This window comes from Tachyglossus aculeatus, chromosome 9, assembly GCF_015852505.1.
Source record: "Tachyglossus aculeatus isolate mTacAcu1 chromosome 9, mTacAcu1.pri, whole genome shotgun sequence".
In the NCBI taxonomy this organism is placed as follows: Eukaryota; Metazoa; Chordata; class Mammalia; order Monotremata; family Tachyglossidae; genus Tachyglossus; species Tachyglossus aculeatus.
Genome location: NC_052074.1, coordinates 34,203,583 through 34,491,940, shown reverse-complemented (window position 1 = coordinate 34,491,940; position 288,358 = coordinate 34,203,583). Strand labels below are relative to the sequence as shown.

The 288,358-nt window shown below is 45.5% G+C and overlaps 4 protein-coding genes across 5 annotated transcripts; all 4 read left to right on the top strand.

Annotated features, from left to right (window-relative positions):
* The first annotated feature begins 34,836 nt into the window (after positions 1–34,836).
* Positions 34,837–67,207, top strand: LAPTM4A (lysosomal protein transmembrane 4 alpha). Its single transcript, XM_038751656.1, has 7 exons — positions 34,837–35,028; positions 54,458–54,578; positions 56,481–56,557; positions 56,659–56,781; positions 57,814–57,909; positions 58,207–58,305; positions 66,568–67,207. Exons 1-7 carry the CDS (start codon positions 34,927–34,929, stop codon positions 66,640–66,642), a joined length of 693 nt encoding a protein of 230 aa, XP_038607584.1. The 5' UTR covers positions 34,837–34,926; the 3' UTR covers positions 66,643–67,207.
* A 13,259-nt stretch (positions 67,208–80,466) lies between these two features.
* Positions 80,467–113,716, top strand: MATN3 (matrilin 3). Its single transcript, XM_038750877.1, has 8 exons — positions 80,467–80,614; positions 88,507–89,073; positions 98,693–98,818; positions 102,317–102,442; positions 102,629–102,754; positions 109,609–109,734; positions 111,601–111,711; positions 113,200–113,716. Exons 1-8 carry the CDS (start codon positions 80,467–80,469, stop codon positions 113,253–113,255), a joined length of 1,386 nt encoding a protein of 461 aa, XP_038606805.1. The 3' UTR covers positions 113,256–113,716.
* Positions 113,717–127,107: 13,391 nt separating this feature from the next.
* Positions 127,108–236,512, top strand: WDR35 (WD repeat domain 35). Of its 2 annotated transcripts, XM_038751349.1 has the most exons (28): positions 127,108–127,202; positions 130,523–130,640; positions 144,433–144,504; positions 145,952–146,044; positions 148,128–148,256; positions 148,710–148,843; positions 151,748–151,913; positions 152,044–152,189; positions 156,488–156,613; positions 159,242–159,427; positions 160,786–160,818; positions 161,204–161,264; positions 176,747–176,891; positions 177,881–177,950; positions 178,997–179,050; positions 182,698–182,807; positions 183,562–183,772; positions 203,890–203,970; positions 205,371–205,507; positions 213,563–213,766; positions 216,795–216,941; positions 218,041–218,173; positions 222,072–222,182; positions 223,681–223,845; positions 227,225–227,365; positions 228,375–228,531; positions 233,284–233,524; positions 235,463–236,512. In XM_038751349.1, the coding sequence occupies exons 1-28, from the start codon at positions 127,179–127,181 to the stop codon at positions 235,611–235,613; spliced, it is 3,546 nt and encodes a 1,181-aa protein (XP_038607277.1). In that variant the 5' UTR covers positions 127,108–127,178; the 3' UTR covers positions 235,614–236,512. The 2 variants fall into 2 exon arrangements, with proteins under 2 accessions (XP_038607277.1, XP_038607278.1); XM_038751350.1 differs by lacking the exon at positions 160,786–160,818.
* Positions 236,513–269,484: 32,972 nt separating this feature from the next.
* On the top strand, positions 269,485–270,234 carry RHOB (ras homolog family member B). The gene has a single exon (XM_038751681.1). It carries the CDS (start codon positions 269,564–269,566, stop codon positions 270,152–270,154), a length of 591 nt encoding a protein of 196 aa, XP_038607609.1. The 5' UTR covers positions 269,485–269,563; the 3' UTR covers positions 270,155–270,234.
* Positions 270,235–288,358: the final 18,124 nt, after the last annotated feature.

The following is a 288,358-nucleotide window of genomic DNA, read 5'->3' as shown; positions in this document are numbered from 1 at the left end:
CCAGCACTTAGAACAGTGCTTTGCTCATTGTAAGTGCTTAATAAATGCCATTATTATTATTATTATTATTATTAAGTGATTGTTCAAGGTCACCCATAGGCCAGTGCAAAACTTGGACTGGAATCCCGGCCTCCTGATTTACAGGCCTGGGCTCCTTCCACTAGGCATGACTTCCCTCTTCCTCTAGGCCTTGTTCTAAGTCTCTGATAATCGAGATGTCCTTCCTTATAAAAAGCCAAATCTCTCTTGTGCCACTTATACCCACTTTCTAATTGGTGAACCAAAAGAGCACCGGTCAAAAATACCTTTCATAAAATATGTCTAAGCTGATTGAGGGCAGGGGTCGTGTCTTCCTATTCTGTTGTACTGTACTCTTTCATGCGCTTAGAACAATGCTCTATACACAGTAGATACTTAATAAATGCTTGAGTAAAGCGTCCTAGAGTGGGTAACCTCTAACAGTGGACAGCCAAGGCTCATCACCTAAAGAGAGAGTCTGTCCAGCCCTCGTCCTATCTGAGACTACCTTCAGGTCCTGGTCCAACCAGGTTGCATCAGGATGAAATGGCAGTGCGTCTTCTTGATTTTTAGAAAATTAGGAAGCCTCTGACTGTGGCTGTTGTGATTCTGGGTAGCCCTGTCTGAAACTTTGCTCCTTCAGTCTAAATACTCCGCTGCTAATATCAGATTTATTCTTGTCCTTGTCTCTTATAATGTTGGGTATTATTTCATTTTATTATTTTATGGCTTATTCACCTTTATTATTACTACTACTATTATTATTATTATATTATATATAATATATAGTAATATATATTATATATAATATAATTATAATATATATAATATATACAATTATATATATAATATATAGTATTATTATTACTATTATTATTACTACTAATGATAATTCACCCTCTCATAGCATTTGATAAGCACTGACTATGTGCCAGGCACTGTACTAAGCGCTGGGGTAGGTGCAAGCTAATCAGGTTGGACACCGTCCCTTGTTCCATATGGGGCTCACAGTCTTAGTCCCCATTTTACAGATGAGGTAACTGAGGCCCAGAGAAGTGAAGTGACTTGCCCAAGGTCACACAGCAGACACGTGGTGAAGCCGGGACTAGAACCCAGGTCCTTCTGACTCCCAGGCTCTATCCATTTCGCCACGCTGCTTCTCATTTATTCACCCTTTATTCACCTCCACCTCAGCCCCATGGTACTTAATTTATATATTTATATTAATGTCTATCTCCCCGTGTAGACTGTATGCTCGTTGTGGGCAGGGAATGTGTTTGTTCTATTGCCAAGCATTTAGTACAGTGCTCTGCACACAGTACATGTTAAATAAATATAATTGATTGATTTATTGATTATTTTTATTATTTCCTCCCTCATTATATGTCCCTCCCAATGATTCAATCGATTGACAATATTTATTGAATGCCTTTTAAAAGCAGATTCATTCATTCATTCATTCAATCATATTTATTGAGCACTTACTGTGGGCAGAGCACTGTACTAAGTGCTTGGGAAGTACAAGCCGGCAACATATAGAGATGGTCCCTACCCAACAACGGGCTCACAGTCTAGAAGGGGGAGATAGACAACAAAACAAAACATGTAGACAGGTGTCAAAACCATCAGAACAAATTGAATTATAGCTATAATCACACTTAAAATATTCTGTTGCTCACAGATATTCTCGGCATCAGACCGTAAACTAGTTCTGGGCAGGGAATGTATCTGCTCATTGTCATATCATACTCTCTCAAGTGCTTAGTACACTGCTCTGCACAAAGTAAGTGCTTAATAATAATAATAATAATAATAATAATAATAATAGCATTTGTTAAGCGCTTACTATGTGCAAAGCACTGTTCTAAGCGCTGGGGAGGATACAAGGTGATCAGGTTGTCCCACGTGGGGCTTACAGTCTTAATACCCATTTTACGGATGAGGTAATTGAGGCACAGAGAAGTTAAGTGACTTGCGCATGGTCACACAGCAGATAATTGGTGGAGCTGGGATTTGAACCCATGGCCTCTGACTCCCAAGCCAGTGCTCTTTCCATTGAGCCACGCTGCTTCTCAATAAATAGACGAGTGAATGAATGAATTGGTGTGACTGTATTTTCTACTGGGACTACAGCATCCAGTTTGCATTTCCAAGGGCTCAGTACAGTGCTCTACACACAGTAAGCGCTCAATAAATGCGATTGAATGAATAAATGAATGAATGACTCCCCCCAAATGACCCTCTACCTCCCTCCAATGACTGATTTCAGGTGCCAAACCCTCATTTTCTTTCTAATCAATCAATTGCATTTATTGAGCGCTTACTGTGTGCAGAGCACTGTACTAAGCGCTTGGGAAGTACAAGTTGGCAACATATAGAGACGGTCTCTACCCAACAGTGGGCTCACAGTCTAGGGTTTCCCTTCCTCCCTTCTAGTTTCCAATGGCCATTCGGGGGTTTAAAAGGCCCACAGTGCCCCCCAAAATCACACACAGAAGGCTAAAAAGTTAAAGACTGCATTTGGCTGTTGGCATATCTGTTTTGGGGGTATTTTCACTGCTTTGGGATCCCAAAATAATAATAATAATAATGGCATTTATTAAGCGCTTCCTATGTGCAAAGCACTGTTCTAAGCACTGAGGAGGTTGCAAGGTGATCAGGTTGTCCCACGGGGGGCTCACAGTCTTATCCCCATTTTACAGATGAGGTAACTGAGGCACAGAGAAGTGAAGTGACTTGCCCAAAGTCACACAGCTGACAACTGGCAGAGCTGGGATTTGAACACATGACCTCTAACTCCAAAGCCCGGGCTCTTTCCTCGGAGCCACGCAGCTTCTCTAAAAGCATACAGATCCCCAAAATTACTGGCAGAGGGATACCAACTGCTAATGATGATGGTATTTGCTAAGCGCTTACAATGTGCCAAGCACTGTTGTAAGCGCTGGGGTAGATACAAGGTAATCAGGTTGTCCCAGCTTGGGGCTCACAGTCTTCATCCCCATTTTACAGATAAAGTCACTGAGGCATAGAGAAGTTAAGTGACTTGCCCATAGTCACATAGCTGATAGGTGGCGGAGCTGGGATTAGAACCCACGACCTCTGACTCTCAAGCCCGGGCTCTTGCCACTAAGCTACGCTGCTTCTCTAATACCACATATGTGATGAGTTGGGATTTGAAAAATATCGATGTAGGGCCTAAGTAGTCCTTAGCATTAAGGTAAAGGTAACCAAGAACAGCAGACAATATTGGTGCAACAGGCATTAAAATGAGACTGCCTCACCCTGGAAGTAGAACTTTCTCCAAGAGGCAGAATTGATCAAGCTGCGATTTTTACCTACATGCAATGCACTGGACTAAACGCCTGGGAAAGTACAGGATAACAGAGTTGGTAGACATGTTTCCTGCCCACAAGCTTTCCAATGACCTTGGCGTGTCCCTGCAAATAGCTTTTCTGAAGTTAGCTGCATTGACAGATCTCACTGGACAGTCCCTGCTGCTGTCCTCGGCTTTCCAGAGAACTCCAAATCCTCAAAGCCCATTCCCTGTCTCACAAACCCGAAATCTTGGTGTCGTCCTTGACTCCGCTCTCTCATTCAACCCACATATCCAATCTGCCACCAAATCCCATGGCTCTCACTGCCCAAGATCTGCCCTATCCTCTCCATCCAAACCACTACCATGTTAGTGTAATCACTGATCCTATCCCACCTGCATTACTGCATCAGCCTCCTTTTTGACGTCCCAACCTCCTGCCTCTCCGCACTCCAGTCCAACCTTCCTACAGAAACGTTCAGGGCATGTCACCACCCCCTCCTCAAAAATCTCCAGTGGTTGCTTATCAACCTCCATATCAAACAAAAACTCCTCACTACTAGCTCTATAGCTCTCCATCACCTTGCCCCCTCCTACCTCGCCTCCCTTCTCTCCTTCTATATCCCAGCCCGCACACTCCACTCCTCTGGTGCTAACCTACTTCTCACTGTGCTTCAATCTCACCTGCCTCGCCGCCAACCCCTGGCCCACCTCCTACCTCTAGCCTGGAATACCCTCCCTCCTCAAATCTGCCAGACAATCACTCTCCCCCCCTTCAAAGCCCTACTGAAGATACACCTCCTCCGAGAGGCCTTCCCAGACTAAGCCCCCCTTTTCCTCAGCTCCTACTATCTTCCGCGTCACCCTGACTCGCTCCCTTTGCTCCCCCCCACCCCACAGCACTTACACATATATCTATAATGCTATTGATTTATACTGATTTATACCGTATATTGACGCCTTCGAAAAATGAGAGCAGCGATCCACTGCGGCGGGAAAAGTCTGCCTCTGGAACCCACCCCCCATGCCGTCTGGCAACCCGTTGGGTCTGTCGTCTTGGTCTCCCTCTCAGGGGTCGCCGGCTGGCCATCTAAATCCCAGCCCATCCTAGGTGTGTGAGTTGGATTTTGGATTAAATGTTTGAGATACGAGCAGCAGCGTACACTTTCCAACACGAGAGAACCGCCTTGGTTTTTTGGAATGGCAATGCTGCCAAAATCCTCACCCCTTTCGTCAGTGTTTCGGTTCTTATAAGGAAAAACCCTTTTTTGGCGTGGCTCGGTGGAAAGAGCCTGGGCTTGGGAGTCAGAGGTCGTGGGTTCTAATCCCGGCTCCGCCACTGGTCATCTGTGTGATGTTGGGCAAGTCACTTTTTTTTATAATGGCATTTATTAAGTGCTTACTATGTGCAAAGCACTGTTCTAAGCGCTGGGGAGGTTACAAGGTGATCAGGTTGTCCCACGTGGGGCTCACAGTCTTAATCCTCATTTTACAGATGAGGTAACTGAGGCCCAGAGAAGTTAAGTGACTTGCCCAAAGTCACACAGCTGTCAATTGATGGAGCCGGGATTCGAACCCATGACCTCTGACTCCAGAGCCCGTGCTCTTTCCACTGAGCCACACTGTTTCTCTTCTCACTTCACTTCTTCACTTCTTCACTTCTACTTCACTTCTCTGGGCCTCCCCCTTTTAAATGTGAATAAAAAAAAAATCCTCTGTTTGTCTCTCCTTTCTAGACTGTGAGCCCATCATTGGGTAGGGACTGTCTCTATATGTTGATGATTTGTACTCCCCAAGCACTTAGTACAGTGCTCGTCCCAGAGTAAGCGCTCAATAAATACGATTGAATGAATGAATTGAATGAATGATTACTGATGCCTGTTTACTTGTATTGATGTCTGTCTTCTCCCCATTAGACTGTGAGCCTGTTGTGGGCAGGGATTGTCTCTCTTTATGGCTGGATTGTACTTTCTAAGTGCTTAGTACAGTGCTCTGCACACAGTAAGTGCTCGATAAATAGACTGTGAGCCCACTGTTGGGTAGGGACCGTCTCTATATGTTGCCAACTTGTACTTCCCAAGCGCTTAGTACAGTGCTCTGCACACAGTAAGCGCTCAATAAATACGATTGAATGAATGAATGAATGATAAATATGATTGAATGATTGAATGAATGAAAACATAGTTCAAAGACAGCGGCAGAGACTCAGGTTTTCACTGCTGGAAGGAGGCATTGGTAAACCACTTCTATATTAAGAGGAAATGGTAAACCACTTCCGTATTTTTACCAAAAAAATCTAGGGGTACGCATACCGGAATGACTACGTATACAGTGCAGGAAGATGAGCCCCTCAAGTCAGAGAAGCAGCGTGGCTCAGTGGAAAGAGCCCCGGCTTTGGAGTCAGAGGTCATGGGTTCAAATCCCAGCTCCTCCAACTGTCAGTTGTGTGACTTTGGGCAAGTCACTTAACTTCTCTGTGCCTCAGTTACCTCATCTGCAAAATGGGGATTAAAACTGTGAGCCCCCCATGGGACAACCTGATCACCTTGTAACCTCCCTAGCACTTAGAACAGTGCTTTGCACATAGTAAGCGCTTAATAAATACCATTAAAAAAGGCATTCAATGGGCTACTGTGGTCGAGTAGATGATGTCTCAGAGTATTGTAGGTGTTTATGACGTGGCCAGAACCAAGCCTGCGAGATCTCCGGTTGCTGACGTTGCCATACAAGAAACGAATATCCAAAACTGTAAAGATGCCCATATTATAGGGAGTGCGGAGTATGAACCAGGGAAAGCTGGGAATAGTCAAGAATGAAATGGACCAATTGAAGAACGGTAACTTGGGAATAAACGAACTGAAATGGACAGGTACTGGGCATTTCCAATCAAATGAGCACATCATCTACTACTCTGTTTTTGCTGAAAAATAGAAGAAGTGGTGTAGTGGTAATTGTGACAAAGAAATTTGCTAAGACAGGTATCAGATACAATGCTGTTGATGACCGATTGATATAATAATAATAATGATGGCATTTGTTAAGTGCTTACTATGGGCAAAGCATTGTTCTAAGCACTGGGGAGGATACAAGGTTATCAGATTGTCCCATATGGGGCTCACAGTCTTCATCCCCATTTTACAGATGAGGTAACTGAGGCACAGAGAAGTGAAGTGACTTACCCAAGATCACACAGCTGACAATTGGCGGAGTTGGGATTTGAACCCATGACCACTGTCCCCCAAGTCCAGGCTCTTTCCATTGAGCCACGCTGCTATTAGAGTTAAAGGAAAACCATTCAGTATGACAGTACTTGAGCTGTATACCCCAACAACAGATGCAGAGAAAGAAGAGATAGATAGATTTTACAATGAAGCATTGCAAGTAAGCTGCAAGTAAGATGTGTTGATTATCACTGGGGATTGGAATGCAAAAGTTGGTAATGGAAATGGAAATGGAAATGGAAATGGTAATGGTAATGGCAATGAAGGTTGTTGGAAAATATGGCCTTGGAAATCGGAATCAAGCCGGGGACCAACATTGATTTCTGTGGATCAAATGACTTTTCTGTTACCAACACCATTTTTATCCAACCTAAACGACAACTGCATACATGAACTTCACCAGATGGACTATATAGAAATCAAACAGACTACGTTATTTGTCTAAAGAGATGGAAAAGTTCCATTTTGTCAGCAAAAACACAGCCTGGAGCAGATTTTGGAACGGATCATGAACTGTTAATATGTAAACTCAGGCTAAAACTTAGAAAGATCAATGACGCCTTCCAGCTGCCCAAATATGACCTGACGAATTTCCCCCCTGTATTTCAGGATCATGTGAAAATGGATTTGAAGTGATTAATGACAAGAAACCAGAGAAAATACGGACGAAGATTAAAAGTGTCATCAAGGAAGAAAGCAGCAACACAGTATTGCAGAGGGTCAAGAAGCCGAAAAAGTCAAAGTGGATGTTGAACATAACTCTGGAAGTAGCCTGAAAGAGGAAGGAAGCAAAAACCAGAGGACAAAAGAACCTGATTAAAGAAGAATTAAAGAGCCGAGAATTATAGTGCTCTGCCAGGAAGGACAAACAGGAATATTGTAACAGCATATATGAAGAAGTGGAAATCAGTAACAAATTTGGGCAGACAAAATCGCTATTTCAGAAGATTAAGAAGCAGCGTGGCTCAGTGGAAAGAGCACGGGCTTTGGAGTCGGAGGTCATGGGTTCAAAATCCCGGCTCCGCCAATTGTCAGCTGTGTGACTTTGGGCAAGTCACTTCACTTCTCTGTGCCTCAGTTACCTCATCTGTAAAATGGGGATTAAGACTGTGAGGCCCCCCATGGGACAACCTGATCACCTTGTAACCTCCCCAGCGCTTAGAACAGTGCTTTGCACATAGTAAGCACTTAATAAATGCCATTATTATTATTATTATTTTTAAGGAAATTAAGGGAACCTTTCATCCTCAGATTGGCTTTGTTAAAAGCAAAGATGAACTGATGATAAATGATGCCAGTGGAATCAGAGGTGGAAGGAATACACACTGGAACTGTACCAGAAGAAGAAGACGTTCCTTTTGAATTAGATCCACTCATCATGGAAAGTGAAGTTAGATCATCTTTACACTGTCCTGCCAAAAATAAGGCACCTGTTTTGGCGAGACTTCCTATTGAGGTGTTTCAGACAGGGAGATACAACTAAATGTGACGGTTATGGTATAGTTCCTTGATCTCTCATGCCAGCAAGGTATTGCTAAAAGTTACATATCACTGAATGGAGATCTACAAGGAACGTGAATTGCCCGATATTCAAGCAGGATTCCATAAAGGACCAGGGTCGCGAGATATTATCGCTGATGTCCACTGGATAATTGAAAGGTCAAGGGAATATCAAAAGGAAGTCAGCATGTGCTTTATGGATTATAGTAAGGCTTTTACTGCTTGGGTCATGAGAAACTCTGGAGCACACTAAGGAAAATGGGCACCCCAGACCATTGAATTGCATTAATATGGAACCTGTATGCCAAACAGGAGGCTGCAGTAAGAACAGAATATGGAGAAACCAATTGGTTTCCCATCAGAAAGGGGGTAAGATAAGGATGTATCTTAGGACCTTAACTGTTCATCCTTTATACGGAATACGTAATGAGAGAAGTCTGATTGGATGAAGACAAATGGGGATTAAAGATTGGAGGAAGAAATATAAACAACCTTCATTATGCTGATGATACTACCCTACTAGCAGAAAGTGAAGAAGATTTGAAGGGCTTATTATTAAAAGTTAAGGAACAGAGCAAAAAGATGGGCCTACATTTGAATGTCAAGGAAACAAAGATCATGACAACTGAAAGTTTGAACGCATTTGTAGCAGATGGAGAGAAGGTTGAAATAGTTGACAATTTTTCTCTCCTGGGATCGATAATTAATAATAAAGGAACTAGAAGTCAAGAAATACGCTGAAGATTAATGTTAGGACGACTTGCTATGAAGAGCCTGGAAAAAAGAGGAGAGAAAGAGCATCGATTGTTCTGAAATGTGGTGTTGGAGAAGGCTTTTGCCAATACCACGGACTCCCCGAAAAACAAACAAGTGGATTTTGGAGCAAAATAAACCAAAGTGGTCTTCGGAAAGCCAAATGACTAGACATAGATTAGCATATTTTGGACACATAATCAGGAGGACTAGCTCTCTGGAGAAGACACTAATGCTAGGAAAAGTCCAGGGAAAACATGGAAGAGGCAGACCAGCAGCTAGATGGATAGAGACCATAACAATGACAGCGAAAGAACTGTTAGAAAGGTTACGGAAGAAGACAGGACGTTCTGGAGAAAACACATCTGTGGAGTCACTGTGAATCAGAAACAGCTCGACGGCACTTGATGATAATAACAATAATAATAAGGATCCCTAAATTCTGTGCTATGGTATCACACACAAACAGAACAAGCACATCCCTGGGAGAAGGATGGCGCCTGTTAAAGAATAACCTCATTCCTACACCAGGTGCAGAATGGCCCAACTTCAGGGATACAGTTCTTATCTCCCAAAGAAAGGGGCTGTACATCATGGAGTGAGGACAAAATCAAACACCTGGCCAGTGGGAAAATATTGGACTTGGGAGGATACTTTACAAGGCGATAATGCCCCCATAGCCCCCTCCTTCTATTGTTGTGCATGCAAAGCTCACGTTCGAGCCCCCCTTTAGAGTAAGCCTGCATAGCTCATAAAAATGAGCTCCTTACCACTTTCATTCATTCATTAATTCATTCATTCATTCAATCGTATTTATTGAGCGCTTACTGTGTGCAGAGCACTGTACTTGGAAAGTACAGTTCAGCAACAGAGAGACAATCCCTGCCCACAACGAGCTTATGGTCTAGAAGGGGGGAGACAGACATCAAAACAAGTAAACAAGTAAACAGGCATCAATGGCATCAATGTAAATAAATAGAATTATAGATGCATATACTCATCAAAACAGGTAAACAGGCACTACCCCTTGCTATTGAGACTCACCGCAGACCTCTAGGCACCAGATCTGATCAGATCAGATCAGATTAAAAGCAGCATGGCTCAGTGGAAGGAGCACGGGCTTTTTTCGTGGGTTCAAATCCCGGCTCTGCCAATTGTCAGCTGTGTGACTTTGGGTAAGTCACTTAACTTCTCTGGGCCTCAGTTGTCTCATCTGGAAAATGGGGATTAAGACTGTGAGCCCACCGTGGGACAACCTGATCATCTTGTAACCTCCCCAGCGCTTAGAACAGTGCTTTGCACATAGTAAGCGCTTAATAAATGCCATCATCATCATTATTATTATTATCTGGCCCTGCAGCCGCTTCTGCAGGGTCTTTGGGTCTCCCTCTGCTGATTGGAGTGTGTGTATCTACTCTTCCTACTTCTGAATAAATAAGCTAAGTACTTACTGTTCCCTTTGTCCTCCTTACGCTTGGGCTCTGGGCCAGAAAGGAGAGCCCCGCATGGTCTCGAACAGAGAGCCGCATGCATAGAGAAGCAGCGTGGCTCAGTGGAAAGAGCATGGGCTTTGAAGTCGGAGGCTCTGGCTCTGCCAATTGTCAGCTGTGTGACTTTGGGCAGGTCACTTAACTTCTCTGGGCCTCAGTTACCTCATCTGTAAAAAATGGGGATTAAGATTGTGAGCCCTCTGTGGGACAACCTGATCACCTTGTAACTTCCCCAGCACTTAGAACAGTGCTTTGCACATAGTAAGCGCTTAATAAATGCCATCATTATTATTATTATTATAGAGTCTTGACTGCCGTGCGGCATCCACGGCTGCTTCTAACACGATGCCCCACACAGAGCCCCTCAGTTGCCATGGGGGCTTTTCCCCCCTGTTCATTCCCCACGCTGACTCTTTCCCCATCTTGAGCCCCGCCACGGTGTGGGGAGGAAGAATCATGCCACCTCGTTGACCGTGTGATCCAAATTGACCCCACAGAGCACGGAGGGGGCTCCGACCTGCTGACGCCGCCCATCTTCACTCCTTCTTCCATGCGGTGCTTGCCGAAGGCCTGAGTCCCCACTGCCTCAGAGGGAGCATGTCTGTGATGCTCACCATGCCCACATGCAGCGGCTCCCAACCCTCTTCATCCCACCAGGCCACGTAGCTCCAAGATGGTGGATCAGGCGTGAGGTAGAGAACAACAGAACCATTGTAGGAGAAACTAAGAGTGACAAATGGGGACCACTGGAGAACGAGAGAGGCCAATATCCTGCTCAACTGCCAACAAGAAGCCACGGAACCCAACTGACAGCACAGGGAACTAATGAAAGTTCGCTCCTCTGGGCACATCTTTAGAAGGCCAAGGGGAGCTGACTAAGTCAGCTCAGGGTGGGTTTCTGCAAATGAAAGGTTGTGTTAAAATCCGGTAAGTAGCCCATGCTCAGCATGTGGATCGTTCAGTGCCTGGACCAGCTGTTATGGGCTGAGCCCCCCTGGGAGGAAGTGGGATTAAATGTGCCTGACTTGGAGCTAGCTGTGGTCTCTGTGTTATCGATGTTACACCTACCTGTTATCGGCTTGGTGTGCTTACTCTAACTCTCAAGTAGCCCACTTAAAACCTGTTACAGTGGGTATTGGACCCAGTCCCTGCCACCTTGTGGGGCTCACAATCTAAGCACTATAGTCCTGGATAGGTGAGCAGAACACCTTAACAAAGTTCACAATTGTCCAGCAATAGTCTAGGATTGAAATCGCATCTTCCCTGGGAGACCTTTCCTAATTAATTTCTCACCTCTGCCTTTTCTTCACTGCCATCTAAGAGGTGAAGAATCACAAACCTCTGTGGCATTTATGTACAGAATCTACACGAGCTCCCTCTTTCCCGTACCTTATTCAAGAGTATGTCTCTGATACTAGATTGCATGCATCTTCAGGCCCGGGATTGTACAGAGTAATTCTACTGTACTCTCCCACAGTGCTCTGCACAGAGTAGGTGTTCAATAAAAGCTCTTGATTGGTTGCTTGATTAATAGACCGCTATAACCTTGGAATTATCCTCTACTCATCTCTCTCATACTACTTACATATCCAATGTCACCAAATCCTGTAAGTCCTACCTTCACAATATTGCTAAAATCCACCCTTTCCTCTCCATCCAAACTGTTACCACGCTGATCTAAGGTAGTTATTCTATCCCACTTTGATTACTGGATCTGCCTCCTCGCTGACCTCCCCGCCTTCTCTCTCTCCCTATTCCAGTCCATACTTCACTCTGCTGCCCAGATTTTTCTAAAAACGGTTCAGCACACATCACCTTACTCCTCAAGAACCTCTGGTGGTTGCCCATCCACCTCCACCTCCAACAGAAACTCCTCACCATCAGCTTTAAAACAATCAGCTCGCCCCAAAAAACCTCACCTCAACTGATCTCCTACTACAGCCCAGCCCACACACTCCATTCCTCCAGGACCAACTGGCTCACTGGGTCCTGATCTTGGCTATCTCACCATCAGTCCCTTTCCCACATCATCCTTCTGGCCTGGAACTCCCATATACGCTGGACCACCACTCTACCCATCTTCAAAGTCTAATTAAGGTCACATCTGCACCAACAGGCCTTCCCCAGTTAAGCCCTCTTTTCCCCAATTCCCTTCCCTTCTGTGTTGTCTATTTACTTGATCTGTAATAATAGTAATTATGGTGCTTGTTAAGCACCTATTATGTGCCAAGCATTCTACTATGTGCTGGGGCTGAAGCAAAATAATCAGGGTGGGCAGAGTCCCTGTCCCACATAGGGCTCCCAGTCTAAATAGGAGGGAGTAGGATTTAACCCCCATTTTGTAGATGAGGAAACTGAGGCACAGAGAAATTAAGTGACTTTCCCTAGATCACACAGCAGTCTAATGGTGGAATCAGGATTGGAACTCAGGTCCTCTAACTTCCAGGCTCATAATCTTGCCATGCTGTCATAGCCTGTGGGAACTTTGTATTCACCCCCCTTCCCCCTCAGTCCCATGGCACTTATGCATATATGCGTAATTTATTTATTTATATGAATGTCTGTCTTCCCCTCTAGACTGTAAGCTCACTGTAGATAGGGAATTTGGCTACCATCCTCACTGTATTTTACTCTCCCAAGTGCTTAGCATAGTGTTCTGCAGACAGAAAACAGTCAATAAATACCACTGATGGATAGAAATGATCTGAAGCAGTTTCGTACAATTAACCATCTTGGCTTTCTGCCAACTGGATCAGAAGTCCTAGAGGCTGTAAGTCAAACAAGGCTGAAAAGCCGCTGATCCAGGCAGCGTTCCTCCACAGGGATAAGCAGGATGGGGAATGCCGGCTCACCGGAGACTTCATCCCCCTGCTGCACACCGATCTGGGAGTGGGAAAAGTGCCTTAGTTGCTCAGAGACTTGTTTACAGTCCATCTGCATTTAGAGGAAGAGCGGCAGTCACTTAAGGAGAGCTCCCCTAACCTAATGAATCTCCTAACTGACCAGCTGGCTTAAAAAAAGCTTCCTGATAGTGAATAATAATAATAATGGTATTTGTTAAGCACTTACTATGTGCAAAGCACTGCTCTAAGCGCTGGGGGGATACAAGGTGATCAGGTTGTCCCACGTGGGGCTCACAGTCTTAATCCCCATTTTGCAGATGAGGGAACTGAGGCACAGAGAAGTTAAGTGACTTGCCCAAAGTCACACAGCTGACAATTGGTAGAGCAGGGATTTGAATGCCTCCAAAGCCTGGGCTCTTTCCATTAAGCCACACTGCAACTTCACATCAGGCTGCAGAACTACTGGGCTGATATTTAGCTTTAGGCAACTGCAGGAGAAATGCCAAGGGCAGAACCGGTAGCTACTTGGACAAGGGCCCCATTAACGCCCAAAGTTTTCAACTCAGTAAATCACTAAGGCCGGCCTACCATTCTTCACAGATTTGGCTATCTGGAAAAGTTGATTAACTTGACAGTGTTGCTCCACAGTGGGTGACTGAGTAAATCACTAAGGTCGGCCTACCATTCTTCACAGATTTGGCTATCTGGAAAAGTTGATTAACTTCACAATGTTGCTCCACAGTGGGTGACTGAGTACTGGGCCAAAGTTGTCATAAATGTTAAGCAAGGCCTCGTTGTCCAAATAAGGACAGGGATGGCAAATGAAACAATAGTACTCCAAATTATTTTTCCAACCTTATTGAAACCCATGCCCACTGCCTTGCTAGTAAATATCCACTTTACATATCCTCACCCACTACTCCCTCCTCACACTCTTTGCTTCTCCAACTGTACCCCTTCTCACCTCATCCACCTCTGATCCTTTGTTCACCCTGTTCCCCTCCCCTGGAACTCCCTTTCCCTGAATCCACCAGATCTTAGCACTCTCCCCTGACACACCCACCTTCAGAGCCCTTTTAAGATCCCACCTCCTCCAGCAAACTTTTCCCCGCTACAAATGAGTACCAAAATTCTAGCAACCCATCAGCCTTTCCAAGAGCTTAAAGTTTATACTTGTTTATTTCCATCCTCTGTACTGATGTATATGTGCGTATTCAATTGAATATTCCATTTGTTTATTCTGATTACACGGGTATACTTTTTGTACGTGTTTCCTCGTAAGAGCGTAAGCTCCTTGTGGACAGGGAACTTGTCTTGTGCTTCTGTTGTGCAGTCCCAAGTGCCTAGTATAGTGCTTTGTGCTGCTGGAAGCTTCCCTCTGTTGACAAGTTCCCCCGGCCCACGTCATCCCCCGGGCCTGGAATGCCCTCCCTCTGCCCATCCGCCAAGCTAGCTCTCTTCCTCGGCTTCAAGGCCCTGCTGAGAGCTCACCTCCTCCAGGAGGCCTTCTCAGACTGAGCCCCTTCTTTCCTCTCCCCCTCGTCCCCCTCTCCATCCCCCCGTCTTACCTCCTTCCCTTCCCCACAGCACCTGTATATATGTATATATGGTTGTACATATTTATTACTCTATTTATTTTACTTGTACATTTCTATCCTACTTATTTTATTTTGTTGGTATGTTTGGTTCTGTTCTCTGTCTCCCCCTTTTAGACTGTGAGCCCACTGTTGGGTAGGGACTGTCTCTATGTGATGCCAATTTGTACTTCCCAAGCGCTTAGTACAGTGCTCTGCACATAGTAAGCGCTCAATAAATACGATTGATTGATTGATTGATTGATTGATTGATTGACAATGAACCAGGGTCCCTATAAGAGAACCCCTATGAAGCCATAACTCCCCCAAAGCCCCTGCATCCTGGAATCGTTGCCCAAAGAAGCTACTGAGAAACCAAAGGTTCCGAAGTAAAACCATTTCCTAGAAATGTAGGTTTTTAAGCACTGCTCAAAACTCACCTGTGCTGGACAACAGCAGTATGGGAGAGAGTCAAGCGTGGATACTCAAGTTTATTGTGCGGTAGGAGGCAATGGTAAACCAATTCCATGTTTTTACCAAGAAAACTCTATGGATTCACTACCAGAATGATTGCAGATGGAGGTGGGGCATTTTGGGAGAGACATGTCCATGGCGTCACTATGGGTCGGAGACAACTCGACAGCATAAGACAAGACAATCCCCCATTAGCATCCCTAGCCAGCACTTTCCCTAAACCATCTGAGGGGTCAAGAGGGAGAGACAGAAAGACAGAGAGACAGAGAAACATAGACAGACAGACCAGTATTCCTCCGAGTCCTCCTGTGACCCCTTCCAATGTTTCACACCTCTCCCCAGTTCCACTGCAGAAATGGGTTTCATTCAATTCATTCATTCAAGGCACAAGGCGTCTCTTGTCATGATTTCTACCTTTAAACTGCTCTGCCAGTGGAAAAAGGGACAGCAGGATGGCACACTGCGCTCTGAGCAGAGTCAGCTCTCAATAAATCCTATCGATTGGGATTAACTGATTAATAGATAACCCCGGTGCCTTCTGAGTTGCTCTGGGGACATCTCTGATGACACTCTGGGGCAATCTGGGATGTTCCTGAGGTGTGTCCACTTACTTTGGGAGGTTCCCTGGCTGAGAGTCCGAGCAATCTTTGTATTTATTGAGTGCTTACTGTGTGCAGAGCACTGTACTAAGCGCTTGGGAAGCACAAGTTGGCAACATATAGAGGCAGTCCCTACCCAACAGTGGGCTTACAGTCTAGAAGAGGGAGCTAGAGAACAAAACAAAACATATTAACAAAATAAAATAAGTAGAATAAATATATACAAGTAAAATAAATAGAGTAATAAATACGTACAAACATATATACATATATACAGGTGCTGTGGGGAAGGGAAGGAGGTAAGGGGGAGATGGAGAGGAGGAGGAGGAGGGGGAGAGGAAGGAGGGGGTCAAGTTGGCAACATATAGAGACGGTCCCTACCCAACAACGGGCTCACAGTTTAGGAGGGGGAAACAGACAACAAAACAAAAGAAGAAACATAACCCGCTTCCTTTCCAAGCGAGGGACCCCCTCTGCAGATGAAATTTCCCATCTGCCAAGAAGAAAAGCTGTACTGAGGCCTTGCCATGCAGAGAAGCAGCGTGGCCTAGGGGAAAGACCTTAGATCTGGAGTCAGAAGATCTGGGTTTTAATCCCGGCTCCATCACTTGTCTGCTGTGTGACCTTGGGCAAATCACTTCACTTTTCTGCGTCTCAGTTACCTCCTCTGCCAAATGGGGGTTAGGACTGTGGGACATGAACTGTGCCTAACCAGAGTACCTTGGATGTACCCAAATGCTTAGTACAGTGCCTGGTGCTTAACAAAAACCATTAAAGAAAAAAGAAAAAGAAGCGTCTCTTGTCATGATTTCTACCTTTAAACTGCTCTGCCAGTGGAAAAAGGGACAGCAGGATGGCACACTGTGCTCTGAGCAGAGTGAGCTCTCAATAAATCCTATCGATTGGGATTAACTGATTAATAGATAACCCCGGTGCCTTCTGAGTTGCTCTGGGGACATCTCTGATGACACTCTGGGGCAATCTGGGATGTTCCTGAGGTGTGTCCGCTTACTGTGGCAGGTTCCCTGGCTGAGAGTCTGAGCAATCTTTATAAAGAGGTCATGGTCAGTTTGGATGCCGTGACCTCTGTACCTGATCATCCGGAGAGGTGGAGGAGTCATCTCGTCAGTCCATGACGGCTGCTCAATTACTCCCCAGCCTTCCCCTTGTGATTTCCTGCCCGTGGTTTCACCGCCTTTCCTGGAGACAATGGGTTCCTGTTATGCTTGATGCAGTCCCATTATCCTTTTCTGCTTCTGCCATTAACTGTTGTGATCCCCACAACTTGCCTCGTGCTTCAGTCACTAGCATGCCACTACGGGGATCCCCTCGGCCTCTGCTTCATCCTCCTGATCCTTGTCTTCTCCTCTACCCCAAACAAACGGCATGCTGCAGCAGCAAGAGCATGGGCGTGGGTGTCAGAAGGTCACGGGTTCTAATCCCAGCTCTGCCACTGGTCTGCTGTGTGACCTTGGGCAAGTCACTTCACTTCTCTGGGCTTCAGTTACCTCACCTGTAAAATGGGGACTGAGACTGTGAGCCCCACATGGTCAAGGGACTGTGTCCAACCCGATTTTCTTGTATCTATCCCAGCGCTTAGTAATAATAATGATGGCATTTATTAAGCGCTTACTATGTGCAAAGCACTGTTCTAAGCGCTGGGGAGGTTACAAGGTGATCAGGTTGTCCCACGGGGGGCTCACAGTCTTAATCCCCATTTTACAGATGAGGTATCTGAGGCCCAGAGAAGTGAAGTGACTTGCCCAAAGTCACACAGCTGACAATTGGCAGAGCTGGGATTTGAACCCATGACCTCTGACTCCAAAGGCCATGCTCTTTCCACTGAGCCACGCTTAGTACAGAGCCTGGCCCGTAGTAAGCGCTTAGCAAATACCATAATTATTAATTATTATTATTATCACATCTACCCCAACCTCCAATGTCAGCCACAGTTCTCAGGAAGCGTTCAGTAAATATTATTGCAACTGCTATTGTTTAAATAGAGCAACCTAAAGTCGGATTTCCTGGAGCTGAGCAGTCCAGAAAATAGCATCCCTATTTATAGGCTCCCTCAATTAGAGAACCTTGCACGGAGCATCTTTGACTAGGTCCATCCAAAGGAGGGTACCCTGGAGTAGGGCTGCTAAGAGGAAAAGTGTCCTTCATCTAGATTGTGAGCTCCTTGTTGTCAAACTGTATTTTCCAAGTGCTCAGTACAGTGCTCTGCACAAAGTAAGCGCTTAATAAACACGATTGAATGAACGAACAGTTGAAAGGGAATGTGTTTATTGTTGTACTCTCCCAAGTGCTTAGTACAGCGCCTTGCACACATTAAGTGCTCAATAAATACGATTGAATTAATTAATTAATTAATTAATTAATTAATTGGGGCCACCTACAGAAGAACATCTGTGAGTGAAGCAGTCTAGCATACTGCATTTTTGGTTAAAACATCCTTAACTACAATCCTACATACGTCAGTCAGCCTGTATTTATTGAGTGCTTACTGGCTTTTTTATGGTATTTGTTAAGCACTTACTATGTGCCAGGCACTGTAATAATAATGATGGCATTTGTGAAGCGCTTACTATGTGCCAAGCACTGTTCTAAGCGCTGGGGTAAATACGAGCTTCTCCGTCCGGCAGCAGACCCTATGACCACTTGTTCTTTCCATCTACTGAGGGTGGAGCGAGAGTAAGCGCTCAATAAGTACGATTGATTGATTATAAATAAATCCATTGCAGGTAGGTACTTAGGTGCTGTGGGGTGACTCTCTCCCCCTTCAGGGGGCGGTTCCCCCTTTAGCGGCGATGTGAATAAACTCTGGGTCAGAGTGCAGTACTGTGGTTGCTACCAACTCCCTGAGGAAACCTGTCAATGTCACTGAAGAGAGGTCAGCAGACAGAAACACAGTGCTGCCCACTGTCATGTAATAAGCCTTGCCCACCAACTTTCACAGACCTCTTTGTCCCAATTAGTTCAGGGACTTCAGATGCTCCCAGAATCATGATGGGGCCCGATGGGAAGCAGGTTGGCCTAGTGGCAAGAACCCAGGCCTGGGAGTTATAGTACCCGGGTTCTAATTCTGGCTCTGCCACTTGCCTTCTGGGTGACATTAGGACATTAGGTTTCTGCCAAGCTCGCTCTCTCCCTCCCTTCAAGACCCTACTGAGAGCTCACCTCCTCCAGGAGGCCTTCCCAGACTGAGCCCCTTCCTTCCTCTCCCCCTCGTCCCCCTCTCCATCCCCCCTATCTTACCTCCTTCCCTTCCCCACAGCACCTGTATATATGTTTGTACATATTTATTACTCTATTTATTTATTTTACTTGTACATATCTATTCTATTTATTTTATTTTGTTAGTATGTTTGGTTTTGTTCTCTGTCTCCCCCTTTTAGACTGTGAGCCCACTGTTGGGTAGGGACCGTCTCTACATGTTGCCAACTTGTACTTCCCAAGCGCTTAGTACAGTGCTCTGCACACAGTAAGCGCTCAATAAATATGATTGATTGATTGATTAGGTAACTCACAGCTTCTCTGTGCCTCAGTTTCCTTATCTGTAAAATTGGGAGTGAACACCCGTTCTACCTCATACTTAGACTGTGAACGCCATATAGGGTCAGGACTGGGTCTGACCCGATTACCTAGTATCTACCCCAGTGCTTAATACAGTGCATAGTAAGCATTTAACAAATACTATTATTATTATTGTAATTATTATAATTAAGCACCTACCGAGTTCAGAATCAATCAGTGATATTTAATGGATAATTACCGTGTGCACAGCACTATACTAAGCCCTTGGGAAAGTAAAATAGAGTTGGTAAACGTGATCCTGCCCATAAAGAAATTAAAGTCTACGTAACATTGTACTGAGCCCTGAGGGGAAAATAAAATACTCGAGTGAAATATGGTCCCTGACCCGCTCCGAAGGAGTTCACAATCTAAGAAGAGAGAGAGGGTGAGCAGCAGACATATAAGAGAAGGTGAAAAAAACAAACAAAAGCAAGATGAAAGGCAAGGAGAATGACAAATGCAACATGAGGGAAGATATTTTGCAGCTAGAGGGGTAAGGTTTGGACTCCGTGGAGTTTAGGGTCTATAACACGCTCAGAGCCCAGTCGCAGCCTCCCTAACATTCTAACAGTTGGTAAAGCATGCGGTTGCTGCTTTGTCACCCTCCCAGCTTCAGAAGGAAGAAGAGAAGGAGGAATAATAATAATAGCAATAATTATGGTATTTGTGAAGCGCTTACTATGTGCCAAGCACTGTTCTAAGCGCTGGGGTAAATACGAGCTTCTCTGTCCGGCAGCAGACCCTATGACCACTTGTTCTTTCCATCTACTGAGGGTGGAGCGAGAGGAAATGGAACTTAGATTAGCTCATTATCAAGGGAGATGTAAGTCTTCCACCCGGTGACCCCAACGGAGAGAAACAAATATTATCTCGGTTCTTTCCATTCCCAGCTACAAACACAAAAACCTAGAGCCAAGTCAGTCTCCGAGCTGAGCTTTCCTTAACCCAGCCATGTGGAGAATGGAACATCCACTGCCATTTCAGCAATTCCTCCTCACCAACAAACTACAGTATTCATGCCCTAAGCATTTAGGTCATTCCCCGGGAACACTGTGAACTGTATTTTTTTATGGTCTTTTTAAAGCACGCACAAAGTGCTGAGGTAGAGCCAAGTTAATCAAGTTGGACAGGGTCCCTCTCCCACAGAGGGCTCATAATCACATGTTCATCCCCGGGCCTCATCCATGACCACCACCTGTAATTTATTTTACTGATTGTTTCCCTTGCTAGACTTCAGCTCTTCGAGGGCAGGGATCAAGTCTTCTTACTCTATTGTTCCCTCCCAAGAATTTAGTACAGCATTCGACACAGAGCAAGTGCTCAAAAAGCGATTGTTGGGTTAGCCTTAACTATGATTTTCTCCCCAAATCCTCTCTTTTCACCTACCAGAGAGAAAATAGAATTGACACCAAGGGCATGTCACATATGAAATGTGAAATATGGTATCCACCCTTTCGTCTCTATCAAACTGCTTCCGCACTGAACCAAGAACTTATCATTTTGTCCCATGGTTACTGCATCATCTTCCTTGCTGACCTCCCTGTATCCTGTCTCTCCCTTCTCCAGCCCGTAATTCACTCTGCTGCCCGGATCATTTTTCTGAAGGAGGATTTGGTCAAAAATCTCTAATGGTGGGCTGCCTAACCACAACCTCATCAAACAGAAGCTTCTTACCATGGACCTTAGGGTTCTCAATCAGCTCTCTCCCTCCTACCTTACTTCTTTGATCTCCTACAACTTCCAAATCTGCACCCTCAGGCTCTCCGATGCCAACTTGCTCTGGGTAACTCAATTTCATCTCTCCTGCTCCAACCCCTTGCCTTCATCCTTACTTGGGCCTGGAAACCCCTTCCCCTTCATATCTAATAGTCCATCACTCTTTCCACTTACAATACCCTCCCCAAATCACATCTTCTTCATAAAGCCTTTCCTGACTAAACCCTCATTTCCCCTACCAACGTTCCCTTCTGTGTCGATTATGCACTTGAAGGTGAACACTTTAAGCATTTTGATATTCACCCCAGACTCATAGCACTTCCAAACAAGTCTTTATATTCTACTATTTCCCCTGTCTGAAATTGATTTTAATGTTAGTCTTCCCCTGTAGACTGTGAGCTCCTTGTGGTTGGGGATTGAATCCACCAACTCTATTGTGTTGCATTCTTCCAAGCACTTAGTACAGTGCTCTGTTCACAGTAAGTGCTCAGTAAATACTATCAAATGATTGATATGTGACATTTGCAATCCTTTTTGAGCTCAGAGTCCCAGACATTACAGGGGTGTCTATTCTGTGGTGTCACTGAATTTAGAATTGAGAGACTTCAGTCTCCTGGGAACAGAAGGTGAGCATTTAGAGGACTGACACGAAGGCAATACATTTTTGAAGTGCTAGCAAAATCAAGAGACATTTTACAAGTAATATGTGGAAGCAAACTAAAAGCATTCCTGTTCGTAAATTTTCAGAACAAAAAAGAATTTATCTTTTGCAGCATATGGAATCAAGAATTTCTGATGCAGCAGTGTTCTAATGTATCTGGCATTGAGGCAAGTGGCCTGTGTGAAGATTGGGAAGGAATGAGACATTTAGAAACAAACAAAGCCTCTTTCAGAGTTACTGAAATGAGGAACAGGGGCTGGAATTTACTATTCTTATACTTAACTGAATGTTAAGTTATGAGCTTTTGCTACATTTGTAGCCAACTGACAGCATTGTGAAGATTTTACTGGTGATGGAGCTAGAAGTGACAGGAGAAAGTAGAGGTGGAAGAGAAGAGAAGAGAGGAGGGGAGAGGAAAGGAGAGGAAAGGGAGGGTGGAGGGGAAGGGAAGAATGAAGTGGGAGGGAAGGAAGAAGAAAAAGGAAACAGTAGAAATGATAATGGAGGGGAGATAGAAAATGTGAGGGGAGAAGTGAGAAGAGAGAGGAGAAAGAAGAGGGTGAGGTCAGAAGAGAGGAGAGGGAAGAGGAGAAAGAAGAGGGTGAGGTGTGAAGAGAAGGGTGAAGGGAGAAGATAGAGGAAAGGAGAGGGAAGAGAGAGAAGAAAGATGAAAGAAGGAGATGGGAGAGACATCTATACTTGGATGTTCCACCAACTCAAACCTAAAGCGTCCAAAACCAAACTCCTCATCTTCCTACAAAACTCCTGTCCTCCCCTTGACTTTCCCCTCACTGTAGAGAACACCATCATACTCCCTGTCTAACAAACTTGGCACTATACTCGACTCATCTCTTTCATTCAACCTATATATTCTAACTGACAATCAATCAATCGTATTTATTGAGCACTTCCTCTGTGCAGAGCACTGCACTAAGTGCTAGGGTGAATACAATATGACAGAGTTGTAGACATGTTCTCTGACCACAGTGAGCTTTCCTCTCCAACCAAACTGCTATTACACTGATCCAAATACTTATCATATTACACCTTCACTGCTGCATCAGCCTCTTCATTGACTTCCCTGCTTCCTGTCTCTCCCCGCTCCAGTCCATATTTCACTCTGCTTCCTGGATCATTTGTCTAAAAGATGTCAGTCCATATTTCCCCATTCCTCAAGAACCTCCAGTGGCTGCCCATCCACCCCCACAGTGGGATTTCATTCATTCAATCATATTTATTGAGCGCTTACTGTGTGCAGGGCACTGTACTAAGCACTTGGAAAGTACAATTAAGCAACAGATAGAGGCATTCCCTTCCCAACAATGGACATTTATTCAGCCCCCTATCAGCCCCATAGCACTTATACCCATATCCATAATTTAATGTACTAATTTATATTAATGTCTGTCTCCCCTTCCAGAATGTAAGCTCACTGTGGGCAGGCAACATTATCTGCCAACATTTTTATATTGAACTTTCCCAAGCTCTTAGTACAGTGCTCTGCCCACTATAAGTGCTCAATAAGTACCACTGATTGATTGAACACTTGATATTCACCCCATCCTCAGCCCATAGCACATTATGTACATATCTGTAATTCATCTTAATGTGTATTTCCCCCGTCTAAACTGTAATCTCCTTGTGGGTGGGGAACATGCCTAGAAAGTTTGTTGCATTATCCTCTCCCAGCATTTAGTCCCCTTCTAGACTGTGAGCCCATTGTTGGGTAGGGACCGTCTCTATATGTTGCCAATTTATACTTCCCAAGTGCTTAGTACAGTGCTCTGTACATAGTAAGCGCTCAATAAATATGATTGAATGAATGAATTTAGTACAGTGATCTGCAGAGATTTAGTGTTCAATAAATACCACTGACTGATTGTTTGATTGAGAGGGAAGAGAAGAGGAGTAAAGAGAAGGGGAGAGGAAGGGAGAAAGAAAAAAAAGAAGAGAAGTGAGAGGGGAGAGGAGAGAGGAGAGGAAGAAAGAGGGGAAAGGGAAGATGAGCATACAAAGTGGGGAGAAAAGGGGGAGAGGAGCCCAAGCACAGGGCTAGTTACAATGAAATCAGTGAAGACGCCATCACTGTCCTTTATGGGACTTCAGTCTAATGAGGAGGAAATACCCATATTTAATCCCCATTTTACAGATGAGGAAACTGAGGCACAGAGAAGCTCAGTGACTTGCCCAAGGTCACGCAGCAGGCAAGCGTCAGAGTCAGGATCAGAACCCACATCTCCTGACTCCCCAAGCCTGTTCTTTTCCCACTAGGCCATGCTGCTTCTCAGTTTGATGTATCATACCAACTATGGCTAAAATCCTACTCAATTTAGGGATGCAAGTAGTGATTATTCATTTTCTGCCTAAAAATGCACTCTAGTCATGACACACAGTAAAGACAAGTGAGCGTTTAAGAACACTAAAGCTCTCCCTAGTTTACAATAATGAGATAACACTATTATTCCCCTAATTTTTGGAATGAGGACTTTCACTTCCCCAGCAAGAAAAAAGGGGTCAAAATTCAAGTGAGGCAGTAATTCATTCATTCATTCAATTCATTCAATTGTATTTATTGAGTGCTTACTGTGTGCAAAGCACCATATTTAGAGTTTGGGAGAGTTCAATATAACAGAGTTGAAGACACGTGCCCTGACTACAGTGAGTTTATAGTCTAGAGGGGGAGACAGATATTAATATAAATAAATTACAGATATTTAAAAAGATACAATTAAATGCATTATTCCTCCTTTTGTTTTCAGGTTATATTGTCCATCTGCATGGGTTTCTTTAATCAAAATGCTTTCCCAAGATAGCCTTACGCTTTCTCATAAATGAAATGGCAAAATCAGTCTTCACGGTATCTGAGAACCTCACTGCAGGACTGGCCAAAAACCACATTTCCTCCCCTCTTCGTCTCCTGGCTGTGCTGTCCTCCTAGCAACGGGCTGCCATTCCTACCCCGGTCTTGGGCTTCAATTTATCGATCCTCAGCCTTAACTAACTTGATCTCCAACTCTGAGGGTAACTGTGACCTGCTAATCAGTCAATCACGGATGTTTACTGCATGCTTACTGCATGTGCAGAGCACCGTGCTATGTCGCTGGGAGAGTACAATACTACCGAATTGTTGGTAGACACGATCCTATGACGCTTCATCTTGGACTTTCATCAAGAATATCCAAGGGTTCACATTTTATATCCAAGCGTTCACGCTTTAGGTTTTCCTGATGTCAGTATTTGTTTTTGCTCAATCTAACAATTGATGACCAGGCCCGTACTGCCTTTGCCTTGACTGGATGCAGTTGGGGTCAGCTGTGCCTTAGTGTCCTCTGTCCCTCCCTTTCTAGCAGCTTCAGGCCGACTCCACCCTGGATGATGAATCACGCTGATAATCCGGAGCAGCACATAATCTAAAGTGCGTGGCTTGGGCCCCAGCTAAATTAGGGAGGGGCCACAATCCTTTCTGAGTAACCAGGGGTTGAGGGGAAATAAGGAAGCAGCCTGGAGTTGGAGTTGGCGCTGAGTGCCCCGAAAGAGGAAGTGGTTGGCTGGAAGCACGCTCACAGGGGAAAATCGATCTGGGTGAGACCCGTTTGCAGATCATCGAGAGTCAAGTGGGTGGTCTTCCCCAATGGAGAGGTTGCCCCCTAAGGGGATGGCTTCCGGAGCAATATGGCCTAGTGGAAAGAGCAGCGGCCTAGGAGACAGAGTACCCGAGTTCAAAGTCCAGCTCAGCCACGTACCTGTTGTGAAATCTTGGGCAAGTGGTCTGTGTGCTTTTCCCAGTTTCCTCATCTGTAATATTCCCCTTTCTACCTGGATGTGAGCCCCATGGGGGACAGGGATTGTGTCCAACCCGATTAACCCGTGTTTCCCCAGCACTTAGAACAGCGCTCGACACATAGTAAGTGCTTAATTCATAACAATGATGATAGTAGTAGTAATCCAACGGTTGATTTTCTTTTTCTCTTTGGACTTCCGTTCACTTGGCATGATTCCGACGAACATGTAGAGAGCTGGAATTACAATTTATCCAACTCTCAGTTATCATTAATTATTCCTAAAAATGAATTTTCAGCCTCGTTTCAACTTCTTTTCATTTCAACAACCAAAACATCTGCCAGATTGCTGTTAACAGGAAATCCCACTGCCTACTGCCAGTGTAGATCCCTGAAAAGGTTGACGTTTCTTAGCGGGCCTCTCCCACTTCACCCCTGCTCCTCTCCGGCTAAATCCCAGCCTGCACTCTTTGCTCCTTTAATGCCACTTTACTCACGCTCGCATCTCTCCCACCACAGATCTCTTGCTCCCAGTCTCCCCTCTATCCTGGAACTTCCAAGTCTGATTAGCTTGTAGTGCTTAATACGATGCTTGGAAGAGAGTAAGGGCTTAACAATTAAAATTATTACTATTATTATTTTTTCGGACAGACCACCACTTTCCCCATCTTCAAAGCCCTTCTAAAATCTGGGAAACCTTTCCTGACTGATCTCTCATCTCTCTACCTATTTTCCCACCTCACCCCCACAGCACTTGCGTCCCTATTCTTATACTCCATTCCTTCCCTTACCTGTAATTAATTTTACTGTCTGAGTCCTCCACTAGTCTGTAAATTCCTTGAGAGCAGGGATTGTGTCTAATTGCTCTTTCTACTCTCCCAATTGCTTAGTACAGTGCTCCGCACATAGCTAAGCGCTCAATAAATATCACTGATTTGTTGAATGAGTCCCCTCATAGGCTGGTCCAAAATAGGTTTCTGACTGCCCTGTAGGAGAATCCAGAATTAGGACACATTGTGACAACAAGCGTTTCACTCTGCTGTTTCTTCATAGGCTTGTGAGTGTGTGACAGGGATTAAGCCATCAAGTTGAAAAGTAAATTAAAGAATCTCCCTAATAGTTGCATCACTTAAGCAATTTTACATATTTAAAAAGTGCAGTCCTTTTATTTATTACTTTTGTGTATTACTTTTATTACTTGTGTTTAGTACTTTTTCATTACTTACCGTGTTTATTACTTTTAAACTGATTTCTCTGTTTCCGCTGGCTGAATAATGGCCAAATAACCAAAAGGGTGATTAATAATTCAGTAATATTTATGGACCATTTGCTATCTCCAGACCAGTCAGTCAGTCAGTCAATCATATTTATTCAGCACTTACTGTATGCAGAGCACTGTACTAAGCACTGGGGAAAAGTACAGTATAACAATATAATAGACACATTCCCTGCCCACAACAAGATTACAGTCTAGAGGGGATTACAGATATATACATAGTTGCCGTGGGGCTGGGAGGGGATGAATAAAGATGGCTATCAAAAGGATATCAATAGATCGGCAGTATTTATTGAGCACTCAAAATTGTGCAGAGCATGGTATTAAACATTTGGGAACATTCAGTAAGGTAGGGTTGGTAGACATGATCCCTTCTGACAAGGAGCTAGGTACTCAGTGGTTTAGTAAGAGAGAGGAGGGTGGTTTGGTGTTAGTTGTCGTGGTGGCATAATTCTGATCTGAAATATTCCAGGATCTTTCCATTATCATGTAGCATTTTTTTCAAGAGTATCTTCACATTTGCTTAAGGTCCGGCCCGTTGTCCCTGTAATATGTTTTCCCCCTGCAGATGAGGAAACTGAAACACAGAGGCTAAATCACCTGTGGCATATATATGGCCGGACAATGGCAGATCCTCCACAATCATTCATTCATTCATTGATTCATTTAATTGTATTTATTAAGCGCTTATTGTGTGCAGAACATTGTACTAAGCGCTTGGGAAAGTACAAATGCACCAATAAGCAGTGACAATCCCTGCCCACAGTGAGGTCACAATCTAGACCGGGGCGAGACAGACATCAATACAAATAAACAAAGTTCAGATATATACCAAATGGGGACAAGTCTGGAGTCACGCCCCAGAGGGCCAGCTCTATCATCCCCACTGGATCAGTTTCAGACATTTGCTTTGTCCTTTCAGTTTTTAAGGCAGAGTCAAGATGTTTTCGCCTCTTCTATCAACAATTCAAATGGTATTTTTTGAGCATTTTGTGCACAGCACTCTACTAAGCACATGCAGGAGAACAGTATATTTGGGAGATTCCATCCCCACCCTCAAGGAGCTTACAGGCAAGTGAGGGAGGGAGACAGACCTTCTGCTAGGTCTCAGCCCTGGACCCGTTCTTCTCCCTTTCAATCGGAAAGTCATGACTTCCCGATTTGGGAAGTTCAAGTTCAGGGACGACTCCTTTGCTGAGCATTTCACTCATTTAGTTCCTTCCTATCCCATCCCACCCTGGTGCCAGAGCTCAGTGACAGCAAGTGTTTTAGACTGTGAGCCCACTGTTGGGTAGGGACCGTCTCTATATGTTGCCAACTTGTACTTCCCAAGCGCTTAGTACAGTGCTCTGCACACAGTAAGCGCTCAATAAATACAATTGATGATTGATCAATTGATCAAGAGGCAGCAACAGTTTGCTCAGGGAAGGTTAGAGACAAAACTTCCTCTATCTTTCCCCCTTTTCTTTCCTTTCCTCCTCTTCTCCCCCTCGGTATCTTCCTTCTTCCTCTTTGCCCCAACCCCCCTAAATTCCACCCAAAACACCCTCCCCCAAGTGGCATTCCCACATTTTGTGAGGGAAAAGGAAGGAGCGTGGCCTAGTGGAAGGACCACGGGCCTCGGAGTCAGAGGACCTGCGTTCTAATCCCAGCTCAGTCACTTGCCTGCTCTGTGACCTTGCACAAGTCATTAGACTTCTCTGTGACTCAGTTATCTCGTCTGCAAAATGGGGATTAAAACAGTGAGTCAAAACGAGAAGCAGCTTGGCACAGTGAATGGAGCACGGGCCTGAGAGTCGGAAGGTCATGGATTCTAATCCCAGCTCTGCCACTAGTCTGCTGTGTGGCCTTGGGCAAGTCACTTAATTCTCTGAGCCTCAGTTACCTCATCTGTAAAATGGGAATTGAGACTGTGAGCCCCATGTGGGGCAAGTACTATGTCCAACCCAATTTGTTTGTGTCCATCCCAGCACTTAGTACCTTGCCTGGTACATAGTAAGCGCTTGACAAATACCAGAATTATTATTATTATGTAGGATATGGACTGTTCCAACCTTGTATCTATCTTAGTGCTTAGTATAGTGTCTTACTATGGTAAGCACTTAGTGAATACCATTAAAAAATGGAAGGCCCTTTAGAAAGGGGGCACGTACCCCATCAGTACGATCCTCTAAGATCCCCCTTTTCCTCTCCATCCAAACCGCTACCACGGTAGTACAATCTCTCATCCTATCCCGCCTAGATTACTGCATCAGCCTCCTTTCTGACCTCCCAACCTCCTGCCTCTCCACACTCCAGCCCATACTTCAATCAATCGTATTTATTGAGCGCTTACTTTGTGCAGAGCACTGGACTAAGCGCTTGGGAAGTACAAGTTGGCAACACTCTGCTGCCCTGATTACCTTTCTATAGAAACGCTCAGGACGTGTCATCCCCCTCCTCCAAAATCTCCGGTGGTTGCCTATCCAACGCCGTATCAAACAGAAACTCCTCACTGTTGGCTTTAAAGCTCTCCATCACCTTACCACCCCCTCAACCTCACCTCCCTTCTCTCCTACAAGCCAGCCTGTACACCTGTGGTGTACGGAGAACTCCTCTGGTGCTAAGCGTCTCACTGTGCCTCGGTCTCTCCTGTCTCACTGCCAACTCCTGGCTCAAGTCCTTCTTCTGGCCTGGATCACCGTCCCTCCTCAAATCTGCCAAACAATCACTCTCCCCCTCTTCAAAGCCCTGCTGAAGGCGCGTCTTCTCCAAGAGGCCTTCCCAGACTAAGCCCCGCTTTTCCTCATCTTCCACTCCCTTTTCTCTCCCTCTACTCTTCCCCCACCCCCAGCCCCACAGCACTTATGGATATATCTGTAATTTTCTTCATTTTGATGCCTGTTTACTTGTACTGATGTCTGTCTTCCCCCCATTCTAGACTGCGAGCTTGTCATGGGCAGGGACTGTCTCTATTGCTGTTCTGTACTTTCCCAAGCGCTTAGTACAGTGCTCTGCACACAATAAGTACGATTGAATGAATATACAATGAAATGCTGTTATCACCGGATCCTCCTCCAGGCCTGTCCCCACCGATTGGACAGACCACTTTAATTAATCAACATGTATTGAGCACAGACCCTGCTCAGAGCACTGTTGCATGTGGTTGGAAAAGAGCAAAATAGTGCATGGACACGATCACAGGGGAGAAGTTCACAGGGTACTTAGGGAGGCCTGAGGCTAACTAATTTACAGTCGGGAGTTAATAATAATAATGATGGTATTTGTTAAACGCTTACTATTTGCCGAGCACTGTTCAAAGCGCTGGGGTAGATACAAGGTAATCAGGTTGTCCCACATGCGGCTCACAGTCTTAACCCCCATTTTCCAGATGAGGTAACTGAGGCACAGAGAAGTGAAGTGAACAGACACAATCTCCATGGAAGAGTGTACACTGCACTTGGGCAGGCGAGGCGTTTACAGGGCATTTAGGGAGGCCGAGGTTAACGAATTTACAGAGGGGAGTTAACAGACACATTCTCCAACGAGGAGTTTACAATCTAGTCAGGGGGACAGAGCTTAATTGGCAGACAAAATCTCCATCGAGAAGTTTACAACCAAGAAGGGAGATGGGGGCTAATGAAATTCACAGCTAGGAGGAAGTGGAGAGCCTGGCGAGTGAGCGCTTTATTGGGCAAAAGGCCAATCATCTAGCTGTCTTCCTCCCTTCAAAGCCCTACAGTGCTTTGAACATAGTAAGTGCTTAATAAATGCCATTATTATTATTATTACTGAGCGCTAACCTCCTCCAGGAGGTCTTCCCTGACTGAGCCCCCCTTTTCTTCTGCTCCTCCTCCCCTCCCCACCGCCCCTACTCCCTCCCTCTGCCCTACCCCCTTCCCCTCCCCACAGCACTTGTCTATATTTATACATATTTATTACTCTCTTTTATTAATGATGTATATATAGCCATAATTCTATTTCTTCTGACGGTATTGACACCTGTCTACTTGTTTTGTTCTGTTGTCTGCCTCCCCCTTCTAGACTGTGAGCCCGTTGTTGGGTAGGGACAGTCTCTATCTGTTCATTCATTCATTCATTCATTCATTCATTCATTCAATTATATTTATTGAGCGCTTACTGCGTGCAGAGCACTGTACTAAGTGCTTGGGAAGTACAAGTTGGCAACATATAAGGCGGTCCCTACCCAACAGTGGGCTCACAGTCTAAAAGGGGGAGAGACAGTCTAGAAGGGGGAGAAGGGTATTTAAGGTATTTAAGGGGGCAGCTCTGTTGCCGAGCTGTATTTCCCAAGCGCTTAGTCCGGTGCTCTGCACACAGTAGGCGCTCAATGAATACGATTGAATGAATGAATAATAATAATAATAATAATAATAATAATAATAATGAAAGCATTTATTAAGCGCTTACTATGTGCAAAGCACTGTTCTAAGCGCTGGGGAGGTTACAAGGTGATCAGGTTGTCCCACAGGGGGCTAACAGTCTTCATCCCCATTTTCCAGATGAGGGAACTGAGGCCCAGAGAAGTTAAGTGACTTGCCCAAAGTCACACAGGCTTTGGCAGAGCCGGGATTTGAACCCATGACCTCTGACTCCAAAGTCCAGGCTCTTTCCACTGAGCCGATGAATGAACGAGTGAACGAATGAATGAATGAATGAATGAATGAATGAACGAATGAATGAATGAACGAACGAATGAATGAATCATCATCATCATCATCATCAATCGTATTTATTGAGCGCTTACTATGTGCAGAGCACTGTACTAAGCGCTTGGGAAGTACAAATTGGCAACATATAGAGACAGTCCTTACCCAACAGTGGGCTCACAGTCTAAAAGGGGGAGACAGAGAACAAAACCAAACATACTAACAAAATAAAATAAATAGAATAGATATGTACAAGTAAAATAAATAAATAAATAAATAGAGTAATAAATATGTACAAACATATATACATATATACAGGTGCTGTGGGGAAGGGAAGGAGGTAAGGTGAGGGGGATGGAGAGGGGGACGAGGGGGAGAGGAAGGAAGGGGCTCAGTCTGGGAAGGCCTCCTGGAGGAGGTGAGCTCTCAGCAGGGCCTTGAAGGGAGGAAGAGAGCGAGCTTGGCAGATGGGCAGAGGGAGGGCATTCCAGGCCCGGGGGATGACGTGGGTTGGGGGTCGATGGCGGGACGGGCGAGAACGAGGCCTAACGGTGAGGAGATTAGCAGCGGAGGAGCGGAGGGTGTGGGGTGGGCTGTAGAAGGAGAGAAGGGAGGTGAGGTAGGAGGGGGCGAGGGGATGGACACCCTTGAAGCCCAGGGTGAGGAGTTTCTGCCTGATGCGCAGATTGATTGGTAGACACTGGAGATTTTTGAGGAGAGGAGTAATATGCCCAGAGCGTTTCTGGACAAAGACAATCCGGGCAGCAGCATGAAGTATGGATTGAAGTGGGGAGAGACACGAGGATGGGAGATCAGAGAGAAGGCTGATGCAGTAGTCCAGATGGGATAGGATGAGAGATTGAACGATCAGGGTAGCGGTTTGGATGGAGAGGAAAGGGCGGATCTTGGCAATGTTGCGGAGCTGAGACCGGCAGGTTTTGGTGACGGCTTGGATGTGAGGGGTGAACGAGAGAGCGGAGTCGAGGATGACACCAAGGTTGCGGGCTTGTGAGACGGGAAGGATGGTAGTGCCATCAACAGAGATGGGAAAGTCAGGGAGAGGGCAAGGTTTGGGAGGGAAGACAAGGAGTTCAGTCTTCGACATGTTGAGCTTTAGGTGGCGGGCAGACATCCAGATGGAGATGTCCTGAAGGCAGGAGGAGATGCGAGCCTGGAGAGAAGGGGAGAGAGCAGGGGCAGAGATGTAGATCTGGGTGTCATCAGCGTAGAGATGATAGTTGAAGCCGTGGGAGCGAATGAGGTGACCAAGGGAGTGCGTGTAGATCGAGAACAGAAGGGGACCAAGCACTGAACCTTGGGGAACCCTCACAGTAAGGGGATGGGAGGGGGAGGAGGAGCCTGCAAAAGAGACTGAGAAAGAACGACCGGAGAGATAAGAGGAGAACCAGGAGAGGACGGAGTCTGTGAAGCCAAGGTCAGATAGTGTGTTGAGGAGAAGGGGGTGGTCCACAGTGTCAAAGGCAGCTGAGAGGTCGAGGAGGATTAGGACAGAATATGAGCCGTTGGATTTGGCAAGCAGGAGGTCATTGGTGACCTTTGAGAGGGCAGTTTCCGTGGAATGTAGGGGACAGAAGCCAGACTGGAGGGGGTCGAGGAGAGAGTTGTTGTCGAGGAATTCTAGGCAGCGTGTGTAGACAACTCGTTCAAGAAGTTTGGAAAGGAATGGTAGGAGGGAGATGGGGCGATAACTAGAAGGTGAGGTGGGGTCAAGAGAGGGCTTTTTTAGGATCGGAGAGACATGGGCATGTTTGAAGGCAGAGGGGAAGGAACCAGTGGAGAGTGAGCAGTTGAAGATCGAAGTTAAGGAGGGGAGAAGGGATGGAGCGAGAGATTTCATGAGATGAGAGGGAATGGGGTCAGAAGCACAGGTGGCCGGAGTAGCACTTGAGAGGAGGGAGGAGAGCTCCTCTGAGGATACCGCTGGGAAGGATGGGAGAGTAGCGGAGAGGGTTGAGAGCCGGGGGGTTGGAGAATAGGGGGGAGTGACTTTGGGGAGGTCAGACCTGATGGATTTAATTTTATTAATGAAGTAGGAGGCCAGATCGTTGGGGGTGAGGGAAGGAGGAGGGGGAGGAACCGGGGGACTGGGAAGGGAGTTGAATGTACGGAAGAGCTGGCGGGGGTGATGGGCATGGGTGTCAATAAGGGAGGAGACATAGTTTTGTCTGGCAGAGGAGAGGGCTGAGTTAAGGCAGGAAACGATAAACTTGAAGTGAACGAGGTTGGCATGGTGTTTAGACTTTCACCAGCAGCGTTCGGCAGCTCGAGCATAAGGGCGAAGGAGACGGACAGTGGCAGTGATCCAGGGTTGTGGGTTAGTGGTACAAGAGCGGCGAAGGGAAAGGGGAGCGAGTTAGTCTAGCTGAGTAGAAAGGGTAGAGTTGAGAGCAGTAATCTGATCATCAAGGTTGGGTAGAGAGGAAAGGGAGGCGAGGTGGGGTGTGAGGCGCTCAGAAAGATGGGTGGGGTCCAGAGAGCGGAGATCTCTGTGAGGATTGTACATATTTATTACTCTATTTATTTATTTTACTTGTACATTTCTATCCTACTTATTTTATTTTGTTGGTATGTTTGGTTCTGTTCTCTGTCTCCTCCTTTTAGACTGTGAGCCCACTGTTGGGTAGGGACTGTCTCTATGTGATGCCAATTTGTACTTCCCAAGCGCTTAGTACAGTGCTCTGCACATAGTAAGCGCTCAATAAATACGATTGATTGATTGATTGATTGATTGGGAGTCATATGGATTTACAGGGGAGAGGAGTGTGAGTGAGGAGGCAGGTGAGAAGATTATGATCAGAGAGAGGGATTTCAGAGTTGGTGAGGGTGGACACAGTTAATGAACAGACGGATCCAAGAACACTAAGGCCGCGAGCGACGAGGAGGCGGGGCTCCGCTGGGAGGAACGGTGACGTCATCAGGGGAAGACACGCCCCCGGAGCCGCTCGCCCGTCACGTGACCGCGCTGGTTTTCCCCCATGACGTCACCCCTCCGGGAGGAGCGGTGACGTCATCGGGGGAAAGGCACGCCCCGGGGCCGCTCGCCCGTCACGTGACCGCGCCGTTTTCGCCATGACGTCACCCCCTCCCCTCGCGACTTGGAGGGGGTCTCCCCGAAGCCCCGCCTCCCCGCGCCAAGAACGAATCCCCGACCGCGAGCTCCAGCCCTGGCGAACCGGCGGGGCCCAGCCAGGGGAGGGGGCGGGGAGACCGCCTGGGGCGCTTTCAATTGGTCCCCGGCGGGCTCGCTCCGCCAATCCACGGAGGGGTGGGCGGGGCCTCTGCGGGGAGCGCCTTCGCCATTGGCCGGCGGGAGCGAGGCGCCGGGGGGGGCGGGCTTTAACCCGCCGTACGACGCATGCGCGGGGCTGGGGCGATTGCGCAGACGGCTGGAGAGGGAGGAGGGCGGTGTCGGCGGCCGGAAGCATCTGTTCCCGGTTCGGTGTGAGGCGGCTGAGGGGTTTCCATGACTTTCAAACGGGGCCGCGGGGACCGGTTTTACAGCACTCGGTGCTGCGGCTGCTGCCATGTCCGCACCGGGACCATCATCCTGGGCACTTGGTACATGGTGAGTGACGGGGGGACCCGGCCCTGCCCGGGCGACGGGCGGGGGGGGGGAAAAAACTGGCGCCGCGCATGCGCAGAAGGAGCCGCTGGGGCTGGGGCTCCCTCTGCGCATGCGCAGAGGGGCCGGACGGGCCTGGGCCTAAGTTTAGCCCAGGCTGGATTTATGACGTAATGACGGTATTTGATAAGCCCTTACTATGTGCCAAGCAATCAGTCAATCGTATTTATTGAGCGCTTACTGTGTGCAGAGCACTGTGCTAAGCGCTTGGGAAGTCCATGTTGGCAACATCTAGAGATAGTCCCTACCCAACAGTGGGCTCACAGTCGAGAAGGGGGAGACGGGGAACAAAACCAAATATATTAACAAAATAAAGTAAATAGAATAGATATGCAATAAATAGAATAGATGTGTAATAAGTAGAATAGATATGTATAGATAAGCACTGTTCTAAGCACCGGGGGAGATACAAGGTCATCACGTTGTCCCCTGTGGGGCTCACAGTCTTAACCCCCATTTTACAGATGAGGTCATCGAGGTACAGAGAATAATAATGATAGTGATGGCATTTATTAAGCGCTTACTTTGTGCCAAGCACTGTTCTAAGCGCCGGGGGAGATGCACGGTGATCAGGTTGTCCCGTGTGGGGCGTACAGTCTTAACCCCCATTTTACAGAAGAGGTCACTGAGGTACAGAGAGTAATAATAATAATGATGGCATTTATTAAGCGCTTACTGTGTGCCAAGCACTGGTCTAAGCGCCGGGGGAAATTACAAGGTGATCAGGTTGTGCCACGGGGGGTTCGCAGTCTTAACCCCCATTTTACAGAAGAGGTCACTGAGGTACAGAGAGTAATAATAATAATGATGGCACTATTAAGCGCTTACTGTGTGCCAAGCACTGTTCTAAGCGCCTAGGGAAATTACAAGGTGATCAGGTTGTCCCACGGGGGGCTCACAGTCTTAACCCCCATTTTACAGATGAGGTCACTGAGGTACAGAGAAGAATGATAATAATGATGGCGTTTATTAAGCGCTTACTGTGTGCCAAGCACTGTTCTAAGCGCCGGGGGAGATAGAAGGTCATCAGGTTGTCCCGTGTGGGGCACACAGTCTTAACCCCCATTTTACAGATGAGGTCACTGAGGTACAGAGAAGAATGATAATAGTGATGGCGTTTATTAAGCGCTTACTGTGTGCCAAGCACTGTTCTAAGCGCCGGGGGAGATGCAAGGTCATCAGATTGTCCCGTGTGGGGCTCACAGTCTTAACCCCCATTTTAGAGATGAGGTCACCGAGGTACAGAGAAGAATAGTAATAATGATGGCATTTATTAAGCGCTTACTGTGTGCCAAGCGCTGTTCTAAGCGCTGGGGAAATTACAAGGTGATCAGGTTGTCCCACGGGGGTATCGCAGTCTTAATCCCTATTTGGCAGATGAGGTAACTGAGGCCCAGAGAATCAATCAATCAATCAATCGTATTTATTGAGCGCTTACTGTGTGCAGAGCACAGTACTAAGCGCTTGGGAAGTACAAGTTGGCCACATATAGAGACAGTCCCTACCCAACAATCAATCAATCGTATTTATTGAGCGCTTACTGTGTGCAGAGCACTGTACTAAGCGCTTGGGAAGTACAAGTTGACAACATATAGAGACGGTCCCTACCCAACAGTGGGCTCACAGTCTAAAAGGGGGAGACGGAGAACAAAACCAAACATACTAACAAAATAAAATAAATAGAATAGATATGTACATGTAAAATAAATAGAGTAGTAAATATGTACAAACGTATATACTAGAAGTGAAGTGACTTGCCCAAAGTCACACAGCTGACTATTGGCGGAGCTGGGATTTGAACCCATGATCTCTGACTCCAAAGCCCGGGCTCCTTCCACCGAGCCACGCTGCAGAGAAGTGAGGTGACTCGCCCAAAGTCATCCAGCTGACTCGTGGCGGAGGCCGGATTAGAACCCACGACCTCCGACTCCCAAGCCCGAGCTTTTACCACTAAATCACGCAGCTTCTCTGATTTCTAGACTTCTAGACTGTGACCCCGTTGTTGGGTAGGGACCGTCTCTATATGTTGCCAACTTGTACTTCCCAAGCGCTTAGTACAGTGCCTCTGCACACAGTAAGCGCTCAGTAAATACGACTGAATGAATTTCAGCGCTTAGAACAGTACCTGGTGCATAGTAAGCGCTTAACAAATGCCATCATTGTTATTATTATTGTTAATGATGGTATTTAAGCGCTTACTATGTTCTAAGTGCTGGGGGGGGATACAGGGTGATATTTAGGAACTTACTATGTGCCAAGCACTGTTCCAAGCGCTGGGGGGGATACAATCAATCAATCAATCAATCAATCAATCAATACAAGGTGAGCAGGTTGTCCCACGTGGGGCGCACTGCCTTAATCCCCATTTTACAGATGAGTTAAGTGAGGCAAAGAGAAGGGGAGTGGCTCGCCCAAAGTCCCACAGCTGACAAGTGGCGGAGGCGGGATTAGAACCCATGACCTCTGACTCCCAAGCCCGGTCTCTATCCACTGAGCCACGCCGCTTCTCTAATTTGGGGAGGATTCGGGGGCGGGCGATGGGGAGGGGGGTGAATAGCAAATCCCTTGCCTGCCGCGTGACCTTGGGCAAGTCACCTCACTTCTCTGAGCCCCAGTTCCCTCGTCTGTAAAATGGGGATGGAGGCTGTGAGCCCCACGTGGGACAAGGGGCCGCGTCCAACCCGATTCGCTTGTGTCCACCTCAGCGCTTAGTACAGGGCCTGGCGCGTAGTAAGCGCTTAACACATACCATCCTAAAAGGGGCGAGCCCAGTGCAGTGGGTCAGAGGAGAAGGGCCCGGGGTTCAGCCGAAATCCTTCATCCTCCACACTGGGTTTGAAGAAGTTTAATGAACCATTTCTCGAGGCGTCTTTAGTCTGTTGACTAATAAAGGACCCGAGGGCAGCTTGTTTTTCCCCCTGCCCTATGCAGTTTCTGCCCTGGAAATAAATCATCATCATCCGTCGTATTTATTGAGCGCGTACCGTGTGCAGAGCACTGTACTAAGCGCTTGGGAAGTAAATGCTGTGGGCTGTTTGTGTCAAAAGTGGCTATGCAGGGTACAGGCTTTGTTTCTTCCCATTTGGCTCCTACTGAGAGCTCACCTCCTCCAGGAGGCCTTCCCAGACTGAGCCCTCCTTTTCCTCTCCCCCTCCCCATCCCCTCTGCCCTACCTCCTTCCCCTCCCCACGGCACTTATATACGTATTTTTACAGATTTTATCACTCTATTTTGCTTGTACATATGTACTATTCTACTATTTTATTATATATTAATAATATAATACAGGTATTATATATACCTGTATATATGTATATATGGTTGTACATGTTTATTACTCTATTTATTTATTTATTTATTTATTTTGCTTGTACATTTCCATCCTATTTATTTTATTTTGTTGGTATGTTTGGTTCTGTTCTCTGTCTCCCCCTTTTAGACTGTGAGCCCACTGCTGGGTAGGGACTGTCTCTATGTGTTGCCAATTTGTATTTCCCAAGCGCTTAGTACAGTGCTCTGCACATAGTAAGCGCTCAATAAATACGATTGACTGATTGATTATTTTGGTAACAATATGCATATAGCTTTCATTCTATTTGTTCTGACTGTTTTGACACCTGTATATGTATTTGTACAGATTTTATCACTCTATTTTACTTGTACATATTTACTATTCTATTTATTTTGTTAACAATGTGCATATAGCTTTCATTCTATTTGTTCCGACTGTTTTGACACCTGTCTACATGTTTTGTTTTGCCGTGTGTCTCCCCCTTCTAGACCGTGAGCCCGTTGTTGGGTTGGGACCGTCTCTACATGTTGCCGACTTGTACTTCCCAAGCGCTTAGTACAGCGCCCAGCACACAGTAAGCGCTCAATAAATACGATTGAATGAATAGCTGCCCTTTGGGCCCTGCTGCCTCTCTCTATGAGAAATCTCGTCTCTGTAAAAGTGAGCAAGAGGGGGAGAAGTTGTGGCCAGTTCTTAGTAACTGGATTTGCCTGAACTTGTTCCGATTAATGGTATTGAGTGCTTATTGTGTGCAGAGCACTGTACTAAGCCGGGGGAGGAAGTACAGTACAACCGAATTGTTAGGCACTTTCATTCAATCTTATATATTGAGCCCTTACTGTGTGCAGAGCACTATGCTAAGTGCACGGTACTTGCTCACCGGGACCTTAAAGTGAAGTGGGCATTTTTTCCTTTTTTTTTTTTTTCCCGAAAAGTGTTAGCATTAGCGTTAGATGTTAGCATTACTGAATGCTTGGGGACTTCTGAGTACAGGAGAAGTGCAGGGCAGGTTTCCAGTCGGTTGTTTTTCTGGAAGCGGCTTGGGTTAGTGTTACTAAACTTGGGGATTTTGAGTAACACATAGCTCTGCCTACTATAAAAGGAGCAAGTGTCAGACCTGTCGATAGGAAAATGCAAAACGATAGTTCAGTGATGGCTATATATAGGCATACTCTAGTTTTCAAGTGTCCGGCCCTAATGTTATGCCCAGTTGCTGAAAATAAGTTCCCTGCTCACCCTCTCCTTCCTCAGTGGTGATCCTCCCCTCCACACTCCGATATTTTCTTGGGTTTTGGGGGTGTTTTTTGTTTTCGTATCTCGTCGCAGTGATGCTGCTCACAGCTTCGACCCTGGGAATGAGGACAGATCCAGGGAGATTCATTCATTCATTGAATTCATTCATTGAATTAACCCAGGTTGGGCAGCAGGGATTGTTGCAGGTGTGATTGTCATTACTGCCCAGCTGCCAGTGGTAAGCTGGGAATGAGGCTAGGCATCCTGGAAGCTCAAATAAAACAAAGCTGCAGTGGATGGGTGGACAGGACTAGGGAGGGAGGACATCATGGTTGAGGGCCCTAGAAAGCCCCTAGGAATAGGGGAAGAGGGGAGGGGGTGAAGGAATGGGTGGGACAGGGGGACTTAGAAGGTAACTTTTTTCTTAACTGCAGCTGAGGCCATCTTTTTAGGGCTAGTTCTGGAACAAAATCTAACTGCATATAAATTCAAGGGGATACAACCTTCTACAATACAGCCTAATGTAAGAGGAGCATAAACTAGATGTGTTGTGAGACGGGAAGGATGGTGGTGCTGTCTACAGTGATGGGAAAGTCAGGAGAAGGACAGTTTTTGAGTGGGCAGGTAAGAGGTTCTGCTTTGGAAATGTTAAGTTGGAGGTGTTTTGGACAGCCAGCTAGAGAGATCCTGAAGGCAGGAGAAAAAACAAAACTGCAATACAGCAAAATTTAAGAGGAACACAAACTGGTTGTAATAACTCCGGGAGGTTTTGTTACGAGGCCTATTTTTGTTCCATAAATTGAACTGTTTCAGTAAACAGATGTATAGTCAGTGATTCAGCCAACAATGCTTCAATATAATCCATCACTGTCTTTGGTGGTGACTTGTCTGAAGTATAACAATATAACTTTTTTTGTAAAGAAGCCTTGCATTGTTTTTTCTTTGCTTCTTTTTAACTCTGCTCTGCGTCAGGAACCCACTGAAAGCCATCTGGGTTGTGTTCCTCAACCAGTTTTGTTTAATAGTTTAACCCAGAGGGTTCAAAACCAAACCTCATTGACTTTTACATTTTTCTTTACTTAAATGGTTCTTTATGGAACACTGTTAACCTAGCAACCAAGGGATGTTGAAAGCTCTCTACAGTATTTTTAGACTTTTTCCATTTCAGTCCCACAGCTGTCCCCATTTTATTGTTCGAACGACTTCTGCGTCCAGCCCTCTCAATTGGCTTTTTTTTTTTTTCCATCCCCCGTATTGTTTTTCCTCAATCTCTCTTCCTTTCATTTTGTTCTCTGCACTCTACCGGACACAGTCTTCTCTGGCCTGTCTGGGGTTTCCTTCTTTTCATTTTGCCATGGTTCTTGCCATTATTGGACCCACTTCTGGAGCAGGAATACATGGCTATGCTGATCCTTTTTAGATAATTTTTCATTTACCTCCCCCCTGCCCCACTTCCCATATCTTGCCCCTGATGACCTGGCCATATCCTTTATTGATAAAATTGAAAGCATCAGGTATGATCTCCCTAAAACCTCCTCTGCCCCTCCCTTCTGTCTACCCCAGCAGAGGCATTCTCTCACCTCCTCTCAATCTTTTCCTCCTCCTGTGCCTCCCACCCCTTCCCTTCACACCGTATTAAAGCAAATGTCCTCCCTGACTGCCATCTTCAACTGTTCACTCTTCAGTGACTTCTTCCCCACTGCTTTCAAACATGCTCACGTAGCCCCCATCCTTAAAAACCCTCTCTTGATCCTACTGCTGCCTCTAGTTACCACCCCATCTCCTTCCTACCAGTCTTCTCCGCACCCTCTGAGCAAGTTGCCTCCGTTTCCTCTCTTCCAATTTTTCTCCTTGACGCCCTCCAGCCCGGCTTTCATTCCCCTCATGCCACAGAAACTGTCCTCTCAAAGGTCAACTGTGTTCTCCTTCTTGCCAAATCCAGTGGCCTGTACTCCATCCTAATCCTCTTCGGCCTCTCTGCTCCTTTAGACAGTGTTGACCAGTGTGGCACAGTGGATCTCTATGGGCCTGGGAGCCAGAAGGTCATGGGTTCTAATCCCCACTCCACCAAACAAAAACTCCTCACTATTGGCTTCAAAGCTCTCCATCACCTTGCCCCCTCCTACCTCACCTCCCTTCTCGCCTTCTACAGCCCAGCCCGCACACTCTGCTCCTCTGCCACTAACCTCCTCACTGTGCCTCGTTCTCGCTTGTTCCGCCGTAGACTCCTGGCCCGCGGCCTACCTCTGGCCTGGGAATGCCCTCCCTCCTCACATCTGCCAAACTATCTCACTTCGCCCCCTTCAAAGCCCTACTGAAAGCTCACCTCCTCCAGGAGGCCTTCCCAGACTGAGCCCCCTTTCCCTCTGCTCCTCCTTCCCCTCCCCTTCGCCCCTGCTCTCTGCCTCTGCTCTACCTCCCTCTGCTCTAATCCCCACCCTGGCCCACAGCACTAGTGTTTATGTATACATATTTATTTTTCTACTTATTTTATTAGTGATTATATATTATAGTTCTGTTTATTTCCATTGATCCTACTGATGCCTGTCCACTTGCTTTGTTTTGTTGTCTGTCTCCCCCCTTCTAGACTGCGAGCTCATTGGGTAGGGATTGTTTCTGTTGCCGAAATGTACTTTCCAAGCACTTAGTACAATGCTCTGCACACAGTAAGCACTCAGTAAATATGATTGAATGAATGAATGAATGATTGCTATGCTGTCTTGGGCAAGTCACTTAACTTCTCTGTGCCTCAGTTACCTCAACTGCAAAATGGGGATGAAGACTGTGAGCCATTTGTGGGACAGGGACTGTGTCCAACCCGATTGCTTTTATCCGCCCCAGCGCATAGTATAGTGCCTGGCACGTAGTAGGAGCTTAACAAATACCATAATTATTATTATCATTATTATTTTCTCCTGGAAACAGTATGCAACCTTTGGCTTCACTGGCACTGTCCTCCCCTGATTCTTCTCCTATCTCTCCCGCCACTCAGTCTCAGTCTCTTTCGCAGACTCCTTCCCTGCTTCCAACTCCCTAGCTGGGATTTCCACAAGGCTAATTTTTGGGTCCGGTCGAAGAAAACTTCAAGAACTCTGCAATGTGTTCAAGCGGGTGTGTCAGAGACAAGTTTATTTCTATTAGCACTAATAGAGAGCAGAGGTTGCAGCTCAATTCCACACAATACAGAGTTTCTACCTATACAGCAGTACAGCATCCGTGCTTTGTGCGCCCAGTGCATGATCCATTCTCTGTCAGGAAGCAATAAATTCCCTGGGGCAACTCCCCAGCCTTGCTTTGTTCTCCTCATTGTGGAGGCCAGGTGAGCAGATACCACTTCTTCCTTCTGACCTGATCAGCTAGGTGTCCTGACCTTGACACAGGAGGAACAGCTCCATCCTATCTTGAGGCTTTTAATATGCCAATCTCCCTGTTCAGACAGGCAGGATGAACAAAAAGGGAGGGTAGTTATGTGTTGACTTTGAGTAGCACACTCTGCAGTACTTGTGGTTTTCTTGTTATGAGGCAGTCCAGCTCAGAGGGGACTGACAGATTGAAGTGGGGGGGCAAATGGAAGACCCTGACCATTGGGCTTCCACAGTCACCTTCTATTCTCCATGTATACCACTCCCTTGGAGAGTTTCTTGTGGCTCATCTCTAACTGCGTGATTCTCAAATATACATTTCCAATCCTGATTACCCTCCTCTTCCGGCTCATATTTCCTCCTGCTTCAGCGTGTCTCTACTTGGGTATCCCACTCCCACCTCAAAGTGAACATGTCCAAGACAGAACTCATCTGCCCAAACATATCCTTCCAATGACTTTCCCATCACTGGAGACAGTACTACCATCCTCCCTCTCTGACGAGCCTTGTAATCTAGACATTGTGCTCGACTCATCTCTGTCACCAAATCCTGTCAGTTCCACCTTCACAACGTCACTAAACTCTGCCCTTTCCTCTCCATCCAGACTGCTATTATGCTGGTCTAAGCATTTATCCTAACCTGCCTTGTCTACTCGATCATTTTTCTTAAAAAAAAAAAATCAGTCCATGTTTTCCACCTCTTCAAGAACTCCTGGTGGCTGCCTTTCCACTTCTGCATCAAACAGAAACTCTTTACCATTGGCTTTAAAGCCCTCAATCGCCTTGCCCCTTCCTATCTGACCATGTTGATTTCCTGCTACAGCCAAGCTCATTCACTTGGCTCTTGTAACACCTCTGTCTCGTCTCTCACCCCCAGACTACTTTGCCCATGTCCTGCCTCTGGCCTGGAGCTCCCTCCCCATCGGTATCCGCCGTAATCACCTCAAATCCTTAGTAAAGTCACATCACCTCCAAGAGGCCTTCCCTAAATCCTCACTTCCCCCACTCTCTCTCCCTTCTGTGTCACCCTTGCTCTTGGAGTTGTACAATAACAACAATAATAATAATAATGATGATGATGGTATTTAAGTGCTTACTATGTGCAGAGCACTGTTCTAATTGCTGGGGAGGTTACAAGGTGATCAGGTTGTCCTTGGGGGGAGCTCACAGTTTTAATCCCCATTTTATAGATGAGGTAACTGAGGCACAGGGAAGTTAAGTGACTTGCCCAAAGTCACGCAGCTGACAGTTGGCGGAGCCGGGATTTGAACCCATGACCTCTGATTTCAAAGCCCGTGCTCTTTCCACTGAGCCACGCTGCTTCTCATTTATTCATTTATTCTCATTTATCCTTTATTCAGCTCTGCAGCACTTACATACTTAGCTGTAATTTATTTATATTAATGTCTGTCTACCCCTCTCTAGACTATAAGTTTGTGGGTAGGGAACATTTCTACCAACTCTGTTATTTTGTACTCTCCCAAGCTTTTAATACAGTGCTCTGTAAATATGATTGAGTGGCATTCAGCCCACCCTCAGCCCCACAGCACTTATGCATATCTGTAATTTATTTTAGTGTCTGCCTCCTCTTCTAGACTGTAAGGTCCTGATGGGAAGGGGACATGTCTAGCAGCTCTGTTATATTGTACTCTCCTAAGCGCCTCATTGTGCTCAATAAATATAATTGGAGGTAATCTCCCCTTTGCCAGACATCTAGGAATGAACTTTGTTTTTTGACTTGTGTTTAACTGTATTCGATCATCATAAGTTCTTGAATATCTTCTAAGAGTGAGTTTTTGGTGTGACTTGCCTATCTCTTACCAAGCTAAAAGGAGAAACCACTGTAGCTGATATCCTGGAGGCAAGAGAAGAGGTGAGGTAGCAGGGGGCTTGAGACCTCTGGGCTAGGGGTGATTTGGGTGCCACTGGCGTTGAGGTGATATTTGAAGCCCTAGGAGCAGATGAGTCCCCCACAGGAATGAGCCTAAAGTCTGGAGAGATGGGAATCCAGCACAGAGTCTTAGGGATCACCCATTATTAGGAGAGAGATGGAGGAATTGCCAAGAAAGAGTGAAGAGTAGCGAGAGGTGAAAGGTCCAGGACAACTGTTTGTCAGAAATCCAAGATAGGATCGTGTTCCCAGGAGAAAAGAGTAGTCTACCAGGTCAGAGGTAGCTGAGAGGTTGAGGAGGAACGGTATAGCGTCCATTTGCTGTATCAGAGAAAGTCATCGGTGACCCTGAAGGGTGAGGTTTCAGTGGGGTGAAGGGGGTGGAATCCAGGTGATAGAGGATTAAGATGGGAGTTGAAGGAAAGGAAAGGAATCGAAGACAGGAGATGGGTATGTCACTTGTTTGAGGTGTTCGGACAGGAATGAGAGAAGAGAGATGGGACGGGAACTGGAGGGTACTGTAGGAGTTTTAGCAGGTTGGTTGGGGTTTTTTGTTAGGAAGAGAGACTTGGATATGGCTGAAGGCAAAGAGGAGGGAGCCTTTGGAGAGTAAGTAGTTGTAGATGGCAGTCAGGGAGGGAAGAGGAAGTGGGCCCAAGTGATATTAAGATTTCAGAGGTGCAGGTAGAAGGGTAGATTTTGAAAGCAGAACTTTTGAGAGATGGCTGGGAAGGACTTGAGGAGGTGAGTAGCTACCAAGTTTCAGTTTTGTCAAGGAAATAGTTGGCAAGCCTCCCTATCTCCTCCTTTCCCTCCCTCCCTCCCTCCACTCCCACATTCCCACAGCACAATCTAATATATGCTGAGAAGCAGCAGGCCTAATGGATAGAGCATGCGCCTGGGTTCTAATCCCGGCTCACCCACATGTCTGCTGTGTGACCTTGGGCAAGTCACGTCCCTTCTCTGTGCCTCGGTTACCTCATCTGTCAAATGGGGTTTAAGACTGTGAGCCCCATGGGGGACATAGATTGTGTCCAACCCGATTTGCTTGCATCTACTGCAGCTCTTAAAACAGTGCCTGGAATATAGTAAGTGCTTAAATGCCACAATTAGTAGTGTTATTTTTATTGCCGTGTTATGCAGTTATCTGGTATGGTTCTAGTTTAGGTCCTTCGGAATTAAGCGGACATTCATAAATAGGCATGAATATTGAAAATGGGACTATTTAAGGAATTAAAGCCTGTTTGCTAAAGAAAAACAACTTGTGCAAGTTAATAAATTTATATTATAATATAAAATATTATACAATGTATACTATATATATGTATATATATATATCCTCCAAGAAATGTGGTTCCAAATTGGGGTTGGAGGATGAGGAATGCTGTGGATGGGCAGCTTTGAAAGGGGAGGCAATTTCAGGCAGAAGAAAAGGCGTGAGCCAGGAGTTGGAAGTGGGTGGGAGGAGGATGATGAGGCACCTTGAGTAGGTTAGCTGGAGGGAAGGGGAGAAGAGAACCTGTTGCTGGTTTAGGCGGAGCACGGCTGAACCTAATTCTTAAAAGTCAGGTTCTTGGGCTAAAAGAAAAACAGACCCTTATTGGGATCAATTACCGAGTTTTCCCACTGCAAACCTCTGATCGGGAAGACTGCTTCCATCCGGCAAACTGACCCAGGTGTGTCGCACGTTTCTCTCTGTGCAGTTTTACACACAGATCTTTCCCTGAGCCAAGGGAAAGATCCCGGTTTTGGAAGTCAGAGGACCTGGGTTCCAATCCCAGCTCTGCATTTGCTTGCCTTGTGACCCTGGCACTTCATTTTTCTGTGCCTCAGTTGCCTCTTCTGTGAAATGGGGATCTCCCTCCTACTTAGGCTGTGAGTTCCAAGTGAGACAGGGACTGTCTGATCTGATTACCTTACATCTACCCTAGGGCTTGGACATGTAGTAAGTGCTTAATGGGTACCATAAGAATATATAATTTTATTACGAATACAATATAGATTTCCACCCCATGGTGGACACAGTATTTGGAACAGCTCCCACTCTCAGGTGCCACTTTGGTTCCTGTGCCCAGCACCGTCAATACTTCTTCATCCAGATTGCTTGTAGGTAAAGAGAGCGTATCTGCATGTAGAAGTTTCCTCTTAATTAGTTTTGGGCTGTTCAGCTGTTAGGGCGGCTCAGTCTGTTGATCCGGTTTCCCTGTAATAGCAGACTCGCGATCTGCTTCCAGTGACTCCCCAGAGGGTCGGAAGCCCTGAAGCATCTAGACGTGTCCCGCGTGGTGGGGGACAGAATTCCCTGAATGTGTGTCAGGGGTGTCTTGTTGGGCGAGAAATCCTCAGTAAACTTGTATGTCTGCTGTGTGTCTTGGGAGGGTAGGAGTGGGGGTGGGAAGAGAAATGGAAACACTTCTTTAAGGTGCGGTGGCCCAGTTCCCTTGATTGACTGACTGGAAAACCTGAGACCCTGCCTCATGGTGGATCCTCTCTATGCCATTGCCAGACCACTTACCCCCAGCAGAATGAATAAATAAGAGGGAAAGGGCCTTGAAAGCAGTGGTCAGGAGCTTCTGCTTGATGAGGACAGGAATAGGTAGACCATTGGAAGTTTTCAAGACCTGAAGAGACGGAATATCACTTTAGAAAAATGATCTAGGCAGTAGAGTGAAGTATGGACTGGGCAGGGGAGGAACCTGGAGGCAGGGAAACCAGCCATTCGGCCCATTGAATTCATTGAGCGCTTGAAGTGTGCAAAGCACTGTACTAATAGCTTGGGAGAGTACAATATGACAGACACGTTCCCTGCCCACAACAAGCTTACAGTCTCGATGGGACAATCTAGATGAGACAGACATTAATATAAATAAATTACAGATGAGTACATAAGTGCTATGTGGCTGGAATGGGGGATGAATAAAGGGAGCAAGTCAGGGCACGGTTGGGAGAGGGAGAAGAGGAAATAAGGGCTTAATCAGGGAAGGCCTCCTGAAGGAGATGTGCCTTCAGTAAGGCTTTGAAGACAGGGGGAGTAGTTGTCGGATATGAGAAGGGAAGGCATTCCAGGTCAGAGGCGGGACGTGGGTGAGGGGTCAGCGGTGAGATAGATGAGTTTGGGGTACAATGAGAAGATTGGCATTAGAGGAGTAAAGTGTAAGGACTGGGTTGAAGTAGAAGAGTAGCGAGGTGAGATAGGAGAGGGCAAGGTGATTGGGTGCTTTATCATAATGGTGGTATTTGGACTGGGTTGAAGTAGAAGAGTAGCGAGGTAAGATAGGAGAGGGCAAGGTGATTGGGTGCTTTATCATAATGATGGTATTTGTTAAGTGCTTACCATGTGCCAAGCACTGTTCTAAGTGCTGGGGAGGCTACAAGGTAATCAGGTTTTCCCACCGGGGGCTCACAGTCTTAATCCCCATTTTACAGATGAGGGAACTGAGGCACAGAGAAGTTAAGTGGCTTGCCCAAAGTCACACAGCTGACAACTGGCGGAGCCGGGATTTGAACCCATGATCTCTGACTCCAAAGCCCGTGCTCTTTCCACTGAGCCAAGCTGCTTTTATAGCCAGTGGTGAGGAGTTGGATGTGGAAGTGGAAGGGCAACCACCAGAGGTTCTTGAGGAGTGGAGAGATGTGGTCTGAATTTTTTTATAGAAAAATGATCGGGGCAGTAGAGTGAAGTATGGAGTGGAATGGGGAAAGGTAAGGAGGTCAGCAGTAATCAAGGAAGGATAGGATAAGTGCTTGGATTAACGTGGTAGCATTTTGGAGTGGAAAGGGTGGATTTTAGTGATGTTGTGAAGGTGAAACTGATGGGATTTAGTGGTGGATTAAATATGAATGAGAGAGGGGAGTCAAAGATAATGCCAAAGTTATGGGCTTGTGAGACACTCAGCTTCGCTGACACTATCCTCCTGCTTCTCCTATCTCTCTGGCTGCTTGTTGTGAGCTTAGTGTGGTCCAATGGAAAGAGCATGAGCTTGGCAGTCAGAGGTCATGGGTTCAAATCCCGGCTTTGCCAATTGTCAGCTGTGTGGCCTTGGGCAAGTCACTTAACTTCTGTGCCTCAGTTGTCACATCTGTAAAATGGGGATTAAGAGTGAGCCCCACATGGGACAACCTGATCACCGTGTGTGCTCCCCAGTGCTTAGAAAATTGCTTTGCACATAGTAAGCGCTTAACAAATGCCATCATTATTTTTATTATTATTTTCGCCGGCTTCTCTTCTACCTCCCACCCCCTGACTGTGGGGTTCCCAAGCGGTTCAGGTCTGAGTCCCTCTGTATTCATTTAATTCATCCCTTCAATTCAGTTGTATTTAGTGAATGCACACTGTGTGCAGAGACCTGTACTAAGCGCTTGGGAGAGTGCAATACAACAATAGACACATTCCCTGCCCATAAAGATGGGGAGAGACAGACGTCAATTCAAATAAATAAATTCCAGATATGTTCGTAAGTGCTGTGGGTCTGGGAGGGGAGAAGAACAAAAGAAGCAAGTCATGATGATGCAGAACTGAGTGGGAGAAGAGGAAAAGGAGGGGCTTAGTCAGGGAAGGCCTCTTGGAGGAGATGCACCCTCAGTGGGATTTGAAAGGGAAGAATAATTGTATTTTGGATATGAGGGGGTAAGGCGTTCCGGGCCAGAAGCAGGACATGGGCTGGGGGTCAGTGGTGAGGTGGGTATGATCGAGGCACAGTGAGGAGGTTGGTATTACGGGAGCAAAGTGTACGGGCTAGGTTGTAGAAAGAAGTGAGCTAAGGTAGGAGGGGGCAAGGTGGTGGAGCGCATTAAAGCCAGTGGCGAGGAGTTTTTGTTTTATGTGGAGGTGGATGGGCAACCACTGGAGTGTTTTGAGGAGCAGGTGACATTTCCTGAACGTTTTTGTAGAAGAATAATCGGGGCAGCGGAGTGAACTACGGACTGGAGTGGGGAGAGACAGGAGGTTGGGAGGTCAGCAGGGAGGCTGATGCGGTAATCCAGGCGGAATAATGTGGTAGCAGTTACCATAATACAATTCTCCATCTACACCCACTGCCTTGGAGAACTCATACACTCATATGGCTTCAACTACCACCTCTGTGTGGATGACACCCAGATCTCCATTTCCAAACCTTTTCTCTATCCCTCTCTACAGTCTCCCATTCCCTCCTACCTTCAAGACATCTCTACTTGGCTGTCCTCTTGTCACCTCAAATTTAACATGCCTAAAACAGAAGTCCTTATCTTCCCACCCAAACCCTGTCCTCTCACTGACTTTCCCATCTCTGTAGACAGTACCGCCATCCTTCCTGTAAGCAGGGTGATAATTGTCAAGCTGGGAGATGATTTCTGTTGTCATTATGATATTACTTAATAATAATAATGATGGCATTTATTAAGCGCTTACTATGCGCAAAGCACTGTTCTAAGCACTGGAGAGGTTACAAGGTGATCAGGTTGTCCCACGGGGGGCTCACGGTCTTAATCCCCATTTTACAGATGAGGTCACTGAGGCACAGAGAAGTTAAGTGACTTTCCCAAAGCCACACAGCTGACAGTTGGTGGAGCTGGGATTTGAACCCAGGACCCCTGACTCCAAAGCCCACGCTCTTTCCACTGAGCCGTGCTACTTCCTTTCTACATGCAGAAAAATCACTTCCCTAAGTAATGTCACCTTTTATAGTTTTTCTGATATCTCGCATCCAGGAAGCTTTCCTCAATTTACCTCCCCACTGTCCCCAGTGACCCCTTCACCATTAACTTTTATACTTATCTACTTCTTCCTCCCATCTGTGACTTAATGTCCAGAAGCTCTTCTGGAGAGGGGTCACATTTACTAACTTTCTTGTGCTCTCCCAAGTGCTTATTGAAGTGTTCTGGATACTGCTGATTGACTCTGTCCTAAAATGTTGCATTCTGTTAGGAATACGTGGTACTAAGCACTCCCTGTGTGCTAAATACAGAGGGAAAGATAATCAGATTGGACAGTTCCTAACCCATATGGGCTTGCAGTCTGAGATGATGACAATTTTGGTATTTAAGCACTTACCATGTGCCAAACACTGTATTAAGCACTGGGGTAGATACGAGATAATCAGGTAAAGCAGTCTGTGTACCACTCGGGGAAGTACAGTGCAACAATAAACAGTGACGTTCCTTGCCCACAACGAGCTCGCGGTCTAGAGCCCGGGGAGGCGGACATCAAGAAAAATAAATAAAATTACAGAACATGAGTTTTAGAGGGAGGGAAAATAGGTATTTAATCCGCATTCTGCACTTGAGGGAACTGAAGCACAGGGAAGTGTCTTGCTCAGTCATACAGCAGAAATGAGGCAGAGCCAGGATTAAAACACAAGTCCTTTGAATTCCAGGCCTGTGCTCTTCCCACTGGTATTTAATCTCTGTTTTAGAGCCAAAGCACAGTGAAGTTGTGACTTGCCCAAGGTCAGACAGCAGACAAGAGTGGCTGAGGCAAGAAAGAACCTAGGTCTCCTGACTCCCCGGAGTCTTTCACAAGGCCAGGCTGCTGCTACGTGCCCAGTACACTGGCATTTATGTAGTAAATACTGTTGATAATGAAACTGGTGTGGTCTCAGAGCCCATCTCAGAATTGCTAGTACTCGTCAATACTTCCGATGGAGGAAGAACAACTCAAGGTTTGCATCGGTGTCCTCCCGATGAGGACTTCCTCACTGCTGGGCTCTCTGTGGACAGGCGAGGAGGGCCTGTCCCTAGCACCGTCAGTTTTCGATTGATTAGGTGTACTCTTGGGCTAATCATAACACACATACACACACGTGCCAGGAAGCGATAACGCGGCCTTATATTCACAAACCCCACCGAATACTCTGAAGATATGTCATTGGACTGAAACAGGAATAGGAATTCAGCGGTTAAGTAATCGGTGGTCAGACATAAATGATCAAGTCCTTTATCATCCATCTTGAAGCTCTTATTTTAGTGAAAATTACAACAGGCCGTGCTGGAATGTGGATTTTGGTCATGGGTGAAATTTTTGGATCTGGGACTTTTTATCTGCTCTACCAGATGCCCAGATTCTGTGTTCCATTTATTTTTATGGCCTCATTCAGAGATGAGCGTGAGGGCGAGGCAGAGCGTTGGGGGGGAAAGAGGAACAGAGGGAGGAGGGGAAGGAGGTGCCGGGTTGGGAGAGGAAGGGAGGAGGCTGCTTCCCCTCTGGAACACTGACCCATGGTGGACTAGCCGAACTGTTGGGCGCTTGGGCAACAACAAGCAGTTCTGGGCTGGGAAATGATGTGGTGGCTAGGACTCCTCCAGAGGCCCTTGGCTCCAGGGCCCAACCTCCTGCCTCTCCACCGGAGCCATCCTCAAGCAGGCTGGATTGCTGAGGGTAGAGCAGGCACACTGGGGAAGTACAGTACAGCAATAAACAGTGACATTCCCTGCCCACAACAAGCTCACAGTCTGGAGGGGGAGGGAGACAGACATCAATACGCATAAATACAGACGTAAACATAAGTGCTGTGGGGCTGGGAAGTAGGGGAAGAACAGAGGGAGCATGTCAGGGCGATGCAGAAGGGAGAGGGAGATGAGGAAAAGTGGGGCTTAGTCTGGGAAGCCCTGCTGGAGGAGACGTGTCCTCAACCAGGCTCTGAAGTGGGGGAAAGCGACCGTCCGTCGGGTTTGAGGAGGGAAGGGGTTCCAGGGGTCGGCGGCGGCAGGTAGGGAAGATCGAGGCACAGGGAGAAGGTTAGCACTAGAGGAGCGAAGTATGCCGGCTGCGTGGTAGGAGAGAAGCAAGGTGAGGTAGGAGGGGGTGAGGTGATGGAGTGCTTTAAAGCCAACGGCGAGGAGTTTTTGTGTGATACGGAGGGGGATAGGCAACCACTGGAGATTTTTGAGGAGTGGGGTGACGTGTCCTGAACGTTTTGGTAGAAAGATTATCCAGGCATCATCTTTGGGCCCCAAGGAGCGACAGAGAAGAGCCCCAGAGGGGCAGTGAGAAACTGCTTTGGGGTCGCGGGGAGGCAAGAAGCTGGAGTGAGTACTCACCTTCCACCCCAGGCAAAGTGGGCAGACTCCTCAGAGGCACGTAGTTAACCGAGCTGTCACAGTGCCAGCGGAAAGAACCTTTCCCCAGGGAATGCTTTCCACTGCTTTATCATCATCCTGCTTCATCTGGTACACTGTCAAGAATAAACCAGTGAAAACATTGTTAGCCCACTCAAGTGCCAAGGAAGAAGAGTGAGTAGTGGGCTGTTCCGTGTGTTTGGTTACACAAGGCTGCAGTTACTGCATCTCTTTCTGTCTTCAGAGGGTCTTAGGGTTCAGCTTACTTTACCAGGAAATAGGAAGCAAAATTACTTGAGTATTTACTAGTCTCAGACTTCAGAATTCAGTTGGCTTTGACCAGATGAGGTGGAATCTCGTATCGCGTGGTGGATGAGTCTGGGTCCTGAGGCTTTTAGGCCAAGAGCCAGCATGCAGGAATTGATCAGTTTGTTGGGGTCAGGGAGAGTGTGTACCAGTTCTGTGTTCAGTACAGTGCTCTGCACACGATAAGCGCTCAGTAAATACCATTGATCATGGTGCTAGTGACTAAGGCGTTGCCAGTCACACTGTCACCCCAGCCAGCAAGTCATGTGCCCACTGAGACACAGAATGCACCAAGGGAGAAGGCAGGGCTGCAACCCTTCTAGACTGTGAGCCCATTGTTGGGTAGGGACCGTCTCTATATGTTGCCAACTTGTACTTCCCAAGCGCCTAGTACAGTGCTCTGCACACAGTAAGCGCTCAATAAATACGATTGAGTGAATAAATGAACCCGTGAACGGTTTTAGCCATTGTCATCTCAGTGTCTTGGTGGGGCTGGGCCTGTATGGTTCGGTGGGATTGATCGAGTGCTTACCGATGCAGGGTGTGACGCCAAACGCTTGGTAGAGTACAGTACCACAGACGTGATCCCTGCCCGCAAGGAGCTTCCAGTCTATAGCAGACTCTCTCCCTGCTGATGGCATTAGCCACCCCCGGGACTAGAACCCAGGCCATTACTGCCTGTGACAGGGACCAGAGGAGTACGAAAGCCGGATGAGGGTAACGATGGGCGGCAGTCAAAGGAGGATAGTGTAAAGGCTTCCCGATCGGTATCGCCACAGGGGCCTCTGGGATTATTAGCCCGTCATAACTTCCCATTTCTCCAGAAGTGGTCAAGTGGATGTGGTTAGGTGGTAGTTCCCTTTGCTAAATTGGGCAAAGTGTAAGCATAACAAGAAGCAGCGTGACTCAGTGGGAAGAGCCCGGGCTTCGGAGTCAGAGGCCGTGGGTTCTAATCCCGGCTCCGCCACTTGTCAGCTGTGTGACTTTGGCTGAGTCAAGTCACTTCTCTGTGCCTGTTACTTCATCTGTAAAATGGGGATTAAGACTGAGCCCCACGTGGGACAACCTGATCATCTCGTATCCACCCCAGCGCTTAGAACAGTGCTTTGCACATAGTAAGTGCTTAACACATGCCATCGTTATTACTATTATTGGTCAGCTTTTCTAATAATTATCCTCTTTTCCGGGCAGTTTTCTAACTAGTTTTTTAACATTTCAAAGCGGAAATTTAATTGATGAAATACTGTCTTCCAGGTGGTGAACCTGCTAGTCGGCATTTTGCTGACCGTGGAAGTGACTCACCCGAACACAGTGCCAACTGTCAATATACAATATGAGGTCATTGGTAACTACTATTCATCTGAGAGGATGGCCGGTAAGTGTTAACTTAAGGACGGTCCCACCTTTCCTGTTGACAAGCTTTCATTTGAGCATGGAGAACGTGCACTATTTATTGCGAACCTTGCTCAGACTAGGCGCCTAATGAACTGTTGTCTTCATTTTGAATGGGGCTGTCATTGCTCGTGTCGGCCACCTGTTAGTTATCTCCCAGTCATTGTCTTTTATCCTGGATTATAAAGTCTTTGAATTTAAGGGCCTGGTATATGTGTTGTAATGCACTTAATAAAATGATTTATTATGACTGCCCAAATTGCTAATCCAGAGTCTGACAAGCTGAAGATATTTGTATCTCTCCAGAAAATAGGCTTCTTGTATTGTCTGGTGTCCAGATGGCAGATAATGTTTGTAGTTATTTATTATGTACTTAGTTACTATTCCATCCCTTCAAGCGGCCCACATTACCCCGTCCCTACCCTGGCTGCCTCTTGCGTGCCACCGTCACTCAGCATGCTCAGCTTCCCGTATTACAAGTCTATAAATGTCCTGTCCTGTTTTCTTGTACACACCTGAAACGTAACAAAAGATTGTATTGAGTGGCACTTGGTACTTAACTCATGGCTTAATTGTTTTCACAAGGTAAATGATCACAGTTTTGTTAACAATTACTCAGCCACCAACTTGTAAAATATCAAAAAGTGACTATCGCCAACATTCCAAGGCACTCTGCAATTTTTGACACTTATAAATGGCATTGCAGTTTGCCATTTGTAATAGGGTAAGGCAAGTATTCCAAATCTTTTATCCATCGCTGTTGTACATATTTATTACTCTATTTATTTATTTATTTATTTATTTTACTTGTACATTTCTATCCTATTTATTTTATTTTGTTGGTATGTTTGGTTCTGTTCTCTGTCTCCCCCTTTTAGACTGTGAGCCCACTGTTGGGTAGGGACTGTCTCTATGTGTTACCAATTTGTACTTCCCAAGCGCTTAGTACAGTGCTCTGCACATAGTAAGCGCTCAATAAATACGATTGATTGATTTGGATTTGGTGCTGTCAGTACCCTTTTATTTATGTACTTCACAATTTTGGTTTAGCCTTATTAAAAACTGTTACCAAATTCCTGGTGGCTGGCAGGTTTTTACTTGTCTCCAAAGACATTTTTTCAGTTAAAAAAAAATAGAGTTGAATATGGTGCATCTTACTATTCTTTTGCCTATAAGTTCATTGTCATGGAGTTGTGCCCATTTCAACCGGAGTTCATTTAAAAAAACACATACATACACAAACATAAGCCTTCATTTTGCAGTTTAGTTTTGGTTTATTTGATCGTGGTATTCCATTTTTACAATCTCACTGGCTGCTACAAGCAACACAGAATGATTATTTTAAACTGACTGGATTCTTTGCCAGACTGGAAAAATAGCCAGTGTGGAGAATAGTGTTTTAATATGTCAACCCATAAAGAATCAGTTAGCTGAAGTCGCCCTAGAATTCAGTCAGTCAGTGGTATTTGAGTGTTAACCGAGTGCAGAGCACTGTATTAAGTGTTTGGAAGGGTACAATACAACAGTTGTGAGCCCCTTAAGATCCACTTGAGGAGCTCATTTTTCTCTGTGATTATGGTTTTTTTCTTGCATTCAGAAATGGAAGCAAGCTCATTATGGGCAGGGAACTTGTCTGCCAATTCTGCTGTGTTGTACCTCTCCCAAGCACTTAGTACAGTGCTCTTCAAATAGTAAGCACTCATTGATTGAGAGAAAGGTACAGAGATGATTTTGACATTACTGTGAAGTTGAACACTTTCAGTATATATTCAGTGCATGTGATTGGTATTCTATTAAAAGGTGTTTACTAAAATATGATCGGGGAGGAGTAGAGGCTTCATCTCCTTTGGAATTGGTTTAATTGCAGTATTGTTTCTTTACTCAGAAAATGCCTGTGTTCTCTTTGCTGTCTCCCTCCTCATGTTCACAATCAGTGCGATGATGGTGTATGGAGCAATTGCTGTAAGTGCTAAGTTGTCTAGTTCCCAGTATAAATGACTTTGAAATTTACCAGCTTGAGTTACTGTCCTAATCGAGTAACAGCAATACGTTTCTTTCTACAGCATCGAGTGGGCTGGCTAATTCCCTTTTTCTGTTACCGGCTTTTTGACTTCGTCCTCAGCTGCCTGGTGGCTATCAGTTCTCTTACTTACTTGCCAAGAATCAAGGACTATCTGGATCAGTTAGTAAGTGTAACTTTCATTTGTAACATTCCGCTTTCATTGGGAAGGATACTTAGCAGCTAGTGCTACCGTCACTCACCGTGCTCGGTTCCTCTTATTACCAGTCTATAAATGTCCTGTCCTACATAGGGCAGCTAGTGGTTTTGCAGCTAGTGATTGAGCTACAGATACAGTATGTCCAGGAGAAATAACTGGAATTTGGGGAGATTTGACTCTATACCGTTGCCCCTTATCCCCAAGAGAATGCCACTGACAGTAAAATTTGCCTGCGGATACTTGTGTGGCTGAGTGCGTTCTTTAGTTTCTGGTTCTCACTTTTCTAGTCTTATAAATAGGGCTTGTACTAGTAGTCCCCCTCTTCTCTTCCTCCTCTTTTCTCCCTCTTCTCTTCTTCCTCTTCCTCCCCCCCGCCCCCGGATTTTTTTTTTTTTCTAGGCAGTCTACTTGCCCGTTGTCACAGGGCAGGAATGTTTAGTGGGAGAGGGTGATCCTTCCCTCTCTCCAAAGGGGAATATGGCCACCGGGCATCATTTGGGTTTCCCCAATCGTGAGCGATCTGCTTCTCCAAATAACACGGAGTTACATTCCTCATGAATCCCCTTCTTTCCACCCCATTAAGGAACATTCAGGCTGACCAGTTCCTGCACACCATTCTTTCGTCCAACTTTGCAGTCATGTTCTAGGAAGAACCTTCCTCAATTCCTTAACAACCTTTTCTCTGAAATGCAGAATAAGAACTGGGAGTATCTTTCTCCCAAAGTAGGCAGGGGCTATTCTTCTATATGCTGCAAAAGACAGGGAAGGGTCAGGGCATACAAACTTCCTTCACCCTGAAATTTGGGGGTCCTGGTAAGTCAGAGTGGCCAATCATTCCTGGGTGGCAGGTGAGGCTTCTACCAAAGTACAAATTGTGATGCAGTGTCCACCCTGTGCATTTTTCGTGTCTATGAACCATTTATTTCCTTGATGATTGGAGTGATTGATTCTTTTGGTAATCAGAGGAGATGCTGAACTTTGAATGTTTGTTTTCCCCAGCCTGACTTCCCCTACAAAGATGACCTCCTGGCTCTTGACTCCAGCTGTCTCTTGTTCATTGTGCTGGTGTTCTTTGCATTATTTATAATTTTTAAGGTAAGTGGAATACTTTATGATATGGCAAATATCCAATGGCAAGCAAGTGTTACGTTGAAAGCTAACACTTTCAACTTACTTTTTTTCCTTCCCCGCATGGCTGCTTTCAGTGTAACTATTGTGGGAGGCTTTGGGGTATGCTTGCATTTTGTTCAAGCTTTTTTTTTCTTTAAATGTGAGATTAAAGAGAAAAAACTGGGTTACAAAAGTAGTATGGTCATTGTGATCTGGCACCCCTTTAACTCTATTTAATTGTAAGTGTGGTATTTATATGTACACTGACTTGTCTTCCCTTAGGCTTACCTAATAAACTGCGTATGGAACTGCTATAAGTACATCAGCAATAGAAACCTGCCTGAGATCGCAGTGTACCCTGCCTTTGAAGCTCCTCCTCAGGTAAACTCTCTTTTAGGATGTCAGGGATAAGCTCATTGTTGGCTGTTAGATCTCTCTCCGCAAATTTCAGAATCTTATCTGCCACCTTAAGCAGGTAACATTACCTGCCAACATAGCTAAAATCTGTCCTTCCTCTCCATCCAAATTGCTGCCACATTAATCCAAGCACTTACCTGATCTCACCTTATTTACTCTGTCAGCCTCCTAGCTGACCTCCTAGCCTTCTGTCTCTCCCCACTGTAGTCCATACTTCACTTGGCTGCCCGGGTCATTTTTCTACAGAAACGTACTGGCCATGTTTCCCCCACTGCTTAAGAACCTCCAGTCATTGCCCATCCACCTTTGCGTCAAAGAAAAACTCCTCACTGTTGGTTTTAAAGCACTCAGTCACCTTGCTCCCTCCTACCTCACGTCGCTACTCTCCTACAACCTAGCCTGCACATGCTTCTCTAATACTAACCTTCTCAGTGTACCTTGTTCTCGTCTATCTCGTCGCCAACCTTATCACCCATGTCCTGCCTCTGGCTTGGAGTGTCCTCCCTCTTCCTATTCAATAGACAATTACTCTCCCGCAGCTTCAAAGGCCTGTTGAAGGCTCATCTTCTCCAAGAAGCCTTCTCTAAGATCTCCTTTCCTCTTCTCTCACCCCCTTCTGAATTGCTTCCTTTATTCACCCCTTCCTCCCATCCCTACAGCACTTACGCACCCATCTGTAATTTATTTTTATTAATGCCTGTCTCCCCTTCTAGACTGTAAGCTTGCTGTCGGTAGGGAACGTTTGTTATATTGTTGTGTTGTACTTTGCCAAGTGCTGTGCACACATTAACTGCTCAGGAAATACGATTGACAGAATGACAGCGGCATTTTTGACTGCTGTGTAAACCACCTTAATAGTAGTCATCATCAGTGGTATCATCATCAATCATATTTATTGAGCGCTTACTGTGTGCAGAGCACTGTACTAAGCGCTTGGGAAGTACAGGTTGGCAACACATAGAGACAGTCCCTACCCAACAGTGGGCTCACAGTCTAAAAGGGGGAGACAGAGAACAAAACCAAGCATATTAACAAAATAAAATAAATAGAATAGCTATGTACAGGTAAAATAAATAGAGTAATAAATATGTAGAAACATATATACATATATGCAGGTGCTGTGGGGAAGGGAAGGAGGTAAGATGGGGGGATGGAGAGGGGGACGAGGGGGAGAGGAAAGAAGGGGCTCAGTCTGGGAAGGCCTCCTGGAGTAGGTGAGCTCTCAGTAGGTCCTGGTATATAAGCACTTACTATATGCAGAACACTGTACTAACACTTGGGAAAATGCAATATAACAGAGTAGGCAGTCGAGCTTCCTGTTCCCGGTGAATTTACAGTAATAGTATTAAGTGCTTACTGTGTGCAGAGCACTGTACTAAGCACTGAGAGGATACACAGGTGAGAATTAGAGGTGGCCCCTGTCCCTCAGGAGGCTCAAAGATTAGAGATTGGAGATAGGCACATTAGGAATGATGAATCAGTAAAGCCCAACACAGACAAATATACAAAATAAAAACAAAAATCAGCAGCCGCTGTGGCCGAAGGAGCAGAATTTCAGGCTCCTTGGGGCTCAGAGATCAGGGAGCTCCCATAGCCCCAATAACCACTACCACAGCCACCAGTTTTCCCAGGGTTTTGTGGAGGCCTCGTGCTCTGGGTGTCTTATTTTTTCCTCTTTCCCACTGGGATGGTGGAAGGCATGGCAGGGTGGAGTCTCCTCAGTAGTGTGGAGAAGGAGAGCCAGTGCCGGTTCCCGTGGAGGATGCTTGACTGGCTGTTCAGTGGGTGGAGGGGGAGACCGAGAGCGCACAGGAGCAGCCGTTAGCCCCGGGCCAGTGCACACAAAACATGCTAGGAACAGGGGTCTTTGGTGGTGGATGGGCAGGTGGCAGCTACCCACAGTACTTTCCTTGGCAGTTAATGAGTCCAAGATCACGGGAGTAGCGTTTTCCCCCGGCCCAGTGTGCGTAGAGTGCGCGCCTGGGTTCCTCAGTGACTGGAGGGGAGGTGGTGCCCTCTCCATTTTCTCTGCTATTCCATTTGAATATTCTAGTCACCATTCATTCATTCAATCGTATTTATTGAGTGCTTACTGCGTGCAGAGCACTGTCCTAAGCACTTGGAAAGTACAGTTTGGCAACAGAGACAGCCCCTACCCAACAACGGGATGAGCGATTAGTCTTCCCCTCGAGGGCCCGAGACAGATTGAGTCCACCCGTCGCCAGCTTTCCGTACTCGGCTCTTAACAACCGTACATCAGGTTTGGTGAATGGCTTGTGTCTTGGGCTTCCGTGTTTAAATAAGCTATTTAGTGGCTTTCACTGAAAGACCTCGGCTAGGCACTCGGTCAGTGCAGGTTAACAGAGACGTGCTTCCTGCTCACAGAGAGTTTGCGCCCTTAATGGAGACAAATCGAAAAATATGTACTTCACTGTTTTATTAGAGCAGATCTATATTATGTGTGTGTATGCACGCATGCTGAAGGAGGGTGGCGGGCTGAAGTTAGTCGGCTAAAAGAGCCGTATGACTTAGTGTGCTGGGAAATCAATTGGGGTGAGCTCGTTGGAGCAGGTGGGATTTTGTGAGGGCAGAGAGTGTCTCTTGTACTCTGCCAAGCGCACAGTACAATGCTTTGCACATTGGCATTCAGTAAATAGTTGTGAGTGGTTCATTCTAAAGAACGCTAGGAATCCATTTGAAGGCTTCACCACCCTTTCTTCTTTGTGGGCGTCCTATGTCGTCAGGCCAAATCTACAGGCCCACATCTTCGTGTTGTCGGGCCGGCTCCTCCGTCTTCCCGTTTGTAAATCACACACAGTCTGTTCTAGGAGGGATTTTAGGAGGTGGATAGATTTTTCTCTAGCTGTCGCTGCACCATCTCTCCCCAGCTGTCTCCTCCCATTCCCATGCAGGCCTCCTCAAAAGGGAGTCTTCCTCGTTTTCCTTCAACTCCCATCTTGATGCTCATCGATCTCTCCACTTCACTGAGATCTCTGTGTCTCTGTGTGTGTGTGTGTGTGTGTGTGTGTGTGTGTGTGTGTGTGTCTGACTCTCTCTCTCTCCCTCCCCCCCCCCCCACCCCATGATCTTCCCCTCCCAAACGACTCAACTCTGTTCTGATTCTCCTCAACCTCTCAGCCACTTTTGAGCCTATGGACCACTCCCTTCTTAGAAACCCTATCTAATCTTGATTTTGTGTATTTTTTTTTTTTCCTGGCTGTTTTGCCACTATCTTTTCTGGCTCTTCCTCCACCTCTCACCAGCTAAAGGTTCTGGGGGTACTGATCTTCTCAGTGCTACAGATCTACTATTCCCTCCCAGGGCTCCCCTCTCTCCCCTCCCAACCACACACACTCCTTTTGGGTTCAAAGATCATCTCTATGTGGATGACTCAACCTCTGTACACACCTGCAGTGTCGCATTTCCTCTTGCCTGCAGGCATCTGCACCTGGACACTGTGTGGCACCATTATCTCACTATGTCGATCAATCAATTGTATATAATAAGAATAATAATAATGGCATTTGTTAAGCGCTTACTATGTGCAAAGCACTGTTCTAAGCGCTGGGGGGGATACAAGGTGATCAGGTTGTCCCACGTGGGGCTCACAGTCTTCATCCCCGTTTTACAGATGAGGTCACTGAGGCTCAGAGAAGTTAAGTGGCTTGCCCAAGGTCACACAGCAGACATGTGGCCGAGTCGGGATTCGAACCCATGACCTCTGACTCCAAAGCCCGGGTTCTTTCCACTGAGCCACGCTGCTTCTCTATTTGAAGCAGCTTATTAATGCTTGTTAATTATTAATAAACACTTATTAATAAGCACTCTATACTGAGTGCTTATTATGTGCAGAGCACTTTACTAAGTGCTAAGGAGAGCACAGTACAACAGAATTAGAAGACACGTTCCCTGCCCACAATCATCATCAATCGTATTTATTGAGCACCTACTATGTGAGCTTACAGTTTAGAGGGAGAGACAGACATTAATATGAATAAAGCACCAACGTGTACAGATGTAACTGATTGTTCTTACACTTTAGAAGTGTGGAAATAAATGTGGGATATGGGAGTTTATCTAGTATCTTATATTGGTTTATAAATAAAAGGACAGTGGGGCAAAAAATTTTGTAGTCGGGTATAAAATCAGCTCTACCAGTGAAAGCAGAAAAGATAGTAAGAAGTAGCTTGGCATAGAGGAAAGAGCACAGTGTTGGGAGTAAGGAGAAATGAATTCTAATCCACGTCTTGCTTGTTCTGTGACCTTGGGCACGACACTTAATTTCTTTGTGCTTCAGGTATCCTCATCTGTATAATGGGGATTAAATACCCGTCCTCCCTCCTCCTCAGACTTTGTGCTCCATGTAGGACAGTGACTGTAAATGATCTGATTGTATTAGCTTAGCACTGTACTTGGCACGTAGAAAGGGCTTAATACCATTATTATTATCATGTCAGCTGAAAGATAGTGTTGTAATTTTATTTACACAACACTATTTAATGAGGGTGGGTTTCCTTTAAGACTGCTGCAAAAACAAATCTCCTTTTGGGATCAGAGTTAATGCTCTCGTTTAGAATGGCTGGCTAACAAATCATTAATCAGGGGTTTAAAAAAAGATTACTCCGACTTTACTGTGGGCAGTTTCGTCTTCTAATATCTTGAACTGAAGTAGTCAGAAGGGTAAATTGCCACCTTCTAGACACCTAAAGAAAAGGAAGCCTAAGATGCTGGCGAGTAGAATAGTAAATGTGGTATTTTTTTAAGCGCTTACTGTGTGCCATTGTGTCTGCTAGCTCTGTTGTACTCTCTGAAGTCCTTAGTATAATGCTCTGCATATGGTAAGCACTCAACAGTAAATACCATTGATTGATTGCAGAGTAAATGCTCAGATACCATCGATGGATTGATTAATTCACTCCCGACTTGCCCTACAGGGCCAGAGGTACTTAAGGCAGAGCAGCATGACCTCAGCATACTCTAGCAGCATGTGTAGAACTTTAGGGAGTTTTAATAATAATAATATTAATGATGGCATTTATTAAGCGCTTACTAAGTGCAAAACACTGCTCTAAGCGCTGAGTCTTGGCTCTGACTAGACTGTGACGACCCGAGGCTGGGGAGAATAAAGGATACAAATCCAAGCGCAAGGGAGACAGAGTTGGGGAAATAAGGGCCTAGTAGGGGAGGCCTCTCGGAGGAGATGTGATTTTAATATAGCTTTGAAGGTGGGAAGAACTGTGTTTGTTGGATGTGAAGGGGGAGAGGGGGGAGTTGCAGGCCAAAGGGAGGACGTGGGCAGGGGGACGGCGATGAAGTAGACAAGATTGAGATATGCTGAGCAGATTGGCATTAGAAAAGCCAAGTGTGCGGGCTGGGGGTTGTTGGAAATCAGGCAGGTAAGGTAGAAGGGAAGGAGAGCTGATTGGGTGCTTTAAAGCTGGGGATAAGGAGTTTGATGTAGAGGTGGATGGGTAACCACTGGAAGTTTTGGAGGAGTGGTGCGATGAGAACTGAACGTCTTCGTAGAAAAAAATGATCCGGCCAGCAGAATAAAGTCAAGACTGGAGTGGGGAGCAAAAGGAGGCGAGGAGGCCGACACACTCACTAGTCTGCAGACTTCTGGGAGTGCAAGGATCAAGTCTATCGATTGTATTCTCTGAATCAATCAGTGTCAGTGATATTGGGCATTTATTGTGTGCAAACCACTGTATTATGCAGATATGCAGACAGAGTGTGTGGCAGAACAAAGTAGACCCTACCCTCAATCCATCAATGGTATTTGAGGGCTCATTGTGTGCAGAGCACTGTCTCTAGACTGTAAACTCACTGTGGGCAGGGAAGGCATCTGCTAATTCTGTTGTGTTGTACTTTCTGTGCACATAATAAGGGCTCAAATACCATTGATTGATACTAAGTGCCTGGGCGAGTACAATAAAGTTGATTGGTCCAGGCTTTGGAGTCAGAGGTCGTGGGTTCAAATCCCAGCTCTGCCAATTGTAAGCTGTGTGACTTTGGGCAAGTCGCTTAACTTCTCTGGGCCTCAGATACCTCATCTGTAAAATGGGGATGAAGACCGTGAGCCCCCTGTGGGACAACCTGATCAGCTTGTAACCTCCCCAGCGCTTAGAACGGTGCTCTGCACATGGTAAGCGCTTAATAAATGCCATTATTATCAACTCAAACCCTCAAGGAGTTTATAGTGGAAGAGGCAGGCATGAAAACAGACTACAGATAGGGGAAGCAACAGAGCATAAGGTTAATAGTAATAACTGTGGTATTTAAGTGCTTTCTGTGTTCCAGGCACTGTATTACGGTTCATTCATTCATTCAATCGTATTTTTTGAGCGCTTACTGTGTGCAGAGCACTGTACTAAGGGCTTGGGAAGTACAAGTTGGCAACACATAGAGACGGTCCCTACCCAATAGCGGGTTTACAGTCTAGAATGGGGAGACAGACAACAAAACAAAACATATTAACAAAATAAAATAAATAGAATAGTAAATATGTACAAGTAAAATAGAGTAATAAATATGTACAAACATATATACAGGTGCTGTGGGGAGGGGAAGGAGGAGGAGGAGAGGAAGGAGGGGGCTCAGTCCGGGAAGGCCTCCTGGAGGAGGTGAGCTTTCAGTAGGGCTTTGAAGGGAGGAAGAGAGCTAGCTTGGCGGATGGGCAGAGGGAGGGCATTCCAGGCCAGGGGGAGGACGTGGGCCGGGGGTTGACGGCGGGGCAGGTGAGAACGAGGCCTAACGGTGAGGAGATTAGCGGCAGAGGAGCGGAGGGTGCGGGCTGGGCTGGAGAAGGAGAGAAGGGAGGTGAGGTAGGAGGGGGCGAGGGGATGGACAGCCTTGAAGCCCAGGGTGAGGAGTTTCTGCCTGATGCGCAGATTGATTGGTAGCCACTGGAGATTTTTGAGGAGGGGAGTAACATGCCCAGAGCGTTTCTGGACAAAGATGATCCAGGCAGCAGCGTGAAGTACAGATTGAAGTGGGGAGAGACAGGAGGATGGGAGATCGGAGAGGAGGCTGATGCAGTAATCCAGACGCGATAGGATGAGAGATTGAACGAGCAGGGTAGCGGTTTGGATGGAGAGGAAAGGGCGGATCTTGGCCACGTTGCGGAGGTGAGGCCGGCAGGTTTTGGTGACGGATTGGATGTGAGGGGTGAATGAGAGAGCGGAGTTGAGGGTGACACCGAGGCTGTGGGCTTGTGAGATGGGAAGGATGGTAGTGCCGTCAACAGTGACGGGAAAGTCAGGGGGAGGGCGGGGTTTGGGAGGGAAGGTATGGAGTTCAGTCTTGGACATACTGAGTTTTAGATGGTGGGCAGACATCCAGATGGAGATGTCTTGAAGGCAGGAAGAGACACGAGCCTGAAGGGAGGGAGAGAGAGCAGGGGCAGAGAGGTAGATTTGGGTGTCATCAGTGTAGAGATGATAGTTGAAGCCGTGGAAGCGAATGAGTTCACCAAGGGAGTGAGTGTAGATCGAGAACAGAAGGGGTCCATGAACTGACCCTTGAGGAATCCCTACAGTAAGGGGATGGGAGGGGGAGGAGGAGCCCGCAAAAGAGACTGAGAATGGACGGCCGAAGAGATAAGAGGAGAACCAGGAGAGGACAGAGTCTGTGAAGCCAAGGGTTATGGTGAAGTACTTAGTGGGTAAAAACCCAAGCATTTGGGTGACCTAGAAGGAAGAGAGAATGGAGTGGGAGGATGAGAGGTTAGCTTGGAAAGGCTATCTGGAGGAAGCTTAGAACGGGGCACTTTTTAAAAAAATTATTATTATTCTGCACTTACTATGTGTCAGGCACCATACTAACTACTGGGGTAGATACAAGCTAATCAGGATGGACATCATCCTTGTCCCACATGGGGCTCACTGTTAATCCCCGTTTTACAGCTGAGGCCCAGAGGAAGTGAAGCGACTGGCCCAAGGTCACCCAGCAGACAGGTGGCAGAGTTGGGGTTAGCACCCATTTCCTCTCCCTCCTAGGCCCGTGCTGCCGCCTCAAACCCAGAAGGTGTCAATCAATCAATCAATCAATCAATCAATCGTATTTATTGAGCGCTTACTGTGTGCAGAGCACTGTACTAAGCGCTTGGGGAGTACACGTTGGCAGCACGTAGAGACGGTCCCTACCCAGCAGTGAGCTCACAGTCTAGAAGAAGTCTAGTCTAATGATGTGTGTCGACGTAATGAAAATGTTTCTTTTTCCCCTTAGTATATCCTGCCGACTTACGAGATGGCAGTGAAGATGCCTGAAAAGGATCCTCCCCCACCTTACATCCCTGCTTGAAGCCCCAGTTCTTTACCAGTAAACAGTATACCAGCCTCTTGGTTTTGTTTCTCTTACAGGATTGCTGCAATAGAGATCTTCAGGGCTGTAAGAGCCAACCATACCATTGAAACTTGTTTGATATAAACATATGCAAACACCCGTGTAGTAACTTTCCCCCGTTTCTTTAACCTTTACTATTTGGAAGGCATCGAGGAGCAGTTTATTGCCTTAATTGTAGTCACGTTTTCGTAAAGAACACAGTTCATTTCAGTCACTTAGAGACAATCTTTGTTGCCTTTACACTGTTTATAGGGGGTTTTCGATGTGGTATTCTCCATAGATTTTCTTAACTGCACTTTTCTTATACATTATTCTGCATTTTTTTTTTTTGCATTTTGATGCCTTGATGAAGTTTAATTTTCAGGGAAAGTGAAACATACCACATTTCCAACATGCTGTGAAGGCATGAAAGTGCACACAGTTTATGACTGAAGTGTGGAAGACGATGGCTGCATGTTTCTAATTTGTATGTATTTCTGTCTTTATTTGTAACGAGATGCTTTAATAAATCTTTTAAAAAAAATTAGGATTCACAGATTTCTGTATTCCCATAGCTGACAGGCAGTTTTAGGTATCTGACAGTAATCAAGGTGATCTGTGAGTTGTTTTGTATTGTGGGGAGGGAGGTTGGGTTTTTTTGTGTTTTGTTTTGTTTTTTGCGTTTTGTTTTTTGGGGTGGGGGCGGTGGGATTGCATCCTAGCTAGAGGAAGTTGAAATGAAGACATTGGAAAGCTACCTTTATGCTAAAATTTTTAGGATAAATGTATACACTTCCTTGCGCCCAAACCAAATATTGGGTCTCCCATTTATATGGCAAATTGCCACTGAAAAGTATGTGAAATACTGAAACATCCCAGTTAGCACTACTGATTCATTCCATGAAATAGGGGAAAGCAAGAGTGCTAAACTGAATTTAATTTAATCAGGGCAACGGTATTTGTTTACCTGAGTCTGACATTGTAAAATTAGAATGGTTTCTCACAGGAAATATAAAGTGAATTAATGTTCCCATAGTCCAGAAAAGTGACCAAAACAATGTAAATTCACTTACATGAAAAACCCAGCCCTATAGTTAACACTATATAGAAGGACTCTGACTTACCTAAGGCACCTAAAGTAGTACGTCAGTGAATTGACATCATTTCTGGCTCCCAGGCCTGGATTTGATCTTTACATCAGAAGACGTCTGGAGCAGCTGTGTTGTGAGATTGCTGGTTTTAGCCTTGGTAAGAGACTCCCCCCCACAGACTGAGCCTATTTTCTTCTTCCCAGGTCTCGAAGCACTACCCCCTGAGCCAGAAAGTCAGTCGAAGTGGCCGTCGTAGCCGGTGGGCCGCTGTCGTGGGGATTCCCGAGCTGTCCTGCTCCTCCAGCAACCCGCCTTAGGCCTGGCAGTGGAGGAAAGGTCCCAAGGCAGTCAGTGCGGGGTTTCTCATTGGAAGGAGGAGGATGAAGGGGACAAGGAGGTAGTCCTCATCTTCAAAAAAAAAAAATCATTTTGCTCACATTTTCCATCCCTCAAAATTCTCTAGCGCTGGGCATATCCCTCTGCCTCAAGCAGAAACTCCTCATCGTCGGGTTTGAGACGCTGCCAATTCTCTCCTACTCCAGCTCGGTCCACTCACTCGGCTCCTCCAGAGCCCACCTACTCACTGTCGACTTTACTCATCCCCTCCCTCCGGTCTGTATTGACACTTGTCTACTTGTTTTGTTGTCCGTCTCCCCCTTTTAGACTGTGAGCCCGTTGTTGGGTAGGGACCGTCTGTATCTGCTGCCCATTTGTACTTCCCAAGGGCTTAATACAGTGCTCTGCACAAAGTAAGAACTCAATAAATATGATTGAAAGGATGAAACTCCCTTCCTCGTTGCATCTAGCAGACCACCACTCTCCCTCTCATCCAAGTCCCTCCAAATCTAGTCTGCCCAGAGAGCCTTCCCCAACTATTATTATCATCATCATCAATCGTATTTATTGGGCGCTTACTGTGTGCAGAGCACTGTACTAAGCGCTTGGGAAGTACAAGTTGGCAACATATAGAGACAGTCCCTACCCAACAGTGGGCTCACCTCTCCACCCTATTTTCCCCCCTACTGCCTAATCCCACACTTCTGCATCTGTGCACTTAGGTGTTTGCCCCTAAGCACGGGTGGAACTCGTCTCTCCTCCTGACCGTAGTATTTACAAAATATTATATCCTTAAACTCTGTTGCTTCTCCTTACCTATGGCTTATTTTAATGTCTGTCTCCCAGCTGGAGTGTAAGCCCCTTTGAGGGCAGGGGCCAGGTCTGTTAACACTGTTGTATTCTCCCAAGCTTTTAGTGCTTTGCACAGAAATGCTTGTACATATTTGTTACTCTATTTTACTTGTACATATCTATTCTATTTATTTTATTTTGTTAGTATGTTTGGTTCTCTGTCTCCCCCTTTTAGACTGTGAGCCCACTGTTGGGTAGGGACTGTCTCTATATGTTGCCAACTTGTACTTCCCTAGCACTTAGTGCTCTGCACACAGTAAGCGCTCAATAAATACGATTGATGATGATGAATAAATAATGCTGTTAGTAATGGTGACCGGCATGGTGTAAACCCTGAAATAACATAAATCTGATCATTTTTACTCCAGAGTAAATTTACTTTCCCCTTAATCATTGGGATTTATTGAATGCGTACTGTATGCAGAGCGCTGTAATTGGAGAATACAACAGTAGATGGTTTCCCTGCCCATAAGGAACTTAGTCTATGAGGGGAGACAGATATTAAAATAAATTCTCGTCGTGTGCTGTCGAGTCGTCCCCGACTCCATTGATGCATCTGCCTCAGAACGGCCCCCACCTCCATCTGCAATCATTCTGGTACGGTATCCAGAGAGTTTACTTGGTAAAAATTTGGGGGTGGTTTGCCATCGTCTCCTTCCGCGCAAATAAACCTGAGTCTCCGTCCTCGACTCTCTCCCACGCCGCTGCCGCCCAGCACAGGTGAGTTTTGACTTGTAGTAGTTTGCCTTCCACTCTCTAGCCGCTGCTCAAGCTTTGAACGGAATGGATATGCCTCTGCTTGACTCTCCCTCCTGTAGCCGAAACTGGTAGAGTACCGGAAACTCTCCGGGTGCGATCCTGAGAGGGGGCAAAATTTAAATTACGGAAATGTATAATGCTTTGAGGCTGAGGATGGGGTGAATATCAAGTACTTACAGGGAACGGATGCATGCGTGTAGGTGACACAGAAGGAGTAGGGGGAATACAAGTTTAGTTGGGGAAGGCCTCTTAGAGGAGGTGTTTTGTTTTTTTTAAGAAGACAAGGTAGTAGAGTGTCATTTTTGAAGGGGGAGGCCAGAGGGAGGTTGTGGGCAAGGAGTTGGTGAAATAGTTGAGATTGAGGCTGGGCTGGGTTTATTTTGTCAGTATGTTTGGTTTTGTTCTCTGTCTCCCCCTTTTAGACTGTGAGCCCACTGTTGGGTAGGGACTGTCTCTATTTGTTGCCAACTTGTACTTCCCAAGCGCTTAGTACAGTGCTCTGCACACAGTAAGCGCTCAATAAATACGATTGATGATGGTGATGAGGAAATCAGCTACGTAAGTAGGAGGAGAGCTGATTGAATTCTGTAAATAATAATAATAATAATTGTGGTATTTGTTAAGCGCTTACTATGTGCCAAGCGCTGGGGAGGATACAAGGTGACCAGGCTGTCCCATGTGGGGCTCACAATCTTAATCCCCATTTTACAGATGAGGTAACTGAGGCACAGAGAAGTGACTTGCCCAAAGTCACACAGCTGACAAGCGGTGGAGCCGGGATTTGAACCCATGACCTCCGACTCCAAAGCCCGGGCTTTTTCCACTGAGCCACGCTGCTTCCCCAGTCAATCATTCAGTGATAGTTATTGGGTGCTTTACTAAGTGTTTGGGAGCACACAATACAACGGAATTGGTAGATACGTTCCCTGCCCGCAAGGAGCTTACATTTCTGTTTGCTGTTGAAGGTTGATGAGCAACCTCTGGACGACTTTGAGGAGTGGGGGGTTGTGAATTAAATTTTTGTACTTGTTTTTAGAAGAACCATCCCGGTAGTATAGGAAGATACTTGCAGTGCTCTGCACATAGTAAGAGCTCAATAAATACAATTAATAAATAATAAAATAAGATACGGGCTGGAGTGAGGAGAGACCAGAGTCAGGGAGGTCAACGAGGAGGCTGAGACAGTAGTTAAGACTGTGATAAGCTTTAATAAACAAAGCTTTCATTGTTGGGAATCAGTTTCTCAGAGATCTCTCCTGCTTAACATTTCTAAACAAAATGACTGGGATTCCATGTTCGTAACACTTTTAAGTTGACCTTGCCTCATAGGGAAAATGTTGATCTAGATATTTGAGTTTTTTAGTTTTTCATTCACTCCATCGTATTTATTGAGCGCTTACTGTGTGCGGAGCCCTGGACCAAGTGCTTGGAAAGTACAATTTGGCAACAAATAGAGACAATCCCTACCCAACAACGGGCTCACAGTCTAGAAGGGGGGAGACAGCCAACAAAACAAAGCAAGTAGACAGGCAGCAATAATTTTTCTAATGCAGAAAGTATTAGTAGGTTAGGCTTAGTAATTAGAGATATACCAGGTAATTTCTCACCATTCTGTGTAAGTTTTGATAGGGAACCCTCAGCTTCTCACAAACTGCTGCATCTGAGAAAGTTCTCTGAGGGTTCAGGGATTGCTTCAAACTAGCAGCTTAGGTGGTGAATTGTATAAGCTGTTGTAATCATCGCTCCAGTGATGACTTACGTACAGTGCTCTGCACACAGTATGGGCTTAATAACTACGATTTGATGAACGAGTGAATACAGAGGAATCTGAAAGTCATGGAATGGGCCAGGGTAATAAAGACCGGTAAGTTATGTTTTTCTCATCCACAAATCACCTCTCCTCGTCTAATTCGGTTAGGGTTTGAATTGTATGTTCTGCAATCTAATGGGAAACCCGTGCTCTGTGCCAGTTTGTTCTTTCTGATTTTCTGTCCAAAGTCCTTTCTTTTTTCGGTAGTATTAAGCGCTAAGCACTGGGCTAATAATAACAACGATGGTATTTGCTAAACACTGTGTGCCAAGCACTGTTCTAAGCGCTGGGGTAGATGCAAGCTAATCAAGTTGAACACAGTCCATGTTTCACGTAATGCTCACAGTCTTAATACCCGTTTTACAGCTGAAGTAGCAGCCACCGAGAAGCTAAATGACTTGCCCAAGGTCACACAGAAAACAAGCGGCAGGGCCGGGATGAGAACGCAGGATTAGAACCGGACTCCCAGGCCGCGCTGTCTCTCTAAGCATCCTGCAAGGATTCCTCAGGCGTTGCCCTTCCTTAGCTTGTCTGATCTAAAATGCCCAGAGTAGAGCAAGGTTAGTGTAATGAGCAAAATGCCCAAACCACAAGGAAACTGTCCTGAGCACAAATTTTGGGATGCAGGCAGCTTCTGTTTCTGAAGACTCTGCTATGAATAACCCAGGATAAGAAAATTCTCTGATTCTGTGGAAATTCAAGATGTGGTGGGTGTGCGACGGTGTCAGTATCATTTGTGTTTATTGAGCGCTTACTGTGTGGAGGGCAGGGAGAATGCAGTAAAACAGGCACATTCCCTGCCCATTTTGTAAAAATCAAAGAAAGGTTGGGACTAAAGTGTGGCTGATGGGTCTCCGTGAGGCCTGAGCCTTTCAGAGCCCAGCGCAGTTGGAAACACGACGCCGGGCTCCTTCTTCTATCCAAAATGGGAAACGTTTTGGACGTAATCGTAATTGGTTATTGGTTAAGGGTTTACTATATGCCAAGCACTGTATTACGTCCTGGGGTAGAGAGAAGATAATTAGGTTGGATGCAGTCCCTAGCTCACGTGGGGTTCGCTGTCTAAGTTGGAGAGAGGAAGATTTGTTCTTTTTTTTTTATGGTATTTAAGCACTTACTATGTGCCAGGCACTGTTTTAACTGTTTTAACTTTTAGACTGTTTTAACTTTGTTGGGTACGGACTGTCTCTATATGTTGCCAATTTGTACTTCCCAAGCGCTTAGTACAGTGCTCTGCACACAGTAAGCGCTCAATAAATACGATTGATTGATTTTAAGTGCTGGGGTAGATACAAGGTAATGAGGTTGGACACAGTCCATGTCCCTTGTGGATTGTCTTATACCATCGAGTCGTTCCCGACCCATAGGGACACCACGGACACATCTCTTCCAGAACGCCCCGCTCTCCATCTGCATTCGTTCTGGTGGTGGATCCATACCGTTTTCTTGGGAAAAATACGGAAGTGGTTAACCACTGCCGCCCTCCACGCAGCCAACTCGAGTCTCGAGTCTCCGCCTCGACTGTCTCCCGTGCCGCTGCTGCGCAGAGAAGTTAAGTGACTTACCCAAGGTCACCTAGCAGAAAAATGGCAGAGCCGAGTCCTCCTGACTTCCAAGTCCGTGCGCTATCCACTAGGCCACACTGCTTCCCACTAGGATGAGGGGGTGGGTAGGTGGCCCATGAGCCAAAAAGTGTTTTGAGGGAAAGTATGCACAGGGAAACGTAACCGAGAGTACGTCCGTCTCCACGGAGGTGATTTGGAGGTGTGGATCCAATGAGGTGACTTCCTCATCCATTCAGTTTGGGAAGCAGCGTGGATTAGTGGGAAAAGCATGGGAGTCCAAGGCCCTGGGTTCTAATCCCACTCTGACTCCTACCTGCTGTGTGACCGTGGGCAAGTCATTTAACTTCCCTGTGCCCGAGGTCCCTCGTCTGCAAAATGGGAATTCAATAATAATAAACAAATAATGATAATAATAATGAGGTATTTGTTAAGCACTTACTGTGTGTCAGGCACTGGGCTCAGCACCGGAGTGGATACAATAAAATTGGGTTGGGCACAGTCCCTGTCCCACATGGGGCTTGCAATCTTAATGCCCATTTTACAGATGAGGCAATTGAGGCCCAGAGAAGTAAGTGACTTGTCCAAAGCCACTTAGCGGACAAGTGGCATCAGCATTAATTTTTTTATGTTAACTGTGTCAAGTCCTGGAATAGGTGCGAGATAATCAGATCGGACAAGATCGCCATCCCACACAGGGCTCACCGTCTTGAGGGAGGGAGATGTGGTATTTTAAGCCCATTTTACAGATGAAGAAACTGAGGCCTAAGGTTGAGTGAGCTGCCCAGGGCCACACGGTAGGTAAATGGCAGGGCTGGGATTGGAAATTGGATCTCCTGTATCCCAGCCCCAGGCTTTTTTCACCAGTGCCGCATTTAGAAGCAGCGTGGCTCAGTGGAAAGAGCATGGGCTTTGGAGTCAGAGGTCAGGGGTTCAAATCCCAGCTCCACCAACTGTCAGCTGTGTGACTCGGGGCACGTCACTTCACTTCTCTGGGCCTCAGTTCCCTCATCTGTAAAATGGGGATGAAGACTGTGAGCCCCATGTGGGACAACCTGATCACCTTATAACCTCCCCAGCGCTTAGAACAGAGTAAGCGCTTAAGAAATGCCATTATTATTATTATTATTATTATTATTATGGAGCACCTACAGTGGTCAGAGCACTGCAATAAGCCCTCGGGAGCGTACAGTGGAGATACAAGACGGGTTCCTTGCTTTCAAGGTACTTAGAATCAAATGGGGGACAACTGCCTAATTAATGACAGTGGGAGGAAGAGAAGAAAAAGCCAGTGGTAGTAGCGAGAATATGAAAAGATGAAAAAAATAAGTAATATATAAATGCTAAGCAATGCTCTATCTGCATATTAGTGACTCCTGGATTGACAGTTGAAGCGGGAAAGAAATGATATGAAGCATTTACTGCTTGCAGGGTTTACAGCTTTCCCCCACTTAAGGGCAGGAATCATGTCCACCTACTGTATCGTAGTATACGCTCCCAAATGCTCAGCCCAGTGCTCTGCACCCAGCAAACCCTCAAATACCACTGATTTTCTTGAAATTAGAGGAATTTCAGGAGGAGTTGATAGATGGGGAGAGCTGCGTGGTCTGGCAGATGTGAAGTGGGAGGGAGTTTCAGTTTGGGGGATGGTATTTAAGCCTTTAAGAAGCAGTGTGGCTCAGTGGAAAGAGCATGGGCTTCGGAGTCAGAGGTCATGGGTCAAACCCCTGCTCCGCCACTTAGCTGTGTGACTTTGGGCAAGTCACTTAACTTCTCTGTGCCTCAGTTCCCTCATCTGTAAAACGGGGATTAAGACTGAGCCCCGTGCGGGGCAACCTGATCGCCTTGTAACCTCCCCAGCGCTTAGAACAGCGCTTTGCACACAGTAAGCGCTTAATAAATGCCATCATTATTGTTAGTTACTGTGCATGGGTCAGGCACCGTACTAAGCGCTGCCATAGAAGCTAATCAGGTCGGATACGGTCAACTCGTCACCCCATCCGACTCCTTGAGCGGTTCCATCGGCACCGCGTACGGGGCTGTGGTCAGCGGCAAGACGGGATGAGAGGCGGCCAAGCCGTGGGACAAAGTCAGTCTTTTAGCACTGACGGTACGGTCCGTGAGTCATGTGAGAGGAATGAAGGTGCGAGCATTTAAATACATTCACTGCATTCAGGAGGCCCTCCGTGGACGCCGTGACTACTGTCACCACTGCTGTGTGGCGAGCTGAAAGTGGGCAGCCAAAGACGCGGGGAAGAGAGGAAACACGAAGCACGGTGGACTCGCGGAAAGACCACAGGCCTGGAAATCAAAGGACCTGAGTTCTAATGCTGGTCCTGCCACTTGTCTGGTGGGTGGATCTTGGGCAAGTTAGGTGACTTTGTATCTCATTTTCTTCATCGGTACGATGCGGGGGAAATACCGGTTCTCCCTCCCTCTTGGACTGAGCTCCAGGTAGGCTGATTCCCCACTTTTGACCTGATTGCCTTGTAATCAGCACCAGCAGTTCGTACAGTTCTTGGCGCCTAGTAAGTGCTGAACAAATACTGCGATATTGACAAATAATATATTAGGAAGGATGCAGTGGAAGGCTGGCAATACAGCATTTCGGGTGAAAACTTGGGGGGCAGTTGTTTTAATGGTATCTGTTACATACGCTCCCTACATAGCTCTCTTCCTCCCTTCAAGGCCCTGCTTACTGTGCAATCAATCAATCAATCAATCGTATTTATTGAGCGCTTACTATGTGCAGAGCACTGTGCTAAGCGCTTAGTACTCACTAAGTACTCACTTAGTACTGCTGAGAGCTCACCTCCTCCAGGAGGCCTTCCCAGACTGAGCCCGTTCCTTCCTCTCCCCCTCGTCCACCTCTCCATCCCCCCATCTTACCTCCTTCCCTTCCCCACAGCACCTGCATATATGTATATACGTTTGTACATATTTTTTTACTCTATTTATTTTATTTGTACATATCTATTCTATTTATTTTGTTAGTATGTTTGGTTTTGTTCTCTGTCTCCCCCTTTTAGACTGTGAGCCCACTGTTGGGTAGGGACTGTCTCTATATGTTGCCAATTTGTACTTCCCAAGCGCTTAGTACAGTGCTCTGCACATAGTAAGCGCTCAATAAATACGATTGATGATGATGATGATACCCTACTAAGAACTGGGGTAGAAGCAGTCTGGCCTTGGGCCTGGGAGTTGGAGGGACTTGGGTTCTAATCCCAGCTCTGCCACCTCTCTGCTGTGCGATCTCAGGTAAGTCACTTAACTTCCCTGTGCCTCAGGTACGTCATCTGTAAAGTGGGGATTGAGACTGCGCTTCCTTGTGGGAAAGGGACTGTGTCCAACCTAATTTGCTTGTATCCATCCCAACGCTCACTACAGTGCACAGCATATAGTGAGTGCTTAAGTACGACAATTATTATTATTAGATTTATTTTATTCTAGATTTATTCTATTTAATTTATTTTGTTAGTATGTTTGGTTTTGTTCTCTGTCTCCCCCCTTCTAGACTGTAAGCCCACTGTTGGGTAGGGACTGTCTCTATATGTTGCCAGCTTGTACTTCCCAAGCGCTTAGTACAGTGCTGTGCACACAGGAAGCGCTCAATAAATACGATTGATTGATTGATTGGATACAAGATAATAAGGTTGGACACAATCCACGTCTCCCGTGGGATTCCCAGTCTTAATCCACGTTCTACAGATGAGGAAACTGAGGCCCAGAGAAGCTAAGTGATGTGCCCAAGACCACAGAGACAAGTGGCGGGGCTGGAATTAGAACTCAGGTCTGACGTCCTCCGCTCTTTCCAGTAGGCTACACTGCTTCTAGTTGCAGCGGGACCAGCCTTGGCGCCCTTCTGTCTGATCAATTAATTGTTAGTGAGTGCTTGCTGCGTGCAAGAGCACTGTACTAAGCGCTTGAGAGGGCACATATAACAGAGTTGGTGGGTGCATTCCCTGCCCACAACGAGTTCACAGTCAAGGGGGGAAGGAGCAGTTCGCTCTGAGAGAAAGGAGGAAAGAGGCGGTCAAAGAGGAAGGAGCATAAATAGTCCCTAAACCACAAAAGGCCAATCAATCAATCATATTTATTGAGCGCTTACTGCGTGCAAGAGCACTGTACTAAGCGCTTGAGAGGGCACATAGAACAGAGTTGGTGGGCACAATCCCTGCCCACAACGAGTTCACAGTCAAGGGGGGAAGGAGCAGTTCACTCTGAGAGAAAGGAGGAAAGAGGCGGTCAAAGAGGAAGGAGCATAAATAGTCCCTAAACCACAAAAGGCCAATCAATCAATCATATTTATTGAGCGCTTACTATGTGCAGAGCACTGTACTAAGCACTTGGGAAGTACAAATTGGCCACAATTTGGCCAACTGACCTTTTCAGTCAGCATCTTCACTGGTGAATTTCCTCTCGGGTGCAAATGTGAAAGGTGGTAATTTGCAGAGGAGATCTTGTTAAGGGGCAGGGTACATGTCTACTTTTGGGTTGTATTCTCCTGAGTGCTTTAGTGCCGTGATCAGTGCTCAATAAATACCATTGATTGACAGATTAATGGTGTCACTGTATGCGGGTGGAGGAGGCGGCAGGCTGGGTGGCCAGCTAACTGCCCGGCCGCCCCGTTGTTAAGGACCGGACTGAATCCCCCGTCCGAGCGAAAGCGACCACCCTGGGCAGCAGATGGATATTGAGGTCATGGGTTCAAATTCCGGCTCTGCCAATTAGCTGTGTGACTTTGAGCAAGTCACTTCTCTGTGCCTCAGTTACCTCACCTGGAAAATGGGGATTAAGACTATGAGCCCCGTGTGGGACGGCCTGATCACCTTGTAATCTCCCCAGTAGTTTGCACATAGTAAGCGCTTAATAAATGCCATTATTATTATTATTATTAATGGTACGGGGCCTGTGGGCGCTGAGGGCAGGGGGTGCATGGGGGGAGGGCTCCGGGGGTTTGCTGAACACAGGTGTCTTCCTACAGAGAAGCAGCGTGGCATAGTGGCTAGAGGACAGGCCTGCGAATCAGAAGGTCATGGGTTCTAATCCTGCCTCTGCCACTTGTCTGTTGTGTGACCTAGGGCAAGACACTTCACTTCTCTGGGCTTCGACTCCCTCATCTATAAAATGGGGATGAAGACTGTGAGCCCCATTTGGGACAGGGACTCCGTCCAACCTGATTACCTGGTATCTACCCCGGCGCTTAGAACAGTGCCTGGCACATAGTAGTAAGCGCTTAACAAATGGGGCAACCCACTTCACTTCTCTGTGCCTGTTCCGTCATCTGTAAAATGGGCATGAAGACTGTGATCCCTACGTGGGACAACCTGATTACCTTGTAACTTCCCCAGTGCTTAGAAGAATGCCTGGCACCTAGTAAACGCTTAACAAATTGGGCAAGCCACTTCACTTCTCCGTGCCTCAGTTACCTCATCTGTCAAATGGGGATGAAGACTCCGAGCCCCACGTGGGACAACCCGATTACCTTGTATCTCTCCTGGCGCTTAGAACAGTGCCTAGCACCATTATTCTATTTTATTAATGATGTGTATATAGCTATAATTCTATTTATTTATGTTGATGCTGCTGATGCCTGTGTACTTGTTTTGTTGTCTGTCCCCCTCCTAGACAGTGAGCCCGTTGTTGGGTAGGGACTGTCTCTATCTGTTGCCGACTTATACTTCCCAAGCGCTCAGTACAGTGCTCTGCACACAGTAAGTGCTCAATAAATAAGATTGAATGAATAGCAAGCGTTTAGGGGATTGGGCAAGCCACTTAACCTCTCTGTGTCTCAGTTCCCTCATCTGTCAGATTGGGCAAGCCACTTAACCTCTCTGTGCCTCAGTTCCCTCATCTGTCAAATGGGGATGAAGACTGGGAGCCCCCCGTGGGCCAACCTGATCACCTTGGATCTCCCCCAGCGCTTAGGACAGTGCCTGGCACTTAGTAAGAGCTTAACAAATTGGGCAAGCCACTTCACTTCTCCGTGCCTCGGTTCCCTCATCTGTCAAAGGGGGAGGAAGACTGTGAGCCCCCCGTGGGACAACCTGATCACTTTGGATCTCTCCCGGAGCTCAGAACACTGTTCTAACAAATTGAGCAAGCCACTTCTCCGCGCCTCAGTTACCTCATCTGCAAAATGGGGGTGAAGACTGCGAGCCTCACCTGGGGCAACTGATGACCTTGTAACGTCCCCAGTGCTTAGAACAGTGCCTGGCACCTAGTAAGCGCTTCCTTCACAAACTGGGCAAGCCACTTCACTTCTCCATGCTGCATCTATCAAGCGGGGATGCCACTTATTTTATCAATAACACTGAAACCATCAGGAGTGACCTCCTTAAAATTGCCCCTCGCTCCCCCTCTTCAATTCTTTCATCCTTCTCAGCAATATCTCAAGAGGGAATCTACCATCTCTTAAAATGTACATTGTGCCTCTGACCCCTTCCCTTTACGCTTTCGTTAAAAACACCCTCCCCCTCTCTGGACCTCTATCTTCAATGGCTCACTCACCAAGGGCTCCTACCCCAGTGCTTTGAAACATGATGCCCATGTTTCCCCTATCCTAGAGAAGCAGCGTGGCTCAGTGGAAAGAGTGCGGGCTTTGGAGTACGAGGTCATGGGTTCGAATCCCTGCTCCTCCAATTGTCAGCTGGGTGACTTTGGGCGAGTCACTTCACTTCTCTGGGCCTCAGTTCCCTCATCTGTACAATGGGGATTAAGACTGTGAGCCCCCCATGGGACAACCTGATCACCTTGTAACCTCCCCAGCGCTTAGAACAGTGCTTTGCACATAGTAAGCGCTTAATAAATGCCATTATTATTATTATTATTATTTTTTTTTTTTTTTAAGACTGGGAGCCCCACGTGGGCCGCCGGCGCTTAGAACAGCGCCTGACCCAGAGTGTGAGCGCTTAGCTGGGTGGCCGGCTAACTGCCCAGCCGCCCTGTTGTTAAGGACCGGACTGAATCCCCCGTCCGAGCAAAAGTGACCGCCCTGGGCGGCAGATGGATATTGAGGTCATGGGTTCAAATCCAGCTCTGCCAATTGTCAGCTGTGTGACTTTGAGTAAGTCACTTCTCTGGGCCTCAGTTCCCTCACCTGGAAAACGGGGATTAAGACTGTGAGCCCCGTGTGGGACAACCTGATCACCTTGTAATCTCCCCAGTAGTTTGCACATAGTAAGTGCTTAATAAATGCCATTATTATTATTAATGGTACGGGGCCTGTGGGCGCTGAGGGCAGGGGGTGCATGGGGGGAGGTCATGGCTCTTATGAAGTGCCACCCTGGTCATTGGTAGCGTGGATCCGCCCCTCGAGGGGGAGGTCACTGGCCCACGTGTGAGAGCGGGGCCTTCAAACGGGCTGGAGGGCCAGAACCCACCAGCCAGCAGCATGTGGAGCTTCCCCAGGCCTTTCAGCAGCGGCTGCTGCTGCAGCTTCCTCTTCTTCCTCCTCCTCCTCCTCCTCCTGCAGCTGCTGCCCCCAGCGCGAGGCCTCCCGGCCACCCCGACTCCCAGGACCTCGCCCGGCCGGGCTGCAGGTAGCCACCCCTGGGACAGCGGGCTGGGGGCTTGGGAGTCAGAGGGCATGGGTTCAAATCCCTCTGTGTGACTTTGCGCAAGTCGCTTCGCTTCTTTGGGCCTCACCTGGAAAATGGGGATTAAAGCTGTGAGCCCACCGTGGGGCAACCTGGTCACCTCCCCAGCGCTTAGAGCCGTGCTTGGCACATAGTAAGCGCTTCACAGCTTATATTATTAGACTGTGAGCCCACTGTTGGGTGGGGACTGTCTCTATATGTTGCCAACTTGTACCTCCCAAGCGCTTAGTACAGTGCTCTGCACACAGTAAGCGCTCGATAAATACGATTGATTGATTATTATTTGCTGGGGGGGGCAGTGGTCTGGGGGTTTGGCTGGGAAGGGGTGCAAGTCTGCAGGGGGCTTAGGGACTTCCCCCAGTGATGGGACGGGGTCTGGGGCAGGGATGAGGGTAGGGGGGAGGGCTTCGCTGGGAATAATAATAATAATTTATTAAGCGCTTACTACGTGCAAAGCGCTGTTCTAAGCGCTGAAGTCTGCAGATGCCACTGGGAGGGGAGAGGGGATTCACAGGGTGAGGGGACAGGGGTCTGCGGTCTCCGCTGAGTGGAGATGGGGCTCTGGGGGCTCTTCTGGGAGGGGACAGGAGTCGGGGGGCTTTGCTGGCAGGGGACAGGAGGGGGGTCAGGGGGCTTCACTAGGAAGGACGGAGGTCTGTGGACTCCACTGGGACGCAGGGGCTTCACAGGGTGGAGGGTCAGGGGTCTGTGAGCTCCGCTGAAAGAGGTCAGGGGTCTGAGGGCTCCACTGAGAGGGTAAAGGGGCTCGGGGGTTCTGCTTAGAAGGGGCAGGGGTCCAGGGGTTCTGCTGGGAGGGGATGGGGCTGGGGGGCTCCACTGGAGGGGCTTCACTGGGAAAGGGCAAGGATCTGGAGGGCTTTGCTGGGATGGGTTTTAGGTCTGCAGGCTCCGCTCAGTGGGGACAGAGGCCAGGGGCTGGGCATTAGGGTCTGTGACCCCCAGTGAGAGGGGACAGGGCCTGGGGGCTCTGCTGAGAGGTGACAGGGGTGTGGGGGCTCCATTGGGAGGGACCGAGAGTCTATGGGCTTTGCTGGGAAGGGACGAGGGTCTGGGGGCTCTGCTGAGAGAGGTGACAGGGGTCTGGGGGCTCCATTGGGAGGGACTGAGAGTCTATGGGCTTTGCTGGGAAGGGACGAGGGTCTGGGGGCTTTGCTGGGAAGGTACAGAAGTCTGTAGGCCTTGCTGGGAGGGGACTCCAGGAGGCCTTCCCAGACTGAGCCCCTTCCTTCCTCTCCCACTCGTCCCCCTCTCCATCCCCCCGTCTTACCTCCTTCCCTTCCCCACAGCACCTGTATATATGTTTGTACATATTTATTACTCAATGTATTTATTTATTTATTTTACCTGTACATATCTATTCTATTTTATTTTGTTAGTATGTTTGGTTTAGTTCTCTGTCTCCCACTTTTAGACTGTGAGCCCACTGTTGGTTAGCAACTGTCTCTATATGTTGCCAACCTGTACTTCCCAAGCTCTTAGTACAGTGCTCTGCACACAGTCAGCGCTCAATAAATACGATTGATTGATTGATTGATCGATGAGACAAAGGCCTCCAGCCTCCTCTGGGTGCGGCGGGGAACAGGGGTCTGGGCCAGAGAAAGGATGAAGCTGAGCGGCGATGATATCCCAGCCCCGGTGCCGACTCCAAGACCTCAAGCCCCTTAAAACCAGCTCCTAAAGGAATAAGGCCTTTCTCTGTCTCCCTCTGTACCAAAAACGGGAGGCAGGCGTTGTTTAATTACATTTAATTACAGTTTGGTTATAACCGTACGTCTCTTCATTCATCTTTGTAGTTTGGTTATTAGCTGTATCTGTCCATTCGCTTGTCCCGCTGGTGAGCGCCTTGTAAGCTGGCATCATGTCTACCAGCTCTATTGTATCGTGCTCTCCTAAGTATCCCAGCAAACAGTAACTGCTCCATAATAATAATAATAACAATAATTATGATGGCATTTGTTAAGGGCTTACTGTGTGCCACGCACTGTATTAAGCGCCAAATAAATACCGCTGATTGATCTATGAGTACCCTGGTTGCCAACTTGTACTTCCCAAGCGCTTAGTACAGTGCTGTTCACACAGTAAGCGCTCAATAAATGCGATTGATGATGATGGTGGCCGGTTTAGGGGCCGGGATATGAATCCTCTTCGTCTTCCTGTCCAGACAGGTCAGTCCTACGAGACGGTGTTCTCAGACCTCTGCCAAGACCCCTCGCCTGCTGGCAGGGACGTTTGTTCTTGAATATACAACCTCCGCACTTAGCAGCCGCTCTGAGATATTTTAGGCACAGCAAAACCCCTTCCTAATATTTAGTTTTACAAAAAAATGTGTGCAAACTATGTATTTGCTGTCTGATGTTAATCTAGTTCACTGATGTATTGAGAACCAGCTGCGGTGGAGGTTCCTTCATAATGAGCTCTTTGCTACTGTTTCCATTCCCTCCCCCTTTCCAACACTGCTGGAAAAATATGTCCTGTGCGCTGACATGATATAGCACTTCAGTCTGGGTTTCAGGTAGCTCAAGGGGCTTTTTGTGAATATTTCGATTCCTGCCGATGTTCAGTAGAGCATTTCCATCCCATAAATGGGTCGCGGGAAGGGGTGGATCACTTCCCAGATCGAGCTTATATTACCGTTCTTAATTATACAGCAGATCATTGTAAATGGAGGAGTCCATCTCTGGCCCACGCAATCAATCGATCATATTCATTGAGTTCTTACCGGGTGCAGAGCACTGTACTAAGCGCTTTGGAGAGTACGGGATAACAGAGTTGGTAGACACATTCCCTGCCCACAACAAACTTACAGTCCAGAGGGAGAGACGGACGCTAGTATGAATGCATAAATTATGGATGTATACGTGAGTCTTGTGGCGCTGAGGGAGGGGTGAATAAAGAGTGCAAATCCAAGTGCAAGGGCAGCAAAGAAGCGAACGGGAGAAGCGGAAATGAGCTTCAATTCTATTTAATTTGTTCTGATGACTTTGACACCTGTCTACATGCTTTATTTTGTTGTCTGTCTCCCCCTTCTAGACTGTGAGCCCATTATTGGGTAGGGACCCTCTTTATATGTTGCCAACTTGTACTTCCCAAGCGCTTAGTACAGTGCTCCGCACACAGTAAGCGCTGAATACATACGATTGAATGAACAGTAAGTGCTCAATAAATATGATTGAATGAATAAATGAATGAAATGAGGGCTTAGGAGTAGATGTGCTTTTAAGAAGGTTTTGAAGGTGAGGAGAAGGATGTGAAGAGGGAGGGCGTTCCAGACCAGAGGCAGGACTTGGACGAGAGGTCAGTGTGGTGAGATAAGCGCTTAGTACAGTGCTCTGCACACAGTAAGCGCTCAATAAATTCGATTGAATGAATGAGATAGACGAGATCGAAGTATAGTGAGCAGGTTGACATCAGAGGAGCAATGTGCAGGCTGGGTCGGAGTGAGAAAGCAGCAAAGCACGGTAGGAGGGAGCCGCCAAGGGCTCTGTCTCTACAAGCGGCACCAGGATACTAAGAGGTCCCGTGGGCTGGTTGCCCTCCTGGACACCCATCCCAATGGCTGTGGACGGACCACACCACATCCTACACACCAATCTGGTGACTATGGGATTGGCCGTAAGAGAAGAAAAGCCTTTAACTTTGCGGGAGTTGAAGGCGAGATGCAGAAGACGGTATTGAAGATGTGAAGACCGTAATGCTTGTCCTCATCTTCTACCACAGGAAATAAGTGGGATGGACAGGGTTGGGGAGAAGGGACCCAATTTATTTATTTGTATTCGTGTCTGCTTCCTCACTCTAGACAGTAAGCTCCCGTGGGCAGGGAATGTGTCTGTTTATTGTTATTTTGTACTTTCCCAAGCTCTTGGTACAGTGCTCTGCATTCATTCATTCATTTATTCATTCAATCGAATTTATTGAGTGCTTATTGTGTGCACAGCAGTCTACTAAAGGCTTGGGATACTACAATTCAACAATAAGCAGTGACATTCCCTGTCCACAACGAGCTGACAGTCTAGAGAAGCAGGGAGACTTGAGAAGCAGTGTGGCTCAGTGGAAAGAGCCTGGGCTTTGGAGTCAGAGGTCATGGGTTCAAATCCCGGCTCCACCAACCGTCAGCTGGGTGGCTTTGGGCAAGTCACTTCACTTCTCTGGGCCTTAGTTCCCTCATCTGTAAAATGGGGATGAAGACAGTGAGCCCCCCCCGTGGGACAACCTGATCACCTTGTAACCTCCCCCGCGCTTAGAACGGTGCTTTGCACATAGTGAGCGCTTAATAAATGCCATTATTATTATTAGAGGAGGGAAGCCAGATGTCAGTCCAAATAAATAAAATTACAGAAGAGCAAAGAACAAGGCAGGGTGACACAGAGGGGAGTAAGAGATGAGGAAAGGTGGAGCTTAGTCTGGGAAGGCCTCTTGGAGGAGACGTGACTTCCCTTCCCCACAGCACCTGTATATATGTATATATGTTTGTACGTATTTATTACTCTATTTTACTTATACATATCTATTCTATTTATTTTATTGTATTAGTATGTTTGGTTTTGTTCTCTGTCTCCCCCTTTTAGACTGTGAGCCCACTGTTGGGTAGGGACTGTATATGTTGCCAACTTGTACTTCCCAAGCGCTTAGTCCAGTGCTCTGCACACAGTAAGTGCTCAATAAAGACGATTGATTGATTGATTCAATAAATCTTTGAAGTGGGGAGAGTAATTTTTGGTCAGATTTGAGGAGGGAGAGCAGTACGATTGAACGAATGAATGAACGAACAGATGGACTCACCTATCCTGTCCTGTGCTGAGGGCTGAAGACTTGGCTCTCAGGACAGAATCCATCCCCCCCATCTTACCTCCTTCCCTTCCCCACAGCACCTGTATATATGTATATATGTTTGTACATATTTGTTACTCTATTTATTTTACTTGTACATATCTATTCTATTTATTTTATTTTGTTAGTATGTTTGGTTTTGTTCTCTCTCTCCCCTTTTTAGACTGTGAGCCCACTGTTGGGTAGGGACTGTCTCTATATGTTGCCAACTTGTACTTCCCAAGCGCTTAGCACAGTGCTCTGCACACCGTAAGCGCTCAATAAATACGATTGATGATGATGATGATGATGATGATGATTCCCCCACACCTCTGGGTTAGGACTTCAGCCTGGAGCCTCTGTTCTGGGGGGCGGGGGGTTAGGAGGAGAAAGGGGCATTTGTATGGTGGGAAGATTGAATGAATGAGTAGGAAAAGGGAATGGAGAGAAACCGTGAATGGGAATCACAATAGAATATCCTTTGGGGACAGATGTTGACACTGGTAAGTCATGAAGTCGGTCGTCACATCGGCAACTGGACTGTCCACACCAGCGTCACAGTTGGAGCCCCTGACAGTGCCTTGCCTAGAGGTTTGGGCAGTCGCTAGCGGTCTTGCCTCCACCCCAGAGATAAATGGTATTTACGTCTCACCATCATCATCATCATCATCATCACAATCGTATTTATTGAGCGCTTACTGTGTGCGGAGCACTGTACTAGGCTCTTGGGAAGTACAAGTTGGCAACATATAGAGACAGTACCTACCCAACAGTGGGCTCACAGTCTAAAAGGGGGAGACGGAGAACAAAACCAAACATACTAACAAAATAAAATAAATAGAATAGATATGTACAACTGAAATAAATAAATAGAGTAACAAATATGTACAAACATATATACATATAAACAGGTGCTGTGGGGAAGGGAAGGAGGTAAGATGGGGGGGATGGAGAGGGGGACGAGGGGGAGAGGAAGGAAGGGGCTCAGTCTGGGAAGGCCTCCTGGAGGAGGTGAGCTCTCAGTAGGGCCTTGAAGGGAGGAAGAGAGCTAGCTTGGCGGGTGGGCAGAGGGTGGGCATTCCAGGCCCTCCCATTTCGACAAGTCGTCAGTTTGTCCTGTGCCGTCGCCCCGGCAGAGGTGATTTGCACGTTGCTGACTCCAGGTGAACTGACTGAGGGGTGGAACAGGACGTCCCTTACAAAGGGAAAGAGGCGACAGAAGAGAGAGAAGAAAAATGGATAGAAATGGGCTATAGATTCAGGACTGGCGGGAGACCTGGCGCTTGATGAAATCGAAAATGTTGCTTTCCTGTCACTCCAAAGACCGGGACGTGATTTGTCCTTCTATTTTTCAATCAGGCAGTCCTGCCCCGTCCCACGAAGCAGTGTGGCATAATGGGTAGAGCACAGGCCTGGGAGCACAGGTCGTGGGTTCTGATCCAGATCCACCACTTGTTTGCTGTGTGACTTTGGGCAAGTCGCTTGACTTCTCTGTGCCTCAGTTACCTCATCTGTAAAACGGGGATTAAGACTGGGAACCCCACATGGGACAGGGACTGTGCCCAGCACGATTTGCTCGTGTCCACCCCAGTGCTCAATACAGCGCCTGGCACATAGTAAGCACTTAACAAAGACCATTATTATTATTACACATACCATGCCATTTGCGGCTGCTCTGATCACCAGAACGAGCTCCGCAGGACTCAGCGTCCTTATTGCTGCTTATTGGAGGTTGTCATGACTATTGTGTACTTGAAGTAGAAGTCTAGAGCCTTGTCCACAAGGAATTTATAACTGAGGGGGTCAGACAAGCAGACGTACATTCTTTACAAATCGTGGAACCAGGGGAGAAAGCGAAACTGCAGGTAATAATACTCAGAATATGGAAAGAGGGATTTATAATAATGGCATTTTTTTTATTAAGCGCTTACTATGTGCAAAGCACTGTTCTAAGCGCTGGGGAGGTTACAAGGTGATCAGGTTGTCCCACGGGGGGCTCACAGTCTTAATCCCCATTTTACAGATGAGGGGACTGAGGCCCAGAGAAGGTAAGTGGCTTGCCCAAAGTCACACAGCTGACAGTTGGCGGAGCCGGGATTTGAATCCATGACCTCTGACTCCAAAGTCCGGGCTCTTTCCACTGAGCCACGCTGCTTCTCATATAAAGATAAAGAATGTGAGCCCCATGTGGGACAGGGACTGTATCCAACCTGATCAGCTTGTACTTACCCCAGCACTTAGTACAGTGCCTGGCACATAGTAAGCACTTAACCAATACCTTAAAAAAATGAATGGCTTTTCTGTGACAGCTCCATATTCTCGCAGCAGTGGTCAGGAGGCCCCCCTGGGGTCCATTCTGCAGGGGGACAGTCCGTGATGTGGATTTCATTCAGTCATTCATATTTATTGAGCGCTTACTGTTTGCAGAGCACTGTACTAAGCGCTTGGGAAGTACAAGTTGGCAACGTGTAGAGACAGTCCCTACCTAACAACGGCCTCGCAGTCTAGAAGGGGGAGACAAACAACAAGGCTGGCACTCAGCGCTGCGTCACGGGGGGAGTCCAGGAACCAGGACATTTCCCCACAGGGATCCCTGGTTTGAAGGAGGCCTTCCCAGACTGAGCCCCTTCCTTCCTCTCCCCCTCGTCCCCCTCTCCATCCCCCCCATCTTACCTCCTTCCCTTCCCCACAGCACCTGTATATATGTTTGTACATATTTATTACTCTATTTTACTTGCACATATCTATTCTATTTATTTTATTTTGTTAGCATGTTTGGTTTTGTTCTCTGTCTCCCCCTTCTAGACTGTGAGCCCACTGTTGGGTAGGGACTGTCTCTATATGTTGCCAACTTGTACTTCCCAAGCGCTTAGTCCAGTGCTCTGCACACAGTAAGCGCTCAATAAATATGATTGATGATGATGATGATGATGATGGTTTGGGCCTCCCAGTTCTGATACAGAAGATGTGGCTTGACTACTTACCCCCTCATCACCCTCCCTTCACAGACACTTGCAGGAGCCGGCCCTTGGACCTCGTGTTCGTCGTCGACAGCTCTCGCAGCGTTAGGCCCCCGGAGTTCGAGAAGGTGAAGACCTTCCTCTCCCAGGTGATTGACACCCTGGACATAGGCGAAACGGCCACCAGAGTGGCCGTGGTGAACTACGCCAGCACCGTGAAGGTCGAATTCCACCTCCAGACGCACTCGGACAAGGAGTCCCTGAAGCGGGCCGTGTCCCGGATGGCCCCCCTGGCCACGGGGACCATGTCCGGCCTGGCCATCCGGACGGCTGTGGACGAAGTGTTTACCGAGGAAGCCGGGGCCCGGCCCCCCGCCTTCAACATCCCCAAGGTGGTCATCGTCGTGACCGACGGGAGGCCCCAGGACCAGGTGCAGGAAGTGGCCACTCAGGCCCAGGCTTCGGGGATCGAGATCTACGCGGTGGGGGTGGGCCGCGCTGACATGCGGTCCCTCAGAGCGATGGCCAGCAAGCCCGTGGAGACTCACGCGTTTTACGTGGAAACCTACGGGGTCATCGAGAAGGTGACATCCACATTCAGGAAGACTCTCTGCGGTAAGCACTGGGGCAGTTCTGGGGAGAGATGATGAAGAAGACGGGATTTGGTAAGCGCTCACTAGGTGCCACGCACTGTTATAAGCGCTGGGGGAGATACAAGCTCACCAGGCTGTCCCAAGTGGGGCTCACAGTCTTAATCCTCCTTTTACAGATGAGGGAACTGAGGCACAGAGAAGTGGCTTGCCCAAGGTCACGCAGCAGACAAGTGGCGGAGCCGGGATTAGAACCTAAACCCGGGCTCTTCCCACTAAGCCACGCTGCTTCTCCAACGTACAGTAGCACCTAGTGAAGGAGCGCTCTTCCCTATTTCCCAAATTCAACAGAATATTCAATCAGTGGTATTTATTGAGCGCTTAAGCTGTGCAGGGCACTTGGGAGAGTACATTCATTCATTCATTCATTCGTTCAATCGTATTTATTGAGCGCTTACTGTGTGCAGAGCACTGTACTAAGCGCTTGGGAAGTACAAGTCAGCAACATATAGAGACGGTCCCTACCCGACAGTGGGCTCACAGTCTAGAAGGGGGAGATGGAGAACAACACAAAACCTAGTAACAAAATAAAATAAATAAAATAAATATGTACAAATAAAATAGAGTAATAAATACGTACAAACATATATTCATTCATTCAATCGTATTTATTGACTAAGCGCTTGGGAAGTACAAGTCAATCAATCAATCAATCAATACGACAGTTGGTAGACACGATCCCTGGCCGCAAGGAGCTTCTGGATTAAAGGGGAGACGGATATGAAAATAAATTTCAGGGAGGAGAAATCACAGAGTCTAAGAACTCGCACATAAGCGTTGTAAGGTTGGGAGTGAGGTGAATAAGTGCTTAGGAGGGTTCACTGATGCCCAAGAAGGGACAGGGTTCTTAGGGTGAACTCCTGGCCAAAGGCCAGAGTTAATAATCTTTGGTTGGGAATGAGTTCTTTTCCGTGCTCAAGAAGGGTCTGAAGATTAATGGAAGTAAAAATGCAATATAAATAATAGCGCAGATTGAATGTCCTGGACCCACCAAAAACAGATCCCGTTTCTAATTCAAACAATTCATTGCCAGCAGAAATTATTCTGAGCCCTATCAAGAGACTGAAAAGCTCATCAGGTTCAAATCTTACTTTCTTTTTTTGGCAATAAAAGAGTAAAAGACCAGTAAAAGACCATTTTTTCAGTGATTACGATGGAGTCTACCCAAAGGCAAAGGCCCACGTCTAGACTGAGGAAATTTTACAATGAAGGCTCTGTCAACCTGAGAAACGAAAGGTGAAGCAATGCTAGCGGTATTGAAAGAATCTCAGAAAAAATTTGAGGCAGACAGAAGTGAGACTGGTAAGAGAGGTGAGTGTGGCCGAGGGAGGATTCCAGAGAACTGTGGCAGCCCCATTCACTCCTTCAATCGTATTTATTGAGCGCTTACTGAGTGTAAGGCAGTGTACTAAGCACTTGGGAGAGTACAATATAACAACAGACACATTTCCTGCCCCAAATGAGCTCACAGTCTAGCGGGGAATTGGAGCAGAGCCCCTAAGTAGCTGGAAGGAGTGGGGGATCTATAGTCGATGCTGCTCTTCCTCAAGTGTCCAAGCAGCTCTGCAGTGGTGAAGCAGCATGGTCCAGTAGATAATAATAATAATAATAATAGTGATGGCATTTGTTAAGCGCTATGTGCAGAGCACTGCTCTAAGCACTGGGGTAGATACAAGGTGCTCAGGTGGGGCTCACAGTCTTAATCCCCATTTTACAGATGAGGTAACTGAAGCACAGAGACTTGCCCAAAGTCACACAGCTGATCGGTGGTGGAACCGGGATTAGAACCCATGACCTCTGACTCCCACTCCCATGCTCTTTCCACTAAGCCACGCTGTTTCTCTAGCACGGACCTGGAATGCAGAGGACTTGGATTCTAATTCCGGCTCTGCCAAGTGGTACCTTGGGCCAGTCACTTTAACTCTCTGTGCCTCAGTTACCTCATCTGAGAATGGGTGTTTAAGTTGTGAGCCCCAGGTGGGACATGGATCGGGTCCAACCTAATTAGCTTGTATCTACCCCACTGCTTAAAACAGTACCTGGCACATAAGTACTTAATAAATACCATAAAAAATAATAATCTTAGCTGCACCAGGGAACTCCTGCCTTCTCTTAAAATCCACCCCCTCCACCTGCACATCCAAACCCATCCCGTCTCACCTTATCAAAACATTGGCCCTCTCCCTTCTTCCCTCCCTAACTGCCATCTTCAACTGTTAATTCCCCAATGGCTTCTTCCCCACTGCTTTCAAACATGCCCATGTCTCCTCTATCCTAAAAACACCCTCCCCTGACCTCATGGCTCCCTCCAGTTATTGCCCCATCTCCCTCCTACCATTCTTCTCCAAACTCCTTGAGCAAGTTGTCTACATCTGCTGTCTCAAGTTCCTCTCCTCCACTTCTCTCCTTGGCCCCCTTCAATCTGGCTTCTTTACCCTTCGCTCCATAGAAACCACCCTCTCAAAGGTCTCCTTCCTGCTAAATCCAGTGGCCTCTACTTCATCCTAATCCTTCTCAATCTCTCAGCTACCTTGGACACTGTCGACCACCCCATTCTCCTGGGTATATTATCCAACCTCAGCTTCACTGACACTGTCCTCTCATGGTTCTTTTCCTATCTCTCTAGCCACTCATTCTCCATCTCTTTCACGATCATCCTCTGCGTCCCACCTCCTAACTGTGGGTGTCCCTCAAGGTTCAGTTCTGGATCCCCTTCTATTCTCCACCTACACTCTTGGAGTACTCATTCGCTCCCATGGCTTCAACTACCACCTCTAAGTGGATAATTCCCCAAACTCCCAACCCTGATCTCTCTCCCTCTCTGCAGTCTCGCATTTCCTCCTGCCTTCAAGGCACCTCTACTTGGATGTCCCTCCGTCATCTCAAACTTAATGTGTCTAAACCAGAGCTTCTTATCTTCCTGCCCAACCCCTTTCCTTCCCCTGTCTTTCCCATTACTGTAGACAGCATCACCATCCTTCTTGTCTCACAAGTCCATAACCTTGGTGTTATCCTTGACTCCTCTCTCTCATTCAACCTCATATTCAGTTCATTGGTTCGACCTTCATGATCCGCCCACCACGTTAATCCAAGCATTTATCCTATCCCTCTTTGATTCCTGCATCAGCTTCCTTTGATGACCTCCCTGCCTCCTGCTTCTCCCCACTCCAGTCCATACTTTGCTCTGCTGCCCGGATCATTTTTCTATAAAAACGTTCAGGCCAAATTCCCCCGCTTCCTGAAGAACCTCCTATCGTTGCCCATCCACCTCCACATCAAACAGAAACTTCTTTCTGTTGACCTTAGAGCAACAGAAACTTTAGAGTTGACTTTCATCCCCCCTCACAGCCCCATAGCACTTATGTACATACCTATAATCTTATTTATTTAGATTAATGTCTATCTCCCCCTCTAGACTGTGAGTCACTGTGGGCAGGGAGTGTGTCTGTTATATTGTATTCTCCCAAGGGCCTAGTACAGTGCAATGCACACGGTAAGCACTAAATAAATACAATTGACCGACTGACTGAATTGACAAGGACTGGAATCGGATTCTAAGTTCCTTACGGAAAGGGAATTGGCGCTTTGTTTTTCTGTACTTTCCAAGCACCTAGGTACAGCACACTGCAGCAAATAGACACTCAATAAATACCGCTACTGCTATGGTTGGGCTATCACTACCCAGAAAATTTCCTCTCTGTAAGGTCACTGGGAAGAGCTTCCAAGGTTGAGGTTTTTGGGCCTGGTTACCATCCTGCAAGTTATTGCCCGGAGCCAGGACTAGGAGCAACCGGAGGAACTGTTGATACTCACTCCACCAGTAATTTTCCAAGTCTGAATGACCTAGGGGACGGCTCAATGCTGCTCCCAGAAAGATAACTCCATGCCAAGGATCTTCGGTAGAGACCCAGGTCTGTTTTATTTTCAGGGTTGTTACAGCAGAAAGGTTTTGACTGAGTTCTGTTTTGGCCAGCAAAATCCAGCACTGACCATGTCCCAAATACCTAGAGGGGATGAATAAAACACACCATTAGGTAGTAGTAGCAATAGTAGTAGGAATCATAGTAGAAGTGGTAGTAGCAGGAGTGATAATTATAGTTTTTATTAAGCACCTATCGTGCAGAGAACTGTACTATGCATTGAGAAAGAGTGCGCAGGTGGGCATTAGCTATAGACTCTGTCCCTCGAGGGGCTAGCATGAGAATCCATGATCCATGGCTTGTTCAGCTCTAGGGGCTCACCATGGGCTTCAGGAAGCAAGAGACGACACTTGTTTGCTTTGAAATCAATCCCTGATATCTATGGAGCACTTACTTTGCGCCGAGTATTGTATTAAGCATTTGGGAGAGTGCAATACTAGCATAGTCAGAGTTAGTCAGCCCAGAGGTACTGATCATTTACCCTCATCCCTCCTGGAGCTGTTTCAGTGTGGTGAAACAGAGAATAGTGACTTTCCCTCTCTCCAGAGGAAAGCCAGGTTTTTTCCAGAATTATTCAGGACTCCCAGCACTCTCTGGCAGGGCCAAACTGGAGAGAGGCCAATGAGCAAATGCCAATGGGCAAGAGCAATGTGTGGCCTTTTCTGATCACCCCCAGCACTGTGCTTCCCCAGCTTTGCATGCTCCTTCCTGACTTTATTCTCCAGGTGCACCACTCCCTAGACAAGGTAGAAGAAAACAAAAACAAGGGCGTGCTCAGGTATCATTCTCCAAACACCCAGAGAAAGGTTGGGGGACAAGGAGGAGCAAAGCAAAGAGATCTGACCAGGAAAAGGCATGGGCAGCTTCTCCTGTCTAATAATAATAATAGTATGGGCCATGCGTTTTACTAAACATTGGGGTAGATATAAGATAACCCGGTCCCACATGGGGATCACAATCTAAATAGGAGAAAGAACACGTATTGAATCTCCATTCTGCGGACGAAAGAACTGAGGCACAGAAAAGTTAAGTGACTTGCCCAAAGTCACCCAGCAGACACGTAGTGGAATCTTGATTAGAACCCGGGTCCTCTGAGCCCGGGACCTGTGTTCTTTCGACTGGGCCACACCGCTTCCCCATGCTGCTGTCAACCTAACTCGTGTTGGGGAAGGAGAAGCAGCTCCTGCTCCAATAATGATGATGGTGTTTTTGTTTAACACTTACTCTGTGACAAGCACCATGCTAAGCACTGGGGCTAAAAAGCCTAGTTATAGCAATGTGCTCGAGGGTGGTAACTCCAAAGGGAACTTTCCCCTTAAGGCAGAATCCAGCTGTGAGGCAAACACCTTAGTATACAGACTGAGAGACACACAAAGTGACAAGCACTGAGCAGGATTCCCTTTGGTCTGGCACAGAAAAGTCTATTTGCTAATGGAAAAAAAAAAAACCCAGCCCCATCTGTGGAAAAAGGGTATTCATGCCACTGCAGAATGCTCAGTTCTCTGGAAAGATTATTCAATGGAAAGACCTTCCTTGGGAAAATACTGCCCTTGTAGAATGGCCAAGGGCAATCAGGGCCTGGGTTCCCTGCCACGGAAATGACAGCCTCTGAGAAACTTTCAGAAAAGTTGATTCACCTTCCAAAATGGGTCCTCTAGGAAAACTCCAATGGAATGAGCAAGATAAGGGAGTCTTGGGCACAAAGCAGATCTAGGGAGTGCCTGGAGGCAATACTTCCCTGTTTAGAATCCACTTTCCATTGTGAGCTACTTCTAACTGTACTCTTCCAAGGAACTCAAGCTCCGATTGCCTTTGGCCACGCTACAAGGGCAATATTTTCCCAAGGAAGGCCTTTCCTTGGAATAATCTTTCCATAAGCATAGTGTAGGGCTCTGTAGACAGTAAGCACGTAATAAATAAATACTACCGGTTGAATGATTGATTTGGAGAGCCCATCCCCTTCCAGGCTCAGAGCCAAGCAGGCAACGTTGGCTCAAACCCATTCACAGTGACATTTTTGACTCACATTTCTAACATTCATCGTGCCATTTGCTGCCACTTAATCAATCAACCAATGGCATTTATTGAGCACTCACTGTGTGAAGGGCACTGTACTAACGTCTTGAAGCTTACCATCTAGAGGGGTAGAAAGACATTAAAATGAGGGACAAATATGTACAAAAGGGCCAAGTGCTTAAAGGTTACAGATCCCAAGTATATAGACAACATGGAAGGGAGAAGGAGTAGGAGAGATGATGGATTAGTCAGGGAAGGCCTCTTGGAGATGTGATTTTAGCGAGGCTTGAAGGTAGGAAGAGTGGTGATCTGTAGTATATGAAGGAGGAGGGAGTTCCAGGCCAGATGGAGGGTGAGGGCAAGAGGTTGGCAGTGAGATAATAATAATAATAATAATAAAATGGTTGAATGATTGATTTGGAGACCCCATCCCCTTCCAGGCTCAGAGCCAAGCAGGCAACATTGGCTCAAACCCATTATATTATAATTACAATAATTATAATAAGATAATAATAATGATAATGATAATAATAATGGCATTTGTTTAGTGCTTACTATGTGCAAAGCACTGTTCTAAGTGCTGGGGGGGATACAGGGTGATCAGGTTGTCCCACGTGGGGCTCCCAGTCTTTATCCCCATTTTACAGATGAGGCTCAGAGAAGTTAAGTGACTTGCCCAAGGTCACACAGCAGACATGGGGCAGAGATGGGATTCAAACCCATGACCTCTGACTCCAAAGCCCGGGCTCTTTCCACTGAGCCATACTGCTTCTCTAGATAGAGATAGATGAGATCAAAGAACAATGAGTGAGTAGGTTGGCATCACAGAAGCAGCATGGCCTGGTGGATAGCGCCCATGCTGGGGAGTCAGAAGGACCTGGGTTCTAATCCTAGCTCTGCCCCATGTCTGTTGTGTGACCTTGGGCCTCAGTGACCTCATCTGTGAAATGGGGATTAAGACTGTGAGCCTCATGTGGGACAGGGACTGTGTTCAACCTGATTAACTCGTATCTACCCCAGGGCTTAGAATAGTGTTTGACCCCTAGTAAGTGCTGAACAAATACCATCATCATCGTCTTCAAAGTGTGCGGGATGCATTGAAGTAGGAAATCAGCACAATGTGGTAGGAGGGGAGAGCTGATTGAGTGCTTTAAAGCTGATAGTAAGGAATTTCTGTTCGATAAAGAGGTGGGTGGACCACCACTGAAAGTTCTCCAAGAGAGGAAAGCCATGGACTGAACTTTTGTTTAGAAAACTGCTCTGGGCAGCAGAATGAAGTATGGATTGGAAGAGGGAGGGACAGGAGGCAGGGCGGTCAGGGAGGAGGCTGATGTAGTCAAGATGAGATATAAGTTTAGATCCGGAGAAAAGTGTGGATTTTAGCAATGCTGTGAAGGTAGATCCGGCATAACTTGTTTGACTATGTGGGTTGATTAGGAAAAATGAGTTGAGGATAATGCCAAGGACAGGGAGGATGGTGGTGTTGTCTACAGCGATGGGATAGACAGGGGAGGAAATGGGTTTGGGTGGGAAGATGAGAAAATCTGTTTTGGACATGGTAAGTCTGAGGTGTCGGGAGGCATCCAAGGCGAGGTGTCCAGAAGGCCAGAGTGAATGTGAGGAAGCAGAGAAGGAGAGAGGTAGATTTGGGAATCATCTGTATAGAGGTGATAGTTGAAGCCACTGGGGAGAATGAGTTCTCTGAGGTGTAAATGAAGAATAGAAGGGGGCCCAGAACTGATCCTTGAAAGACTCCCCACAGTTAGAGAATGGGAGCCCTATATAAATTAGGGTGGGGACGGGTTTCCTACTCTTCCGAAGGAAATCAAGATCCTTCTGCCCATTTTACAATTATGCAGTCGTACAGAGCCTGGATAGCTCAGTCAGTAGATAATTAGACTTTAATCAGAGAGTGCAAGGTTAAAGTCCCTGTTCAGGCAGAGTAATATTTTCTCTCTAGTCTGTAAGCTTGCTGTGGGCAGGGAACATGTCTACCAACTCTGTTGTAGTACTGTGTACTGCACACAGTAAACACCATCGATTAATACAACCCGATTTGCTTGTATCTAACCCATCACTAAGTGCAGTGCCTGACGCATAATAAGCACTTAACAAATGCCATAATAATAATAATAATTATTATTATTAGCCCTTCATCCTTTTGCACTAAAGCATAATAAACTCTTTCCTCTCTAGTAAAGCCCTTTAGATTGTAAGATCCCTATGGATTATAAATTACTTATGGGCAGGGATTTCATCTACCAAATCTAGAGTTATATTGTACTTTCCCAAGGGCTTTGTACAGTGTTCTGCGTGCAGTAAGTGCTCAATAAATACCATTGATTGATTGATTTACCATATATACATATGATATATATATATATGTATATATATATATATATATATACATATATATATATCAGTGTGTGTGTGTTGGGAGGCAGGGCGAGGAGGGGGTTAAGGTATTGTAATTGAAAAGAACCTACATAGCAACATCTCAGTTTCGTAAATTGTTTCTGGACTATTCGTTCTTAGTAATTAAAGCAAAAAATGTCCAAACCTTTCTTTTACAATTATGCAGTCATACAGAGCCTGGATAGCTCAGTCAGTAGATAATTAGACTTTAATCGGAGGGTGCAAGGTTAAAGTCCCTGTTCAGGCAGAGTAATATTTTCTCTCTAGTCTGTAAGCTTGCTGTGGGCAGGGAACATGTCTACCAACTCCGTTGTAGTGTACTCTCCCAAGCACTTAGTACTGTGTTCTGCACACAGTAAACACCATCGATTGATTGATTGGTTATGGGGACAAATGGGAAAACCCGAAGGGATGCTTGGAACTAGTAGGAGAAGCAACACGGCATAGTGGATAGAGCATGAGCCTGGGGGTCAGAATGTTATGGGTTCTAATCCCAGCCCTGCTGTGTGACCTCAGGCAAGTCACTTTACTTCTCTGGGCCTCAATTACCTCATCTGTAAAATGGGGATTGAGACTGTGAGCCCCACGTGGGACAGGGACTGTGTCTAACCCAATTTGCTTGTATCTAACCCATCACTAAGTGCAGTGCCTGATGCATAATAAGCATTTAACAAATGCCATAATAATAATAATTATTATTATTATCATTAGCCCTTCATCCTTTTGCACTAAAGCATAATAAACTCTTTCCTCTCTATTAAAGCCCTTTAGATTGTAAGATCCCTATGGATTATAAATTACTTATGGGCAGGGATTTCATCTACCAAATCTAGAGTTGTATTGTACTTTCCCAAGGGCTTTGTACAGTGTTCTGCATGCAGTAAGTGCTCAGTAAATACCATTGATTGATTGATTTACCATATATATATATATATATATATATGGTATATATATGGTATATATATATATATGGTATATATATATATATGGTATATATATATATATACCATATATATATATAAGTATATATATCTCTCTATATACACATATATAGAGAGATATATATATAAGTATATATATCATTATGTGTGTGTTGGGAGGCAGGGTGAGGAGGGGGTTAAGGTATTGTAATTAAAAAGAACCTACATAGCAACATCTCAATTTCGTAAATTGTTTCTGGACTATTTGTTCTTAGTAATTAAAGCAAAAAATGTCCAAACCTTTGTTTGACAGGTCTGGATAAGTGTGCTCTCGGGACTCACCAGTGTCAACATGTCTGCGTGAGTGACGGAGACGGAGCCCATCACTGCGAATGTAGTCAAGGATACATCCTAAACGAAGACAAGAAAACCTGCTCAGGTTAAGGCCCTTGAATGACTCAGCCAGCCCTCTGTTATTTTTTTTCACTCTTTTATGGTATTTGTTAACCATTTACTATGTGCCAGGCACTGTACTAAGTGCTGGGGTAGATGCAAGATAGTAATAATAATGATGGCATTTATTAAGTGCTTACTATGTGCAAAGTAGCTGGGGAAGGTACAAGATTATCAGATTGTCCCACGTGGGGCTCACAGTCTTACTTCCCATTTTACAGATGAGGTAACTAAGGCACAGAGAAGTCAAGCAACTTGCCCAAGGCCACACAGCTGGCAAGCGGCGGAGCCGGGATTAGAACCCATGACCTCTGACTCCCAAGCCCGAGCTCTTTCCACTGAGCCATGCTGCTTCTCAAGATGATAAGATGACACAGTCCCGGTCCCAAATAGGGCTCACAGTCTTAATCCCCATTTTATAGATGAGTAACTGAAGCACAGAAAAGTTAAGCGACTTGCTCTAGGTTACGCAGCAGATAAGTGGCAAAATCGGGATTAAAATCCAGGTCCTCCGACTCTCAGCCCCAATCTCTTTCCACAAAGCTGTGCTCTGGTGGGGAAGAAGGGGAGGGGGGAGGCTCCCCAGTTGGTGGATGACTGATGATTATGGGGAGAAATGGAAAAACCCAGGAGGATGCTTGACACTGGTATTCCTTCACTTTTACACACTAAAGCACAATAGCCTCTTTCCCCTTCACCTCCTCCTTCACCTTATTGCCTGCCATTAGACTATTTCACTGTTCCAGGGGGAGGTGGCAAGGAGCAAGTTGGCTCCTGCTACTCAAGACACTGGGGGTGGAAATAGATTGTTAGAAAACACGCCCACAGGGTGACCCGACATTACGAAGATTTGCTCTCACCGCTGCATTTGGGAGCAACTCGGAATGGCCTTTGAGTTGTCAGATGTGTACTAGATGGCTGGGTCCATTGAGTCACCGCACTGTAAACAGATGCTGAGAGCAGGAGAGGGCACAGAGCAGGATAACAAAAGTAGTGACAGAGTCCTAATGGAGGAGGTGAAAGGCACTGAGCTTGGCCGGAATGATGGTGAGGAGGCTGAGGAAAACATAACTGTTTTCCAGGCTGGAAGCGTTTGAGTGAAGAGAGCGAGCGTTCGTCCAGCTCAGGAGGCGGAGATAGAGAGCTTGGCTCGCTGGAAGGAAAGTTTTATGATTGCGAGTCTTATGAGAAGCAGCCTGAGAGTCGGGAGGTCGTGGGTTCTAATCCCGACTCCTCACTTGTTTGCTGTGTGGCCTTGGGCAAGTGACTTCACTTCCCTGGGCCTGTTACCTCATCTTTAAAATGGGGATTGAGAGACTGTGAGCCCCACATGGGACGGGGATTGTGTCCAACTCGATTTGCTTGTATCCACCCCAGTGCTTAGTACAGTGCCTGGCACATAATAAGCACTTAAAAAATACCACAATTATTATTATTATTGCTATGATTGAAAAGGTGATTAAATAGGAAAACTGACCACAATAGGAGAGGTTGGTTATTCCAGTCTCCTACGTGACTTAAGTGTTCATCTGCATTGGAAGCAGGGGGATGACCCCAGTGACAGTTTGAGTTCCCCTCAGCTCCAAGATAAAAAAAAAAGAAACCAAAAAAACTGAATTTCTTTCATTCAGGCTGAAGGAGAGCTACCGGTATAGCCTGAAACCAAATCTCTATTTACAGTGAGAATTTGTTTGTTCATTCATTCATTCAATCATATTTATTGAGCGCTTACTGTGTGCAGAGCACTGTACTAAGCGCTTGGGAAGTACAAGTTGGCAAGATATAGAGACAGTCCCTACTCAACAGCAGGCTCACAGTCTAGAAGGGGGAGACAGATGACAAACAAAACACATGAACAAAATAAAATAAATAGAATAAATATGTACAAATAGTTCTTTCCAGCACTAACTAGTTGAAACCAGCAAATAATCTTTTTTTAACGGTACTCGTTAAGCTCTGTGTGCTAGGCACTGTACTGAACATTGGGGTAGAGACAAGGTAATCAGGTTGGACACAGTCTCTGTCCCATATGGGGCTCAGAGTTTGTCGGAAGGCCGAATCTATGAGTCTATGAAGAAGCTATCAGCTTCTTCTCCTTCTCTCTTACTCCCTCCCCTTTTCTATCTGGGTACCTTTTTCCCCACAAATTCTCACTCAGCTTTTCCAGCCTCCCTCAAACCCCCGGAATCAGAAGCCCTGGATTCTAGTCCTGCCTCTGCCCAGCGCTTAGAACAGTGCTTTGCACATAGTAAGCGCTTAACAAATGCCATCATTACTATTATTATTATTAACGTGGGTGAAGACTGCGCATGAGAAGCAGCATGCCAGAATGGTTAGAGCACGGGCCTGGGAGTTGAAAGGACCCGGGTTCTAATCCTAGCTCCATCATCATCATCATCATCAATCGTATTTATTGAGCGCTTACTATGTGCAGAGCACTGTACTAAGCGCTTGGGAAGTACAAATTGGCAACATATAGAGACAGTCCCTACCCAACAGTGGGCTCACAGTCTGCTGAGTGACCTCGGGCAAGTCACTTCACTTCTCCGGGCCTCAGTTACCTCATCTGTAAAATGGGGATTGGGACTGAGAGCCCCACCTGAAACAGGGGCTGTGTCTAACTTGACTTGTATCTACCACGGTGCTTAGTATAGTGCCTGGCACATAGTAAGCGCATAACAGATACCATCATTATTATTATTATTTACACGCACTGCCCCAAATGCCGTACCCTTGCCTTCCTGCTCTATCACTGTGCTTTCTGCCTCGGTGGGAACACAACTGCCAAGCAATAGAGATCACAAGTGCAACCGTGTAAGTCACTAGGTTGATATTTGATTCCTCTGTGCGGTTTCTCATTCTTGAAGTCTCAGTACTAGGGTTGGGAGATGGGGGGAAAAGGGTCTTCTGTTGTTCTTGATGGGAGATTCTAGCATCATGAGCGTAGGATCCAGAGCCCACCTCTACACTTCACTTTCCATGCTCTTCACTGGTGAGAGCCTCCACTCAACTGGGGATATTCTTTTGGGCTTCCAAATGGTGAGACAAGGATGTTTTAAGAGTTATTCATTCATTCAATCGTATTTATTGAGCGCTTACTGTGTGCAGAGCACTGTCCTAAGCGCTTGGGAAGTACAAGTTGGCAACAAATAGAGACAATCCCTACCCAACAACGGGCTCACAGTCTAGAAGGGGGAGACAGACAACAAAAGAAAACATGTAGACAGGTTTCAAAATCGTTAGAATAAATAGAATTATAGCTATATGCACATCATTAACAAAATAGAGTAGTAAATATATACAAGTAAAATAGAGTGATAAAATCTGTACAAATATATATACAAGTGCTGTGGGGAGGGGAAGGAGGTAGGGCAGAGGGCGGATGGGGAGGAGGAAAGGAAAAGGGGGGCTCAGTCTGAGAAGGCCTGCCACAGTTATCTGTTACTTTCTGTTGTTTATGCTTTCCCTGAATGTCTTTTTGCAGTTCACGATAAATGTGCTCTGGGCACTCATGGGTGCGAGCACATCTGTGTGAGGGACAGACCTGGAGCTCATCATTGTGAGTGCTATGAAGGCTACTCCTTGAATGCAGATAATAAAACGTGTTCAGGTGAGGATTGTTGGCACTTCAGTTCCAAATCCAGTGGCATGGGCTGAGGGTTGAACCTCTTTTATTTCATCTCTCATCACCCGAAATTGATTCTTCGGGTAGATACAGCGAGAGGAATCGAGTGTACTGATGCTTCGACGTTGGATTTCCATATGCTCTTCATTTTCCTGAACTTCTCTTTTTCAGCTCAGGATATGTGTTCTCTGGGCACCCATGAGTGTGAACACATCTGTGTGAGTGACAGAGATGGATCCCATCACTGTGGGTGCTATGAAGGCTACGTGTTGAACGCAGATAACAAAACATGTTCGGGTAAGGACCACCTACATTGCTTCCTCCACACTAGACTCTAAACTGATAATAATAATAATAATGATAATCATAATAATAGTTATGGTATTTGTTAAGCACTTACTATGTGCCGAGCAATGTTCTAAGCCCTGGGGAAGATACAAGGTGATCAGGTTGTCCCACATGGGGCTCACAGTCTTAATCCCCATTTTACGGATGAGGTAACTGAGGCACAGAGAAGTCAAGTGGTTTGCCCAAGGTCACACAGCAGACAAGTGGCAGAGCCGGGATTAGAACCCGTATCTTCTGACTCCCAAGTGCGTGCTCTGTCCATTAAGCGCTCAATAAATAAATACGATTGATGATGATGATTAAGCCACGTTGCTTCTCCAATGAGAACACGTATTAACTCACTGTAATGACTTTCTCAAGAGCCGCCAAAAATCCTAGACCAGGATTCAGATCCTCGTGAGGAAACCCACGGGTCTGAGAGATACTTGGGGCCCGAAACTGGGATGCCCAGCAGACTTTTTGCGGGGACAGTCGAGTGGTTCAATAATCATCAATCGTATTTATTTATTGAGTGCTTACTGTGTGCAGAGCACTGTACTAAGCGCTTGGGAAGTACAAGTTGGCAACATATAGAGACGGTCCCTACCCAACAGCGGGCTCACAGTCTAAAATCATGTCTACCTCCTTCTCAGCCCGGGATTCTGAGGGAGGTGGGGGAGGTAGGGGAGAGGAAAGGGAAGCGGAGCTCAAAGTTGCAGTTATTCCGGGCACACAGACACACTGAGTACTTACTCTGGGCAGATCACTGTCCTGAGTATTAAGAGTACAAAAATGAACAATTTGAGCCCTGGAGTTCACTCCGGAGCAGACTTCAGGAAGTTTCAAGTTGCTGCCAGGGGATGTGACGGTCACTCTAATATGACAGTCTCTACTCAGGGAACGTTTTTGCTGTTTTTAGGGAAGTTTACAGATTAAAAGGAAACCTGGCTGCAAGTTGTTTGGAAAGTATGATCTGCAAGTTGTCACTTGGATGAAGATATCTGGGGCAGGCTTCTTTAACTGTAAATAACATCATCAACATCAATCGTATTTATTGAGCGCTTACTATGTGCAGAGCACTGTACTAAGCGCTTGGGAAGTACAAATTGGCAACATATAGAGACAGTCCCTACCCAACAGTGGGCTCACAGTCTAAAAGGGGGAGACAGAGAACAAAACCAAACATACTAACAAAATAAAATATATTGAATAGATATGTACAAGTAAAATAAATAAATAAATAGAGTAATAAATATGTACAAACATATATACATATATACAGGTGCTGTGGGGAAGGGAAGGAGGTAAGAAGCCTACTTAGTAATAATGATGGTATTTGTTAAGTGCTTACTATGTCCCAAGCGCCGTTCTAAGCGCCGGGGGTAAATACAAGGTAATCAGGTTGTCCCGTGTGGGGCTCACAGTCTTAATCCCCATTTTACCGATGAGGTAATTGAAGCACAGAGAAGTTAAGTGACTTGCCCAAAGTCACACAGCTGACAAGCGGCGGAGCCGGGATTAGGACCCCCGACCTCTGACTCCCAAGCCTGTGCTGTTTCCACTAAGCCGCACTACTTATTAATGATAATAATATAATAATAATAATGTTGGCATTTGTTAAGTGCTTACTATGTGCAAAGCACTGTTCTAAGCGCTGGGGGGATACAAGGTGATCAGGTTGTCCTACGTGGGGCTCACAGTCTTAATCCCCATTTTACCGATGAGGTAACTGAGGCTCAGAGAAGTGAAGTGACTTGCCCAAGGTCACACAGCAGACATGTGGCGGCGCCGGGATTCAAACTCATGACCTCTGACTCCAAAGCCCATGCTCTTTCCACTCAGCCACGCTGCTTCTGGTATACCATTAAGAAAAACATGGGTTTGGGATCTTTTGTTCAGCTAAGCGTGGATTTTGCCCTGTGCCAATAATAATAATAATGGCATTTATTAAGCGCTTACTATGTGCAAAGCACTGTTCTAAGCGCTGGGGAGGTTACAAGGTGATCAGGCTGTCCCACGGGGGGCTCACAGTCTTAATCTTAGAGAAGCAGCATGGCTTAGTGGAAAGAGCACGGGCTTTGGAGTCAGAGGTCCTGGGTTCAAATTCCGGCTCCACTAATTGTCACTTCTCTGGGCCTCAGTTACCTTATCTGTAAAATGGGGATTAAGACTGTGAGCCCCCCGTGGGACAACCTTATCACCTTGTAACCTCCCCAGCGCTTAGAACAGTGCTTTGCACATAGTAAGCGCTTAATAAATGCCATTATTATTATTATTATTTCCATTTTACAGATGAGGTAACTGAGGCACAGAGAAGTTAAGTGACTTGCCCAAAGTCACACAGCTGACAAGGGGCAGAGCCGGGATTTGAACCCATGACATCTGACTCCAAAGCCCAGGCTCTTTCCAGTGAGCCACGCTGCTTCTATGTGAGCAATACCTTTGCTCCATGTATTTCTTAGCATTGCTACGTACATTCACCATATTTAGTTATGGGATTTGCCTAGTTTTTTAATTTGAATTTACCCTGTGCCAAGCGCTGGGGTACAGATCAGACACCATCCCTGCCTCCCAATCGAAGTAGGCCTGCGGGAGTACTAATAAGGTGTTAGTGCATTGCAAGCAGAGTCACTGATTCAAGACAACGATGCTTAGACGATAAAGCAAATGGCTTTTGGAGGTGATGGTCCTCAGTTTCCCCGCTGCTGCTTCCAGGTGAAACAATCCACGGCAGCCTCCCCCAAGATCGGTTCAAGGCAGCTCCTGGTATGTTGTGCCTCTTGCCCTGGGTCTTGCCATTCAACTGCCTTCCCCACAGCACCTGTATATATGTATATATGTTTGTACATATTTATTACTCTATTTATTTATTTATTTATTTTACTTGTACCTATCTATTCTATTTATTTTATTTTGTTAGTATGTTTGGTTTTGTTCTCTGTCTCCCCCTTTTAGACTGTGAGCCCACTGTTGGGTAGGGACTGTCTCTATATGTTGCCAATTTGTACTTCCCAAGTGCTTAGTACAGTGCTCTGCACATAGTAAGCGCTCAATAAATATGATTGATTGAACTGTACTTTCCCACAGTGGTCTGCATATGTTAAATGTGCAATAAATACCGTTGGCCGACTGATTCTACAAAGAAAGGTCCTAGAGCCTTCTGCTTCCCAGTGCTTGATTATGCCCTGGAAGACAGGGCAGAGGGAGAGAGTAGAAGTAGGTGGGCGGAGTGGAAAGATTCCTCATTCTTATCCACCCCCTCGACTAATACTGGAATCCCCGTTCGGTGGAGGCTGAGGAAAGATAGTTTTCTAAAAATGAAACTGTTCCAACCCATCTTTCCTTAGTCCAAAGGTTTAATCTTCTGCCTTGGACTGCTGTCTGTTTGTTAAGTGAAGATTTTTCACTTCCCCCAGTTACCGGAGGAACCTAAATGGGTTCCAAAGTGTCTTCAGAATCAATCATGCTTCTTGGGCGGCTTTCTGTGTGCCGAGCACTGTACTAAGTGCTTGGGAGGGTACAATATAGCAGAGTTGATAGACACATTCCCTACCCACAGTGAGCCCCCCGTGGGATAACCTTATCACCTTGTAAGCTCCCCAGCGCTTAGAACAGTGCTTTGCACATAGTAAGCGCTTAATAAATGCCATTATTATTATTATTATCTCCGTTTTACAGATGAGGTAACTGAGGCACAGAGAAGTTAAGTGACTTGCCCAAAGTCACACAGCTGACAAGTGGCGGAGCCGGAATTTGAACCCATGGCCTCTGACTCCAAAGCCCAGGCTCTTTCTGCTTCCATGTGAGCGATACCTTTGCTCCATGTATTTCTTAGTATTGCTACATACATTCACCATATTTAGTTATGGGATTTATCTAGTTTTTAAATTGGAATTTACCCTGTGCCAAGCGCTGGGGTACAGATCAGACACCTCCCAATCGAAGTAGGCCTGCAGGAGTACTAATCATCATCATCAATCGTATTTATTGAGCGCTTACTATGTGCAGAGCACTGTACTAAGCGCTTGGGAAGTACAAATTGGCAACATATAGAGACAGTCCCTACCCAACAGTGGGCTCACAGTCTAAAAGGGGGAGACAGAGAACAAAACCAAACATACTAACAAAATGAAATAAATAGAATAGATGTGTACAAGTAAAATAAATTAATAATAAATAGAGTAATAAGGTGTTAGTGCATTGCAAGCAGAGTCACTGATTCAAGACAACGATGCTTAGATGCTTACAGTCTAGAGGGGGAACCAGACGTTACTATAAATAAATTATGGACATGTGCATAAGTTCTGTGGGCTGGGGGAGAGGGAAGGGGTGTGGTGAATAAAGAAAAATACCTAGACTTCTTGCCCTGCTCTCCGTCTTCCTCTGGATAGACGTGGGAGGACATCATGACAAGAGAGCCTGATGAAAATGATCAGTGTAGCCTAGTACCTATTTATTCTATTTATTTTATTTTGTTAATATGTTTTGTTTTGCTCTCTGTCTCCCCCTCCTAGACTGTGAGCCCGCTGTTGGGTAGGGACCGTCTCTATATGTTGCCAAGTTGTACTTCCCAAGCGCTTAGTATGGTGCTCTGCACACAGTAAGCGCTCAATAAATACGATTGAATGAATGAATGAATAGTAGAAAGAGCACGGGCCTGGATTCTAATCCCAGCTCCACCACATACTTGCTGTATGACCTTGGGCAAGTCACTTAACTTCTCTGTGCCTCAGTTCCCTCATCCGCCTGTTCTCCCTCCCACTTCGACTGGAGCCCCATGTGGGCCTGGATTACCTTGTGTCTATCCCAGCACTTAGTACATAGTAAGTGCTTAACTAATACTATTATTATTATAGAGTTTTCACCAGTTATCTCTTTTCAATAAAATCATGAAAACTTTAGAAAGAAACTTTAGAGAAACAGCATGGTTCAGTGGAAAGAGCCTGGGCTTTGGAGTCCGAGGTCATTGGTTCAAATCCCACCTCCGCCAATTGTCAGCTTTGGGCAAGTCACTTAACTTCTCCGTGCCTCAGTTACCTCTTCTGTAACCTACCCCTTCTATACTGTTATATTGGACCCTCCCAAGCACTTAGTACAGTGCTCTGCACACAGAAAGCGCCCAAGAAATATGATTGATTCTGAAGACGCCCATTTGATTTGGAACCCATTTAGGTTACAGAAAGTGTAGGTTAGGTCTCCTTTAGACTGTGAGCCCGCTGTTGGGTAGGGACCGTCTCTATATGTTGCGAGCTTGTACTTCCCAAGCGCTTAGTACGGTGCTCTGCACACAGTAAGCGCTGAATAAATACAATTGAATGAATGAATGACTGAATAAAATGGAGATTAAGACTGTGAGCCCCCCATGGGACAACCTGATCACCTTGTATCTTCCCCAGTGCTTAGAACAGTGCTTTACACATAGTAAGCGCTTAATAAATTCCATTATTATTATTATTAAACAGCAATTCCCTGGGCAGCGTTACCCCTGAAAGCATGTTTTGGAGAACTGATATCCATGAAGAAAGGATCAAAGGGCCTCAGTTCCCTCATCTGTAAAATGGGGATTAAGACTGTGAACCCCACGTGGGACAACCTGATCACCTTGTAACCTCCCCAGCGCTTAGAACAGTTTTTTGCACAGAGTAAGCGCTTAATAAATGCCATTAAAAAAAAAGGAGATTTGGGAATAGAGATATGGCCTACTGTGTATTGTGGTTACACCTAGTCAAGATTCCCCTGACAGCCGCAAGGGTTAGGGTCTTAAAAATCTCCGCAGTTGGATGATGATGATAATAATGATAGTAATTGTTAAGTGCCAAGCACTGTACTAAGGGCTGGGTAGATACAAGTTCACGTTCCGCATGGGACTCCCAGTCTAAGTAGGAGGGAGAACAGGAAGTGAATCCCCATTTTGCAAATGAGGAAACTGAGACACGGTAAAGCTAAGTGTCTTACCCAAGGTCACACAGCGGGCAAGTGGAAGAACTAGGTTAAAAGCCCAGATCCCCCAACTCCCAGGCCCTTGCTCTTTCCACTGGTGATGGACTGCCCAGTTTCCAGCGTGCCGAGTGAAATTCAAAATTTGTAGAAAATAGCCAAAAAGCCCTCTCAGCCTATTTCCAGCTGGCCGTGCTCTGGAGAATTTGCCACACGCAGCTCTGAGTTGCCTTGTGCTTCTCTTTCAATGGTCACTAGGAATTCACAGGGAACTAACTGTAACATTTCAAGGTCACTGCTGTCGTACAACCAGAACGGTCTTCGGAAAACCAACCGCGGCTACCGAAACCAAATTTGAGAGAACTGCGGTGGACAGGGAAACTGTATCTTAGTTAGAGGAGGGGAAAAGAAGGGGAAGTTAGAGAAATTTTCCAGAAAGAGGGGAAGAAGAAAAGTGTACCTTGGGCTACAACAGCCGAGGGAGCTTTCTCTGTTTGAAAGTATTCTGCCATCACTTGGGCCAGAGCAGGGTTTGACAGTAGCACTCAGTGAAACTTGGATGGGGTAGGTTTGAGACAAACCCCAGTGGGTGATCAGCATTTGGAAAGTATTACCACAGATAACTTGTGGGTAGAAAGTGTGAACTGATCCTAGAATAGCTTGGATAAATTCAGAGAGTGGTTACTGGAAGAAGAAACGAGGGTGCTTTTTCCAAACCGAATCCTGGGTTAGGTGAAACAGTGGTCTAATGCTTATACTTCGTGCATTGTATTTTTATGTTCTTTTGTGTGTGTCAGCGCGTGCACAGGTTTTATCAGCAGTGAGGAATTTCTTTTTAATAATTTAATTGGTAAATGTTTCTCCCAACCCACCCCCCGGCTTTGCAGCTCGTGATGTGTGTGCTCTCGGCGCTCATGAATGCAACCACCTCTGTGTGAGCGATGGAGTGGGGCTCTACCATTGTGAGTGCTATCAGGGATACACCTTGAACGAAGATAATAAAACTTGCTCCGGTAAGGCCTTCTACCCTCCTACCTCCACCCAACGGTTTTGTCTGGCTCGGAAAGGTTTCATTTACCAACAATCACAGACACGCTTTGTTTCCAAAAAATGATACTCCACTTCCATGCCTGTCTCCCCTCTTCTAGACTGTGAGCCCACTGTATACAGGGATTGTCCATTTGTTGCTGAATTGAACTTTCCAAGCGTTTAGTGCACATAGTAAGCGCTCAATAAATACGGTTGAATGAATGAATGGTGACAGCACAATGAAAGCAGCCTGTCTTGCAAGATGAAAGAAACTCACCTTGACTTCTGTTTTTTATGTATTTCTTCTTTAGCACTTACTATGTGTCAAACACTAAGTGCTGGGGTAGGCATAAGTCAATTAGGTCAGACACAGTCCCTTGTCATGCATTCCTTCATTCAATCGTATTTATTGAGCGCTTGTCCTGCATTCATTCATTCATTCAATTGTATTCATTAAGTGTTTACCGTGTGCAGAGCACTGTACTAAGCGCTTGGGAAGTACAAGTCGGCAGCATATAGAGACGGTCCCTACCCAACAACGGGCTTACAGTCTAGTAGGGGGAGACGGACAACAAAACAAAACACGTAGACCGGTGTCAAATTCGTCAGAACTTTGGGGCCCAACGTGGGGCTCACCGTCTCAATCCCCTTTTTACAGGTGAGGTAAATGAGGCACAGAGAAGTGAAGCGACTTGTCCAAGGCCACACGGCAGATAAGTGGCGGAGCCGGGATTGGAACCCATGACCTTGTAACTCCCAGGCCTGGGCTCGATCCACTATGCACGCTGCCTCTCCTAAAATTCCACTTCCAATTTAGAGGTTATATAACATTTTAGTGGAGCACATCAAAGCATTTTAAAGGCATTATCTCACCAATGGGATTAATCTAAATGATCCCTATAGCATTCCTGTCAACTGCTTAGAGGCTGGATATTATTACCCTCATTTCTCAATATCTTTGTGGGTCACTGTCTTGTATTAAGTGTCTTGCCTTATTCCCGTTTTCACTTACACTAGATCACAGGTTCCAACTAGCCATGGAAGTACTGCCCTTGCCTTCGTGTTCTTCCCCCTTTTCCCCCTCCTTTTTTATGGTATTTGTTAAGTGCTTACTATGTACCAGGCATTTAGTACCGTGTACTAAGCTCTGGGGTAGATACAAGCTAATCAGGTTGGACACAGTCCACGTCCCGCACGGGGCTCACGGTCTTTGCCCCCATTTTCCAGACGAGGTAACTGAAGCCCAGAGAAGTGAAGCGACTTGCCCAAGGTCACACAGCAGACAAGTGGCAGAGCCGGGATTAGAACCCAGATCATTCTGGCCCCCAGGCCTGTGTTTTATCCACTGTCATGCTGCTTTTCCTTTGGTGGAGGGAAAGAAATCATTTCACCTTTCACATGTTGCCCCCATTTTACATCTACTCTTCCACCTTCCTTTTACCCACTTATCCAGGTGCAAAAATCAGTGGCCCCTCTTTCTATGTGTGCCAGTGAACAGTTGGAACAGTGAACAGTTACTCGTAGCAGGCACTGGGGATTTTAACATGAGCACTGGGGAACACTGCACAGAGTCTATACAATAGTCTACATGATAGTAAGGGGAGGAATAGACTATATGTCATCCTACACAGCCTATTGGCTTTTGCGATGCCTACCCTTCTTAGCCCATGGTGTTGACACCTCTGCGCCACATTACTGTACTTTTTAATGTACATTGTTTTTATGTGAAGTTCTTTTTCCTTCCCACAACCCAAACCGGTAAGTTTTAAAAATGAAAATGGATCAGAGGTTTTGTGAATTCTCGATACGCTTAAATAGCTCTAGCATTCTGATGATGTTATTGCCTTCAGTCCTCGAAGAAGTCCGGAGACCTATTTCAGTGCAGGATCCTTGCAGCTGTGAAGCTACTCTGGCATTCCAAGAGAAGGTCACTTCTTCCCTCCAGATACTATCCACCAAAGATATCCTTGCCTAAAGTTTCTTTTCAGGGTCTGGGTTTAGTCTCCATACAAGTACAGCAATTGAGCCAAATTTCTCAAGCAATGCAGAGGAACAAAGTAACGTTCTCTTCAGAAATGCAACTTGCTGCTGATCACAAAAGTTTGAAAATATATCAGCAGACTAGAGCGTACTTTCACTTTGTTTCTATGGCATGTTTGATCTGTGTAATAGGATATTTAACTTACTTTATTACGCATAGAAAAGTGGCATATTAATAATTGTCATATTTGTGAAGCACTTACTATGTGCCAAGTACTGTGCTAATCCCTGGGGTAGAAACAGTACGATCAGATCACGTACAACCCTTGTCCCATACAGGGCTCACAGCCTAAAGGGGAGGGAGAGCAGATGTTTAATCCCCATTTTACAGATGAAGAAACTGAGGCACAGGGAAGTTAAGCGACTCGCCCGAGATCACATAGCAAACAAGTGGCAGAGCTGAGATTGTAGCCCTGGTTTCCTGATCCCTCTTCTGTCCCCTACATAAACACTGCTTTCAAATTACAGTTTATCCTGAGAGTGTAAATGATTAATTGAATCAGTCACACTAAGAACTATTGTGTGACTAGTCATTGTCACTCATTAACTCAATTGTATTTATTGAGTGCTTACTGTGTGCAGAGCCCTGTACTAAGCGCTTGGAAAGTACAATTCGGCAATAAATCACACTGCATTATGCAACAAAATGACTTTAACAGTGCCCTTACCATTACATGGGACAGAGATTCATATACCAGGTTGTGCTTCAACAGAGCCAGGTGATTCATTTGGCAGGATGTAAATTAAGAAGGATGTATAGTTTATGTTTACAGCCGTACCACTCCTGAAACTTCCCAGTTCATCTCAGAGCAGTGCTCTATAAAACTGGGAGCCCTAGGGAAAATCCTTTTCAGCATAGCCGAAGGAATGGCGAAGAGAGTTTTGATGACCACTCTGCTCCTGGCCACAGTATGCCGTCTTTTCCACTGTAACCCCAAGCAGTCGAATAGAGAGTCTGTGCCCAGTGCTTGGGCCCTAGTATGTGATTAATTAATGCCATCAATAATTTGGTAATAACGGTGGAAACAAAGATCTTTTTTTCACAACTCGGAAATAGTTTCAGTCTCCTTTTCAGATTGTTATATATTTTCCATCTATTCTTGGTATCTCCCCTTCAACTGTGACACTACGGAGAAGTCATTTGATATCTTTTTACTCCTTTACAAAACGGATGCAATTGTCTTTGTCTCTTGGCTAAGGTAAGAACGCCGACATAATGGTATCATTACCCTCAGCTCACAGGTTGACCAGTAGTCTTTTCTGCTGAAAGGGTCTGTTCAAGTGTCAAATAGAAATAACCGGTGGCTTGCCCAGACGGATTTAGATTATGGAATGAGGAAGCCGAAATATTAAATATGATTTTTCCAAAGCTCTAGCCATCAGTGACGTTGGCCTTAACAACTAACCACTTGATGGTATCTTGGAGAAGCTGCAAGCGAAAGAATATGGACGGATGCATCGTTAACGCTAACGCCAACTCTGCTCGGCTGGGAAACGTACGGAAATCAAGGGGGTTTATTGTGTTCTAATTCTAGTGGGGATTTAGAAATACTGAATCAACAGCAAAAGGAACTTCAGGGAAAGGATTAGTTTTTAAAGAAGAAAATATTTATGCATAAAGTATTACAGTTGGGTCATCAAATACAAGTAACAATAATAGTCGCTTACTATAACGCTTTTTATAGATATCAGTATGTCCAGAATATTTCCATTTATAGTCCAGGCTGGTGGGGGGCTTTTTCCCCACCATTTCTATTTTGAGCCTTGCTGAAGAAAATTTTGAAAATGTAAACCTCACAATTTCACTTTTCCACAGGATGTTTTTAGATAGTATTCATTTGTACAATCATTCATAGGAGTAGCGTGAAGGTTTAATGCCTATGGCTTGATTTAGGGTGTTAGTGTTTCAGTTAATAAAAGAAAAAACATGAGCATGTCAATATTAGGTTTTCATCTGTAGTGTTTTGATAGTATTTATAATATTTACCGATCTTGATCCAAAGAGGATTAGATACAAAGTGTTCAAATTTGAATTTGAAATTGATCAAATTAAAAGATGAAAGTTCATTTTGCAACCAATGATTTGTTTCTTAAACTCATTCCATTTTGGTGGTGCTATTAATAGTTTGTAATGCAGGTTGTAAGAAAGTTAATGTACGTAAGTACATAATCAAGAATTACATGCCATTCAATCTAACATTAAAAAGGCTAGTCAAATTATGGGTGAAATTCCCCTAAACCATTTTAACCACAATTAAAGCCCAGTCTTCTCTCCCCCTTCCCCCAAAACACACACACACACGCACTAAAAGTAACTTTTACTCCGGGAACACAAATCAATAAAATTCAATTTTTATAAATATTTTTATAATTTAAGAACGACATTTAAGAAATTTCTTATGCTAAGCTTAAGACAATTTTTAAACTATACACGACCAGAAATAAAATAATTTAATTTCTGTCCAAAGTTTGACTGCTGGAATATTAATTTTATATTTATGTGTGGTCTTGTATTCTCTGTGAATATGTTACGCTTAGAAAAACAAATGTTATTCACCTTTAATACTTGTTTCTTCTGCTTGCTTTGTAATTATTATTTACCCTATTAAATGTAGCTTATTGTAAATTGATAAATGTATGATCCTATGTATGTAGATGGCTCCTAAGAACCATAATTTTGACTGAAAATGAAGGTTCCATGTCATTTCAAGATAGGAATCCTTAAAAATAGTAGTAAGGTATCTTTGAGCTCGACTTTCCTTTCAGTGTGTTTTTTCTTAACCTTTTCTACCTTCATCTCTCTGTCTTCCCATTTTTCACCCTCTCTTGTTAGGAAGAACCTGAAGAAAGAATCCTAAACTCCACGCTTTGCAGAGCTGAGCGCTCAACTTGTACTTCCCAAGTGCTTAGTACAGTGCTCTGCACACAGTAAGCGCTCAATCAATACGATTGAATGAATGAATGTTGCACAAGGTGATACGCAGTCAGGACAAAAAACATTTTGACTCAGCAGTTTTTCAGCTCACAGGACACAATCCGTTGCTAAAGGTCTATAATTAAAGAATACAAATGTTCTTAATAATTTAATTATTAAATATTATTAAATATTAATTCTTTAATAATTAATAAAAATGCAGAGAAGCAGCATGGTTCAGTGGAAAGAGCACGAGCTTTGGAGTCAGAGGTCATGGGTTCAAATCTCGGCTCCACCAATTGTCAGCTGTGTGACTTTGGGCAAGTCACTTCATTTCTCTGGGCCTCAGTTACCTCATCTGTAAAATGGGGATTAAGACTGTGAACCCCCCATGGGACAACCTGATCACCTTGTAACCTCCCCAGCGCTTAGAACAGTGCCTGGCACATAGTAAGCACTTAATAAATGCCATCATTATTAAAAATGTAAACTTTAGCAGTAGGTTATTGCGCTCCTAATTTTTTAATCTAATTCCTCCTCCTCCACAAAAAGTTTTCCAGAATTCATAAAGATGGCTGTACTCCTAATGTAAAGCTATATATCCTTTCTCCTTTTCTGCCTTCTCCAAACCTCTTCTCATTCATTATTTTCAATTATACTGTTTTGCAAATCTAAAGGTTCCTGAGGCAACAGCTCCAGAAGTACGTCTCAGTATTTTATTTATTGAATTACGTAGGGTCTATCATAGGGCCCACTGATACCAAAACATGCCCAGACAAACACTTTATTCAATCGTATTTATTGAGTGCTTACTGTGTGCAGAGCACTGAACTAAGCACTTGGGAGGTACAATTCAGCAACAAATAGAGGCAATCCCTGCCCACTTCGGGCTCACAGTCTAGAAGGGGGGAGACAGACATCGAAACAAGTAAACAGGCATCAGTAGCATCATTATAAATAAACAGAATTATAGATATATACCCTTCATTAATAAAAATAAATAGAATTATAATAATAAATATGTACAGATATACACAACTGCTGTGGGGCAGCGGTGGGGGGTAGAGGCAGGATGTGGGTGAGTGGTCGGTGGGAAGGTAGATTGAGGTAGAGTGAGTATGTTGGAATTAAATGAGTGAAATGTGTGGGCTGGATTGTAGTAGGAGAGTAATGAGGTAACATAGAAGGGGGCAAGGTGATTGAGAACTTTAAAGCCAATGGTAAGAAATTTCTGTTTGATATGGAGGAGGACGGGCAACCACTGGAAGTTCTTAAAGACTGGGGAAACATGGAGTGACAAAAAGTAGAAAATTGACCTGGGCAGCAGAGTGAAGTTAGACTGGAATGGGGAGAGACAGGAGGAAGGGAGGTCAACAAGGCGGCTGATACGGTAATCAAAGTGGGTTAGGATAAGTGCTTGGATCAACATGGTCCAGTTTGGATGGAGAGGAAAGGGTGGATTTTAGTGAAGTTGTGAAGATTGAACTTACAGGATTTAGTGAGATTGAATATGTAGGTTGAATGAGAGAGAGAGGAATCAAGGCTAATGCCAAGGTTACAGGCTTGTGAGACAGAAAGGATGATGATGCCATCTTCAGTGATGGGAAAGCCAAGGGAAGGGAAGGGTGGAAAGATAAGGAGTTCTGTTTTGGATATGTTAAGCTTGAAGTGACGGCAGGACATCCAAGTAGAGATGCCTTGAAGATAGGAGGAAATGCGAGACTGTAGAGAGGGAGAGGTCAGGGCTGGAGATGGAGATCTGAGAATCATCCACATAGAGGTAGTAGTTGAAGCCATGGGAGAGAATGAGTTCTGCAAGGGAGTGGGCATAGATGGAGAATAGAAGGGGTCCCAGAACTGAACCTTGAGGGATACCCACAGTTAGAGGGTGGGAAGCAGAGGAGGTGCCCGTGAAAGAGACTGGGAATGACAGCCAGAAAGATAGGAGGGGAGAATCAGGAGAGGACAGTGTCAGTGAAGCCGAGGTTGGACAATGTTTTCGGGAGGAGGGCGTCATTGACAGTGTCATAGGCAGCTGAGAGGTCAGGGAGGATTAGGATGGAGTAGAGGCCACTGGATTCGGCAAGAAGGAGACCACCGGTGACCTTTGAGGGGGTGGTTTCTTCGGAGTGAGGGGACAGAAAGCCAGATTGGAGGGGTTCAAGGAGAGAATTGAGGTACAGTGCTCTGCACACAGTAAGCGCTCAATAAATACGACTGACTGAATGAATGACTGAATGAGACAGTGGGTGTAGGCAACTCACTCAAGGACTTTGGAGAGGAATGGAAGGAAGGAGATGGGGCGATAACTGGAGGGAGCCATGGGGTCAAGGGAGGGTTTTGGGGGGAGACATGAGCATATTTGAAAGCAGTGGAGAAGAAGCCATTGGAGAGCAACAGTTGACAGTGGTGGTCAGAGAGGGAAGAAGAGAGGGGCCAAGTGCTTTGATAAGATGCCAAGGGATTGGATTTTGACAGATGGCAGGTGTCATCTAGAGATACTGCCAGGAAAGATGGGAGAATTGAAGAAGGGGCAGGAGGAAGGAGGGACTGGAGAGGAACAGGGGTGATTTTAAGGAGTTTTCTCAATAAAGTAGGTCATGGGAGCAAGAGCTGGGGGAGGCAGGGGGCAGGGGGTTTGAGGAGGGAGTGAAACATCTGGAGCAACTAGCAAGGGCATGAATGTCAGTAAGGATGGAGAAATCATTTTCCCCGGCAGAGAAGAGGGCAGAGTTACAACAGGGAAGGGTGAACTTGAGGTGGCTGATATTGGCCTGATATCTAGATTTCTGTCAGCAGGGCTCTGTGTCTCATGGAAAGGAGGGAGAGAAGTCTGTGGAGGTGATCCAGGGCTGTGGATTCATTGTACAAAAGCAGTGAAGGGCTAGGGGATTGAGAAAGTTGAGTTCAGTAGAAAGGGTGGTGTCGAGGCTATCAATTTGGTCATCAGAGGAAGGTAGTTTGGGTACGGCGGCTAAATGGGGCATGACAACTTGAGAAAATTAGATGGGGTCAAAAGAGAGGAGGTCTCTTTGGGGGAACAGGACAATTCAAATCTGACAATTACTCTCCCCCCTCTTCAAAGCCTTATTGAATTCACACCTCCTCCAAGAGGCCTGCCCTGACTAAGCCCTCATTTCCTTTTCTCCCACTCCTTCTGCATCACCCTGATTTGGTCCCTTTCACTCTGTCCTGAGACCCACAGCACTTACGTACAAATCTGTAAGTTATTTACTTCTTTATATTAATATCTGTCTCCTCCTCTAGACTGTAAGCTCATTGTGGGCAGGGAACGTGTCTGTTATCTTTTTTTTGATGGCATTTATTAAGCGCTTACTATGTGCAAAGCACTGTTTTAAGTGCTGGGGAGGTTACAAGGTGATCAGGTTGTCCCACGGGGGGCTCACAGTTTTAATCCCATTTTACAGATGAGGTAACTGAGGCCCAGAGAAGTGAAGTGACTTGCGCAGAGTCACACAGCTGACAAGTGGCTTGTTATGTTGAACTCTCCCCAATAATAATGATGGCATTTGTTAAGTGCTTGCTATGTGCAAAGCACTGTTCTAAGTGCTGGGGGGGATACAAGGTGATCAGGTTGTCCCATGTGGGGCTCACAGTCTTTATCCCCATTTTACAGAGAAGGGAACTGAGGCTCAGAGAAGTTAAGTGACTTGCCCAAGGTCACACAGCAGACATGTGGCGGAGTTGGGATTAGAACCCATTACCTCTGACTCCCGAGCCCATGCTCTTTCGACTGAGCCATGCTGCCCTAATGCTTAGTACAGTACTCTGCACATAGTAAGTGCTCAATAAATACAATTGACTGATTGATTGAAGGTGACTGAGCTTTGTTGCCGAAGTCAAGGTTATTCATTCATTCATTCAATCATATTTATTGAGTGCCTACTGTGTGCGGAGCTTGGAAAGTACAATTCAGCAACAAATAGAGACAATCCCTACCCAACAATGGGCTCACAGTCTAGAAAGGGGAAGACAGACAAGAAAACACAGCAAAACAAGTAGACAGGCATCAATAGCATCAGTATAAATAAGTACAATTGTATATACACATCATTAATAAACTAAATAGAACAATAAATATGTAATAATAATAATAATAGCATTTATTAAGCGCTTACTATGTGCAAAGCACTGTTCTAAGAGCTGGAGAGGTTACAAGGTGATGAGGTTGTCCCATGGGGGGCTCACAGTCTTAATCTCTCTCAATCTCTTAATGCTCTGCACACAGTAAGCGCTCAATAAATACGATTGATTAATTAATCTCCATTTTACAGATGAGGTAACTGAGGCACAGAGAAGTTAAATGACTTGTCCAAAGTCACACAGCTGACAATTGGCAGAGCCGGGCTTTGAACCCATGACCTCTGACTCCAAAACCCGCGCTCTTTCCACTGAGCCACGCTGCTTCTCCTTTGTACATATATAGTGTAGTGTACATATGTACACTATGTACGTATATACATGAGTGCTGTGGGGCAGGGAGGGGGGTAGAGCAGAGAAAGGGAGTCCGGGTGATGGGGAGGAGCAGAGGAAAAGGGGGGCTCGGTCTAGGGGGGCTTTGAAGGTGGGTGAAGCAGAATCCCTATAGACCTGCTTCCAGTGTGCCTGAAGAGCCTTGTTGTCAGCACCCTGGCACAGAGTCAGCTTCAGACATTTGACTACGCTTAGGCAGGGAATAATTCACCAACTCTTTCCATTCCGTAAGGTAACATCACATTTCATGGTCTCCACACACAGATTCCACATGATGTCATTGCAATAAGCTGTGTGTGTGTATGCGGGGTAACGGAATGGTGTCATGAGGAGGCCCAAGTGAACTTTCGAGCCTGGGGGGTGTTTCTGCCCCCTTGACAGCCACTGCTTTCCCTTCACAGGTCCCTGAGACGCAGGTGTTGCTTCTTCCTTTAGCAGGGCGAGGGAAAAATTTTAACAGCTATTGACTCCGGGCTAACTCCCCCTCCGATGCTTCACCTGTGTGGCCACCCTCTCTGACCACGTCTGTGCCATTGTGGCCATATTCCCCTCTGACCTTGTGCTTGTGGATGCCACAGCTATTGCCCCCCTCCCACAAGATGTTATGACCCCCACACCCTCCGATGCAGGCCAGCTTCAGAAGGGAAGCAAGGCAGAAGGCAGAGGCGTGGCCCCTCAGAGATGGTGGAGGTACAGAGTCTGTGGCAGGCTTGTGTGCCAGGAAAATAATAGTAATAATAATAATGATGGCATTTATTAAGCGCTTACTATGCGCAAATCAATCAATCAATCAATCGTATTTATTGAGCGCTTCCTATGTGCAGAGCACTGTACTAAGCGCTTGGGAAGAACAAATTGGCAACACATAGAGACAGTCCCTACCCAACAGTGGGCTCACAGTCTAAAAGGGGGAGACAGAGAACAAAACCAAACATACCAACAAAATAAAATAAATAGGATAGAAATGTACAAGCAAAATAAATAAATAAATAAATAAATAGAGTAATAAATATGTACAACCATATATACATATATACAGGTGCTGTGGGGAAGGGAAGGAGGTAAGATGGGGGGGATGGAGAGGGGGACGAGGGGGAGAGGAAGGAAGGGGCTCAGTCTGGGAAGGCCTCCTGGAGGAGGTGAGCTCTCAGTAGGGCCTTGAAAGGAGGAAGAGAGCTAGCTTGGCGGATGGGCAGAGGGAGGGCAATCCAGGCCCGGGGGATGATGTGGGCCGGGGGTCGATGGCGGGACAGGCGAGAACGAGGTATGGTGAGGAGATTAGCGGTGGAGGAGCGGAGGAGGAGGAGGAGCAAAGCACTGTTTTAAGCGCTGGGGTGATTACAAGGTGATCAGGTTGTCCCACGGGGGGCTTACAGTCTTAATCCCCGTTTTACAGATGAGGGAACTGAGGCACAGCGAAGTGACTTGCCCAAAGTCACACAGCTGACAATTGGTGGAGTCGAGATGATACATCTATGGGACCGAGTCTCAGAGCTGAGCTGACCAGGTTGAGGAGTGCGGAGACGTGCCCGTGAGGCGGCCGTGAGTGACGAGACGGTGGTGGCAGAAATGCGGACTGCCTCGAAGTGTTGTGTGGAAAGTCATTCAATTAGTTTGTGTGTAGGTACAGCACGCTTACAGCCTATGGGATGCTGCCTGTGGGCTCAGCATAACATAGTGGCATCCTGTGGATTAAGAAGGAGGGTAGCTAAATTTCGGAAACCAACCCGAATCGGACAGTACACTCGGTGGCCATTGCCTACCACGTATATGATGTGAAGTTGGCCTGAAGGACAGCCTCCAAAATCATCCGGCCCTTTCTCGTCCCGGTTTGTCTGCTCCTCTGTGCACCTCGGAAACTTCAAGGGGCTCCCAGAGTCTTGTTGGGCTGGCGGTAACATAAATTTGACGGCATTAGCTGTCAGTCATGCTCATTTCCTTACCAATGGGGAAGCCTTCTCAAGAAAGTAATTTGATAAAAAAGTTATCTTTTCCCAGTAAACCCAGCCAAACCCCAATTCCGGGGCAAACCGTCAGGGGGGTCAATCAATCAGTCGTATTTATTGAGCGCTCACTGTGTGCAGAGCCCTGTACTAAGTGCTTGGGAGAGTACAACATAACTGAGTTGAGAGGCACGTTCCCCGTCCACAAGAGCTTACAGTTGTAGAGGGGGAAGCAGACTTTAATATAAGTGAATGCAAATATATGCAGCACAACACTTAACTGTTTTCATTCAAAGATTGAAAAGGTGTGAGGGACACCGAGACGGGAAAAATCAGATACAGACTTCCAAAGCAAGCAAAATACATTTTATTGGGATGAGCAACAGGAAAGCCTAAGTCAACTGTGGTGAGGAGGGTATGCTGCCGACTGGAGCGGTGATGGCATTTTCACCACGGACTTGGGAAGCCCCTAAAAGCCTGAACACTAACGCAGTGTATGCGAGAGAGGTGCAAACTCGGACAGACGGAATCGTGAAAATATGGTCTTTTGAAACGCGAAACAGGAGGTGTCTGTAAAGGCCAAAGCACCTAGACTTGGAAAGCACCATTGCCTGACTAGCAGAATTTCCAAGTCAGGATGTAGCACGGATTAGCAGAAGAAGCAGGGACCTGGGAATGAGAGGACCTGGGTTCAAAGCCCATCGCTTTCACTTGCTTGCTTTTGACCGGGAGCGAGTCACTTAACTTCTCGGTGCCTCATTTACAAAGTCGGAATCAAATCCTCTCTTCGACCAAGAGCGTGAGCCTGATATGGGACAGAGACTATGTCCAATCTGATTATCTTGTATCTACTCCAGCACTTAGTCCTGCCACATAGTAAATGCTTTACAAGTACCATCAAAAAAAAAAAAGCTGAGCATACCATATCATCATCAATCGTATTTATTGAGTGCTTACTGTGTGCAGAGCACTGTACTAAGCGCTTGGGAAGTACAAGTTGGCAACATATAGAGACGGTCCCTACCCAACAGTGGGCTCAGGTAACTCCTCAAGAGAGTGGGAAGACCATTGGCTTGGGAGTCAGGGCATCGGGGTTCCAATCCTGGTGTCTGCTGTGTGACCTTGGCCAAGTCACTCGACCTCTCCTTGCCTCAGCCACCTCAGCCGTGAAGATTAAGACTGTGCGTCCCACGTGGGACATGGACCGCACCCATCCCGATGGGGGTCCAGGCCGTTGAATTTGGCACGAAGGAGGTCGTTGGTGACCATAGAGAGAGTTTTTTGGGAGAATTGGAGGGGGTGGATATTAGAGCAGAATTGAAGGTGTGGATTTGTATATCAAGAAGAGGTAGGTTGGGGATGGAGACCAAATGGAGCATTATGTCCTGGGGCAATTGGAGGGGTTTAGATTGGAGGTCTCGCTGGGGAATCAGGACAGTTCTCAAACTAATCTCTTCCCTAAATCTCCCCACCCAATTTCCCCTTCTGTGGCCACTTCAACACTTCCGTGTCACTTATGCGCTTGGATCTCTACTTCTCCCCCACTGTCCCCAGCATATATACTTGTCTTTATACTGTTGCTTTCACCCATTAGACTGTGAGCCCACTGTTGGGTAGGGACTGTCTCTATATGTTGCCAATTTGTACTTCCCAAGCGCTTAATACAGTGCTATGCACATAGTAAGCGCTCAATAAATACGATTGATGATGATGATGATGATCTGTAATTTATTTTAATGTCTATCTCCCCTCTTGATTGTAAGCAAGTTGAAGTAGAGATCTTGTCTACTACTACTACTAATAATAATGGTATTTGTTAAGGGCTTACTATGTGCAAAGCACTGTTCTAAGCGTTGGGGGATACAAGGTGATCAGATTGTCCCACGTGGGGCTCACAGTCTGCACATAGTAAGTGCTTAATAAATGCCATCATTATTATTATCGTTAATCTCCATTTTACAGATGAGGTAACTGAGGCACAGAGAAGTTAAGTGATTTGCCCAAAGTCACACAGCTGACAAGAGGCGGAGTCGGGATTCTTTTCCAAGCATTCATTCATTCATTCATTCAATCGTATTTATTGAGCACTTACTGTGTGCAGAGCACTGTACTAAGCGCTTGGGAAGTACAAGTTGGCAACATACAGAGACGGTCCCTACCCAACAACTGGCTCACAGTGTAGAAGGGGGAGACAGACAACAAAACAAAACATATTAACAAAATAAAATAAATAGAATAAATATGTACAAGTAAAATAAGAAATAAATAGAGTAATAAATCTGTACAAACATATATACATATATACAGGTGCCGTGGGGGAAGTGGGGGAGAGGAAGGAGGGGACTCAGTCTGGGAAGGCCTCCAAGCACTTAGTAGCTTGCACTTCACGGAGTAAGCATTCAATAAATATTATTGATTGACTGACATAATTGATTTTCAAACTTTCTACTACCTCTCCCATTTACTTATGGGCTCTCCTCAACTCTTTCACCCCTGTTCACACTCAAGCCCACCTCCCGGCTGTCCCCTACTCTCATATCTTCTAGACTGTGAGCCTGCTGTTGGGTAGGGACCGTCTCTCCATGTTGCCAACTTGTACTTCCCAAGCGCTTAGTACAGGGCTCTGCACACAGTAGGCACTCAATAAATACGACTGAATGAATGAATATTTTCACCTGCAACCCTTGCTCACGTTATCCTCAAGCCAGAAAGAACAGCCCTCTCCCTTTTCAAAGCCCTTCTAAAATTTCACTTCCTCCAACGTGTCTTCTTTCAACTAATTATTTGTACTCTGATCAATGCTTCATCTGCCTCTTGCCCTTAAATACTTATTTAGGGAATCCGCAGCACTTGTGTATAAATGTATATTTGATATTTCCTTGTCTCCCCTACTAGAGGGTAAGCTCCTTGTGGACAGGGAATGTGTCTTGTGTTTTCTGTTATCTCCCAAGGCCTTGTATAGTATACCACACTCAGTAGAGCACGGGTCCAGGAGTCAGAAGATCATGGGTTCTAATCCCGCTCTATTACCTGTCTGCTGTGTGACCTTGGGCAAGTCACTTCATTTTTCTATGCCTCAGTTACCTCATCTGTAAAATGGGGACTGTGGGCCTCAAGTGGGCCACGCCCCCTTCTCCTCGCCCCGCCTCCCCTCCACATCTAGCCCCGCCCCCCACTTAGGCCCCGCCCCGCCCCTCCACTTAGGCCACGCCCCTTCCCCACGCCCCGCCCCTCTTCACGCCCCGCCTCCGCTCCCCCATCGAGCCCCACCCCTTCTCCTCGCCCAGCCCAGATTCCCCTCATAATAATGGCATTTATTAACTTATTAATCAATCAATCAATCGTATTTATTGAGCGCTTACTGTGTGCAGAGCACTGTGCTAAGCGCTTGGGAAGTCCAAGTTGGCAACACATAGAGACAGTCCCTACCCAACAGTGAGCTCACAGTCTAGAAGGGGGAGACAGAGAACAAAACCAAACATATTAACAAAATAAAATAAATAGAAGAGACATGTACAAGTAGAATAAATAAATAGAGTAATAAATATGTACAAACATATATACAGGTGCTGTGGGGAAGGGAAGGAGGTAAGCGAGGGGGGGATTAAGTTGTGAAGCAGCGTGGCTCGATGGAAAGAGCACGGGCTTTGGAGTCAGAGGTCATGGGTGACCCTGCCTCTGCCAATTGTCAGCCGTGTGACTTTGGGCAAGTCACTTCACTTCTCTGGGCCTCAGTTACCTCATCCGTAAAATGGGGATGAAGACTGTGAGCCCCCCGTGGGACAACCTGATCACCTTGTAACCTCCCCAGCGATTAGAACAGTGCTTTTGTTGTCCACTAGCGGACTTGACGTGACTGACTCCATTTTGTGTATGCTGACAGTCACCCTCCATTTTGTGCAGGCCAAGAGAACAACTCCTTTTTTTGTATTTTATGCAAGGCTCAGCAACAGATGTCTTCAAGGCCACTAACAAGTATCAAGTATCTATGCAAGGCCATAGGGCAGATAACAATAACCTGCACAAGGCAGTGAGAACAGAGAATAATGAGAATTAGTAACATCTTGTCGGTCCTAATTGGATTCCTGAAATTCCCAAATGCTCCGCTCCCACATTGCTGTAACTCAATAAAAGAAACAGTGAGCATGGGATGGGGGCTGCTTGTCACTCGTACCTCTCCCGGGAGGTGAACGGGCAGGTAGCCACTTTCCTTCTTTACTGCTCTATCTGAACTCACGTCTCCGAGTCATTTTTCCTATCTGCGTCACCACCCTGGGTACGAGAACCCTGCAGCTGATTTACACCGAGTTAACCTATTTTGCACCCTACTTGTCAATAACACTTTGCACATAGTAAGTGCTTAAAAAATGCTATTATTATTATTAATAAGCACTAGTAAGCGCTTAATAAATGTCATTAATAATAATAATAATAAGCACTAGTAAGTGCTTAATAAATGTCATTATTATTATTATTATTATTATTATTATTATTATTATTATGTAACCTCCCCAGCGATTAGAACAGTGCTTTGCACATAGTAAGCGCTTAATAAATGCCGTTATTATTGTTATTATTAAGAGCACTGGACTAAGCGCTTGGGAAGTACAAGTTGGCAACATATAGAGACAGTCCCTACCCAACAGTGGGCTCACAGTCTAGAAGAGTGGGCTCACAGTCTAGAAGATAAGAATAATGATGGCATTTGTTGAGCACTTACTATGTGCAAAGCACTGTTCTAGGCGCTGGGGAGATTACAGGGTGATCAACTTGCCCCACGGGGGGCTCACAGTCTTAATCCCCATTGTGCGGATGAGGTGACTGAGGCACAGAGAGGTGAAGTGACTTGCCCAAAGTCACACAGAGAAGCAGCGTGGCTCAGTGGAAAGAGCACGGACTGGGGAGCCAGAGGTCGTGGGTTCTAATCCCGGCTCTGCCACTTGTCAGCTGTGTGACCTTGGGGAAGTCACTTCACTTCTCTGGGCCTCAGATCCCTCATCTGTAAAATGGGAATGAAGACTGTGAGCCTCACATGGGACAACCTGATTACCATGTATCTACCCCAGTGCTTAGAACAGTGCTTGGCACATAGTAAGCGCTTAACAAATACCAACATTATTATTATTATTATTATTGTTATGAATAAGCACTAGTAAGTGCTTAATAAATGCCATTATTATTATTATTATTATTATTATTATTATTATTATTATGCACTTACTACATGCAAAGCACTGATCTAAGCACTGGGGAGGTTACAAGGTGATCAGGTTGCCCCACGGGGGGCTCACAGTCTTCACCCCCATTTTGACAGATGAGGGAACTGAGGCCCAGAGAAGTGAAACGACTTGCCCAAAGTCACCCAGCTGACAATTGGCGGAGGCGGGATTCGAACCCATGACCTCTGACTCTGACTCTGTATATATGTATATATGCTTGTACGTATTCGTCACTCTATTTATTTATTTATTTTACTTGTACATATCTATTCTATTTATTTTATTTTGTTAGTATGTTTGGTTTTGTCTCCCCCTTTTAGACTGTGAGCCCACTGTTGGGTAGGGACCGTCTCTATATGTTGCCAATTTGAACTTCCCAAGCGCTTAGTCCAGTGCTCTGCACAGAGCAAGCGCTCAATAAATACGATTGATGATGATGATGATGATGGGCCACGCTGCTTCTCTGAGCCTAGGCCCGCCCCCTCCCCTTAGGCCCCGCCCCTACTCTCCGCCTAGCCCCGCCCACTCTCCTTAGGCCCCGCCCCCGGTCCCTTTCCCCGGGCTGGAGCGTGCGCAGAGCGGACGCGCTGACGTCACGGCGCGGCGCTCCAGTGGCCGCGGTTGCCAAGGAGACCGCCACTCCCCTTAGGCCCCGCCCCCCGCTCCCTTTCCCCAGGCGGGAGTGTGCGCAGAGCGTACGCGCTGACGTCACGGCGCGTCGCGGCCCTCTTCGGCGCGGGCCGGCGGGCGGAAGTGGCGGCGGTTGCCAAGGAGACCGAAGCGGGCGCGGGCCGCGGCCTGGCCGACGACGCGGGAGGATGTTCATTTACCTCAGCAAGAAAGTGAGTTCCCGCATTCCCCCATTTAGACTGTGAGCCCACTGTTGGGTAGGGACCGTCTCTCTATGTTGCCAACTTGTCCTTCCCAAGCGCTTAGTACAGTGCTGTGCACACAGTAAGCGCTCAATAAATAATCAATCAATCAATCGATCGTATTTATTGAGCGCATACTGTGTGCAGAGCACTGGACTAACCGCTTGGGAAGGACAAATTGGCAACACATAGAGACGGTCCCTCCCCAACAGTGGGCTCACAGTCTAGAAGGGGGAGACAGAGAACAAAACCAAACATACTAACAAAATAAAATAAATAGACTAGATAGGTACAAGTAAAATAAATAAATAAATAGAGTAATAAATATGTGCAACCATATATACATATATACAGGTGCTGTGGGGAAGGGAAGGAGGTAAGATGGGGGGATAATTGATGATGATGATTTAGGGCCTGGAATGCCCTCCCTCTGCCCATATTTTTAGACTGTGAGCCCACTGTTGGCTAGGGACTGTCTCTCTATGTTGCCAGTTTCTACTTCCCAAGCGCTTAGTACAGTGCTCTGCACATAGTAAGCGCTCAGTAAATATGATTGATCCACCAAGCTAGCTCTCTTCCTCCCTTCAAGGCCCTACTGAGAGCTCACCTCCTCCAGGAAGCCTTCCCAAACTGAGCCCCCTCCTTCCTCTCCCCTTCCTCCCCCTCTCCATCCCCCCCACCTTACCTTCTTCCCTTCCCCACAGCACCTGTATATATGTATATATGTTTGTACATATTTATTACTCTATTTATTTTACTTGTACATATCTATTCTGTTTATTTTATTTTGTTAATATGCTTTGTTTTGTTCTCTGTCTCCCCCTTTTAGACTGTGAGCCCACTGTTGGGTAGGGACTGTCTCTCTATGTTGCCAGTTTCTACTTCCCAAGCGCTTAGTACAGTGCTCTGCACATAGTAAGCGCTCAATAAATATGATTGATCCACCAAGCTAGCTCTCTTCCTCCCTTCAAGGCCCTACTGAGAGCTCACCTCCTCCAGGAAGCCTTCCCAAACTGAGCCCCCTCCTTCCTCTCCCCTTCCTCCCCCTCTCCATCCCCCCCACCTTACCTTCTTCCCTTCCCCACAGCACCTGTATATATGTTTGTACATATTTATTACTCTATTTTACTTGTACATATCTATTCTATTTATTTTATTTTGTTAGTATGTTTGGTTTTGTTCTCTGTCTCCCCCTTTTAGACTGTGAGCCCACTGTTGGGTAGGGACTGTCTCTGTGTGTTGCCAACTTGTCCTTCCCAAGCGCTTAGTACAGTGCTCTGCACATTGTAAGTGCTCAATAAATATGATTGATTGATTGATCCACCAAGCTAGCTCTCTTCCTCCCTTCAAGGCCCTACTGAGAGCTCACCTCCTCCAGGAGGCCTTCCCAGACTGAGCCCCTTCCTTCCTCTCCCCCTCGTCCCCCTCTCCATCCCCCCCATCTTACCTCCTTCCCTTCCCCACAGCACCTGGATATATGTATATATGTTTGTACATGTTTATCACTCTATTAATTTATCTTGTACTTATCTATTCTATTTATTTTATTTTGTTAGTATTTTGGTTTTGTTCTCTGTCTCCCCCTTCTAGACTGTGAGCCCGCTGTTGGGTAGGGACTGTCTCTATATGTTGCCAATTTGTACTTCCCAAGCGCTTAGTACAGTGCTCTGCACATAGTAAGCGCTCAATAAATGCGATTGATGATGATGTCTCTATGTGTTGCTGACTTGTACTTCCCAAGCGCTTGGTCCAGTGCTCTGCACACAGTAAGCGCTCAATAAATACAATTGATTGATTGATTCATTCATTCTGGCAGTCGTATTTCCTGAGCGCTTCCTGGGTGCAGAGCACTGGACTGAGCCCACTGTTGGGTAGGGACCGTCTCTATATGTTGCCAACTTGTCTTTCCCAAGCGCTTAGTCCAGTGCTCTGCACACAGTAAGCGCTCAATAAATACGATTGATGATGATGATGATGATGGACTAAGCGCTTGGAAAGTACAATTCAGCAACTACCCAACAACGGGCTCGCGGCCTAGAAGGGGGAGACAGGCAAGAAAACCAAACCAGTAGGCAGGGGTCAATACCATCAAAATAAATAGAATTATAGCTATATATTCCTAGGCCTTCCCAGACAGAGCCCCCTCTTTCCTCCCCGCCTCCTCCCCCCAGCCCCTCTATATATGTATATATGTTTGTACAGATTTATAACTCTATTAATTTATTTATTTTACGTGTACATATTTATTCTATTTATCTTATTTTGTTAATATGTTTTGTTTTGTTGCCTGTCTCCCCCTTCTACACTGTGAGCCCACTGTTGGATAGGGACCATCTCTAGATGTTGCCAACTTGGACTTCCCAAGCGCTTAGCGCTCAATAAATACGATTGAATAATAATAATCATAATGGCATTTATTAAGCGCTTACTATGTGCAAAGCACCGTTCTAAGCGCTGGGGGAGGTTACAAGGTGATCAGGTTGTCCCACCGGGGGCTCACAGTCTTCATCCCCTATTTTACAGATGAGGGAACTGAGGCCTAGAGAAGTGAAGTGACTTGCCCAAAGTCACCCAGCTGACAAGTGGCGGAGCCGGGGTTCAAACCCGTGACCTCTGACTCCAAAGCCCGGGCTCTTTCCACTGAGCCACGCTGCTTCTCGATGCTTGAGTGAATGAATGAATGAATGAACTACCCAACAACGGGCTCGTGGCCTATTAGGGGGAGACAGGCGTCAATACCATCAAAATAAGTAGAATTATAGCTATATATTCATTCATTCAATCGTATTGATTGAGCGCTTCCTGTGTGCAGAGCACTGGACTAAGCGCTTGGGAAGTACAAGTCGGCAACAGTTAGAGACAATCCCTGCCCAACAACAGGCTCATGGCCTAGAAAGGGGGGAGACAGACAACAAAAGAAGTAGACAGGCCTCAATAGCATCAAAATAGATTAATAGAATGATAGCTATATATTCATTCATTCATTCAGTCGTATTTATTGTGCACTTACTGTATGTAGAGCACTGGACTAAGCTTGTAAAGTACAATTTGACAACAGAGAGAGACAATCCCTACCCAACAATGGGCTCACAGTCTAGAAGTCGGGGAGACAGACAACTAAACAAGACAAATAGACAGGCCTCAACACCAACAAAATAGATGAATAGAATGATAGATATATACGCAGTATTAATAAAATAAAATAATAGACTAATAATCAAATGCCCCTCTCCCAACACCAGCTTTTCCCCCCTAAAGAAACTCCAAAAACGGCTCTTCCTCTCTTCCAGATCGCCATTCCTAACAATGTGAGGCTAAAGTGTATTTCCTGGAACAAAGACCAGGGATTCATCGCCTGCGGCGGAGAGGATGGGCTGCTGAAAGTCTTAAAGCTAGAAACGCAGACAGGTAATGTTTTCGTCGGCGGGGTGTGACCTCCGTCGGTCTGGGACATCGATTCGTTCACCGGTACGTGAGGTTAATGTATGTGGTGGGCAGAGAATGTGTTTGGTGTTATATTGTAATGATAATAATTAGGGTAGTTGTTCTATTGTAGTAATAGTGATGATGGTCGTTGTGAAGCGCTTACTACGTGCCAAGCACTGTTCTAAGCACTGAGAGAGATACAAGGTAATCAGGTTGTCCCACGTGGGGCTCATAGTCATCATACCCCTTTGACAGATGAGGTAACTGAGGCACAGCGAAGCGAAGCAACTTGCCCAAGGTCACACAGCAGGCAAAGGCAGAGCCGGGATTAGAACCCATATCCTTCGAATCCCAAGCCCGTGCTCTTTCCACTAAGCCATGCTGCTTCTTTCATTCAACTGTATTTATTGAGTGCTTACTGTATGCAGAGCACTGTACTAAGTGCTCGTAGTCTCCCAAGTGCTTAGTACAGTGCTTTGCACAAGTAAGCGCTCAATAAATATGATTAATAATAATAATGCAGTAGCCCTTAACTCTGTGAATTTTGTGGATCCGTGCTTCTCAAGCGCCAAGTACAGTGCTCCACAGCAAATGGGTACTCAGTGAAGGCTGCTATAACTGCTGTTTAAAAGGAAAATGGAAATTAAATTGCAGTAAATACTACTGATTCATTCATTCATTCAGTCATATTTATTGAGCGCTTACTGTGTGCAGAGCACTGTACTAAGTGCTTGGGAAGTACAAATTGGCAACATATAGAGATGGTCCCTACCCAACAGTGGGCTCACAGTCTAGAAGGGGGAGACAGAGAACAAAACAAAACATATTAACAAAATAAAATAAATAGAATAAATATGTACAAATAAATAGAGTAATAAATACGTACAAACATATATACACATATACAGGTGCTGTGGGGAGGGGAAGGAGGTAAGGTGGGGGGAGGGGGAGGAGGGGGAGAGGAAGGAGGAGGCTCAGTCTGGGAAGGCCTCCTGGAGGAGGTGAACTCTCAGTAGGGCTTTGAAGGGAGGAAGAGAGCTAGCTTGATGGATGTGCAGAGGGAGAGCATTCCAGGCCAGGGGGGATGATGTGAGCTGGGGGTCAACGGCGGGACAGGCGAGAACGAGGCACAGGTGAGGAGGTTAGCGGCAGAGGAGCGGAGGGTGCGGGGCTGGGCTGGAGAAGGAGAGAAGGGAGATGAGGTAGGCGGGGGTGAGGTGATGGAGAGCCTTGAAGCCGAGGGTGAGGAGTTTTCTGCCTGATGCTGTAGGTTGATTGGTAGCCACTGGAGATTTTTGAGGAGGGGAGTAACATGCCCAGAGCGTTTCTGCACAAAGACTATCCGGGCAGCGGCATGAAGTATGGATTGAAGTGGGGAGAGACAGGAGGATGAGAGATCGGAGAGGAGGCTGATGCAGTAGTCCAGACGGGATAGGATGAGAGCTTGAACGAGCAGGGTAGCGGTTTGGATGGAGAGGAAAGGGCGGATCTTGGCAATGTTGCGGAGGTGAGACCGGCAGGCTTTGGTGACGGCTTGGATGTGAGGGGTGAATGAGAGAGCGGAGTTGAGGATGACACCAAGGTTGTGGGCTTGTGAGACGGGAAGGATGGTAGTGCCGTCAACAGTGATGGGAAAGTCAGGGAGAGGGCAGGGTTTGGGAGGGAAGACAAGGAGTTCAGTCTTGGATGTGTTGAGTTTGAGGTGGCGGGCAGACATCCAGATGGAGATGTCCTCAAGGCAGGAGGAGATGCGAGCCTGGAGGGAGGGGGAGAGAGCAGGGGCAGAGATGGAGATTTGGGTGGATTCCACTGTGCACGCAGCCTTCCACCCCGGAAACTGCGAGAACAGCCCCAGGAGGCTGGAACAGGGGCTGTGGTGGCCCCCTTCAGCCCCCAGCAACTTCAAGGAACCAGGTGGCCAATAAAAGTGGACTTGGCTTAATTTTTTTCTCGGCTGCAGGCAGATTGTCTGAGGGGAGGATAATCTGGGTGAGAGACTGGGCATGAGTAAGAAAGAGTAAAGTGTGTGGAGACCTATATCTTGCCACTTTTCTTTCTGTTGCACTCTCTCTCTCTCTCTCTCTCTCTCTCTCTCTCTCTCTCTCTCTCTCCCTCTCCTCTCTCTTTTCCTCCCTCTTAATCTTGACCCACCATCCTTGACTGCATGGATGCCCGTAGCTAGACCTATACAAATTTCCTTTCCTTTCGATCTATAAGAAAAATGCATTAGGTTGACAATTAGTAGCATTTATTGTGCACTCATTATGTGCAGAACACTATGTTGGGAGAATACAAAAATAGTAAGAGACGTGGTCCCTGGCCTCAAGAATTTTACAGTGTAATGAGGGAGACATGCTGACCCAAATTATTGACAATAGTAGGGGTAGGAGAAAACACCGTAATTGTTAATAAATAACATAGTATTCTTAAGTGCTTACTATGTGCCACACACCGTACTAAGCGCTGGGATGGATACAAGCAAATCGGGTTGGACACAGTCTTAATCCCCATTTTACAGATGAGGTAACTGAGGCACAGAGAAGTAAAGTGACTTGCCCAAGGTCACGCAGTAGACAAGTGGTGGAGCTGGGATTAGAATGCATGACCTTCTAACTCCCAGGTCTGTGCTCTATCCAACATGCCATGCTGCTTCTCAGCTGTTAACTGTTGAAAGCGAGACTATGAAAGCATGGTGGCAAATGATGATGGAGTCTCCTATTGAGAGTGAGACATAATAATAAGAGTAATTAATAATTATAGTATTTGTTAAGCGCTTCCTATGTGCCATTCTAAGCACTGGGGTAGTTACAAGGTAATCAGGTTGTCCCTTGTGGGGCTCACATTCTTAACCTCCATTTTACAGATGAGGGAACTGAAGCCTCGAGATGTGAAGTGACCCGTCCAAGGTCACACAGCAGACAAGTGGCAGAGCGGGATTAGAACCCCCATCCTCCGACTCCCAAGCCCATTCTGTTTTTACTAAGTCACACTGCTTCTCACGTGCTTTGGTCCTGAGGGCCTGCACATCAAAGTGGTTTATAGTGATAGTGCTTGGTATGGGCAGGGAATGTGTCTGCTAATTCTTCTGTACTGTATTCTCCCAAGCCCTCAGTACAGTGCTTTGCACATAATAAGTGCTCAATAAATACCATGGATTGATTGATAGTGGTTTGTGTGGTCTCACTCCCACTCTCTTCCTTGCCAGTAAGGTTCCCACTGGGGCTTACAGGGCAGTGAGATGGGCAGGAATGCATCCCGCCTGGATTACTGCCTCCTTGCTGACCTCCCATCCTCCTGTCTCTCCCCACTCCGACCCATACTTTTCTCTGCTGCCCAGATCATTCTTCTACAAAAACATTCAGGACATGCTTCCCCACTCCTCAGGAAACTCCAGCAGTTCCCTGTCCACCTCCACATTAGACAAAAACTCCTCACCACTGGCTTCAAAACAGTCAATCCCCTTGCCCCCCTTCTCTCTCACCTCACTACTCTTCTACTACAACCCAGCCCTCACAGTCCACTCCTAATGCCAACCTTCTCGCTGTGCCTCTGTCTCGACGCCAACCGCTCACCCATGTCCTTCAAATCCGAGAGACAATTAATCTCCCCCAAATCAGAGCAGTGCCTGAGAATGCCTGGTCAGAGACGCTCGGAAGGAGGGGTGAGCTGAGGCCTGACAGGTTTTAAAGGGGGCTGATGTTCAAAGCGGGAGGAAGGGTGAGAGCGAAAGATTGGAGGTGGGAATGTTGAGAGCCAGGCACAGTAAAAAAGTTACCTTGGAAGGAGCAACCAGCATGGCCCTAGTGGAAAGATCACAGGCCTGGGAGCTAGAGGATCTGGGTTCCAATCCACTCACTACCAAACTGTGTGACCATGGGCAAGTCACTTTCCTTCACTACACCTCAGTTTCCTCATCTGTAATATGAGCATTAAATCCTCCTTCCTTAGACTGTGAGCCCTAAGTAGAATCTACTTATCTTGTCCCTTCCCCAGCGCTTAGTACCGTGCATGCCGGAAAGTACCATAAGGAAAAAATAAAAGAGCAAGGAGGACTCACATGAGACGATGGAGAATCTTGAAGCCAAGGAGTTCCTTGACAACAAATGGTCAGGATTTTCGGTTTGTTGCAGGAAGAAATGAGTATTGGAAGAATTTGAAGGCTTGAGAGATGTGTGTTAGCTTCAGAGTGTGGTACAGTCATCTCACGATACAGAGAGCTCTTTTAGCACTTACTTTCATGATCACACTATTTAATTTTATGCAGATAGTTGTCCTGTGGGCAGGCATCGCTTAATACAGTGCTCTGCGCACAGTAAGCACTCAGTAAATATGATTGAACAGAAGCCACCACTAGTGGTGAAGTTAACCTTTAGGTGCGTATGTGGCTGAAAAGGCCAATTCAGGATACACAGCCCTGGTCACTTTGTTGTGTTGTTGTAATTAATGTTTGTAGCACCTAAGCTGTTTCTTTTCTTTTGCTTCCTTCTCTCTCTCTCTCTCTCTCTCTCTCTCTCTCTCTCTCTCTCTCTCTCTCTCTCCCTATGAAGTTTTTGCTCAAAGAAGGCTAATGCCTTCCTGATCCAATGAACCCTGCAGGTCTGTCCTCAGCGATTGGCTCGCAGTGTCTAGCTGGGATGCAGTATTGTCTGAATCTTTGTTTTACCCAGTTTATATATGCATACAGTTGTCTTTCAGGCAGTAAAATTCACCTGTGGATTCATGTGTGACTGAAAAGACCAGCGTGAGATGTACATTTCTGGCCACATTGCGCTCAAAAAAAGATTGCCCCTTGTTGCGTTGTCATAATGGTAATAATAGTGTTTGTTAAGCGCTTCCTATGTGCCAAGCACTGTTCTAAGTGCAGGGGTAGATACAAGGTAATCAAGGTTTTCCCACGTGGGGCTCACAGTCTTTATTCCCATTTTCCAGGTGAGATAACTGAGGCACAGAGAAGTGAAGTGACTGGCCTAAAGTCACACAGTTGACAAATAGTGGATCTGGGTTTAGAACCCACGACCTCTGACTCCCAAGTCCGTGCTCTTTCCACTGAGCCACGTTTGCTTCTCCCGGTGTTATTTTCTCTTTTAGCCCCCTTGTCTCTCGTTCCCTACATAACGTCCGCTCTTTCACGATGGCAGTACTTCCTGCTGGACAATTTTTGGCATTCGCCTCCCAGTTTTCTGCAGTGACGCAACACTGTCTAGGGCTTTGTTTTACAGCGTTCTGAAGGTGCTTCCTCTTCCCTCCTTGGTTTTGGTTTCCCATTTGGTTTCTGTTCTCTGTACTGCAGTTATTTGGTTATCTCGCTATCACTCATTCTCTTCACGCGTCCCACCCAGCCATAGCCGGGTTTAGGTGAGCAGAGCTTCAATGCTAGGAGGGACTGTGTTCCAGGACTTGTCGCTCACGATCCAGGCTGGCCATTTGATGCTGAGTATGACCCCAAAGCAACACTGGTGGGACTTCTCAAGGAGCCTGGGTGGGATCTAGGGCTCACGGAGAAGGTTGGACAACGTTACAGCCCTGGAAGTCTTCTAGTTTGGTCTGGGGCCAGGTGCCAAGCTGTGCCCAGACTCTGTTTAACAGACTTCCAAATGATGTGTTGACCGTCTCGATTCAGTCTTCTCCCGTGCCTCATTCATGGTGATGATGATAGTGCCTCTGAGAGCTCTGAGATCCTGTGGCATTACCATAACGGTCCATGTGTCGAGGAAGAGTTTATGCAAGTCCTTAAGTAGACCGTCCCCTCCGTGTTTGTAGACCTCAGCCAGTTAACCATCGAGTCCAGGGGCTTTTTCATTTTTCATAGGTCTGACTGCTGTGGTGACTTCCCCAATAGCTGAGACAAATGTCAGATCTTCAGCTACTGGGGAGTTTTGGATGTTTGGCAGGGTCTCGTTTTCAAAAGCGTGTCAAGGAGAACAGCAAAATATTTTGGCATCTTTTTAGGATTCCCTCCTTGTCTGTGATGAGATGGGAATTATCTTCACTCTTCAGAGTTTATGCTCACAACATGTAAAGAGCATTATAACGGCTTTAGAAAAGTGTAGAACCTTTTGGTTTCATGGCGGTCTGCAGTGCCCTGGATCACTTCTGCTTTGGCATCCCACTACCTGTCACACGTTCCCCAATCTGGTTTGCCACTCACGAATATAAGTTTCTGAAAGCTTTGCCACAGGACGCTGCTGATGCAGTTGATATTTTGCAGCAGGTCGGCTTGGGATTTCCTAGCCATTTTCAATGTATCGGTCTTGGTGCCTTCTCTTGGCTGGGCCCTTTTCACATGGAATGGCCCATCTGCGATGAACACTGGTGATTGTGGTTTGATGTGCTGGGATGTTGCTGCAGCTTTTCTTGCAGGTGTTCTTCAGGGGTTTCTCTGAATTGGTGCCCAGTTTTTGGCACAATAGTTCTAAAGACAGTTCAGATTTGGAGTATATGAGATGATGGTCTGGCCAAATCCCTGCTGCAAAGTTTGCTTTAGCTTAATGCCACCTCTTTAGCTTAGATCGCCTAGCACAAGGTATCGTTGCTGAATAAGATGTGAAAGATATCACTGAAAATGAAGTGCTCTATTTCCAAATTGACAAACTCACCCTCTCCGCTGAACTCCCTTGCTCCCCTGTCCCTCCACCCATCTCGTACCTGTAACCTGCAGCCCTGGATCGCCTCCACAGTACACTTTCTCCTCTCTTGTGCCCAAGCTCTGGAGCCCCGTTGGAGGGAATCCAGACGTCTCTGTGACCTTGTCCACCTTAAGTTCGTTCTTATCTGCTTCGATTGGGCCCTTTCCACTCACCGACAACAATACTTCTCCTTCCTAATTCACTCCCATATCCACTGGCCCCACCAGCTGTTCCAGACATTTAATTCCCTCCTCAAACCTCCTGTCCCTCCTCCCACACCATCTCTTTCCCCTAATTTCTTGGCCACATACTTCATCAACAAAATTGAAAACGTCAGGCATGATCTACCTAAAATCTCCCCCCTGTTCCTCTTCAATACCCGCCCCCCCCCGCAACCCTCTTTGACTCTCCCTATATTCCCTGCAGGAACGCAAGATGAGATCTCTCGCCTCCTCTATAAATCCACCCCCTCCACATGTATTTCTGACTCCATCTTGTCATACTTTTTAAAAACCCTTCTTCCCTCCTTGACTGCCATCGTCAACTGTTCACTTTCCAGTGGCTTTTTCCCCACTACCTTCAAACATGTTTATGTATCCCTTATCCTAAAAAACGTCCTCCCTTGACCCCATGGCTTCCTCCAGCAATTGCCCCATCTCCCTCCAACCATTTTCTCTCCAAACCTCATGAGAGTTGTTTACACCCGCATTCTCCACTTCCTCTCCTCTGATTCTCTGCTAGATCCCCTCCACTCTGGCTTCCTCCCCCTTCACTCCACAAAAACAGCCCTCTAGAAGGTAACCAATGACCTTCTCACTAAATTTGAAAGCCTCTACTCCATCTTAACCCTCCTGGCCCTCTCAGCCACCTTTGATGCTGTAGACCACACCCTTCTCCTTGAAACTTTATCCAGTCTTGGATTCACTGTCCTCTTTTGGTTCTCCTCCCGTCTCTCTGACCGCTCCTTCTCAGTCTCTTTTCCCGGCTCCTCCTCTCCATCCCACCTTCTGACAGTGGGGGTCTCTCATGGCTTACTTCTAGGTCTCCTTCTATTCTCCATCTATCCCACCCCTTTGGAGAACTCATTTGGAGAATCCTGACTGGATTACTGCATCAGCCTCCTCTCTGATCTCCCATCCATCTGTCTCACCCCACTTCAATCTATACTTCACGTTGCTGCCCGGATCATCTCTGTGCAGAAACGCTCTGGGCATGTTACTCCCCTCCTCAGAAATCTCCAGTGGCTACCAGTCAACTTACACATCAGGCAAAAACTTCTCACTCTCAGCTTCAAGGCTCTCCATCACCTCACCCCTTCCTACCTCTCCTCCCTTCTCTCCTTCTACAGATGGCCTCAGTTACCATATCTGTTGAATGAATGAATGAAAGAAAGCTAGTGCCTCCTTGTAGACATTGCTTCTGGACTCTGCAGCACAAGGAGAAATTCTGCTCCTTGAGCCACAACTCCGTACTGACTTCTGTTTTAATTTTATATGCTGTGTATTTTTCCTTGTCCATTCTGCTCCAATCCTCCTTTCCCCCTACACCTTTAGGCATAGATTGTGAGCTCTTCGAGGGACAGAGTCTGTGTCTAAATCCCACCTAGGTAGTCTTTCCCAGCACTCAGTACAGTTCTCTGATACAGTAAGCGCTTAATAAATACTACCAGCACTACTGCTAGACGTTTTAAGCACGTACTGTGTAGAGCATCGTGCTAACTGCTGGGGAAAAAAGTACAGAAGTAAGAGTTAGACACGGTTCCTGGGCCTCCATGGGGCTCAGTAGGCTAGAAATAGGGTAGGGCAGGGTTTGGTGACAGGCAAAGTGAGAAAGGTGAAATAATGTGAATAGAAAACAACATAAAAATGCAGTATCCAGTCAGTCCGGTGGTAAAGGTAGCCGTTGCTTAAGACCAGTGGTGGCCCAGTATCACAGGGCTCCAACCTGCAGTCATTCATTCATTCAGTCGTATTTATTGAGCTCTTACTGTGTGCACAGCGCTGTAATAAACGCTTCTGTGGAGAGTGAGGCCAAGAGGCTTTCTGCTGCAGCTTAAGTCCCCACAGCCCAGCATGCTCAGGGCTTGTCAGGAGCAGGTACTCTGGATGTTGTGATGGGAAGGGGACAGGGTAACCAAAAGATCTGCTCAGTTGACCGGTGGAGAGCTCTAGAAAAGCCAAAGGGATACAGTGCTGCAGCTTAAATCCCCAGGCCGTGTTCCCATTGCACAGTTTCAATGTGACATAATGGAAGAAGTGGGGAATGCTCTTCCCAAAGTTCAAGTCTTTCCTGATAGAGCACAATGCCCAAGTTGGAACATGTAATGTAGGAAGAAAAGGTTATATCCAGGGATTGGGTGTTGGGCTTGGCGTGATGCTGCTGTGTTTCTCAGACCTAATGCACGGGACTTTCTGCTTTTATAACTTCATGAAATTTCGTGCCGTCAAATAATCCTGAGTGGCTTTCTAATTGTAATGGAAGGGTACTTAAAAAAAATAGCCCTTGTACTAAGCACAGAGATAGATACAAGCTAATCAGGTTGGACCCAGTCCTTGTCCCACAGTCTTAATTTCTATTTTACAGAAAAGTTAAGTGACTTGCCTGGGGTCACGCAGCAGACAAGCAGCAGAGCTGGGTTTTTAATCCAGGACCTTCCAGCTTCCAGGCCCGTGCTTTTTCCTCTAAATCCTGCTGTTTCACATTGGAACCTGGAGCAAAGAGGTGCTGGCTTGGACCAAGGCTGGAGGGGCCACAGAGCAGTCCTGGGCGGTACTTACTAGGGCATCCCAGTGGCAACATCTGCTCGCCCATTCATTCATCCAACACCACACCCACACCCAACTGAAGCATGCATCTTGACACTAATTTGCGCAACCCATCCCTCCATTTTGCTGCAGATACTGACAGGTTGGGATGGGCAAAGTACAATATGCAGTGTGGATCAAAGGGCCGTCGTAATCGCTTTGGCGCGTGTATTTTTAGGGGTGTTTCTCAGGGGGCTGTGAAAAATGCTGCCTGCTTACTTTCTCATTGCACTCCATGCCCCACTGGGAACTTGACGTGCAGAGACAGGAGAGCGTAGATGGTGCTGTGAAACTATTATCATTATAATTAGGAGAAGCAGCATGGCTTAGTGGAAAGAGCATAATAATAATGGCATTTATTAAGCGCTTACTATGTGCAAAGCACCGTTCTAAGCGCTGATGGGCTTGGGAGTCAGAGGTCATGGGTTCTAATCCTGACTCCACCACATGTCTTCTGTGGGACCTTGGGCAAGCCACTTAACTTCTCTGTGCCTCAGTTCCCTCATCTCTAAAATGGGGATTAAAACTGTGAGCCCTATGTGGGACAACCTGATTAGCTTGCTACCCCAGCGCTTAGAACAGTGCCTGGCACATAGTAAGTGCTTGACAGATACCATTATTATTATTATTATAATTAATTTCTTCAGCAGGTTCTTGCTCCTGAAACACAGGACCAAGGTTCATCTGTTCTTCTCAATGGGAGGCAGTCATCAGTTAAGACTGTGAGCCCACTGTTGGGTAGGGACTGTCTCTATATGTTGCCAACTTGTACTTCCCAAGTGCTTAGTACAGTGCTCTGCACACAGTAAGCACTCAATAAATGCGATTGATTGATTGACTGATTAAGAGCAAAATGAGGTACTATTTCTTAGAAGCTGGGACTGTGACTTGATTTGAATAGATAGCTCTTTCACTCCACCCACATACTCATTCAATCGTATTTATTGAGCATTTACTGTGTGCAGAACACTGTACTGAGTGCTTGGGAAGTACAAGTCGGCAACATATAGAGACAGTCCCCACCCAACAGCGGACTCACGGTCTAGAAGGGGGAGACAGACAACAACAAAGTTCAGTCTGTCACCAGATCCTCTTGGTTCTACCTTCACAACGTCGCTAAAATCCATCTTTCCCTCTCCATCCAAACTGCTATTCCACTGATCCAAGCACTTAGCCTGTCCCGCCTTGACTAGTGTATCTGCTTGGTCGCTGACCTCCTTGTCTCTCCCCACTCCGGTCTATGCTTCACTGTGCTGCCCGGATCATTTTTTGAAAAACAAGTTCAGTCCGTGTCTCCCGACTCCTCAGGAACCTCTGGTGGCTTCCCATCCACCCTCACATCAAATAGAAACTCATTACCATTAGCTTTAAAGCACTCAATCAGCCCACCCCCCCAACCCCATATCCCACCATATCTCACTGATCTACTAACAGCCCAGGCCGTGTACTTTGCTCCTCTGGCACCAGCATGCTCACTGTGCCTTAGTGTCATCTCTGTCACTGCCAAACTCTTTCCCATGTTCTCACATTGGCATGGAACTCCCTCCCTGCTTCGCCACTTGTCTGCTGTGTTGTGACCTTGGGCCAGTCACTTAATTTCTCTGTGCCGCAGTTGCCTCATCTGTAAAATGGGGATTGAGACTGTGAGCTTCATGTGGGACAATCTGATTACCTTGTATTTACCCCAGCGCTTCGAACAGTGCTCGGCACATAGTAAGCGCTTAACGAATATCACAATTGTTTTATTATTATTCATTCATTTATTCAATCGTATTTATTGAGCACTTACTGTGTGCAGAACACTGTACTCAGCGCTTGGAAAGTACAGTTCAGCAGCGGATAGAGACAGTCTCTACCCAACAATGGGCTCACAGTCTAGAAGGGGGAGACAGACAACAAAGCAAAACAAGTCAGACCACCACTCTCCCGACCTTTAAGGCCTTATTGAAGTCATGTCTCCTCCGAGACTTCTTCCCGCATTAAGCCTTCTTTTCCCCAGCTATCTCTTCCTTCTGGGTCATCCTGGATCTATGACCCTGGGGCATTGGATATTCGCTCCCTCCTCAGCCCCACAGCACTGAAGTATATACCTATAACTTACAAATTACTTATTCATATTAATGTCTGCCTCCCCTTCCAGACCGTCAGCTTGTAGCGGGCAGGGAATGTGTCTACCAACTGTTGTATGAGCGGTTAGTACAGTGCTCTCCACATAGTAAGCAGTCAATACTGCTGCTGATATCTTTAATTCTTTTCCACGGAGTTTAGTGAAAATGATGAAACAAGGGGAATTCCTCCCTCCGCCCCACAAAGCAGTTTTAATTTACTGAGCCAGTTGGAATTTCCCATCAGTCAATCAGTAGTATTAGTTGAACATCTATGGTGTGCTCTGCAGATAGTCAGCGCTCAATAAATACGATTGAATGAATGAAGAGTACTGTAATAAACGCTTGGGAGAGTACAGTAGAAGTAGTAGACCTGATCCCTGCCCTCAGAAAGTTTGCCATGTAGTGATGGGGACAGACGCTAACGTAAATGAAAGAGACGGGGAAGTGAGAAGGTATGTAAGAGGTGTATATAAGTGCCATTGGAGATTGTGAGAAATTAAGTGCCTGAAATGGCAGTTGGGGCACTTGACATAAACTGGGGAAATAAGAAATGAATTGGAAAAACTTCTTGGAGGATATGTGATTTCAGAAGGGCAGTGAAGATGGAGAGAGCAGTAGTCTGTTGAATATGAAGGGGAGGAGGAGGAGGAAGAGTTCCAAGAACCTGAGCAACAGTATGACCTAGTGGTTAGATCACAGGCCTAAAAGTCAGAAGGTCCTGGGTTCTAGTCCTGACTCTGCCACTTGGCCGCCGTGTGACCTTGGGCGATTCACTTCATGTCTCTGTGCCTGTTACCTCATCTGTAAAATGGGGATTCAGACTATGAGTCCCACCTGGGACCGGCACAGGTAATCCAACCCGATGACCTCGTAGCGCCTGGCACGTAGTAAGCGCTTAAGAAATACCATTAAAAAAGGGATCGGGGAGAGCTTGAGTGAGGGGGTCAGTGGCAGGAGAGACAAGAATGAGGCTTGAAAAGAATGAAGAGTACAAGCTGGGATGTAGTGGGAGAAGAGAGTGGATAAGTAGGAGGGAGAGAGCCGACTGAAGTTAATGGGCAGAGGTTTCTGCTTGAAGCAGCGGGGAATGGGCAACCATTGGAGGTTTTTGAGGAGTGGAGAGATGTGCACAAAATAATATTTTAGAAAGATGATCTGGGCAGCTAAGCGATGTATGAACTGGAATGGGGACTGGAGGCCAGGAGACCAAGTGAGAGGCTGATGCAGTAGTTAGAGCAGGACCAGCACGGTGGCCATTGGGATGTAGAGGGGCTATTAAAGGCTCAGAGTCTGAGAAACTGAGTCAGAAGAGATTCAAACTGCTGCCTCTGAAGGACACGAAACAGCACACGATTGCAAATTGATTGCAGACCTGTGCTTTGAAAGGACATGTGGTGCTTGTGGTCTGTTCCTGATTTATTTATGAGCTATCCGTCCTTGTTGATCCTGGTGTTTCAGTTGGAGTCATCTGTAATTGTAATGCATTTTTAAAATGCGTATTTATAGAATTGTTTTCTTTGTGGGCTTTGGGTTGGGCAGGGAGAAATAACTCGCAGCGTGGCTTGGTGGAAAGAGCACGGGCTTGGGCGTCAAAGGACGTGGGTTCTAATCCCGGCTCCGCCGTTAGTCTGCTGTGTGACCTTGGGCACTTAACTTCTCTTTGCCTCAGTTACTTCATCTCTAAAATGAGGATTAAGACTGTGAGTCCCTTAGAACAGTGCTTTGAACATAAGTGCTTGACAAATACCATCATTAAATGTGGGACAACCCGATTACCTTGGGGAAGCAGCATGGCGTAGTGGATAGAGCGTGGGCCTGGGGGGAGTCAGAAGGTCATGGGTTCTAACCCCAGCTCTGCCACTTGTCTGCCGTGTGACCTTGGGCAAGTCAGTTCACTTCTCTGGGCCTCAGTTCCCTCATCTGTAAAATGGGGATTAAGACTGTGAGCATGGGACAACCTGATTACCTTGTCCCTACCCCAGAACAGCACCTGACACATGGCAAGCACTTAACAATATCATAATTATTATTATTATTGTTATTGCAACTACCCAGTGCTTAGAACAGTGCTTGGCACCTAGTAAGCGCTTAACAAATACCATCATCATCGTCATCATCTTACTAGATCTGAGATAAATGTTCCTATATCTCGGTGACCTTGAAAACCAATGAAGAATACTTCTAATTTGTCTCTGCCTTCTAAAATGTACTGTATGTATATTTACATTTTTCTTAGATGATGCAAAATTACGAGGGCTTGCGGCACCCAGCAATCTTTCGATGAATCAGACTCTTGAAGGCCATAGTGGTAAGTCGTCATATTATTTTATCATGAATTATCTTTGGTCATTTAGAAAGAAGTACAACCTTTGTGCGAAGGACTGTGTTTTTCAATAATATGAATATTCTGGGAAGAGATACAACAGCCGATCTCACGTTTACTTTAGCGAGAGGAAAATAGCAATGTCATCCCCAACCTTGTATCTGCAGCTATGCACAAAGTAAGCCCCTCCGCACCCCAACGCCTTGCCTTTACTGATCTGCTCCCCCGACCCCCCCTTTAAAATCTCCACTTTCCCTCACCCCACCCCAGTTTTAAACATTTTATCTCCCCTTTCCCCAAGGCTCCTGTACATTCTCTCCTCACCTGGGCTCACTTAAAAAGCTTCTTTAAAGATTGTGAGTCGTGTGTAGGACAGGGGCTGTGTCCAACGTCCAACCTGATTATCTGGTATTTACCCCAGTGTTTAGAACCATCATCATCATCATTTTTGAAAACTTATTCCATAGCTGTGGTTGGGCTCTTGTTTGACTTCAACCCCTAGGCTCGTTACAACTGGGGGGAAATGGGCCAGGCTGGGCTGGATAGGGGGTGTTGTGGTAGCAGTGCTCCCCTGACTCACCTGATCTCAGGAGCTGGGGAATGGTCCTGTTTTTTGTGCTTTTATTTTTTTTCAGTAGTGCTGAGTGGGTGACAGGAACCAAGAGAGAATCATCTGGACAGGGACAGTAGTTTCAGGGGTGCAGAGGGTGGGAGGGGGACCCTAAGAAGTGGGAAAACAGGCAAGGTGTGGGGAGAGAAGTTTAAAGATAGGCTGTAGGAGAGGGGGATGAAGGGAGGTTAGAGACAAGCTCATCTGCCTGCTGGGTAGGGACAAAACAGCTATTTTACTTTAGCTGGAAGTAAGAGTTGGTTTCACTATTAGGGAACCTTCTGTAATAAAACGTTAAACCAAATTTTGTCATGAATAATTTCAAGCTGAACAAGATTAATTATCCATTAGAAATTAGAAAGGCAACTTTTCCATTTTCATATTTGGTATAACAGAAATATTCACTTGGCTATAGAAGATAAGTTATGGTTAATGCACTCAATTCTATAATGCAGGGGTCATATTTCTGACCTGCGTTAGCCTGTATTAAGAAAAACACACACACATTATGGTTAAGCACTCCTTGGATGACACTAAGTGCTGATGCAGAATTAGTTCTTGTGATATCACATCACGTTCTACCTGGGTAGGCATGCATTGTCCAAGAAATTTCCCTAATTCCCCAGTTGCATTCTCTCCAAAACCTAGCAAAAGCATGCATTATGTATTTAGAATTTGTTTTAAATGCAAAAAAATCAGTGGTGGGATTATGCATTAGAAAGCTAAAATATTTGCCATGATTATTTGCATTGATTATATAGCTTTGTTAGAAAGATTCTCAGTGAATTTTAACTTATACATGCACCTTTCCACATATTCCAGGCTCCGTTCAAGTTGTGACGTGGAATGAACAGTATCAGAAACTGACTACCAGTGATCAAAATGGACTCATCATTGTGTGGATGTTGTATAAAGGTACTTGGCAGATGGGAGACAACCTGAAGGGTGGGAGATGATTCTTTCCTTTCAGGTCACGGAATATGACCTGTTTTGAGAGCAAAATGATGTAGAGAATGTTTAAGTCCCCGGCAAATAATATCTTTTAAGATTCGCTCTGCTTCATTCCTGCATATTTTTCCTTTGACTCCATTGATTATTGATTCCATGTCATTAATTCCATGTTTAAGAGAGGACAGTCACTTCAAAGAGCAGAAGGGGAGAACAAGAGATCTCATGTCTTTTGACTACTTAAAATCTTTTTCATTTTTAGATAAATTAAAAGCACAGGCACTTTTCATTCATTCATTCATTCATTCAATCGTATTTATTGAGCGCTTACTGTGTGCAGAGCACTGTACTAAGCGCTTGGGAACTACAAATCGGCAACATATAGAGACGGTCCCTACCCAACAGTTGGCTTTCATCTCACCTATTCATCTCATCTGTATTGCTAGATCCCTCATTAAAGGACAGTCAGATCAGGAATGCTAGTTGGACATGCTTTCTTAAAGCAAGAGTATGTTTTCAGTGCTCAGAACAGTGCTTGGCACATAGTAAGTGCTTAACAAATACCATAATTATTATTGTATAACAGGGCACACTATAAAAGTCTGACAAGTTGCCATAGGACAGAGTGCCATTTTCTTCAGCTGTATAACATTTATATTTGCACGATTACAAAAACTCTTCAGACCAAGCAGTAAATAGATGGGAGGAAGGAGCAGAGCTCCATATAGGGTGGGAGGGTGAATCTCAGTCACCCTGGAGCTTTTCCCCAGATGAAAATTCTCCATTCTCCTTCCTAGAATGGAGGTGGAGTGGGAGGAGGATATAGGAGTGGTGTGAGCGTGGAAAAAGAAGAGAAAGGGAAAGCAGGAAAAGGGGCTGGAGAAGAATTAGGTGTTTCCATTCCCTTTGCTTCTCACCCTGACCCGCCCGAGATCCCAGCTAAATGAAGTCCCAATTACAGTGGGGCTAGAAGGCCCATCCTTTCTGTCGTAGAATTTGGATCTTCTCGATTTTCTGTTCTGAAGTGGTTCTGTTGTATTTCCTAATACTTATACATTTGAAAGCTCTGAAACGATTCCTTGATTACATTTCAAAATTTTCCCTCGAGACAGGAATCTTTTGGCAGCGACTCTGGACTACATCAGAAATCAGTCCTCTCTTAATGTGATCACATTCTTAATGTCTCCTTGTTATAGCCTGCTTCCTTGTAGTCCTCGACTAGGTAGGGGTATGATGGGCTTTTGCTTACTGCATATTCTGTTCCCGTGAAGGGATTCATCACAGCTGGATTGTTTAAGAAACGATATTTGTTTTATATTTATGACCTCAATAAATATTGATTGTGGTCTAATTCCACTTTTAATTATTAAACAATTATCATTTCTTTTTCTTGTTTCCATTTGCTTTACTTGGGTATTGAACGAGGGGAAAGGGATTACATTTAGAATATCGATTTTTCTAGCCTTGCACCGGCAAACTAGACTGTATACTTTCAGTGTGAAGGAAAGGAAGGTAATAATACTGTTTGATTAGAGACACAGCATGGCTCAGTGGAAAGAGCCCGGGCTTTGGAGTCAGAGATCGTGGGTTCAAATCCCAGCTCTGCCAATTGTCGGCTGTGTGGCTTTGGGCCAGTTGCTTAACTTCTCTGTGCCTCAGTTACCTCATCTGTAAAATGGGGATTAAGACTGTGAGCCCCCAGTGGGATAACTACATTGCCTTGTAACCTCCCCAGCGCTTAGAACAGTGCTTTGCACATAGTAAGTTCTTAATAAATGCCATTATCATTACTATTGGTCAACTATTTTCTATTTAAATCCTTTAAAGAGCTAAAGGTCAAGTTAACTTTAATTGTTTAATTTTTTATTTTAGTTGTGTACGGTCTGAAGACAATATATTAATGGCTAATAATTGGACTTGTGTGGACAATACTTTAGTCATCTGGAAAAACTTCCTGGCAACAGCTAAATGCATTTTGAGGCGTGTCTACTATTTCCTAAGCAGATTTGAATGTATAATTTTGACTCTGAGGTTCATTTTGGGGTAACAGGTTCTTGGTACGAGGAGATGATTAACAACAGAAATAAATCAGTTGTTCGTAGTATGAGCTGGAATGCTGATGGACAGAAAATCTGCATTGTGTATGAAGATGGAGCTGTGATTGTTGGTTCAGTTGATGGTAATGCATTCAAGTTAATTTACCTTACGTTTTTACCTTTTTGTTCTAATCACGTGTTGAAATTCAGATGAAAAAATGAATAGCAGTCAATATAATACATTTTCAAGAGAAATTCGTTTCCCCAGCTTCTTGTTAAAGTAGTTGTGATGTAATCCAAAGGGCCCATTTTTATTCCAAGCATATTTGACAGTGAAGGTAACTTTGTGGAAAAACCACCCATTTGTTTGAAATCACCCACAATTGTAGGTAGAGATGAATTTTACAAGCCTTTTTAATCTTTACAGTTTTACATTTGACATATAAGTCAAGTAACCTCCAAGTCACTGAACTTTCTAGAAAATAGAAATAGAAAAATTTCTAGAAAACAGCTTTCTAGAAAATAGCCTTTCCGATTTTCTTTGCTTTGTAGTAACTGAAAAAAATAACATCAAATTTTCTACTCACTTGTTTCAGGCAATCGCATTTGGGGAAAAGATTTGAAAGGTATACAACTGTGCCATGTAGCATGGTCTTCGGACAGCAAAATCCTACTCTTTGGGATGGCAAATGGAGAAATACACATCTATGACAATCAAGGGAATTTTATTGTAAGTTTACAGATGAGTAGGTGTATTTGATTTAGCTGAATTTTATGCTGCTTTTCCTTTCATTCTTCACCTAAAATTAGTCAAAATTATTCATCTGATTTAAAAATCTTATTGTTTAAAATGGGTTAGTGGGGTGTTTTAAAGGACTGGCCATTAAAAAGCATATTGTTGTTGCTAATTCGGAATACTGGATATTTAACACTGAAGAAGTGGGATATTTAATAAAGAAGAGGTATGCAGTGAAATTTTTACAAGCATTTTTTATCAGCTGATACAAAAGCTCACTAATGCAGAAGAATGTTGATGTGCATTTCCAACAACTACTTATACAAAAGCTGAATTTACAGTGGCCAAGTAGAAGAATAATTCAGGTACGAGGCCAATTTCCATATGGACTGCTGAATTTACATTGGCCAAGTAGAAGAATAATTCAGGTACGAGGCCAATTTCCATATGGCCTGTTTGGATAATTGAGAACAAAATGTATTTTTTTGTTTTGACGCATCCAGACAATTTGTTATAAACCCATTAATATAAAGGATAAGAAAAATTAAGTCTAGAAGAAGAGTTTGGTGAAGGTTTTGTTCAATAGAACAAATAGAATGAAATCAAGTGGCATGATCTACAGTGCTGGTATGCTTTTAGCAAGATAATAGTATTAATGATGATGAAAACCTTTTTGAGCCGGTTCATAAACTTGTTTTTAGTTTATTGGATTATGGAATTATATCACTTAGCTATGCATTGCTTTTCTTATACTATTCTATAGTTGAGCTTTAGTTATTATTTCTTATTAAGTGCCGTTGAGTCGTTTCCGATTCATAGCGACTCCGTGGATATACTTTCTCCAGAACGTCCTGTCCTCTGCCATAATCCGCAACTTTTCTAACGGTTCTTCCGTTATCGCCGATGTGGTCTCTATCTGTCTAGCTGCTGGTCTGCCCCTTCCACATCATCAATCGTATTTATTGAGCGCTTACTATGTGCAGAGCACGTCTTCTCCACATGTCTAGCATTCATGTCTTCTCCAGAGAATTAGTCCTTCTGATTATGTGTCCAAAATATGCTAATCTAAGTCGAGTTATTTGGCCTTCCAAAGACCACTTTGGTTTAATTTGGTCTAAAATCCATGTGTTGGTTTTTCTGCCATTCCTTGGTATTCGCAAAAGCCTTCTCGTTCATTCATTCATTCAGTCATATTTATTGAGCACCTACTGGGTGCAGAGCACTGGACTAAGCGCTTGGAAAGTACAATTTGGCAATAGATAGAGACAATCCCTGCTCACAATGGGCTCACAGTCCAGAATGGGGGAGGCAGACATCAAAACAAGTAAACAGGCATCAATAGCATCAATATAAATAAAAAGAATTAGAGGTATATGTACACGTCAGAACAAGTAAAACAGACATTAATAGAAATAAATAGAATTATAGATAGGTGCATATATACACAAGTGCTCTGGGGAGGGAGGGCAGAGCGAAGAGCGAGTCGGGGCGAGGTGGGGGGAGCTGAGGAAAAGGGGGGCTTAGTCTGGGAAGGCCTCCTGGAGGAGGTGAACCTTCAGGAGGTCTTTGAAGGGGGGACGTGTGATTGTTTGGCGGATTTTACGTTGTACAAATTCTCCGAGTTTCCAGATGCATCCTACTGGTAGAGATTTTAAGCTCTAAAAACACCAGGTTGCTGTAGATCCTAATTTTTCCCGTATTGTGCGATGGTAGAGGGGAAGACTCTCCTACGAATTGACGCCTCATCGTGGCAGGAGAGTTTGCATATGTTGATGAAGCTAGTGCTATGCCATATAGGGCCTGTCAACCATCAAGCAAAAACGCCTCACTCTGTGCTTCAAGGCTCTCCATCATCATCATCATCAATTGTATTTATTGAGCGCTTACTATGTGCAGAGCACTGTACTAAGCGCCTCGCCCCCTCCTACCTCACCCCCCTTCTCTCCTTCTCCAGCCCAGCGCGCACCCTCCGCTACTCTGCCGCCGCTAACCTCTTCGACGTGCCTCGTTCTCGCCTGTCCCGCCGTCGACCACCGGCCCCCGTCCTCCCCTGGCCTGGAATGCCCTCCCTCTGCCCACCCGCCAAGCTAGCCCTCTTCCCCCCCTCAAAGCCCTACTGAGAGCTCACCTCCTCCAGGAGGCCTTCCAAGACTGAGCCCCCTTTTTCCTCTCCTCCTCCCCATCCCCCCCGCCCTACCTCCTTCCCCTCCCCACAGCACCTGTATATAAGTTTGTACAGATTTATTAGTCTATGTATTTTACTTGTACATATTTACTATTCTATTTATTTTGTTAATGATGTGCACGTAGCTTTAATTCTGTTTGTTCTTAAGACTTGACACCTGTCCACATGTTTTGTTTTGTCGTCTGTCTCCCCCTTCTAGACTGTGAGCCCGTTGTTGGGTAGGGCCCGTCTCTATATGTTGCCAACTTGTACTTCCCAAGCGCTTAGTACAGTGCTCTGCACACAGTAAGCGCTCAATAAATACGATTGAATGAACGAATTTGAGGAGGGAGGGCATTCCAGGTCAGACGTACGATGTGGGCCAGGGGTGGACAGACAGCGGAGCAGGCGAGAACAAGGCTCAGTGAGAAGTCTCCACCACATTTCAAAAGAATCGACGTTCTTTCTATCCTGTTTTTTCACCGTCTAGCTTTCAGATCCAAACATTGTCAAGAGCTTGAGTAGCCACTTTATATAAGCTTGGATTTTTCGTGAGAGAATTTTGATAGCTTGTACTTCCCAAGTGCTTAGTACAGTGCTCTGCACATAGTAAGTGCTCAATAAATACGATTGATGATGATGATGATAGGTGAACTGAATTTATAATATAGGGATAAAAAAGTGTGTTAGGTAAGGATTTGACATTGCTAAAATTCATGTAACAATTTCTTTAGATGAGAATGAAGCTAAATTGCTTAGTGAATGTCACTGGAGCGATCAGTATTGCTGGAATACACTGGTATCACGGCACAGAAGGTTACGTGGAACCGGATTGTCCCTGCCTTGCTATTTGCTTTGACAATGGAAGATGTCAGATAATGAGACAGGAGAATGACCCAAGTAAGTACAACTTGCATTTTAGACTCTGGAGAAATAGGAGTTTGGAATTATTGGTAGCCTAAAGCACTAGAGACATTTTGAAGCGTGAACTACAACTTCCCTGAGATTTTCCTTTCCACCGCCTATTTAGATCCCATCTTGATTGACACCGGGATGTACGTCGTGCATATACAGTGGAACCACTGTGGAAGTGTCTTGGCTGTGGCGGGATCCCAGAAGGCAGAAACCCAGGATAAAGATGTCAATACCGTGCAGTTCTATACTCCGTTTGGCGAGGTAAAAATATGTCTTGCTTTTGGTTTTCCTCTTAAAGCTTTACAATTTGTAGTGTGAAGGGAAAAGAAGGCATTTCGTTTTGGAGGTAATTGAGAGTTTTTGAGTACATGACAAGTGTGCGAACCCATTAAATTGCAAATTGTTCCGGCTTGCTAAACTTCTCTAGGTGACCTTCTTTAATTGTATTCCTTCAGTTAAAGGCACTATTTTACAAGTTGCCCTTGTGCTTGGTTCCCACAGACAGTCTGATTGGTGGGCACTTACCAGAATATATTGGAGGAATTCACCTATAGCAGGATCGCTGTCCATGAAAGCGTATTCCCTTTATTGAACTGAATGCTCCTTGTAAAAAAAAAACAAACACAGATCTTGATTTGTGGATTGGTTAACGAAAATGCTTTTTGTCTATTTTGGAAATGGACAGCCTTTTTCTATAGTTAAGGCCTCTTTCCATAGCTTCTAGATGCAATTTGTCAATTTTGCCTAACGTCCACCTCACCTTTGGCAAATTCAAATATGTAACATGCCCCTACAGTGCTTAAATGGTTTGCTTTTGAAGGAATAATTAATTGAAATGATTTTTGGAAGTATCCATAAAAGACTGTTTCTGTCTCAGACGTCCACAACCTTGGTGTCAGCCCCTGTCCCTCGTTGTCTTTTTCATGTCACATTCTTGCATAGTGTTAAATCTTTGAAGTTTCTTCTGTGCGTCATTTCCCAGATCCCTCCCCAAAGTGCTACCTCCACATTGGTCTTTCTGCCTCTGGTCTTTCCTCTCCGCCCCGATTTAGACTAAGTGCTGCTGCTGCATGTGATATTTTCTTCAATGTTGTTCAGCATCCATCGATTCATGCCTTTTAGACTGTGAGCCCACTGTTGGGTAGGGACTGTCTCTATATGTTGCCAACTTGTACTTCCCAAGCACTTAGTACAGTGCTCTGCACACAGTAAGCGCTCAATAAATACGATTGATGATGATGATGCCTCAAACATTCCACTGGTTTCCTGTTTTCCCTCTTCATCAAGTGACTATCCATGCTCAGCTTCAAGGCCCTCCACCAGACTATATTTTGTATGTATAATAATGATGGCATTTGTTAAGCGCTTACTATGGCTTCCTTCAGCTGCTACTCTACAACTCCTGCTCCTCTTTCTTCCCAAGCTGATTTTTGGAGTTTACCTTGCTCACAGTTGCCCTTTCTCTGTCGTCCTACTCATGTTTCCCCAGCCTAGGACATCCTCCCTCTCCAAATCTAACAGATTTCGCTTCCTCTATGTTCAAAGCCCTCCGAAAATCCCGCCTTCCCGATTCACTTCCAACATCATGAGTCATATCAACCACAGCCACCTCTAGTGCTTTCATTCATTCATTCAGTCGTATTTATTGTTACTAAATATTATTATTTAATAATTATTATTCTATTATTCTGAGCCCATTGTTGGGTAGGGACCGTCTCTATATGTTGCCAGCCTGTACTTCCCAAGCACTTACTACAGTGCTCTGCACACAGTAAGCGCTCAGTAAACACGATTGAATGAATGAATGAATTTATTGAGCGTTTACTGTGTGCTAAGCACTCTACTAAGCGCTTGGGTGAGTACAATGGAACAATGAATGGACACGTTCTGTGCCCACAATGACCTTCCAGTCTAACGGTAGCACTTATTTATTAATGCCTCTTCTCAGAACTTGTGTATGTTGTATAATCAGTTGCATTATCAATTAACTATTAATAATAATAACAATAATGATGGTATTTGTTAAGCGCTTACTATGTGCAAAGCACTGTTCTAAGCACTGGGGAGGTTACAAGGTGATCAGGTTGTCCCACGTGGGGCTCACAGTCTTAATCCCCATTTTACAGATGAGGTAACTGAGGCCCAGAGAAGTGATTTGCCCCAAGTCACTCAGCCGGGATTCGAACCCATGACCTCGGACCCCCAAGCCTGGGCTCTTTCCACTGAGCCGCGCTGCTTCTCTTTATTCTGATCACTCTGTTTGTAAATATTTTTTTCTTCTCTCTCCTCCAGGAGAACGTGAGCTCAGTCTGGGCAGGGAATGTTTCTTGTGTTTCTGCTTTATTTTCCCAAGCTCTTAGTACAGTGCATTGCACCCAGTTGGCACTCAATAAATACCATTGCCATTGCTCCTTAAGTTTTCGTGCCAGCGATATTAAAGATTGATTGTAAATGTCTTGAGAAAGATGACAGTGGATTCGATAATGTCACAGATGATTACGCGAGAGGATTTCCTCTAAAGAAGAGTATAAAGATATGCTTTACAGATACAAATGGCAATTTCCTGAAATTCAGCTGTGTAAAATAGCAAGCTAAGTAGTTCGACGAATGTAACAGGGACAAAGAGATGCTAGTTATGACTTTGATGTATTTTTACATCCCAAATAATTTCCTCTACTCTCTCCATCCCCCCCATCCTACCTCCTTCCCTTCCCCACAGCACCTGTATATATATGTTTGTACATATTTATTACTCTATTTATTTTACTTGTACATATCTATTCTATTTATTTTATTTTGTTAGTATGTTTTGTTCTCTGTCTCCCCCTTTTAGACTGTGAGCCCACTGTTGGGTAGGGACTGTCTCTATATGTTGCCGATTTGTACTTCCCAAGCGCTTAGTACAGTGCTCTGCACATAGTAAGCGCTCAATAAATACGATTGATGATGATGATGATGATGAAAGGACCACGTGTCATTAATGGAACCCTGGTCTTCCTAGGGACTTGGACTCACAAAATGATGTTCTAGGTTCAGCATGGCTTAGTGGAAAAAGCATGGGCCTAGCTGTCAGAGGACCTGAGTTCTAATCCTACCTGCACCACGTAGCTGCTGGGTGACCTTGGGCAAGTCCCTTAATTTCTCTGTGCCTCCCTTTCCTTAGCTGCAAAATGGGAATTTAATCCCTGTTCTTCCTCCTACTTAGACTGTGAGCCCCTTCTGGGACCTGATTATCTTGCTTCTCCCCCAGCCCTTAGTAATAATAATAATGATGGTATTTGTTAAGCGCTTACTATGTGCCAAGCACTGTTCTAAGCACTGGGGGAGATACAAGGTTATCAGGTTGTCCCAGGTGGGGCTCACAGTCTTAATCCCCATTTTACAGGTGAGGTAATTTGAGGCTCAGAGAAGTGAAGTGACTTGCCCAGAGTCACCCGGCTGACAAGTGGCAGAGCCGGGATTAGAACCCACGACCTCTGATTCCCAAACCCGTGCTCTTTTCGCTAAGCCATGCTGCTTGTCATACAGTTTCACAAAACACCGTAAGCTAGTGTTTAACTTAGTTCAGTGCTTAACAAAAGCCACAGTGATTACTAATATCATTACTAGATTTTAAAAATTGCAAAAGAAAAATAAGAACAATCACTGTCTGACCTAACTTCTAAAGTAGCTGGACTTCCAGATTTTAATTCATTTCTGTGACCAGCCTTGGCCACCTCCTCCTTTCCTAGTGTCTCTCTGTTTTAGAGATAAAGACATTTTGGGTGTCTTTATTTCCTAATCCCAACCAAATTGAGAAGCAGTGTGGCCTAGTGGATAGAGCTCGGGCCTTCCAGTCAGAGGACCTGGTTTCTAATTTGGGCTGTTGATTTTTTTTGTGTGATTTGGGCAACTCAATTTCTTTGTGCTTCAGTCACCTCATCTGCAAATGGGGATTAAGACCGTGAATCCCATTTGGGACATGGATGTCAGTACACTGCACATAGTAAACACTTAACAAATACCGTAAAAATCAAATTATTTCATGCTCCCTAATCCTTAATCTTCACTTTTCTGATTTCCCTCAGCCCTGTCATATTTAATATTACATAAAGTTCTTTTTAAATTGACAGTCTATAATTGATAACTGCAATTTTTTTTGGTTTTTGTAATAAAGACACAAAACTCAGTTTTTTGAAAATCAAGTATTAGTCAAACTGTTAATAGGATGTCTTAGAAAAGCAGAATGGCGCACAGGCTTGGGAGTCAGAAGGTCATGGGTTCTAATCCTGGCTTCACCACTTGTCTGCCGTGTGACCTTGGGCAAGTCACTTCGCTTCTCTGGGCCTCAGTTACTTGATCTGTAAAATGGGGATTGAGACTGTGAGCGCGTGTGAGACAGGGAGTCTGTCCAAGCCCATTTGCTTGAATTCGCTCCAGCACTTAGTACAGTGCCTGGAACATAGTAAGTGCTTAACAAATACCATTGTTATTATTATTATTGTGATAGATTCATTTTCATGTTTAGATTGAGTCTAAATGATTATCGAATGCTCTCTGATGCTCTAATCTCCTTTCAGCATTTACGAACATTGAAGGTTCCTGGAAAACAGATGTCAGCCCTGTCTTGGGAAGGAGGAGGATTAAAGATTGGGCTGGCTGTTGATTCTTTTATATATTTTGCAAATATTCGACCAGATTACAAGGTAAATGCAAAAAGCACTTAATATCACTGGTACTGGCTTCAGTCATTTGGAACTTCAAGGCCGTAAAAATCGGCTACCCGCTCCTGTTCCGTACAAAATCACGTTGCCCTGCTCGAGCATGCAGATTGTACTTATAATGTCATTACCTTACGTTGTGCGTGTGCAGCGTAATGTAATCATATCAGGTGGACCTCATTGGTACCCCCAAACCGAGAATATTTTAACAGGTGAACCCCCGGCCAGCTTCCAAGATCCTGCTAATACAGACACCGCTTCTCATTCGGGCTGGGCACTTAAAAATTTTTAACTGCACAAGTCTTCTCATGATGTCTGAGGCTGGCCCTGATTACAAGAGTAATTCTGCAGATAATTTAGGCCAAAGACAGTTGCTTTTATCTTTATCTGTATAACTGCTTTGTTTTTGAACATAACAAAAGGGAACTATCGGACTGCCAGCTTGTTGTAGATCCTAGGCGAAAGCAACTTCTAGTTGCTCATAAAATAGAGCGGGACCTTGCTAAACCACATCTTGCCAGTGCATGGATCTCAGTGTAAGTGGAGCCCTCAGAAACCCCCAGATTTTCAGTGAATCGATACATTTATTCTTACTGATACATAATATCCTTGGGCAGAGAGTGTTTCTATCCTTAATGCATTTCTTGAAATGCCTTTAGTCATATTACTGAATGAATTCAGTGACAACCACATAAGGAAAATGTATCTTTCAAGCAATACTAATATTTAGGTTTGTAGGAAAATCTTAGTTACTCTAATCTGTTTTCCCAGTTCTTCCCCTCCTCCTCCTCCCTTTCCTTCCCCTCTCCTCCTCCTATTAAGTAAATAATATGTGCCAAGGACTGTCTAAATACTGAATAGGTATAAAATAATCAGATTGGACACAGTCCCTGTCCCACATGGGGATGGTTCACGATCTAAGTAGGAGGGGATACAGGATAGACTACAATTTGGGATTTGCAAAATTAGTTTTTTTTATAAAAGCTCCTTTTCGGCTCTTTGACCTTCTCATGGACATCCCCTTCACCCTAGAAGGTTGCCTACCTTGATTATCAGTGTCTTCTTTTCTCTCTTTCCCAAGAGAGGGATAGGATGTCGGTTTTGTTGGCCCTCTAGACTGTGAACTCCTTGTGGGGAGGGAATGTGTCTACCAACTCTGTTGTATTGTAGTCTCCCAAACACTCATTACAGTGCTCTGCACACAGCAAGTCTGCAATAAATGCCATTGATCAGTTGATTTGACCCTCTGAATGACTGATTCCTGATACTCAGCTCTCAAAACTTTGTAACAATAAACTTATGCAAACCAAATGTCCTTTTTTCCCTGGTAACCCCAGTTAGATACAAAGGTATATAAAGTCAAGCCAACTTAATGCTTTGGAGGGTAAATTGTGAAAAGCATTAGTTTAAATACTATTGTTTGACCACTATGGAGTATTCAATAAATGTTGTTGACAAACTCAGTTAATTAAAAAGCGTGAAGTCTTTGTAAGGGCAGGTGGACCATACCATAGTATTTTTTTCTGGAAGAGTAGGTGGGCATATTGAAACCTCCTTAATTTAGATTCCACTAAGATGAAATTGGAATGATTTGAACTTTTAGACTGTGAGCCCACTGTTGGGTAGGGACTGTCTCTATACGTTGCCAACTTGTACTTACCAAGTGCTTAGTACAGTGCTCTGCACACAGTAAGCGCTCAATAAATACAATTGATCGATTGATTGATTGATTGAACTTGTTCTTACCCTGTTTTTTCTATTTACCCTGTCTACTGCAGCAAAAAAATAATCAACTTTTGTTCAAAAGTAGAGAGCTCGTTAAGGGCAGGGAACATTTCTACCAACTCTGCTGTATTTTACTCTCCCAAGCACTTAAGCTGTGTACACAGTAAGCACTCAGTGAATATCATGGAGTGATTGAAGTGATGTGCAGTGGAATGAGGAAAAAAACCCCTTAAAGTGGCAGAAGAATATACAGAGGCAACTGGAAATGCGGTGGTGGGGATAGGTACAATTCTCAATTCAGATGCCCTACAGACACATTGAAGAGATGGGCAGATGTTATTACGCTGTACTGGAATAACACAACGTTTAAAAATACTTCTACAAGGCAGACATTTTACTAATAGAGAAGCAGCGTGGCTCAGTGGAAAGAGCACGGGCTTTGGAGTCAGAGGTCAAGGGTTCAAATTCCTGTTCTGCCACTGGTCAGCTGTGTGACTTTGGGTAAGTCACTTAAATTTTCCATGCCTCAGTTACCTCATCTGTACAATGGGGATTAAGACTGTGAGCCCTCTGTGGGACAACCTGATTACCTTGTAACCCCCCCCCCCCCCCAGTGCTTAGAACAGTGCTTTACACATAGTAAACACTTAATAAATACCATCACTATTACTAATGCGGGTAGACTGTAAGCTCCATGTGGGCAGGAAATATTTCTACAAACTTTGTTACATTATCTTCTAAGGAGTTAGTATAGTACTCTGTACACAAGATGCACTCAATAAGTATGATTGATTGTGCATTTAACAGGATTCTTTAGCCTATAATTTGTTATTTCTCTTTATTCAGTGTTCCTGAATCTAAAAAAAAAAATGTTTTCTGATTTTGCAGTGGGGTTATTGCTCCAATACAGTAGTTTATGCATATACCAGACCTGATCGACCGGAGTATTGTGTTGTCTTTTGGGATACAAAAAATAATGAGAAATACGTTAAGTATGTCAAGAGTCTTATTTCCATTACTACCTGTGGAGATTTTTGCATTTTGGCAACCAAGGCTGATGAAAATCAACCTCAGGTAAGGAGCATGCCTTCAGCCCTATATTGTATGTTAAATGAGAACTCTAAATTGGATGTTATGCTATGAGTCCTGATAGCTTAAATTTTCTCTAATGTGCCATCTCCACTGTTCAACTGGATCGGGGCTTTGAATCCAAATATATTTGGCCAAACAGAATCCTCCAGATTATTTTCCTGATTTCTAGGGTTTCGTTGTTCCGTGCCTAATGATCTCCTCAGTGACAGATCTCATCTACTCCTGCAATATTTTGCCTCTGAAATCCACTTGGACCACCTGAATCTTTTCCCGCAATGAAACCAATGTGGAAAAAAAAATAGCTTCATGCCTAGTTTGGCCAGTTAATCTGGGTAAAGTGATTTGGGCATCATAGATAAATCTTATTTTGTTAGAAATTGTCTCTTGTTCCCCTTTTATAGGTTAAATGGAGATCATTCCTTGGTAATATTTTGAATGGAATGTATATATCCCTGGGAGACAGAAGTATAATAAAATGAAACAGAATGGTGGCATTTGTCTCCTTTGCTTAATGTAATTGCGTATAGATGAGTTTACACACTCTCCAAATCATGTATGAATCAAGTTTATAATATGTATCTTGATGTGGAAAAAAATGAAAAAAAAACCACTTTTTGAAGAATGACAAAACTAAAGAATACAAAAGAAAATAGTAGCATCATAAATAATATTATTTTTCCCCTATTTAAGATGTGTTCACTTACCGTATATCAACTGTATGTCTATATGTCCTCTAGCCTGTAAGCCTGTTGTGGGCAAGGAATGTATCTGTTTATTGTTATACTGTAATCTCCTAAGCACTTAATACAGTGCTCTGCATACAGTAAGCGCTCAGTAAATACAATTGACTGACTATTTTTTAATCTCAAACACAAGTTTCTTAACCAGCATAAACTCAATTATGCTTTTATACCATTTTTACAGTATCTCTAGAAGTAAGGTCAACAGCTTTAACACAACTACATATAGATGCTGATAAAAGAGTATTTAAATAGAAATAAGTATCAGCTTTGCATTTAAAGAAGAGAAAATTCGTTGATTTATTTGAAAATTTACCATGAAGGAGTTGGGAGACCATCTAAATAAAGGGCTTATTCAAAAGTTAAAATATGGATAGATTTTGGTCATATAATAGCAAAATGGGTCTTTAGTATTTAACCTTAATTTTGATCTTTGGAAGAGCATTTTTCCAAATGCTTGTATTGTACTTGTGGTTATAAACAAATGCTACTTAAGCAACTTCTTTTGTACTTTTCAGATGTGTTTATATTACTCTGATAATTGCATCATTTTAAAATTAACTGAATTGTTTGCTATATGATTTGTATATTGCTTCAAAGGAGGAGCATGAGATGGACTCATTTGGTGGAACGGTAAAAATCATTTCAGTGCTTTTACAGTTAAAATTGTAGGTTAGAATAATTTATCAGGTTACATTTACCATGTTAGAAAAAATGAAAAAAGTGTTATATATTTTAATAGCATCTTTAAACACTGTGACAATCCATTGAAGTAAATAATAAGCCTTGACTTCAGTTTTCCACTCTCTAATTTTGAAAACACAGAATTTTAATTACCAGCGTATTTTAACCCATGAATTATTTCTGTCTCTTCTATATTTTGTTCCTCATTCCGTGAAGTAATTATCTGGTAAGAGACAAGGTTTATGAAATGTCTTCATGATAAATAAACAGCATGTTTCTTTGCTCAAAGGCACAGGTGCATAGTCTGATTGGTATTTGTTTTATGTCCTAACAGTATGTGCTGGTTCTTTGCAATTCTATCGGGACCCCTCTGGATCCTAAATACATTGACATCGGTAAGCATGTATTGAACTTTTCCGCAATAAGTAGGTATTTATTCATTCAATTCAATCGTATTTATTGAGCGCTCCATCGTTCTGCAGTGGTTTCTGGGCTTGTGCCCTTTTTTGTTCCTTCTTTCACTTGTGGTCGGTGGTTCCCATACTCACGGCGGGGGTCCGAGGCCCCCTCTTCTGTCTTTGGTCACCAGCAGCCTGGCGTTTTCAGTGCCTCCCCTCCTCACTGGGAAACCCAGACAATTTGGAGCTGTTAGATAAACTTCCTAGTGCTTGAAATGAGCTGCACCTATTGAGTGAAGATAGCGTCTGCACTTTCATCTAACTTGCCGGAGTTTCTGTCATCTCCCAGGAATAGCTTTAAAACTTCCAAGCAGCATGGCCAAGCGGGAAGAACGTGAGTCTGGGAGTCAGTGGGCCTGGATTGTAATCTTGGCCTCACCACCGGTCTGCTCTGGGATCATGGGCAAGTCACTTAACTTCTCGGTGCCTCAGTTTCCTCATTTGTAAAATATGGAGTTAATACCCGTTCTCCCTCCTATTTAGCATGTGAGCACCTTGTGGGACAGCGACTGTGTCCAACCTAATTATCTTGTACCCATCCCAGCACTTAGTACAGTGCTTGGCACACAGTAAGCTCTTGACAGGTACCACTCTTATTTTCATATCTTATGTGCTCCGTTAGTTAAGTGCTAACATGTATGTGCATCTCTATTTATTTATCTCTATTTATTTACTCTCTATTTATTTATTTATTTTATTTTACTTGTACATATCTACTCTATTTTATTTTGTTAGTATGTTTGGTTTTGTTCTCTGTCTCCCCCTTTTAGACTGTGAGCCCACTGTTGGGTAGGGACTGTCTCTAGATGTTGCCAACTTGGACTTCCCAAGCGCTTAGTACAGTGCTCTCTGCACACAGTAAGCGCTCAATAAATACGATTGATGATGATGATGATGCATCTACTTTTCCTTCTTTCTCCTATGTGAAAATTACTCTAGGACCTGTCTTCTGTTATATTGTAAACTCCTTATGGGCAATGATTGTGTCTACTAACTATTCTGTTCTTTCCCAAGTGCTTAGAATAAGGCGCTACACACATTATAATGATTAATTGATATTTTTGTTATCAGTATTAGCCAGCGTGACAATCACAAACAATGAAGTTCTGGGACATACTCTCTTAGCATCAAAGTTATGCCTGGTTTACCACAGCTGTGCTGGGTTGGGACACGTGAAGAGAATGAGCAATGGTAGGATACCCAAACAACTGCCAAATGGAAAGTTGAACTTGGGAAACAGAGGTTTACGGAGGGAACGTTTTAAAGACACAATAAAATAAAGTCTCAGGCAGTGCTGCGTTCATCTGAAAACTGGGAGTCAGCTATCGAGGATCGATCAGCATGGCAAATTGCAGTTGAGAAATGAGGGTCCCTACTTGAACTTTCCGTAAAAAGGGAGGTCTGCGAAGCATGGGTGTGTTATCTCAAGGAGTTTAGAAGAATGTTAAATGTCTTACCCTCCCACCCCCCATGCCCCCATGATAGCAAGTCTCCAAATTAATAGGTTTCACACACAGATCACTGGCACACTTTTGGTTATAAACAGTTCACCAGTATTTGTGTTATGAAAGGTTAGTTAGTAATAATAATAATAACATAATAATATATGAAATATATAATATTATATATTCATACATAATATATTATAACATAGTATAATATAATAATATATTATCATATAATTATCATAATATAATAATATTATTATAATATAATATAATAATATATAATTATATATTATAATATAATATAATATGATGTAATGATATTTAATAATAATTATTATTATTAGTAATAATAATAATTGTAGTATTTGCAAAGCATGTACTATGTGCCAGGCTCATGCTGTATCCTCAACTGCAATTAATCATAAAGTAGATCCAGGAATAACTGCCTGTCCGTGATCTGAAATTTGTTCGTAATGAAACTCAGGGGTTACTATCCATTGAACCCGCTGTTTTATATTTTTCTTAGTAGCTGTTCTGTGGGCACTTTGTCCATAGACAACCAGTCAATCAGTAGTATTTACTGAGCACCTACTGTATTGCAGAGCCCTCAGTTAAGCTCTTGGGAAAGAACAGTAGATGTAGGACACCCTATGCTTGCTCTCAAGGCTCTCACATCTAATGAGGAGGGGAGTAACATGCCCAGAGCATTTCTGGACAAAGACGATCCGGGCAGCGGCGTGAAATATGGATTGAAATGGGGAGAGACAGGAGGATGGGAGATCGGAGAGGAGGCTGATGCAGTAATCCAGTCGCGATAGGATGAGAGATTGAACGAGCAGGGTAGCGGTTTGGATGGAGAGGAAAGGGTGGATCTTGGCAATGTTGTGGGCTGAGACCGGCAGGTTTTGGTGACAGATTGGATATGAGGGGTGAACGAGAGAGTGGAGTCGAGGACGACACCAAGGTTGCGGGCTTGTGAGACGGGAAGGATGGTAGTGCTGTCAACAGTGTTGGGAAAGTCAGGGAGAGGGCAGGGTTTGGGAGGGAAGATAAGGAGTTCAGTCTTGGACAAGTTGTGTTTTAGATGGCGGACAGGCAGGAGGAGATGCGAGCCTGGAGGGAGGGAGAGCGAGCAGGGGCAGAGATGTAGATTTGGGTGTCATCAGCGTAGAGATGATAGTTGAAGCTGTGGGAGCGAATGAGGTCACCAAGGGAGTGAGTGTAGATAGAGAACAGAAGGGGACCAAGAACTAACCCTTGAGGAACCCCTACAGTAAGGGGATGGGAGGGGGAGGAGGAGCCTGCAAAAGAGACTGAGAATGAACGGCCGGAGAGATAAGAGGAGAACCAGGAGAGGACGGAGTCTGTGAAGCCGAGGTTGGATAGCGTGTTGAGGAGAAGGGGGTGGTCCACAGTGTCAAAGGCAGCTGAGAGGTCAAGGAGGATTAGGACAGAGTAGGAGCCTTTGGATTTGGCAAGCAGGAGGTCATTGGGGACCTTTGAGAGGGCAGTTTCCGTGGAATGTAGGGGACGGAAGCCAGATTGGAGGGGGTTGAGGAGAGAGTTGTCGTTGAGGAATTCGAGGACAATGATCGACAACTCATACCAAAAACCCTTCTGCTTGTGAGGGATCCGGAGAAGTGAGTTGTTTCTGGGCCTTTCCCAATTAACTATATTTGGGTCTAGCCTTCTGGACCGTCGCACAGACCATCGCAGAGGTAGTATAAATGTAGGTTGCAAATCCCCCAGTGTTATTAATGAACTGGTTGTAAATTCCTTTGTTCCATAAAAACACTACTGTGTCATATAAAAATGAGTTTGACACGCCTAGATTTTTCCCTATAAATTCAAATTCAATTCAGAGGGGGATTTAAAAAATGCTAATCTTCTTCTTTTAAAAAAAATTTTGGTTCTGATTTCAAACCATTTATTTTGCAGCTAAAAAGGTAACCCTTTCTTTACTCAACTCATTTCTAAGCAAAATGTCATTCGCAAGTACTTTTCCTTCCTCCCACTGCCATCATCTTTTGTACGTATTATTGTACATACATATATGTGCTTATGTTTTATTTATTCATTTATTTTACTTGTACGTATCTATTCTGTTTATTTTATTTTGTTAGTATGTTTGGTTTTGTTCTCTGTCTCCCCCTTTTAGACTGTGAGCCCACTGTTGGGTAGGGACTGTCTCTATATGTTGCCAACTTGTACTTCCCAAGTGCTTAGTACAGTGTTCTGCACACAGTAAGCGCTCAATAAATACGATTGATTGATTGATTGATCATCTTGCTTTCTATCAATTTAGTACCTGGGGTGTCTTCTAAAATAAAATATTAGAATTTTAGAGACGTTACAGACACTGTTGGAATTTGGAACTCAAAGAAACTGCCAAGTTGTCTGAAGCCCAGATTTTGTATTAGACTTTGGTTTTAGCTTTTGTTGGCTAAAGAGGAGGATCCTTGAAATTGATTTTTTTAATGGTATTTAAATGCTTACTATGTGCCACACACTGTTCTAAGCGCTGGGGTAGGGTAATTACGTTGAACCCAGTCTCTGTCCCACATGGGGCTCACAGTCTAAGTAGGAGGGAAAACAGGAGAACTGAGGCACAGAGAAGTGAAGTGACTTGCCCATGGTCACACAGCAAGCAGTTGGCAGATCTAAGATTAGAACCCAGGTCCTCTGATTCCCAAGCCCATGCTCTTGACACTAGTCCATGCTGCTTCTCCTAAATCGGATTCTTGGGCAATCAGCACAGAGGTGCTAGATTGCCAAAGGGTGAATTGTCTGGGAGAAAAGGAGACAGGTACTTGAATTCACACGTTCACTTTGTAATTTCTTCACTCGGTGGTATTAGACCATCTTCGAATAAAAAAAAAATAACTTTTCTATGTGGCTGTTAGATGTTGTGAGGAGAGATCAAAAATATCAGTGCATATAATTAGGGGAGGAAAAAAAGGGTCAATCCTGAATATTCCTGGGAGTCTTCCTTCCTGGGCCTGCAGGCCTGCTACTGGCTCAGTGGAAAGAATATGCTCTGGGAAATCAGGAGACTTAATTTCTAGCCCTGGCTCTGCCAACAAAGGAATGCATGCTTGGCCTCTCTGTCAGTGCTGAAGGTTTCTGTCCAAAGGGTCATCTAGGATGTTTGCCCAATCAGTCAATTATATTTATTGAGCATTTACTGTGTGCAGAACACTATACTACTTACTTGGATGAGTATAATGGAGTTAATAGGCATGATTTTCTCAATCAGTCAGTCATATTTATTGAGTGCCTGTTATGTGCAGAGTAATAATAATAATAATGGCATTTGTTAAGCGCTTACTATGTGCCAAACACTGTTCTAAGCACTGAGGTAGATACGAGGTAATCAGTTTGTCCCACGTGGTGCTCACAGTCTTAATCCCCATTTTCCAGGTGAGGTAACTGAGGCACAGATAAGTCAAGTGACTTGCCCAGAGTCACACAGCTGATGAGTGGCGGAGCCGGGATTAGAAACCACGACCTCTGACTTCCAAGCCCGGGCTCTTTCCACTATGCCACGCTGCTTCTCTGCTGTTCTGAGCACTTCAGAGGGTACAGTACAGTAGAGTTGGTAGACACATTCCCTGCCATAAGGAGTTTACAGTCTAGAGGGGGAGATAGGCACTAAAATAAATTACAGATATGAACATAAGCGCTGTGGGGTTGAGGGTAGGGTGACTATCAAGTGCTTAAAGGGGACAAAGCCAAATGCAAGGGTGATGCAGAAGGGAGAGGCAATAGGGGAAATGGCTTAGTTAGAGACGGCCTCTTGAGGAGAGGGGATTCTAATAAGACTCTGAAAGTGGGGAGAGAGGGAGTTCCCAGCCAGAGGAAGGACTTGGGCAAGGGGTCGGCCGTGAGACAGACAAAATCAAGGAACAGTGAGAAGGTTGGCATAAGAGGAGGCAAGTGAGCGTAATGGGTTGTAGAAGGAAATCAGTGACTTAAGAAGGGAAGGGGCAGGTTGACTGCCTTATCGTCAATAGTAAAGAATTTCCATTTGATGTGGAAGTGGATTGGCAACCACTGAAGGTCCTTGAGTGGGAAAACTTGGACTGAATGTTTTTGTAGGAAAAAAGGGTCCAGGCAAGAAAGCAGAGTGATGTATGGCCTGGAATGGGAAGAGGCAGGAGGCAGGGCGGTCAGCAAAGAGGCTGATCGATCAATCAATCGTATTTATTGAGTGCTTACTGTGTGCAGAGCACCGTACTAAGCGCTTGGGAAGTACAAGTTGGCAACATAGAGAGACAGTCCCTACCCAACAGTGGGCTCACAGTCTGAAAGGGGGAGACAGAGAACAAAACCAAACATACTGACAAAATAAAGTAAACAGAATAGATATGTACAAGTAAAATAAATAAATAGAGTAATCAATCAATCAATCGTATTTATTGAGCGCTTACTGTGTGCAGAGCACTGTACTAAGCGCTTGGGAAGTCCAAGTTGGCAACATATAGAGACAGTCCCTACCCAACAGTGGGCTCACAGTCTAAAAGGGGGAGACGGAGAACAAAACGAAACATACTAACAAAATAAAATAAATAGAATAGATATGTACAAGTAAAATAAATAAATTGTATTTATTGAGCGCTTACTGTGTGCAGAGCACTGTACTAAGCGCTTGGAAAGTACAAGTTGGCAACATATAGAGACAGCCCCTACCCAACAGTGGGCTCACAGTCTAAGTAATCAGGGTGGCATATGAAAATGCATGGATCAGTAGCAGTTTGGATGAAGAGGAAAAGGCAGGTTTAGTAATGCGAAGGAAGAACTGACAGGATTTGGTGGCAGATTGAATATGAGGGTTGAATTGAGAGACATAATAATAACGATGGCATTTGTTAAGTGCTTACTATGTGCAACACACTGTTCTAAGCGCTGGGGATGATACAAGGTGATCAGGTTGTCCCAAGTGGGGCTCACAGTCTTTATCCCCATTTTACTGATGAGGGAACTGAGGGCCAGAGAAGTTAAGTGACTTGCCCAAGGCCACACAGCTGACGTGAGTCGAGGATAACGACAAGTTTACAGGCTTGGGAGACGGAGGATGGTGATGCCGTCTACGGAGGATGGTGATGCCGTCTACAGTGATGGGAAAGTCAGGGGAGGGCAGGGTTTGGAAGGGAAGATTAGGATTCTGTTTTGGACGTGTTAAGTTTGAGGTGTCATCGGGGCATCCAGGTAGAGAAGTCCTGAAGACAGGAGGAAATGCTAAATGGCAGAAGAGAAGAGAGATCTGGCCTGGAGATGTAGGGTTCCTCTTAAGGAGTTTCAAATCTAGTAATAGTAGTAGTAATCGTGCTAAGAACTGAGCACGCACTTATGCAGATCACTGGACTTTGTGCTGGGAGAGAATATAGTATGGGAATGTAGCGACGGTCCCTGTTCTTCAGAGAGCTCACAATCAAAGCCTAATCTGTATAAATACGTATTTGTACAGATTTATTACTCTATTTTACTTGCACATATTTACTATTCTATTTATTTTGTTAATGATGTGCATCTAGCTTTATTTCTATTTGTTCTGATGACTTGACACCTGTCCACGTGTTGTCTGTTTCCCCCTTCTAGACTGTGAGCCCGTTGTTGGGTAGGGACCGTCTCTATATGGTGCCAACTTGTACTTCCCAAGTGGTTAGTACAGTGCTCTGCACACAGTAAGCGCTCAATAAATACGATTGAATGATTGAATGAATGAATGCCCTTCTAGTCCCTTCTCTCCACCCTTCTTTCTTCTTCCCACCCTCTCCCTTTTCCTTTTTTTCCTCCCCTTCTTTCTAACCTCTTCTTCCACTTCCTTCCTCCCCCCTCCCCTTGTACCTCTCCTCTCTGCCCTATCCCGCTTCCTTTCCCCTCTCTCCCCCTCCTCCCGCAGCAACAGCTGTTTCTGTGAAGCAGCTGCGCAGCACAATGAAATCATCACATGACACCATGCTCCATCACCTGATGGTATCACCTTGTACGATCAGCTCTCTGCCTTCCAACCGCTCAACGGTTTCCATTTGGCTCTTCTATACAAGATAGACAGATACAGTCACTTTTAGACTGTGAGCCCACTGTTGGGTAGGGACTGTCTCTGTGTGTTGCCAACTTGTACTTCCCAAGCGCTTAGTACAGTGCTCTGCACATAGTAAGCGCTCAATAAATACGATTGATGATGATGATGAAGATGGTTGGCAACCCTGGCTCTGTGGCATTGCAATCTGCAGTTACTTTGGCCACCCGTGGGTCCTGCACGGCAAAAAATGCTGGCGCACACGTTGCATATGTGCCACACTCCTGCCAGCTACTCACTCATTGCCTTCTGGGCCCCAGTGCAGAGACAGCCAGCAGAGACGAGGAATCAATTCTTTTTTGCGGGTTCTCAGTCCTGAAATGTGAGGGAAGCTCATTCACCCTTCTCCCCGGTCTAGTGAAAACATATAATTGAGAAACAGTGTGGCCTGGTGGAAAGAGTTTGGGCTTGGGAGTCGGAGAACCTGAGTTCCAATCCCCGGATCCCCACCTGTCTGCTGTGTGACCTTGGCAAGTCACTCAACTTCTGTGCCTCTTCTGTAAAATGGGGATTAAATCCTTCTACTTAGACTGTGAACCCCATGTGGATAGGGACTGTGTCCAACCTGATTAACTTGTACCTATCCCAGCTCTTAGAACAGTGCATGGCACACAGTAAGCACCAACCAATACCATAATTATTATTATCTGCTTTTATTATATCCTTTTCCAGCATTTAGTAAACCACTAGAGACATAAAAGGTGCTTTAACAAATGCCCTTATTGTCATTGTTATTATTATTATTGCCGTGATCAATAAAAACATTCCAGCTGGCTGAAACCAAAAGTATAAGCACACAATTATTATAGAATTAGCACATAAATAAGTATATCTCAACTGTATCATTCGGTTTGCAGTTTCTGTTTCCTTATGCTTTCTTTGAGCAGCTTGAAAAAGCCTTTTCTTCAGTATGTAAAACATTCTGGGTTTTATCCTGGAACCTATTTCTTGGCAGACTTAAGCATTTTTATTTTTAATGTTTGAAGTTCTAGTTAATGATTAAAGGCATAAGGATGGAAAGTTTAGAGTAATAGCTTTCTAGCACTTCCATCCCTTTTTTTTCATGCCAGTCATCAAATCTTTCATGTTAGTAACAAGGCAGATTCTTTGACGACAAAATACATTTTGCATTCTTGGGTTCTGAAGGAATTTTATGGTCGCACTAGTGGAAACTTTAACAAACAGACCTTTCACTGATATCCAGTAAAGACTGCCAAAGCCTCAACATTTTTGTTTCACGTGGACCCTGTAAAATGTCCTTTTCAGTTTCTGAGCCAAATCTCCAGAAGGGCCAGAGACTAAAAGGGAAAAAGAAGCATATTATTCGCTTTGCCCCCGCCCTAGTTTGGGGCTTAGCTAGGTCTAGGTAGAAATGTGGCATTCTTACACTTCTTAAAACCACTTTCTTCACAGCACATCTTCATTAGCACCACCCAGGGAGACTGTTTTCTTGTGATAGAGACGAAGTGTGAGCACAGTGTGAGCAGAATGATCCGCGTGCGCTGGTGGGAAAGGTGGCCCAAGGTTCTAAAACCGGAGAAAGGACCACAAACATTTTCACAGACTCATCAAATAAAAGCCCATAGAGCCCAAATCAGAAGAAAATCAATTAATCAATCAGTTGTATTTGTCGAGCACTTAGTCTTGACAGAGCACTGTACTTGGGAAAGTACAACACAAATATCTAATAGATGCATTCCCTGCCGACGGTGAGTTCACAGTCTAGCGGGGGACACAGACAATATAAATAAGTAAATTAGGGATGATGATGATGATGATCATCAATCGTATTTATTGAGCGCTTACCATGTGCAGAGCACTGTACTAAGCGCTTGGGAAGTACAAATTGGCAACATATAGAGACAGTCCCTACCCAACAGTGGGCTCACAGTCTAAAAGGTGATGATGATGATAGTTAAGTGATTACTCCGTGCCAAGCACTGTTCTAAGTACTGGGGTAGATACAAGGTAATTAGGTTGTCCCACGTGGGGCTCACAGTCGTAATCCCCATTTTACAGACGAGGGAACTGAGTCACAGAGAAGTGACTTGCCCAAGGTCACACAGCAGACAAGTGGTGGAGCCGGGATTAGAATCCGTTACCTCTGACTCCCAAACCCGTGCTCTTTCCATTAAGCTACGCCGCTTCTCGCGATGTGCTTCTCTCGCTATGTACTTCCTATTAAGGCATATGTGCTTAAATACTGTGGGGCGGTGAGTAAAGGCAGCAAATCATGGTGACCCAGAAGGGAGTCGGATAAAAGGAAATGAGGGCTTAGTCAGGGAAGACCCCTTGGAGATGTGCCTTCAGTAGGGCTTTGAAGGTGTGGAGAGTGATGGTCTGTCGTATATGAAGAGGGAGGTCTTCCAGGCCAGAGGCAGGACGTGGGGCGAAATAGATGAGATGGAGGTATAGCGAGGAGGTTGGCATTAGAGGAAACATATTAGAAAACGTTATAAAGAAAACATATTCCATTCATTAAAAAGAGACCAACCAAGATCAACTACAATCTCAAGCCCACTAAGGGCTCAACATCCAAAAGCGTAAACAAATTGTAAGAAAAGTTAAGAAAGCCTTACTGGCCATACTCCCATCTCATTACATAAAACCAATTTAGGGTATCGTTCAAGTGTGGGGGGGGACATGAAAAAACCACTCAAGGAATTTAGATCCAGATGTAGTGCTAATCAGAAATTGAAGTATTTACCAAATCTTTCAGCAACGAGAATTACGGGTGGTTGCTAGACTTCTGCCCTCAGTAAAACTTAGAGGGTATGGAGAGGAGAGGAGAAGTATTTGGGTGGAGAAAGAAGGGGGAAAAGGAGTATACAGTAATTGAAAAGCGCAATTATTTTTGGACGTGAAACCAAACGTTTTGAAGACTTTCATTAGAAAAGAGTGCAGGAAGAAGAAGATAAGCATATAGGTTAGGGTTGCTAGAATAGCTTCTGAGAAAATATTAACTTTTGTAGTGATTAATAGGCAGCAGCGGTCTGCCCTGCGTTTCCTTTTTGGAAATCCTCTCTTGGGGCAAAAGGGAGGGAAAGCTTTTTGAATGTGTTTGGTGACTAAGTGTGTTCTTTGCTCAATCAATCAATCAACCACTAGTTATTTTTTAGATACCTGCTGTGTACAGAGCACTGTTTTCAGCCCTTGGGAGAGACAGAGCTAATAGAAGCTGTAACCCGAGGCCAGCCCCAGAAGGAAGAGAAGAAGCAGTCCAGGGTGGTAGCAGCAGAGCCCTTGTAATGATAAATGAATGTGAGGATCCACCTTAATGAGGATTTTAGTTTGTGTCAGCTTTTCCCATTGATTTCAAATCCCAAGGAATTTGCCCTCCTTCTGAACTTGCTCAGGGAGCTAAAAATTTCCATTTATGACACCTGTGGTGTTTGCTAAGCACTTACTGTGTGTCAAACACTGTACTAAGCGATGGGGTAGATACAGTATATGCAGATCAGATATTGTCCTTTATCCGCATGGGGTACAGTCTAAATAGGAGGGCAACAAATATGAAATCCCCATTTTATGGGTAAGGAGCTGATGTACAGAGACGTTGAATGACTCGCTCCGGGTCTCAGAGAAGGCAAGCGGCAGAGCCAGGATTAGAATCCAGGTTCTCTGCGTTCCAGGCCTGTGCTTCATTCATTCACAAAACACAAAAAGCAGTAAGCATTCATTCAGTCGTATTTATTGAGCACTTACTGTGTGCAGATCACTGTACTAAGCGCTTGGAAAGTACAATTCGTCAACAGATACAGACAATCCGTACCCAACAACGGGCTCACGGTCTAGAAGGGGTAGAAAGACAACAAAACAAAACAAGTAGACAGGCATCAATAACATCAAAATAGATAAATAGAATTATAGATATATGCACATCATTAATAAAATAAATAGAATAATAAATACGTACAAATATACACAAGTGCTGTGGGGTGGGGAAGGGAGTAGAGCAGAGAGAGGGAGTAGGGGCGATGAGGGGAGGAGGAGCAGAGGAAAAGGGGAGCTCAGTCTGGGAAGGCCTTCTGGAAGAGGTGAGCTCTCAGTAAGGCTTTGAAGGGGGGAATAGACCAAGTTTGGAGGATGTGAGGAGGGAGGACATTCCAGGCCAGAGGTAGGACGTGGGCCAGGGGTCGACGGCGGGACAGGCGAGAACGAGGCCCAGTGAGGAGGTTAGCGGCAGAGGAGCGGAGTGTGCGGGCTGGGCTGGAGAAGGAGAAGAGGGAGCTGAGGTAGGAGGGGGTAAGGTGATGGACAGCTTTGAAGCCAGTAGTGAGGAGTTTTTCCCGTGCTCTTTCCATCAGGTCATACTGCTTTCGTACTGCTTATTTTGTTATGGTCAAGTTTCATGAAAAGTACGGGAAGACTTATCGCGTGGATAGCAAGCTCTTTTAAACGATGAGAAATAGAAATTTCTGCCAGAGTATTTTTACCAGGAATTATGATAGTGTCCTCATGTCACAGCCCCCAAATCTCTCTCTTTCGTTAAAGTTCAAAAGAGTTAGAAGACATGATCCCTGCTTCAGTGTCCTCACTGATTTCACTGCCTTCAGTCTCTCCTCTCTCCAATGTATACCTCATTCTGCTACCTGGATCATTTTCTTAAAACTCCATGCTGCACGTCACCCATTTCCTCAGAAACCCCCAATTGCTGCTCACCCCTCTCGACATCAGTTAGAAACTCCCCACCACTGGCTTTAAAGCATTTAGTCAGCTCTCTTTCCTAATTACCCACCCTCTTCTCTCCCTCCAACCCAGCTCACAATCTTTGGTCCTCTCGAGTTAATTTACTGTGCCCCACTCATTCATTCCGTTGAATTTATTGAGCACTTACTGTGTGCAAAGCACTGTACTAAGTACTAGGATGAGTACAGTACAACAAATAGACATTCCCTGCCCACAGTGAGCTCATATCTCTCCCACCTTTGAGCTCGTGCTCTTCCCTCTACTTCGAACTCTGATAGATAACACTTTCCAAGCCCTTCTGAGATCACATCTCCAGGAGGCCTTCCCCAGGTAATCTGTAATCTTCTCACCTAATATTATGTTCCTCAACTGCCACTTTAGCCTCTACTTGCCATCTAAATCTTATATAAGCTATTTTTTTCCTCTTCTCTCTAAGTTAAGTGTCTGTCATCCCCACTAGGCTGCAAACACCTTGAGGACAAGGATCGTGTCTTCTAATTCTTTTGGTCCAGTAATGATAATAATGATGGTATTTAAGTGCTTAATATGTGCCAAGCACTGTTCTAAGCGCTGAGGGTAGATTCAAGGTAATCGGGTTGTCCCACGTGGGGCTCACAGTCTTAATCCTCATTTTCCAGATGAGGTAGCTGAGGCACAGAGAAGTTAAGTGACCCGTCCAAGGTCACAGGGACCGTCCCTATATGTTGCCAACTTGTACTTCCCAAGGGCTTAGTGCAGTGCTCTACACACAGGAAGCGCTCAACAAATACGATTGAATGAATAACAGACAAGTGGCGGAGCTGGAATTAGAACCGACGATCTCCGAGTGCCAAGCCCGTGCTTTTTCCATGAAATCACGCTGCTTCACAAGTACAGTGACCTGCACTCAGGAAGCACTGTGAGGGGGAGTGATTGGTGCGAAAACTAATCCAGATTCTGACAGGCTGGGGTTTGTGCATCTGGGGGCTACGTTCATTACAGAGTGTTTGGGGGGACCCCCACTTTAGCGCAAGTTCCTGGGCTTCAGCCTCTCGAACCCTTGGTTACGCTGGCCTTGCTTGGAAGAGAGAGTGTGGAACAGGGGAGCCAGTATTGTCCAGAATGAGCCCAGTTTTGAGAGGCAGCATGGCCAAGTGGTTAGAGCACAGATCTGGGTGTCGGAAGGGCCTGGGTTCTAATCCCGGCTCCACCATTTGTCTGCTGGGCGACCCTGGGCAGGTCAGCTAACTTTGCTGTTCCTCAGTCATCTCATCCGTAAAGAGGGGAGTAAGACTGTGAGCCCTGTGTGGGACGTGGACCGATTAGCTCGTATCCACCCCAGTGCTTGGTACGGTTCCTGGAACATAATAAGCCGTCTCTATATGTTGCCAACTTGTACTTCCCAAGCGCTTAGTACAGTGCTCTGCACACAGTAAGCGCTCAATAAATATGAATGAATGATTAAGCACGTAATAAATACCATAAAGAAAGAAAAAAATGGTTTTAGTGATAATAATAATAACCGTGGTATTTGTTAAGTGCTTACTATGTGCCAGGCACTCTAGTCAGCACTGAGGTGCGGGGGGAGTGCACTCAGTGTTGGACACAATTCCTGTCTCACATGGGGCTCACAGTCTTACTCCCCGTTTTGCAGAGGGGGTAAACGAGGCACAGAGAAGCGAAGTGACTTGGCCAGGGTCACACAGCAGGCAAGTGGCAGAGCTGGGATTAGAACCCGTGACCTTCTCACTCCCAGGCCCGGCTCTACCCACTAGGCCATGCTGTTTCTTCTTGTTGACAACAAGGAAGACTGAGTATTACAGGATCAAATCTAGGATGAAGGGGAATTTGCTCGCGGTGGAACCTCAGTTTTAGAGGCCATATTCAACTAGGATTGCAGAATGAGAGGGCGGAAGGGTGGGAAAAGATAGGACTTTTGGGCATTGTTGGGAGTGGGAGGTTGGAGATGGCAGCAGAGAAAGAGAACGCACGTCTGATGAGCACAGAGGGAAGGGGGTGATTATGACAGGATGCAGTATATCAATCAATCAATCAATCATATTTATTGAGCGCTTACTATGTGCAGAGCACTGTACTAAGCGCTTGGGAAGTACAAATTGGCAACACATAGAGACAGTCCCTACCCAACAGTGGGCTCACAGTCCAAACAGGGGAGACAGAGAACAAAACCAAACATACCAACAAAATAAAATAAATAGGATAGATATGTACAAGTAAAATAAATAAATAAACAAATAGAGTAATAAATATGTACAACCATATTTATATGGTTAGCACAGTATATGTGCTAACAGGGTAGCTGTTGAGATTTTGTGGCTAATGTCATTCCAGGGATGTGAATGATGATTTGGCAGGGGAGAAGCAGGCGGTTTTAAGGTGAAGAAATTGGTAGTTTAAAACCATCCCAAGAGCAGCCACAGCCCTGGCCTTTTCAGTATTTCCAATACCTCTGTCTTCCGACGTCTCCAGCCTTCTATTGTCCTCTGCTCCCAGGGTGTGTGTTGGAGCGGGGGGAAGGGGAAAAGAGGGGTCATGGCCAGGCTGGGGTTCAGGGGGTCAAGTCTGCCTGTCTGGGCCTCCGTCCCCCCCTGCTTCCAGGGATCTGTTGTACTCTCCTAATGATATCGGGCAGAGAAGGGACTGGTCTCCCCCTTCTAGACTGTGAGCCCGTGGTTGGGTAGGGGCCGTCTCTATATGCTGCCAACTTGTACTTCCCAAGCGCTTAGTGCAGTGCTCTGCACACAGTAAGCGCTCAATAAATACGATTGAATGAATGAATGAATGGTTTCCTCGGAGATTGGGAAGTTGTAGGGGGGCTGCTCATCCAGGCCTCTGCCCTCCTCCGCTATTTCCAGCTCATGTTCCCTGCTCCTCTGAAGGGAATGACCCTGGCTCTCACTTCTCCCACCTCTGCTCCTTGCTCAAGTCTTCCCTTTTTAAATCCTCCAGAGGACAGCTCTCCCCATCTCAAAAGTCTTATGAAAGCCCCCCTCGTCTACCATTTTCACTCCATTTTCTGAAAGATTCAGGCTAAAGCCTTCTGTCTAGTTAGTGAGGCACATAAGTCTGGAAATAGAATCAGGGTAGAAACTGAGATGCAATTGTATTTGCTCTATTCTTTTTCCGTTTAGAATGTATTTAGAGATCCTATGTTATGATGGCAGTGTAATCTAACTTCTTCGACCTGTATCTTACAACAGGACCATTATTTGTTACAATGACCAAAACCCACGTGATAGCAGCTTCCAAAGAAGCATTTTATACCTGGCAGTATCGTGTGGCGAAGAAATTGACCGCGCTGGAAATTAATCAAGTGGCCCGGTCCAGAAAAGAAGGGAGAGAAAGGTATGTCTTTATTTCACTATTTTTCTGGGTTCCTTGGCTTAACATCGTAAAGGGTAGGGGCTGTTAACCGCACAATAACCACAGCCTATTTGCGTGAGTCCTGAATTGGCTCATAGGTGAATTCCATCATCAGTGGGTCTTTGAATATGAACAACAATTATATATGTTCGTGTGTGTGTATGTGTGTGTGTGAGAGAGGGAGAGAGCATGTATTGCATATGCATGTGTATAAAAATGTATAAACATTGTCATGCTTTTCTGAAATGTATGCTTTCTCTAAGTCCTAGAGGATTGTAAATTTGCCAGTTAAATTGTAGATTGAAATGAATGGAAATATTTTTGTTAAAGCAATATGTGAGCACAATTTTAACATTAATCAGTGATATTTACTGAGCACTCACTTTGTGCAGAGAACTGTTTTAAGCACCTCGGAAAGTACAGTACCATAGAGTTGGTAGGTGTGATCCCCGTTGTTGGGTAGGGACCGTCTCTATATGTTGCCGATTCGTACTTCCTAAGTGCTTATTCCAGTGCTCTGCACATAGTAAACGCTCAATAAATACAATTGAATGAATGAATGATCCTTGCCTACAAGAAACTTAACAGTTTATAGGGATAGACAGACATTTAAATAAATTACAGATAGGGATGTGGACATAAAGGTACAGGGAGTAGTTTGGTGTTAGAGAAGCAGATTGTACAGATTGGATTATAGTAATTTGTTGGAAAGAGTTACTGTCACCATTTGGACTTCTATAATTGTACAATTTAGACTTTAGGATAAAGATTTTCCTTAAATCAAGCAGATTAGAGCAAGATTTAGTACATTAAAGTCCTTTGGGAGGTAGAAATGTAGATCTTGATCAAATTTATCATAATAATTTCTAGATACGCCAGTGTGGTTTCTTTTTAATATTTTAAATTATACTGGCAAATTACCAGATGGCGAAATCCTCTGAAATACTGTCGAATTTTGATCTTTCCTTCAGAATTTATCATGTCGATGATACGCCTTCTGGATCAGTGGATGGAACGCTTGACTATGGCAAGGCCATACAAGTAGGTCATTGTTTTGAAGCCAAACCAAAGGACCCTGAAGCATGCATTCTCTCTCTCTTTCTCTCGCACACAAGCACACATACACATGTGCACGCACATGCATGCTGTGCGTGTGTAAACGAACATATACAACCCTAGCTGTCCATGACAGTGCACAATGCTGTTTAGGGGTAGGGGGCAAGGTGGTTGTGTCCCCTCTTTCCCAGGAGCTTTTTTGGACTTGGTTTCCAGGGCCGTCGAGGGCCTGGCTGGGACCCAGGTCAGCCTTGGATCACTCAGCTATTCAGGAAACAGCAACCATCGTCTCTACTTCTGGCAAGCGAACCAAGGCCTCTGAGTTCTTCTGCTGCCGCCCAGTAATCCGAGTGGACTGGGCATGGCTAATTTACTGCAGGCTGCTCTGCGTATCCCTTAACTTCAGCCACAGAACCCTTTCACATAGTTCAAAATATGTAGTTTTAATCACTTGAGCCGAAGAATTGTTTCCAGTGTTACCCAGTTAGCCTGAAGCATATCTTTTGCACAAATGCCAAAGAACACAATGTGACCTCTGAGGCCTTTTCACAGAAAAGTGCATCGTTCCAGGAAGGAGGGCCTCCATCTTCTAACATTTTGCCTACTACACTTGCCGGCATAGCTGGTTTTGAGTTATTTTTCGGTTTTGCAGAAGTACAAGATAGTATCTAGAGCATGTGTTATGTATTCATAACACATTGTGGTATGTTCAGGCCGCAGTCTGCAGCTCATGTATGTACAATGCATACAAATCTCAAAATATGCAGTCGTATGTATATTTGGTTTCAAGGGTTGTGCATTTTTAACCTTCTAGATTTAAATGCTTCCTTTACTGAATTCTTTACTACATAAGAAGAGAAAATGAATCCCGCAGTTTAAAGGAACTGATTCACTTCCAAAATATGAAGAATGTATCTCTTTCTTTCTGCTAAGATCTGACCCATCGAATCTTGAACTATTTTGGGTGACAACTTTGTTTTTAAAAGCATATGTAAATATATTTATATTCTATTTGTATTATTTTTCATTAGGGGACAAGAGATCCAATTTGTGCAATAACAGCATCTGATAAGACGCTGATTGTGGTAAGTAGTGAACCAATTAACTTTCCAAATAATAGTTTGGAATCAAAGAAAGAATTGAGCATTAACTAAATTTACCTCGCTAATACATTATTCTAATTGGAGCCGCACTAAGACCTCGTACGGTTTTGATAGAACTTGCATAAACATGTGGTAGCAGAAGGAACTGAGTAGTAGAAACAAATTCTGGAAATTACCTAGTAAATTTGGCTGCCTAAAACGTTCATTGAGATTCCGAAACTACTTTACAATGGTTTTCCTGGTCATATTTGAAGTGGGGGTAGTTAGAGGTGGGGCTAGCCTGTTGGATCCATTCTACTGCCAATGGTAATTATTTCTTCTGAATGCTCTCTGAACCTCTGTGGAGATTCAAAGGAGTCAAGGACATGCTCCCTGCCCACAGGAAGCTTACAATATGTTGGGAGAAATCAGGTTTATACAAATCTATGGGTAGTGGGAATAGCAGGAAGAACAGGGATCAGAAAAGGAGTAGAAGGAATATCCCAGAATGAAATAAATGTAAGAATAAATCACCAGAAGCTGCATGACTAAGTGAGAAGCGGTGTGGCTTAGTGGATAGAGAAGGAGGCTGGGAGTCAGAAGGACCTGGGTTCTAATCCCGGCCCTGCCACTTGTCTGCTGTGTGAGCTTGGGCAAGTCACTTCACTTCTCTGTGCTTCAGTTACCTCATCTGCAAATGGGGATTCAGACTGTGAGCCCCATGTGGGACAGGGACTGTATCCGACCTGATTCACTTGACAGTGCTTGGCACATAGTAAGCACTTAAAGAGTACCATAATTATCATTATTATTATTAAATCAGAATAAATAATTTAATGTACAGTTGAACTTGTACTTCCCAAGCGCTTAGTACAGTGCTCTGCACACGGTAAGCGCTCAATAAATACAGTTGATTGATTGATTGATTGAATATACAGAAGTGCCAAGGATGGGTATTAATACATGCTAGGATTGGCATTGTATTGATCTGACGTAGAGTGTTCGGGACTAGGGAAGGCTTGCTAGAGGAATATTGTACTGTACTCGTACTCTCCGAAGCACACAGTAAGCGCTTAATAAATACTATTAATTGATTGGAGGAGGAGGAGGAGAAGAAGGAGGGTGCCGGTGGATTTGGAAGGGGAGGAAGTTCCAGGTCAGAGGAACAGTGTGAGAAAGGGTTTGGAGATGAGCGAGTCAGGAGTGAGGTTCGGTTAGTAGATGAGTTTGAGAGAAATGAAGAGGGTGAGCTGGAATGAAGCAGGTGATGAAAACTGGTACTTAAGATGGAGATTCCTGGTTGAAAACCTGGAAGCCCATGGCAAGGATTTTTTTTAATGTAGAAGGAGATAGGCAGGCATTGTGGAGATTTTTAAGGAATGCCAGGATATGTACCGAGTGATCTTTCAGGAATACGATCCTGGAAATGGGGTTTATGGCTATGGCAGGAAGGCCAGTGAGGAAATCAGTATAGTAGGCCAAGTTCAGTGTGTCAGTATTCTGGATCCTGTTTCCAAGAAAACTCAAGGGCTTTGTTCCACCCAGGACCACTCTTACCATGGTGCAGAGAGGTCATGAGACAGCCCTTTCCCTCCTGGGAAATGAATCCATTCAGTTCCTTTTTTACCTTTTGGACGACAAAGACTGTTCAGAATACACTCTGGCGCAGTGCAAGCCACTAGCACTGTAATAAATTCCTTTAGCCAGGTTTGCGGTACTGAGATTTCAGGACTAACGATCCTCTAGCGTTCTTGGCAGGAGTCTCTATAATGTAGCTCAAATGTAATGTATTACTCAAATATAATGCCTGAGTCTACAATTCTGCTTGATTTTGGTACAGTAAATGATCTCACTTGGATTCAGGAGCCAATCCCCCCTTTGAAATATGGTACCGATAAAAAAAAAAAAAAAATGGGTTCAAGCTTACATCATTTTAACGTAAAGCCCACTTTTCAGGAACAAATTCTGTCCAAAAGCAGAGCTGTGAAATTTAAATGTGGAATTCATATCATTTTATATTAAGTTGAAGTTCCTTCAAGGTAAGGACTTTGTCTTTGGCTTCTGTTATACTCTCCTAAGTACTTCTTTAACAAATTAGGATAATGCTTTTGGTTTAGTAAGTAGAAGAAGGATTTGAAAACATTTTCTTTATTGTTCAACAATATGAGGGCTTTTCTGAGCTCCTTGACTTTTGTGTATCGGTTGTGCCTCAGAAAAATAATGAACACATTAATTATTTCAAAATATATAGATGAATTCCGACATTCAAATAAAGCTTAAACTGTAAGAACATGTGTGTGCGTATGTGTGTACACAAAACAGTCAAGTCCTCTTCATTTGGGCTGGAAATTCTTCGTGGAAAAAGTTGTCCATGCGCTTAACTGCCGTCCTCTAATTCAGTACAAATATCATCTAGACTCACTATCATGACCCTTGTTGTAGTGCCAAATTCATGGCTTGCTGAAAGCTACTCAGGGATAGAGTTCCCTTTTCAACAGTTAAACTAGTTATTGGCTCCCTTGCTTTCTCACCACTTTGGTCCCTTGCCGCAGTGCGGCTTCAGACGAATGATAGTGAAATAATGATCTGGAATGTGTTTGTTCAAGATCGGTGTGTTTAAAGTGGCCTCAGAATCCATATGTATGACTATGTGTGCAAACAGCTTTTAAAATTATATAAAATATCCTTCTGAATATATCTTTTGCCCAAGGACTTAAATGACCTTTAGATACCCAGTGGTATTTAATGAGTGCTTACTGTGTAAGCAGCTTGGCTTAGTGGAACGAGCCCGGGCTTGGGAGTCAGAGGTCATGGGTTCTAATCCTGGCTCCACCACTTGTCAGCTGTGTGACCTTGGGCAAGTCACTTCACTTCTTTGTGCCTCAGTGACCTCATCTGTAAAATAGAAATTAAGACTGTGAGCCCCACGTGGCACAACCTGATTACCTTGTATCTGCCCCAGCGCTTAGAAGAGTGCTTGGCACATAGTAAGCACTTAACAAATGCCATCATTATTATTATTATGTGCAGAGCACTGCACTAAGCACTTGGGAGAGTCCAATACAGCAGAGTTAATAGACACACTCCATATCCACAACAATCTTACAGTCTAGAGGGGAAAAGACACATCATGATGTCCGACTCTAAGAACAATCACAGCACTGTTCTCTTTTTCTTGAAATTTTACTATATTTTGCACCTGTCCCTGTAATTCTGTCACAAAAATTATGCATATATTTAGGTCTTGTCCGTTCCCGCGTGTTTAAAATAGTTTTAAAATGTAATGATTGTAATAAACTCTTATTTTTAGTATATAATTAAAATATACTTTGATTATGGTACTTTGGCTTTGATAATAATAATGATAGTAACATAGTGTTTGTTAAGTGCATCTATGTGCCAAACACTGTACTAAGCGGTGGGGTGGATTCACGATTATCAGGTTGGACACAGTCCCTGTCCCACAGTCTAAATTGAGGGATGTCTAGTTTTATGGGGCCTATTAAAGCATCTGGCCATCCTGTGCCCAATAAATACCTGTTGCTAGTTGCGATATTAGCTTACCACGTAGAAAGAAATTTGTTTAAAATGTTTATCGTTTTAGGGGTCAGAAGTCCTCATGATAAGCAGATATTTCTTTTTTTTCCTAGTGTCGGGAATCTGGCACCATTCAAAGATATAGCCTTCCCAATGTTGGCTTGATTCAGAAATATGCCTTAAACTGCCGAGCTTACCAGCTGTCTTTGAATTGTAATTCCAGGTAAGTCTGACATTTGATTCTAAATGAGATAGTAGATTTAGGAAAAAATATGGATTGGGATTTTTGTCGTTTTAAATATATATTTTAATTTCGTTATGTAGCTGAGGTAGACGTTGCCTGTATCGTGTTCGTGTTTCTTCTTCCTTGAATGGAGAAGCAGAGCTTGGGTTGCCAAATTTAGTTTTGAGAATATGGGCTTAAATTGCTTTCTACTCCTGCAAAGAGTTAGCACTTTGTCACACAGGTATGGGTTTCATTACAGCAGAACTTTCTGCAAGGTGGGACGTGGCAGTGAAATGATTAAATTAATGATAATAATGATAATGATAATAATGGTACCTTCCAAGCACTTACTATGTGTCAAGCACTGTTCTAAGCACTGGGGTAGATAAGAATTAATCAGGTTGGACACAGTCTCCCAGTCTTAATCCCCATTTTACAGATGAAGTAACAGAGACGCAGAGAAGTTAAGCCCAAGGCCCGTGCTCTATCCAGTACACCATGCTGCTTCCCCAGTTGGTCTTACTGTAAAAATATAGCAAGACAAGTTTCAGTAGACAATATTAATGGTAGACAAGTGTATCGGCAAATGGCTGCTAATATCCTAATTTTATTCTGTTTATTCCTTTGTCCACCTTATTTTTAACATCCGGCTTGTGCATTTGTTCAAGAATAATTGGAGATAATTTATATCTGAGGGTTCATAGTGTTGATAAGACTTTGTGTTTCTCCCTCACATTCTCCCTCTCAATAGCCGCCTAGCCATCATAGACATTTCTGGAGTTCTAACTTTTTTTGACTTGGATGCCCGGGTAACAGACAGTACAGGACAACAAGTGATCGGTGAACTACTAAAACTGGAGCGCAAAGACGTCTGGGATATGAAGTGGGCCAGAGATAATCCAGATTTGTTTGCAATGATGGAAAAAACAAGAATGTATGTTTTCAGAAACTTGGATCCTGAGGTAAGTGAAACAAGTGAGCATTAAGTGTGACTCAAATAATTGGAGGCCATCTTTCAAATCTCAATGCTCTCATTCTTTTTGCTTGAGTACGAGTAGTACGGTGTGTCCGCAAGCATTAATGTGAATAAAGATTCCTGTGGAATTACTTTGCATTCTGTGTAAATTGAAAATAACATTAATCCAATTCTTTAAATCTTCAATTTTCCCAATTTTCTTTAAAGTTTTGCATGTTTCTACTATTTTTAAAGAGAGAATTCTGTTGATATTATTTCACAATTTTTATTTTCTTTTTATAGAAGATAGAAAAATCTGCATCCCAGTTGGTCCAGATTTCTTAAGTAAGCCTGAATCGAGAAAATAGTAAAGCTTCACATGTGTTACTTGTTTTTCTAAACAGGATAGACCCCAAAACCCCAGCCAAATGTTATGGAAGCATATTTGGTTGTTTTCAGCTTTGGCTATGATGAGCAGAAGCTCTTGCTTCACGAGACCGCCACTTTTAGACTGTGAGCCCACTGTTGGGTAGGGACTGTCTCTATATGTTGCCAACTTGTACTTCCCAAGCGCTTAGTACAGTGCTCTGCACACAGTAAGCGCTCAATAAATACGATTGATTGATTGATTGATTGAGACTGAAATTGGGGCCACTTAACTGTAGAAACCCAAACTAGGACAAAAGTATCCAACCTGTATTTAGAGTGACCCAAGGAAAATACAGGATTAAAAGCACCAATCAGGACCCTGCTGAAAGTTCTGCTTAGCCAGATTTCTAAACAATATTATTGTTATTAATAGTAAGTAATAATAATGTTTTAAGTGCTTACTATGTGCCAAATACTGTACTAAGTTCTTGGTAGATATAAGACAATCAGGTTGGACATAACCTCTGTCCCATACGGGGCTCACAGTCTGTTAATCCCTATTTTATAGATGAGGAAACTGAGAGAGGGTAAGGTCATAAGATCACAGAGCAGGCCGATTGCAGAGCCAGGATTAGAACCCAGGTCCTCTGACTCCCATACTCTATCCAGTAGGCCACCCTGATAATGACCAAACTCAGAATTTATTTAGTATCATAAAATGGAAACAGAAAATACCGAAGTTGAGGGTTAAAAGGAAATATTTAGAGCTACTAAGGTTTGTTCAGTCAATGGTTTTTATTGAGTGCTTTCAATGCGCAGAGCACTGTACTGAGCGCTTGGAGAGAGTACAGTACAACGGAGTTTATAGACGCACTCGTCCTCAAGGAGCTTATAGTCTAGTGGGGGAGACGGACATTAAATGAAGAAATTACAGTGGCTGAGGCTGGGGCTGAGTGTGGGGTATCAAGTGCTTAAAGGGTACAGATTCAGAACTGCAGAGATCAAGCCTGGCAATCGTCATCATCATCATCATCAATCGTATTTATAGATCATTTATAGATCATAAATCGTATTTATAATATCACCAATCCAATTAGCAGAAGTCAGTCAATCAATCGATCATATTTATTGAGCGCTTACTGTGTGAAGAGCACTGTACTAAGCCCTTGGGAAGTACAAGTTGGCAACATATAGAGACGGTCCCTACCCAACAGTGGGCTCACAGTCTAGAAGTCAGATACCATTTGAAGTAGCGTGGCTCAGTGGAAAGAGCACGGGCTTTGGAGACAGAGGTCATGGGTTCAAATCCCGGCTCCTCCAATTGTCAGCTGTGTGACTTCGGGCAAGTCGCTTCACTTCTCTGCGCCTCAGTTCCCTCATCTGTAAAATGGGGTTTAAGACTGTGAGCCCCCCGTGGGACAACCTGATCACCTTGTAACCTCCCCAGCGCTTAGGACAGTGCTTTGCACATGGTAAGCGCTTAGTAAATGCCATCATTATTATTATTTTTATTATTATTTGTGTTGGCCCTGAGGCTGCCTGAAAGCTTTGCTTGGGAAAGTGGCGTAAAATGGATTTAGTCTAACCACCAAATTAACTCGCCCTTGTTTCCCCCTTACCCCAAGTATAGCTTAAGCAGAGGGAGTTATTTCTTCCTGGATCTCAAGAGGGCTGGCCGATTCGCTCAGCACACCCCAGGATTTCCTCTCTGTGGTCTCCAGGAGAATTCATGGAGGTGGGGCCTTTTCATTATGGTCAGGGGAGTCAGTCTCCTCACAGAAGTGTAGGCGAAATGAGTCCCTCCGCACTACGGGGTTTGTAGTCCATACTTCTCTTCTTACAGTCTTTCTGGCAGCTGTTTAGAAAGGATTGGAATAATAATAATAATAACAATTAATAATGATTCATTCATTCATTCATTCAATCATATTTATTGAGCGCTTACTGTGTGCAGAGCACTGTACTAAGCACTTGGGAAGTACAAGTTGGCAACATATGGAGACGGTCCCTACCCAACAGTGGGCTCACAGTCTAGAAGGGGGAGACAGAGAACAGAACATATTAACAAAATAAAATAAGTAGAATAAATATGTACAAGTAAAATAAATAAATAGAGTAATAAAAACGTACAAACATATATACATATATATAGGTGCTGTGGGGAAGGGAAGGAGGTAAGGCTGGGGGGTTGGAGAGGGGGAGTGTCATCATCATCAATGGTATTTACTGAGCACTTACTGTGCACAGAGCATGTGTCTGTTCTTATATTGTACTCTCGCAAGCGCTTAGTGCAGGTAAGCACGAGAAGCAGCGTGGCTCAGTGGAAGGAGCCCGGGCTTTGGAGTCAGAGGTCATGGGTTCAAATTCTGACTCCACCGCTTGTCAGCTGTGTGACCTCGGGCAACTTACTTATCTTCTCTGTGCCTCAGTTACCTCATCTGTAAAACTGGCGATTAAGACTGTGAGCCCCCCGTGGGACGACCTGATCACCTTGTAACCTCCCCAGCGCTTAGAACAGTGCTTTGCACATTGTAAGCGCTCAATAAATGTCATAAAAAAGCGCTCAATAAATACAACCAAATGCATGACTGTACTGAGTGCTTGGGAAAGTATGATACAGTAGAGTCAGTAGTTCCATTCCCTGTTCACAACAAGTTGCCAACAAATGATGGCATTTGTTAAGTGCTTACTATGTGCAAAGCACTGTTCTAAGCACTGGGGAGGTTACAAGGTGATCAGGTTGTCGCATGGGGGGGCTCACAGTCTTAATCCCCATTTTACAGATGAGGGAACTGAGGCCCAGAGAAGTGAAGTGACTTGCCCAAAGTCACACAGCTGGGATTTGAACCCATGCCTTCTGACTCCCAAGCCCGTGCTCTTTCCAGTGAACCACACTGCTTCTACTCCAAGATCTTGCTCTCTATCAACCTTATTTGGGTTTTTCACGGTATTTGTTAAGCACAAACTATGTCCCAGACACTATACTGAGCACTGGGGTAGATACAACATAATCAGGCAGGGCACAGTCCATGTCCCACATGGAGTTCACAGTATTAATCCCCGTTTTACAGATGAGGTAATTGAGGCAGGTCTTTCAGACATCTAGGCCACATTGCCTCCCAGCATTTTTCATAAAGTTTTTTTGTATCTAAGCGAGTACTCAGTTTAGGGTTTACAGTTAACTGCCCAACTTCCCATGTTCTGAACGTCTATTTTTAGATATCCCTTGTAGCCCCAGTGTTTGGTCCACAGGATAGAGCACTGCCCTGAAAACCCGGAGACCTGGTTTCTAGCTCCAGTTTTGACTGTAGCTGGCTAACTTGGGTGAACACCACATGTGCGTGTACCTCTGCCCACCTAGTCGCTAGTTGCCCTCTGTGCCCCAGTGGGTACATGATTGGCATAGAGGAGGAGGTATGAGCAGGTAGGACTCCCTTGGTGACCTCATTCGCTCCCACGGCTTCAACTATCATCTCTACGCTGATGACACCCAAATCTACATCTCTGCCCCTGCTCTCTCCCCCTCCCTCCAGGCTCGCATCTTCTCCTGCCTCCAGGACATCTCCATCTGGATGTCCGCCCGCCACCTAAAGCTCAACATGTCGAAGACTGAGCTCCTTGTCTTCCCTCCCAAACCTTGTCCCCTCCCTGACTTTCCCATCTCTGTTGACAGCACTACCATCCTTCCCTTGGTGTCATCCTCAACTCCGCTCTCTCATTCACCCCTCACATCCAAGCCATCACCAAAACCTGCTGGTCTCAGCTCCGCAACATCGCCAAGATCCGCCCTTTCCTCTCCATCCAAACCGCTACCCTGCTCGTTCAAGCTCTCATCCTATCCCGTCTGGACTACTGCATCAGCCTTCTCTCTGATCTCCCATCCTTGTGTCTCTCCCCACTTCAATCCATACTTCATGCTGCTGCCCGGATTATCTTTGTCCAGAAATGCTCTGGGCATGTTACTCCCCTCCTCAAAAATCTCCAGTGGCTACCAATCAACCTAAGCATCAGGCAGAAACTCCTCACCCTGGGCTTCCAGGCTGTCCATCCCCTCGCCCCCTCCTACCTCTACCTCCCTTCTCTCCTTCTCCAGCCCAGCCCGCACCCTCCGCTCCTCTGCTGCTAATCTCCTCACCGTGCCTCTTTCTCGCCTGTCCCGCCTTCGACCCCCGGCCCACGTCCTCCCCCGGGCCTGGAATGCCCTCCCTCTGCCCATCCACCAAGCTAGCTCTCTTCCTCCCTTCAAGGCCCTACTGAGAGCTCACCTCCTCCAGGAGGCCTTCCCAGACTGAGCCCCTTCCTTCATCTCCCCCTTGTCCACCTCTCCATCCCCCCATCTTACCTCCTTCCCTTCCCCCCAGCACCTGTATATATGTATATATGTTTGTACATATTTATTACTCTATTTATTTATTTATTTATTTTACTTGTACATATCTATTCTATTTATTTTATTTTGTTAGTATGTTTCGTTTTGTTCTCTGTCTCCCCCTTCTAGACTGTGAGCTCACTGTTGGGTAGGGACTGTCTCTGTATGTTGCCAACTTGTACTTCCCAAGCGCTTAGTACAGTGCTCTGCACACAATAAGCGCTCAATAAATACGATTGATGATGATGATGATGATGATAGCTACCCATCTCGATAGCAGAAAACTGATGCCAAATACGATCATTTTAAGAAGGTCCATTGATTTTAATTATTTCTTCCATATTAGATTTACCAAGTTTCTCCACTTTCTCTATGTAATAACTGCTGGATTTGTGACAGGGTACTTTTCATATTTAATGAGGTATATGTGTACTGCATTTTGATTCTTTTAAAATGTGTAATTATTTCAGCCATAGGAGTTAGTCTAAATCAGCTGAAACCTGGAAACTGTTCAGAGGGTTTTATGTTCTTTGCAATTGTTTTCCTCATGAATGCAATATAATTTCTCTCATTATGTTTGCTTTTTTCCTTGGGATCGGGTAGTTTTCCACTTGTGTCTTTGGTGCTGTGTTTCCTTCTGGTCCCTCCTTCAAGGGACTTTTGCTTTTTTCTTATTAACTTTTGAAAAATGTTGGGAGAAATTCGAGGGTAGCTTGGCTGGGTGATTGTTTCGCCTTCCTTGCATGTGGAAACTACTAAGGACATCAGACATTTTAAAATTGGGATAAGGAAAAGGCACCAAAAGGGGAAGAAAGGTAAACGGAGTCTAAAAGAGGGAAGACTCAGAGGCACGGGGAAAGAGAGACTAGTCGATATTCCCTTTCTCAGTAGTTTTAGTCTCATTTCAAATGTCTACCCCTGTGGTCTCAAGGGATATTCCGCTTCTTCCTTCTCCTTCTCTTAGTCGCCTTGCCCACTTCATAACCAAGCCCCTCCACGCCCCATGTACAACCCTCCCCACACATAGGCAGGCACACACACACACATATACATATATATATATATATATATATATATATATCCCTCTCTTTCCTCTGGCGTTCCTCCTCATCCATTCACTCCCGTAGAAGTACTCATCAGAGCCAGGCCATCCTTCTTGTGGCCTGGAGAGAAACGGCAAATGACAACAGAAAAATGACAAAACCAAACTGAAACCTGACAGAAAAATGGTCTTATCACCTAATAGTAGTAAAGGTATTTATTGAACACCCACTGGATGCAATACATTCTATTAAGGGCTTGGTAAAGCACCAGAGAAACATGAGACATGCTCCCCACCCAAAAGGATCTTACGTGCCAGGAGAGGAGACAGACATGGAAATATTTACATACAGCCAACCAGAAAATGGTCTTATCACCTAATAGTAGTAAAGGTATTTATTGAACACCCGCTGGATGCAATGCATTCTATTAAGGGCTTGGTAAAGCACCAGAGAAACATGAGACATGCTCCCCACCCAAAAGGAGCTTACATGCCAGGAGGGGAGACAGACATGGAAATATTTACATACAGCCAACCAGAAAATCATACCTTTATATCCGTGGGCCGAGGGGGGGTTTAAATAAATAAATAAGTGCCCAGAGGTGGGCGTTGAGTTCTTGTGACTTGGAGCGTTGGGAGTCAATAGAGGAAGCCTTGTTAGAGGAGGTAAGGTTTTAGGAGGGCTTTGAAGGTTGGGGAAGGCTGTGGTCTGTCTGCTCCTACAGCTGCTGCTGCTTTTTGTTGGGCCTCCTGGGGTTTCCATTTCCTGTTCCCTTTGGCTGCCAAAATGGCTGTTCTATCCACAGTGCTTTGGATCTCTGCCCAGGAATATGAATTTCCCGATTTTAAATCTCTGATATTCCTTACCCATTTCTTACTCCCATCAACTCTCCCCATCTTCAAAGCCTTACTAAAAATCACATCTCCTTTAAGAGGCCTTCTCCAACTAAGCCCTACTCCCTCTCTCTTCTGCGTCATCCTCACACTTACCCTTGATTCTACCCTTTCCTGTAACACCCTCTGAGTCTACAGGATTAGCTGTTTTTCCACTTGTTACAACTGAGACGTAATTGGAGCAATGTAACAGACACACTTACAACCTGGTCCACATAAGGCTCTTTTAGTATCCACTTTTGGTTCATGTTTCCCCACTCCTCAAGAGCCTCCAGTCGTTGTCCATCCACATCCTCATCAAACTGAAACTTCTTACCGTTGGCTTTAAGGGACTCAGTCACCTTATGCCCTTCTGTGTTACTTCACTGATTGCCAGTACGGTCTAGAAGGGGGAGACAGACAACAAAACAAAACACGTAGCCAGGCATCGATACCATCAGAATAAATAGAATTGTAGCTATATATATCATTAATAAAATCAATAGAGTAATAAAGTTGTACAAATATACACAAGTGCTGTGGGGAGGGGAAGGGGTTAGGGCAGTGAGAGGGAGCGGGGGCGATGGGGAGGGGAGGAGGAGCAGAGGGAAAGGGGGGCTCAGTCTGGGAAGGCCTCCTGGAGGAGGTGAGGGCTTTGAAGGGAGGAAAAGAGCTAGTTTGGCAGATGTGCGGAGGGAGGGCATTCCAGGCCAGGGGGAGGAATCCAGCCTCTAGCCTGGAACTCCTTCCCGCTTCGTGTCTGACACACCGTCAACTCTCCCCATCTTCAAAGCCGTATTAAAAATCACACCTCCTCCGAGAGACTTTCTCCGAATAAGCCCTCATTTCCCCTCTTTTTGCTGCATCACTCTCACGCTTGGATTTGTTCCCACGATTCACCCCACCCTCAGCCCCGCAGCACTTAAGAATTCATGATTTATTTTAATGTTTGTCTCCCCACCTAGACTGTACGCATGCGCCTTGTGGGTAGGGAACAAGTCTACCAACTCTGTTATATTGTACTCTCGCAAGTACCGGGGGCAGTGCTCTGCGCACAGTAAGTGCTCAATAAATACAGTCGATCCACTGATAGGAAAGGATTTTGTCGAGACAAAGGAACAGACTGAAGTAAATGTCGTGTTTCCAAATGACAGCAAACTCACGCTGACTCCGTTGTGGTTGATCTATTTTGCAGATGGTTTGTGCCCATTCTCCCAGCAAGCTAACAGTGAAGGGGCAAAGAAATGCCCAGGGCTGCAGCTGTGAGAGCTGTGGCATTGAGAAGGGCTGATTCAGGAGCAGGGCTTGGGATTTCCACCCTTGCTCAACACCAGGACCCTCGCAGTGAAGGCAGGAAACTCCTTGACACTCCAAATCACATCAGGAGTCGAAAACAAAACGAAACAAAAAAAGTTGTAGCACGAGAGCCTTGCAACTAAGGCTAAAACTTTTCCAATCAGGTAGGCCATCCATGCAGCAGACATGGAAGTATGCCTGAGCCAAAGAAATTTCTATTCCTCCCTGTGGAGGAATTTCTCCTAAGCCAGAGATTGAGCTGGTTAATTGAGAATTGACTTAAGCATCATCAATAATGTCATCAAAATTAAATTAAGTCTCTCCATTCATTCATTCAATCGTATTGAGCACTTACTGTGTGCAGAGCACTGTACTAAGTGCTTGAATCAATCAGTGGTATTTATTAATCACCTGTATATATGTATATATGTTTGTACATATTTATTACTCTATTTGTTTATTTTACTTTTACATATCTATTCTGTTTATTTTATTTTGTTAGTATGTTTTGTTTTCTGTCTCCCCCTTTCAGACTGTGAGCCCACTATTGGGTAGGGACTGTCTCTATATGTTGCCAAATTGTACTTCCCAAGCGCTTAGTACAGTGCTCTGCACACAGTAAGCGCTCAATAAATACGATTGATGATGATGATGATGATGATTTATTGAGTGCTCACTGTGTGTAGGCCACTGTATTAAGCACCTGAAAAAGTACAGTACAGTAGAGTTGGTAGTGTGATCCCTGCCCACAAAGAGCTTCCAATCTAGAGGGGGAGGCAGGTACTAAAATAAGTTATAGGTGGGGGAAATAGACAAGCCTTGATTTTTTAAATCTTTAATGTTTTTTGGCTACTTACAGGCAATGTAGTCATTAATTTCTAGCAATTGAGTTTTACATTCTTTCATTCATTCATTTAATAGCTTTTCTCTGACTGTATTTTCATGTGATCTATATTCAATTTATTAATGTCTTTTCAGATAATGAATAAGGAACATTCAGGCCTCAAAATAAATTGTCCTTGGATAAATCTAAGGCCTGGGCAACCTAAAGCTTTTTCGCATCCAGATCATTTATATAGCTTCAGTGCTATCAAGTAAGCTTGTTTTGAATTTCAGCATCACTGATGTCTGTATTCTGAGCTCACTTGATGCATCAATTGCTACTAGAAGTGTGTCATTTGAAGAAATTTGTTTTTTTGTAAAATTCTTGTATTTTGAGCCCCCCGTGGGACAACCTGATCACCTTGTATCCCCCCTGCGCTTCGAACAGTGCTTTGCACATAGTAAGCGCTTAACAAATACCATTATTATTATTATTATTGTATAATAATTGTAATAATATAATAGTATATTATTATATAACATATTATATTAATAATATGTTATTATATAATAGATTATATTATATTATATATTATTATTATTATCTTGTAGACTGTGAGCCCACTGTTGGGTAGGGACTGTCTCTATATGTTGCCAACTTGTACTTCCCAAGCGCTTAGTACAGTGCTCTGCACACAGTAAGCACTCAATAAATACGATTGATTGATTGATTGATTATTATTTTCCACAAACACCTTTCTGGCTTGAGAGCAAGCATGTGGCAGAATAGTTTATCTGCCAAATACATTTTGCCCTATTTCACGTAGTGATAAGTCCTTTACCACGTCCCTCACCTGATTCCCTTTCATTCATTCACTCATTCAGTCGTATTTATTGAGTGCTTACTGTGTGCAGAGCACTGTACTAAGCGCTTGGAAAGCTCAATACCTACTTGCTAATGCAAGATCCTTAGATCCCAGAATGTTAAATGATCTGACCGAACCAAAGGGTTCTCAAAGACAATTGCCAAAGCTGAAGAAAACTTCTGGAAAACTTCAAGGCCCTACTGAGAGCTCACTTCCTCCAGGAGGCCTTCCCAGACTGAGCCCCTTCCTTCCTCTCCCCCTCGTCCCCCTCTCCATCCCCCCATCTTACCTCCTTCCCTTCCCCACACCACCTGTATATATGTATATATGTTGTACATATTTATTACTCCATTTATTTATTTTACTTGTACATATCTATTCTATTTATTTTATTTTGTTAGTATGTTTGGTTTTGTTCTCTTGTTTCCCCTTTTTAGACTGTGAGCCCACTGTTGGGTAGGGACTGTCTCTATATGTTGCCAACTTGTACTTCCCAAGCGCTTAGTACAGTGCTTTGCATACAGTAAGCGCTCAATAAATACGATTGATTGATTCTGGAACCAACTGGCCTCTGAGTCTTTTACCTGTGGAACAGGACACTCACTGAGCAACACAAAGGCCAGTACGTTTGACAAAAAAGCACAGGTTTTTCCCCAAAGCATGGCAGCCTTCGGTGACAGGTGGGGAGGGATAGAGTGAACCCACTGTTGGGTTCCCAAGCACTTAGTACAGTGCTCTGCACACAGAAAGCGCTCAATAAATACGATTGATTGATTCATTCGTAGTGGTACTCCAATCTACTCCTCTCTTTAGAGCTTCTCTTTCAGGGAGTTGAATAATAATGATGGCATTTGTTAAGCGCTTTCTATGTATAAAGCACTGTTCTAAGCACTGGGGAGGATACAAGGTGATCGGGTTGTCCCACGTGGGGCTCACAGTCCTCATCCCCATTTTACAGATGAGGGAACTGAGGCCCAGAGAAGTGAAGCGGCTTGCCCAATGTCACCCAGCTGACAACCGGCCGAGCCGGGATTTGAACCCATGACCTCTGACTCCCAAGCCCGTGCTCTTTCCACTGAGCCACGCTGAAGTCCCTTTCTTTTAAATTATCTTAAATATTAGTTTAAATGTCAATTATTATTTTAAATTGAAGTATCAACTTAAATTATTAATTTAATTAAGTAAATAATTTTAATGATTAATTACATAATTATCAATTTAATTAGATTATTATTGGATTGAATTACATTGTTAATTTAAATATTATTTAAAATTTTAAATTATTCATTCTCACAAAGGCAGAAGGGTCTGGGGAAGGAAGATTTGCGTCTTGCCTGTCAGATGCTAATTAAAATTTTCACCCCGTGGAGAATTAAGGCAAATCTTGGACTAGTGCTCTTTGACTTTTTTATTTTCTTGCTTTGGAGGCAGATGCATTCTGGCTAGGGTTCCTGAAAGTGCTATGTGTAGTAGATTTAGAGGGATTTCCCACAGCTTCACCACCGTCTGGACTTCCCTATAAACCATGCTATTCCTTCCACTCTATGTGGAAGACCTGGAATTCATTCCTCTCGCCATTTATTTTCATTTTAAGCCCATGCCCTTAGCCACAGAGCCTCATTGATCAGCAACACGGTGGAAGTGTGAGGTAGTGTGATCAACACCTAATGACTGCAGGCATTTTTTTAAACCTACGGAATTTCAGGTTGTAAGCCTCAATTACGAATTACTAGTTTATAGCGTATTTTATTTGTACACCTTTCCATCTGAAGCCTTTCCTCAGAACATATGATTAAAGTGGGTGGCAGCCTATGTTTGCCGTATTTAATTTATGCAGGAAAGAAACGTTTTTGTGGCTCAAAGGGGTATGTCTAATATTGACCAGTTTTTCGTTCTTAACCGTATTAACTGCTGGAAGAGTACAGTATAGCAAGTTAGAAGCAGCGTGGCATAGCGGATAGAGCACAGGCCTGCGAATCAGAAGGTCATGGGTTCTAATTCCATCTCTGCCACTTCTCTGCTGTTGGACCTTGGACAAGTCACTTAGCTTCTCTGTGCCTCAGCGACCTCATCTGTAAAATAATAATAATAACTTTTAGACTGTGAGCCCACTGTTGGGTAGGGACTGTCTCTATATGTTACCAATTTGTACTTCCCAAGCGCTTAGTACAGTGCTCTGCACATAGTAAGCGCTCAATAAATACGATTGAATAATAATAATAATAGCATTTGTTAAGCACTTACTATGTGCAGAGCACTGTTCTGAGCGCTGGGGAGGATTGAGCCTGTGAGCCCCATGTGGGACAGGGACTGTATCCAACCCGATTTGCTTATAGCCACCCCAGTGCTTAGTACAGTGCCTGGCACATAGTAAGCACTTAACAAATACCGTTATTATTATTATTATTATTCATTCATTCATTCAGTCATACTTATTGAACGCTTACTGTGTGCGAAGCACTGTACTAAGCTCTTGGAAAGTACAATTCAGCGATAAAAAGAGACAAGCCACTGGCAACCACTGGAGATTTTTGAGGAAGGAGACGACATGCCCAGAACATTTCTGTAGAAAGATAATCATCTTGGCGATGTTGCGAAGGTGAGACTGGCAGGTTTGGCGGACGGATTGGATATGTGGGGAACGGAGAGCGGAGTCAAAGTTGGCACCAAGGTTGCGGGTTTGTGAGACGGGAAGGATGGTAGTGCCGTCCTCAGTGACGGGAAAGTCAAGAAGAGGACAGGGTTTGGGAGGGAAGATAAGGAGCTCAGTCTTGGACATATTATTATTATTATTATTACATGTTATTGGTATTATTATTACACTTTCCCTGTGCATAACGAGCTTACCATCCGGAGACAGTCGTGATTACAGTATGCTGTTTTTCAACTGGGATGAAGCATTAGCTCAAGCTTTGTTCTGCTGTCCCCTTAGAGTTTATTCTGTTTTATCCAGAAGGAATTCAAACTCCCATCACATGAATGACTCCAGGCCACTCTCCCCCTTGGGAAGGTAGTAAAGGAAAGAATTATCTGTTACCGGAATTGAGCCGCCTACTTGACTAAACCTCTTGAAGTAAGAATAAACTTCTTCATTTCCTCTGTGCTCCTTGCATTCAATTTCAGTTTACCGTACAGTAGCTGTTTGGGTCTCTTCACATGTATCGCCTAGCACAGTTGTGTTGCGGTGAGTGTAGCGTCAATGCTAGGAGGTTGACTTTGCTGGAGGACTTTTGTGTTTGAGATCTTGTCTTGCCATTTGATGTAAAATATAGTGCATAAAAAATGTTGATGGAATTGCTTAAGGGATCAAATATGGCAGGACAGATATAGAAAAGTTTGGATAATAATACAGCTATGAAGACCTTTGGTTTGGTGAGGATTCAGATACCACGCTGCTGCTAATTTTCTGCGTGATTAAATTTTCTTCCTCCTGGTTTTCATTGCATCTCTGGTCCTGGGTAATCACATTTTGTGATGGCATTTAGCTGATTGTGTACTACCTTCATGGTGTAGGTTGTTATAGTACCTCAGTTTTCTTTAGACTTAAAATCGCCCATAATTCTTGGGTGGTTTACAATCTTTTTGGGTGTGGGCTTATAGCACAGTCAGCAGCTCTTGAATGATTACCTGTAGGACTTGCTGTCTATCTCCTCCTTCTAGACTGTGAACCCGTTGTTGGGTAGGGACTGTCTCTATATTGTGCCGAATTGTACTTTCCAAGCGCTTAGTACAGTGCTCTGCACAGAGTAGGCGTTCAATAAATACGATTTAATGAAGGAATGAATAGGACTTGGAATTATTCTCAAAGTCTGTTGAGTTTCTCAAAGTTTCCCAGAGCAGTGGAAACATACTCGGAACCCTGCATCGTGGTTTTTTTGTTGAATACATCATCATGAGCATGTAGACTAAATTGATTGGAACCTAGCCTGTTGCATATCCGTACTTTGGATTGGGAAATGGATTGGACAGGGCATCCAGACTGTCCTGCCTTAAGACTCGGAATGAACTTCCAGATCAGCAGAAATCACTGCGTATTTTCCAGAGTCCACATCTAACGATCGTCAAATAATTTCAGAGGATTACGAAAGCTGTGTAGGCACCTTGGTTGCTGCTCCTCGTTACTGCTTCCATTGTGTCATGCTGTCGTCTCAAGCCACATTTTGATTCTGGGAGCATTTGATCATCGATATTCATCAGGCGTTGATCCTGGAGAGCCCTGCCCAAGTATGAGATAGAGAAGCAGCATGGCTTAGTGGATAGAAAATGGGCTTGGGAGTCAGAAGGACCTAGGTTCTAATCCCGGCTCCATCATTTGTCTGCTGGGTGACCTTGGGAAGTCACTTCACTTCTCTGGGCCTCAGTCCCCTCATCTGTAAAATGAGTACCTGTTCTCCCTCCCGCTTGGACTGTAAGCCACATGTGGGGCAGAGATTGTGTCTCACTTGATTGACTTGCATTTACCCCAGTGTTTAGAACAGTGCTTGACACACAGTAAGATCTTAACAAATAAATACCATTAGGAAAAAAAAAAGTTAGTGCTTCCAGGAGAAGGGGGTGATCCACATTGACGAAGTCTGCTATGTGGTCAAGGAGGATTGGAATGGAGTAGAGATTGTTGGATTCAGGAAGGAAGAGGTCATTGGTGACTTCGTAGCAAGCAGTTTCAGTGGCGTGGAGTGGACAGAAGCTCGATTTCAGGGTTGGGGAAGGATTTGAAGGAGAGGAAGTAGAGGCAATGGGAGTGAATGACTCACTCAAGGGGATCATGGACGGATCCAGGATATTTTGGCAGGAAAAAAGTGGTGTTTGGAAGTACAAGATGGTATTTGGCCCATTCAGCAATTGTAAGCCATTGTTACCAATTCCATGCTGCGCAATGACTTTCTTTATCGCATGTTAAAGTTATGCATTATAATTAGTTTATCTAGTGAGGTAACTGAGGGAAGGAGAAGTGACTTGCCCGAGGTCACCCAGCAGACAGTGGCAGAGTTGGGATTGTCCCAAGTCCTTCTGACGCCTAGGCTCATGCTCTAACCATTAGGCCTGTGCTGCTTCCCAACGTTAATACTCTTGTGATGAGTTTGTCTAAATCTTGGCAGAAACATTACTTTTCTTCATTGCATTTCATCCTGGATGCATATATGCTTATGATGGTGAAACAAAGGGCTTTGTGTCAGAGGCCAACATAGCATCTTCAGACAGTCACTTATGTATCTGGGCTGATTTGGAAGGCCGGATCTTATAGATAGTCTGATTGTAAATCCAGCCCCCATTAACCGTTATTCTGAAGAGGAAAGGTCTCTACAAAATAAGTAAGTGATAAGTAAGTGATATAAGTATAAGTAATATACTTATAATAAGTAAGTGCTTAACAAATACTATTATTACTGTTATTATTATTATTATTATTGATAAACTGTATTCTCCTCTCACTTTTTCTTCGCTCTTTCACCTCGTGGCCCGGCCCCTGGCCACAGTGGCTGTACTTGAACCTGGCAAGGCTAAGGGGGTAAGGAAGTGGGATGGTCCCAGAGGAAAGACTGTGAGCCCATTGTTGGGTAGGGACTGTCTCTCTAGGTTGCCGAATTGTACTTTCCAAGCGCTTAGTACAGTGCTCTGCACACAGTAAGCGCTCAATAAATACGATTGAATGAATGAATTAATTAAAATAAGGCCTATCCAGTCTCACTTAGCGTTGCGATATCTATTCCATACCTGGCTAATGCAGACATTATTAGAACTGTTCTTCTTGTAGACCAATGAGTCTTTTCACCGTGCTGGAGTGTCTTGTGAATCTGAAACGAAATGGCTACTTTTTTAGTATGTCTTTTTCCTATACTCTGCTTTTGCCCCACAAATATACAGCTCGCCAGGTGCTGACTATTGCTGAGTTTAGTTTGAGTGGAGCAGGAAATTCCGAAGGATCCGCTTTCTAGCCTCCTTCCCCGTTTTAGGGGACATCCGGAGTGCCACTCCGGAGTGCGAAGCAGCGTGGCTCAATGGAAAGAGCCCGGGCTTTGGAGTCAGAGGTCATGGGTTCAGATCCTGGCTCCACCGATTGTCAGCTGGGTGACTTGGGGCAAGTCACTTAACTTCTCTGGGCCTCAGTTCCCTCATCTGTAAAATGGGGATAAAGACTGTGAGCCCCCTATTGGGACAACCTGATCACCTTGTAACCTCCCCAGCGCTAAGAACAGTGCTTTGCACATAGTAATAAATGCCATCATTATTACTAAATGGTGCCGCTGCCGCCTCTTCAGGAAAAAAAGCAGCTTCTTGTGAAGAGAAGTGCCCACTAGGGTGGGACTTTTTTAGTTGCAGCAGTGAGGTGTCCCTCCGTTTTTAAAACTCGAGGTGTTTTCCGTTACTGGTGATGGCTTACGCACTCTCTTGCCCAATCCCTCTGAGCCAACACGCATCACCACACAGTTGCTGAGGAAGTGAGCGCAGTGTCTGTCCATAGAGCAACATGTCTCTGGGTGACCTCTCGGCAGCAGACCTTATTGTGCCTTCTTTCCATTTATCCACCATTGTCGAGACACATTCATTCTGATCATCACAGGGGTCTTCAGTGGGAAACCAGATATGCTCTTTGTGCCCATTTAGCAGCAGATCCTCAGCTGAGACGAATTTTTAAATAACTTCCTTCATGAGTCTGGAAACACTATAGTATCTACTTCCAGGTTGAGGCCAACTTTTCTGTCATTCTTCTTAGGCGTTTTCACCTCTACTTTCCCTCCGACTGGGCCAACCATGGGTTATGTCTTGGGAGTCTCCTCTATTAACTGTCTTACTGCCATTGGATGTCTCGTTTTGGCTAGCAGTTTCATGATTACAAATTGTGTTCTGCTTTTTTCACGATATAAGGTCAGGACAGCACAGTTCACACCCAAATTTAGGCTTGCTTGTACAGTATTCCAGTGACTAAGAGAATTTAAGAGGTGCTGGATGGAAAATTTCAAATAAAAGTGAAGTTTTTCATTTTTTTAATTGCCCATCTAGAGAATTGCAATTCCTTCCATTTGACTTGTGTTGTCTGGGTCAGTTTAGACTGTGAGCCCACTCTTTTAGACTGTGAGCCCACTGTTGGGTAGGCACTGTCTCTATATGTTGCCAACTTGTACTTCCCAAGCGCTTAGTACAGTGCTCTGCACACAGTAAGTGCTCAATAAATACGATTGATTCATTGATTGTTTTTCTGCAGAGACAGCTTTCACTGATATTTACTACTTTTTTATGGTCAGTTCGTTAAATAATAATGATGGCATTTGTTAAGCGCTTACTATATGCAAAGCACTCTTTTAAAGCGCTTGGGAGGATACAAGGTGATCAGGTTGTCCCACGTGGGGCTTACAGTCTTCATCCCCATTTTAAAGATGAGGTAACTGGGGCACAGAGAAGTTAAGTGACTTGCCCAGAGTCACACAGCTGACAAGTGGCAGAGCTGGGATTTGATCCCATGATCTCTGACTCCAAAGCCCGGGCTCTTTCCATTGAGCCACGCTGCTTCATAAATGGCCTCTGCCCACCTACTCTCACCCTCCAGCAGTCTCTAGTACAAGTCATTAAGCGCTTAGTACAGTGGTCTGCACACAGTAAGCGCTTAATAAATAGGATTGAATGAATGAATGAAATCATGGATGACCTTTTGTGTAAAATGGCAGTATAATTTTCATCCTCAGTAATTTGTCATCAGTATATGGGGCAGCTACTACATGCAGACCATTTTACTCTGGGTTTGGGAACAGGCAATCATCATCATCAGTCGTCTTGTATCCTCCCCAGCGCTTAGAATAGTGCTTTGCACATCATCATCATCATCATCAATCGTATTTATTGAGCGCTTACTATGTGCAGAGCACTGTACTAAGCGCTTGGGAAGTACAAATTGGCAACATATAGAGACAGTCCCTACCCAACAGTGGGCTCACAGTCTAAAAGGGGGAGACAGAGAACAAGACCAAACATACTAACAAAATAAAATAAATAGAATAGATATGTACAAGTAAAATAAATAGAGTAATAAATATGTACAAACATATATACATATATACAGGTGCTGTGGGGAAGGGAAGGAGGTAAGATGGGGGGATGGAGACGGGGGCGAGGGGGAGAGGAAGGAAGGGGCTCAGTCTGGGAAGGCCTCCTGGAGGAGGTGAGCGCTCAGCAGGGCGCTTAACAAAGTAAGCGCTTAACAAAGTAAGCGCTTAACAAATGCCATCATAATATTATTATTATATCATCATTAATCGTATTTATTGAGCACTTCCTATGCGCAGAGCATTGTACTGAGCTCATTGTGGTCAGGGGATGTGTCTTTTTACTGTTATATTGTACTCTCCCAAGCACTTAATACAGTGCTCTGCACACAGTAAGCACTCAATAAATATGACAGTGAATAAAAGAATGAATACTAAGCACTTTGGCAGAAATGTTCCCTTTCCACAATGAGCTTACAGTGGTAGAAGGTGGAGTCTCTGCCCTTGAGAGGTTTACAAGGTACCCTTCTCCTCCCCATCTCTTCTCCCCCCATTCAGAGCGGGATCAGATCATAAAAACAAAAGCAATGCCATACAATGTTAGGCAAGGCCAATTTTCTCTCTCTAATAATGGCACAAAAAGATGAATGCCTTCTTTGAGAACTATTCATCATCATCAATCGTATTTATTGAGCGCTTACTATGTGCAGAGCACTGTACTAAGTGCTTGGGAAGTACAAATTGGCAACATATAGAGACAGTCCCTACCCAGCAGTGGGCTCACAGTCTAAAAGGGGGAGACAGAGAACAAAACCAAACATACTAACAAAATAAAATAAATAGAATAGATATGGACAAATAAATTAAATAAATAAATAAATAGAGTAAAAAAATATGTACAAACATATATACATATGGTTAGGTATATATATATATATATATATATATATGCACATTCTAACATCTATTGCCATTCATTCAGGATCTATGATCCATAATTTGTCCAAATCATTCTCAAATCTATTGGTATTTATCTGCTAACACAGCGTCTTGTGACGTGTCTTCCATATTCTTCTCTCACTCTATGCTTCCTTCTGTCTAGTTTACTGTAACCTCTGCCGTGTGCTCAGTACACAGGTTCATTCTTTCCTTATCTTACTCAGTATTGTTTACTGTATAATTTGCATAATCTTTTACTATATTCCAATGACACTCAGCATGCTAATTGAAGCTTCCGAATTTAAAAGAAAAATTGAAGGTTTAAATGAATATAAAATTGAATATAAAATTGAATGAATATAAAGTGAAAATAAAATTTTCCCTATATGTGTTTATTACTGTTCATCATCTGAACCTCACAATGCAGTGGAAGGTAGGTCATAGTAATAAACCCTACTCTTTCAGTTTTGAGCTGAGCTGTATCCAGAAGATCACTCTTTTATTAAAGGATTTGCTTTTGGAAATAGTACTGTTAATCAGTCAGTCATATTAATTGAGTGCCTACTGTGTGCTGAACACGTATTCATTCATTCATTCATTCAATTGTATTTATTGAGCGCTTACTGTGTGCAGAGCACTGTATTAAGCGCTTGGGAAGTACAAGTTGGCAACATATAAAGACGGTCTCTACCCAACAGCGGGCTCACAGTCTAGAGGGGGGAGACAGACAACAAAACAAAACATATTAACAAAATAAAATAAATAGAATAAATATGTACAAGGAAAATAAGTAAATAGAGTAATAAATATGTACAAACATATATACATATGTACATGTACTAAATACTTGGGAGAATACAACACAAGAATTGGTAGACACATTCTACTATTTAAAGAAATGGAAACTAGGTTTAATAATAAAGAATGATGATTTATTAACCAACGTTTTATAAAAACATTTCAAAACGTATTCCAATTAGCTAATTTGTATCTTGACTTGAGGAACGTATCATATAGCTACAAAGGAACCCTTCTCAAACCATTAACCTATGGTACATTAAAACTTAACAGGAAGAGAGAAGCCAAAACATTTTCTGTGATTTTTAATTGTGCCGTACATTCTGCTCATTTTGAACAATTCCTCTCATTTCAATTGTGAAAAGACTTTTCCGCTACAAGATATTGTCGTTTAATATCTTAGCGAGTTAGAACTTATTTTGATGACTTTTTATTATCATTTTAATATGATTAATCATACCAACCTGCCTGCTTTACTGGAACAGCAAATTCATCAGGGTGTAATAGAAATCAGATTTCTAGCTAAAATAGTACAGTTTTACTTATTAGCAAATCTCTCTTCTTTAGAGAAGGATAATCTCGATTGTAGATCCGGTAGAATAATATAGACAGTTGACTTTTTATCAGCAGTTTTACTTATTTCTTGTGCATACGGGTTCATGGGAAAATATTAAAAATTTATATGAGAAAGTTACTGCATTCAAAGTTTGAGGAAAATACTTGTAGGAAAAGAATCCCCATAATTTTAAAGCATTGTTTTTTTCTTTTAAGGAACCAATTCAAACCTCTGGTTATATTTGCAACTTTGAAGATTTAGAAATTAAGTCTGTCCTTTTGGATGAAATATTAAAGGTAATGTATTTATCATGTCATTTTTTGGTAATACCAAAAGTCTTGAGAAGTGGTCCCCAACTTAAGTGGTTTATCTTGCATTTTTCCCCTTCCCTTCCTTCCCATCAATGGTATTTATTGAGCACTTACTGTGTGCGGAGCACTGTACTAAGCATTTGGGAAAGAACAATACAGTAGAATTGGTAGACATGTTTCCTGTCCAGAGCAGGTTTAAAGATCCCCTTTTTTGCTCCGCGAGGATAACGAAACAGCTGCCTCTTGTGCTCGCAGATAGTTCACTGGGGCGTATAACAATATAAAATCCTAATTTAGAGATTGTAATGAGGTTAGTCTCATCCTCAGTGTGGGAAAGGATGTGTTTTCCTCGTATGCTGCTGTTGGAGATTAGGGAGCTCCTGAAAATTCTGCCTCTGTATCCACTGGTTGCCTTTTGGTTATGCTACTTCCCTATTGACAGTTTCAGTGTTCATTGTATTGACCCTCTTCAAAGTGCAGAAATTCAGTAACCCCAGTGTTTGGATTGTATCCGAAGGGGATACTCACTTATTTGTAAGTGTAATTTCCTAATTTGAATTTGATTCCTGCAGCCTTTTCCATGGCCATACACATATCAATTGAAGTCAGCTAAAATGCTGAAGTTGTGATGCTAGCTAATTGTTCCCAAGATTTGAAGGGTGAGAAACCGCAGGGAGGGTGTTGTCTTTAAATAGACTGGATTTTTGGAACTCTTTTTCCATCCTTGAAAAAAAAACATATTTAGGCCAGTAATAATAACAACAATGATAATATTAATGACATTAAGGACTTACTTTGTGCCAAGAACTAAATAAGCACTGAGGTAGGTACAAGACAGTGAGGTTGGATAGAATCCGTCACACGTGGGTCTCAGAGTTCAAGTAAGGAGGGGAGACCAGTCATCGATTTCCCATTTTATAAATGAGGGAACTGAGGCACAGAGGAGTAATGTGTCTCTCCCAAGGTCACACAGCAGGCAAGTAGCAGAGCTAGGATTAAAACCTCGCTCGTAGGCCTCCCAAACCCGTACTCTTTCCTTGAGGCCAAGCTCGTTCTCCAGTATTCCTGAATGGGTAGAAATTAAGCAAATGTGATTGCGGCTACTTATCTGTTTTCATGAGATTTATTTTTTAAATCATTTCGTGCTATGTATTTAAAATTACTTAGGGCATTAGGCACATTTTAAAAACTGCAAAATGTAGTCACCTTATGTAGCGTAACTTATCCAGATTTTAACGTCGGATAGCAGGGACTATAACACAGGTTATTTCTCTATGCAACCTCATGTTTGTGAAATTATAGGCTGTTCTCAAAATGAGTTTGTACTGCAAGATTCACGGTGGCTTCTAAAGGAAACATTTTCAAACCTTGATGTTTATTTTCAGAATCCAGAGCATCCTAACAAAGACTACATAATTAACTTTGAAATCCGGTCCTTGAGAGACAGCCGAGCCTTGATTGAGAAGGTTGGAATTGAAGATGCGTCCCAGTTTATAGAAAATAATCCACATCCTCGACTTTGGTAAAAAAAAAAAAAAATCTGTTTAGGATTTTTTCTTATTATGGCTAATGAGGTGGCTCATTGTTACGTAATAATAATTGTGGTGTTTGTTAAGCGCTTGCTATGTGCCAGCCACTGTACTAAGCGCTAGGGAAGATACAAGCAAATCGGGTTGGACAGTCTCTGTCCCATGTAGGGCTCACAGTCTCAAACCTCATTTTACAGATGAGGTAACTGAGGCCCAGAGAAGTGAAGGGACTTGCCCAGGGTCACACAGCAGACAAGTGGCAGAGCCGGGATTAGAACCCATGACCTCCTGACTCTCAGGCTCATGCTCTGTCCACTACGCCGTGCTGCCTATATGCGTCTCTTTAAATAAATCTCCTTTTCAAAGTTCAGCGCCTTCAATAATCACCCTGGATCAGCCGTGCCCTCCCTGCTGGAAGTCTATTCATTCATTCATTCATTCAGTCGTATTTATTGAGCGCTTCCTGTGTGCAGAGCACTGTACTAAGCGCTTGGGAAGTACGATGCCAAGCAGTTGGTCAGCCTTTGCAGTAAGAGTCCTGGTCTTCTGCATAGTTCATGCAATGGGCAGGGCTAGAGATGTCCAGCTCTGCCCAGTGCCGCCGCGCTCGCTGTGGACCCTGGAGATATTTTCGGATCACACGTGCCACCGTATGAGCTATTGGGGTGACGCTCCGGAGCCGAGGGGGTTTCGATCAATCAGTCATACTGATTTAACGCCTTCAGTGTGCAGAGCAATGCACTGAGCATTTGGGAGAGTACAATTGAGGTGAAAGCCACAATGCCTGCCCTCAAAGCGTTTGCGTCCTAAATGGGGAGAAGGATACAAAATTGTTAACAGAAGAATAAAGAGAACGGAGAAACCGGTAAGTGATTAAGTGCTTGAATAGTAGAGTACGTGAATGAGTGTGTACAGAAATACTGCAGGTATAAATGATAATAATTTGGTATTTGTTAAGTGCTTACTATGTGCCAGGCACCGTACTGAGCGCTGGGGTAGATAGATACAAGCAAACTGGGTTGGACACAGTCTCTGTCCCACGTGGGGCCCACAGTCTCAATCCCCATTTTACAGATGACGTAACTGAGGCCCAGAAAAGGGAAGGGGCTTGCCCCAGGTCACACAGCTGGCAAGTGGCAGAACCAGGATTAGAGCCATGGCCTCTGAGTTCCAGGCCCGCGCTCTATCCGCTACACCGTGCTGCTTTTCAGACTGTTTATACACTCAGGTGACTGAGTGTATAAGTACTGAGGAGGCAGTTAATTCAGTATCACCTGTGGGGAAGAAAATTAACTGGGGAATGCTTCCTGGAAGAGGCGGGATTTCAGAAAGACCTTGAAGTCTGGAAGAAGTTGGTGTGATGGATTTGAAAGGGGAGGGAATTTTGATGGTAAGCTCCTTGGGGGCAGGGATCCCGTCTACCAACTCTGCTGCATTGTACTGTCCCAAGCTTTACCTCGGCACACCGTAAAGTGCTCAATAAATACTATTGATTGATTGGTTATTGATCGAAGAGGTGAGAGAGCATGAGCAAGGGCCAGAGGCAGCAGAGGTGAGACTGCGGGGTAGCGGAAAGGCTGTCTTTGGAGGCACGTAGAATTTAGGCTGCTAAGGAGAGAGCTGCCGAAAACCTGGACTGATTGATTGGGAGGAGTTCTTACCTGAGGCAGAGGACATTTGGAAGTTTTTGAGGTGGGGTGAGATGTGAGCCGAGCAGCGTTTTAGGAAGATATCCTGGGCTGTGAAGTGTTACACAGATTGAAGGGGAGAGGTCGGAAGCGGGGAGACCAGTGAGGAGGCTGAAACAGTAACCTAATGAAGAGATGTTGAGAGCTGAAAGCGGAATGGTGCCAAAGGAAGGGATGGTGCCAAAAATATTGTTGGGAAGGAACTAGCTGGATTTAGTAGTTGATTAGATGTGAGAATTCCTCTTTTTAGTATTGCTTCTCTTCCACTCTCATGGACTCTTTCACCAACAACCCCCAACAACTATTCCAAATCTTGGAACTTCCTCTTGAAACCCTCAGTGTCTCACCACCTCCCCTCTTCCTCCTTAACTCCCCAAATCAGTAAGCAGAGAGCAGGAGGCATGAACTTCCCGTAATCCCCTCTTTTAGATTCCCAATGCTCTACTACCTTCTCCTCTTTATCCTTCTGGCTGGGCGTCGCTCAAGAAGTGATTTCTTGCCTAACTGTACCTGCATTTCTGATCCATCCCCTCTTGGTTCTCAAAAAATAGTAACTCTGTCTCTCCGCCTGCCTCCCTTACTGCTGCCTTCAGCCTCTCTCTCTCTGTCTCTCTCTCTCAAGCGACTTCTTTCCCTTTGACGTCGAATACCCTTGAGGCTTACCTATTCTAAAAAAGCCATTTCTGGGTCCCACGGCCCCCTTCAATATCACCTCATCCTCCTCTTCCTTTTGGGTCCAAACTCCTTCAAAGAATTTGATAAGCCCACTCCCTTCACACTCTCTCCGCCAACCACCCTGTGTTGACCTATTACAGTCAGGTTTGCATCCCCATCATTCCACCAAGTATCACCGGTGACCTTCTCATAGCTATGTCCAGCAGGTTCTGCTTTGTTCTGCTCTTTGCTCTCACTGCCTGTCAGCGCCCATCTGTCCAAGCTTCAGAAGCCTCTCATTGCCTTCCATCACCCTCCTCATGAAACAAAAAGAATCATTACGGTTGTTTTCAACCCTTCACCAGTTTTCTCCAGATTACATATTGGCTTCCTTCACCTGCTACTCTTCAGTTCACACTCTTTGCCCCTCTTAAATTTACCTCCCAACTGTACCCTGCTCTCATCCTGCTCACCTCCAACTCATTTTTCATGCTGTTCCTAGGGCCTGGAACTCTCTTCCCAATCTATCCCAACTGTCACTGTTCCCTCTAGACTTCAGCCCTTCCTCACTTTCAGAGACCTCCTAAAATCCCACCTCCATCAAACCCTGAGGTATGGCAATGCAGCGGGTGCCTGTGTTTTTAGGAATACCCATCCTCAGCACTTGTATAACTCCGGATATGTAATTGTACATTCATTATTATGTTCTAACATTTCCTCCTAGCTATTCATTCTACTTTCTGTTGTTCCGACTATTTGCAAATATTTCTACGTCTGTGTCCCCAGTTGGATCGTCAAGTCCCAATCAGCAGTCAGCAGATACAGGAGACAAGTGGAAGAGCTGAGTTGTAAACATAATCTGTCTAAGTTGCTGGTGAGACAACCAAGTGGAGATATCCTGTAGGCAAGAGGAACTACGAGGTTGTATATAGCGAGAGATGTTGGGGCTGGCGAAGTAGATTTTGGAGTCAATCCTGTGGAAGTGATAACTGAAGCTGTGATAGCAGATGATTGAGAGTAGAGCAGACAAGAAAAAGACATTGGACAGAGCCTTGTGTGATTATTCATTTAGAGGATAAGAAGTGAAAGAAGAACCAGTGAAAGAGACTGAGAAGAAATGGTCAGAGAAGTAGAAAGAGGCAGTGGCATGGCTGGTGTTGTCAGAATGAGGGGCATCCTATATGATCCATTCTCCTTCACCGGTGGGATAAGGCCCTGTCCTGTTCAATTTATTCTTGCTGAAGAATTTATTTAATGTATTATTCATTATCGTTTATTATTATTCAGCAGTTTATCCTTGCTGAAGGATGCGAAACGGGACCCAGAAGCCGAAGTTAGGGTACATTTTTTCTGGAGAACTCTTTCCAACTCAGCAGGTTGTGAACACCTCTCGAAGTCCTAGAGACAGTCATTCAGGAATTGCTACATGAGAGTGTCTGTGTTATTGAGGCACAAACCAAGAATATAAATACCAGTTGTAAACTGCTATGCCAAATCACCCAGGTGCTAAGACTGAAGAAAATTAAGAAAACTGCACCAAAGGCACCATAAACACAGCCCCGTCTGTACTGTTCCCTAACAGAGACTGTGATTTTTTGACTCCACGCAATTTTCTCACTTATCCTCCATACGCAAACTTCAGTCTCTTAATGAGCCCGCTGTTGGGTAGGGACTGTCTCTATGTGTTGCCGACTTGTACTTCCCAAGTGCTTAGTCTCTGCACACAGTAAGTGCTCAATAAATACGATTGATTGATTGATTGATTGACCAGATTTACCATCTCAACACCACCCTCTCTACTGAAGTCAACTCACTCGCTCCTCTATCCCTTTGTCGATCTCGTGTAACCCACAGCCCTGGATCACCTCCACAGTCCGCCTCCTTGGCTTTCGTGCACGAGCCGCAGAGTGCTGCTAGTGGAAATGAGGCCGACTTCGTCTACTTTAAGTTTAGCTTTGCGTGCTTCAACTCTGCCCTCTCCTCTGTCCAGCAAAATGATTTTCCCAACCTTATTGCCCGTTGCCCTCGCCGGTTGTCCTCGACGTTTGACTCCTTCCTCAAACCCCCTTCCCCATCCCTTGCCTTCAATGACGTGGTCACCTACTTTATTAAGAAAATTGACACTATGAGGCTTGATCCCCCTAAAATCTCCCGTGCCCCTTTCCAGTTCCTCCTCCTTCCTACCCCTTCTTTGAACTCGCCCATCTTCCCCAGCAGTGTCTAGAGGAGATCTCCTCTCTCAAAAGTCTACATCTCTGCCCATCCCAAGTCTACATCCCAAGTCTACATCTCTGCCTTCTCTCAAAATCCACCTAATCCACCTGCACATACGACCCCATTCCCTTGAACCTCATCAAAACACTTGCCCCCATCCTCCTTCCCTCTCGAACAGCCATCTTCAGCTGTTGCCTTTCTATTGGCCCACTGCTTTCAAACCTGCCCATGTCTCCCCTATCCTAAAAAAAAAACAATCCTCCCTTGACCCCACGGCTCCCTCCAGTTACTGCCCCATCTCCCACCTACCATTCCTCTCCAAACTCCTTAAGCGAGTTGTCGGCACCCACTGTCTCAAATTCCTCTCTTCCAATTCTCTCCTTGACCCCCTCCGATCTGACTTCCATCCCCTTCACTCCACAGAAACTACTCTCTGAAAGATCATCAATGATCTTCTTGGCAAATCCACCAGTCTTTATTCCATCTTAATCTTCCTCGACTTCTCAGCTGCCTTCGACACTGTTGACCACCCTCTTCCGTGGCTCCTCCTCTGCCTCCCACCCCCTAACTGTGAGTGTCCCTCAAGTTTCAATTCTGGGTCCCCTTCTATTCTCCATCTACACCGACTCCCTTGGAGAAATCATTCGCTCCCATACCACTTCTATGCAGATGATACCCAAGTCTACATCTCCAGCCCTGATATCTCTCCCCCTCTGCAGTCTCACATTTCCTCCTGCCTTCAAGACATCTCTACTTGGAGTTCATTCATTCATTCATTCAATCGTATTTATTGAGCGCTTACTGTGTGCAGAGCACTGTACTAAGCGCTTGGGAAGTACAAGTCGGCAACATGTAGAGACGGTCCCTACCCAACTGCGGGCTCACAGTCTAGAAGGGGGAGACAGACAACAGAACAAAACATGTAGACAGGTGTCAAAATCGTCAGAACAAATAGAATTAAAGCTATATGCACATCATTAACAAAATAAATAGTAAATATGTACAAGTAAAATAGAGTAATAAATCTGTACAAATATATATACCGGTGCTGTGGGGAGGGGCAGGAGGTAGGGCAGGGGCTATGGGGAGGAGGAGAGGGAAAAAGGGTTCTCAGTTTGGGAAGGCCTCCTGGAGGAGGTGAGCTCCCAGTAGGGCTTTGAAGGGAGGAAGAGAGCTCACATCACCTCCAATTTAACATGCCCAAAACAGAACTCCTTATTTTCCTTCCCAGAGCCTGCCCTTCCCCTCACTTTCTCATCAGTATAGATGGCGTTATCCTTGACTCCTCTGTCTCATTCAACCCACATATTCAATCCATCACTAAATCCTGTTGATTCCACCTTCACAGCATTGCTAAAATCTGCCTTTTCCTCTCCATCCAAACTGCCACTACCTTAATACAATCACTTATCCTATCCCACCTTGACTACTGTATCAGCCTCGTTGTTGACCTCCCAGCCTCCTGTCTCTACCCACTCCAGTCCACACATCACTCTGTAGCCTGAGTCATTTCTCTACAGAAGCGTTCAGGGTGTGTTTTGCCACTTCTCAAGAAACTCCAGTAGTTGCCCATCCACCTCCACATCAAAGAGAAACTCCTCACCATTGGCTTCAAAGCACTCAATCACCTTGCCCCCCGCTACATCACGTTACCACTCTCGTACTGCAACCCAGCCCACACACTTCACTCCTCAAATGCTAATCTTCTCACTATACGTTGATCTCATCTGTCTCTCTGCCGACTCCTCACCCTCATCCTACCTCTAGCCCTCCCTCCTCAAATCTGACAGTTATTTCCCCCCTACTTCAAAGCCTTACTGAAGGCCTATCTCTTCCAGGAGGCCTTCCCTGACGGAGCCGCGCTTTCCACTTCTCCCTGATTTGCTTCCTTTACTCATTTCCCCTCCCAGCCCCACAGCACTTACGTTCCTGTCTATAATTTCTTTATTCCTATTAGTGTCTGTCTCCCCGACCAGACTGCAGTCTTTTCGTGAGCAGGGAATATATCTGCTTGTTGTTATATTGTACTCTCCCACGCACACAGTACAGCACTCTGCAAACAGTGAGCGCTCAATAAATGCGATTGAAGTATTTAAAAGTGACAGAGAAATTTCGTTCCCTAGGCAGCATGTTGCCTCAGTGGTACAATAGAAAAGGAAGTAGAAAATGGAATCAAGAAGCAGCGTGGTGTAGTGGAAACAGCATGGGCTCGGGACTCAGAGGACCTGGATTTTAATCCCAGCTTCATCACTTGACCTGTTGTGTGACCCTGCGCAAGTCATCATCATCATCATCATCATCATCATCATCAATCGTATTTATTGAGCGCTTACTATGTGCAGAGCACTGTACTAAGCGCTTGGGAAGTACAGATTGGCAACATATAGAGACAGTCCCTACCCAACAGTGGGCTCACAGTCTAAAAGGGGGAGACAGAGAACAAAACCAAACATACTAACAAAATAAAATAAATAGAATAGCTATGTACAAGTAAAATAAATAGAGTACTAAATATGTACAAACATATATACATATATACACTTTTCTATGTGTCAGCTACCTCATCTGTAAAATGGGGACCTTGAGCCCCATGTGGGACAAGGACTGTATCCAACCCCAGGGTTTAATACAGTACTTGGCCCATAGTGCTTAACAAGTACTACAACTATTGTTGTTGTTATTATTATCATTATTGTTACTGTAAAGAAGGCCAGGACATCCATTCATTCAAGCGTATTTATTGAGCGCTTACTGTGTGCAGAGCACTGTACTAAGCGCTTGGGAAGTACAAGTCGGCAACATATAGAGACGGTCCCTACCCCACAACGGGCTCACAGTCTAGAAGGGGGCAACGAAACAAAACATGTAGACAAGTGTCAAAGTCTTCAGAACAAATAGAATTAAAGCTATATGCACATCATTAACAAGATAGAATAGTACATATGTACAGGTAAAATAAATAGGGTAATAAATCTGTACAAATATATATACAAGTGCTGTGGGGAGGGGAAGGAGGAGAGGAAAAAAGGGGGCTCAATCTGGGACATCACTTGAGAGACTATCAGAGGGTGGCTCTGGATCAGACGAACGTCTAGAGAGCTGTAATGCTTCTCTACTGCTTTGAGACATTCCGAAAGCATCTTCTTTGAGTATAAAGGAAAACATAAATGTGTGTGTGTGAACATAACTGGACCACCAAAGAGGAATTTCAAAACATTTTTGCATTAGTAACAGTGATATTCTGCTTTGGAATAATGAATCTCTCCACAATTTAGGAAATCACTTCAGTATATCATTTGCCCAGCAATCTTTGTGGTTTATTTGGACCTTTGGATATCACCTACCCCAGATCATTTGGGTTTTTTTCAAAGTTACGTAGTTACTTACAGAACTACTAGAAACCACACATTTAGTAGACGTGTTCTGTACCTAACGTGTGTGTTTGACATTGTCGGTGATAAGCAACTGATACCGTGAATTCTTTCCATAAAGGCGTCTACTCGCTGAAGCAGCTCTTCAGAAGCTCGACCTCAAGACCGCCGAGCAAGCCTTCGTGCGCTGCAAAGATTACCAGGGTATTAGGTTTGTGAAGAGCTTAGGCAACCTACAGAACGAGTCGATGAAACAGTCTGAAGTTGCAGCCTACTTTGGAAGGTTTGAAGAAGCTGAAAGGATGTATTTGGATATGGACAGAAGGTAAATTGCAAAGAGCCAATCCTACTCCCAAAGTGTGGTAATGCAGAAGGATGTAAATTATCACCCTTCTTTCTCCCACCGGCCCCGTAGAATTGTTCAGTCCATTTCACTTCCCAATACTCCCCAATTTAAAGCAATAAGGGTCAGTCATTCATTCATTCAGTCGTATTTATTGAGCGCTTACTGTGTCCAGAGCACCGTACTAAGCGCTTGGGAAGTACAAGTTGGCAACATATAGAGACAGTCCCTACCCAACAGCAGGCGCATAGCTTAGAAGGGGGAGTAGCAGAGAAGCAGCGTGGCTCAGTGGAAAGAGCCCAGGCTTTGGAGTCAGAGGTAATGGGTTCGAATCCCCGCTCCGCCACTTGTCCGCTGGGTGGCCTGGGGCAAGTCACCTCACTTCTCTGTGCCTCAGTTCCCTCATCTGGAAAATGGGGATGAAGACTGTGGGCCCCACGGGGGACAACCTGATCACTTTTTGTCTTCTAGACTGTGAGCCCACTGTTGGGTAGGGGCCGTCTCTATATGTTGCCAACTTGTACTTCCCAAGCGCTTAGTACAGTGCTCTGCACACAGTAAGCGCTCAATAAATGCGATTGATTAATTAAACGCATAACAAATACCAACATTATTATTGTTATTACAATGACCAGCACATAGGAAGCAATTGAGCCCACTGTTGGGTAAGGACCACCTCTATATGTTGCCACCTTGTACTTCCCAAGCGCTTAGTACAGTGCTCTGCACACAATAAGTGCTCAATAAATACGATTGAATAGATTAACAGATATCACAATTATTATTATGAGTCATCATAAGAATATTTATTCTATTTATTTTATTTTGTTAGTATGTTTGGTTTTGTTCTCTGTCTTCCCCTTTTAGACTGTGAGCCCACTGTTGGGTAGGGACTGTCTCTATATGTTGCCAATTTGTACTTCCCAAGCACTTAGTACAGTGCTCTGCACATAGTAAGCGCTCAATGAATACGTTTGATGATGATGATGATGATATTACATTAATGGATTTAAAATATCACAATAAGCAGCATGGCCCAGTGGAAAGAGCACGGGCTTAGGAGTCAAAGGATGTGGGTTCCAGTCCCGGCTTCACCGCTTCTCTGCTGTGTGACTTTGGCCAAGTCTCTTAACTTCTCTGTGCTTCAGTTTCTGGTTGTTCGGTACCTGTTCTCCCTCCCATTAGACTGTGAGCCCTATGTGGGATAGAAACTGGATCCAACCAGGTTATCCTGTATCTACCCCAGTGCTTACTACAGTGCTTGGCACATAGTAAGTGCTTAACCAATACCATCATGATTATTACCAAGGTAATCTGTGAAAAATCAGGGAAAGCAGTTACCTGCTTGAATATGAAACACGTTCAGATGGGACACTGATGCATTAACTAAATCACCAAACCTGGGGATACAGTCAGCATGAAAACTCAAGTCACAAACTGGTTCCAGCAAAGGGATGTATAGCTGAATCTCAGCCATGCCCCAGTTCCTTGCCGGCAGATATGGACACTTGCAAAAAGTCTGTGCTGCTTTCTACTTACAGGCGTCAAAACAGTAGCATTTTAACTACGGAAATCAGGAGAAAATATTTAAATTAGAAGTTGGAGGGGAAGAAACAGCTCCGCAGTTGTTTGGCTTTGTAAGTTTGGTGCTTCACCACTGTAAACTGTACTTAGAGCATTAAACGCCAGCACGAAGGATGGAATTTCAAACCATGCTAAAGTAGTTTTTTCCGATTTTCGTAAATGGGAAAATGGAAGTATAGAAAGTCTACATGTTTTGCTCAGGGTTAAATATAGAGTCTTAATGTCTTTTAGACTGTGAGCCCACTTTTAGACTGTGAGCCCACTGTTGGGTAGGGACTGTCCCTATATGTTGCCAATTTGTACTTCCCAAGCGCTTAGTACAGTGCTCTGCACATAGTAAGCGCTCAATAAATACGATTGATGATGATAAACCATGCAATATAAAGTTGGATGTAAGCAGTACTAAATAGAGAGCCTTTGATTCTTGAATTAATTTTCTATATGTAGATAACCTAATTGGATCGGTCAAGTCCAAAAATCCACTTTTGAGAAAATTAGATAATTGCCAGCTTCCTCTTTATTTTATATACTGTGCATCTAGTATAAAAAAAATATGGCCTACTGAATAGAGCACGGACCCCAGAGTCAGAAGGACCCGGGTTCTGATCTCAGCTCCACCACTTGTCTGCTGTGTGACCCTGGGCAAGTCACTTACCCTCCGTGACCCAATAACAGATCTGTTACACGTCTGTAAAATGGGGATTAAGTCTGTGAGCCCCATGTCCAACCTAATAATAATGATGGTATTTGTTGAGCGCTTACTATGTGCCAAGCACTGTTCTAAGAGGTGGTGGTGGGGTTACAAGATTATCAGATTGTCCCACGTGGGGCTCACAGTCTTCATCCCCATTTGACAGATGAGGGAACTGAGGCACCGAGAAGTTAAATAACTTGCCCAGAGTCACACAGCTGCACTTAGTACCGTGCCTGGCACAAAATAGGCACTTAACAAATACCGTTAAAAAACTAACCCTCTCTCATTTGTATTATTTAATTTATGTTTCTGTTTATTTTGTCACTAGGCTAAAGAGCTTTCCATTAAAATAGGAGTTCACATTATTAAAAAAAATACACTTGGTCTAGTGGGAAAGTCTGTGGTGTCATTTATCCCCTGTAATTCTTTCATGCTTCACCTGCTGTCTCTAGACTGTAAGCCTGTTGTGGTCAAGGACTGTGTCTGTTTATTGTTATATTGTTCTTTCCCAAGCGCTTAGTACTGTAAGTGCTCAAGAAATGCGATAGAATGATTGAACGAATGAATGTCTGGGAGGGTTGTAGCTTTGGTTCACTTACCCACGCAGGCTTGCGAAAGAATGTACTTCCAATAGGACCATAAAGAGAAGTTTCCCTACAGTAGTTCAGTACAGTGCTTCAGAAGAGGCTTAAGTTACTTGAATTAACCACCTTCTACATGTGTTTTTTGTAGAGACCTGGCTATTGGACTCCGACTAAAGTTAGGAGACTGGTTTCGAGTACTACAGTTACTTAAAACAGGATCTGGTGGTGCAGATGACAGCCTCCTTGCACAAGCACATAATGCCATTGGAGATTACTTTGCTGATAGGCAGAAATGGTAGGTTATCTTAAAGTATTTTGCAAAAGGCTTTTAACGAGCATTAAGGTAACGGTTTAGAGGGGAAGAAGAATATCTCTTTTGCCTTAAATCTTTTGGTAGTTGAGACCAAACTTGATGGACGCCATACGATTCCATCAAATTTGACGGAAGGACATTGTGAAGAGGTGATTTTTTTCTATCAGTCAAGTCAGTGGTATTTATTGAGCATTTACGTGTGCAGAGCACTGTACTAAGCACTTGGGAGAGTGCAATACAACAGAGTCGGTAAATGCACTCCCTGCCCACTTACAGTCTATCCATAAATAGTCTGACATCTGAGCTTTCCTGAAAAGTTTAAGTTTCCAGTCTGGCAATCAACCTATGATATTATCAACAATATATATTGTGTGACTTGTAAGCTCTTTTGTGCCTGTCTCCCCCACAAAAGGTCATCTGGGACAGGGAATGTGTTTCATGCTTCGGTTATATTTTCCCAGTGGGTGCTTAATAAATACTATTACTACTGTTACTGCTACAGCAAAAAACAAAGGCAAGACACTCTCTCACTGCCCTCCAGGAATTTATAGTCAAATGAGGTTATCCGGCAGACAAAAATTATTTACAAGTAGTGACAGCAAATGGAAGACCATGAATATAGAGGAGAGTAGTACAAATGTATCATGGTCAAATAACTGAATAAATAATCAAATATACAAATTCAAATATGCATAGAAACACAAATTCATTATAATTGGGTTTTCCCCAGAATCTGTTCATTAGTTATTTCATTCTGAAGAACTCATCTTATCAGCATCCTTAACCTCTTTTCATATGCAATTGAAAGTGCTTATGTTTGATATCTTTAAGGTATCCATTACAACTACATGACAAGATAGTCACTCATTTATAAAAACCCAGTTAAACGTTGAGGCCTAATATGCCAGCCATTCTGTAGATTCTGTTTTCCTCCTTTTTGTGTTTTGAGGGTATTTTATAATTGTAATAAACTCCTTTATCTTGAAATTCCGATGCAGAAGTATGCCTTTGCATGTAAGTGAGGAAGCAATACCTAATTATTGGAGAATCCTGTTTTTTATGGCGGCTTTTTTCCTAATAGGTTGAATGCTGTACAATATTATGTAAAAGGTCGGAATGAGGAGCGCTTGGCTGAATGTTACTACATGTTGGAAGACTATGAAGGACTAGAGAATCTGGCCAACTCCCTTCCTGAAAATAACAAATTACTCCCTGTAAGTATTAGAATTTTGGTTTTCTTGAAGGAGGAATAACTTTGAAATGTTAATTCCCAACATTCAGAGTCTGAGTAAGATATGTCTGACCTTCCTGTTTGTGGGCGATGCGACTGATAGAGCGCACAACTAGGAATGACTAAGAAAGACAGATGGTTAGTCATCAATGCAATCCCCCAGTATAAAGAATTTCCTTTGTCTCGCTGATATCTTGTGGTTTACAACACACACGAGAAGCGGCATGGCCTTGTGGCAAGAGCCCGGGCTTGGGAATCAGAGGACGTGCGTTTTAATCCCGGCTCTGCCACTTGTCTGCTGCGTGACCTTGGGCAAGCCACTTAATTTCTCCGTGCCTCAGTTACCTCCTCTGTAAAATGGGAATTAAGCCTGTGAGCCCCACATGGGACAATCTGATGACCTTGTGTCCACCCTGATGCTTAGAACAGAGCTTGGCACATAGTCATATTATTATTAACACACCCTCAAAGTCCAGTCCACCTGGGGAAGTGCCCGAGGGGTAAATATGGTCAGTGGTGAAGTAAGAACTAAAGGACACTGAGGGCATTTTTGGAGGTGCACAGATTCAGTGGGCATCCTGAAAGTAGCTGGCAAGTGTGAGTGGCGAAGTCTGCAGCAGCTGCTGATTTAGGGCGCCTTGGCACAGCATCAGCTTCAGGCTGCAGTTCTTCTACTGAAAATGATTTCTGCAATCAGCAGAGCACTGTGGTAAGCGCTTGGGAGGGTACACTATGACAGAATTGGTTGACACATTCCCTGCCCACCACGAGTGAACAGTCAAGAGGGGGAGAAAGACATTAATATAAATGAATTAAGTTGCAGATACCTATCGGTCAAATCAAGGGTATTGACTGAGCATTTACTTGGTGCAGGGTGGTTTACTAAGCACTGGGAGAGTACAGTACAAGAGAATTAGCAGACACCCCCCCTTCCAATAATGAGCCCTCCCTCCCTCCCCTCTCCCCCTCGTCCCCCTCTCCTTCCCCCCCATCTTACCTCCTTCCGTTCCCCACAGCACCTGTATATATGGATATATGTTTGTACATATTTATTACTCTATTTATTAATTTTACTTGTATCTATCTATTCTATTTATTTTATTTTGTTAGTATGTTTGGTTTTGTTCTCTGTCTCCCCGTTTTAGACTGTGAGCCCACTGTTGGGTAGGGACTGTCTCTAGATGTTGCCAATTTGTACTTCCCAAGCGCTTAGTACAGTGCTCTGCACGTAGTAAGCGCTCAATAAATACGATTGATGATGATGAGTGAACAGTCTAGGGGGGAGACAGACAGACATAGACACACATCCCCCCCCCGCCTTACCTCCTTCCCCTCCCCACAGCAGCTGTATATATGTATATATGTTTGTACGTATTTATTACTCTGTTTTATTTGTACATATTCTGTTTATTTTATTTTGTTAATATGTTTTGTTTTGTTGTCTGTCTCCCCCTTCTAGACCGTGAGCCCGCTGCTGGGTAGGGACCGTCTCTATATGTTGCCAACTTGTACTTCCCAAGTGCTTAGTACAGTGCTCTGCACACAGTAAGCGCTCAATAAATACGATTGAATGAATGAATGAATGAATGAATAGACACAGTAAGCGCTCAATCATACAATTGAATGAATGTGCATAGATGATGCAGAAGGGAGAAGCAGTGTGGCTTTAGTGGAAAGAGCACAGGCTTGGGAGTCAGAGGACACGGGTTCTAATCTCGGATCTGCCACTTGTCTGCTGTGTGACCTTGGGCAAGCCACTTAACTTCTCTGGGCCTGTTACCATATCTGCAAAATGGGGATTAAGACTGTGAGCCCCACATGGGACAACCTTATTACCTTGTATGCACCCCAGCGCTTAGAACAATGCTTGGCACGTAGTAAGCGCTTAACAAATACCACAATTATGATTATTATTAAGGGAGAGCGAGCCTGGGAAAAGAAGAAAGACCATTTGGAGGAGATACGACTGATTGAGCCTGGACCTCGGAGTTAGAAGAACCTGGGTTCTAGTCCCGGCTCCTCCACTTTTCTGCTGTGTGACCTTGGACCAGTCACTTAACTTCTCTGTGCCTCAGTTCCCTCATTTGTAAAATGGGGATTAAGACTCTGAGCCCCATGTGGTACAGGGACTGTGTCCAACCCGATTACCTTCTATCTACCCCACCACTTAGGACAGTGCTTGACACATAGTAAGTGCTTAACAAATACCATTATGATTTATTATTATCTGAAGGTGGAGAGAATGGGTGGTCTAGCATATATGCGGGGCGGGGGGGAGTTCTAGGCTAGTGGGAGGACAAGGGAAAGGGATCAGTTTTGAAGGTTGAATTTACAGGATTTGGTGACTGATTGAATATGAAGGTGAAATGAGAAAGATGAGGAATCTTAACAACATTGCGAAAACCCCCCTTTTCCTCTCTTCAGTCTGCTTCCCGGATCGTTTTTCTACCAAAATGACTAGTCTGTGTTTCTCCACTCCTCAAGAACCTCCAGTGACTGCTCATCCACCTTCTCAAACTCGAATCCCTCAGCATAGGCTTTAAAGCACTCAGTCGTCTTGCCCCCTCCTACCTTACCCCCCTGATTTCCTACTCACCCACTTTGCTCCTGTAATACTCACTGTGCCTCAGTTACATCTATCTCACTGCTGGCCCCTCACCCACATTCAGCCTCTCACCTGGAATGCCCTCTCTCTTCACATTCGACAGGCAATTGCCGCCCCCACCTTCAAAGCCTCGTTGAAGGCTCATCTCCTCCAAGAGGCCTTCACTTTCTCCTACCCTCAGTACTACTACTAATGATACTAATAATGATGGCATTTGTTAAGAACTTACTATGTGCAAAGCACTGTTCTGATCGCTGGGGAAGATATAAGGTGGTCAGGTTGTCCCATGTGGGGCTCACGGTCTTAGCCCCCGTTTTACAGATGAGGTAACTGAGGCACAGAGCAGTTAAGTGACTTGCCCAAAGTCACACAGCTGACGCGGTACATCTCTACTTGGATGTGTGCTACCGTCACCTCAAACTTAACATGGCCAAAACAGAAGTCCTCATCTTCCCACCAAAACCCTGCCCTATCCCTGACTTTCCCATCACTGTAGGCAGCACCGACATACTTCCTGTCTCACGAGCCCTAATCATGGCATTATCCCCAGTTCATCTCTTTTGTTCAACCCACATATTTAATCCTACTACTCAATCCTGTTGGTTCCACCTTCACAACATTGCTAAAATTCGCCCTCCCTCTCCACCCAAACTGCTCCACGATATTCAAAGAACCTGTCCTTTCCTGCCTTGATTACTCCTTGATTCCTTGCCGGCCTCCCTGCCTCCTGTCTCTCCCCGTTCTAGCCCATTCTTCGCTCTGCAGCCAGGATCATTATTCTACAGAAACATTCAGTTTTGTGTCCGTCCCTCAATCCCACAGCGTTTAAGAACCTATCCTTAATTAATTGATTTACATTAATGTCCGCCTCCCCCTTTAGACTGTAAGCCTGTTGTGGGCAGGGAATATTGTCTACCAACTTTGTTATATTGTACTCTCCCAAGGGCTTAATATAGTGCTGTGCACGTAGTAAGCACTCAGTAATTATGACTGATTGAATATTATCAATCAATTATTTGTCCCATGGTAGATTGGGATAACCTGATGGTGGTGGGGACTGTGGGAAGATGGAAGGGATGTGTGAAATATACGCTTAGGAGTAGATTTGGGCACTCAAAACAGAAATCTTACCACTGTAAATGAATTTTAAACATAAACATGAATTCTGCGTAATAGACTAATGAGTGAAAATGTAAATAACCTTAAGTAGGGAATAAAAAGTCAACTATTCACTGTCATTCAAATCAAAGTCTGGCTGTCCCTCTTGTCACTGCAGGAAATAGCACAGATGTTCGTGAGAGTTGGGATGTGTGAACAAGCTGTATCTGCGTTTCTGAAATGTAATCAGCCAAAAGCTGCAGTAGATACCTGTGTACACCTAAATCAAGTAAGGCATTGAATCTTACCGTAGTGGAATTTTAGATTTTAGGGAGTTCATATCATTCCAATCTGATTGAGAAGCAGTGTGACTCAATGGAAAGAGCACGGGCTTGGGAGTCGGAGGTCGTGGGTTCTAATCCCGGCTCCGCATTTATCAGCTGTGTGACTGTGGGCAAGTCATGTAACTTCTCCGTGCCTCAGTTACCTCATCTGTAAAATGAGGATTAAGACTGTGAGCCCTAAGTGGGACAACCTGATTACCTTATATCTACCCTAGTGCTTGGCACGTAGTAAGAGCTTAACAAGTACCATTATTATTGCTACTATTATTATTAATAATAATTATAACCATCAAAGGTTCGTGGCCACTTTAAAATCATTGTCAGTTGATGATGTAGTTGACTTATATTGCAAAAAAATTGTGATTTTATCTGGAGAGAGAGAGAGAGAGAGAGAGAGAGAGAGACCATGTCGTACTGCAAAGAGTACAGACCTGAAGTCAGAGGACCTAGGTTCTAGTCATGGCTGTTCCACTTGCCTGCTGGACAGTCATGGTAAAATCACTTTAACTTCTCTGTGCCTCAGTTTTCTCATCTGTAAAATGGAGATTAAGTACCTATAATTCCTCCTACTCAGATTGTGAGCCCCAGGTGGAATGGGAACTGTGTTTAACCTGATTATCCCATATCTACCCCAGCACTTTGTACAGTGCTTAGGCCATGGTAGGTGCTTAACAAATACCTCCGTTTATTATTATTATTACTACTACTAATAATAATAATAATAAGCAAAAATAAGGGGTTATTGTCTCATTTCTAGGGATTTTTCCAACTGTCAATGTTCTTATCCCTTCACTGAGGATAGGTAAAAATCTGCCTGGAATTAGGGTTGGGGTGTATTTATGATATAGCCCGTGTCACTGGGATTCTTCTTTGTTTTTGCCAATTGATGGTCACTACCAGATGAAAGATTCTGAACCATTTTGAACCAATGTCCATTTTAGGAAATTCTTCATTATTCCTTCTTATAAAATAAGAACGATTCTTTTTTATTTGAATTTCAAATGAAGAGCAAAATTACTGCAGGAAGGATTGAGAACCAATCCACAGGATTTTGATGCAATATGTTAAATCATTAGAGTGTATTTATGGTGTCTAGGTTACAAAAAAACTAGTTGATTGGACCTAAAAACATCTTTTCTGAATTGGTTCCCAATTTTGTTTTATTATTAATGAATTTATTTCTTTAAAATACAGGATTATTTCAATCCCTTGAAATTTACACAAAATACACTTGTATATAGAATCATTTTGAAACATTTAAAAAAAAATGTTGGTGACTGTTGACATTCCTAATGGCTTAGTATTGTGTTTCTTCCTGCCTTTGGTAGAACTTCAGTTTTGGTTTGTGACTCATTTTACTTGTTGCCGGTAACCGTTGTTAGAAGGAGTTTCTACATGGTTTGAAAACGTTATGTAATTGAAGTCTTTGATATTTTTTTCCAGTGGAACAAAGCTGTCGAGCTGGCTAAAAATCACAGTATGAAAGACATTGGATCGCTGCTAGCTAGATATGCATCTCATCTATTGGAAAAGAACAAAACCCTTGATGCCATAGAACTCTACCGCAAGGCTAATTATTTTTTTGATGCTGCTAAACTCATGTTCAAGGTATTGTGTAATGACATTGATTACGGGGTGCAGTGCCTGCTCCAGTAACAAATATTATTCATTCAGTTGTTTTTCTTGAGTGCTTACCGTGTGCAGAGCACTGTACTAAGTGCCTGGGAGAGTACAATACAACAATAAGCAGACACATTCCCTGCCCACAACAACGAGCTTAAATTCTAAGGGGAACAAACGTTAATAGAAATAAATGAATTACAGAAATGGGAGAAGGGAAGAACAATGGGAGCAAGTCAGGGCGATGCAGAAGGGAGTGGGAGAAGAGCTTTGAGTGCTTTGAGTGCAGTCTCTCATTTCCTCCTGCCTTCAAGTTGTCTCTACCTGGACGTCCGCCTGTCACCTCAAATTTAATGTGGCTAAAACTGAACTTCTTATCTTCCCACCCAAACCCTGTCCTCCCGCATACTTTCCCATCACTGTTGATGGCACCGCCATCCTTCCTGTCTCACAGGACTGTAACTCTGTTGTTATCCTTGACTCCCCTCTCTCATTCAGCCAACATATTCAATCCATCACTTAATCCTGTCAGTTCTACCTTCGCGACAGTGCTCAAATCCGCCCCTTCCTCTCACATCCAAACTGCTACCACATTAATACAAGCACTTCCTATCTGCCTTGATTATTGTATCAGCCTCTTTGCCGACCTCCCTGCCTCCTGTCTCTCCCCACCCCAGTCCATACTCTGCTCTGCTGCCTTCAGCAATGTTCAGACCACGTTTCCCTGCTTCTCCAGAAACTCCAGTGGTTCCCCATCCAGCTCCGCATCACTCCTCACCTTTAAAGCAGTCAATCACTTCGCCCCCTCGTACCTCACCTCGCTACTCTCCTACTACAACCCAGCCCACACACTTTGTTCCTCTAATGCGAACCTTCTCACCGTACCTCGATCTCGTCGGTCTTGCCACCAACCTCTCGACCACATCCTGCCTCTGGCCTAGAATGCCCTCCCTTCTCCTATCAGACAGGTAATTTCTCTCCCCCACTTCAAAGCCGTATTGAAGGCACATCTCCTCCGAGAAGCCTTAGCCCTCCTCTCCTCTTTTCCCACTCCCTTCTGCGTCGCCCCAACTTGCTCCCTTCATCCATCCTCTCAGCCCCACGGCACATACGAATATATCTGTGATTTATTCATGTATTTATTTGTTCATTTATTTATCTATAGTAATGTCTGTCTCCCCCTCAAGACTGTGAGCTCATTTTGGGCAGGGAATGTGTCTGTTGTTGTATTGTACTCCCCCAAACACTTAGTACAGTGCTTTGCACAGAGTAAGCGCTCAGTAAATACGATTGAATGAATGAATGAATAAAGATCACACAATGCACTTCCCAGTGATTTGCACCCATGCCCCTACTTGCTCATAGCATTCCACGCCCCCGTGGAAACATAACTAACAGAGATGGAGGAGCGAGAATGACCCTGAGCAAGCCGTGAGTAGTAAATTTAATTCCTCTGTGCCAGTTTGCAGTTTCAGGCCTGAGATTCTTCCTGCTGGAGATTCCATTTTTAGTTCACCAAGCTGGCGTGGTAGCTAGTGATTTTTCTCCCAGTTTACTGACAGGCTATGCCTTTGGACTTATAGAAGCCAGGAAGTTTCTATGAGAAGCAGTGCAGCCAGTTGTCAGCTGTGTGACTTCGGGCACGTCACTTAACTTCTCTGTGCCTCAGTTACCCCATCTGTAAAATGGGGATGAAGACTGTGAGCCCCCTGTGGGACAACCTGATCACCTTGTAACCTCCCCAGCGCTTACAACAGTGCTTTGCACATAGTAAGCGCTTAATAAATGCCATCAAAAAAGTGCATAGAGCACAGGCCAGGGAGCCATAATAATAATAATTACTATTATTATTATTATGGTATTTATTAAGCACTATGTGCCAAGCAAGTGCTGAGGTAGATACAAGGTTAACCAGTTGTCCCTCGAGGGGCTCACAGTCTTAATCCTCATTTTACAGATGAGGTAACTGAGGCACAGAGAAGTTAAGTGACTTGCCCAAAGTCACAGAACTGACAAGCGGCGGAGCCAGGATTAGAACCCATGACCTCTGACTCCCAAGCCCGGGCTCTTTCCGCTAAGCCACGCTGCTTCCCAAGGCCCTGAAGGACCTGGGCTCTAATCCCCGCTCTGCCATTCGTCTGCTGTGTGGCCCTGGACAAGTCACTTAACTTCTGTGCCTCAGTTACTTCATCTGCAAAATGGGGATGAAGACTGTGAGCCTCATGTGGGACCTGGACTGTGGCTAACTTGATTAGCTTATATCTACCCCAGAGCTTAGTACTTAACAAAGTACTAAGAAGTGCTTAACAAATACCATTAAAAAAAAAAAAAAGGGTCGCCTCACTGGGTCTCTGACCTCCCCGGACTTTGAAGATTGTCCCAAGGCCATCGAGGCTTGCAAGGGGTGAAAATATGACAAAGCCTGAGATGCTCTCCACCATAGCAATGTTCCTGGAGTGAGCACAGAGCTGCATGTTTTCATAACTAGGTTGGATATGAATATATTCCGCCCAGAGTGGATACTTTTTAGGCTCCAAGCTTCCAAACCTTTATGGCATATCGCTGAGTAATAATAGCAATAATTGTGTTATTTAAATGCTTCCCGTATCTGAAACATTATTAAATACCTGGGAGGATACAAGAGAATCAGGACAGATACAGTCCCAGTCCCACAAAGGACTCACAACCTAAGTAGGAGGGAGAAGCGATATCGAGTCCCCGTTATGCAGGTGAGGTAACTGAGGTGAAGAGAAGTTCAGTGACTTGCCCAAGGTCACAGAGCCGGTAAATAGCAGGGGCAGATTTGAACCCAGGTCCTCTGACAGGCCCCGGCTCTTTCTGTTAGGCAATGCTGCTCCTCTGAAAAACTGATTCCTGGGAAACCCGCTTGTCTGGTGGGGTTGCATTCATTGATGCAGACCCAAAGCCTTGAAAATCCTAGTTACTAGCTTAATTTGCAGTTATTCTATAATTAGAGAAATTTGAAAAGGAAGAAGAGATGAATGACTCCATGAGGGTAAATATCATTGATCGATTGACTCATTTATCATTTCTCAGAAATCAATCAAAATGCTTTCAATTTAAGTCAAATTGACTTAATGTTCAGTATTTTTTAAACCATCTCATTTGCTTTCAGAACTTAAGCCATGTTATCCAAGATTGCTACACAACCAGATTTCCAGTTCTTAGAAATCTGTAAAATTGGAAGTAATATTTTAAGGAAACGGTACATTAAAGAAAATATCATATGTAATCCCTTGCCTGCCATATTTGATAATTTTGTCATTGGGTGACAGAATATCTTGTAATATGATTTGAAGAGAAGTGGTTAATGTTTGTGCCCTGTCCGTATTCTGTATTTCTTGAGATTGCAGATGAAGAGGCAAAGAAAAGGACCAAACCTTTACGGGTGAAGAAGCTTTATGTACTGTCAGCTTTACTAATAGAACAGTACCATGAGCAGATGAAAAATACACAAAAGGGAAAAGTTAAAGGCAAGAGTTCAGAGGTAAGAAAGAATAGAAAAAAATACAGTCCTCTAGACTGTAAGCTCATTGTGGACAGGGAGAGTTTGGCTATATGGTTGTGTCGTACTATCCCGAGCACTTAGTGCAGTGCCTCACACACAGTAAGCACTCATTAAATATGACTTACTGTTTGAAAAGATATGAAACTAAATTGTCCAAGTCGTGCTTTTGATGTATTAAAAAAATACTGGGCCCTTTCATTTTCAAGAAAGGTAGACTTGCACTATTGGTATTTCTCTTCTGAGCATGGTTGGGAAGAAGAGAAAGGAATTATGGATTTATTCTCTTCAGAAACTTTTAAAATGACTGTGTTATAGAATTTGCCCAATTATTGTAACTGATTACTATTTACTATTACTATTTACTATTACTATTTACTATTACTAGTTACTATTGTAACTTATCTCACTGATAAAATCAGAGGTTTGAACAGAATAAGCGTTCAGTAAACACTGTTGATGGAGATGATGATGAAATTTAATCTGTCTTGCGTTGCTGGCGTGGGTATTTTAGTATTCATATGTACGAGCTCCATCGTTTTCATGTTTTAACATAATTTTAAATCTCGAATTGAGACTTTAAACAGTTTTTGTTGAAGTTTCATGAAGTCATATCAATTGCATCTACTGCCCTGCAAAGTTTCAGTAAAGGAGAACCAGTGAATATACAGGACACTGGTATAGTGAGCCATAAGATTTTTAAAAAATTGCCTATCCTAAAATAACAGTGAGCGTGCAAATAAAACATAATTTGGACAACATCCCTGATTTCAGCATTTGTAAGCCTTTCCCCCTATTTAAGCACGTAAACACACATTGTGAAGTCCACAAGCATTTATGAACCTAATAGCCCGGCAATTTGGAATCCTTGTCTTTTAATACGTAACTCAGCATTAGAAACTGACTACAGCCTTTGACTTTGGGTGGTGTTTTGTGTCCAGGACCTCTTCTCTCTTACAAAAAAAAAAATATGGTATTGCTTTCCCTGTAGGCCAATTCTGCTTTAGCTGGCTTGCTTGAGGAGGATGTTCTGTCTTCAGCTAGTCGGTTCACAGATAATGCCTGGAGAGGGGCTGAGGCTTACCATTTCTTCCTACTTGCCCAGAGACAACTGTATGAGGGCTATGTGGAAACAGCGTTGAAAACAGGTAGGCTCTAGTCTTCATATCAGAGAGTCTAAAAAGCGACGAGTTACACGTACAAAGCCGCAGAGTCTCATGAACAATTTGCTGCAAGGAGCTGTGTTGCTTTGTACAATAGCGTTTTCAGACCTGTGCACACTTATTACCTTTGGAGTCATAACCTCAGCCCAGTCATTATTTGAATGCCTGGTTCCCGACTTCTCTTAGTTCTTGGCTGTTGTGGTCGGTGGGTACAGTGAAGCTGAGGTTTGTTCTTTGCAGTTGGGGGGGATGGTGTAACCCTGACAAACATGCCCATGTCCTAAAAAAAGCCAAAGCCCTCCTGTGACCTCTTGGCTCTCTCCAGTTATCGCCCCATCTCCCTCCTACCATTCTTCTCTCAACTCCTTGAGCAAGTTGTCTACACCTGCTGTCTCACAGTCCTCTCTTCTGGTTCTCTTTTGACCCTCTCCAATCTGGCTTCCATCCCCTTCACTCCACAGAAACCACCCAATTAAAGGTCACCAGTGTTCCCTTTCTTGCCATATCCAATGGCCTCTACTCCATCCTAATCCTCCTCAACCTCTCAACTTCCTTTGACATTGTTGACCATCCCCTTCTCTTGGAAACATTATCCAACTTTGGCTTCACTGACACTGTTCTCTCCTGGTTCTCCTCCTCCTTCTCTGGCCACTCACTCTCAGGCTCTTTCACGGACACCTCCCCTACTTCCCACCTCCTAACTCTGTGGGTCTTTCAAAGGTCAGTTCTGGGTCCCCTTCTATTCTCCATCTACACACACTCCCTTGGGGAACTCATTAGCTCCCATGGCTTCAACTACCACCTCTATGCGGGTGGTACCTGCCCTGATCTCTCTCCCTCTCTCCAGGCTCGCATCTCTACTTGGATTCCTCCTGTCACCTCAAGCTTAACATGTCCAAAACAGAACTTCTTACCTTCCCACCCAAACCCTGTCCTCCCCATAACTTTCCCATCATTGTAGATGGCACCCACCCTCCTTCCTGGATCACAAGCCTGTAACCTGGGCATTATCCTTGGACTCCTCTCTCCGCCACTCGTCAGCTGTGTGACTTTGGGCAAGTCACTTAACTTCTCTGCACCTCAGTTCCCTCATCTGTAAAATGGGGATTAAGACTGTGAGCCCCACGTGGGATGACCTGATCACCTTGTACCCTCCCCAGCGCTTGGAACAGTGCTTTGCACATAGTAAGCACTTCATCAATGCCATTATTATTATTATTCAATCCACATATTCAGTCTATCACTAAACCCCATCGGTTCCACCGCCACAGCATTGCTAAAACATGTGCCCTTTCCTCTCCATCCAAACTGCTACCACATTAATGCAGTCATTTATTCTGTCCCACCTTGATTACTATATCCACCTCCTTGCTGACCTCTCAGCCTTGTGTCTCTCCCCGCACCAGTCCAGATGTCACTCTGCTGCCCGGATCATTTTTCTTCAAAAACATTCAGGACGTGTTTCCCCACTCTTCAAGAGACTCCAGTGGTTGCCCATCCACCCCCACGTCAAACAAAAACTCACTGTTGGCTTCAAAGCACTCCATCTCCTTACCCCCTTCTACCTTACCTCGCTACTCTCCTACTACAACCCAGCCTTCACAGTTCATTCGCTCCTCTAATACTAACCTTCTCACTGTACCTCAACCCCATCTATTTCATCAGCTACCCCTTGCCCATGTCCTGCCTCTGGCCTGGAATGCCCTCCCTCTTCAAATCCTACAGACAGTTACTCTCCCCCCACTACAAAGCTTTATTTAAGGCACATCTCCTCCAAGAGGCCTTCCCTGACTAAGCCATCCTTTTCCCTTCTGCGTCGCCATGACTTGCTCCTTTTATTCCTGCCTCCCTCCCAGCTCCACACCACTTATATACATATCTGTAGTTTATTTATTTCTTTTAATGTCCGTCTCCCCCTGTAGACTGTGAGCTCGTTGTGGGCGGGGAATGTGTCTATTTTGATATTGTACTCTCCCAAGTGCTTAGTATAGTGCTTTGCGTGCCGTTAACCTCTCAATAAATATGATCGAATGAAATCTGAGCAGCCGCCGCTCAGTGTCCTAACTCCCAAGGCAATCACCAGCATTGAGGAGGGTGGCAATAGAGTACAGGATCATGGGAAGACAGCAAGAAACATAGAACAGGAGAGCAGAAAGGAGTAAACGGAAGAAGAGGGAAAGATTTCGAAGGAAAGAGCAGAGTATCAATGATTGTGAAACAGAACTACCTGGACATTTAAGCTTCTTAAGGATGAAGAGCCAAGTGCTGCCCTCCGGAAAGTGTGGGAGAGTGAAATTAGTGTGAGCAAAGTAAAGATACCAGAGAAAACCAGGACGGGAACAAACCACCAAAACTAAAGATGTGCTTACACAGAGTCAAAAGCCAGTCAGGGCAGAGAAAGAGAGAGAGAGACAGACTGCCATTTTATTTTAGTATAGAAAAATATAGTTTATTACATCTTTTAATACAGAGGGGAGAGATCGTCATCGATCGTATTTATTGAGCGCTTACTGTGTGCAGAGCACTGTACTAAGATCCATTCAAGAAGCCTCAAAGGGAGTGAAAGCAGAAGGATAGTACTAAAAAAGGGAGAGAAGAACATTGTCTGTAGAACCCATTCAAAGGATGCGTGTGTTTGTGTGTGTATGTGTATAAAATTGGCTGTAGGCTTTGAGGATGTGTGGCAGAAAACACATAAGCATAAACGACAGTCTTGAGTGCGCATCCTTAAAAATAGACTTTTTGCTATGTCGATGCATTGGCTATTGGCAGAACTGGGCACCGTTATCAGCTGTGTCCTTTCACTGGTGGAATCTTCCCAAAGATGTAGATTAAAACCCTTCCTGATTGCGGCTTCCAAATGGGTCCATCCACTGCTATTATCTTCAGCAAGTCATCGGCTGGGCCTTCTGCTTATACTCCACTATAAAGTTGGTGAAAATATAGGCTGCAATTTCACCTGCCCGCTGAGTTCATCCAGCACTTAGAACATTTAACAAATGCCATTATTATTATTATTATGCCACCACCACCAACACAAGCAAGCTATTGTAATGTTTTACCCACAAAAAATAGCCTGAAGTGCTGACAGCTTTGTGGAACAAAGGAAAGTTCTTGTCCACTCATTCCGAAGTAAAATTATCTTTATGTAATTAACTGATCAATCTACTATATGCAGGGCCTGTAGTTACTCCTTGAGAAAGTACGAGAGAGTTAGAAGCATCACCCCTGCCCTCAAGAAGTTTATAATCTAGCCAGGGACACAGTCACAAAATAAAATGCAGATAGGAGGAAGAGGAGAATGGAAAGAGAATTGTCTGTTCTTAAGTGCAAAATTTTCTTCTGGGGAGAAGAAAAATGAATCAAAGAAAATAGGAAATGGGATTTCAAAAGAGCTTGAAGATGGGGAGACCTGTGATCTGGAAGATTGGAAGTGGGGAGGAGTTCCAAGCTTGAGGAAGGGCACGAGCAAGGAGTGAAAGCAAGGGAGACAAGAATAGATCATACTGAGTAGATAAACTAGAGAGGAAGGAAGAATATAAGTTGGGGATACAGTGGGAGAAGAGCAGTGATAAATATGAAGAGGCACCTAAAAGTTATTGGTCAGTAGTTTCTGCTTAATGTGGAGTGAAACAGGTCTCCACTGAAGGTTTTGAGGAGTGGGGAGGTTTGGGCAGAACATTGTAAAAAGAAAAAAAATATCCTGGTCGCAGAGTGAAGTAGAGACTGATAGCAGAGAGGCCAGTGAGAAGGCTGATAAAGTAGTCTGGTCTGGATATGACATGAACTTGGACCAGGGTGGGGGCCTTTTTGGGTGGAGAAGAAGGGGCAGATCTAGTAAATATTGTCCAGGAAGGGCCTACGGGAGTGAGTGGCTAACTGAATATGAAAGTTGAAAAAGAAGGAGGGGTCAAGGTTGTTGGCTTCAGAGACAGGGAGAATGGCAGTGTTAATTAAACTCCTCTTAATGTAGTTGTGGTTATGTTAAAGCCATTCTAACTTGGCCCATTTTGACAAATTAGATTTTTCTCATGCCTGCTCATTATTTTATCTATTAAAGCACAGGGGCAAAAATGTTGTAAGATACGTAACTGCTATATATAAATATAGCTAAAATATTAAAGTATTTAAAACTCAAATTCCTTCAAGCGAAACAAAATCGTAAGCCAACGCAGCATAATACAAAAATGAGATATTTGCTATGCAACAGTTGTAGGAAGAACTTTCAATTTCCAGTGGAGAAACAAACAAAAAAATGGAGACGCTGTTGACTGTTAGCTTACTTACTGAGGGTGACCACCTTGATGCTGCACCTGCCTAAACTTACTTCCTTTTTCTCAAATTGGAATTGAGCTTCGCTGAAAAGAAAGCAGAAATCTCCTTATCCAGAGAAAAAGAGAGTATTTGAACAATCCTTCAAAAATAAAAAATCAAACCCACCGGTGAGAAGTAGGCTCTTAATACCATTAGAAATTTTTTGTGTGTTAAGGTTGACTTTCTTATGAAATGAAAATGTACGTTTTGTGAACGGCACTCCTAATGTATTTATAAATGAAACTAAATTCCCCTGATACCCAATTTTAATTTATAGTTAGCATGCCTTAAATTGCGTTTTACGTTAGATTAGTTTTTATCTACTTAGATGAATGTTGAGTATGGTTTAGTAATTGTGTTTCATGAATTTTGCCACCATTGTGACTTGAGAACATAAACTTCCTTGTGCTGTCTACCTCCTAGCCCTTCACCTAAGAGACTACGAAGACATCATCCCTGCAGTTGAAATCTATTCCCTGTTAGCCGTGTGCGGGTGTGCCTGCAGAGCATTCGGCACCTGCTCTAAAGCTTTTATAAAGCTCGAAGCCCTAGAGACCCTCAGTGCAGAACAGAAGCAGCAATATGAAGATCTCGCCCTGGAAATCTTCACCAAACACGCTCCCAAAGATAGTCGGAAACCTGAATTAGAAGGCCTTCTTGAAGGGTAGGTTGATTAAACCTTTTACGGCTCATAGTAGAGGTCTTCTTCCATGCGTTCTTCAGTTGGCACACGGACAAAGCTGGCTCTGGGCTTAGCAGAACGGAGCAGATCATCATCATCATCGATCGTATTTATTGAGCGCTTACTGTGTGCAGAGCACTGTACTAAGCGCTTGGGAAGTACAAATTGGCAACATATAGAGACAGTCCCTACCCAACAGTGGGCTCACAGTCTCAAAGGACTCACAGTCTAAAAGGACTAAAAGCAGATGCCTGGCCCTGCTTGTTTTGCGGGGCCACGGATGAGGGAAACACTGCACGTGACACGAACCACCTCCTCTGGCACCTCTGCCAGCAGTAGAGGAGGTCGTTCAGCCCATCAGTGGGATTTATTCAGCGCTTACCTTGTGCAGAGCTCTGTACTAAGCGCTTGGGAAAGTGCAAGGGTCAGAGCTTACTACACCGACAGGTAGTTCCTTTCCCCCTCAGTCGAAGCCCAGATGGGGGCTGCCGTCCGTCACCCAGTTGGGGTCTGGGACCTTGCAATCCTGACTTGATTCCCCTGGCGGGGCCTCCAGAGGAGTAGAACCACCCTGCGGTTGACTGGTGCTTTCTGTTTTTATGGTATTTGTTAAGCGCTTACTATGTGTCAGGCACTGCTTCAAGCGCTGAGGGAGATACAAGGTAAGCAGGTTGTCCCATCTGGAGCTCACAGTCTTTAATCCCCATTTTGCAGATGAGGTAACTGAGGCCCAGAGAAATGAAGTGACTTGCCCTAAGTCACACAGCTGACAAGTGGCGGAGCCGGGATTAGAACCCACGACCCCTGACTCCTAAGCCTGGGCTCTTTCCGGGCTTTCCAGAGAAGCAGCGTGGCTCAGTGGAAAGAGCACGGGCTTTGGAGTCAGAGGTCCTGGGTTCAAATCCCAGCTCTGCCGATTGTCAGCTGTGTGTGACTCTGGGCAAGTCACTTCACTTCTCTGTGCCTCAGTTACCTCATCTGGAAAATGGGAATTCATCAATCGATCAGTCAATCGTATTTATTGAGCGCTTACCGTGTGCAGAGCACTGTACTAAGCGCTTGGGAAGTACAAGTTGGCAACATATAGAGACAGTCCCTACCCAACAGTGGGCAGTTAAGACTGTGAGTCTCCCGTGGGAAAACCTGATCACCTTGTAACCTCCCCAGCACTTAAAACAGTGCTTTGCACAAAGTAAGCACTTAATAAATGCCATTATTATTATTATTATTATTATTATTATTATTATTATTATTTCCACTGAGCCACGCTGAGGGCTTGGGGAACATTCCATTCCATTCACTTTCCAATCCTTCAAAATGGAGCCCCGCTAGGGTGGTGAGAAGGTATTTGTCGGCTTCTCGTAATCATCATCATCATCATCATCATCAATCGTATTTATTGAGCGCTTACTATGTGCAGAGCACTGTACTAAGCGCTTGGGAAGTACAAATTGGCAACACATACAGACAGTCCCTACCCAACAGTGGGCTCACAGTCTAAAATCAGAGCACTGTCGGCTTTAAAATGTTCGTTCTTCTCTCATAGTAAGACACATTTAGGCGTATGAGTCATTGTGTGCCTCATAGTACGATGCACGCAGTCCAGATAGATTGAAAGTTCAATGTGGGCAGTGAATATTGGTGTATTATACTCTCCCAAGCAGTTAATATGGTGCTCTGCACACTATAAGTGCTCAATAAATACCATTGATCGATTTATTCTTTTGTCATCTGTTCTTGATACGCATGTAGTTGAACCACCCAAGAGAGATATCAAGCGACACTTCTCACTTTAGTACCCACCCTCAGCGCCCAACTACTGCTGTCATTACCCGGATAGCGCGAAAGAAATGATCAGTAGTCTGAAACCATTCAGCATTAAGTATATTTTGATGTTGGTTTTTCCTCTCATTCCAACAGAGGGGAAGGAAAACTTCCAACGTGCGTGGCAACAGGAAGCCCCATCACCGAATATCAGTTCTGGATGTGCAGTGTATGCAAGCATTGTGTTCTGACTCAGGAAATCAGTCATTATAACTTCTGTCCTCTGTGTCATAGCCCTGTGGGGTAACTGAAGAAACCCAAGGACCCACCTGTTTCACCGTGTAAAATAATCAGCACAAGAGAAACTCTCTTTTTCTTCACACAGTACCCCCTTTTTTTTCTTTTAGAATTAATTAGGGCGAAAAAATCAGCCAGAATTGACAAAGATACAATAACCGAAGGCATATGCATCAGTTGAAGCTGGTAAATTCAGGTAGAGGTCTACATGTAGTTACTTCTGCTTAATAAATAAGTTATGAGTAATTTACATGGAGACAATTTAGAAAAAAATGGAGAGTACAAGGATGACGATTTGAGGGCAATGATTGAGGGACTGAAACATTTGGAAATGGTTCAGATTTTGTTTTCATAATCATATAAGACTCTTCTTTGTCCCTGTCATGATGAAAAAGTTCAGGTTTCATTTCTGTACGGTAAAATAGGTACTCCAGAAGTGTTTGCCAGGTAAATATTCAGCCATATTTATAATTAGGGATCTGGAGTTCCAGCTGGCAAGCTACGCCCCACTTTTCATTTAAACATCTCTTAGGCCAGTGGGGAATGAAACTTTGTGTTTCTGTTTCAATTCCTACTTACTAGTTTAAAAGAAGCAAATATGGCAGAAATAAAAGAATAAGTGCCGTTTCACGAGGTCATTGGTCTCAGTGAATTTTATGGGAAGTTAGGTTCCTGTCTACACTCCGCCCCCGACACACCAAATCCACTGGTATGACATACCCTAGTAGTAATGGCAATGGAAAGGTAAATTATTGAATGTGCTGAGGTCTACTGGAAGGTTAGTGTGCTTAAGGATTATGCTGACATCTTTCTAAATGATTGGAAAATTTGACATTGTTAAGCCCATTTATTGTTCTCATTTATAGGTACTAAAGCCACTTTGAAAAATAAATATTTTTAAATACAGAAGTCTTGATTTCTCTTTATGAAATTACTTTTGAATATTGTACTTCAGGGAACACATCTATCACCTCTGTTGTACTCTCCCAAGTGCTTAGGACAGTGTTCAACACACAGCGTGTGCTCAATATATACCGTTGATTAATTATAAAGTTTAGTACCTTTATTTTGTAATCAACCGTTCTATTAATGGAGCAAAATCAGTGTGTGAAAGAGAATCATGCCTTTTGGGTAGGGGTTGGTGGGTAAAAAAAAAATATGGCTAAGCAGTTAATACAATTAATCGGCTTTTGATTTCAACTTTTCTTTTTCAATGTGTCCTGCCTGAAGAGCTCCCTCCCAAGGGAATCATTTCCAAAATGATCAACAGCAGCCATTTATTCAGTCTTTGTGGTGCGCTCTGCACTTTAGGTATTGGCAAATGCGATTGATTGATTACAAGGCCAGGGGAAGAGGTAGCGCCGAAGCATTTTCCCGTAACCCAGAAATGTAAATGCATTACCCTTCCCACCCCAATGGCCCCCAGTGATACCCCCAGTCTCTGGCAATCTCCCCCACCCCTGTTATGGGCCCAAGATCCCCAGACTCAACTATTGCCCGCAACCCGTATGGATTAGCCACCTTTGTCAAGCATATGCTCACCTGAGACCTTTTAGTGCCTGTATATATCCCAGAGCTTAACCGCCAATATTGCTACATAAAACCGCCTGCTCCCCAAGACACCGATGTGCTCCCCAAAAGTCCCGTTCTCTCTCCAGCGAGTGAGAGCCCACTCACTCTGGCCCAGGCAGCAATTCTTCTCCCTTCTGCACTTCCTCCTTCGCTCCACAGATTCCTCCAGTTGATCATCTCTAGGCCTCTTGAGCTGATTGATTTCTATCCTGCTTCGGCTGCTGGACATCTTGCTTATTCCCTGAATCTTGCCGTGGGGCTCTTCCCACAGGCTCTAGTTGGTACGTGATCATTCCTCTGGGGCCCTCAAGTCATATATCCTGTCATTCAATTTGTAATCTCATATCCTTCCTCTCCAATTAACAATCTGAATTGAGGTCTTAGAAGCCCCTAAACCCCTGCCTGTGCCTTAAGGAGCCTTGCTGGACTCTAAGACAGTCACTTAGCTCGGGTATCCCTGACGTTACTCTTAAGCATGGCCTGCAGCACTTGGGGCTGATGGATTTTGCAGGGACCCCATATGATGAGGGATGTCATTACTATTGCATGACACAGGATGACGTTGGAGCCATCTCCCCAGCTTTGCTCTGATCTTGTCCCATTCCAAAGTCACTCTACTGACCTGTATGCGAGGTCTTCCTCAACCTCCCCTACCAACAAACACACACACGCACTCTCTCTCTCTCTCTCTCTCTCGGGCTTGGGGCAGTTTGTTAGGAGGTGCTGGGCTCTGGTCCTGGGTGGTGGGTGGGGTGGGCTCCTCAAAAATCTCCGGTTGGTTGTCTACCAACCTCCATCTCAAGCACAAACTCCTCACTATTGGCTTCAAAGCTCTCCATCACCTTGCCCCTTCTTACCTCACCTCCCTTCTCTCCTTCTCCAGCCCAGCCCGCACACTCCGCTCCTTTGGTACTAACCTTCCTACTGTTCCAAGTTCTCGCCTGTCCCGCCGTCGACCCCTGGCCCACGTCCTACCTCTGGCCTGGAATGCCCTCCCTACTCAAACCTGCCAAACTAGCACACATCCCCCCCTTCGAAGCCCTACTGAAGGCTCACCTCCTCCAGGAGCCCTTCCCAGACTAAGCCCCCCTTTTCCCCTGCTCCCTCTCCCCTCCCCGTAACTCCAACCTGCTCCCTTTGCTTTACCCCTTTCCTGCCCCACGGCATTTGTGCACATACTTATAATTCTATTTATTTTCATTAATGATGTGTCTGTATCTACAATTCTATTTATAATGATGCTACTGATGCCTGTTTACTGGCTTTGATGTCTGTCTCCCCCCTTCTAGACTGTGAGCCCATTGTGGGCGGGGATTGTCTCTGTTGCTGAACTGTACTTCCCAAGCGCTTAGTACAGTGCTCTGCACATAGTAAGCTGTCAAATACGACTGGAGGAAGTATATTCATGATACTACAGAGGTCCAAGATAAGCTTCTGGCAAAGAGCCTGCCCCACACTAACCCGTGTTATCTTTTGGGTGCCACTTTCCGCCCCCACCCCGAGTGGGCCACTCGCCGTGAACGTTCCCTTGCCGTGATCATTAGCAAATCTCCTGGCTATTAGCGTTAGCTCTGATGGCTGGGCCTACTTTGGATTTGCTCCGTGGTCACCGGCTGCTCCGGCCACATCAGCTCCCTCCCGGCCTAGGGTTTTGCTGGCAGGGGAAAGGGAGAGAGGGAGTTGAAAGGAATGATTCCTCCATCCTTCCCACCGCAGGCCTGGGCACTCTCTCCTTCTCGGACTCTTATGTTCTCTTTTAGGGAATTGACCTGTCCCATACCCACAGACCCCAGCCACCCAAGATCAAGATTGATACATCACGTCCACCGGTGAATTTGGAAGTCATAAAAAAGAAATTGAATCTCAGGTATTGATTTACGTATAGGTTTACATTTTAATATACGCTCGATGGTCCAAAGTGTTAATCAGTATTATCTTCTTGCTGTGCCCCTACCAATTAATTCTAGCTGGAAGCAGCGTGGCTTAATGGATGGAGCCCGGGCCCGGGAGTCAAAAGGACCTGGGTTCTATTCCCGCTCCGCCACTTGTCTGCTTTGTGACCTTGGGCAAAGCACTCCACTTCTCTGTGCCTCAGTTACCTCGTCCGTAAAATGGGGATTAAGATCGTGAGCCCCATGTGGGACGTGGACTGTGTCCAACCTGATTAGTTTGTACCTACCCCAACGCCCAGAACAGTGCTGGCACATAGTAAGTACTTAACAAATACTGTAAAAAAAAAAAATTGGAACTTTAATATCAATTAATCCATTGTATTTATTGAGCCCTTACTGTGTGCAGAGTGTTGCATCCCCCCCATCTTACCTCCTTCCCTTCCCCACAGCACCTGTATATATGTATATATGTTTGTACATATTTATTACTCTATTTATTTTACTTGTACATATCTATTCTATTTATTTTCTTTTGTTAGTATGGTTTTGTTCTCTGTCTCCCCCTTTCAGACTGTGAGCCCACTGTTGGGTAGGGACTGTCCCTATACGTTGCCAATTTGTACTTCCCAAGCGCTTAGTCCAGTGCTCTGCACATAGTAAGCGCTCAATAAATACGATTGATGATGATGATGAAGCTACGCCGGTGTCTTCCGCGCCCCGTTGGTAAAGGCCGTGCCTACTGCTCACTATCTCCAGTCCCAGGCCAGAGTTGGAGGGAGCAGAGGGGTACCATCGATTGCAGTGACTCGCACATGGTAAGATCTTAACAAATATCATTAAATAAAAGAGAGGGGGAGTGATGGATAGGTGAAGGGAGTGTTCCGTCCACCTGTGCTTGAGGGTTGGTGGGATATGCTGGTCTGCTCCCCTCTGTGTTCCCCACCCCACTAAGCCTGGGGCCTGAGGCTTCCCCCATTTCCTGGTTTCAGCTGCTTTCTTACTTCCACCCGCCCTGTGGAGTCTCCTCTTCTTCAGGTTGTCCATATTTCCCAAGCCTAGTTTATCACCTTACACCTGGCCTCCTCCTTACATCCTTATCTGCATCCCTGGCATTCCACCTGACCTCCTTCGGTATTCTCTGCCTTTTAATAATAATAATGGCATTCAGTAAGCGCTTACTATGTGCAAAGCACTGTTCTAAGCGCAGGGGAGGGTACAAGGTGATCAGGTTGCCCCACGGGGGGCTCACAGTCTTAATCCCCATTTTACAGATGAGGGGACTGAAGCACAGGGAAGTTAAAGTGACTTGCCCAAAGTCACACAGCTGACAGAGCAGATTTGAACCTCTGACTCCAAAGCCCGTACTCTTTCCGCTGAGCCACTTGAACATGCATCCCTTCTCCTTTGTCAACGCGTACCCCTGCAAGTGACCAGAGCAAATCGGGTCTCCAAACTGGCATCAAAAGTGATCGTTGGTGGGACTGCCGCCACTCCTGGAAGGGGAGCTTGTGTGTCAGGGGACCCCGGGTGTCACTTTAGCAGATGTACCACGGTCACAGCCTCAGAGGACGCTCTGTTTCTCTCAAAAAAGGCACAGCTCTCATCACGTCGAAGAACTCGAAAAGGTCATCACCGAAAAGGAGAGCCTTTTTTCAACCTGGGAACTAAGAGGGAAAATTTGTGATGCCAAGGGGATTTGGTACCCACTGGGAGGGCACCACTGTAAGCAGCATGGCTTAGTGGAAAGAGCACAGGCTTGGGAGTCATGGATTCTAATCCCGACTCCGCCACCTGTCTGCTGTGTGACCTTGGGCAAGACACTGAACCTCTCTGTGCCTCAGTTACCGCATCTGTAAAACGGGATCGAGGCTGTGAGCCCCACGTGGGACAACCTGATCTTACCTCTTTCCCTTCCCCACAGCACCTGTATATATGTTTGTACATATTTATTACTCTATTTTACTTGTACGTATCTTTTCTATTTATTTTATTTTGTTAGTATGTTTGGTTTTGTTCTCCGTCTCCCCCTTTTAGACTGTGAGCCCGCTGTTGGGTAGGGACCGTCTCTATATGTTGCCAATTTGTACTTCCCAGTGCTCTGCACACAGTAAGCGCTCAATAAATGCGATTGATGATGATGATCGGCTTGTATCCTCCCCAGCGCTTAGAACAGTGCTGGGCACATAGTGCTTAATGACTGCCATTATTATTATTAAGTGGAGGAGTTGGAGAAGCGAGTAGAAGTCCGGGTTTGGGGGTTGCTTAACCAAGTGTACTTATAGGATTTACAGAGTAATCACTTAATAAAAAACACTGGCTAATATCCAAGTCTTCAAAATTAGTTTGGGTGCCTACTGGTCTATGTCAGGATGATGCCCACTGGCAGGTGGGGCAGGAGGGAGGTTCAAAAGGCAGCCCCTCACCCAGGAGCGAGCCCACCGTGGGGTGTTTGGGATCCCCACCCCGCTTAGCCTGGGGCCTGAGGCTTCCAGCCTGTGAGCTCCTTCATTAATCAATCAATCAATCGTATTTATTGAGCGCTTACTGTGTGCAGAGCACTGTACTAAGCGCTTGGGAAGTACAAGTTGGCAACATACAGAGGCAGTCCCTACCCAACAGTGGGCTCACATTGCTACAAGATGGATTACACATTTCCAAATAATGCTCCACCTAGAATAATAATAATAATAATGACGGCATTTATTAAGCACTTACTATGTGCAAAGCACCGTTCTAAACGCTGGGGAGGTTACAAGGTGAACCTCATTCTCTCCTTTGAAATGATGCTTTATAGTGCAAGAGAGTTTGCAATCGTGTGTAAGTCACAGTCTATCTGCCCTCTCTGCCCTTCCCCTGTCTCCGGGCGCTTCTCCTCATTTTGGCTCCATCTCGGAGTTTCCCGGGAGAGCAGAGGACGAGGAAGGTCGGGAGGAAGAAGATAGAGGACAGGTCTGTGGGGAAAAGAGAGGAAAAGCAGCGGCAAGCAAATGAAAGAGCCAACTAGAAGGAACTCTCTAGGCAGACATACAGGATTTTTCAGGTTTAAACCTACGTTTAAAATGAGAATCAGGTAAAGCCCCCCAAATCAAATGCATATATACCTATAGCGAGGTAGATGATACATAAGAAGATAAATATATTGATAGGATATGTATATATGATGATGATGGTATTTGTAAAGCACTTACCATGTGCCGAGCACTGTTCAAAGCGCTGGGGTAGATAAAAGGTAATCAGGTTGTCCCACGTGGGGCTCCCAGTCTTAATCCCCATTTCACAGATAAGGTCACTGAGGCCCAGAGAAGTCAAGCGACTTGCCCAATTTCACACAGCTGACAAGAGGCAGTCTTTCCACCAAGCCACGCTGCTTCTCATATACGTATTCAGGGCTCTGTACTAAGCAAGTGGGAGAGTACAATACAGTCCAGTTTGTAGACATAATCCCTGTTCACAGGGTGCTCACAGTCTTCTGGAGGGGCCTGGGTTCTAATCCCTGCTCCCATGCTCGCCTACTGTGTGACCTTGGCCAAGTCACTTAACTTCTCTGTGCCTCAGTTCCCTCATCTGTAAAACGGGGATTAAGACTGGGAGCCCCATGGGGGACATGGATTAGGTCCAATCTGATTAACCTGTATTCATTCATTCAATCGTATTTATTGAGCACTTACTGTGTGCAGAGCACTGTACTAAGCGCTTGGGAAGTACAAGTCGGCAACACATAGGGACGGTCCCTACCCAGCAGCGGGCTCGCAGTCTTTATTGAGGACGGTGCCTGGCATGTAGTAAGCGCTTAACAAATACCAAACAAATACAGAGATAGGTTAGATATAAAAGTTCACATGGGGTTCATTTAGAAAAATGAAGACAATCATAATCGTGGCTCAGTGGAAAGAGACCGGGCTTTGGAGTCAGAGGTCATGGGTTCAAATCCTGGCTCCGCCCATTGTCAGCTGTGTGACTTTGGGCAAGTCACTTCTCTGTGCCTCAATTCCCTCATCTGTAAAATGGGGATTAAGGCTGTGAGCCCCCCGTGGGACAACCTGATCACCTTGTAACCTCCCCAACGTTTAAAACGGTGCTTTGCACATAGTAAGCGCTTAATAAATGCCATCATTATTATTATATGTTCTCAAGAAAAGTCCAAAATTGGGGAACAATCCAGTGTTTATTATTCATTCATTTCACTCATTCAATCCTATTTATTGAGCACTTACTGCGTGTGTGTGCTAGCGCTTGGGAAAGCACAATACAACAATAAACAGTGACATTCCCTGCCCACAACTGGATCACAATCTAGAGCTGGGGAGACAGACATCAATACAAAGAAATAAAATTACAGGCATGTACATGAGTGTTTTGGGGCTGGGAGGGGGACGAGCAAAGGGATAAAATAAGATTACAGATATGGACATAAATGCTGTGGGGCTGGGAGGGGGGGGGGAAGAAGGCCTTCTCAGACTGAGCTCCTTCCTTCCTCTCCCCCTCATCCCCCTCTCCATCCCCCCTTTCTTACCTCCTTCCCTTCCCCACAGCACCTGCATATATGTATATATGTTTGTACATATTTATTACTCTATTTATTTTACTTGTACATATCTATTCTATTTATTTTATTTTGTTACTATGTTTGGTTTTGTTCTCCGTCTCCCCGCTTCTAGACTGTGAGCCCACTGTTGGGTAGGGACCGTCTCTATATGTTGCCAACTTGTGCTTCCCAAGCGCTTAGTCCAGTGCTCTGCACACAGTAAGCGCTCAATGAATACGATTGATTGATTGATTGCTTGCTTGATTGATTGATTGATTGAAAAGGGAGCAAGTCAGGGCAACGCAGAAGGTAGTGGGGGATGAGGAAAAGTGGGGCTTAGTCGGGGAAGGCCTCTTGGAGGAGATGTGCCTTCAATAAGGCTTTGAAGCGGGGGAGAGTGGTTGTCTGGTGAATTAGAGGAGGGAGGGCCTTCCGGGCCAGAGGCAGGATGTGGCGAAATGGAGGCACAGTCAGAGGTTTAGCATTAATAATAATAATAATAATAATCATTATTATTATTATTATTATATAATTAATATAATTAATTATATCATATTACATTATATATAATTATATATAATTATATATTATTATATTATATTAATTAATATGATTGATTGTATTATATAATTATATTATATGTAATATTATTGTATTTTATTATTATTATTATGACAACATTTTTTAATCAGCATTTTAATCAGCCTTTTTAAGCACTTACTATGTACAAAACACTGTTCAAAGCAGTAGAGGAGCCCAGTGAGCCAGCTGGGTTGTAGAAGGAAATTCACAATATTGTGAGATTGTGTGACATTGCCACCTGCTGTTCATTAGATGTATAGCACATCATTCATTCATTCATTTAATCGTATTTATTGAGGGCTTACTGTGTGCAGAGCACTGCGCTAAGCGCTTGAGAAGTACAAGTTGGCAACATATAGAGACAGTCCCTACCCAACAGTGGGCTCACAATCTAATAGGGGGAGACAGAGAACAAAACCAAACATACTAACAAAATAAAATAAATAGAATAGATATGTACAAGTAAAATAAATAAATAAATAGAGAATAAATAGAGATAAATAAATAGAGATGCACATACATGTTAGTACTTAACTAACGGAGCACATAAGATATGAAAATAAGAGCGGTACCTGTCAAGAGCTCACTGTGTGCCAAGCACTGTACTAAGTGCTGGGATGGGTACAAGATAATTAGGTTGGACACAGTCGCCGTCCCACAAGGGGCTCCCATGCTAAATAGGAGGGAGAACGGATATTAATTCCCTGTTTTACAAATGAGGAAATTGAGGCACCGAGAAGTTAAGTGACTTGCCCATGATCCCAGAGCAGACCAGTGGTGAGGCCAAGATTACAATCCAGGTCCACTGTATTTATTTATTTTCTTTTTATAATGGCATTTATTAAGCACTTACTATGTGCAGAACAGTGTTCTAAGCGCTGGGGAGGTTACAAGGTGATCAGGTTGTCCCACGGGGGGCTCACAGTCTTCATCCCCATTTTACAGATGAGGGAACTGAGGCCCAGAGAAGTGAAGTGACTTGCCCAAAGTCACCCAGCTGACAGTTGGCGGAGCCGGGATTTGAACCCATGACCCCTGACTCCAGAGCCCGTTACCCTTTCCACTGAGCCACGCTGCTTCTCTAAGGGCTTACTGTGTGCAGAGCACTGGACTAAGCGCTTGGGAAGTGTTTTCTTAGTTGAAACGAAAGCCACCAACTGTTCATTAGATTTATAGCGCATCATTCATTCATTCAATCGTATTTATTGAGCGCTTACTGTGTGCAGAGCACTGGACTAAGCGCTTGGGAAGTGTTTTCTTAGTTGAAACGAAAGCCACCTATTGTTCATTATATTTATAGAACATCATTCATTCATTCAATCGTATTTATAATAATAATAATAATAATAATAATAATGGCATTTATTAAGCACTTACTATGTGCAGAGCAGTGTTCTAAGTGCTGGGGAGGTTACAAGGTGATCAGGTTGTCCCACGGGGTTGGGGGGGGGGGGGGGGCTCACTGTCTTAATCCCCATTTTTACAGATGAGGGAACTGAGGCACAGAGAAGTTAAGTGACTTTCCCAAAGTCACACAGCTGACAATTGGCGGCGTCGGGATTTGAACCCATGACCTCTGACTCCAAAGCCCATGCTCTTTCCACTGAGCCCCAATGCTTCTAATTATTGAGCGCTTACTGTGTGCAGAGCACTGGACTAAGTGCTTGGGAAGTGTTTTCTTATTTGAAACGAAAGCCACCAACTGTTCATTAGATTTATAGCACATCATTCATTCATTCAATCGTATTTATTGAGCGCTTACTGTGTGCAGAACACTGGACTAAACGCTTGGGAAGTGTTTTCTTCTTTGAAACGAAAGCCACCAACTGTTCATTATATTTGTAGCACATCATTCATTCATTCAATCGTATTTATTGAGCGCTTACTGTGTGCAGAGCACTGGACTAAGGGCTTGGGAAGTGTTTTCTTATTTGAAAGGAAAGCCTCCTACTGTTCATTATATTTATAGAACATCATTCATTCATTCAATCGTATTTATAATAATAATAATAATAATAGCATTTATTAAGCACTTACTACGTGCCAAGCACTGTTCTAAGCGCTGGGGAGGTTACACGGTGATCAGGTTGTCCCACAGGGGGCTCACAGTCGTAATCCCCATTTTTACAGATGAGGGAACTGAGGCACAAAGAAGTTAAGTGACTTGCCCTAAGTCACACAGCTGACAATTGGCGGCGGCGGGATTTGAACCCATGACCTCTGACTCCAAAGCCCGTGCTCTTTCCACTGAGCCACGCTGCTACTAATTATTGAGCGCTTACTGTGTGCAGAACACTGGACTAAGCGCTTGGGAAGTGTTTTCTTATCTGAAACGAAAGCCACCAACTGTTCATTATATTTATAATGCATCATTCATTCATTCAATCGTATTTATTGAGCGCTTACTGTGTGCAGAGCACTGGACTAAGCGCTTGGGAAGTGTTTTCTTAGTTGAAACGAAAGCCACCAACTGTTCATTATATTTATAGCACATCATTCATTCATTCAGTTGTATTTATTGAGCGCTACTGTGTGCAGAGCACTGGACTAAGCGCTTGGGAAGTGTTTTCTTATTTGAAACAAAAGCCACCTACTGTTCATTATATTTATAGAACATCATTCATTCATTCAATCGTATTTATTATAATAATAATAATAATAATAATAGCATTTATTAAGCACTTACTATGTGCCAAGCACTGTTCTAAGCACTGGGGAGGTTACAAGGTGATCAGGTTGTCCCACGGGGGGCTCACAGTCGTAATCCCCATTTTTACAGATGAGGGAACTGAGGCACAGAGAAGTTAAGTGACTTGCCCAAAGTCACACAGCTGACAATTGGCGGCGCTGGGATTTGAACCCATGACCTCTGACTCCAAAGCCCGTGCTCTTTCCACTGAGCCACGCTGCTTCTAATTATTGAGCGCTTACTGTGGTGCAGAGCACTGGACTAAGCGCTTGGGAAGTGTTTTCTTATTTGAAACGAAAGCCACCAACTGTTCATTATATTTATAGCACATCATTCATTCATTCAGTCGTATTTATTGAGCGCTTACTGTGTGCAGAGCACTGGACTAAGCGCTTGGGAAGTGTTTTCTTATTTGAAATGAAAGCGTATTATAACTCAAACAGCCAAACCCTATTTTGTGCAGTTTTCTCCAACGGATGTGCAGCCAATTTTGTTCAGTTTTCAAAGTTTTTGGAAAAAAAACTCTCTTCCCTATTCCTGCCCACCCCCTGACAGAGGCTGTGCCCTAGACACTCCCTATACTTCCCGGCAACCAGTCTCCAAGCCGAATACTTAAGATCCACTACTCTTGGAGCTTCCTTGGACAGTTTCACCATGTGGGATTGTAAATTGTAAGCTTCTTGTGGGCAGGAATCGTGTCTACAACTCTATTTTAACTCTCCCAAGCATATAGTACAGTGGCCATTCATTCATTCAATCATATTTATTGAGTGCTTACTCTGTGCAGAGCACTGTACTAAGCGCTTGGGAAGTACAAGTTGGCAAACATATAGAGACGGTCCCTACCCAACAACGGGCTCACAGTCTAGAGGGGGGAGACAGACAACAAAACAAAACATGTGGTCAGCACGCAGTAAGTGCTCAATAAATATAATAGAAATAATATAATATAATATAAATAAATATAATATAAATAAAATCAATAAATATAATTGATTGACTGACTGATAATAATAATAATGGTATCTGTTAAGCGCTTACTATGTGCCGAGCACTGTTCTACACGCTGGGTAGATGCAAGGTAATCAGGTTGTCCCACGTGGGGCTCACAGTCTTAATCCCCATTCGACAGATGAGGGAACCGAGGCACAGAGAAGTTAAGTGGCCTGCCCAAGGTCACACAGCAGATGAGTGGTGGAGCCGGGATTAGAACCCATGACCTCTGACCCCCAAGCCCATGCTCTTTCCACTGAGCCACGCTGCTTCTTGTGCACCGTAGGAGTCGCAGGCATCAAAAACACTAAGTGTCCACCACGTGCTGGGCACTGTACTGTACTGGACACCTTCTGTGAGCAAAGCAATTCCTTGGGGCACTTACATATGCAGAGCACTGTACTACTACTACTACTACTAATGGCATTTATTAAGCACTTACTATGCAAAGCACTGTTCTAAGCGCTGCACCCTAGGACCCTTACTGCGTATAGAGCACTTTACTGAGGCCCCTATTGTGCGCAGAGCATTGTACTGAGCATCTACTGTGTAGCAAGCCCTGTACTGGGGCACTTAATGTGTACAGAGCACTGTACTGAGCACCTGCTTAGTGTAGAGTGCTGAATCTAGCACCTACCATGCCGAGGGCTTTATTGCAGAACGCTGACCTGATTATCTCGTTGCAACCTAAATGCTTAGCACTGGGCTTGGCACAAAGGAAGAGCTGAAAAACAATATTTTTTTTAAGAGCACACCTTACTGAGTAGTAGGAAACATACAGTAGACCTACAAGACACAGTCCCTGCCCTTAAAGACTTAAACGGGACATTTAGAAGACCTGAATTCCAGAGGATTGAGGAGATAAATACTTGCTCCATCCTGAGGTCTAGGCCTCATCTCCAGGAGAACCTCAATTTTACGTTGACATCGTCCACCCACCCTCACTGGTACCTGTTTCTCTAAGCGACAGGATTATTCTTATTCCCTTTTCCAAGAGTTCAAAGGAACAGAGCAGAGGGTTGGGTGACGCAACAAGGAGCTGAGGGAGAGAGCAAAGAGCTGGGAGAAAGAGAGCAGAGAGCTGAGGGGCAGAGAGGAGAGAGCGGAGGGGAGGAGGGCGGGGGTCAGGGAGCTGACGGACAGGGAGGTGAGGATTAGAGAAGTGGGGATCCAGTGAGCTGGGGGGCAGAGAACAGAGATCTGGGGGAAAGAGAGTGGGGAGTTGGGGGGCAGAGACCAGAGAGATGAGGGCAAGGACCCGGGGTTAGAGATTTGGGAGGGAGAGAACTGGAGGGCAGGGAGCTGATGGTCAGGGAGCCGAGAATCAAGGAGCAGAGAGCAGAGAGAAGAAAGGCAGAGAGCTGAGGGGCAGAGAGCTGAGGGTCAGAGGCCAGAGAGCTGTGGGAGGGTCTCAGATCCCGGGGGAAAAAAGAGCTGGGTGACAGAGTGCTGGGGAACATAGTGCTGGGGGACACAGGATTGAAGGATAGAAAGCAGAGAACTAAGGGGTAGAGAGCTGAGGGGGAGAGGGAAGAGAGCTGAGAGGGAGAGATCAAAGAGGTGCAGAGACCAGGGGTAAAAAGACCGGGGGCAGTTAGTCAAGGGGCATGGAGCAGAGAGGAGGGAGACAGAGAGTGGAAAGGTGTAGAGCCAAGAGCTTAGTGGCAGAGAGCTGAGAGCTGAGTGGCAGAAGGCAGCAGAGAGCTGAGTGGCAGAGGGCAGAAAGCTGAGGGTTACAGAGCTGGGGGGGGCACAGAGAAGTGGGGTCCAGAACTGGGGGGCAGGGACCCCTGGGGCAGGGAGCAGGGGGGCAGGTACCTAGGTGATATGGAGCCAAGGGACAGGGAGCAGAGAGCAGAGAGAGGAAAGGCAGAGAGCAGAAGGACAGATCAGAGAGCTTAGAGGCAGAGGGTGGAGAGTTGAGGGCAGAGAGCTGAGAGCTTGGGGGACAGAATTGGGTGACAGAGAGCTGGGGGCACAGTGCTGGGGGGCAGAGAGCTGGGGGACAGAGAGCTGAGGGGTGGAAAGCAGAGAGTGGAGGGGCAGAGGGCATAGAGCTGAGGGGCAGAGAACAGAGAGCTGAGGGGTAGAGAGAAGAGAGATGAGGGGCAGAGGTCATAGAGCTGAGGCAAAGAGGGTACAGAGCTGAGGGCCAGAGGCCAGAGATCTGAGGGGTAGAAGCCAATGAGCTGAGGGGCAGAAGGCAGAGAGCAGAGGTGCAGACAGCTGGGGAGCAGAGAGCTGGGGTGCAGAGAGCTGGGGGTCAGGTAACTGCGGGACCAGGGGGAAAGGGACCTGGAGTGTGTGAATCTTCGGGGTGGAAACGTTCAGGGCATGTCACTCGCCTCTTCAAAAATCTTCAGTGGTTGCCTATCCACCTCCATGTCAAGCAATAACTCCTCACTATCGGCTTTAAAGTGCCCCATCACCTTGCCCCCTCCTACCTCACCTCCCTTCTCTCTTCTACAAACCAGCCCGCACACTTTGCTCCTCCGGTGCTAACTTTCTTACTGTGCCTTCGTCTTGCCTGCCTCGCCGCCATCCTCTAGTCCACATCCTGCCTCTGGCCTGGAATGTCCTCCCTCCTCAAATCCACCAGACAGTTACTGTCTCCCCCTTCAAAGCCTTTCCTCCAAGAGGCCTTCCCAGATTAAGCCTCACTTTTCCTCATCTCCCATTCCCTTCTGCATCACCCTGGTTCGCTCTCTTTACTCTTCCTCCCTTCCCCGCCCCACAGCACGTTTGTATATATATCTGTAATTTTATTTATTTATATTGATGTCTGTCTCCCCTCCTCTAGACTGTGAGCTCATTGTGGGCAGGGATGGTCTCTTTTAATTGTTGTATCGTACTTTCCCAAGTGCTTAGTACAGTGCTCTGCTCTGCTCAATAAATACAACTGAATTGAATTGAATGAAGTCATTCATTCAATCGTATTTATTGAGCACTTACTGCATGCAGCACACTGTACTAAGCGCTTGGGAAGTACAAGTCAGCAACATATAGAGACAGTTCCTACCCAACAACGGGCTCGCAGTCTAGAATGTAAAATGGGGATGATACCACCTACCTTACAGCATCCTGTGAGGACAAAATGAGAAAAGCAGTATTAAACCATTTGGGAAAAATGGGTGTGATAGAAATTCAAGGTGATGCTATAAAAATACTACTGTAATAATAAATAATAGCAAATTAATTTGTGAAGAAGATCAAAGAAGTTTTGAATATTTTTTTCTCTTTTTGAGGTATCTTAAGAGGAAGAGTACATAAAATTCAGATACTTTTTCAAATTAAATTCTGACAAAGGTTTCTTTTAAGTTTCCCCTCTGAGCAGAGATGAAGCAGGTTGTCCATTTCAGAGCTCCATCGCAAAATGTATTTATTGCTCAAGTGGGCAAGTGGCATCTTTTCTGGCTGAGGTTGGCCATTCAAATTGGTGTCCTCTGGGGCTTTTAGCTGTTCATCATTTCATCCATTTAAAAGTCTTTATTCTTTACTTCCCACTCCTGTCCCCACTCATCTAGCTCTCCTCTCCCCTTCTTCCTTTCCTCCTTTCCCTCTTTATTTGTCTTTCCTGATGTGACACCTCTCCTCACAATTTGGTCTGAGGTGGGAAAATGTGGAGAAAATGGATGGGGGAAGTTCCCCTGACCTTAAATCTCTCCTCACCCCTCCTTCTCAACCCAATCAAAATTGCACAGAGGCATGACCAAAGGACAGATGCTAATTCACCTAAGGAGCCTGTGAGCTCCTTGTGGGCAGGGATCATATCTACTTTATTGTTCCGGACTCCCCCAAGCACTTAGTATAGTGATTTGCAAAAAGTAAGCGCTGAATAAATAACACTGGCTGAGAGACAAGGGTAGACTTGTCAGCTGGGTTCTAATCCTGGCTCCACCACTTGCCTGCTGCCTCTGACCTCGGGCAAATCACTTACCTTATCTGGGCATCAGTTTCTTAGATTGGGAGTCTCCCAAGGGACAGGGATCCCAGTGCTCAATACAGTGCCGTGCACACAGTAAGCACTCAGTGATGAATGCTATCACTACTACTATGACTGTAAAATGGGGATTAAATACCGGTTCTCCTTTGCTCTTAGACTGAGAGGTGGGACAGGGACTGTGTCTGACCTGATTATCTTGTATCTAGTGTAGCACTTGCCATTTAGTAAGTGCTTAACAAATATCCCTGTTGTTATTAGTAGTAATAATAATAATTAAAATCTTCACGGCCAAACGAGGTCCAAAGGGACCTCCCAAACCCCCAGACAGCACCAATCAATTGATGATCCATTTATTTTATTTTGTTAGTATGTTTGGTTTTGTTCTCTGTCTCCCCCTTTTAGACTGTGAGCCCACTGTTGGGTAGGGACTGTCTCTATATGTTGCCAATTTGTACTTCCCAAGCGCTTAGTACAGTGCTCTGCACATAGTAAGCGCTCAATAAATACGACTGATGATGATGATGATGATGATGATCCGGACGGGAATAAATGGCTCCCGGCTGCTCCCCAAAATATTTCCCTCAGTTTATCCATTCCCCATCTCCCTTTGGCTCGATTACTGATGTGTGCTGCTGCTTAGTAGTAGATTCTCTGCCCCTCAGCTTTCCTCTCTATAAAATTGGGATGACTGAAAATTTGGAAACAAATTAGATGATTTCAAAAACCCACTATAACCATCTTAATTTTTCAGTGCGTAATTCAGAAAGGCTTCCACATCCATTATCGATCTGTTAATAACACTCCAGGCGTTTCTGATGTGCTGGTAATTTAATCAACTTTGTAGCCTCTTATCTTCAAAGCCAAAGCGAAGAGCTGTAACCTTCCCCCTAGCTCCCCGTCCCTCCGCCAAGAAAAAGTGATAAAAGCCACAAACAGGTTTTGGTTACAGCCCCAAAGATGAGAGCGGTAAGTTAATAAAGCAGCAGAGGCAAGGTAAATGGGTTATCATTATTTACCTGTCAAATGAGGAGAAAATCGATCTGCATTTGGCACAGCAAATTCAGTTGCCAGTTTTTTCTCTTGACTAAAAAAAATAATTGTGGTCCAGGAGTGTAACTTTTCTTGACGACCTTTCTCCACGTGGATTTCCCACACCGATATTACACACCAGGGAGATTATCCCACCTCTCTTCCAGGTTGTTATTTGGCTGGGCACAGCGCATCACCCAGTTGTCATGCGGGCAGAACGCTGAAATGAGCGACGCAACCCCCTAAATTCCGTATTATATTGTATAACGGATTGTCTACTGCTGCATCTCTGTTTTCCAGTCTGCCTCTTGAGCTCCCAGCCTCCTCAAAGCCTGTGGTCTCCTGAATGCTAGTGTCTGTCCGTGGTGGTTGTACATAAAATTCAGATACTTTTTCAAATTAAATTCTGACAAAGGTTTCTTTTAGGTTTCCCCTCTGAACAGACATGAAGCAGGTTGTCCATTTCAGAGCTCCATCACAAAATGTATTTATTGCGTCCACCTTCCCGTCACGTCGTTGGCGAATGTGCTTTTCTACTTCTCTAAACATTTATTCTACACCCTCTGCTCGTGTATGTCCCGTTTTAATGCATCAAGGGGAAATTGAAATCCTTCATAATAGTAATTCTATCTACAAAAGAGGATATTAGACCAATAAGAAGCAGTGTGGCTCAGTGGAGAAGAGCCTGGGCTTTGGAGTCAGAGGTTGTGGGTTCAAACCCCGGCTCTGCCAATTGTCAGCTGTGTGACTTTGGGCAGGTCACTTAACTTCTCTGGGCCTCAGTGACCTCATCTGTAAAATGGGGATTGAGACTGTGAGCCCCACGTGGGACAACCTGATCACCTTCTAACCTCCCCAGCGCTTAGAACAGTGCCTTGCACATAGTAAGCGCTTAATAAATGCCATCATCATTATTATTATTATTATTATAAAAAAATGCCACCTCTGGGTTGGATCAACGACTCATCCAGCCCAGGATTCTGCCTCTGACAGTGTCTTGGACATATTTATTACATATTTGTACATATTTATTACTCTATTTATTTTACTTGTACATATCTATTCTATTTACTTTATTTTGTTAGTATGTTTGGTTTTGTTCTCTGTCTCCCCCTTCTAGACCGTGAACCCACTGTTGGGTAGGGACCGTTCCTATATGTTGCCAATTTGTACTTCCCAAGCGCTTAGTACAGTGCTCTGCACACAGTAAGCGCTCAATAAATACGATTGATTGATTGATTGATTGGAGGAAGATGTATGAATAGTAATAGTGATAATTCATTCATTCATTCGATCATATTTATTGAGCGCTTACTGTGAGCACAGCACTGTACTAAGCGCTTGGAAAGCACCATACAACAATGAAGAGAGACAAACTCTGCCCAGAAAGGGCTAATTAATAACTATGGTATTTGTTAAGCACTTAGTACGTGCCAGGCATGGTACTAAGCACTGGGGTGAATATAAACTAATCCGGTTGGACACAGTCCCCGTTCCACAAGGGGCTGACAGTCTAAATCCCCATTTTACAGATGAGGTCATTGAGGCCCAGAGAAATGGAGTGACTTGCCCAAGGTCACACAGCAGAGAGGCGGCGGAGCCGGGATTAGAACCCATGACCTTCTGACTCCCGGGCCAAGTGCTGCCAAGTATTTGGAGGCAGCACGGATGCAGCCTTAACCTTGGAAGACCGCACTCCACTCTGCGTCCCAGGACCGCTGCGGATGCAGAAACGGAGAACCCAGAGCGGACAAGAGGGCCGGGGGGTGGACTTTGTTGAGAGGCAACAGTGCGTTGGATCATGGGGAGACTCCATGCCACTCTGTGCGTGAGGCTTCACTGCCCTTATTCATTCATTCACTCATTCAATCGTATTTATTGAGTGCTTACTGTGCGCAGAGCACTGTACTAAACGCTTGGGAAGCACAAGTCGGCAACGTATAGGGACGGTCCCTATCCGACAGCGGGCTTATTCTGCCACTCCCCCATCTGTAATTTCCTTTAATATCCGTCTCCCCCATGAGATTGAAGCAGCGTGGCTCAGCGGAAAGAGCCCGGGCTTTGGAGTCTGGGGTCAGGGGTTCGAATCCCGGCTCTGCCAATTGTCAGCTGCGTGACTTTGGGCAAGTCACTTCAGGTCTCTGGGCCTCAGTTCCCCCATCGGTAAAATGGATATTAAGACTGTGAGACAACCTGATCTCCCTGTAACCTCCCCAGCGCTTAGAACAGTGCTTTGCACGTAGTCAGCGCTTAATACGTGCCATCATTAGGGATCGTGTCTACTGTGTAGCACTTAATACAGTGCTCTGCACCAGTAGGCACTCAATAAATACCAGTGTTTGGGCCGGAAGTTCCCTGACCGTCGTCTGTCCCACTTCAACTACTGCATCAGCCTCTTCGCTGACCTCCCTGCTTCCAGCCTCTCCTCTGGCTAGTCTGTACTTCACTCTGATGCCCAGATCACTTTTCTGAAAAATCATTCAGTCATTCAGTCATTGGCTTAGAACAGTGCTTTGCACATAGTAAGCACTTAACTAATGCCATTATTACTATTATCAGTATTAAATAGATTGTGAGCCCCATGAGGGTCAGGGACCGTGTCTAATTCCCACCTGTATATGCCCTCCTGGCGCTTAGTCTAGTGCTCCACTCATATTAACTGTTTCGTATATTCCACAGCACACATCAGTGGAAAGAGCCAGGGCAGAGGTCACGGGTTCAGATCCTCACTCTGTCGCTTGGCAGCTGTGTGGCTTTGGGCAAGTCACTTAACTTCTCTGTGCCTGTTATCTGTAAAATGGGGATTAAGACTGTGAGCCCCATGGGGGACAACCTGATCACCTTGTATCCTCTCCAGCGCTTAGAACAGTGTTTTGCACATAGTAAGTGCTTAACAAATACCATCATTATTAACTGTTTAATATGTATCCCACAGCACATATGTATATATCTGTAATTCATTTATTTATATTAATGTCTCCCCCTTTGGACCGTGATCTGGTTGTGGGCAGGAATTTGTTTATAGCTTACTCTCCCAAGCTTTGGAAAGAGCCCGGGCTTTGGAGTCAGAAGTCATGGGTTCAAATCCTGGCTCCGCCAATTGTCAGCTGTGTGACTTTGGGCAAGTCACTTCTCTGTGCCTCAGTTCCCTCATCTGTAAAATGGGGATGAAGACCGTAAGCCCCCCATGGGACAACCTGATCACCTTGTAACCTCCCCAGCGCTTAGAACAGTGCTTTGCACATAGTAAGCGCTCAATAAATGCCATCATTATTATTTATTGAGCACTTACTATGTGCAGAGCACTGTACTAAGCGCTTGGGCAGTGCAAGTTGGCAACATATAGAGACGGTCCCCACCCAACAGCGGGCTCACAGTCTAGATGTGATTCTGGTCACCTCTCCCCTTCCTCAAGGGCCTCCAATGGTCGCCCATCCATCTCTACATCAAGGAGAAATTCCTCACCGTCAGATTCAAGACACTCAATCAGTCCTCTTGGAGAAGCGGCATGGCTTAGTGGCAACAGCCCGGGCTTGGGAGTCAGAGGTTGTGGGTTCGAATCCCGGCGCCGCCACTGATCGGCTGTGCGACTTTGGGCAAGTCGCTTGACTTCTCTGTGCCTCATTTACCTCATCGGTAAAATGGGGATCAAGACTGTGAGCCCCACGTGGGACAACCTGATTACCGTGTATCCACCCCAGTGCTTAGAACAGTGCTTGGCAATTAGTAAGCGCTTAACAAATACCGTTATTATTATTATTCTCTGGTCCTTACTTATCCTAGATTATCTTCCATATTCCGACCCAGCCCACCCTCTTCATTCTGCTCATACCAACCTACTCACTGTCCCTCGCTCTCACCTCGCCCAAAGTTGACCCCTTCGCTACAACCTCCTTCGGGTTTAGAGCATCCTCCCCTTATACAGCCAACAGATCACCATGCTACCGATCTCCGTAGCCCTTCTAAAATCATATCATCTCCAGAAAGCCTCCCCGGACTACGTTTTCACCTCCCCACCCCCTTTTCCCTCCGCACTGGGAAAAGCAGCTCGCGAGAAGCTGCGTGGCTCAGTGGGAAGAGCCCGGGCTTGGCAGTCAGAGGTCATGGGTTCTAATCCCGGCTCCTCCACTTGTCAGCTGGGTGACTTTGGGCAAGTCACTTCACTTCTCTGGGCCTCAGTTACCTCATCTGGAGAATGGGGATTAAGACTGTGAGCCCCATGTGGGACAACCTGATTACCTTGTATCCCCCCCAGTGCTTAAAACAGTGCTTGGCACATAGTAAGGGCTTAACAGATGCCATCATCATCATCATACTGCCTCTCCCATGCACTTAGTCCCCCCATAAGCACTCAAGTGCTCACCCTAATCCTCCTCCTCACAGAATTTATATACTTAGCATTGTTCTCAGTTGCTTCTCTTATGCGTAATTTATTCTGATGTCCAACTACCCTGTTTGACTGTAAACTCTTTGATGGCAGAGATTGGGGTGACCAACTGCATTTTATTCTAGGTGCTTAGTATAGTGCTCTCCACAAAGTAAGCACTCAATTAGTACCATAGATAGAATGCTACAGACTGTTCCACGCTTCTGCCTTTGCTTCCTCCTCCCCTGTAGATCACTATAACCCGGGCCAAGGTCTTCCTCACTGCCACCCAGTCACCCCAGACCCCATTAGAACTGAAGCATTTTCTGGAATCAGTCAACTCATTGTATTTACTGAGCGTATTTACCGTGCACAGAGCACTTCATTAAGCATTTGGGAGAATACAGTATATAACAGAGTTGGTAGACACATTCACTGCCCACGGGGAGCTTACAGACTAGAGGGGGAGGTGGACGTTAATGTAAATAAATAAATTGTGGATACGTACACAAGTGCCGTGGAGCTGAGGGAGAGGTGAATGACTGGTGCAAAAATATAAATGCAAGGGTGGCCCAGAAGGGAGTGTGAGAGGCGGAAATGAGGGCTTAATAGGGGAAAGGCTCTTGGAGGAGACGTGCTTTTAATAAGGCTTCGAAGGTGGGGAGAGTGATTGTTTGTTGGATAAGAGGGAGGGAGATACAGGCCAGAGGCAGGATGTGGGCGAGAGGTCAGTGGTGAGAGAGACAGGCCGAGGTACAGGGAGCAAGTTGACATTAGAGAAGCAAAGTGTGTGGGCTGCGTTTAGTAGGAAATCAGGGAAGTGGGGTAAGAGGGGGCAAGGTGATTTGAGTCCTTTAGAGCTGATGGTAAGGAGTTTCTGTTTGTTGCGGAGGTTTGATGCGCTGGAGATACTTGAGGAGTGGGCAAACATCATCATCATCATCAGTCGTATTTATTGAGCGCTTACTGTGTGCAGAGCACTGTACTAAGCGCTTGGGAAGTACAAGTTGGTAACATATAGAGATAGTCCCTACCCAGCAGTGGGCTCACAGTCTAAAAGGGGGAGACAGAGAACAAAACCAAACACACTAACAAAATAAAATAAATAGAATAGATATGTACAAAATAAATAAATAGAGTAATAAATATGTACAAACACATATACATATATAGAGGTGCTGTGGGGAAGGGAAGGAGGTAAGATGGGGGGGATGGAGAGGGGGACGAGGGGGAGAGGAAGGAAGGGGCTCAGTCTGGGAAGGCCTCCTGGAGGAGGTGAGCTCTCAGTAGGGCCTTGAAGGGAGGAAGAGAGCTAGCTTGGCAGATGGGCAGAGGGAGGTCATTCCAGGCCCGGGGGATGACTGGGCCGGGGGTCGACGGCGGGACAGGCGAGAACGAGGCCTAACGGTGAGGAGATTAGCGGCGGAGGAGCGGAGGGTGCGGGCTGGGCTGGAGAAGGAGAGAAGGGAGGTGAGGTAGGAGGGGGCGAGGGGATGGACAGCCTTGAAGCCCAGGGTGAGGAGTTTTTGCTTGATTCGAAGGTTGATAGGCAACCACTGGAGATTTTTGAGGAGGGGAGTAATATGTCCAGAGCGTTTCTGGACAAAGATAATCCGGGCAGCAGCATGAAGTATGGATTGAAGTGGGGAGAGACACGAGGATGGGAGATCAGAGAGAAGGCTGATGCAGTAGTCCAGACGGGATAGGATGAGAGCTTGAATGAGCAGGGTAGCGGTATGAAATCATATTTACTGAGCACTTACTGTGTGGAGAGCACAAACCAAGTGCTTGGAAAGTACAATTCAGCAACAGTTGTGCTCTCCCAAGCGCTTAGGTGCTCTGCACCTAATGAGAGCTCACTAAATACGGACTGAACGGTTTTAAAGAAAAGTGACCTGGGCAGCAGAGTGAAGTATGGACTAGAGTGGGGAGAGACAGGAGGCAGGAAGGTCAGTGAGGAGGCCGGAAGTAGCAGCAGGGCAGAGCCAGGACTAGTGAACCTCTGGAGATTAAAGAGACTTTTTGGCCGTGTAGTTTTTCGTCATCATCATCATCGGTATTTACTGAGCACTTACAGGGCTCTGCATATGTAGTAAACACTTGGAAGAATACAGTATTCATTCATTCAGTCAACTGTATTTATTGAGCGCTTACTGTGTGCAGAGCACTGTACTAAGCACTTAGAAAGTACAAGTCGGCAACATGTAGAGACTGTCCCTACCCAGCAACGGGCTCACAGCCTAGAAGTCTCAGTGCAACAGAGTTGGTGTGAGCCCACTGTTGGGTAGGGACTGTCTCCATTTGTTGCCAATTTGCACTTCCCAAGCGCTTAGTACAGTGCTCTGCACACAGTAAGCGCTCAATAAATACGATTGATGATGATGATGATGATGTTCCGTGCCCACAAGAAGCTTACAGGCTAGAGGGGAGACATATGAATGAAAATGAATAATTTGTGATATGAAATTTATAGGTTATAATAATAACAATGGTATTTGTTTAAGCACTTACTATGTGCAAAGCACTGGGGGGGGGGGATACAAGGTGATCAAGTTGTCCCACGTGGAGCCCCCATTTTACAGATGAGGGAACTGAGGCACAGAGAAGTGAAGCGACTTGCCCAAAGTCACCCAGCTGACAAGCGGCGGAGCCGGGATTCGAACCCACGACCTCTGACTCCCAAGCCCGGGCTCTTCCCACTGAGCCACGCGGCTTCCGTACGCGAGTGCTCTTTCCTGTCAATCACCGCAGGGCCCCAGAGCAATCAGGCCACCCTCTCGCCTGCCTTGGGCGGGTTGAGGGACGGGATCGTGACTGCCAACTCCGTGGCACTCACCAGGCGCTTAGTACGGGACTCTGGGCTGAGGAAACGTTCAATAAATATACGTTTGCTCCCAATCTGGGACGATTCACTCCTCTACACTCTTCCCAGATTTAACCACAAGGTGACACTAAGCGCCAACTGAATTCCAGGAATTTCCTTGCATTGGAAAAGGCCTAATAATCTGTAGGCTAGCCGGGTCCACCCGCAACCTGAAATTATTCGGAAGACCACTTAAATCCTGTAAAGGAAATCTTTTGTTTTTAGCATGACGGCGTCCTTCGTTATCATTTGCGTGGGTCTGTTTGTTGCAAAACGATTTACGCTCCACGAAAGGGGGCAAGGCGCCAGCGCTTATGTTAAACTGACTAATCCTTTAAAAGAACTGAATTCCTTTTCTAGGTGACGTTGGGCTTCCGAGTAGAAACAGGGCCGTGTCCGTTCTGGGAGCGGTTATGAAAGGTCTGGGACACGGAGGCCGAATTAGTCCCTGCTGTTTTCATTCATTCAATCGTATTTATTGAGCGCTTACGGTGTGCAGAGCACTGTACTAAACGCTCGGGAAGCACAAATCGGCAACATACAGAGACGGTCCCTACCCCAAAACGGGCGCACAGTCTAGAAGGGGGAGACAGACAACAAAACAAAACAAGAAGACTGGTGTCGATGCCATCAGAATAAATAGAATTATAGGTATGTAGGCATCATTAATAAAATAAATACAGTAATAAATGTGTACAAATATATACAAGTGCTGCACAGAGGGACAAAGAGGGGGGCGATGGGGAGGAGAGGAGGAGGAGGAGGAGAGGAAAAAGGGGGGCTCAGTCTGGGAAGGCCTCCTGAAGGAGGTGAGCTCTCAGTAGGGCTTTGAAGGGAGGAAGAGAGCTGGTTTGGTGGATGTACAGAGGGACGGCATTCCAGGCCAGAGGTAGGATGTGGGCCGGGGGTCGACGGCGGCGGGACGGGCGAGAACGAGGCACGGTGAGGAGGTTAGCGGCGGCACAGGAGCGGAGGGTGCGGGCTGGGCTGGAGAAGGAGAGAAGGGAGGTGAGGTAGGAGGGGGCGAGGGGATGGACAGCCTTGAAGCCCAGGGTGAGGAGTTTTTGCTTGATTCGAAGGTTGATAGGCAACCACTGGAGATTTTTGAGGAGGGAAGTTTTCCCTCCCTGCCCATGGTCTTGATGACTGTCAATCAATCAATCGTATTTATTGAGCACTTACTGTGTGCAGAGCACTGTACTAAGCACTTGGGAAGTACAAATTGGCAACATATAGAGACAGTCCCTACCCAACAGTGGGCTCACAGTCTAGACTGTCCCCCCCACCCCAAAAACACCCCTCAGGTCCCAGATCAGCCCCCGGCATCTGGTCCTTCTGCACCCTATTTCCTGTTCCTTCAGCTCCTGACTCTCTTTCCATCTCTTCTACCCCCACCTTGGAAATCCAGTGCATCTGACACCATTCAGCCTCCCTCATCCCCCCTTCCCTGAGGACCCTCAGCCGTTGGGGGTGGAAGAGCAAGCTGGGGTTTGAGGGATATGGCGCTGGAAGCTCCAGGGGGCTAAGGGGACCGTCACTGATTAGGGGCTGTGTGTAAAGAGAATTGGGGGGGTGTGTGGGGAAGGAGGGGGCTGTTGGGGTGTGGCGTGGGGTGTGAAAGAATAAACCCCTCAGCCTGCCCTTGGTGCGGCCCAACCTTTCTTGCCAATGGCACCTCCCTTGACCCCGGCACTGCCTGAGTGATAATACCAGAAGTTGGGAGAAGGTAGTAACCTCTTCCCCTCCTCTCCCCTCCCCTCTGCGGTCCTCTGTACGGGCAGCCCCCGGGTCCGGCTCTTCTGAACTGGATTGAGGGATGGATCGGGTCTGCTAGCGGCCCGTGGCTGGTACCGGCGTGCAGGCCGGGAGAGACGACCTTGGCAGCCACACACGTGATGAAATCCCACTTAAGGCAGGGCTGCTCCTCCGCGGCTCTGGACGCTTCACCGCATGGGTCTCCTTCGCTCAACCGGACTGTATTTGTTGAGCGCCTACCGCGTGAAGAGCTCTGGACTAGAGGAGCGGCGTGGCTCAACAGAAAGAGCCCGGGTTTGGGAGTCAGATGTCGCAGGTTCGAGTCCCGACTCCGCCACGGGTCTGCCGGGTGACCTGGGGCAAGTCACTTCACTTCTCTGAGCCTCTGTTCCCTCATCGGTAAAACGCGGATTAAGACCGTGAGCCCCACAGCTTAGTATCCTCCCAGCGCTTAGAACGGTGCTTCGCACAAGGTAAGCACTTAACAAATGCCATTATTATTATTATTGCAGCATAACTGAGTTGGTAGACACGTTCCCTGCCCTCTTGAACCCTTCGCAGCAGATGAAGCCATGGATGCTCGTTTCACACAAACACAAACACACGCACACTAGTCAGGACATGAACGCGGGCTCCTGGGGGAGGCAGGTTTGGGCAGTGAGGCTGGACGCCGACTGCGCTTTGCGGCAGCAAGGCCTAGTGGATAAAGCAATGGAGTCAGCGGGACCTGGGTTCTAATTCTGCTGCCACTTGTCCCCTGGGTGACCTTGGCAAATCACTTCCGGGCACCTCATCCGTATAATGGGGATATACCGACTGTGAGCCCCAAGCGGGACGGGGACTGTCTTCAACCCATCTATCCGGCATCTACCTGAGTGCTCAGAAAAAAGAGCTTAATAGATGCCCTAAAAAAGTGCGGAAAGCCCACCGGGCACCTCTGAGGTGGATTGAGCCCGACCTCGTAGCCCGACTGTCTCTCTATGTTGCCGACTTGTACTTCCCAAGCGCTTAGTCCAGTGCTCTGCACACAGTAAGCGCTCAATAAATACAATTGATCGATTGATTGATTGATTCTGCCTCACGCTGGGAGTCTCCCCAGCCCCAGGGACTTTCAGAAGCAGCACGGTCTGGTGGAAAGGGCTTGGGACTGAGTGGCTCTGGCTTCTAATCCTGGCTCTGCCACTTGTTTTTGGTTGTTTTCTTTAAATGGGATTTCTTAAGCTCTCGCCAAGCACTGTGCTAAGCGCTGGGCTCTGTGCGTGACCTTGGAGAAGCCCTTTCACTGCTCGCCGCTTAAATTCCCTTACCTTCAAAATAGAGATTTAATACCTGTTCTTCCTATAGAGACTACGAGGGACCTGATTATCTTGTGTCTACCCCAGTGCGTAGACACACGGTGCGTAGTGAATGCCATTATTAATTATTATTTCTGGAAGACTCCGGGGACACAGCTGCGGCACACACACACACACACACACACACACACACACACACACACACACACACACAAACACACTACATATTGACACATAGGCCCAAACAGACGCTCGGACATTCTTACACACGCACACAAGCACACACACACCCAGTCACATTACATTCACACACAGATCCATATAGACAATCAGACATTTTTACACACACACACACACCCAGTCACATTACATTCACACAGATCCACATAGACAATCAGACATTTTTACACACACACACACACACACACACACACAAACAGACACACACACACACAGCCAGTCACATTACATTCACACACAGATCCATATAGACAATCAGCCATTTTTACACACACGCCCAGTCACATTACACTCACACACAGATCCACATAGACAATCAGACATTTACACACACACACACACACACACACACACAAACACACTACATATTGACACATAGGCCCAAACAGACGCTCAGACATTCTTACACATGCACACAAGCACACACACACCCAGTCACATTACATTCACACACAGATCCATATAGACAATCAGACATTTTTACACACACACACACACCCCCAGTCACAGTACATTCACACACAGATCCACATAGACAATCAGACATTTTTACACACACACACCCAATCACACTACATTGACACATAGGCCCAAACGGACGCTCGGACATTCTTACACATGCACACAAGCATACACACACCCAGTCACATTACATTCACACACAGATCCATATAGACAATCAGACATTTTTACACACACACACACACCCAGTCACATTACATTCACACACAGATCCACATAGACAATCAGACATTTTTACACACACAGACACAGACACACAGACACACACAGACACACACAGACACACACACACACACACACACACAATCACACTATATTGACACATAGGCCCAAACGGACGCTCGGACATTCTTACACATGCACACAAGCACACACACACCCAGTCACATTACGTTCACACACAGATCCATATAGACAATCAGACATTTTTACACACACACCCAGTCACATTACATTCACACACAGATCCATATAGACAATCAGACATTTTTTACACACACACCCAGTCGCATTACATTCACACACAGATCCACATAGACAATCAGACATTTTTACACACACACACACACACACACACAATCGCACTACATTGACACATAGGCCCAAACGGACGCTCGGACATTCTTACACATGCACACAAGCACACACACACCCAGTCACATTACATTCACACACAGATCCATATAGACAATCAGCCATTTTTACACACACACACAAGCACACACACACACACCCAGTCACATTACAAGCACACACAGATCCACACGGACAATCAGACATTTTTACACACACACACACACACACACACACACTCCTAATCCCATTACATTCACACACACACAGACCCACATGACCACTCAGACAGAGAGAAGCAGCGTGGCTCAGTGGAAAGAGCCCGGGGTTGGGAGTCAGAGGTCAGGGGTTCGAATCCCGACTCTGACACTTGTCCGCTGTCTGACTTTGGGCAAGTCACTTCACTTCTCTGGGCCTCAGTTACCTCATCTGAAAAATGGGGATTAAGACTGTGAGCCCCACGTGAGACAACCTGATCACCTTATATACTCCCCAGCGCTTAGGACAATGCTTTGCACATAGTAAGCGCTTAACAAATGCCATCATTATTATTATTACTATTCTCTGGGCCTCAGTTACCTCATCTGAAAAATGGGGATTAAGACTGTGAGCCCTACAGGGGACAACCTAACCACCTCGTATCCCCCAGTGCTTAGAACAGTGCTTTGCACATAGCAAGCACTTAACAAATGCCATCATTACTGTTATCAATCAATCAATCATATTTATTGAGCGCTTACTGTGTGCAGAGCACTGTACTAAGTGCTTGGGAAGTACAAGTCGGCAACATATAGAGACGGTCCCTACCCAACAGTGGGCTCACAGTCTAGAATGGGGAGACAGAGAACAAAACCAAACATATTAACAAAATAAAATAATTAGAATAAATATGTACAAGTAAAATCAATAGAGTAATAAATCCGTACAAACATATATCCATATATACAGGTGCTGTGGGGAAGGGAAGGAGGTAAGGTGGCGGGGTGGAGGAGGGGGAGAGGAAGGAAGGGGCTCAGTCTGGGCAGGCCTCCTGGAGGAGGTGAGCTCTCAGCAGGGCCTTGAAGGGAGGAAGAGAGCGAGCTTGGCGGAGGGGCAGAGGGATTGGGGGCATTCCAGGCCCGGGGGAGGACGTGGGCCGGGGTTCGACGGCAGGACAGGCGAGAACGAGGCCTAACAGTGAGGAAATTAGCGGCAGAGGAGTGCACATACTCCCAGTCACATTACATTCATCCACAGAACCTCATTCTTACTATCACATTACATTCACACACAGGCCCACACGTTCAATCGCATTCTTTCACACACACACACACACACACACATGCACATACACACACGCACACAGACACCCCCCTAGTCCCATTACATTCCCCCACAGACCCTCACAGACCCTCATTCTTCCACACGCACACGCACACCCCATGACATTACATTCACAGGCAGACCCCCACGATCACTCAGACATTCTTTCCCATACACACAGGCAGACAGTCCCAGTCCCATTACAGTCACTCACAGACCCTCACAGACCTTCATTCCTCCACACACACACGCACACCCTATCACATTATTTTCACAGGCAGACCCACATGATCAGTCAGACATTCCTTCACATACACACAGACACACAGTCCCAGTCCCATTACATTCCCCCACAGACCCTCACTCTTCCACACGCACACGCACACCCCATCACATTACATTCACACGCAGACCCCCACGATCACTCATTCTTTCCCATACACAGTCACACAGTCCCAGTCCCATTACATTCCCCCCCAGACCCTCACAGACCCTCACACTTATTCTTCCACACGCACACCCTATCACAGTATATTCACCCGCAGACCCACACGATGGCTCAGATATTCCCTCACATACACAGACACACACTCCCAGTCCCATTACATTCACCCCCAGGCCCTCATTCTCCCCCGCCCACACTATCACATTACATTCACACGCAGATGCACACCCTATCACAGTATATTCACATGCAGACCCACACGATCGCTCAGACATTCTTTCACATACACACAGACACACAGTCCCAGTCCCAATTACGTTCACCCCCAGACCCTCATTCTTCCACACAAACACACACACCCTATCACATTACATTCACACACAGACCCACATGATCACTCAGGCATTCTTTCACAGACACACAGTCCCAGTCCCATTACATTCACCCCCAGACGCTCATTCTTCCACGCACACACAGACCCACATGACCACTCAGACATTTTCACATACACACAGACACACACAGTCCCAGTCCCATTACATTCACCCCCGACCCTCATTCTTCCACACAAACACACACACCCCATCACATTACATTCACACGCAGACCCACACGATCGCTCAGACATTCTTTCACATACACACAGACACACAGTCCCATTACATTCCCCCCCAGACACTCATTCTTCCACACAAACACACACAGACCCTCACGACCGCTCAGACATTCGTTCACATGCACACAGACACACACTCCCAGTCCCATTAGCGTTCACCCCCAGACCCTCATTCTTCCACACACGCGCACACACACCCTATCACATTACATTCACACACAGACCCAGACGATCACTCATTCTTTCACATACACACAGACACACAGTCCCAGTCCCATTACATTCACCCCCAGACCCTCATTCTTCCACACACACACACACACACACACACACACCCATCACATTACACTCACCCCCAGACCCTCATTCTTCCACACACACACCCACCCACCCACCCCATCACATTACATTCACACACAGACCCGCACGACCGCCCAGACATTCTTTCCCATACGCACAGACACACACAGTCCCAGTCCCATTACATTCCCCCCCAGACCCTCATTCTCCCACACAAACACACGCAGACCCACGGGATCACTGAGACATTCTTTCCCATACGCACAGACACACACAGTCCCAGTCCCATTACATTCACCCGCAGACCCTCATTCTTCCACACACACACACACACACACACACATTACATTACATTCACCCCCAGACCCTCATTCTTCCACACACACACCCACCATCACATTACATTCACACACAGACCCACAGGATCACTCAGACATTCTTTCACAGACACACAGACACACAGTCCCATTACATTCCCCCCCAGACCCTCATTCTTCCACACAAACACACACAGACCCACACGACCGCCCAGACATTCTTTCCCATACACACAGACACACACAGTCCCAGTCCCATTACATTCCCCCCCAGACCCTCATTCTTCCACACACACACACACACCCCCCATCACATTACATTCCCCCCAGACCCTCATTCTTACACACACACACACACACACACACACACATACACACACACACACACACACACACACACCCATCACATTAGATTCACACACCGACCGAAAGGATCGCTCAGGCATTCTTTCACAGACACACAGACACACACAGTCCCAGTCCCATTACATTCACCCCCAGACCCTCATTCTTACACACACACACACACACACACACACACACACACACACCCCATCACATTACATTCACACACCGACCCACAGGATTGCTCAGACACTCTTTCACATACACACAGACACACAGTCCCATTACATTCCCCCCCAGACGCTCATTCTCCCACACAAACACACACAGACCCACACGACCGCCCGGACACTCTTTCCCATACACACAGACACACACAGTCCCAGTCCCATTACATTCCCCCCCAGACCCTCATTCTTCCACACACACACACACACACACACACACACCCACCCCATCACATTAAATTCACACACAGACCCGCACGATCGCTCAGACATTCTTTCACATACGCACAGACACACACAGTCCCAGTCCCATTAACGTTCACCCCCAGACCCTCATTCTTCCACACACCCCCCCCATCACATCACATTCACACACACAGACCCACAGGACCGCCCAGACATTCTTTCCCAGACACACAGACACACACAGTCCCAGTCCCATTACATTCCCCCCCAGACCCTCATTCTTCCACACACACACACACACACACACACACACACACACCCATCACGTTACATTCACCCCCAGACCCTCATTCTTCCACACACACACACACACACACACACACACACCCCCCACCACCACCACATTAGATTCACACACCGGCCCAGAGGATCGCTCAGACATTCTTTCACAGACACACAGTCCCATTACATCCCCCCCAGACGCTCATTCTCCCACACAAACACACACAGACCCACATGACCGCCCAGACATTCTTTCCCACACACACAGACACACACACTCCCAGTCCCATTACATCCCCCCCCCAGACCCTCATTCTTCCACACACACACACACACACACACACACACACACCCATCACATTACATTCCCCCCCAGACCCTCATTCTTCCACACACACCCACACACCCACACACACCCATTACATTACATTCACACACAGACCCTCATTCTTCCACACACACACACACACACACACACACACACACACACACCATCACATTACATTCACACACCGACCCAGACGATCGCTCAGACATTCACACACACACACACACACACACACACACACACACACACACACACACACACACACACACACACTAAGGCCGAGCCTCCCCTTTGTCCCTCCCCGCGGGGGCTCGCGAGCGCCCCCCGGAGGGGCGGCGGCGGCGGCGGCGGTGGGGGCGCGCGCCGCCCGCCTGTCAATCACGGCCCCGAGGCCCCGCCCCCCCGCCCGGTCGGGGCCAATCCGGCGGGTCCGGCCCCGCCCCGGAGCCCGCGGGCGCCGACCAATGGCGTGCCGGCCGGGCCGGGGATGAGGTCACCCCGCGGCCTCCGATTGGCCGGCTATATTAAGAAAGCGGCCGAGCCCTATAAATAGCGGGCGGCGGGGGAGGGCGGCCAGCAGTCCGCCGCGGGAGGCCGAGCGGAGCGGACGCGCGGAGCGGAGCGCGGTGGCGAGGGGGAGGACGGAGCCCGCTCGGCCCTGTCAGCCGGCGGCGGCGGCGGCGGCGGGGGACGCCTCCTCCTGTTCCTTCTCCTCCTCGTCCGCCCTCCTCCTCCTGCTGCCGGGTCCGGGGACCGGCGGCGGCGGGCTGGCCATGGCGGCCCTCCGCAAGAAGCTGGTGGTGGTGGGCGACGGCGCCTGCGGCAAGACGTGCCTGCTGATCGTGTTCAGCAAGGACGAGTTCCCCGAGGTGTACGTGCCCACCGTGTTCGAGAACTACGTGGCCGACATCGAGGTGGACGGCAAGCAGGTGGAGCTGGCCCTGTGGGACACGGCCGGCCAGGAGGACTACGACCGGCTCCGGCCCCTGTCCTACCCGGACACCGACGTCATCCTCATGTGCTTCTCCGTCGACAGCCCGGACTCGCTGGAGAACATCCCGGAGAAGTGGGTGCCCGAGGTCAAGCACTTCTGCCCCAACGTGCCCATCATCCTGGTGGCCAACAAGAAGGACCTGCGCCACGACGACCACGTGCGCGGCGAGCTGGCCCGCATGAAGCAGGAGCCCGTGCGCACCGAGGACGGCCGGGCCATGGCCCTGCGCGTCCAGGCCCACGACTACCTCGAGTGCTCCGCCAAGACCAAGGACGGCGTCAGGGAGGTCTTCGAGACGGCCACCCGCGCCGCCCTGCAGAAGCGCCACGGCGCCCAGACCGGCTGCGCCAACTGCTGCAAGCTGCTCTGAGCCCCGGGGGACACCGAGGCCCCGAGGCCCCGAGGCCCCCTCGGCGGGCGGTTGGGACGGCGCACCCCACGAAGAGGACCGGCCGGTTGCGGCCTCACCGCTCCATCCATCCATCCGTCCATCCCTCCCTCCCCTCCCGTCCGCCCCGAGGCCCCTCGTCCCCCTCGACGGGCGGTTGGGACGGTGGACCCCACGAAGAGGACCGGCCGGTTGCGGCCTCACCGCTCCGTCCATCCGTCCATCCTTCCCCTCCTGCCCGCCCCGAGGCCCCTCGTCCCCTCGGACCGCTCGACGGGCGGTTGGGACGGCGGACCCCACGAAGAGGACCGGCCGGTTGCGGCCTCACCGCTCCATCCAGCCGTCCAACCATCCATCCTTCCCCTCCTGTCCGCCCCGAGGCCCCTCGTCCCCTCGGACCACTCAGCGGGCGGTTGGGACGGTGGACCCCACGAAGAGGACCGGCCGGTTGCGGCCTCACCGCTCCATCCAGCCGTCCAACCATCCATCCTTCCCCTCCTGTCCGCCCCGAGGCCCCTCGGGCCGATCGACGGGCGGTTGGGACGGTGGACCCCACGAAGGGGACCGGCCGGTTGCGGCGTCACCGCTCCATCCGTCCGTCCATCCATCCATCCTTCCTCTCCTGTCCGCCCCGAGGCCCCTCGTCCCCCTCGGTGGGCGGTTGGGACGGTGGACCCCACGAAGAGGACCGGCCGGTTGCGGCCTCACCACTCCATCCAGCCGTCCAACCATCCATCCTTCCCCTCTTGTCCGCCCCGAGGCCCCTCGTCCCCTCGGACCACTCAGCGGGCGGTTGGGACGGTGGACCCCACGAAGAGGACCAGCCGGTTGCAGCGTCACCGCTCCATCCATCCATCCTTCCCCTCCTGTCCGCCCCGAGGCCCCTCGTCCCCTCGGACCACTCGACGGGCGGTTGGGATGGTCGACCCCACGAACAGGACAGGCCGGTTGCGGCCTCACCGCTCCATCCATCCATCCTTCCCCTCCTGTCCGCCCCGCCGCCCTCGGAGCGCTCGACGGGCGGTAGGCACGGAGACCCGCCCGGGACGGCGGACCCTACGAAGAGGACCGGCCGGTTGCGGCGTCGCCGCTCCATCCATCCATCCATCCCCTCCCGTCCGCCCCGCCCGGCTCCTATAAATATATACATAGAAATAACTCTATTTTTTTGGATGCGGGAGACTGGAAGGCCTCCATCCAAAGGCGGGGGGGCACCTCAGATGCCCCGAGAACGCCGAAACCTCCCACCCTCCCTCCTTCCCGTCGGGACGGAGGGCGCGCGGCTGACCCGCCGAAGCCGGGGGACAACCGCCCCCGAGGACCCCGGTCCACCGAGAACGCCGGGCACTGACCCACCTTCCTCGTGGTGGCATGAGGGAGGAGATGGGGCAGGGTTTCAGCCCGCCCCCTCGATGATGAAATCGTTCGAATTTGGTTTACTTAAAAACTAAACCCTCTCTCTCAGAAGTCTCTCTTTTGCACAATTTAAGTGTTTCCTTGTTTTGACACACGCACTCGTCATCTGCCTACTATACTGTAGCATTTTAAACACACTCTGTTGTAACCTCATGGACTTCTGACCTTTTTTTTTAAAGATTGTAACTTAGGGAGAAAAACCACTTTTTTTTCCCCCCCGAAAAGAGAATACCACACTGGTTTATAGTGTCTTGGATTTTTATTTGTGCAGATTATGCACGCTACTCGGATAAAGGCGATGAAACGCGTTGGGATCTATTAACATTTCCACGAGCAGTCTTGGAACTGAGTGGAATTGATCTACATCTCTGTACAGAGAACAAACCCACTTGTGTTCATTTTTTTTTCCTCCCCCCCTTCTCCCTCACACACAGTGGTACTGCTAAGTTGTTTTTTTTTTTGTCTGTTATTTTTTAAATAAACTGACAAATGCAAAAGTGATGAGATGTATATGTTGTTTACATAAAATTCTATAAACTGTGTAAACAGTTTTATATGTAAAATATTAAAAGACTCTAAGACAATCCTGTGGCTCGAGTTGTTCGTCTGATTCTTTACCGGGGCTGGAGGCCTGCCGGGGGGGAGGGAAAATTCCAACCGATAATATCTGTTGAGCACTTATTGTGTGCAGAACATTGGGCTAAGCACTGGGGAGAGGACAGTAGAATTACTAGGCACGATCCCTGCCCACAATGTATATCTGGATGTGTCGCCTGTCGTATTTATGAAAACACCGGCGATGGTGGAATTCACCCAATAAAACTGCATTTCCCTGGAAAGTCTTCAGTGCTTTTCCCATGACTACTTTTTCAGTTGCTCACGACGTGGGATGGCTTGTCCCCTAAACTGAAGAACCTCCGATTGGAAACCGAGGCAAGGTCGAACGTAATTTGCCCCCTCTGAGGGGTGTGGGTGGGTGGGGTGGAAAGGGAAAATGGCAGATTAGAGCCCTGCTAAAAAGTTCAAAGCTTCTGTCCGTAAATTGACATTTCCACCACTTGTCGCAGGACCACGGGTCCGGCTCACAAATCGGGCCGTCTTCTCCCGTTGTGAATTGATCTGGTCAGATAGTGAAATTGGTCCTATTTAATGTAGACACTTGCCTGGAATAACTCACTTTGGCTACCTAAGGCAGGGAAGTTAGCTTATTCTGAAAAAGTAGGGAACTAGCCTTTTTGTCTCTACTAAAGGAAAAAAAATAACTTTATGAAGGCAAGCACTAGATTTTTGAGTTTTGTCTGATGGATGATCATTCTGGCCATGTAAAATGTGGTGCGCGGCCCCAGAGCGACAGCTCCAAACCACTTTTCCACCAATAGTGGTAATGAAGTTCTACCCCAGTTCCTTCTCCAACAGTAAACCCCGAATGACTGATCTACCATCCACCCCATCACCTCTCCTCCATCACACACAAACACACACACACTCACCTCCAGGTTCTACAAAAGCAATCGGACGAGGCAATTGATCGTATTTATTGAGCACTTACCGGGTACAGAGCAGGGAGAAAGTAAAACCCAACAGAGTTGGTAGACGTGTTTCCGGCCCACGTGGAGCTTACAGTCCAGAGGGGGAGGACGGGCATTAAAATAAATTACGAATATGTACATAAGGGTTCACATCCAAGAGCCAGGGTGACACAGAAGGGAGAGGGAATAGGGAAATGAGGGTTTGGTCGGAAAGGCCTCTTGGAAAAGATGTGATTTTTAATAAGGTTTTGAAGAGGGGAAGGGTAGAGGCCTTTCAGATGGGAAGAGGGAGTTCCCGGCCAGAAGCGGGAAACGGTGCTGAGATTGACAAGTTCCAGGTACAGCCAGTCGGTTGGCATTGGAAGTGAAGTGTTCGGGCTGGGAATTGAAGAAAATCAGCAGGCTAAGATAGGAGGGGGCAAAGGGATTGAGTTCTTCAAAGTCAAAGGTGAGGGGTTTCTGTTTGATGCGGAAGCGCGTGGTTCCTGAGGTGCGGGGAGACGTAGAGCGATTTGGTTTTTTTTCTGGGTAGCAAGCAGAGTCCGGATTGGAGTCCACTGGCAAGCACTAGGTTAGACGCGGAAGAAGAATGACAGGGAGGAGCTGAATAGGCTTTGAAGGTTGCGGGGAGGATGGCGCTGTCGCCGGCACTTCCATATGTTGCCAATTTGTACTTCCCAAGCGCTTCGTACAGTGCTCTGCACATAGTAAGCGCTCAATAAATACGATTGATGATGAAGTGAAGTGTTCAGGCTGGGAATTGAAGAAAATCAGCAGGCTAAGATAGGAGGGGGCAAAGGGATTGAGTTCTTCAAAGTCAAAGGTAAGGATTTTCTGTTTGATGCGGAAGCGCGTGGTTCCTGGGGTGTGGGGAGACGTGGAGAGATTTGGTTTTTTTGAGAAAGATGATCTGGGTAGCAAGCAGAGTCTGGATTGGAGTCCATCGGCAAGCACTAGGTTAGACGCGGAAGCAGAATGACAGGGAGGAGCTGAATAGGCTTTGAAGGTGGCGGGGAGGATGGCGGTGTCGCCGGCAGAGAGGCAGCAGTTGGGAGGAGAAGAGGATCTAGGAGGGACGATGAGATGTTCTGTTTGGGACGTGAGTTGGTGGCGTGGGCAGGCCATTCGAGGAAAGGGCGTCCTGGAGGCGAGGCAACGCGGGATCCGCTAGCTGGGGACAGGTCGGGACTAAGAGGGGGACATTTAGGCGGCAACTCGAGTCTTGAGAGCGGGTGGGTTCCCCAGGAGGGTGAGCGTAGCAGGAGAAGAGCAGAGGACCCAGCCCAGAAGCTCGCAAGACACCCGCAGTGAGTGATTTGCACCTGCTTCTAACTCAGTCGACTGTCTCTCGTTGTGCCGTCTCATTTGCCGTTCACGCGATTACTTTTGCCTCCTCGTCTCACAATCCATTTGAAGCTCCTGCTCCAAAAGAGCCACTCCTACCTCGTTTGTGGATCGTGTCCTGCTCGTCTGTCCTCAGCAACTGGGTCCCAGACGGCCGCAGAGCGGCACCGTTGCCCGAGGCTTTGTTTCGCTGTATCCTTAAAAAGTTTTCTCTGCCCTGGCTTACAGTTTCCCAAATTCGACTCAACACACAGCAGCTATTTAGGTATCTCCCGTTCCCGCACGTGTCCCACCCAGGGAAGTTGTACTGAATTGAGCATAGCCGCTGTCCAGGAGAAAGTCTGCTTGATTTTGATGTTGAGGAGGACCCAGTGTTGCCGTTGGAACTGTTCTCCTGTCCCGCCATCGACCCCCGGCCCACGTCATCCCCCGGGCCTGGAATGCTCTCTCTCTACCCATCCGCCAAGCTAGCTCTCTTCCTCCCTTCAAGGCCCTGCTGAGAGCTCCCCTCCTCCAGGAGGCCTTCCCAGACTGAGCCCCTTCCTTCCTCTCCCCCTCGTCCCCCTCTCCATCCCCTCATCTTACCTCCTTCCCTTCCCCACAGCACCTGTATATATGTATATATGGTTGTACATATTTATTACTCTATTTATTTATTTATTTTACTTGTACATAGCTATCCTATTTATTTTATTTTGTTGGTATGTTTGGGTTTGTTCCCTGTCTCCCCCTTTTAGACTGTGAGCCCACTGTTGGGTAGGGACTGTCTCTATGTGTTGCCAATTTGTACTTCCCAAGCACTTAGTACAGTGCTCTGCACATAGTAAGCGCTCAATAAATACGATTGATGATGGTGATTTACCTCTAGACTGTAAGCTCATTGTGGGCAGGGAATGTGTCTGTGTATTGGTGTATCGCACTATTCCGAGCGCTTAGTACAGTGCTCTGCTAACAGGAAGCACTGAATAAATACGATTGAATGAATTTATTTACTGATTTTTATTACGGTATTTTTTAAGCACTTCTTAGGTGCCAAGCGCTGTTCTGAGCATCAGGTAGACACAGGTTAATCAGGTCGGACATAGTCCGTGCCCCGCGTGAAGCTCATAGCTTAAACCGGAGCGAGAACAGGCATTGAGTTGCCATTGTAAGCAGCGTGGCTCAGTGGAAAGACCACCGGCTTGGGAGTCAGAGGTCGCGGGTTCTAATCCCAGCTCCACCACTTGATGGCTGTGTGCCTTTAGGCAAGCCACTTAACTTCTCTGTGCCCCAGTTACCTCATCTGTAAAAGGGGGGTGAAGACTGCGAGCCCCACGTGGGACAACCTGATCACCTGGAACCTACCCCAGCGCTTGGACCAGTGCTTGGCACATAGTAAGCGCTTAACAAACGCCATCATTATTATTGAAGAAACTGAGGCAGGGAGAATAATAATGATGATGATAATGTTGGTATTTGTTTAAGCGCTTACTAAGTGCCAAGCGACGTTATAAGCGCTGGGGTAATCAGGTGGGCCCACGTAGGGCTCACAGTCTTCATCCCCGTTTTACAGATGAGGGAACTGAGACACAGAGAAGTTAAGTGACTTGAGCAAGGTCACACAGCTGACGTGTGGCGAAGCCGGGATTCGAATCCGCAACTCTGCCCTCCGCTGTCTCCCAGGCCACTGCTGCCCAGCACAGGTGAGTTTTGACTTGTAACGGATCGCCTTCCACCTGTCATCCACTGCCCAAGCTAGGAATGGAATGGATATGAGAAGCAGCGTGGCTCAGTGGAAAGAGCCCGGGCTCTGGAGTCAGTGGTCACGGGTTCAAATCCTGGCTCCGCCAACTGTCAGCTGGGTGACTTTGGGCAAGTCACTTCACTTCTCTGTGCCCCAGTTACCTCATCTGTAAAAATGGGGATTAAGGCTGTGAGCCCTCCGTGGGACAACCTGATTACCTTGTTACCTCCCCAGTGCATAGAACAATGCTTTGCACATAGTAAGTGCTTAATAAATGCCATTATTATTATTATTATTATTATATGCCTCTGCTTGACTCTCCCTCCCATAGTCGAGACTGGTAAAGTACTGGAAACTCTCCAGGCACAATTCTGAGAGGGGCACTCTACTACTACTGACAATAATAATAATAATAATAATAATAATAATAGCGGTTTTTGTTCAGCGCACTATACTAAGCGCTGGGGTCGATACAGGATAATCAGGTCCCACATGGGGCTCCCAAGTAGAACGGAGAACTGATACGGAATCCCCGCTGGTGAGGCACAGAGAAGTGAAGTGAATTGCCCAAGGTCACACAGCAGGCAAGCGGTATCCCTGGAATTAGATCCAAGGTCCTTTAACTCCCAGGCCCGTGCTCTAGCCGCTAGGCCGGGCTGTTTCTTTGTTGGTAGAATTGGTCGAAATATCCCCTGCCCGAAATCATCATCATCAGTCGTATTTATTGAGCGCTTACTACGTGCAGAGCACTGTACTAAGCGCTTGGGAAGTACCAATTGGAAACGAATGTAGAATCTAGAAGGGGAGACGGACAGTTGGTAGAATTGGTAGAAGTGTTCCCCGCCCGAAGTGAATTTACAATCTAGAAGGGGAGACAGACTTTATATAAATAAATAATTTATGGATATGTAAAATAAAAATGTTATGGTATTTAATAATAATAATAATAATGGTATTTGTTAAGCGCTTACTATGTGCCAAACACCGTTCTGAGCATTAGGATAGATACAAGGGTATCAGTTTGTCCCACACGGGGCTCAAAGTCTTAACACCCATTTTACAGATGAGATAACTGAGGCACAGAGAAGCGAAGTGACTTGCCCAAAGCCACACAGCTTCTGGAACCCACGACCTCCGACTTCCAAGTCCGAGCTCTTTCCACTAAGCCACGCTGCTTCTATTTGTCAAGTGCTTACTGTGTGTGAGGCACTGTACCAAGCGTTGGGGTGGATACAAGCCAATTGGGTTGGGCACAGCCCCTGCCTCACATGGGGCTCACAGTCTCACTCCCCATTTTACAGATGGGGTAGCTGAGGCCCAGAGAAGTGAAAAGACTCGCCCAAGCTCACACAGCAGACAAGTGGAGGAACCGGGTCGAGAATCAATCAATCGTATTTATTGAGCGCTTACTGTGTGCAGAGCACTGTACTAAACGCTTGGGAAGTACAAGCCGGCAACATATGAACCCACGGGCCTTCTGATTCCCAGGCCTGTGCGCTATCCACTAAGCGTACTCCTACTCATTCATTCAGTCGTATTTATTGAGCGCTTACTGTGTGCAGAGCACTGTACTAAGCGCTTGGGAAGTACTCAGTGTACAAAGTGATGTGGGGCCACGGGTTGTTATTATGATTATTATTATTGGATCAGGAAAATGATTCCATTGAAAAGTGGTCTTCAAACCACCGGAGATCTCCAATCAACAGGCTCCAGGCCCGTGGAAACATCTGCGCGGGAAAATTACAGCCGCCCTGATGGATCCAGAAAACCCAACAAGCAAGCTCCAGGATTTGCAGTGGCTGGACATTTCTCTGTGATGTTCTTTACCAGGCAGCTGCCAAGGCACCAGACATGGAAAATATAAGTAATTTCATCAATATCATATGTGTATAAATTCAAGGTATTCAGATTTTTTTCCCCTTTTCATTTATTTTGAATTGAAAGTCCACTTTGCGTAGTGCCCTTTTGTCCTGTAATCTCCTTACGGGTAGGGAATGTTTCTGCCAACTCTGTTGTATTGTAACTCTTCCAAGTGCTTAGTGAAGTGCTCTGTACACAGTAAGCGCTCAATAAATACCATTGCTCGATTGCCCTTAAAATGAGTGTCAGCACTCATGAAACCTATGATAAACCCCTGCCAAAGCACTTCAGAGAGAATCCCATTTCTGCTCTAAAAAAATTTAAAAATGGAGATCCGTATCCCAGTCTTCCTGGGCTCACTTTGAGTTTCTTTTTCCTGTTGAAAGTCGGATCACCTTCTCCTTCTACTCCTTCCTTCGCCCACCTCCCCAGGGTTTGCTTTGTTTTGTCATTGCGTTTACTTCTAATCTCATCTAGAATCCATTCTTGTGCTGAATAGCTTCACACAGCTTTCCACATTTATTTCTCCTTTCAAGGCACTGGTCAATTCCCAACTTGTAGTCGCTTCTCTGAGAGAGAAAATCTGTTTGCTCATTTGCACGGGAATAGCCAATGTGTCCTATCAATTCGCAGTTATTTCCAAGTAGTGTTCGCCCCTAGCTCCGGAAAACAACCTCGAACTGAAAGCCTGATGCTGTTTGGGTTTTTTCCTTGCATAAGAACAGGGCAAAACTCTATCCCACGTTCAGCCTTTTGACACTTATTTATTCCTTTGAAGAAATTTCATAACACAAAGACAAATTAAACATCACCTCACTAACTGCTCAGAAAAGATGGGAATCTGAGAAAATATTCCAGGCTAAGTATATGGATATTGAGTTGGTATATACATGTTTTCGCTGCTTCTGACCTTTTCAAGGTGGTTGTGAGATTACTTCGGGAAGGCTGTATTTTATGTACTTCTGCACTTATCTTTATACTCTGCTAAAATTCTACTCTCCCAAACACTTAGTTCGGTCCTCGGCACACAGAAAGTGCTAAAAAAAATAACATCGATTGATTGCTTGGTTATTTCTCCCACTTCAAGTTTATTTTATTGTCTATCTCTGTGTCTATCAGTCTATCTATTGATAGATTATAGACACATCTATCTATTGATAGATAGATCTATCGATCTATCTCTGTGTCTATCAATGCTATTGTACTCTCCCAAGCATTTAATAATAATAATAATAATAATAATAATAATAATAATAATGGTATTTCATTCATTCATTCATTCAATTGTATTTATTGAGCACTTACTGTGTGCAGAGCACTGTACTAAGTGCTTGGGAAGTACAAGTTGGCAACATATAGAGACGGTCCCTACCCAACAGCGGGCTCACAGTCTAGAAGGGGGAGGCAGACAACAAAACAAAACATATAAACCAAATAAAATAAATAGAATAAATATGTATAAGTAAAATAAATAAATAAATAAATAGAGTAATAAATATGTACAAACATATGTACATATATACAGGTGCCGTGGGGAGGGGAAGGAGGTAAGGCGGGGGGATGGGGAGGGAGAGTAAGGGGAGAGGAAGGAGGGGGCTCAGTCTGGGAAGGCCTCCTGGAGGAGGTGAGCTCTCAGTAGGGCTTTGAAGGGAGGAAGAGAGCTAGCTTGGTGGATGTGCGGAGGGAGGGCAATCCAGGCCAGGGGGAGGACGTGGGCCGGGGGTCAACGGCGGGACAGGTGTGAACGAGGCACGGTGAGGAGGTTAGCAGCAGAGGAGCAGAGGGTGCGGACTGGGCTTTAGAAGGAGAGAAGGGAGGTGAGGTAGGAGGGGGCGAGGGGATGGACAGCCTTGAAGGGTGAGGAGTTTTTGCCTGATGCGTAGGTTGATTGGTAGCCACTTTGAGATTTTTGAGGAGGGGAGTAACATGCCCAGAGCGTAACATGCCCAAAGACGATCCGGACAGTGGTGTGAAGTATGGATTGAAGTGGGGAGAGACACGAGGATGGGAGATTGGAGAGGAGGCTGATGCAGTAATCCAGTCAGGATAGGATGAGAGATTGAACGAGCAGGGTAGTGGTTTGGATGGAGAGGAAAGGGTGGATCTTGGCAATGTTGCAGAGGTGAGACCGGCAGGTTTTGGTGACAGATTGATGTGAGGGGTGAATGAGAGAGCGGAGTCGAGGATGACACCAAGTTTGCAGGCTTGTGAGACGGGAAGGATGGTAGTGCCGTCTACAGTGATGGAAAAGTCAGGGAGAGGGCAGGGTTTGGGAGAGAAGATAAGGAGTTCAGTCTTGGACATGTTGAGTTTTAGATGGCGGGCAGGCATCCAGATGGAGATGTCCTGAAGGCTGGAGGAGATGCAATCCTGGAGGGAGGGAGAGAGAGCAGGGGCAGAGATGAAGATTTGGGTGTCATCAGCGTAGAGATGATAGTTGAAGCCGTGGGAGTGAATGAGTTCACCAATGGAGTAAGTGTAGATCGAGAACAGAAGGGGACCGAGAACTGACTCTTGAGGAACTCCTACAGTAAGGGGATGGGAGGGGGAGGAGGAGCCCGCAAAAGAGACTGAGAATGAATGGCCGCAGAGATAAGAGGAGAACCAGGAGAAGACGAAGTCTGTGAAGCCAAGGTTGGATAGCGTGTTAAAGGGAAGGGGGTGGTTCACAGTGTCGAAGGCAGCTGAGAGGTCGAGGAGGATTAGGATAGAATAGGAGCCGTTGGATTCGGCAAGCAGGAGGTCATTGGTGACCTTTGAGAGGGCAGTTTCCGTGGAATGTAGGGGACAGAAGACAGATTGGAGGGGGTCCAGGAGAGAGTTGTTGTTGAGGAATTCGAGGCAGCGCGTGTAGATGACTCATTCAAAGAGTTTGGAAAGGAATGGTAGGAGGGAGATAGGGCGATAACTAGAAGGTGAGGTGGGGTCAAGGGAGGGTCTTTTTAGGATGGGAGAGTCGTGGGCATGTTTGAAGGCAGAGGGGAAGGAACCAGTGGAGAGTGAGCAGTTGAAGATGGAAGTTAAGGAGTGGAGAAGGGACAGAGTGAGAGATTTGATAAGATGAGAGGGAATGGGGTCAGAAGCACAGGTGGCCAGAGTAGCACTTGAGAGGAGGGAGGAGATCTCATCTGAGGATACTACTGGGAAGGATGGGAGAGTAATGGAGAGGGTTGAGCGCCACGGGGTTGGAGAAGGTGGGGGAGTGACTTTGGGGAGCTCAGACCTGATGGATTTAATTTTATTAATGAAGTGGGAGGCCCGATCGTTGGGGGTGAGGGAAGGAGGGGGGCGAGGAACAGGGAGCCTGAGAAGGGAGTTAAATTTACAGAAGAGCTGATGGGGATGATGGGCATGGATGTCAATAAGGGAGGAGAAATCATTTTGTCTGGCAGAGCAGAGGGCAGAGTTAAGGCAGGAAAGGATAAACTTGAAGTGAACGAGGTTGGCATGGTATTTAGACTTTCACCAGCAGCGTTCAGCAGCTCAAGCATAAGAGCGAAGGAGGCGGAGTGGTAGTGATCCAGGGCTGTGGGTTAGTGATACGAGAGCGGTGAAGGGAAAGGGGAGCGAGGGAGTCGAGCTTAGTAGAGAGGGTAGATTTGAGAGCAATAATCTGATCATCAAGATTGGGTAGAGAGGAAAGGGAGGCGAGGTGGGGTGTGAGGCGCTCAGAAAGATGGATGGGGTCGAGAGAGTCGAGGTCTCTGTGAGAAAATAATATAGATTTACAGGGGAGAGGAGTGTGAGTGAGGAGGCAGGTGAGAAGGTTATGATCAGAGAGAGGGATTTCAGAGTTGGTGAGGGTGGACACAGTGCAGCGGTAGGAGATGATGAGGTCGAGGGTGTGACCAAGTTGGTGAGTGGGCGAGGTGGGGTGGAGCAGGAGGTCGGCAGCGTCAAGGAGAGATAGAAGGCGGGCGGCAGAGGAGTCACCAGGGATATCCATGTGCATGTTGAAGTCTCCGAGGATCAGAGTGGGCATGGAAAAGGAGAGAAGGAAGGTATTTGCCAAGCGCTAACTATGTGCTGAGCAATATTTAGCACAATGCTCTGCACAGGGTAAGTCCTCACTAAATCTATTGACTGGAGGCTCTTGGGAGAAAACATGCTGTAGAAAACTGGTGTCGCTGTTACAGTATTATTACTTTTATTAAGATTATTGTAATACAAAGGACTCGACATTTTCTTCTTCTAATTTTCGGATCTAAAAAGTATATTGTTATTTTGTTTTTGTAATATCCATTGGTGTGAATATAAGAAATGCCACCCTCCCCCCGCCACACACAGGTGTACTCCCAACCGAATCTACGCACTCCACTCCTCTAACTCCACGTACCTCAATCTTATCTATCTTGCCACCGACTCCTTGCCCCTGTTCTCCCTCTGACCTCTTCCCTTTCGTACCTGACAGACCACCACTCTCCCCAACTTCAAAACCCTCCTAAAATCACATCTACTCCAAGAAGCCTCCCACGACTCATTTCCCCTACCTGGCCTCCCCTCTGCGTTAGCTCCGCATTTGGATCTGTACCCTTTAAGTGCTTGATATTCACCTCCGCCCTATGGGACTTAGGTAAATGTCATTATACTTTACTGTTTCCCCTATCTGTAAGGTATTTTAACATCTGTCTCCCCTTGTAGAATGTAAGCTCAATGTGGGCAGGGATCATATTTACCAACTCTTGTTGCATTGTACTTTCCCAAGCACTTATTACCGTGCTCTGCATTCGGTAAGTACGCGTGAAATACCATTGATTGATGGATTGACTGATTGCTGCCTAGATAGAAAGATGATTCTTTTCCTGAGATTCCTTCCCTATGGAAACAAGGTCTCTTCCTCTGTGAACGCATGTGGAGGAAGTGACATGTGCTGTCTTGCCCTTCCTCCAAACTCCTCACTATTGGCTTCAAAGCTCTCCATCACCTTGCCCTCTCCAACCTCACCTCCCTTCTCTCCTTCTACAGCCCAGTCCGCACAATCCTCTCCTCTGGTGCCGCTAACCTTCTCACTGTGCCTCGTTCTCTCCTGTCCCACCGTCAACCCCTGGCCCGCGTCCTACCTCTGACCCGGAATGCCCTCTCTCCTCAAATCCACCAAACTAGCACACTTCCCCCCTTCAAAGCAGCGTGGCTCAGTGGAAAGAGCACGGGCTTTGGAGTCAGAGGTCAGGGGTTCAAATCCCAGCTCTGCCAATTGTCAGCTGTGTGACTCTGGGCAAGATGCTTAACTTCTCTGTCCTTCAGTTCCCTCATCTGTAAAATGGGGATTAAGACTGTGAGCCCCACGTGGGACAAACTGATCACCTTGTATACTGTGAGCCCACTTTTTAGACTGTGAGCCCACTGTTGGGTAGGGACTGTCTCTATATGTTGCCAACTTGTACTTCCCAAGCGCTTAGTACAGTGCTCTGCACACAGTAAGCACTCAATAAATATGATTGATTGATTGATTGTATACCCCCAGCGCTTAGAACAGTGCTTTGCATATAGTAAGTGCTTAACAAATACCATTATTATTATTATTATTAATATTGTTATTTCAAAGCCCTCTGAAAGCTCATCTCCTCCAGGAGGCCTTCCCAGACTGAGCACCCCCATTTCCTCCTCCCCTCCCCATCGGTTCTACTTCCTCCGTCTGCTCTACCCCCCTTCCCACCCCACAGCACTTGTGTATATATGTACATATTTATTATTCTATTTATGTTATTAATAGTGTGAATATATCTATAATTCTATTTCTTTACATTGATGCTACTGATGCCTGTCCACTTGCTTTGTTTTGTTTTGTTGTCTGCCTCCCCCCTTCTAGACTGTGAGCTCGTTGGTTAAGGATTGTCTCTATCTGTTGGCGAATTGTACTTTCCAAGGGCGTAGCGCAGTGCTGTGCACGCAGTAAGCACTCAGTAAATGCGATTATACGAATGAACACATGAAGAGACAGTGACATGGGCTGTCTTGCCCTTGTGTCCTACTGGAGGGAGTCCAGAACACCAAAGAAGTTGCCCAAAGATGCTGATTGAGAGATCCTCCCCCGAGCTGTAGTTAGGCTGGGGGAGGAGGGGATGGAGGAGGGAGTGAGTAGGAGGAGATGGAAGGGGGTTGGAGGAGGAGAGGAGGAAGGGATGGAGGAGGAAGAGAAAAGGAAGAGACGAAGGGGGATGGAGGAGGGGGTGGAGGAGGGGATGGAGGAGGAGGAGTGTCTGGGCTGCATGGCAGGCGCCCTTTTTGGTCCGTGAGGAGCGGAAAGTTGTTTGGGCCTCTAACCTGACCTGCTTGGTCACTCCATAGCCAGCAACCTTGCACTATGAGACACTTGGCTGTTGGATGTAGTCTGTGGTGGCAAAACACAAAACCTGTGGAAGACTCTGGCAGCAGGCACGAGAGAACCAGCACAGCCTAGATAGAGGAAAGAACACAGGCTGGAGAGTCAAGGGACCTGGGCTCTAATCCTGTCTCCACCCTTTGCCTGCTGGGTGACCTTGGGCAAGTCACTTCCGTTCTCTCGGCCTTATTTTCTTCATCTGTCCAATGAAGATCAAATATCTGTTCCCCCTCTTTGTTAGACTTGTGAACTCCATGTGAGATAAGGACCGTGTCTGATCTGATTTTAGAGCATCGCTCCTAGCATTTAGTGTAGTGCTTGGCATATAACAAAGACCACCACTATTATGAGTCTAATCCACTTGTCCCTTTGCTAAGGGTGACACTTTGGTTGACTGCTATAGGACTGGAACTGCCACTTCTTGCTGATAATAATAATAATGATGGCATTTGTTTGATGATGATAACGACTTTGGGCAAATTTCTTCCCAGCGTAAGAAAACTTCTTCTATTCTTTTTTTAAAAAATGGTATTTGTTATGCACTTACTTTGTGCCAAGCACTGAACTAAGCGCTGGGGTAAACACAAGTTAATTAGGTTGAACTCAGTCCCTGTCCCACCTGGTGCTCACAATCAATCCTCCTTTTACAGCTGAGGTAACTGAGGCACGGAGAACTTAAGTGACTTACCCCAGGTCACACAGCAGACAGTGGTGGAGCTGGGATTAGAACCCAGGCCCTTCTGAACACCAGGCCCGTGCTCTATCTACTAGGCCATGTGGCTGCTCTAGCTATAGTGCTATCTTTGAATTTTCTCTTTTTGGGGTGAAGATTTGCAAGTAGGCCGAAGTGCTTCTCATTAAACGTGTCTAAGACGGATGCTCAGTTGGTTGATCAATCCCACTAACTCCCAGAAATCTGGTCAAGGATAGCAGGGACAAACACTACTCTGATGAAAACTGAGTCTCAAAACCCTCTAATATCCAACCAGAGCCTTGCTCTTTATTCATTCATTCATTCATTCATTCCATCGTATTTATTGAGCGCTTACTGTGTGCAGAGCACTGTACTAAGTGCTTGGGAAGTACAAGTTGGAAACATATAGAGACGGTCCCTACCCAGCAACGGGCTCACAGTCTAGAAGGGGGAGACAGACAACAAATCAAAACATGTGGTCTTGTCAAGTCAGAATAAATAGAATTAAAGCTAGATGCACATCACTGACAAATAGAATAGTAAATTTGTACAAGTAAAATAGAGTAATAAATCTGTACGAACATATATACAGGTGCTGTGGGGAGGGGCAGGAGGTAGGGTGGGGGGGATGGGGAGGGGGAGAGGAAAAAGGGGGCTCAGTCTGGGAAGGCCTCCTGGAGGAGGTGAGCTCTCAGTAGGGCTTTGAAGGGAGGAAGAGAGCGAGCTTGGCGGATGTGCGGAGGGAGGGCATTCCAGGACAGGGGGAGGACATTACCTGAAAGACACCTTCTCTGGTACTCACCTGCTCCAGTTTTCCCAAATATATCAACTCAGGAAGCAAAACTCTGCCTCTGCTTACTTAGCTCACACAGATTCAGGTAGAAGAGTCAGTGTTTCCCAGGGCTCTTGGGACTCGTGACCGTGTGAGCCGTAGATGTGTCAGACCTCTAAGAGTTCAAGCATTGAGTCCACCCTCTAAACTTACCATTATTTTTCTTTTAATTTCAAAATCAGTTTTGAGGTTTGGGGTTAGTCTGGGGGAAGGTTTGGACATTACTGTCCCCATGGATTTTCCTATGGGAAATCCTGTGCATAGACTACAGAGCTATAAGCTGGGGAATTGGATGTTGATCAGTCAATTGAGCACCTTACTACCTAATCGAGTATTTATTGCGCACCTACTGTCTTGAGGACACCATACTTACTAAGCACTTCTCCCGCTCCCTTCTGCATCACTCTGCACTGTTTATTTACCTGACCCTTAAACTCCGCGGCATTTATGTACATCTCTGTAATTAATTTATTTATATCAATGTCTGTCTTCCCCTCTAGACTGTAAGCACCTTGTGAGAAAAGAATGTGTCTACCAACTCTGTTACATTGTACCCTCCCAAGCACTTAGTACAGTGCTCTGCACACAGTAAGTGCTCAATAAATATGATTGATTGTTAATCCTTTAATTGATTCAGAGAGTACAATAGGACTAGTAGACATGATCCCTGCCCTCAGTTTATAATCTTATCTGTAATTACGCTGGAATGATTTCAGTCAATTAATTACTGGTATATATTGCTCGCTTAATGTGTGCACAGCAGTATACTAAGTGCTTGGGAAAGCGCAAGATAATAGAGTTTGCAGACATGATCCCTGCCCATAAGGAGCTTACAGTTTACGGGGGAAGGCAGACACTAACATAAATTATAGATAGAGGAAATTTTGACCTCTTCTGAAAAGGACAGAAACCCTTGTGTTCTAGCTGCTTTTTCAAGCTTTACCCAATTATCCACAGAGTTTACTGAGCCCTTATGTGACACATGGATCTGGTGGGAGATGCTTACAGCTAGGAAAAAATGCCTTCGGTTCTTCCTGATGGAAAGGCCCAATCCAGAAGGCCCCGCCATAATCAGTCTTCTGAAGGTGGCCATGCCAAACGGAAGAGAAGCAGGATTTAAATGAGTCCTGAAAAGCTTCGATTAAAATACATCCTTAATCTATGGCAACCAAATTTGGGATAGATGGGCCCTTGAGGCTTGATTGGACTGAGTTGAAAGCTGGGAAGATACTTAACCCTCCGAGAAGCTTATCCTGGGGCCAAGCAATCAACGCTAAACCAGGGGTAGGGAAGTCGAGTCTCTCGAGCCATATGGCTCAACTTAGAGTTGAATGGGTGGAAATTGCTCTTCTGCTCCTCCCAGGGTGAGTTCTCATCCTCTGGGTCAGCTGGAGGGGGTCGGGAGGGGAAGACCATATGTGCTGGAGGCTCAGGGGGTCAGGGCAGGAGTGGGGGGTCTGGGGCAGGGGTGGGAGTGGGGCATTATCGCAAGAAGTCATCCCTCTGTCCCTGTACCCAAGGCACACTGCAGAGGTTGTTGTCTCAGGCCAGGGAGCAGGGAGGGGCCCTTTTCCTCCAGAGGTGGGCCCGGGGTCTTAGCATTGGGGGGGAAGAGGAGGGAAGAGAACAGTGTCGGTGCACCCCATCAGATCCCATCTTCTCTCCCCTCCCCTCTCAATAAGCACTTAGTACATTGCTCTGCACACAGTAAGCACTCAATAAATACGATTGATTGAATGAATGAATAATAATGACGGGATTTGTCAAGCGCTTACTGTGTGCCAAGCGCTGTTCTAAGCCCTGGGGTAGATACAAGGTAATCAGGTTGTCCCACGGGGGGCTCACAGTCTTAATCCCCATTTTACAGATGAGGTCACTGAAGCACAGAGAAATTAAGTGACTTGCCTGAAGTCACACAGCTGACAAGTGGCAGAGGCAGGATTAGAACCTGCGACCTCTGGCTCCCAAGCCCGTGCTCTTTCCACTAAGCAGGCTGCTTTCCCATCCTCTTCTTTCCTTTCCCCTTCTACTTCTCCTTTCTCATCTTCCCTTCCCCTCCACCTTCTTCTGGCCCTCCTCTTCCCTCTCCTTTTTCCCTTTCTTTTACCCTCACCTCCCCCACTAGCAGCAACAGCAGCTGTTACTAGGAAAAACTGTTGCTACGAAGCAGCTGCATGGCACAATGATAGCATCATGTTGTGCTGTGTGACTTAATGGCATCACGTGGGGGGCCCGTAAATTAGACGATTGGTTCGTTGTGCACCAACTGCTCAAAGGTTATCAGTCGCCCATTCCTCTGTGCATCAAGAGGAAATTCCTGACCTTTGGTTTAAGGTGCTCTGTCAGCTCTCTCCCGCCCCATAACCTCTCCCACTTCAATCCAGCTTGCCCTCTTCGTTCCCCTAACTCCATCCTACCCAACTGTACCTTGCTCTTGTCTTTCTCACCCTATAATATAAAGTATTT

Excerpts from the sequence above, each read along its gene's own strand:
- LAPTM4A (XM_038751656.1), top strand. The coding sequence starts at position 34,927 with ATGACTTTCAAACGGGGCCGCGGGGACCGGTTTTACAGCACTCGGTGC. Across the intron at positions 54,579-56,480 it reads TTCATCTGAGAGGATGGCCG|AAAATGCCTGTGTTCTCTTT; the intron begins GTAAGTGTTAAC and ends TTCTTTACTCAG. Across the intron at positions 57,910-58,206 it reads CATTATTTATAATTTTTAAG|GCTTACCTAATAAACTGCGT; the intron begins GTAAGTGGAATA and ends GTCTTCCCTTAG.
- MATN3 (XM_038750877.1), top strand. The coding sequence starts at position 80,467 with ATGTGGAGCTTCCCCAGGCCTTTCAGCAGCGGCTGCTGCTGCAGCTTC. Across the intron at positions 102,443-102,628 it reads AGATAATAAAACGTGTTCAG|CTCAGGATATGTGTTCTCTG; the intron begins GTGAGGATTGTT and ends TCTCTTTTTCAG. Across the intron at positions 109,735-111,600 it reads AGATAATAAAACTTGCTCCG|TCCTCGAAGAAGTCCGGAGA; the intron begins GTAAGGCCTTCT and ends TATTGCCTTCAG.
- RHOB (XM_038751681.1), top strand. The coding sequence starts at position 269,564 with ATGGCGGCCCTCCGCAAGAAGCTGGTGGTGGTGGGCGACGGCGCCTGC.
- WDR35 (XM_038751349.1), top strand. The coding sequence starts at position 127,179 with ATGTTCATTTACCTCAGCAAGAAA. Across the intron at positions 179,051-182,697 it reads CTGATAAGACGCTGATTGTG|TGTCGGGAATCTGGCACCAT; the intron begins GTAAGTAGTGAA and ends TTTTTTTCCTAG. Across the intron at positions 203,971-205,370 it reads TTTTGGATGAAATATTAAAG|AATCCAGAGCATCCTAACAA; the intron begins GTAATGTATTTA and ends GTTTATTTTCAG.